Below are 275,515 nucleotides of genomic sequence, written 5' to 3' on the forward strand. Positions count from 1 at the left end.
GTGTGTGTGTGTGTGTGACATCTGTATGCACCGCGTTTGAACCATCTTTACATTGCGAGGTTGCAGCTCAAATCTCACATTTTGTTCACATGTTGATAATTTATTTATTTCTCACGTGTCACATTTCACCTGTAAGTTTTTGTTAACTGTGCTAAAATGCACGCTAACACATTCACGTGCCATCATCCAGCGCAGCTGCAGTGTCAGGAGGGGACAACGAGAGAAAAACAGCAGACATGGGAAAGAAATGACATCATAGGGCACAGTGGTGACACCTAGAGGAGTTTGCCTGCTGCTACAGGCGCCTTTGTCTCTGCTGCTCCCACCAGTGTGAAACGTGAGACAGCAGCAGTGTGATATAACCAAGACCAACTTTAGAGGTCCTTTAATGATGTCCTCCGTCACCTCTGCTACGTCTAACTTGTCTATTTGTCTTGTTGATAGAAGACTGCTGACTTCTCGCACGGTTTCACTGAAAAGACTGAAATACAGGTTACATTGAAAACCAGCCTCCAACACTATATCTAACAGTTTTGGGGCTTTTTGAGCGTCTCATGGTGAGTGCACATCTACAGCACTCACAGAAAGTGAAAAAGTAAACAGGTCTGGATAACTTTTTTCCCCCATTAATAAATGAAGTTTTCATTTATAAACTGCATTTTGTATTCACTCAGGTTATCTTTGATTAGAATTAACATGTGTTTGATGATCTGAAACATTTAAGTGTGACAAATATGCAAAAAGTAAAACCTATGAAACCAGGAAGGGGGCAAATGCCTTTTCACAGCACTGCAACAGGCATCTCTGAAGCTCATCAGCTTATATTTCACACCAGAACCATTGAGAAGGATAAACAGAACCGCGGGAACAATAACATGCATGTTTTTTTGGGGGGGATGAACTGGCCCTTTAAGTGCATTTTGTTGATAATTTCACACCTCAGTCTGAGCCCAATGCTTTCAGTTCTACTTCTTCATCTGAAAGTCTGTGACTTCGTGACAATAACAAAACCAGATGCAGTCGTGACACTGAAGCATCTTTGTTTGTTTTTATTTCATTGTCTCTCATTCGTTTCACATTTACTCATCATTGAACCGTAGAAACGTCACAGGTTGAGACCGAAGACAACATGGATGTTTCAGCTTCCCAGGTTTTCCTTGGTTTTTCATTTTATACTAAACAAATATATACAGATATCCCAGGAAGAGCATCGCAATCATAATTAACCCTTTTCCATAATAACAATACATTTAATAAATACTCAGTGTTCTTAACCACACAACGGGAATGAGTTTGGGCTCACCCTTCAACCAGTGGGATTGTCATCATCCCATACAAATAATAAACATGCGCGCGCACACATACACGTACTCACACACACACACAAAGAAATCTGCACAGTCAAGTAATAACATCTGTAGCCAGGATGAACCGTCCTCTGTTCAAAAACTACTCCGGAGATAAAAGTTGATTTGTCAGCCATGACGGGAGCACTTTGTGCCGAGCTGGTCCACCAGTTGCCCAACTTAAAGTGCAGGTGACATCGAACACAGCAGATGAAAAGGAGAGAAGGTGAAGTTTGGAATCGAGTGGCGGGCTTCTGTCAGCGCTTTCTACTTTGTGTCCGTTTCAATGGCGTGAGCAGGATGGGACCAGACCGTCGGTATGTAAGGAATGTCTCCATAAAAAGTTTTTTAAAAAGACGGAGGAGAGGAACAGATGTGTGGCAACCAGTGGTCTCGTTTTAAAGAAGTGAAAAACCGTTCACATGTGAAATGACATGCACTGAAAAAGCACCAGCACACAGAAACAGGCGTATCTCCTTAATCCACACGTGTAAAGTAATAAATACATATACATATATGTATATGTACACATTCACACACAGAGACGCACACTGGGGCTGCTGGACCAATAGAAAAACATTTTTGCTAACAGGCTGCAGCAGGGATGGTGCAAGCACTGAGAAAATAAACTCTGATTTATTTATTTTTTAAATTTTTACCTTACAAGGCTGAGGATATACACCACCAGTGAGAAAAAGGCTTTTTCCTGTCTCGAGTCTGGGAGAGAAGAGGACGACAGATGACACGTGTGAGGATGAAGAAGGTGGAGCTGATTTTATAGGGCTTGTTTGTGCACTGGCATGACAAACAGTGTGCAAAAAAGGAACAAGGACACAAGATTTTCACAATATCAGCGCCTCTTTTTTTTTAAATAATGAAAATGCTCCGCCTTCAGGGAAGAAACATGCAAGCAGAAAGTGTAAAGCTATGCAGACGGGCAAAAGCACAAGCAGATGGATTGAAATGAGCAGTTAGTGAAGTCACAGAACGGCTGTTTGAGTACTCGAATGGCTTTTAAAGAAATGTAGCCTGGTCGTAGGGCACCAGGAAGCAGGTAGAGATGGCCTTTCTGGGCAGGAAAAGAAAGGTAAAGTGGGACTGGGCGCACTACAAGGCTGTTAAAAAGGCCTCTTGGACCCTCAGTGTCGTGCAGGTTAGTGAGCACTATCAGCGAATGGCTTTCTGTGAGGGTTTAACACCTTATTAGGGCACACAAGTGAGGTGAGTTGCATGAGGGTCCTTAAAACAACAAGAGAAGAAGTGGGATGTTTTTGCAAACTTCGGTGAGAGTGCACTTTGCTCGGCTCAGACATCAGTAGGCGTTCCTTGTTCGGCCCAAGCTGTCATGTCCTGGAACAGGTCTGAATGCAAAAGGAAAAAAAAAAACCTTAAAATGTTTGTTTATTCTTTGATTTTTACTACGAGTACTGCTGCCCACATAGGGTGGCAGGCTGTAGCTGCCCGCACAGAGGAACAGTGTGGTCCAGATTCTGGCCCTCCATGTCCATGTCCATCAGGTTGGGTCGCGCCGCACTAGCGCTGCTGTCCCCTGAACCGAGGGGGCTGTCGCAGCTGCTGCCCGGCGATGAGCTCAGGGTCCGGGAGAGAGAGCCCAGCTTCCAGGGATCAGGTCTTACCCGGGATGGCGTTGGCCTCGGTCGGGGGGCAAACTCCAGCGTCTTGGGCCTCTCCAGGGGGCTGATGAGGCTGTGAGGATCCGGGTCGGGGATGGGTGGAGCGGGAGCTTTACGCCGGTGAGGGTAGATAATGGCAGGTTCAGGTAGCCGGGGGATATCCAGCTTGTCCTGCATACCTAAGAATAATAACAGAGGTGTGTCATGTTTCAAGCAAACACTTCGTGATTTAAGCTGCTCAGATACGCAAGTGTGTAGTCAAATAAATGCCTGTGGGCTGAAGCTCAAAACGGATGTTTTGCATCAAATCTCCATCTCACATTTTTTGCACAAAGCAATTAAGTGAGAAAATCATCTGCGGACTAACTCACTAGAAAATATTCAGCAGCTGCAGCTGTAGATCAGATAATGAGGCAATGTTTTGCATATGTTAGCCCACTAACTGCAAATTTGTGTGTAATTTATGTTGCCTCAGATCTTTTACTTTAGGAAAGTTTGTAAGAAGTAAGTACTGCAAGGTATAAGCAAATATTACAATTACATTCAACACCGGGGGTCATCTTAGTATGCATACTGCAGCGAAAAGTCCAACATAAAGTGAGAGTACACAAAGAAATAATAAAACAATAAAGAGGGAAAACTAGGAAACATAAGAGTACGGTTAGAGAGCTGGCAAGTGGAAGAGCTGCAGGTATAAATACTGAGAAGACCACATAATGAAGTGAACACAGGCGTGGCACAGGAAGTGCAGAAACTACCTGAAGTGTAAGTCAAACCTCCTTTTCCTAATTGCAGCAAAGGCGTGAAGGAGAACTGACAATGGTACAGCAGACGTCTGCCCCGCTGAAACTACAATGTCCAGAAGCTGGACTTCAAAATGCAAATTTAACATCATGACAGCATGTTGTCATCCTCAGCAGCAGATTGGCAGATTGAGCTTACCCCACCTCTTGCCATAGGACAGCTGGGTTAGGCTGGATGGATGGATTTTTTTTTTGTAACTTTAGTAAGACTGTGTCCATCCATCACTTGACCAGTTAACGGTCAGAGTGTTGGGGGCCTATCCCAGCTGACCTGAAGTAAAAATTTAATGAACGATAATCCTGAAGGCTGGCAAATAATCATGGACAATACTAATGCAAAGCGAAGCACTGAAAAACCTTGAATGCACTGTGATATAGTAAACATTACCAATAATCTGATTAAGAGAGGCAACACCATGAGGAAAAGTAGATTTTATTACAGCAACATAAAGTTCAGAGTTCCACTGTGAATAGAAAACACGCTTATAATTAACATTTACATGATCAGCACCACTTTGTTGGTTTTGTTGATCATTTTGCATCGCAGTGAGTGGGATGTAATCTCCTTTCCTTTCATGAAGGGTGCTCCAGTGTAGCATCCACCAAAGGAGGTTATAAACGAGGTACTGAAGCTGCCCTGCAGTTACTTCAGGGTCACTTTGCACAGCAAATTTGACTCGATTGTACCCAGAGGTTTCAAAATAAAGCATGATGTGACTAACACAACACAGATGGAACTGACTGTGGTGGGGTATGTGCTTGTAATCGATGCACAGAGGAAAGATAGTGGATATACTGGTGAAAGGATGTTGAAGATGGATGAAGAGAAGAAGACCACAGAGGAGATTTGTGGATGCAGTGAATGAGGACATGCAGAGGGTTTGTGTCACAGGTTGTGCCTGGGATAGGGTGAGATGGAGGAAGAAGAAGCTGAGGAAGTTGTTCTGTACAGTTATTCTGGAAAATCCTTCACAGGGTCTCCATGACGTGCTGAACAGCCACAAGAGCACTTTTAGAAAAAGACTCATTTGACCATGACACACCACAGAACACCACAGGAGCTCATTCCTACCTGTGACACATGGACTATTTTCACGTATAATAACCTGTTTGTATTATTTTTGGATTTATTTAACTTTGGAGTATTATTTTAACATACTGCACGATGAATGGAGTGCCTGATTTTTAACATTTACTTTTAAGCACTTTAATCCCTGGGATTAATAAAATACTCCGATTCTGATGACAAGTTAGACTAGATTTGAGTCCCGTACCTTTGTTTGTTGTGATGTGCGGTGGAGGAGGCATGGGCATGCTCCCGTCTGACGGCGTCCTGTGGTGTCCCAGAGTTTGGGCTCTGGGTCGTATCGCCCCATCTGAAGGGGTGCGTCTGTGTCCTCGGTTCATGGCCATGGCTGCAGATACATGGGTGGGCGTGAGCGACTGGTTGGGCTCCTTCTTGAAGCTCTCGGCCCGCAGGTCCAACAGTGGGTTGAGGGCAGGCGCTGGGGGCGCCGCCGGTGTTCTGACCCCAGCCATCGGGGTGAGGGGATAATCGTCTGGGTCAGAGGGGAGGAGGGACTTGGTGGAGTTGCAGTCCGACAGAGAGGACAAAGAGAGCAGTGTTACAGAGGGAGAAGGGTCCAAGCAGGGAAGCGTGGAGTCGTGGTGTCTGGAGAGAGACAGAGAGAGGTTTCGGCTGGGTGGAGAGGTGCTGCGACGGAAACGTCCGGTCCGCTGGAAGAGGCCATCCTTCTTCTTACGCTGCTCCTCTCGGAGGTCCTGCTCATCCTGAAGCACCTGAAGAGAACATCAGACCACAAAAACGTGCTGAGCTTTACTCTCATTCTGAGAAAACACACACCATTCACATAAGTTTAACAATTCAGCTGCTGCAATGTGACCTGCAAAGAACAACATTTTGGCCCACTGTCTTTGCTTCTCTTAAGCTCTCTTAAGTTCCTCTGACAGCATTTCAGTCAGGTTGATGTCTGGCCACCTTTGGGTGGATCAGTGCAGCATTTTGTCCAAGGTTCTTGTGGTTTGTTCAACCGCAACTTGAACTTTCTAAGATTATCACTCCCAGGAAATTTGTGCCATTATTTTAACACACAGCTAAATGCTCCAGATATGCAGAATGCCAAAGCATCTTCTTTTATAGAGGTGCTCAGACTTGCCGATGATCATTTAATCAAGTGAATTTGATTATCAGCACCTGGTTCCTACTGACCCTCTTAATTCCTCTGGAAGTAGTAAAAGTATTCTCAACTTTCGGGACTGCAAAGAGCCCTGTGAAAACTGTCTTTTTCACAGGACCATAAAGTAATAATATTGTCGACCTGTACTTTAATAGGAAACATGTTTGACTCAATACAAAAGATCAGGTCTGACTCAGCAGCATCCCACATCTCTCACTGATAATATAAGGGCTTGTTCATGCTGGTTTATCCTTCATAAATGATTCAAATGAGTCTGAGGAGTCCTGGTATCATAGATTCTGAGACATGATCTCTGCCAGGCACTGATTTTATATTAACAGGTAATAAACCGTCTGCAGGAGGAGGCTGTTTATGTGGAGAGGCCATGTCTTCAATAAAGTGGAATCATGCGTGTATGAATGAACACGTCTGTTATTGTGTAAGAGAGATTGTGTCTCCAAGAAGGACATTAAAACACAAAGATATACACAAATAAACAGGATTAGCACAACAATCGAACTGCCTTGAATAGCAAAAAAGCATAATAAAATCTTCTGAATACAAAACCATGCATCATATCTTATGAAGATGTATTAAGTAAAAAATAAATTCATTGTGGGGGTTTGAGGAATAAAAACTAAATGTCGAGACTAAACTCGACATTTCAAGATCAAAGTCACCCTTGACCTTTCAATTTTATTCTCTAAATGCAGCAAAAAAAATAAAAATCCAAATGTCAAATGAAGAAAAAGCTCCTTCCTCATGCAACATGGCTTTAATCTTGCTCCAGAGTTCAACCATATCTCTCCCAGTTTCAGGGTTTCCTACCTGCTGTTTTCCCAGCTGTAGCAAGTCTTGTCCGAGACCCACCGAGGCAAGCAGAGAGGCGCAACCCAGCAGGAATATATCGCTCTTCTTCCTCTGACTGCAGCGACGAAGCGAGTCCTGGTAGCTCACGCCCGTTCCCAAGCCTCCAACCGCCTGACAGGAGCCCATATTCCCAACAGCGGGCACCATGTTGGGCCCCAGGCTGCTCCACAGGGAACCCGAGTCCTCCATGGCCCCGTTACTGCTCGACTCCGAGGGCAGCAAGGAGCCTGGCGATTCCTCAAACTCACTGCATTCCTCTGTAAAAGACAGAATTGATTAAACTCACACTTGTGATTGTGTGAATGAGGCAGAACGCACAGTGAAATGAAAAGACTCACCCATTTCATTCAGGCTGGAGAAGCCAGCAGTCATCGGGGCATGTTTGGGAGACTTGCCCAGATTTGGCGCGCTGGATGACCAAACTTTGCTTCCCTCTGCGAGAGACTTTAACCTGCAAACAGGGAATTTGAATTAGACTGGCAGGACATCAAGACTCCATTTTTTAATATATTATCAGAGGCAACAGATGCTGTGAAAATAACATTTTTTAAACGAAAAAGGGACATAAACCGGTCAGGTCGATGCCACTTGAGGACGCGATTCATACAAAGCGAAGATGATTACTCTGCTTCTGGCTTCTCCGCTCACTGTAATGAGATATTGATCTAAAGGTTTTGTTTCTGTGTGTTATCCAGACGAGTATCTGAAGAAGCCCCTTTTTCTTGCCTGCAGGTGAACAGACAGTGGGCCTTATAATCCTGCAGGTGTTGACACTGCAGTTTCATCAGGTTTTTACAGAAAACAAAGCTTTCTGTTCAAAATTAAAGAGCTGTGACTTTCTGTGCCTGTTGCTGGAAATTATTAACCACAAAATCCATAGTTTATCAAACCGTGTAAGAGCAGCCTGTCACTCCACATACAGTGCTGTCAAAAAAACTTCTCCCCCTTCAAACAAACCTGAGAAAATACTAAATTATCAAAGCCAAAGTATATCTTTAACTTTGAGCAAAACTGTTGACGTACTTTTCCTCGCCGCCCACTCTCTCTTTCTGATGGGTGGAGCTTGGGCCCCAGGTGCGTCCTTTCTTCTTATTGGTCGTCAGGTCTTCCTTTTTACACACAGCGCTGCGACCCCACGTCTTACTGCCATCACTCGGCGTCACTGAAAAACACAGCAAACATTCAATAAACTCCGGTCCATATCCTCACTAGACTTATTGACGTTAACGCTCACATCTGATAGCTCTCAGCCGGGGTATGACCCCAGGGCTGGCAGGCGGGGTCGTGCTCTCGCTCCCCTGGGTCTTCCTCTTGTCCACGCTGGGCGATGCCTGCACCGTGATCTTATGCTCGAAGCCTGCAAAGACAGGGAATATGAGAAGCATTTACATGACAAAAGGAGAGATTGATAGACAAAGAACTCACAAACAAACTGGCGATTTGGAAACACACACAAAACAAGGCGCAGATTTTGAGGATAAACAGAAATTACATCAAAAGGAGGCACACAGGAGGCGTCTCCCCATCTATTGTATTAGAGTATTAATACGCCATGAGAACATATATTTTGGATTTCCTACATCCTACTTTCACTTTAGGGATAATAAATTGACTGAAAAGCAGAGTTAAGTTAACTTTACTTATTATTGGGTTACAACTCGCGACAGCAACAACATATTGGAAGAGTGTCATTCTAGGAAATGCAGTGACGGAAATTTTGAAGCATATAAACAGATTCATGGGAAAATTATCTCTAAATTATATCAAGGCCTCAGGAAACAGAAAGATAATAACACCAAGTACAGTGAAACACAATTGGGAAAAAAGAGCCAAACTTAAACGCAGAAATAGCTGAGGCAGAGTTTGCGTTGTGACACAGTATGATCATCGTGCAGTAAAAGTCAAGTGTTTTGTTACAGTATGTTTAACGCTGAGAAAGATGCTAGGCTATCAAATCCCTGTAGCTGTCCCGGCACTGTATCTTGTAATGAAAGTAATCAAAGAAGATGTTATTATCAAAAAGGACTGTTAGTTATTCAAAATATTGATCATCACTGGTTAACAAAAAAAAAGAAGCTGTGAGTGATGTTTGGAGTATCCCACCTGTTCGGTTTTCCTTCTTAAAACGTGTTAAATAAAAAGCGATTCAAGACAAAGATGAGCTAACTAATGGAAAAACACAAAGACATGCATGTCAGGATAGCTGCTGACTGTAAACTGGCCGTGTGAATGTAAGAGTGAATGGCTGTTTCTCTCTGTGTTAGCCCGGTGATAGACTGGGCTCCAGTCTGGATGGATGGATGGATGATGGATGCCATGTACCACTCTTTGTTAAACACACATCTGAACTGAAAGGCTTCTCTCATAAAACCTGCTTCTTTCTAAAGTGTTACTTTGCATTAACTGTGTCCCAAATGCAGCTGTTAGGATTAGCAAAGTAATATGACGGGTTTTTCTTTCCACCTTTAGTAATGAAGTGATATTTTTTTACTGGGGCATCCTTGTTAGCCTACATGAAATGATTTGGTAAAACAAACACAAAGGGAAGTATCAAAAATGAATTTTTTCTTTGCCTTTGTGATGTTTTCCATCAAAATCAAGGAAAAGTGATTACTATCGTTTACTATTCGTGAGTCAAAATTTCTACTTACATACTTAAACATCTGAAAAAATAACTTAATGATGAGACAATAACTTTGAGTACTTGAGTATGAATTTTGAGGAGATAACCCAAACGTATTTACTCATGGATGACAGAAACGCTTTGTTTTCACTGGCGGAAACGAGCTCCCAAAGATTAGGGAAAGGACATATGAGGTCATTCTTTTAGGAATATTCAAATGCAGCCAGTGTCCTAAATTTTCCACCTGAAAATACCCCATCTCACAGGAAGTGACATCATACCACCTTTGTGCACCTGATTCACCGGATTAAAACTGTCCGGGTGTGATTCCTGTGTGCACCCACCAGAGGGCAGACTGATACAGTTGCTGTCTCTGCCCAGCTTCAGTAATCGGCTCTTCTTGAAGTGGCCCTTCCTCTTCTTGACGCTGGGCTTTTCCTGGTACATCTGGTGGATGATGATGTTCAGCTCTCGCTCAACAATGTCGATCTCCCTCTCTGCCAGCTCCTGCTCCCTCTTCCTCAGCTGTTCCTCCTGCTCCTTCTGCTCCTCGGCTGCTCGGGCCAGCGCCTCCTCCCATGATCTCAGCTCCTGCAGAGAAGCAGGGGAAGATGAAGAGCTTACCACAGCACCTCTTTTGACACCTCTTTCCTGGCATTTTGTTAGCTGCTAACTTAATTCTTATTTGCAGAAGCAGCACAGATGTGACAGCGTGAGATTCCTCTCACCTCCGTATGAAATGTGACTTTTATTAAAGCACTTCTGTCTGAATAAATCAGCTCAGAACAGGAGAAAAGAAGAGCAAACGAATGTACTCACATTTGTCAACTTTTAGCTGGAAACTAAAGTTCTGATTTACTCATTCTGTCTTTGTACAATGTGACTTCTAACCACAACACTGAGCATTATAGTACAGAGAGGATCTGCGCGCACATACGAGCGCTTTAAAGTATTTTTATATGCAGACATGTTTTATAAAAATCCACCATTTCTCACCTTCTCTTTGGCCCTGAGCTCGTCGAACATCTGCTGGATCTCCAGCCTCCAGTCTTCTTGTAAGGAGTGAAAGGACTCCAGAGGCATCTGAAACATGGCCGACTGCTCGATGGCCAGCAGCCGGCTCAGGATACTGGTGAACGACGGCCTGCCGTGAGGGTTCGGGCTCCAGCACTCTGAGGAGCAGCAGACAGTAAGAATCTGTTGTTTATTATGGATTTCGCAGCTGTAATCATGACTTATAACTATAACGTAAAATTACAGGCACACGTGAAATAAAGTGCCATTTAAGTTGTGTTTGCAATAATTGAACAGACGCTACTTTTTCTTAATTAAGTGTAAAATTGTCACAGAAATTTCAAAGATTTCAAATATGAAACATTTAAAAATACATAAGCACATTTTTTTAAAGGCATAACAAATGTGATCTTACGTAATCAGGCTTCTAATGTCAAAACATATTTTCACACAATGTCCTTGGAAAAATCTCACTACCACGTTTACCAAAATAAAGACTTTAAAGGAGGGACTGAGCTAATCGTAACTATGTATTTTTAAACTGCAAATTATGTCCTCAAAGTCAAATCTGTCATTATCTATTTTATCCAGCAAGATAATATTATCACACTCTAGTTTTTTTATGGCAATTACATGTAATCTGTTTCTAATAATGCAGAATTAACTGTGATAGGTCAGCAAGAATCACATATCTGTAGCCGTCTACATATTTAACTATTACATTTCCACTCATCCACCTTCTTGTTTTACCATAAAATAACCAGAACCCAACCAGCCTGGCAGTCAGCTGAGTCGAGCTCATGGACAAAGACTCACTGTTATACTTGGAGAAGATGTCACCATAGTTTAAAACCCTTTACATTTACAGACCTTCAACAATCTCTTTGAGAGTAAATGCAGTTAGTCCAACTCGGACTGTGACAGTTTGCAGAAAGGTCGTCTCCTATCAGGAGACCTGTGCAATCGCCTTGTGATAAAAAGTGGTCGTGAAGAGTCGCAGAATGCAAAGAGGATCCTGTCGTTTTTTTACTCAGGTGTCTGAGCCACTATCTTGCTCTGACAAAGCTACGTCCTAATTCAGACTAAGTCTGTTTTCTGTTTTTTTTCCTATTATTTTAATTTATTTAATAAAATGTTGGTATTTGGCGTCTCTGTAACATGGAAACATGGATTGTTATCTAATTAGCTTTGTCCTATACTGGGAAGTGGACGGTACAGAATAAATGCATGCAGCAAAATCTATAAAAAATAATACAGATAGTTAGATATAGATATGTTTACATATCAGATTTTATATATTCATTTTGTCTGAATTTTTCCTTCAAGTTTTAGAAAGACAGACAGTGGCTGTGCGACGGACTGTGCAGGGTGTACACCACCTTCTACCCTATGACAGCTGGGATAAGCTCCAGCACGCCGTGACCCTGGGGATGTTTGGATGGATGAACAAGCACACAATAAAACCTAAAAATGGATTTTTAGGTCTAACAAAATGACACATAGATAATTTCAGTAGACTCGCCCTCTACCCCATCGACAGTTAATGTTTATTAGCCTATCACACAGCGGTCAGGTTATTAGTACAGCACAAAAAGGACTTAGCCATGAATTGCTGGCTCGGACAATTCTTCCCTTTCTGGCACTCAAAGCGGCAACAGGAGACGTGGAAGGAAGCGAGATGAGACGGCATATGGCGACCATCATGAGCCAAACCCCGACTGCCAGTGTTGCCGAAACATGCCGCACACCTACAATAATCTGCCGAGCCACAAACTGATCACAACTGCCTCTCCGACGTCTAACTACAAACACACAACCCGTCTCCTAAAAGTCCAACAGATTAACGCAAGAGAAGCACTAACAGTGGAAAATTGAAAACATGGAAAAAATAGGGGCTAAAAATACAGCCTGCAGCAGGTGACGTTCATTTTTTTAATGGATCTAAATTACCATAAAATCCATGTGGCGGGAGAGGAGATGAAAGTGAGCCGATGACAGGAGTAAACAGAGTGTAGAGAGTAGCGAGGGATGACAAAGGGGAGATTAACGGATGAACTTGGATAAGATGAAGTGGGGGAAAGGAGCTTTAAGCAGCAGAGTGGGAGGGAAGTTTGGTGCTGTGGTGCTGACAGTTTGAGACGCATCTCTCTCTCTTTTTTTTTTGTCTTTTACATTAAACCTGCCCTGCAGCTTTAACCATCCACATTTTTTTAAAAGTAACCTGGGAATAAGCATATTAGGGCAGCTTAGATATAAAGCAAGTGTGTGTTTAAACAGGGATGATCTGAACTCTGAAACAGGAGCCGGTTAATACTCCACCACTGTTAACAGCGATTATTTGCAAGGTGAAAAGGAGAAATGTGGCCCGGGGGGAGCTCAGGCATGTATAAAAAGTAAGTTAATGAAACCGTCCAGACACGCGTCGTCTATTTTATCTCTGTGTTTGCTTCTCATCTCCCAAATGTGGGATAGAAATTGTTTTAAAATGAACAACAGTAACCTCAAAAGTTACAGGATCTTGAAGTCAGTGGATATGAACAGCCTGTGGGCTTATTTAAAATGTTTCAGCATTTTTAGTGACAGTTTAAGGTCATATTCACAGCAACATTTTAGGGCTTTACTAGGTTATAAAGAGAGACAAAGGAGAAGGGAAGACATATTAAAGTCATTCAATGAATAAAAACAACTCGAGTAATCTCTGAGATCATTAAAGTCAGAAAACTCAGATATTCCTTAAAATATAGTCAGAAATTGTCTGAGAAAAACATTTTCCCCCACCTATGTGAAATCTCCTCTTTTTAGGAGGTGTGTTTCTGAAGTGCAGCTGTTAATCTGCTAATCTAACTAAAGCAGCAAGTGAAAGTAAAGCTTAAACATTTTCCAAGGTGAGGTCGAAATAGTAAAGCAAAGTAAACGCAGGTAAATTTAATGTGCAGGACCGAAATTTAAAGATTTCTGAGGGAGCTCGGAAAATTTCATTGCTACTGTGTTAATAAAGATTATGATTCTTGCCATCTCACTATATAAAGTGATATCATAAAGATTAAAAGAATGTAAGCCGATAAATTAACATATATGTTCGTGTACATGAGCGAAGTGGAAAAACTGCCACAAGCTTGGGGAAAAACTGCCAACTGGATGGGTTTTTGATGATGACGATAACAATAATAATAATCATCATTTTGGACTTTTTTAGTTTTAGAAACCACTTCCTGTAAACTTTTTGAGTTTTTTTCTCTTACCACCTCCTACGTTGCCATTTTTGGGGGTGTTTTTCATGTTTTAAAATCTAATTTTTAAGACAGGAAATGAATATATTATTAATCTAACCACAAACCCCAACAGAAATACCGCAGTGACACATCACAAAACACAATATCCAGATCATATGCAAAAACATGCCGGAAACAAACCAAATATATTTTCAAACAGCTTTCAGTGCGGCTGCTGGAGCAGCCATACCTTCATCTTCAGCTAACCGTGATTACATATGTGACAAACACACACACACACAAAAAAAAATCACTTTGATTACATTCTTGACTGAGGCTGTGTTCAGGTAACAACCTTCTTACCTCCCAGTAGTTGAGCAAAAGGTTCAGGGCAGGTTGAAGGGACGGGAAGCGTCAGCTTGTTCATTGCGACTCCGTAAGCTACCGCCAGTGCATCTATCTCCCGGTAAGGAACCTCGCCAGTGAGCAACTCCCAGAGCAACACACCAAAACTATGAGGAGAGATAAAAATGAGAAATCAACATTAAATCTATTCTAACTTAAAAAAAGTTTTCAACTGTCACCTTCATTTTTTTTAAGTGTAGAACATGCTGTGGATCTAACATTCACAGCAAATTAGTCATTTAGTCAAGTTTAGTCAAAAAGAAAAGATAAAGCAGGCTGGGTGGGATGTGTGTCGATAAGTACAACGTAGAATAAACAGCTTTCTGTTGTGCAATACAGAAAATACCTCTATAAAGTAAAATAGCTCTGTGTTCAATAATGCAGCAATTTAAAGGAGAATGTTATTCACTAAATATAGTGCAAACAGTCAATATAAAATTAAAGTGGCCCAGTATAAGCCACGTGAACGTGATATTAAATAAAATATGAAACTAGTGACTGAAACCATCAGAAGAATATCTGCTGTTGTCATAATTTCCAGTCAATCTGACTTCCTTCTGCAATCACGCATCACTTCCTGCAGATGATGCCTATCTTTTATATGCAGGCCATGTTATTAAATAAACAACCTGAACACTTGGAATTGCTAATTACTTAACTTTCTTCTTCCCTGCTCTTCTTCTTCTTACCGTTTCAGTTAGAGGTCCAACACAGTAGATCATCTTCCTCCATCTCACCAGCCCTCTCCTCTAATCACACCAACCCACTGCATGACCTTCTTCACTACATCCTTACATCTTCTCTGAAGTCTTCCTCTTTTGCTTCTCACATTTCTAATCCTGTCTCTCTTGGTCACTCCCATTGAAAATCTCAGCATCCTCAACTCCACCTCCACCTCCACCTCAGTATTTATCCTAAAAGCTTTCATTTCTGTAGCACAGACGAGCATCTACCTGTATTGCTCCTGTGTGTTTAGACTTTCTCACTATCTTCTCTTTCTACATGTAACCCCAGACTGACTGCATTATGTGGAGATCAAGGCCCGAGGAGGCTACACTGTCTGTTGTAGGTCGTCAGAGGTTTTTATGACTCTAGCTGTGTGTTTGGGATCATTGTCCTGCTGCAGACGCTGTGCTGATGCCACTTTGCTGGAAAGTCCACTGACAGCTTTTAAAGTGTTTTGGTTATTCACCCTGTTCCCCGTTCGTCTGCCCTGACAGGCTGCATGGAGACATCTGTCAATGTGTAAACCAGGGAAGTGCAGTGACACACAAAGAGGCAAGGGCAGTACCTCCACACGTCGCTGCTCTTGGAGAAGAGGGAGTGCTTGATGACCTCCGGGGCCATCCAGGCGTAGGTCCCTGCTGCACTCATCTTGGTGGTCTGGTGCCACTCTCTGGCCAGACCAAAGTCTGTGATCTTCAGGGTTTTGCCATTCAGGTCATCCCGCTCCACCGGCTGCAGAATGAGGACTGAGGATGAGGAGGAAAGAAAACAGAAGAGAAGAGCTTTCGTTATAAAAGGTGACATTCTCATACACACAGTGTGGATGACAAAAACGCACACAAATACACTTAGAAACTGCTTTTGTGACTTTTAAATATGCAAATGCGCTCTGACAAGATATCAAACTACTGAAAGGGAAAAAGAAGAAACACAGACAGCAAACAAAGCTCCGGAGTCATGAATAATTACTCCAATCCGGCAGTAAAAATGAACTCACATTACACAAACCAAGTGTTTTTATGATTCTTAAATGCAAATATCTCTTTCTTTATAGTTCCTTTATGATACAGATTGAATTTATTTATTTGTTTTGGGTGAGGGGGTGGATGTTCTAAATTAAAAGATCAAATTATAATGAAATTAACCAACAAATCAGTCAAAATAATCACTACTTACAGCCTTAACAGAAGTGTCAGTGTGATTCAGTTAACTTCTGCTTTACTTTAAGTGTTTGTTCACAACAGTTGTCCCAAAATGCTTTATATTGAGAAGTAAAGACCTACTATATTACCAAAAAAAAAAAAAAAACCCAAAAAAACGTAAAACACCAAAACTCCCCACTCCTGCAATCAGAGACCATGAACAAGACGCAGGGGGCAGTGCAATGAAGGCAGGAGGAGATTAAAGAGTCTTCTTTCACTTCTTATTATATTCAGCAGAATCTGTGAAAATTACGATGGGCCTGAGACGTCAAATGCATTGCAACTTAAGAAAACAGCAGCAAATATAGAAATGCTACAAAAGCGCACAACAAAACAAAAACACAACAGAAAGCAAAGCAAAACACACACACACAAAAAAAATCACTTTGATTACATTCTTGACTGAGGCTGTGTTCAGGTAACAACCTTCTGTGTTGTGTTCACAGAACACAACGCAAGTGTTTTTGTGGAGACAATAATGTGACGGACCAGCTGCAGAGGTGACGAGCTAACAGTAAACGGCTATTCTATTCAATTCAATTTTATTTATACAGCGCCAAATCACAACAACAGTTGCCTCAAGGCGCTTTATATTGGAAGGTAGACCCTACAAAAATACATAGAGAAAATCCCAACAATCATATGACCCCCTATGAGCAAGCACTTTGGTGACAGTGGGAAGGAAAAACTCCCTTTTAACAGGAAGAAACCTCCGGCAGAACCAGTCTCGGCCATCTGCCACGACCGGTTGGGGTGAAAGACGGAAGACAGGATAAAAGACATGTGGAAGAGAGCCAGAGATTAAAAACAAGTATGACTAACAGCTAATAAGCATGTAAAGAGTTATAAGAATCATACACATCATCCCACATATTATCTGCATGTTTTGGTTTCTATCACTTCCTCACCTGTTCCGTCACATTATTGTCTCCCCTAAAACACCTTTTTTTGATTTGTGAGATTTTCTTTCCTACATGCTTTGTGTTTTATTCAATTTCCAATGTGTTTTTTCTCCCTCTGCTGAGTTTTGTGTGCAGTGTTTTTCTATTTGCTGATAATTCATAACTTTGAGTGCACTTCACCTGCCAGGGCCACTGCATAAAGGCTGAAAATCAAACCATGGATCTATTTTTCATTAAGAATAAGAGTTCAGCAGCACAGCCATGTTCGCAGAGCAGGTGTAGTTGGACCTTTGTGCCTATTTCTTCCATTCAGTGAAACTACCTGGTCAGTCTGCAGTTTCCTACAGTGACGGTATTTTAATGTGTGCAGTCTCCTTGCTAACATTAGATACCTTCGTCTTTGTGCCACTCTCAGACTTCCTCCTTCATTTCCGTGAGAGGACTGGCTATGGAAATATTTGGAGTGTACACAGTTCACTGGAAGCTGGTGGGGGTTGCTCTCTCTCTCTCTGACTCGCTCGCAATTATCTACAGCCGTATGCAAAAGGTGGTGAAACAAGGCTACACACACACACACACACACACACACACACACAACAGCGTCTTTGTTTACACACACACGTGCACTCCTGTGCGCGCGCACACACACATGCACAATAACCTTTCACATGATAAAGGTGTGTCTCTTTCGCTCTCTGTGCTCTGTCCACAAGCTCGCTAGGAGACAAGTTTCAGTGATACGGACGTGCTCTCAGGCCTATCAGCTGATACTTCCATAGCCGAGTCATGTTTTGCTTGAGGAACGCCGTCACAGCACTCCATTACAGAGAGGCTGTAGCGGTGAGACGACGATTAAATCGTGTTTGTGTTTGTCTGCTGGGTCAGGTCTTAATAGCGACAAAGAGGTCACACAACTCTGCCTGTAACTTGCTTTACGTCCGCCCAGATCAGATCCTTCATAATGTAATTCTATTTTTGTGTCGCTGTACACACAGCATCTCCCACACATCAGTGAGTGCTGCTCTTCCTGAAGTTTCTCACTTGTTCTTTGAAGTGTGTTTTTTCTTATCCTATTGAGGTTCAAATGACATGTGGTGGTTTACAGATTGCAAAGCCAGTTAAGAAAAATGTTATAGTGACCTTAAAAAGTATCCTAGAGTTTATTTATTGCTTATTGGCAGCTCTCTATATGAGACTATCAAGGTCTTCAGCTCAGCCACTGTGGCCCTGCACCTTTAAATCAGCATTGTTTACTATTCTGTTTTCTTATCTTAACGGTCTGGTGTATTTCTTCATATTTCATAAAATGTGAATGTATGGCATTAGAAGTGCACACTGTTTTGGGGTCTTTTCTTATTAGACTTTATGTACAATATAATCTTTTAAAAGAACAATATATTTTATTCAATTCACTCGATTGTTAAATGAGTAGAAAACGATACTTTTGGTTGTTTTCTTATTCACAAAGGACCACCACAGCAGTTAGTTCCTGTCTTGAAACAACCCAAAAAGGGATTTGTGTCTCCTCCTTGGATCAAACCAGGTATCTTTTACTTGATCCTCCCTTTTTTTTATTTTTTATTGCTGGTTCCAAACACCAAAAAGGTATTTTATGTAAATCCAGTGACAGCATATTTCTGTCAAACCACATTTATAAATTTTTGGGGGGTTATATATATTATTAATAAACCAAATAAAATAATTCAGGACCCAAAATTGAACCCTGAGGAACGCCACACTGCATTAAATATAAACACTCCAGTTGTATAGCTGGTATTTTCTATCGTTGTTATAATTTTCTCCAGAACTACTGATGGAGTCAACCTATTTGTATGGAATCCATACTCAATTAAACTATACTGTATGCATATTATTTGTACATGATAACAAATATGTATAGCCTAGGTTAAATTATAATAAAGTTATTGAAGTGATACAAGAAGTTTGACTCCAATGGTAACTGGTGGAAATCACAGACTAACCCCATATGTTTCTGTGATATTCTGTACATTGCATAGAGTTGTCTAATTAATGAATAACATAAACAGCTGTTAAAGAACTAAAAGGCAGGTATTAAATGTGTATTCGCTGCATTGTTGGGGTCAGTGTGTGTTTATTGTGTTTGCTTTCTCCTGCTATGTTCACTGTGTGGGTTTTGTCCTATAAGTCGACTTCTGTTGGCTAATTTCTTTACATCTGCTTATAATTTGAACCAATGCATTAATCAATGCACTGGTACAAAAAACGAAAGAAAACAAACCACTATAATGTATACAATATATACTACTATATATTACTGTTACAGTGGACTGGACGTCTACTTGAGCAGTTTGTTTTTTGTTTTTTTTTTAATTTAAGACTTTTACCTGTAACTATGTATTTTTATATCGTGCCCTTGGTGCTTTTACTTTAATAAAAAGGTGAAGTATGTCACCTCGGGCATGCGTATTAGCAAAAAAGGAATAAAATATTCTATATCTTAGTGGATAATGAGAAAAAATATTCAGCAACAGTTTTGAGCAAAAATGCCAAATACTGCTCACATTTGAATATTTGCTGTTTTCTTCAGTTTTCTGGAAAAGTCAGTTACGGTTTCAGCTTTGTTATTATATAACACATCACAGATGAAACATCTAGAGCAAAAAAATACTACATGTTTTACCAACGCTTTAAAATGTATAACGCTGAAGATAAAAACTTGAAAAATATAGGCGAGTCCTTGAGTACATGTTATTTTCCACCTCTCTAAGGTAATGTGACTGTGTCGAGGAGTAAAGTGAGGGTTGCTGACAGTGATAATAAGCTGCCCTCATCCTCCTCCTCCTTCATCCGTTCTATTCTGATACTGCCGTCTGTGTGAGGGACGACTGTCTCCTCGGGGTTAGCTGTTTCTGAGAAGCAAAAATGGACCCGGACAGACTCCAAAAAGAAAAAGAAAAAAAAGGACAGAGAGAGATTGGGATGTGTTTGCATGCTCGGATGGGTGTGTCCTCACAGTCCACCTTTCCCAGTTCGTTTCGTGTGTACATATACAGAGCCCTGACACTCTGGGAGAGGACATCAGGCATGTGGGTGGAAGGTCGGGTGGAAATAGAAAGAAAAAGACAGGGAGGCTGACAGAAATGCACAAACACAAACTGGATGTGTGACTGAAGCAGCACTTCCACCTGCTTCCTCTCCGTTTCTCATCTTCAAATGACTATATCATCAGCTTAGGTTCACACACTGGTAGAGAGGCCTTCATATTCACCCTGCCACAAGTTCTTCCATCCACACATCAAACACACAAATCAACATGTTTGTGTTAAGCTGGCAGCACAGAAACCTGAAGTGCAGCGACACATGAATAAGACTCACAAGGGCGTGGGAAGCACATTTTTATCGCAGTGAAGGAGGGGAAAAAAAGTCCTCAAGGATAGTGTGGCTTTTACACAATGCGATGCCAGCGCTGTTGGAAATGTTATCTCAAAATGGGAATGAGAAGAAAGCAAGAAGCACTGCTTACATTCTCCCAAAGGGCTTCTATACAAACATGAATTCTGGTAAATATCACAGCCACTGATTAATCGCACATCTTGATTACAGTCATCATACTTTGACAGTATTTCATCAAGAAAAACTGGTGCTTTCTCTGCTCTTTGAAAGCAAAGTCCAAAAAGTCAATATCATTTACACTCTCTTATCAATGACCTCAGAGTGCTGTGCCTGCAACCTACAGAGAGCATCCAAATTATAAACAAGCAGATCAGAACGAGTCTAAAGCCAAGCAAATAGCTCCTTGAGGAAAAATAAAGCAATGAAGATAAAAACTGAGCTTCATAAACAGGAGCTCTGCAGTTATTAAGTCTTTTGGGTACCACGCACCTCAGTGCTGTGTAACTTCAGTGCCCGTGGTCCCTAATTGCAATAATTGAACATCTAGGAGGCAATAAACTTCACATTCTGACTTGTTGCATCCTATTAGAGTGTGGTTTAATTCAGTAAGCTTTTTAGAACGACCCATTCATTCACAAATTCTTTTAAAGGCAGAAGGCTTATGTGTTTGATTTTACACACCTGTGGCACTGAAAACACCTCAGTTATAAACCTAATAGGAGAACCCTTAAAAATCTTTTCTGTACTGTGGCTTCTGTCATGTTTCAGGTCTACTTATAGAACAAAACGAGTTTGCATTAGACATTAGTGAGGGTGGTCTACTTTTGGAAAATCCTGGAACCTATTCTAATGTCATCAAACCAAGTTTTAGTTATACATTAAAGGTCAGATCCACCTCTTATTCATGTCATAAGATTATTTCTTTAAAATCCCGAAACCCAAAAAGCACTGCATGACGTCACAGTGGCTACATCAGTCTTTGACACAGGTATGCACCAGTTTGTGATCTCTGGAAGAGGACTGTAGGGTTTAGTTTTTGGACAGGACACACAGTGTGACTCAGGCCGCACTCTCAAAGCTACTATCACAGCCGAGTATTGATCAGCTGTCAGAGACACCTGCTGGGAGTCAAGTTTTTTCCACAGAGAGCAGTGCGGCAGCAGTTTTCTGCCCCTCTGATTATTTATTTACTCGCACCAGACATCCATTGTCGGACTTTGACCCCAGTCGTTGTTTAAACACTGACAGAGAGGCTTTGAGCTTACTAATGATCCTTCAGACTAGTTAGTCAGGGCATTAAGAACAGGTGACACATTAGCCTACAGCCCACATGGATGCTTCACCACAATGGAATGTGCAAAGGTCTTCTGAGTGAAGGCATTTCTGGAAAGCTTTTATTTAAAAACAAAACAAAACACATAAGCAAAGAGTGTTTAGCACATGCTAGTTGTGATCTGGAAAACCCTGCTGCCCAGTATGTTGAACAGAGTATGTTGTACTTCATGCAGGTTTGTGTAACTATTAGTCAGCAACAGAGGAGAATTATTTCACAACAGTAAAAGCAGCACGGCGAAAATAATCGCTGACTTGAAGCAGGACGAGAGCATTTGCAATGTAAGCAAAACTAAATGCAGCAGGAAGTTTGCTTCATCCACTAAAAGTAAAGCATCCATGATAATATAGGACACAGACCTAGTATCTTTTGTATAATGACTGTTATGAAAACCAGGTTTTTGGTTGGGCATATTCAGTGTGTACTATTGACAGTCTTAAAACACCAAATCCTAAAGACCAGTGAGCCGATCCCTGCCAACAACTGGTTGCTATGGAAAAATGTTTATTCCCCCACTGGTTGGCAAATGGTTGCTGGCTGTTTCTAGGTGAAATAAGTCACGAAGAGGGTGCTGCACTAAAAACCTGCTTGTGATTGGTCTGTAGCAGACGGTCGCGGATGGCCGTAGTTTGCATGGTAGATCCACGCTTGTGTGCAAACACTCAACGTAAAAAGTGCAACAGAAATCGTCGAAACAGAGAGCGATCACCTTCAAAGTAAAAGTTGCATTTTTTCAAAAGAACTGTTTGTTACACAGTTAACAACTTTGACTTTGAAGGTCCCCAACATACATCTCACCTTCTTGCTGTGAGGCGACTGTGATAACGACTCCACCGCTGTGGTGACCCGATTTAAACTTATCCAAGCAAGCTTCTGGCTTTCTTCCCCCCAGGAGCTTTCTGTCCTCCCTGATCTCACCTCAGGATGCCTGCGTTATAGTTTGACAGCAAGACTCCCTGCCTGCTCCTCTCTGGAACGGGTCATCTCGCTTGCACCAGGTGCTCAGGGCTCACCCCACCTCTTTCACTACTTAAGCTAAAAATAAATAAATAAATAAAAATTAAAAAAAAAAGAAGCTAGAACTAACAAGAATAGTCAGAGTAACAGCCAGAGGCATCCACTGTCCAAAGGCCTGTTTTAAAAATTCATTACAAAATATAAACATAAATGATCTAATAATAATACTCTTTTATGCTTTCTTTTGGACATGTCAGTCACAACATTTAAAAAACATGTTATTATACTTAAGGGAGGCAAAATATTAGGAGCAATTTTCAATAGAAAACAGTGTTAAACACCTTTCACCAAAGGCTCTGACCGTGATAATAAAAAGTAAATTATTAGCTTTCTATGTTAACAACAACAAAAAATGCATCTGCATTATAAAGTTTTCATTGTTTGTGAAAACTGCTCCGGTTAGGTCGTCTTGATACATGCTCAATCATCCAGGTAAGTAAATTTCCAAAAGCTGATAGTTTGTGTTGAAAAGTTGCATAATTAAGATTAAGGAACTGACCTCCCAGCCCATTGTTCCTTCACTGTGCTGGTTTCAGTCATTATGCAAATGTATTGTTTATAAGATTGGGGAAACCTGCAGTTAGCTGAGACTGAAGAAGTCACTTGGATGAGTGATGAAACGTTTCTCCCACAAAACGCTACGTCCAGATGAACAGAATCAACTTTTGGAGACTCCGGTTAGGTCCCACATTTTATTCTTAACTATCAGGTCTAAATTCCACTTTTCACATATTTTCAGCCCAATATTGAGAGAAATACTGATGAAATGTATTTAAAAACACTATAGCACGACTACTGGCAGATGAAAAAAACTAAACAAAACTATTTACAACTCCTTTTGATGACTATTCAGTGAGATTTTTACAAGCCCTGAGCAAAGTGCCATTGTCTCTGTGCTGCCTCGCCTTAAATAAACTCCGTGATGTGAGAGCGAGCAATCAGCTGGAGCAGCATTTTGGGCGTGGTCCTCTGAGCAGTCAGCTGAGAGATTTATCTTCTGCTGATCAGCTGATCTGGTTACTGCAGGTGGAACAGCCTGACAGAGCTCGACACCACTTTCATTTTCCTTCCTCTGTTCTTTAAAGTAACACTGCAGGCACATTAGAGGAAAGCGCAGTAGCTTATAGCAAGCGTATGCCTAGTGAAAACCCTAACATAAGAAAATTACACTTTATTGTTCAAAAATATAAATATATACATGAAATGTGGCTGAATAAAGTTAAAAAAAAAATTAAAAATCAACTGCATCCTAAGCTGACCTCCAGAGAGCAGCCTGGACACATCCAGCTGATATCGGAGCGATGAGGAAATTCACAAATGCAAACGTGCCCCGAATGATTCAGCTTTAACATCAACAGCGATCTCTTTAGGCTCGATCTCTTGCATCACATGTATAATTTCTGGATTCAGTCCACACTGCTGTGTCATTAATTTGATGTTGTGGTAACAAGTGGGAAAGGTCACAAACCAGAGTAGTGACGTTGGGAAAGAAAAGGTGACTGGGGTATGAACAGGCTGACGCTCCTATGAGGATCCATTTTTACCGTCGTCCTCATCGGTTTAAAGGAAACTACACCACATAATCAACCATGAGGAAAACCATCAGGAAACTACGACCCCCTCCCTGGAAGCCAAGTAGTGATTAGTATGATGCTCCTTTAAAAAGTATATATTGGTTAGGTTTTCTTAAGGCGGTTTCATTGCATTTTCTTTAATTCCCAGACACTTGTTTAAAAAATGTCTAATCTAACACAAACCTAATTTGATGACTGCATTTACTTCAAAGCAATGAGTCTAAATCAAGCCACGAACAGATGCTAACATGGATGGTGCAGTTTCAAAAGCTGCCACTAGAGGCAGGATACAAACACAAGTTAGTCTTCATATACGCTCATTTTAAATCCCCAACTTACAGCATTTGTCACTGAAGTAGAAATACAGATACTTGCTTAGTTAGAAAATACTCCGGTAAAAGCTAAAGTACTGATTAAACCTCTTTACTCAAATAAAAACTGTAAGATAACCAAATCCCAACGAATTAAATGGGACAAAGTGGGAACAAAGTCTAGTTAACCTGTTCACTGCATTAAGATGTGATGTTAAGACAACAGCCACTCTGAGTGACAACACTGGCGGGAGTCAAACACACTAAGTAGTCAGCGGATCAGCTTTTCCAAAATTTATATTTTGTTTTAAGCCAAAATTAGCATCCCAGTTAATATCACACATCTCGCCACCCAAGCTAGCAATAGCCTCACCCGATAACCTTCAACTGCTCTTCCAAATATGATCATGCCTGGCTTAAAGGGAAAAAGAATAATCAATGAATAAAATAGGATAGGAACAACCAAAATTCCAGAAACTAGCAGTCGATGGGCTGCGTCCCTCTTTTATATACAGTCTCACAAAGCTGCTGGCTTAGTTCTCAGTGTTGTTTTTATCTGACAAAATGTTTGTAAATTTTAATTCATGTTGTTTTCATGTTCAAAATGGGCCTTTGGGGTTAAATATTTAGTCAGATGTGAGCCACACAGTTGTGACATTGTTGAATTTTATTATATGAGATCCATTTAGGTACAGCCGAATAACAAAGACCATCCTTCATCGAGTTATTTCTTTTTTCCTTTTCCCTTATCAGACTCATTTTACAGCCCCTTCTCCCTCTCCCCTGCAGACCAGGTGTAGCATGCACTTGATAACAGCTGCTTCTGTGTCGCCTAGTCAGCACCCCGATGCACATCTCCAACCACCTTCATCTACCTCCTCATCCTCCTGCAAGTGCAGTTTTTGTTGTCACTCCAGTAACACCTGAGCACCCTCCCCGCCGCCTGCCTCAGCACATCGGCATGAAAAAATAAATAAATAAATAATACACCAACACAGCAGCAGGCTGATGTGCATCAACGCAGACAAAGTACGTGCCCATGGGATTACTGAGAAGCCATTTCCCCGCCCCCGCCTGCAGACCCACCCTGTTTCATCTTCATTTCTACAAGATCAAAACCTCACCAACGAAGAAGTAACCGCCCCCTCGTCTTCATCTTCACATCACTTCTTTTCCCCACAGGTCCAGCCCTCTTCCCTCCCCTACTGCTGGTGCCTACCACTCTACTCTCTGCTTTTACAGCTGTCGCCAGCCTGGCTACGATCGCAGCACAAAACAGAGAGAAATAGACTGTGTGCGTGCAGAGTAATGGGTGGAGGGGGCGTAAGAATATGAGGAAGCAAGGGGGGGTGGGGGGGGGTTCATGGTTTAAGATGAGGAATGGGGCAGGGGGGTAGGGTGGAACAAAGCTGCAGAAATGAGGGCAAAGGAGGAGAGTGAAGGAGAGATGGAGGAGAGAAAAGGCACAAGCACTATGACAGGGAGGGAAAGGAGTGGATGAAAAGATGAGGGCTACTAAGGGTAAAGAGAGATGACTGGAGGGAATGCTTTTGTCATTATCCTGGCAGCACATACCACATGTCTTTGTACCTCGATAGGTCTCTCCATTTTTTTAAGGGTTTTTTTGGCTTCTCACATCTCTCACCTCTCAAGAGATTTGAACCATAACAAGATGCACATCTTTCCCAGCATGCCCTACAATATATACGTAAATAAAACCCCAGATTGGTTATCTTAATAAGTAAAAAAAAAGCTTCATGAGACAGTGTGGAAATGATTTCTGCCTGTTAGTCTAACTAAAAACTGTTGCAACAGCACAGCAGATGTGCATCGAATCCCTGGGTCTCTTTCCATTCCCCAGTGCTTTGATACGGAGGTTGTAGTGAGTATGCTCCCATGTCATCGATACCCCAGCTTGGCTCCACTTGTACCACCACAGGCCATCGAGGCTCCAATCCTGAGCCACACAGTGGCACAGTTTCACCCTGCAGCTATTCACTTTGTCTGCACACAAACGTAGCTGCCAGATTTGTGTGACCAGGCAGCCTCTCTCTCAGAAGAGATGGAGGTATTAAATGAGGTGGCTTTTTTTGTGCATGGAGTCTATGTACGTGTGTGTTTGCATCTTTGAGTGTGTATGATATGAAAATGGTCGTACTTGCAGCACAGGAATATACACTGAGAGATTTGAGCTTTTCTAACTCATGACAAGGTTTAGCTTTCACAGTTGTTTAGTTAAAAAGCAACATTTTACTGACATTAGATGCAAACAATTAGCATTTCTTTCCCCTAACACAGTTATTACAAACAAGTCATAGCCATTCTGCAGTGACAAAGAATTAACTGGACCTGAAAAGGTTTGATAGCAGTTAACTTAAAGTAACAGATAAGCAGAAAATAAGGATCAAAACCAAGAAGACAAAAACAAAACATTGTGGATATAGCTAGCTAGGGTTGTCAACTTTTAACTATCAAATAAGGGACACTCTGGTGTGCCAGAAGCATAATGCACAACCAGCTGGACATAGTGTAAATATGCTCTGTATGTGACATTGCAAATAATGATAAAGGAACAATGATAAGGAACAAGCAAATTTGGTTTTTATAATGGCATGTCCCGGCTAAAATGGGAAAGTTAGCAACCCTATAGCTAGCTAAAAAAAATTAGTGGCAAGTTAGAAACATTGGAAAATAATAACTGTTAACTGTTTAAAGTATAAAATAAATCAACTGGAAAAAAGGGATAACATTGTAAATTTCAAGCAAAAAGTATTAATAAATACCTAGAAAATGTTAACATAAGATATGGATGCTAATTGAAAACTGTAAGCTAAAGGTAGCATTGTCAACTAGCTAACAATATAGATAAACAGTTAAAAACTGCTAATTCAAGTAATGGATATATACTTAAAACTGCTAAAAAAAAAACACTGAACAGCTAAACAGCTTAATAAAGTGGCTCAACAGTTAAAATAGAAAGTCAAAATTATACATAAAAATAGCTAAAGGTAAAAGGGGAAATTGCTAGCTGACAATATATAAAAACTGTTGAAAAGAAGAGAAAAAAAATTGCTGAAAATGGTTCAAATTGTTAGCTAATGATATAAAAGATATAGCTAAAGCTGATAGCTAACAGTATGGATAAACAATTAAAACTTTTAATTGTTAACTGTTAACTGAACTTAATAGAGAAACAATTGAAACTGGTCCTACAACATAATGAGCAGGTCTTAAAAAGAATAACCACTAAAAATAATGAATGTATTAATGGCTGACACAGTAAGCAAATGGTTATAGATAAAGAATCGAGATAGTTGACCAACTCTGGGAAGTGATTAGTGTTAAACTAAACAAAAATCAGTAAAAGTATATGACTAACTGAAATTAACCTCAATCCAATCCAAATGTGTTTTATTCAAAGCAGTTAAAATCCTATCAACTATTCCTCAAGTTAAACATCTTTTTTGTGTACGAACAGATAGCTGACAACGGAAAACTGAAGTTAAAGTTGTCTCACATGGATCACCTTTAAATATTGAAAAGCTGCTAACTGTGCACATCATCTGTTACATTTATGTTTAGTTTCATGAGTTATGGATGGACCTGAGTACTCAGTGGTTTGTTTTGGAATCATCCAACATGTATCACACAGAAAAACATTGAATCTCTCCAGCAGTGAATGTAAACGTTGAATAAAACATTACATGCTCGCACTGAGTCTCAGCTCTTCGCTCCAAACACGCAGCGTGTTGTCTGCCGTCTCACTGAAGTGTCCTTCACATGACTCTGCTATAAAAGTGGGTGAAGGACCTTCGGCTCGGAAGGGACACCCAGCGCCTTCTCTGCTTAGCCCGACTCCCCACTCTCCGTGCCAGGCTGCTGGCAAACAACAATGACTCTCTAACAGCCAACTAAACAACCACTAAACAGCCCAGGACGTGCCAGTGTAAATCTTTATGACTTTGTCCACTGAAATCCATGTGTCTTTAACGTATGGTGGAGCAATCCACTGTGTACATTTGTTTGTAGAAGTTGCATTCTTTATCATTTTTAAACTCAAATTCAGCAGAATCCCTGAATTTGAGTGAACCTGTTACTCAGCTACATAATGCAGTGCATTATGTACACCATCATACAGCTTGGGGACGTGTAAATGTGTGTCAGTGAAGGAGGGAGTCATAGCTGTTAACCGGCTTGAAATCAGAGTTTTATTGATCAGTGGAGAAAGCAATCGTGACGAGCGGGTGCATCATTTGTAATCGTGCAGGCACTGATGGATTCGATTTAGCAGTTTCACTGCAGCTCTCCCTTTGTCTCTCACTCATAGAGACAGACTGAGGCTCAGCGCCATGTCCTTCTGACAGCGAAGTGATATAAACGTGTTTTAGCAGCGTGGTTGAGTTCACACAGTGTCGGCAAGACGTGAACAAGTCCAAAGTCCTTCCAATAATCCACAGTGTGGCACGCTTTTACTACTGCAACTACAGATCTCCTACCTCTCACCAAACTATTCTGAAAACTTTGTAAGCCATTCATCAGAATAATTAACCATTAGACTGAGTACTTATTAACATGTATAGATGTATGATGAATATCCAGTAACAGTATATGAGACGAAAAAGGGGAACGAGGGCCGGCGTCCAGGTGAAACGGAGAAGGTACCGGAGGCTAGCTGCTTTGCTGTGGGGTGACTCTCGGTGTCTGCGACCAGTTCCTCTCCTGTCGTTTGCTGGGGATGTTACGCTGCCGCCTGGGACCCGAGTCCCATGGCTCGAAAGCAGTTTGCTCACTCTGTGTCCGTCATCCATTTCCCGTTTTGTTGGTGACAGCTACGTCTGCTCATCGATCAAGGTTTTTTCCAACTCTGGAGTCGCTGCCCTGCCCGGCAGGTCCACAGGTTTGCACAGGTGTTTAATTCAAGTACCGCTGCAGTCAGCTGTAGATTCCGCAGATAAACCGTCATCAATTCGGTTCGCCCTGCTTAACGTTCGCTCTATACCGAACAAATCATTTATTTTAAATGATCTTTTTATCAAAGAGTCTCTAGGTTTTATGTGTCTGACTGAGACGTGGCAGCAAAATAAGGATTATGTCCACCTGAATGAAATCTGCCCGTCTGGCTGTTCTGTCATTGGAACTCCGCGTCTTTTAGGACGTGGTGGAGGACTTGCTGCTGTTTACCAGGACAGACTCATATGCAAACTGGTGACTTCGGACTTCTTCTCTTCATTTGAGTCACAGATGATGAAGGTCGGTTCTCTGAAAACCTTTTATTGTATTTTAATCTATCAACCTCCTGGACCTGCTGGGGTCTTTCTAACTGAATTTAACGACCTTCTGACATCGATCATTAAACTGGAGAAGGTTGTAATATTGGGAGACTTAAACCTTCATATTGATGACGCTTCCTGTAACACTGCTGCTGAGCTCATCACTATCACTGAGTCTTTTAACTTTAAGCAGCATGTTTCTGGCCCCACACATACGAAGGGCCACACTCTTGATCTTGTTTTCTCCCTGGGTTTAAATATATATGATGTATGTGTGGAAGATGTCCATGTGAGTGACCATAGTTGTATATTCTTTAATTTGTCATTTTACGTGGATCCTTCACCTCCTAAATTGATGATCCAAAGGCGGATTATAAACCAGGATGCTGCTAGAAGGTTTTCTGCCATGTTTGTCCCTCGCATGGCTCAAAATGATATGGATTCACTTATTTTGTCTTTTAACAATCAATGTAAATCTATTTTAGATACGGTGGCACCTCTGAAACTAAATGTTGTCCATTCTTCAAATTTCTGTCCTTGGATAAATGAAAGTATTCGAAATTTTAGGAGATATTGTCGCAAATTAGAACGTTTATGGAAGGCTTCCAAGCTTGAGGTCCATAGGGTACATCTCAAGGAATCAATTTTCTCACTTAACAACATGATAAAAAATGCCAGAACGGAATATTTTGCTAATTTAATAGCTTCAAAAAAGAAAAATCCCAGAGTATTGTTTGATACAATTAAAAACATTGTCTCTCCTGATATTCCTCATGTACCAGTCTATACTAAATCTGACTGTAATGACTTTTTAAACTATTTTGTTGATAAGGTCGCTGCTGTCAGGTCTAATATTTCTCCATCATCCTCTCAGTATCACATTGACACGTTGCTTACCTCTGATACCTGGTCCTCTTTTACTCCTGTTACCTTACAGGACATCAGTGCTCTGCTTGGTCGAATGAAACTGACTTCAAGCCACCTTGATGTACTTCCTCCATCATTTTTCATTAGTGTGTTTGATTCTATTGGCCCCTGTATTCTGGAAATAATTAATACTTCTCTTTATACTGGCTCAGTTCCCAGCTATTTTAAACAAGCTATTGTTGAACCAATATTAAAGAAACCAAATTTGGACCCATCTCTTCCAAGCAGTTACAGGCCAATATCAAAACTTCCATTGGTGTCAAAGATTTTGGAAAAAACAGTTGCAGAACAACTTAACAACTTTTTGGAAAAGAACAATGTTCTGGACATTTTCCAGTCTGGTTTCCGCAAATTGCACTCCACTGAAACCGCTTTGCTTAAAGTGTCTAGTGACATTCTGATGGCAGCAGACTCTGGAGAGTACACTGTTCTGGTTATGTTGGATCTCAGCTCTGCTTTTGATACTGTTGATCACAGCATCATGATAAATAGGCTGAAGGACTTGTTTGGGATTACTGGCGTTGTTTTAAAATGGTTTATGTCATATCTATCTGAGAGATCCTTTACTGTCTGTATAAATCATGTGCTGTCGGAAACATCAGTTCTGTCTTCTGGGGTACCTCAAGGATCTGTTTTAGGTCCTATTCTCTTTTTGCTGTATATCCTCCCTCTAGGCCACATTATCAGACGTTACAATAATATTTCTTATCATCTCTATGCTGATGACATTCAGTTGTACTGTTCTTTCAAAGCTTCTGAGTTGTATAAATTGTCTTGTTTAAATAATTGTCTGTCAGAAATCAAACAATGGTTAAATGACAATTTCCTTCAGTTAAATGCAGATAAAACAGAAACTTTGATTATTGCACCTGATCACATGCTCTCAGAAATTAGGCAGCATATCAGTTTTTTAGACCCTTCATTTCAGTCGAGTCTCAGAAACTTAGGTGTTATATTTGACAGTTCAATGTCTCTTGAGAAACACTCTAAACAACTTGTCCGGAACTGTTTTTATCATCTAAGAAACATTTCTAAACTCAGGCTACTGGTGTCAAAGGCAGAACTTGAGATGATTATTCATGCTTTTATCTCTTCTCGTTTGGATTATTGTAACGGTCTTTTTACGTGTCTTAACAAATCAGCTCTGGATCGCCTTCAGTCTGTACAGAATGCAGCGGCAAGACTTTTAACTGGTACAAACAAGAGGTCACACATTACTCCAGTTTTGGCTTCTCTTCATTGGTTGCCTGTAAATTTTAGGGTTCATTTTAAAATTTTAGTTGTAACTTTTAGAGCTCTGCATGGTGAAGCTCCCCAGTATATCTCTGACCTGCTGAAACCTCATGCTTCATCCCGAGCACTTAGGTCTTCAGGTCAGAGGCTACTGGTGGTCCCACGTACTAGATTTAAAACACGTGGGGATCGGGCTTTTCAGGCACTGGCACCTAGGCTGTGGAACTCTCTGCCGTTGTCTTTACGCTGTCTAGACTCTACTGACTCCTTTAAAAAGCAGCTGAAGACATTTTTATACAAACGGGCTTTTAACTAATTTAATTAATTTTAACTTGTATGTCTGATCTTACTGTAAAGCACTTTGTGATTTTTATCTGTGAAATGTGCTATATAAATAAATTTTACTTACTTACTTACTATATCCAGAATTCTTGATGGTGTGAATTAAATGTAAGAAAAATACAACAACACTGGATAAAAGCTGATTTTGTTTAAAAGTCAGGATGTTCACATTCTGTTTGAATAAAATGTTCTGGTAATCAAACAGCTTTGTGTTTATGACTAACAGATTTAAATTGCTAATGAAGGGAACTAAGTTTAATTGTACTTTTCTGGGCGATCACAACACATACATATCACTAAACACCTTATTAGTGTTAGTGCTTTGTTAGTACAATGGTTATGTGGGACGTAAATGTAAGTCATTAAAAATACTGGCGACTGTCAGTGCTACCCCTCAGCCTCCTAGTAGACACACCTTTGGTACCAGCTCGTAAATCATACGTCACCACATTCTTGAGTTATCCCACTAAAAAGATTTTCAGAAACCTGACCTCTGACCTTGAATTCAGCAATTTAAATAATTTAGCAATTTAACTCTCAAGCAGCCAAGCTAGTTCAGCAGCTAAAATGACCAAATGGAGTTATTCATCACCTCAATATATTTTATGCAGGAATGCTCATTGCAATTATAACCATACCGATTCTGTGTATAGGACAAATATTATAATCATTAGTTGCAACATTTTTTCCCCAAATATAACCAGTAACATTTTTAAGTCTTAAGTATGTATTTCAGTACATTTTAACACCAAAATGTAAAGAAGTTGTGACTTCACAATATTCTGATCAAATGACTCCCAGATCCCTCACACTGTTATTCGAAGCCATGGTAATGCCAAGTATCTGGTTAGACATCATGTTTCTAAGGTTTTTAGGGCTAAATTTAGAATCAGGAAATTAGGTCTGGGTCTTTATGTCTTTAAGACGTTCCTGCAGTTTAACTAATTTGTCCTCTGGCTTCATGGATAGATAAAGCTAATTGTCATCTGCATAGCAGTGAAAATGTATGTTATGCTTTCTAATATTCCTGTCTAAGGGAAGCGTCTATAATGCTAGTAGAATTGGTGCTAGCACAGAACCCTGCTGAACTCCATAATTATCCGTAAGTTTGTGACGAAGAGTCACCATTTACATGAACAAACTGGAGTTTATGAATTAGCCGTAATTCACTGAAAAACATCAGAATGTAGTGATTAGAAGTGAAAAATTACAATATAGTTACAATATAACCAATGCCTTCCATTATTTAGGTCACACCAGAAGGTTGGCACTATAACTCTTGGGTTTCTCAATTTCCAGTGAGTCTTTAGCAAAGGTAAACTGCCAAGTTAATAAACTGCAGGTTATAAAATCATTTGTATCCAAATAAGCATTTTTTTAAATATGAGTGGTTAAATGCTCAATGAAGCGGTCTCCCTAAAAAAACTAAAGAATTTACTTTAAAGACACAATAATGCTGGAGGAGACTTATCTGAAGAAGCTTGTAGGCAATATCAGAAAACGAAAAAGAGGTTAGAAGAACAACTTAAATCAGCCTCTTCACTTTACATCATGTCTGGAGAGTTCACTGAGGCTTCTGTGAGTGGAGAAATCAATATCGCTGCTGTAGCTGTTAGGAAACCTCTGAGAGTATAAAATAAGTTTACAGCTCCCTGATGCTGAGAAAGCTCACACAAAAACCTCTTTTTTTTATTCACATTTTTTGTGAGCTTTGGAGTTGCTTAAAAGAGGCATTTTGACTTTTTACTTTAAAGTTTGTTGTGTTTTTTCTTTTTAACAACCACAGAAAAATGACACCACATCCGCATTTCAGATGATCTAATGCTCATATTGCTCGAAAGTTGTCTGTCACCTCGGACGTGATACAACCACCTGCTGACTATTTGGTAGTGGTTCCTGGAGGTCACTGGGTAAAAGTCATAAAGACCGAAAACTTGCCGCTGTTGCCCGTTGTTCTTGTTTGTCTGCAAATATTCGCTAGTTACTAGATTAATTGCGTTCAGAGTAGAACTTGTGCCTCAGCGTTGCAACCAACATGTTTCAAAAGGGAGAACTGTTCAATTGGCAAACAGTCTTGATTTCTGATTTATGTCTCCGTTTTCAAAGTTTCACTGCAGCTTAGAGAAAAGCTGAACAGTGTTTGTAGACAAGTTCATCGCTTCCACTTAAACTACAACCACAGCTACATGCTAGCAACTAAAGCAATCATAAGGAGGTTTTTGCCAATCGCTTGGGGAAATACACATTCTTCCTTAGCAACAGGTGGTTGCCAAATGGTTGCAGACTGGTCTCTAGGTCTGCGTGACTAGGTCCTAATTCGATTTTTAAATGTTAAAAAGTTAACATCACATAGCTAGGGGTCACGTGTTTGTAAAAGCTCAATAAATCTTTAATTGGTGTCACCAGGCTGGAATTTTCCCTCACTAAATAATATTTTATTTGCAACAAAGAGGAAGTATGTCAGCAATTTGCAAACAACTCTAGAGATTTATCTTCAGAGTTACTGGTAGATAGCTTTAAATTGACTGACATGAAAGATATACAAACAACTTTGTAAATGTATCCATCCAAAAGAAGAAAGCTTCTTTTTGATTTGTCCTAACAGAGAGAGTGAGAGACGGGACAAAACAGGCGTTAGCCTGGGACAAGCATTCACACGATGGAGAGAGCTTCAGGATTGAAGGGACTTAATTATTTCTACTGATCAGTAAGCAACAAAACCTGGAGGCCTGTTATCCAGCCTACTTTTTTCTTATGACCTTAGCCTACTACTCAACTGTGCCGTTGGAGTTTAAAGTGGCAATGGCAGGATTTTGCGTAGTATTTTACAGTACAAAACAGCACAAAAATGATTTGTGATCTAAAAATAAACCAGAAACAACCACACACACTGATCTGTCAGAAAAATAGAACTACTATGACCATAAGGTTAGCACAGAAAAGAGGAAGGATCCACGGAGGGACCATGATTACAAACAACGAGCACATTCGTGGATCCTCCTTCCACCCTGCTGTTTGTAAAGTAATACGTAAAGAGGACTGGATGTGGCAATGAAAGACTGAATTTATAATGATGCCTCTAGGTAGTGTGTTCATCGCTTCATGTGACGTGTTTATAGAGGTTGCTAGGTTACAAGAAAAACAGTAAAGCCTGCAGTAATGCCGTTTAGGCTCACCAAAGCTGCAAAAATTATCTATTGTAGGTTTGATATCAATGAGACATCGTCGGACAAAGCAGCCCCCAAAACACATGAGGGTTTTTAACTAATTTGATGCCAAAATTAACAATGAAGTAAACACACTGTTGCAGATTATGCAACTTAAAATCTGTATTTAATTCGAGCATTGCTTTTTAAAAAACTCTAGCAATGAAAACTTGCACAGGTATCTTTCTTTCATAAAGGTACCAACAGTGTCTGATTTTAAGCCTAGTTCCACAACTTGGGGAGACAGCCTCAAGAGCATAGTTTTCTTTTTCTCCTCGACCTGGATCTAAAAGCACTGATCATCTGCCTTCAGCTGACCTGGATCTAGTAGTTCACCAATATAGGGATTGAAACAGACCTATGTAAGGAGGACAGAATCGTTATCACAAAAGATCTTTCAGAGGAAGATCTTTCTGGGGAGAAGAAGCTAACTCCTGGATGATTTCTAAGCAATCCAGAGATGATTTGCTCTGCCAGAGGAATAATGAATTATAAAAAGCATATTTAATTATTTCCATTTGACAATGAGAAACAGTAAATTTAAGACGGGTAATATTCTGCAGATGATAAAAACAGGTTTGTACAAAACAGCCAACATGGTTATCAAAACTAAACAGCTAATCTAAAGCAACATCCAATTTTCTCACAGCTGGGAGAACTAAAGATAAAGCTGTCAGGGGCACACAGTGATCAGGCTCTGATTTATGTCTGCATTTCAGTCTGGAGACGTTGCTGAACAACTGATTTTCAGCTGCTAGGTGGCTGCTGTGTTACACAGCAAAATTAGGGAAAATGTAAGCAGCATTATTATGATTTCACTTTTTAACAAACCTGCATGTGTTATACAATTTGCTCATTTGACTCCAAGTCTATCAGTATAATGAGGCCTACATATATATGGACACAGATCGAAAAGAACTGCAGCCTTCAGTGCAGCAGCGATGTAAGCCTTAATCTGTATCTCCCTTACTGAGGGAAAGAAAACTGGTCTGACCTCCTCTCAAACTGGCCTGTCCCTTCCTCCCCCATCCATCTATCTATTCCCATTCCCTGCCGAGCCTGCAGGGGTTTCTCTACAATCACTGCATTCCTGCTCTGTTCTCCTACCCATCCTGCCTTGCTTCCATCCATCTCTCTATTCACAGCCTACAGTCGACCCTCACTGCCAGCATCGCCCTTCCCGCTGCAGTGACTCCTGCCTTTGTGAGCTCTGCTCTTGCTCTGTCTTGGACTGCTGTGTGAGAATGGGGTCATTGTTGCTGTGCTGTAGCATGTACATAAGTGTGTGTGTACATGTGTGATAGCACAAGTGTGAGTTTTTGTCCTGCAGCCCGACCTCCATACACACGCAGGCCTACATCTCTGTACATGCACCGAGCTTGGAGACATGCAGAATTTAAAACACAGCCTAATCTAGTCGCATAATTTATTCCAACATCTTAAATGTAACACAAAAATTCAGACTAAATAGTTGCCTCACACAAACCAAATTATTGACTTATTTTGCCCTGACTTTCGCCTCTCAGGTAGGCTGTCAAACCCAAACGTTGAGTAGCCGAAGATTAAGATCAGCTGACACCGATCAGGGCTACCTAAGCTGTTGCTCGAAGGGTTGCATGATTTTCCAAGAAAAAAAATATCTTAATATTCTGATTTGCTGTTAAACCCTAAGATGAGGCCCAGGATCCTTAATCTGTCATAAACTTGACTTAGCAGACCTAATTTTCCAACTTTAAGAGGATATATTCTGATGGTTCCCACTCTATTAGAGTAGCTTTGAATGATTTACAGTTCATAATAAACCTGTTTAGCTTTTTAATGTTCCTTCACTATTTTCTGATTGGCTGCCAGTGGGTGGGGCTTCTGTGCTCGCTGCCAGAGTTGTGTGAACAAGATGACCACATTAAGGATAACAATTCTACATGACATCACACAGAGCAAACAGGAAAACAAATGACTTAAACTGTTTGTCTAGAGCAGTCACAGGAATTAGGTACAAATACACAGATCTCATTGTTTCATAAAGGAACATAGTGGATTCTCTTTAAAGACTTTTTTTTCTTTTTACATTAGCTGTCATGAAGCCATTATACCTGTATCATGAATATTATCCTTGACCTGAACTATAGCTGTAAAATTGGAACTGGTCTTTAAAATCTAAACCTTGGTTAATGCCATGTTATCATAATTCACACGTCATCAGGTAGAAGGTGTCCTCCGGCTGTTTGCATTTTAATTCAGTGCTGAAATATTTCAATTAATAAAATATTAATAACACAAACATTAAAAATCATCTGTACTAGCTGTCATCTTTATAAAGTCATACACTGAAAGCTGCTATTGGTGCTATTGGTTTAATATTTTCATATGTGACACATAAAATTATTGTGTGGCCTAATTTGAAAGGTAAGCACATCTCATGTTATCTATTTACACAGTATTTAACATCATAATTATACACAGAAGTTAAAACATGTAAACTAACTCCCCATTGCTTTGCATGTACCTAACACAGTATCTTTACCTCACTCTGAACCTCCCTGATAGTTTGAAAACCTCTGATATGGACTTTACTTTTCATAGGTGGTAACCACCCTGATGTTACAGTGAGAAGACCAAATGCAATACCCCGACAGTCAAACAAACAAAACAAAAAAAAAACAATTGTCCACACTGTCTGCAAGCTTCACCGGGCAGTTAGTGTGCAAATATCAACTAATCTCTCAATAACTGAAAGTTAAGCTGAAGCTTTTGGCTTGGCTTATTTCGCCACAGCATGGACTCATCAAGGTGCTGGAAACAGTCCTCAGAGATTTTGGTACTCAGGTAATCTGAGTATTGTTGCAGTAGATACAAAGGTGCCCATAACGTGTCTAGAAAGTATGCTTCACACCGTTACATCACCAGCAGCAGCCTGAATCGCTGATACGAGGCAGGATGGATCCATGCTTTAATGTAGTTTACGCCAAATTGTCACTGTGCCATCCAAATGTTACAGCAAAAGTAAAGACTTTAGGAAAAGAACAGTCTTTCCAATCTTCTGCTGTCCATGTGAATTGTAGCCTCGGTTTCCAGCTCTTAGCTAACAAGTGTGGCACCCGGTGTGGTCTTCTGCTCCTGTAGTCCATCTGCTTCAAGGTTCAACACAGAGAGTCTCTTCTGCATACTTTTGTTATAATGAATTATTATTTAGGCTAGTGTTGTTTTCCTCTCAGCTCAATGCCGGCTAGCTATTCTCCTGTAACCTCTCTATGCCTCAATACACCAAGTTGCCACCATATGATTGACCGGTCGGATACTTTATTGTGCAGTTGAACAGTTGTACCTAACGAAGTGGCTGTGGGTGCACTTCCACACATCAGTCTCGAAGGCTGTGGCATGATAACAGTTTTGAGCCCAGTTCCTAGCATCGCTGGCTCGCACTAGCCCAGTTAGTCACAGTCTCGGCCTCTGCTCTGTCTCTCTGGGGGATTAGCAGCCCACACTGGCCACCGCTCTAATCCTTTCCTCAACAGACTCGCTCTTTGGTTCTCACACACAGCCAGACAGGCTTTTCAATGACGGCAGCTATATGCCATATCTCAGCTTGCTAATCTTAAGTAGCGATTACAGCACTAGCGCGCAAGCATTGTTATTGATGTCATGGCCGCTATAGTGTAACACATCAAATTAAAAAAAAGAAAAGGCAAAAAAACAAATCTGTTGAATGAATTATTGTTATGTTGCTTTATAACTTAAATATTCAGAGTTCAGGCAGAATACTCAACAAGCCAGCTTTGGGACAAGGGTCTCCCGCTATTCACGTGATTGTTGACTGTGTAAATGGCTTCCATTTGAAGCTGCTGCAGTCATAACAGCAGGTACTGTCAACCGTGCTCTGTCTTTATTGTGTACGTGTGTGTCTATAGTATTAGCCTTTGCATTCATTGTTAAACATTACAGGAGCTTCATCTGAGGCCAGAAAACCACCAGCTACCTATACGTTACAGACTTTTAATAATGTTATCAAACAGGAGTTCAAAGCAAAGGACAAATATTGTAAATGTCCACAGTGTAACACAGTCAAGCTACAAAGCATTTACGGTACGTAAGAGCAGGATACAGGCACAGATATGTGCTGTGCAAAGAAAGGTGATCTGCTCACCTGTATTGTCTTACCTCCAGCTGACTCACTGCTTCTGTGTATGCACAGAGTGTCAGTGATGTACATGAACCATGACTCAGACTTGTGTAGTGGCAGTGGGAATGAAATAGAAGCATTGACATGTCCACTTACTCAGTTAACTATAACTTTCAAGCAGTCTTTGTAAGTGGACTATATTAAAAATGTATCTTTTGGACATTGATTTTAAAAATAGACTGAAATTAGATGGTTGAAAGGTGGAAAAGTAACTGGACCTTCAATATAGCTGGACGAACTGCTTATTACAGAACTCTCAGCTCAAAGTATCTGTCAATTTATCTGTTAAATTGTGTTATTACCTTGCCTCAGTGCAACCAGTAGTCCAAGATCAGATATGATGACACCCCAGTGGTTCACGGTTAACCACTAACAACACCAATGTGATGTTTGTGATATTTGTGGTTATCACCTAATGATGTCAGTCCTGAAACCTTTATGAATCAATTCCCTGAACACGTGTGGAGCTGGACTCACTGTGAAGGTTTTGGACTACTGGTTGCACTGAAGCAAAGTAAAACACAATTTAACAGATCACTTGAGCCGAACTTTTGTCATCAGCATCTCATCAAACCATACTGAAGGCCCAGCTAATTTCAGTCTTTTTAAATGAATTTATTAAATTTATATTTTTAATACAGTCCACTTACGAGGACTCGTTGAAAGTTAGAGTTTAACTGAGTAAGTGGACGCTGGGTTAATGCTGCTTTCTGTTTCACTCCCACTGCCACTACATGAGTAATGGTTTATGTACATCACTGACACGCTGTACAGTGACATCAGAGGTGATGATGTTTGTGGTTACCACCTGTGATGTCACTGTATCACTGTGGTTCAACTACCATCTCCAAACATTAACATTTATTTTAAGTAAAGGGGAAAAAATGAGGCTGATTAACAACTGGATTGGTGCTTAAATACCAACCATTAATACTCCAGTTACATACTTAGCTGTGGTAGGACTGCCCCGGTCACTAAGGAGAAACAGGCGGGGTGACGGGGGCAAAATCACTTCAACCATTGCCCCATACAAGACAAAAACAAAACAGCTCTCCAAAAATTGGACATTTTCAAACATTTCTAGAGTGGCTCCTCTTTCTGTCTCACATTCCAGCATAAAGTTTCCTTAAAATTGCAGGTCATCCTTTTGCATTAGATAAATGTGCCTCGATTTCCCCGACTAATTTTCTGCTTCAGAAATAATGTCATCATAAACCTTTTTTCCCAGGTCATCTTGAGACTGTTTGTATTCCCCATTTGTCCAGAGGCCTGTCCCAGCTGCATTAGGGTGAGGTCGCCAGGCGTAGCACGGGAGAGACAGACAACCATTCGTAGTCAATTTAATATCATCAGTTAACCTAACCCCACTACCTGCATGCCTTAAACTGTGGGAGGAAGCCAGAGTACCAGAAGAGAGTCCACACAGGAAGGCCCCGCCCAGATGGTGGATTCAAACCCAGGACCGTCATGCTGTGAAACGACAGTGCTAACCGCTGCCCAGATATCGACACTCTAAATCTTTTCTGCTTCCTTTAGTTTTACATTTGAGTCAAGCGAGGGCGACTGGTGCCCTATGCTTTGAGCAACTTAGAGGCTGATCCAGGATCAGAGAAACAGGTAAGGCATGGCCGCGGGGGCGATGACCTGCCAACCCACAAACATGCTGTGACATCACTCTAAGGAGGTCACTGTAATCAGATTATCCCGGTTACACAGACTCACCCGCTCGCTGTGGGCCCACAACGGCAGCGACACTCAGCAGGTTAAAAACACCCGCTGCAAACACTCGGGATAAATTTAGAAGAAAGCATCTGAGCCAAAAATAATATTGCTGTAAAAAAAAAGAAAAAAGAAAACTTGCACAAAGCTTCCAACACTGATTTGATCTATCACAAGTGTCACGTTTTCCCTTGATGATTTCTTTTTTCTCTTTGGGAGTATGGAAACGGGAGGTGGTGGAGAGGCTCGGGGGCCTGTGCTGCACTGTAACCGCGGTGCTGCCAAGTGGTCGGCGGTTTGAAGAGGACACCTGAGACCAGCGCACCTGGACAATGAGCTGAGGTGTAACCCTAAACTGAGATGAACCACTGTTTATCTTCCCCCCATGCTCTGCTTCTCTTGTTTTTTCCCAGCAGTCTCCACACTCCAGCTTATTTTCTCTTCACCACCTGATCTTTTCCACCCTCTTATCCTCCCAATCTTTTGACCTGCTACTTCTCTCCTCTGTCTCACTTTCTTCCCAAGATTTTCCCTTCTGGGCATCACAAGGCTAATGCAAACATCCCACCAGTCCGGGTATGACTCATATAATCACATGCTTAACGATTAGCACCCTGCATTTATGGCAAGATTCATTATTCCGGAGGGAAAAGAGAGTCCAACATTCCCTCCCTGAGATTTTCCTGCATTTCTTCAGTTGCTATTTTCACACACACACACACACACACACACAATCGACTAAATTAGGGGACTGACATTTTACCCAGCAGCTGACAGCGGCTAGCAGCTGTATGACTCAGTAGCACAGAAGCAGTGCCCATGTCACCATGGAAAGGCAGCGTTATGGCGTTGTTGCCAGGGCTCTGCTGTCCAATACGCATCAGCTCCCGCATCATTGCTGCCTGAGCCGTACAGAGAGGAGGTGGAAGACGGCAGAGACAGAACTGAGGATGTATGGCAGTACGAGACTCATGAAGACAGGGACTGAAGATTAACAGCACACGAGCAACGAGTGTGTTTGCTACTCATACCTCTCCTGCTTAAAAGGCCTACAGTCAGCATCCTACATACTCCACCCTTATTTGTACTATCCGTCCCCCATGACTCATGTCACTTGGGATAAATAAACACTCTCCGTACCTGACCTGTACCTAGACGCACTTAGATGCTTGCTGTGTATTATTTCTTTGATGCACCAGCAACTGCAACTGCGTCTTTAAACAGCAAGTAGCACAAAGGACCAAAAATAGCTCAGTGAGTTGCAGAGCAAAACTGCTCTCCTTGAGGAGGGGAGGATAGAGGAGGAGGAAGAGGATGAGGAGCAGTAGGAGGTGTAGCGAGAGATGGCAGGGAAAACATGGTAAAGTGAGACCAGGACTAAAGCCTCCCTGCTGGGATCAATTTAAGTTTCTCCGCTAGTGTCATCATTCCCAAAACCTCACATCAAATACTGGAATCCAGTGATGACACCTTTATGATCACATTTCTGCAGTGACTGGGAGAGGGCTCATTTGCCCCGGAGGATTGCACACAGGGCAGCCCTGACTGCAATAGCTGTGACCACAAATCTGACATATAGACTGTAAACATGTCAATATTCAATGTGGGACAACCATTTAACACAGCAGCACAGCACCGTGTGCTGCTCTGCAAGTGTTTATTTCTCACCAGTCTAAAGTGTTTCTTTCTCTTCTCTTCTGAAATACTGTAAATTACTGGTTTCTGCTGATGATAACAACGTGGAAGCTTGTTTCATCTACTAAAAGAAACATTTTTGCCCTACATAAGTCAAGTTATGACTTAGTTACTTAAATGTCTGAGAAAAATAACTCAAACCTGACATTTTATTGTAAAGATGGCAAATTTTTGCCATCTGTACAATCTGTTAGAGTCTGAAACAAGCTTCCGTATGATGATGAGCCACAGCTACAAAACGCAACGCAATTTAAGTGAATAACATTGATCTTCTCATTAATACACATGTACCTAGACACTGCCACAACATCAGCCTACATACACAAAACAAAAGTGCTCAGGAACCATCTCTGTCACTGAGTCTTACAATTTCAATCCCACTGAGAATCTGGAAGATGCTACAGGTCGATTTTGGTGCCACAGTGCAACCCACAGGACCCAAAGAATCTGCTGCCAGTGACACAGTGACAGAAGCTGCCAAAAGCTGACAAAAAAATCGGTCCGGGCATTTTGACTAGAAACCGGCCCACCAGGTGTTATAGGAAAAACCATAAAGCCTTTGAATGAAAACAAACGCTGTTGTGACAGTGATGTACACTGTCTTGTTGGTATATGTATGATTTCTATACGTTGTACATCAGATAAAAACTTTGGTTGTAAGATTCAGATAATTATTTAATAAAAGCTAGACATTTTAAATGAGAATAAGAAGGAAAAGTATTTTATTTGTGCCCCCCTTTCCCTGTTAATGCCCTACCTGGCCCCTCTGGCAAAACTTTCCTAGATCCGCCCCTGCAGTTACCAGCTGTCAGCTACTTAGAAAAGGATCCTGGTGTTATTTGTCTCTCAGAAACAGTTCATAACTTCCCTTCAACTCACTCATGTCACCTAAAAGGTAAACCTGTTTCTCCATCACCTGTTCAGCTCTGATGATTCAGTAAGGACGTCTCCTGGTTTCATCTTCATGTTTCCCTCTCACCAGATAACCAAACCGACATCATGACCAGCAGCTTTACAGCTGTGGCTCCAGCAAACATCAGCTGATAGTAGAAGAAATTAATATTAAATAAATTCTAACAACAGCTGATCAAGCTTAAACGTGCTGCTGTTGTTTAGCGCGACAACCGCTGGTTTCCTCTTTCTGGCGCATAGTGGGCGATAAACAAACAAGAGAGAAAAGCTGATCAGCTGATCATTGATCAGTTTCACGATTGAATGAGAGAAGAAGAGACAGCTGACAGCGGAAAGACAGAGAAAAACTCCAGCTTTGTGTCTTTTTCCATCCTAGCTGAAGTACGGGACAAACTGTGTTCCTTTTTAGCTCAATACAAAACACGTAATATTTTCTCTGAATGCGGGACGATTCCGTTTTTTAGGGGATGGTTGGTAACTCTACTAACTAACCTTATGAGTAAAATAAAGTTCACTAGCAGTAACATCATAGCACCCACCCAGCTGTAGAAACTCCGTCATGCTAGCCAGTACGCAGTACGAGTTATTGTAACTGACGGTAAAAACTCAGCGTAACGAAAATAAACTCCACCTAAACTTGGTTTATATCTGATCCAGATAGACTGCAGGTCATAACTTCTTACCTGAAGTTCAGTTCACCTGACACTCGGATGGGCGGGTCTCTGCTCCTCCTGCCTTCCCTTTCCCTCATCCACCTGGCCTCTTGTGGCAGCTCCACCATAGCCACCACCAAACAACTGAGTTATTTTTACACATCTGCCAGCATCTGGCCAATCCACCACCTTTCATTGTTTATACTGTTATAAAAAAAAAAATTTTTAAAAAATCATCGGCCCATAAAAACGAAAAATCACCATCGGCTCCCCGGGCAAATGCCCGGTATGCCCGATGGCCAGTCCAGCTATGAGTATAGCACAGCACTACTAGGTAGATGGTTTAAATGTTATGATTATTTGGTGTGTACTTGGAGGTCCTGATAGGCTGATTTAGCTTGGACCAGCTAGCCATTTCCACCTGATTTCAGTCATCATGTTAAGCTAAGTCCTTCCCGTTTATTGTTCTACAGTCTAGGAACCCAGATAATCTGTTAGGTTTTTCCAATTGTGGTTTTATACAATTGATCACAGTAAAACTATAGTTGTGTACTGCAGATGCAAAACTCCATCCAGAGACAATGAATAGAAATTAGAACTAGCTATAAACACTCATGCTCTGTATTGGAACTATGTTAAAGGAAGCGTCCCTACCAAATAAAAATGTATAAAATATATTAATTCAGACCATGAATTCTGCTTTCTGGTCATCGCCTGCACATACAGATAATCATCTTCAGACAGTAGTTAATTATTAACCAGTGTATTTCTGCAAATCCCATCTTGCTTTTATTTCTTTTTCTGCTCTTTATATGACCTGATGATCAAACACCACTGGTCAATGAAAGCTTTCAGCAACAAAAATCTTGACTTTTTGCATATTCATGTGCAGAGATGGATAGCTTGCTCAGATTAGAGACTAGTTCACCCGTCTTTGCTCTTAAAAAGAAAAAGGTGCCTCTCTAGTAAAACACTGTGATGCACACTGGATGAGTCCTGCATATGCTGTTCGTATTATAATATGCCCCTGATACGGCGATCAATAGATTGTGACTGCATCAATCACATTATTCTCGCCTTGAGTCAGTCATTATCAAAGTAAAGTTGTAATTAGTTCACTAAATTGAATCTTCCAAAATGCCATGCATACAAATTTAGGGAGGAAACAAAACCTTAGGCAAATTGATGATAATATAGTCAGCTTTTTGTTTAAAATCCTCTATTGCCACTACTTACAACTGAATGAAGTGGAACACCTGTTTCAAACATCTCGAATAATAATAATAATAATAATAATAATAAATGAGCAATTCTGTGTGACTTTGTGTTAGATTAAAGTAGATTTGACCTATAACTCAAGTGTGTGTATATTAAACGGAGGAGCTAAACAGAAGAACTATGTAAGGTTGTGTGTATCCTCACTCCAGCATACACAAAGGTCAGCTTGAAGGTTGCAGTACTGCAAACAATATCTCATCATAATGTCAACATAATCTAAATAACCAGTCACCTTGAGCTGCATGATAACACAACAGCTGAGCAAACTCCTCCTGCTGATCTCACATCATAACAATTTAAAATGTTTATCCACCATTGAGTTCTGCTCTATTCTTCTGTCTCAGTACACGTACATTACATCAAAACCTTTTTTCCAACAACTACACATTTGAAATGTGTTTTAGTATCTTTGTTTGATTACAGAGAAGATAAAAGACTTTGAAGTACTCACTATTACTCGACTTGAGGTCTCTGTGGATGATGGGTACGAACGCCTGGTTGTGCAGATAGTCCATCCCCGTTGCAATCTGGACGGCCCAGTTCACCAAAACTCTCGGGGGGACCTTCTTCCCAGCCAAGGCTCGGTTTAGAGCCCCCCCTCGAGCATACTCCATCACCAAGCACAAGTTGGGCTCCTTCAGGCAGACTCCACGGAGCGCGATAATGTTGGCGTGCCGGAGCATCCAGAACAGCCTGGCCTCCTGCCGCACGCTCTCTGCTGTGACACTGATATCCTCATCTGGGTCCTGCCTGGCAGCCTTAACGGCTACTTCCTCTCCCCGCCACACTCCTTTGTACACTTTTCCAAATCCACCAGCTCCTATCACCTCTTCCAGGAGCAGTTCTGAAAAGTCAATCTCCAACGGACAATCACCCACCCCACCTGCCACCAGTCCTCCTGAAGTCAGCTGCTGGTAATTGGGAGTGTCTCCCCTTGTGACATAGTTGCTTGGAAAGATACCCACCTTGTCCTGGATTTTGCCCGTCCACCAGCCCTCGTCTCCAGACACCTTAGAGTCCTTGGAGAGAACCTCAAGAAGGTCCCCACGCCGCAGGGTTAACTCTTCATCAGCTGTGGCCTCATAGTCAAACACTGCCGTCCAGTAAGGGTTGTTTGCCCCACCTCGATGACCAGAGTGGGAGTCTGGGGAGCCAGAGGAGGAGATGGTGGAGGAGTTCCAGCTGCTACCATTCTCCACCTGCACGACTGGGGCAGGAAACATTGGTGGCGCAGGGGTCATGTTTGGGGGCATGGAAGAGGAAGAGGTAGTAGAGGAAGGGGGCCCAGGGGGAATGAGGCAAGGGGGAGGGGGTGAGCAACAGCCCCCACAGCTGGTGCAGGACAGGGGGGCCGCTGTGCTGCTCGCTCTGCTGTATGGGTTCATGGCAGCCTGACTGCTGTTTGACACTGTTGGCCTGCCCTCGAACAACTCAGGCACAAAATCCATACAGGGCCCATTGACTGAGATGAGCTGCCCTCGACCACCGGAGGAGGGGTGAGGGGAATCAGTGGGTCAGAGAGCAGCGACTGCTCTCCCCCATCACCACATATCGCTGCTGAAACTGTGCCAAATCCTAAATCCTGTCACCGGCTGCTGCTGTGCTGTTGGCACAAAGTGTGGAAGTAACATGAATTCCCAAAGGCAAGTTTATTCAGGGATAACGTACATTACGTCAAACAGAATGGATCCTAACCCCATGCCCCAAAAAACTGATTGTTTTCAAAACTGTCTTGTGAAAAAAAGAAGAAGAAGAAGCTGGCTCAGGAGAGCGTATTTATCTGTGAAGGAGCATAATCAGAGAGATGCCTTCAGGGGTCCTGATCAGCTAATAAGCTGTGAATTAAATCCATCCAGTAAAAATCCAGCATTTACAATCTGAGCTCATAATTTTGTTAGAATTTTGATTTATTTGCCCGAATGACCTCTGATGGTTGCCAGACATGTTCCTTGTATAGACTCTTAGGCAAACTGCTGTGGGTGTACGAGCTGAGTGAAATCCTCTGCGCAGAGGTCCTCATTATTTCTCATCCAGCCCCGTATAGATGCACCTCCACTGCCTGCCATCTCCATGAATATAGGCTGTTTTCTCTTCTGTGTTTGGGAATATCCGCGGATATGCGCCCTACATCCAGACAAGCCGGTCCAAGCTAAATCCTACACGCATGGCCACTCAAGAGCCGGTTCAGTGTCCCTGAATAGCCTTCATCAGAAAAGCCTCGTCCATTTTAAGACAGCTGGGCAATTAGTGAAATGAGCCGGCGGCTGGGCGACAGGTAGTCAATACAGAGCTGAGAAAGTGGCACCATGTTCAGCATCCAGCCAAGTCTGAGCATAACAAACCCGCCTCCGTCTCTGTGCAGCGGCCTGATTTAATCGCCTCTGCTGGGCTGCATTGATGATGGTGACGAGCGTCGGTTTGGACAAGAAATTCTTCCTCACTGGTGACGGGAAAGAAATGCCAGCGTTTATCATTATCCCGTTGCCCTGTTACCGCGCACGATCGCCGAATCTATAGCGGCGTAAGGAAGGTGTGAGCTTTAAATGTCCGCCACTTCTTCAGCGGAGACGGAAACCGTCACATAAGGTTTGCATGGAGGCATTGCGGTATAACAGCTCTACAGGCTATCCGAGGACGAGATGAACAAATCCACTGTCTCCATTTTTCCTCTATCAAGACACATCTGTATCCCACTAATATTAATGATCATAATAATAACAATAATAAAATCCTGTGTGTAAAATGGTGCAGCGTATCCAGGTGCCTCTCGCGTGTTCCGCCTTAAAATGGCTTAATTTTAATACGTAAACAATTACTGTAACCTAACCTGGAAAGTGAAGCCAGCAACATCCACTGACATCGTCGCATGGGCGTACGGTTTACATCCAAGTAAAGGGGCCCATCGAGGTCCTCACAATTTGGCGTCAGATTGACAAAGCGCTCAGGGAGTCTGCGTTCAGCCAGCTGTCTGGAGCTCCACTGTATTCAAAAAGGCTTTTCTCTCTTCCCCCTCTACACACACACACCAAACAGACAAAATATTTCGAGCTCCGAGCTGTCAGTCTGCGGGCTGACTTTGCATTCAAATATGCCGGAGTGCCGTTCACGTACGCTGAAGCGAGCGCTTCCCCCGTCACCGATTCTCTAATCATAGGGATGGCTGCAGCAGGTAACAGGTCCACGCCCGCGATCCCATCGCCTGTGCGCAGATCAGGGTGACGCTCACTGTGCAGGGCGGAGAGTGTAAGACACCGCAGTCTGTTGGAACGGGACTGGACTGTGTTGGTGTGCAAGTGCACCCTGGGTAATGTAGTGTTTGCGTGCTCTCCAGCTGACCTACATCATTCTGGCGGCTGATATAACTAAATAATTAACATTATTACAATCATCGGGAAACGGCTGGCTGTACAGTACATTATTAGCATTATCCTTTAATATACTGTGGCCTACTGTCCACTTAAAACAACCAGATTACAATTCAAATAATGTAAAATATTATATATTATAATATAATGCAATAATAAGATTTTGGAGCTGAAAATAGGGAAGGATATTTTTAGGCTCTAGTTGATAACACGACACAAAAGAGGCATTTTAACCCAACTGGTAGCCCCCTGATTCCCATTGTCCTGCTCCATTGCTTTTAATGTGTGATTTTTAAGCACCAGTGGCAGCTGGTATTTGTCTCATAGGCCATAAAATCACGGATTATAAAGCATTACTTATTTTATTTAGCCTATTAAAATTCAGAAAGCAGTAGCTGAAGGTCTTTTTATTTGATCTAAAAATAAGACCAGAATAGCAGTACAATGCAAAAAAGAAAAAGCAATAAAATAATGTCTTTTTAAACAATAGTGTTCACGCCCATTAATTGTTGAGCTATACTGACCCCTGGTGCGCAGTTAGTGAAACAGAAAGTCTTGAATGGAGTGTCTTATTCAGAAGGGGATCAAACTCTCTAGTCCATCTTTCTTCAAGTTCTTTCTCCCCACTTCTTTTATTACTCTCCACCCTTCATTGCCGCTTTGAATTCAAGGCGTGGTGTCCTTGCCATCCTTTTAGCAACACCCTCCTGTGCGTCAAACTCCACTCTTTATCAGTGCTTAGGTTGCATGCTGTGGTTTATTCTTACATCTTATTAGAAGGGTTTTTTTTTTGTCACATTATATATTTGACTTGCTGGAAAATTCACATCCTATATTTTCATTATCAACCCCGCCGACGAGGTAATGGCTCAAAAAGTTTTGGATGAATTCTGATAAAACTTTGTAGAGTGTAGAGTGGGGTCATGTTAACAGTCCATTAAAATTTGAGCTGAATCCACCAAGGTTTTCAAGGTCAACTGAAAGATTTATTCATCAAAATTGATAAAAAGCTTTATAACTTCAAAAATATGACTCCTAAAAGTCTGGTATGTCACATTTGACCTTTGACCTCTCCTTTAATAAACCAATCTGAAGGTTGGAGTGATAATATTTGCTATATATAGATATTTTTAAAACTATGTTTCTTACTGCAATTGTTTGTATTGACAAAATATAGGCACATGGAATATATGGCATATGATACACAGACATTATTAGCAATGATTTACAAAGCTCAGAGTCAGTGTTACAATACAAACACTTCATGTCATGTAACAATGCAATTCAATTAAGGAGGTGGTGGGCAAGGAGGTGGTGATTCATTTCAACAAATTACAACAACAGTCGACTCAAGGGGCTTTATATTTTACACACACACACACACATACATATATATATATATATATATATATATATATATATATATATATATATATATATATATATATATATATATATACAGCTTGTTAGTCTCGGTTATGGTGGCCATAGGTATCGTCCGTAGTGCTGCATTAACATCATCTAGCAGACCTTCTGAGAGTACTTCACGTAGTCTTGGTAACCAGCTACGGGGGTCCAGGTTTCAAGCTTGGCCATGATCCTATCTTTCAGGTCAGTTCCCCTCGCACTCAACGATCCTTCTTCTATCGCACTTGGGGCTTGGTACCCAATCTCGGGTGGGGGTGATGACATCACCCTCCTGACCTGGCGTCCTGGCTCCCCCTTGCCATAGCATTTGTGTTGTACCTCGTCAATCTCTAGCTGTGAGAGCAGTCCCTTCTTTCGAATGTTGGAACACTGAGCTACTAGTTGTTTCGCCGCCATTGTGGATGTTGGGTATCGAGGATTCCATAGGTCATCATCCTATTCATGTAACCCTTCCACCAGGGTTACTTGCGTAGTAGCATTCCAACAATGCCCTATTTTCATGTCTTGCCCACCAATGCCTTATTCCAGTAGCCCACTTCTCGTCAGGGTGCCCTGGGTCCTCAACACTTGAGGCGGATCTTGCTGATCCGGGCGATGCCTTCATATCAGTCTCAAATAAAGCAGTTTTTAATGTGTGTTATTTTTGTGTTATTATCTCAAAACTTTATTTTAAGAAGTTGAAATATACAGTGAGATTTACTGTTTAAAAAAAGCTCTCTGGAAAAGAAAGAAAATCAATCAACAGTATAAATATAAAAATAAATAAATATATCCAAATTCTTTCAAACAAATAGTTATATATCATTAACTTAGTTATTATTCATTTCAGGTTAATCGCTCAGCATTTCAAATCAGCAACCACAAGGGTGTGCTATTGGCCTATTTGTGAACTTGACATGACACTGAGTAAAAACTTATTGGGCTGTGCAGTAAAACGCTCTGTCCACAGTTTAAAAGAAACAAAATAAAACAAAATACATTTACTCAAGTACATAACAATACGGGGATATTCCATTCTGCTTCTTGATACTATTCCACCAGTTCAGATTCTGTTTTTTATTTTTTACTTTATTTTTTACTTTGTAGACTCAGATTATTCATACAACATATTATAAACAAATAAATGATAACTAAGTATTATTGGTTAGGATAAGATGGAAGTTTGTAAATGAAAGAAAAAAGGGCACCATCGTTATCTGTAACAATAGGTCTAATGTATAAGCCAATACTATAAAAATAATTTACTTGTGCTACTCTGCCTTCAAAATAACAGCGTGAATAGTTTTCGTTCATAAATAAACCGTACAAAAGCACAATAAATTAAATTAATACTTGGTGTTCTGATTATTGTACTCTACTTATTGTAATCTGATACTTGTACTCTGCAGTATTACCACTTGTATTTACTACGTGTTTCCACGGCTCCAGGAGCAGCAGCGTGCCGCCCCCTGTGTTACTATCAGTAGTTTGCGCCAGTCGGAGTTACGCATGCGCAGTGAGTGCGGGCGCAGCTTCGCCGTGGTTTCGGTTGAGAATTCTTGGCAACGTCTCACTTGGTGAACAGGCAGCAGACCGTCGGGCAACGGCTGTTTCCACAATGTCTGGAGGATTATTTTAACGGAGCTGGAAGTGAGCGGAAACCCTGGAGCAGCGAAAGGTAAGCCGTGTGTGCTCTCTTGGTTTTCACTGAGCAGTTTTGGGTGAGCAGCCGGGGATATTCAAAAGCGCTGAAAAGTGGCGAGCGAAGTGAACGTTAGTGAGCCAAAGCAAACATTGAGAGGAGAGGCAGCCGAGCCGAGCAGACCAACTTCAGTCAATGCGGAGAGCAGCCTCTTTACTACGGCTCAGTCGCGGTTCTCAGTCCCGCCAGGAGCCGTTTTCACCGGGTCCGTGCTCCACTTTGACCTCCAGCTTCTCAGCAAAGTATATACATACTCTCAAATGTGCCGCTGCACGCAAAAATTATTAAGGAGAAAATATTCCACAACCTTCGCGATCCTTAAGGGGCCAGTGCGCATGCTCATGGGGCTCTGCAGACTTCGGATTTGTAGTTTTTCGTACCTGAGTTAATCACAGTTGCGAGGGCCAAGAGAAAAACGGTAAAACTACAAGTTCCAGACAATGGGAGCTTTGTTTGGGAGCCAGCTAGTTAGCCTGGACGAGCTTTGAATTTCGAGTAGTTTTTCCTACAAACGGAAGTTGCCTTGGCTGGATATTGGATCCAGCATGAGCGGCATGGGAAATATTTTGGCTGCACCGCATATTTAAGGAGGAGGGGTGGGGAGACGAGTTCATTAGTTGTAGATGGAAGTGGTTTGTCATGAAAGGGTATGCAACACGTTTTAATTGATTGTGCTTACGCGTGTGTGTGCATGCAGACGCTCAGCTGTCAGAGGACCTGTGTGCAGGATTTGTAAGTGCATTGTAGATATGCATGCTTCTGTGTGTGTGCTTAGTCGATTGTGTGTACGCAGAATGGGAGATGATAATGCCTCAGTGTGTGTGTCATCTCCCTTTCATTGAGATCCTCCGTGTTGCTGCTGTACCCCCTCCACCCCCAAAGCCCTCAGAAAACGACACGTCGAGTATGAGGATGATGGATTTTGTCGGGCAAGAGCAGCAGAGCATGGCAGCACTGCACATATTCAAGGCATCATTTGCTGTGGTCGCCTCTCGTCTGGAACTAATGGAATAATGATTACCAGGAAAATGTGAGAATCATGTGCCAATGCCTTAACCTGGTTATCCTGTACTGCCCACTGTTTGCTGTACTATTGGGGAAATCCTGTATTTCACGTCCAGTTTAAGGGGAAATCAGGATTGGATGTTGCCTGTGCTGTTCACTGTAGTAACGACATGGTTTTCCTCATTGTAAATACAGTTTTTGATCAGTGGATGTACACCGAGCTGCAAGAGTCAGCCATTCAGTGATCTGTGTTTCCGTTGTTTTCATCCTTTCCATGGGTGTTTGGAAAGCTTGCATATTAAAAGCCAAACTAAGCACAATGGCTATTTTTGGTCAAGGAAAATATTAGGCAGTTGCTTTAGCTGGGAATCCAAAATGCATTATAGTTATCGACTGAGCAAAAGTTATGTACCCTCTTCGCAGTATAAGATAAATAGAAACTGAATGGTGAATGCAAACCTGATGAAACTGTATAATTAAAATATACCTAACATACAATATATGGACTCAATATGTATTGGGCCACCTACACATAATACCTACAGAAGCTTTTAAATCTTTCTACAAGATTTTGGAGGATGCTGTTGGGAATTTGTCAGGTCAGACACTTCTGTGAGCAGAGGCCCCCATTCTAGTTCATCCTGAAGGTACCGTATTTTTTGGATCATAAGGCGCACTGGATTATAAGGCGCATTAAGCGGAACAAAACAGTCAGATAAGACAAACTTTACTCAACTCATTCTTCTTGCTTACGCCACTTCCGTACCACTGATTCATTAATGTTGAATTCTCTTGCAGCTGCTCTATTCCCATGTTGTTGCAGTATATTAATGACTAACCTCGTATTGTGGATGGATTATCTCAGTTGTTCTCCTGACTGACGTTTGGTCCGTTTACAGCATCCTGCCATGTGATTGCATTTGTCCCCAACCCTCAGGAACCCTCACATTAATTTCTGTTGAGGTTAGCATTCATCCTCCAGCTTCACTGTGTTTCTGTTATGCTAACATAGCTGTGTCGCTAGCGATCACGTAGCGCATCATTATATACCAGCTAGCCAAATTTCAGTAACCCTACAAACGTCACTGCTTTTTAGTTTTCTGTCTTCATTTATGTTGGAAGTGATAGCAGAGCTGTATGTTTTAATTTTTTTTGGAAATCTCTCAGTCAGAACATGCTATATCATGTTTATGTGGAAACTAGCGAGCTAACTTCCTGCTTCTAACTTCTAACTCCATTAAATTTAATACATTCTGTTTTCATGGATGCCGGGATGTTAAACTTAATTGTTACACCTAGTAAAGCAGCAACGCTCATCATTTTATTAAAGATGAAAGAATTTAGACGGTTTTTAACTCTGAGTGATGCCGCAGTGCTCGCTTGACTTTGGGACCTGAAGAGGACAGACTTTTTTGGACCCAGATTACTCTGAGTCTGTGAGGCTCCTGATTACAGTAGCCATAATGCTCTGACAATCCATCAAGCAGTACGGCTTCGTAGCTTACCAAAGTCATACTAAAACATTTTTGACAGATTTTTGAGTAGGGCTGTGCAATATGACCAAAATCTCATATCCCGATATAAGACATTTATCGTCCCTACAACGATATATAGCACAAAAATTTTACATTTTCTGTAAATTCTGTGAATCTTGGGTAACTCGACTGGCGTGAAGAAACCTGGTGGCTCTTTTTTGCTCATCCGTAAACACTCTGCATACTATTTCACGTGATTCATTTTATTTTGAAGAATCTCAACAGGATCTTCAGCTTTATTGTGAAAGGTTTATGTGGAAAATAAACAAGCGGATGGAGCCACGTGATCGTTGTTGCTAACGACAACGCATAAAAGCAGTTGCTTGTCCATCCATTGTCAGAATCAGAGAGACTTTATTTATCCCCAAGGGGCAATTAAGTGTGGTTGTTTTAAATATAAGAGGGAAAGCTTTAAGAAATTAAAATTAAATATTGCCTACAGTGCTGTAGGTACATCTTAGCTGCAAACCCCTTTGAAACCCTACGCTATGCATAACCTGGCGTACACTTCTCTGGAAATTTAACTGGATATTGAATTGATGCAGCCCGCAACTATTGACTGACTGGGCTGTTCATTACAGCTGATTCGTCTTATGTATTTCCGCCTACTTTTTAGCCTTAGTTTTTGAATTTATCATTGCGACGATAACAGTCATAGCCTCAATATAAGAACTCATGCATGTCAGTAAGTTCTTGAAGGGAAATTGGCAAACCTATGGGAGTGGATTTGAGGAGATGTACAAAGAAGTGGAAAAACTTGAGGGATAAATGTTTGCCTCTGGGAAGAAAAAAAAAATACCCACATTAAAGAGAAGGGACCCAGGAGGGGAAAACAAGCCAGAAGTTTATTTGTTTCTATTGTGGCATGTATAAAACACTGGGGACGTGACCAGATGCGCAAGCATGCTGGCAACAGCACTGGCCACTTACGTAGGTTACATCGTAGGCTCTGTAAAGATTCAAATCAACTGTCAAAGTGTTTGCGTTGAAGTTATGATCTTAATGCCAGAGGGGGTGTGAAACTCATTGAGTCAGCAGAGAGTTGGTGACTTTCACACACTATGCTTCTTAGCACTCTGTGACCCCACTCTGTAACTGTCAACTGTGGTTGCCACTTTGTGGCTGAGTTGCTGTGGTTCCTAATCACTTCCACTTTGTAATACTGCTTAAAGGTGGCCATGGAATATTTATACTTGGTTTCATTTTTCTCCAGATGGGTGAAGTTGTGTTAAAAAAATTGCATTAACGACCTTCAGTCTTATTTTAGAATTATTTGTATATCCGCCTGTTTGGGAGATGTGTATTCTTTCAAATGCAAAAACTGTGACACCAAATGTTCTTGATGAGCTGCTTAAGGGACCTTTTATGAACCTGTATACAGGGGGATGCAGCCACTGGTGTGAACTGACCCTTTTCATGTGCCAGAGTAGTAACTTGATAATGATGTCTCTGATCTGTGAACATGCCTCAGTAATAACTTTACAATATGAGGGGGATGAGGAAGCTAAAGTGAATTAGCAACTTTTAGCTAAAGCTGTGTTGTTGTTGTTTTGTTTGGGGTTTTTTGTAAGGAAAGAGATTTTTCAGAAAAAAGGCTGTTGAAGTTTGTTGTCTTGGAGCTGAAAATCGTTGTAGTTTAAAGTTACAGTCATTTGTTTTTTGGGGTTATTTGATAGGGGGGAAAGTGATACTCTGAAATATCCATGTATTAATTATGTCTTCCAATAACAGCATTCTCATAAGCTTATGCTTATGAGGAAGCTGCCTTGTTGAATACAGTGGTGTAGATAGACATTGTCGTTCTGCCTAACGGCGTTATATGTATGTAGCTACAGAGCAACCACATGCATAATATGCTCAATATTGTCAGCAGATGCAACACTCCATCACCAGAAATCTGACAACGAGCCAACTAAACAACAACAGCTGTATGCAAGCTGCATTTTGCATACAGCATTAACTGTTTAAACTTCACCTTTCCTATCAAAATATGTTGATACAGCTGTAAGAATTCATGTGTTTCACCTGCATGCATTTTATCTAAAATACGTTTCGCTGAGTGTGACATGGGCTTGGAAAGTCTTGTATGGTCTTTTGGGTCTATCTAAGCATGTTTTTGTTTCTCTTAAAGCAATGATATCATGTTAATTTGCGTTGACCTCATAACCCATGACCCATGTAGGATTGTTGCAAAGCGCCTACAGGAGTCAGTTTGTAGCAGATAACTCTTGCTTTCAGTCTGTGATCTTTTAAGACATCCTATATTTTCTGCTACATATTTTTGGTGTTTCATTGCATGCAGCTGCAGGAACAAAGACTGCTGTCTTCAAAGGGAGGTGAATGTGGGCCACCTGAGTTATTTCGCCTGTAAACATTTTGTTGAATCACAGCATTCTATCTTGGCAGAGGTGACTCATCAGTAGGGCTGCCACGATTTGTCGACTAGTCACGATTACGTCGACTATCAAAATCGTCGACGACTGATTTAATAGTCGACGCGTCGTTTGAAACTTTGTACGATCACAAAAGACGCAGGAATAAGTGGCAGGATTTAAGAGTGTAATAACGGACTGAAACAGAAGATGGCAGCATTGCATGTACAAGGATGTCAGCTACCGTTAAACCCCGAAGAAGAAGAAGAAGAAGAAGAAGCAGCTGTGTCCCAGAATTCATAGCGCGGCCCAGCGCAGTTTCCAACAATGGCGGCAGCTAGTTAGTTTTAATGTTACTCTTATTATTCTTTCTGGGTCACAAAATAAACGTTTAACATATTTTCAGGCGAGAATGTAGCTGTGTAAACCTCAAATATCTGCTCAGTTTATCAGGACACCACATATTTTCAAAAGCGCTCCGACGTTTTCGGAGACATCTGTTACCCACTAGCTCGTTAGCGAGCCGGGGGCTAGGCTCACTAGCGCCCTGAGAACACCGGACTCCCCGCAAATCGTTTTCAAACCCACCACCGTCTTTCGCTACTCAGGTTAAATATATATGAGTCACTTAGATAACTTAAAATGTTATTGTTTGGCTTTTTTTTTTAGTATTTTATTTGTTCCTGAGTAAATCAGTTTGTCTGAGATTAAAGTTATAGTTTTTACACAGCTGAATAAACGTCAAGCAGACAGCTGATTATCAGAAGTGTGAGATGCTCCAGAATATACTCCAGTGTCCTGTTATATTTTAGATAGCAAGGAGTTTATTAAACTTCACCGAAACAATCTGCAAATTTCATTAAAATTTAATAAACTATCATCTTGTCTTTATTTTTAGTTAGCACCTTAAAAGCTTAAAGCTGTAAGCTAATGATAGTTATATAAGAGCAGATGCTGCTGGTGCAATAAGCTGTAGTTTTACGTCTAATGGATGATGATCTGATTAGTCGACTAATCGCAAAAATAATCGGTGACTAGTCGACTATCAAAATAATCGTTTGTGGCAGCCCTACTCATCAGTTGTTGATTTTCCCCTTTTCCTTTTTTTCTTGACAAAGATTTCAAGGAACGTACTCATGGCCATGCAGTCGTGGTCATCTGTGGGAGGAACAAAGCAATCTTTCCAAGATCGTGATTTATTTTTTTTTATTTTTTTAACACCAGTAAAAGCTGCGTTTTGGCATCAGCAATGGTTGTAGCTCTCTTTCCTAGCCGCGACACCTTGGCCGTCCTCCTGCCGTTTGTAATTTTAGAACGCAAAATCTCTTGCCAGGTTTCTTTTTAATCCTTCAAGGCGTCTTAGTTAAATAGAGGTTAATAGAAGTGAATAACTGTGTGTGCTCACTGTGTACATGACATCCATCACAATCACTGGGTGTATCCTGATAGGTCACAGAGAGGGAGCACAAACCTTGAGGCTATGGATGCCATCTGGTCTAAGTCAGGTTCCACAGTGATGCTGCATATGTGCATAAGTTTGTGTTTAAAGTGGGTCTTTAACTAGAACTCGGGCTAGCTACTGTCTTCTGTTCTTTATTGGAGTGTATTTCAAATTGCATTCTGTGTTTGTTGCTGGCTCATAGTCTTTTTATAGCCTTTATAAACCGACACTGTGACACAGGTTAAACCAGTGCTGGCAGTTAATCTGAATGGATCTGCGCACGTCAGCACACCTGACATCACAGCCTCCACCCAGCTTGCGGTGAGGGCATTAATTGACTGTGATCAACAGGTGGTTTTACCGAAAGTGTAGTTTTGTGTGTGTGTGTGTGTGTGTGTGTGTGTGTGTGTTTGGTGATGATTTCTTATTTTTGAAATAATAAACCTTCCAGATAAAACAATTTGTACATCAACTCTTTTTCCATCAAAAAAGTGCATTTCTTTCACCATTTATTCAGGACATCTACTAATCTGAAGGTCGGTGGTCCGATTTCTAGCTCTTCTAGTCTGCATGCCAAAGTATCCTTGGCTCTGAGTCTCTCTTGATTCACGCATCAAGAGAAACTCTGAGTTTCTCTTGATGCGTGAATGTATGTGACTGTTGGATAGAAAGGACTTAGACATGTATGTGAATACATGTTGTATAAAGGTTCTTTGCGTGCTGAAGTATAAAAGCATTATACAAGAACCAGTTCATTTACCATTTGCCAGGGCTTGTCATGGTCATTTTTATCATCTCGGTAAAAACCCTTGAACAGTGTTACTGGACTTTATCATGGTGTTTTTCAAGCCTGAAGGTTTGTTTCTGCTCCTAAAGTTAATTTTCATTTAAATACTATTCATTTTCTGGCAGAAGTTAAACATTACAATTAATGTACTGTAAAATGTTATGCGGTTGTATGTCAGATAAATAACATGGGTATATGTTATAAAATTAAATCCTAATTCAGATTAGGGCTGCCACGATTAGTCGACTAGTCATGATTTCGTCGACTATCAAAATCGTCGACGACTGATTTAATAGTCGACGCGTCGTTTGAAGCTTTGTAAGATCACAAAAGCCGCAGGAATAAGTACTAGGATTTAAGAGTGTAATAACGGACTGAAACAGGAGATGGCAGCACTGAATGTACAAGGATGCCAGCTGCCGTTAAACCCCGAAGAAGAAGTAGCAGCTCTGTCCCAGAATTCATAGCGCAGCCCAGCTCAGTTTCCAACAATGGCAGCAGCTAGTTAGTTTTAATGTTACTCTTATTATTCTTTCTGGGTCACAAAATAAACGTTCAACATATTTTCAGGCGAGAATGTAGCTGTGTAAACCTCAAATATCTGCTCAGTTTATCAAGACACCACATATTTTCAAAAGCGCTCCGACGTTTTCGGAGACATCTGTTACCCACTAGCTCGTTAGCGAGCCGGGGGCTAGGCTCACTAGAGCCGTGAGAACACCGGACTCCCAGCAAATCGTTTTCAAACCCACCGCCGTCTTTCGCTACTCAGGTTAAACATGATATATAAGTCATTTAGATAACTTAAAAATGTTATTGTTTGGCTTTTTTCAGTATTTTATTTGTTCCTGAGTAAATCTGTTTGTCTGAGATTAAAGTTATAGTTTTTACACAGCTGAATAAACGTCAAGCAGACAGCTGATTATCAGAAGTGTGAGATGCTCGAGAATATACTCCGGTGTCCCGTTATATTATAGATAGCAAGGAGTTTATTAAATTTCACCGAAACAATCTGCAAATTTGCTAAATCTGCTAAAATTTAATAAACTATCATCTTTTCTTTATTTTTAGTTAGCACATACCTTAAACACTTAAAGCTGTAAGCTAATGATAGTTATATAAGAGCAGATGCACGCTGGTGCAATAAGCTGTAGGTTTTATGTCCAATGGATGATGATCCGATTAGTCGACTAATCGCAAAAATAATCGGTGACTAGTCGACTATCAAAATAATCGTTTGTGGCAGCCCTAATTCAGATCAGTCAAAAGTTTTAAGTGTCACAGAACAATGCAAACAAAATAAAAGGCTAAATTCTTTGGTTACTTAAAAATGAATAATGTAATATAATACCAAACAAAATCTCCAAAAAACTTCCTCTATACAATGTCTTTTCTTCTGCATAGATTCAAAATATTTTACTTTGTTGGGAAACAACCCACAAATAAATGGCCAATACACATATATGTGTATATATCCTCAACACAAATGCTAGAAACTTTTAAATGTAAGCAAAGGAAAACTTGAACAAAGCCAATATTTACTCAGTTGTAGTCCACGTTTTCTCCAATGAAGAAAGAAAAGAGAAAAAGCACAAGAAGTGCAGTTAATAGGGGTGCAACGATACACAAAATTCACGGTTCGGTTCGGTTCGATACTTTGGTGTCACGGTTCGATATTTTTTCAATACAAAAAAAATGTTCATGCCTTTTTAATTTGTCATTTATTAAAATTATAAATATATATTTTAACTCAAAAGTACAGTTTTTAAATTTAACCCTAACCCTTGTGCGTGTTTTTTATTTTGACAGCGAATGCGCAGCTGCCGACCTCTTATGTGCAGCCCTGGTTATTTCGCTTGTCATATTGCAGCCACAGAAATTCTTTTGTCCATGAAACCATAAAGCTGCACTTTCTTTTTGCCTTATAGTCTGATTTGTCATAACTTCTCTGTTTTGTGGTAAGCTTTTCTTTGGCTGTCACTTCTTCACCCTGACCTGTCTTATTTGGCTCAGCAGAACTAAAATATATATCTGTCTGTGAAGGTTCTCAGTCATCCAGGTCATCGTAGTCAAATATAAATCCTGCTGCTTTTACACACGCACTCACATAAGCTCAGCGATTCTCTGCGCGATCAACCTCTCACATGTTTAAGCTTGCTGCGGGAGATTTCACTTGTCATGTTTGCATAGTAAGCTAACGATTAATAAGACGATGTCAGAGGAATTGGTGCACAAATTATCATCACTCACAGATCAGTGCTGTCGCTCTCTATACACAGTTCGCACGATTGCAAAGTGAAAGCAAAAAAACAAGCGCAAATTCAAATGCGATTTCAATATGTCACATATTGGCAGTGGCTCACCGATGCCAATGACATAATTACCCAGCTACATTTCTGAAAGAATGTAAAAGCATTGACATATATTTTTCCTTCCTACAATAGCCCGACGGGCAGGGAAGAGATAGATTTTGGTAGCCCGACTGAAAAAATCGCTAGCCCCAGGACGTCAGGCTAGCGATATTGCAAGCCCTGTATCTGATTGAGGAATCATGCATCTTTGGAAAAGAGAGTTTATTACAGAGAAATGTCTCTTTCCAAAATAAAAGCTATACTATCCGCTTCTTCTGGGCTATATTCTCAGCAGCATAAGGAGAATCATGTGCTAACAGCTGTCTAAATGACTCGGCTAAAGTTAGTAGCATGCTTGTTGTTTTTGTCTTTGCACTAGGATGATGTCGGCGTAAATGTGCAGTCATATTCGTTGTGTTCCCACTAGTGCTTTCAGGTTAATCTCGTTGAAATGACCTTAACGCCACAACACGGCAAATCTCCGTTAACGAGCTACCGCGGATCGCCCCGTGCATGGGGCTAGACGGCCAACACGTTAACGAGCTAACTGCGCTAACACACTAGTTCCCACCCATGTAATTGAGCATTGCATGGCACATCCAACATACTGTTTTACTTTAGTCCATGACTCGCTTACCTTCAGGGTCATACGTCACATGAAAACCAAAATAATTCCAAACGCCAGATCTGAATGAGGGTGGGGGAGGTGCCCTGCGCTCTTCCTTCTGACTATGCTGTCTGTGTTGAGCGCTCAGTGGATCTGCGCTCGACAGTGCAGCCTAGGCGGAGTAGTCGAACGCAGATTCACTGAGCGCTCAACACAGACAGCATCGTCAGAAGGAAAGTTGATAAAATAAATTACAAATGTTGTATTGTTCGATACATATGCGTACCGAACCGAAAGCACTGTATCGAACGGTTCAATATCGATACGAATATCGTTGCACCCCTAGCAGTTAAGTGTGCAGTGAGGGTCATATGGATAGTATGTGCAGCTAGACCACAAATCCAATGTGGTATCGAGCTGTCATAAGATGAGCGGCAGTGTTCAACCTGACAGGGGTCTGGCCTGCTATAAAGCTACAGGGTTAACTCAGAAACAGGTGTCAACACTTCTCCCATTTTGCCTTCCCTGCCTGCTGCTGCTGAGGGCTGGATGCCTCATTTGTATTGGCGTAAAGCGTCTAAAAGCTGAGTTGCTCTTTTGCTCAGCGCAGCAGCAAACCGAGCGAGCCATTTAAAAAGTGTGTTTCAGAGTGCGTCTTGTCTAAAAGCACCTTTACACCCTGTATTTACTTTGTGAATCCATATATAGAAATCTCTAGGCTTTTTGCCATTGCTCTATATCCTCTGTAGTGTTTTCAACAAGCAACCATCAATTTCATTTTTGTTTACACTGCATGCAAATAAGTTGAAATGTCTCGACAGAGATTGTTTTAATCTTTATGTAGCAGGCACCTTGTGGATGCAGGTACATGGGGATTGGGGGTGTGTGTGGAAGGAAAGTGCAGTCAATTAAAATACAGTTAGATTTAATTAAAGGTAGAATACAGTTGCAGAGCAGTAATCTGTAACATACAGATGTGTGTACATATATGGTAGAATAGTAAGAGGCAATAAGAGAGAGAGGAGGACAGAAATGTAGAGGTATTGTGTGGGTGTAATAAGTGTGAGTTCAACAGAAAGGACAGAAAATTGCATTTCATTTGATAATGATGTAATGTAGTGTAGTTTTATGTAATATTGTGGTTACAGTGTGCTAAGTCACAGTTTCTATGAGCAGTCAGCATGAACATGTTTTTGTCTAACTGAAAATATATTTCTGTATACATGAATGTATATATATCATTTTATATACATGTAGATTGGACTCAGCAGCATCTTTGTGTATGCAACAAGCTCTTGTTTGCAAACCTAATGAAAGTTGTTTAGATACTGTGCATAAACACATGCTGAATGGTTGTTCTGTGTTAGAGTTCAGGTGTACAGTTTAATATCAAATAGCATTAGATGAGTGACAGCATTACAGCCCACCCCCCTCCACTCTCTTTGATGTATTTTCCCTCAAGGGTTTTGTCCATAAGTCAGCATTCATGATGGTATCAGGAGGCCAGAGATTTACAGAGGGAGGTGCACATGAAATGAGTCTCTGCTTTATGGCCTCTTGTGCAGTGATAAAACATCTTCTAGGAAGGCAGCTGATCTGTGAAAACTGCCTCCTCTTTTTTTTCTCATTCCCTCAGTGGTCAAATTCTCTTAAGGTGTTGTTTACCCATCTGTGTCTTCTTGTCAGAGAAGAGAATGAATCAGATAATCACAGGCCTGGGTGTAAATATATGAGATGTGCCACTTTCTTTCTTTAAAAGAGGTCTTTTTAGCAGCACAGGCTATGTCCTAGGCTCCATCTTTCTCCTCTGAATGTGTTTGACTCGGGTAAATATAGCCTGTTGGTTTTAGCTCGAGGATAAACCCAGATGTTGAGGAGGCCTGTCTTGCCACAGGTTGGCCTGCGTCCGCTTCGTGGTCATCGTTGGTAACAGAGGGGAGAGTGAGAGAATGAAAGAGAGAGAGAGAGAGAGAGAGAACCACATCGTCCATCCACAAAACACTTAAATAGTGTTACTGACTTAACTCTCAGCTTGTGACAGGGTTAAAGCAGATCCACTGGCTACAAAGGCATTTAGACAACCTGATAAAGTGCTGTACATAAAGAGTGATTTTCACAAGACTGTAATGCAGTCCATTCGGTAATTTAAAGTGAAGGCCACGCTACAGATTTATAAATGGATATCTACTCCAGAAGAGTCTGTACTTAGCCCTGAAAGGCAGTGAGTTTAAATATGAACACTTAGATCTGTCCTTTTTGAAACAGAGAAGGACTAAGATTTACATGAGTGTTAGAAAACTGGATTCAATTTTTTGAGGATTATCCGAATTCTTACATTAAATCTGAGCGCATGAAAAATAGGAATAGCTTCACCAATTGGCTATAGACTTGCTTTATCCCTGAACAGCACTGAATGTCCTCACCTTTATGACATTAAGAGCTCTCAGCTGTTACTCCTTCTCCTCCCTTTCCTTTGTAAAGTCTCTCTCTGCCCTCTCTTTAAAACACAAATGAGGATGGTGAGTGATGCTGATGACGATGCTAGAAGCACAGTTCATTCAATTGATCTCTAGGGAAAAGACTTTGTTCCAGAGACTTCCAAAGCGTTCAAATACTTGCTCGTTAATATGAAATGCCACGGAGGTGAAAGGGACAGCAGACACTTTTCTCTATAATGTCTTCATTTCCAGGTAGCCATGTCTAGAGCGTTAAGACAACGAGTATGTTGTTACACCTGCTTCTTATCTGTTCTTAACTGAGCCATCACATGTGGAGATGACAGGTGGCGTCTGCGTGTGTGTGTATGATTCCACAAAAAGCTCTATTGTATTTAGCATGCCAGAAATGTGCTGGAAACAGGAAATCCTGCACGACGGGATAAAGAAACAGCTGATTGTGTCTCCATCTGTTATTAATGTAGTGAGACAGAGTGAATTAATCCCATGCGCTTGACATACACACGAGCTTGACCATCAAACACCCGTCAGGTCATAGGTTCACTTGCTGTCTGTTTTAGGGTGGGGATATACCCTCTTTTGGATGCATGCGTGGCCAACTTGCACACACTAGGGACGAGTAGTTGTTGTTGTTGTTGTTGTTACTTTTTAAGCCAACCTAGAAAAAGCATAGATCTTTGGTGATTTGTATTGTTGTGACACACAGTTTAAACAATTTGGATAGTACCCCTCCGTAAGGTTGCAGATTACAGCAACAATCATAATCATGACTACTGTGTTCAATATTGTTAATAAAAGTTTTTCTTTTATTTCTTAATTTAATAAACATGCAGCTGATTTTCCCATAGAAATTCATGCTTTAAACTTTTCCTTAAATTTAATTAAAATGGAAAACAAATATATTTAAATAAAGAAGTGAAGCCCATTTCACAAAGGCACCAGCTTGAGCTTTGCTAAGATGTTGCTGCAGAGAGTCCTCTTCTGTTATCACAAGATGTTACATTTTAAAGTTTCAGTAATATCAATGATAATGTCTATGGTGCAGACGGACATTAAGAAAGGACCACACAGCTGTCGAGTGACAGAGAGCTGAAATTTACAGCCAAGTATTGGATGCCACCAAATACGGGCTGACTTAGGGGCCTTGGAGACACAAGCAGCTGCAAACACCTGAAAATCCTTTCCAAGGTTCCCTTGTCGCTGCAGTTGGTTGGTTGCTAGTGGTCATTCCACGTTCAAGCCTAGATGACCCTCTAACCAATTTGCCGTGCTGTCAATCAACCAAATGCGAGACTGTGTCATGATGCTGACCATCATTGCTGCCATTACTGTACAGTCACTGAATTTATTTCACTTTACATTGACTCTCGTTGCAATGCTAATGCTGTTCATGTCCTGTTTGGGTGCCTTTAAACAAACTTTCACTTCACCTTTCCTTCATCCTGTCCTACCTACTAAAAGTTCTGTTTTAGTTGTATTGGCTCAAGCTGAAAATGATGTGTGAGTTTGGTCTTTTACAAAGCAAAAAATAAATAAATGAATGCATCTTTTATGAAAAAAAGGGATGTGCTTTATTTATAACAAGTAACCAAACAGAAGCTTCTTGGTGAAATGAACGCAAGAGTAATTATTTTGTCCTGATGATCTCATTTCAATAAGTCACAATCTTTTCATTTTATTTTAATAAGTTAGTGGCCCAGTCCCATGCCTGCATTCTCACAGATGCAGAACTTGTTACAGTGGCATTACTCCGGACTAGAGTAAGATCAGCTCTGGATTTTTGCTTCAGTTTTCACCCATCTGTTTTTTAGTCTTACAGTTTGAAACTCAACACTAACAACCGAGTGTTTGAAATCAGCAATCAAAAATGGTAATGCAAAAGAGGAAGTATAAAAGCCCTTCATCTCAGTAAATTGTCTGAATCACAAAGTCAACAAAAGGCTGTCGTGTTCCAGGCAATTATGTCCCAACAATGAGTCAGTTCTTCTTTGTTACATGGATGTGTGAATGACCACATTTTGGCCTCTTTGTAGCCTCCATGAACCTCTGGTGGGAAAATTCGATCTGTACTTTCTTTGAAGGTGTTCATCAGCCTTTTTACTACTTCTCCTTCTGTGCTGCCAGCTGGAAGTTGAGCTGCTGGACAGGAAGTGAGTGTATTCTGAGGAGGACGCAAGTGTGTGGTGAATATGAGTGTTGCTGTGAATCAGCCGTTAGGCATCAGGGAGAGAAATGGTCTTACCCTGTGATCCGTCATCATGATAAATGACCAGTTCACAGGGTATGAGTCTAAACATTCATTTCAGAAAGAGGCCGTGGAGTTGTCTGTGGCATGCAGCTGCAATCCTGGAGACTCACCCTGCCCTTTCATTGTTAGGATAGTTTAAGATTGGATCATCCTGGTTTCCGGAGAGGAACAAGGCTGCTTCCAAATTCTCCAAACAGCATCAGGAAACATGTAGAGAGATTTGAATGTTTCCTCATTCCTCTGTCGCACAGGATGTTTTTCTTTTAGTGACCAGCATGTCCTTTTAAAACAGAGACAGCAGATCACACACACACACCCACACCCACAGGATCTCGCGCATGTATAGGAATAGGTGGATGAGGTGGGGATTGTTTAAGTTGTTTTATTTTTTGTTTTTTATTTGAAATATTTCATGAAACATCAACAGTAACATGGTATATTCCCCTGGCATTTTGTGGCATGTGTGACGAGAAACTTGCATAAATTTACAAACATGCATATATACACACTGTTGTACATACATGTGGTCTCTCCCACTGTCAGTTTTTTCACAGCTCAGGTCTCAGGCTGTTGCTGCTCACTGTGGTGCCATTGTTTTAATGCTAATTGAGTATAGCGCGCGGTCATTCCATGGATGCCTCTTGTCCCACTTTATTATGGTACTGTATCAAAATGTGCATTTTTTCCCCCCTCCTTATTTCAAAATCAGATTTGGTGCTGTGATGGAGGTTATTTAGTTCATTGGTCTACACAGCTCAGACAGTGTATGGTATGATAATGTGTTTATGTCATTGCTACAGCAGGGCAGACAATATATTTAGTCTGCTGTGTGAGGGGGAATTTCTTGCAAACATACAGTATATTTCTGTAACTCTCGGGCGCCTTTTGTTGTCTTGAGTATTCATTATGTGTATGTGTATGCATCTTTAAAAATGTATATTTGTAGTCAACAATCAACTTATGTTGATAGGCTGCCATTTCCAAAGGCATCTTTTTAGACACTAATGTGTTTGTTAGATTTCTGCTTATTAAGCTCCATCTAGTTTATTTCCAATATAAACCAGCAGATTTTTTTTATTTTTTTATTTTTTTACAGTAAGTAACATATTTGATAAAACCATGTAATATTTTATATTTACGACTAGAGGATGTAGGTAAAAAGTAGACATTGATATGTAATAACTTGTTTTGATAAGCCACTGATCCTACGTGGTGATATGACCCTGGGAATGTTGTCCCAGCATTTGCTTTTTGAAGGTCTCTCCAGGGAATAATCAGAAAACAGATCCAGCATCCAGGGCAACAAATCTAGTTTCTGTTTCTCTACTCCAGTTTTGCTATTGAAATAATGATGTATCTCATGATGTTGATGCTCAAATTTGGTTTTGGAAAAAATCTCTTTGACCCCCCCCCCCCTCCACGTACTTGTGACATCTAGACTGATGTGTGCGCATTGCTTTGGTACCACAAGTCAAACTGACCTGTCCATGGTGGACAGTGAACAACAGTTAATTTTACTGAAACGTAGCTGGTCCCGACTCTTGAATTTACTCAAAATTATGTAGCCTCCACTGGCAGAATGAGCAAACTAGACACAATAGCAGCCTATTACACTGAGATTCACAAAGATGATCCTTATGCTAATCAGTGTACTTGTTTACAATGCATATTACAACCTAAAAGTGCAGTGTCTACGTTGCGGCATAGGATATAGAGCCCTGCCATAGATTTAATGCAGTACCATAAATCATGCATAACTGTGGTCACACGCTTTAAACAAGCCTCTTATAAACTCTTTTCAGGTGAACATAAATAGTAGTGTGGCTCCTGCTTGTGCCCTGCCCTCACACATACATCATCTTTGTCTTAGCTTTTTTTGCTGAGCCTGAACAGAGTTTTCCTGAGCCACTACATGTGGAAACTTGTATGCCTTCAAGTGCTGTTTATTCGAGTGCCCGAGTAAATTAGCAGTGTTGTAATTAGTTCTTCTGATGCCAGTCCTCGAAACACGTTCATTGTAACACGTAGCTCCCTGGCTGTTTTTAATCTTTTTCTCTCACTGCAGACTTGGCATTCAGTGCATTTAGATCATGCACTACTGTGGAAAATATTTATGTGGTCAAATTTATTTTACATTGGAGGGAAAATGTCAAAAGTGTCAGCTCTCTGCTTAATTGTTTGTTGTAGCCAAAGGCAGTGATCAATGCAGTTGTTTTTCCAGCAAACGTTAGTGCATGTAGCAGCGACAGGCTTGTTAACTGTCCCACAGGAGTCGGCCAGAGAGCAGTGGAGGGGTGAAGGAAGTGACAAAAGTTAGTATTTCTCCACACACCAGTAGAGGCTGTTATCATTGTGAGAGAGGAGACGGGTGAGCTGATAACTCAGAGGCCTGGGATGAGGGACAGACCGTGGGAGAGGCTGAAAGCAAGGTCTGTTGCAAGGAAGAAGAAAAAAGGCCCAGTTCATGTGCTTCCTTCTCCTCTTTCACTCCCTGGATTTATCCTCCCTTTTGTCTATGTGTTTTCCCCGTGACCTCTGCAGCTGAGCTCTGATTAGATAACTGCTCAGTTCAGTGTGGCAGGAGAGGCTTTACCTGAGAAACAGTAATGACTAAAACAAAGACAGACAAAGAAGAATAGAGTGACATCTGATTGTGATAAAGGAGGAGATCTCCTCTTTCTCTAATGAGTATGATTACAAAGACAAAAGGTTTAGTACAATGTAGACGTAGGAGACGGTCTACATTGTAGACCGTGCTGGAGCTACCTGTGTGTGCGTGTGTGTGTGTTTTCACAGTACCTGACTGAAACTTGCTTGACCAATTTGCTCCCTAAAGGCACTCACAACACCTCTCTGTCCTTGTGTGTCTCAGACTTCTCTCAGACTGTCGCTGATCTCAACCCAAACACCTCAACACAGACTTACCTGCACCCATTAACTACTCCAGATGCTCTTCCCTCGTGTGCACAATTGTCTGCAGATGGCTGCGTTTCTTCAGCCGTTCCCGCGTCTGAGTTTTGAATATTGGCAGCCCCGTGCTAATCCCCGAGGCGCTGTTTCCCCCCCTACCCTGCTAATTTATTCACAAATAGTTTGACTTTTGGGGAAATGGGCTTAATTTCAGTGTTGAAAGTTAAATCCGGGAAGAGTAGTGGTGTTGAAATTAAAAAAAAAAAAAAAAAAGGCTAGTTACAAAACGGTAACCTGTCAGGTTTTTATACCAGTTTATATCCTGTTGCCATTATAAGCTAAACGAATGAAGGTATGAAGACAACAGAAATCTCCGCTTCATGGTGAACACACACTTCACATTAATATGTAATAAGTGGTTAATGGCAAACTATTGTGACATTAATCTATCTCATTTCAGGTTAGGTTTCATTGCATTTGGGCAAAAAGATTTACCTATTTAGCGAAGAGTGTGACCCATGAGTAAACCATATCAAAGGAAGTTCAACAAGAGCCAAGGCTGTTTGTATTTGGGTTGCTTCATCTTCAAAAGGCCATTAACAATAAACAATGTGGAGCTAACAGACAATTTATTTATTTGGTTTTGAAGGGACAAGAAGCAATTTTTCCCCTGATGTTTGGAAAATAAAAAGAAATGAAGTTGTTGTTTGAATATAAATTATGACATGTTGGTAAGAAGACCATTTTCTGCTTTATAATAGTCTTTTTTTTTAAAATTTATATTAATAGAAGTATTGTCAGCCCTGTGACAGACTGGCGACCTGTCCAGGGTGTACCCTGCCTCTCGCCCTAAGACAGCTGGGATAGGCTCCAGCCCCCCTGCAACCCTGAAAGGGATAAGCAGGGATGGATGGAGAAGTATTGTTGAAAAATAAATGGAGAAAGAACGAAGATTGCTGTTGTTGAAACTGGGATCTTGAATATTGCCCAAAATGTCAAATAATTCCTTCCAATGCTCCTTCTTAACTCTCTTTACCCTTCCCTCCCCTTTGTCCTATTTTTAATCTTTAACTTCATGCCATTAGTTAAATGTTTTCACTCCACACCGTAACTCCTAGCCCCGGAAAACAAATAGGGCACTGTATCCTTTGGAGAGCACATGTGCAGCTCAGTGTGAGTGCATGCATGGCTGTAGGACCACACCCTGGACTCACGCCACGCTTTAAACCAAACACAGAGAGAAAGGGAGATGACTTCTGCATGAATTTAGCTTGTTGTGACACAGCTCCACATCAGTTCAAGCCGGGACCGTGATGACTGTGGATTGCAGGGTAAGGAATGAGAATAATGGCAGTGGCGCTGCCCTCAGTGCCTTCCCTGCAGCTGTAGCCAAGTTTGAGAAAGAAAGTGATGATGGTGATCCGATGGTACAGTGCTTGTGTTGTGAGTATGCTTTGAAGCATTTGAGGATGGTTGGAGCAGACACACCTTCCGTTTGATTGTTGTTATTGGCCTAATTCCACTTCAGAGATGTCGCTGTCAGCCCAAATGCCTGAGATAGCTCTGAAAGGCTGAAACCTCTATCAGCTAGTAAAACTCCTCCTCACCTCCTCTGTGTGACTTGAAACAAACAACCATTCATAAATTATCACAGTATTTTCTTAAGCATTAGAACCACAGTGGTTTTAATGCAGTGCAGATTTTGACCTCTGGATTCTAAAAGCAAAGCATCTGCGCTGTTCCTGTGTTGACTCTGAACCCTATTGGGTAGGTCAAAAACACAACCAGCCGCAACATTAATACATGGGTTAACCCCTTACCCTAATCTTTACCACCACAACTAAAGTCTTAACCCTGAAAAGCTATTTAAACTTATGGGGCCCAGCATTTTTAGCCCCCATAAAGATCTAGGTCCACACCAGTATAGTAGGCTTCCTCTTTTCAGAATCCAATGAATAGTAAAACAAGCCCACACACATGCACACAATACCACTGTGAGTTAAGAAGAACCACACCTTCTCCTGTAATCCTCTTCAGTCAAGACAAACCCCTCTTTATAATATCTTCTGAATAGGCTTCGTTCACTGTACTCACCACCTGCCTCTCTGCTTCTCCTTTGCCAGGAATAGATGTCCTTGTAAATGTTTAATACACAACTGCAACCTTAAGTCCAGTGTAAGAAGAACAAGTGGTACAAAAACAAAGAAACTCAACAATAATAATGAGAAGAGTACTAAGAAAACAAGAGAAATAACCAAAATGATTACAAACATTAAAGGGATGCTAGGACTTTATAATTAATATTTGTTATCCCATCAGTTTCCTCCATGTTTGAGCAACATCTTCAGAGTATCCAGAGTTTCTTGCAGAATTGGACTGTATTTGAGGTGTTAATGATGCAGGAAACGGGTGAGAGCATATGTGTGCAAAAGGGGGGCACAGCCATGTTTTCTTAAATAAATTAATAAGTAACACTGCATTCAGTTTGTGACAATGAATAACAGCGCTCCCTCATGTGAGTCTCATCCTGTGGATGGAGTCCAACTTCACTGTCGTGGACCAGTGATGATGGTTGCTGTTTCTGCTCTGCAGCTTTGGTAAACTCGGGGTAGTGGTTGTGACCACTTAAAGCCCCGGTTCTCCACCTGCTGCAGGCTCTGATTGCACAATGTCTACACAGGGAGCTCACATTCTCGTCATCATCATGTGATCATTATCATGTGATACCAGAGTGCGATGTGTTGCAGCAACAATGTGAAATAATTGTTAGTGAAACTGATTTGGCTGCTCCTGCGTTAACGTTTCTTAGCTTTGAGGTGAGTGAAGCCAGGACCAATAGGACCAATGGGACGCAGTTGAGTGACACAACAGGGTGGGAACTCATCACAGGGTTCAGAACAGCAGAGTTGGAGTCTGTGTGACAAAAGGAGGAAACACCCCAGATAATTGACTGACCTCCATGACTGAGTAGCAACTGAGCTTTGAATCGGAGAGCAAGGCAACTGTATAATAGTTAGGTTATTAGGTCATTGTGTCTGACAAATATATCATTCATTTCCTCAGCATCTATTCCAGAGTTTTGAAAATGCATAGAAACAACCCTGAAGTGGAGAAGTGGTTAAAAAATTTAAATGAATAGATGCGGGGGAGAATATAGGAAGCATTGATATGGAAGCTGTTTTATAGCACTTAATACAAATGCTTAACAAATACAGAGTATGCATTTACCTTAGAGATTTACCTCTGCTGCTGTTTGCGCTGGTTTAATTTCCTTGCTGTTGGCTGCAGTCTTTGTTTCTCTTTTCTCACAGCTACAGTGCTTTCTGCAGCTCTGTGTTTCAGCTCAGTCTCAATGGACCTACTGTACTCTGTTTGCGCTCACCAGTCCTGCAGGCAAACAGTGCCTGGTCTCTGTGGGGCCTGGGACCTGCTGAGATGCAGTACTTCAGTTTCACTGTAGGCTCATGTTACCACAGTGTCTGGCTACTGGCATTGTGTTTGTGTGCGCACATGTGTGTGCATACAAATGCTCGAGAGGGACTCGAAGTTGACAGTTTGCATGTTTTTTTTTGTTTTTTTTCCCCCCTTATTATTCTTGAAGTCACACTCGTGGATAAAAGGTCACCAAAATGTAAAATTTTAGATATTTTAGTTATAATTTTAGATCAGATTCTAGTTATAATTAGAGATGGACCGATCCGATATTACGTATCAGTATCGGTCCGATACTGACCTAAATTACTGGATCGGATATCGGAGAAAAATAAAAAATGTAATCCGATCCATTAAATATCACGAAAGCACCTCACAAAACTTGCAACACGCCGTAACTCGCCTCAGAACGTTAGCACGTCGGAGCAGTATGCATCACGTGATAGAGCGGCTGTGGCATGCGGGACCTGTTGGTGGTCTGGATAGCATGTGGAGCTTCGCTAGCAACCCGCCATTTCATCTCCGACAAAGTTATTCCCGAGAGAAGTAAAGCAAGTGTGTAAGTCCATCTCTGAATGTTTGTAAAGCATTCCTGCGTTAAGCTTAACAAACGATATATGGAGCGACTGCCTCTTCTTGCTGCTACTTCAATCATGAAACTGCTTAATGATCAGCTGATCGGCTTTTCTGTTGCGAGTCAGTCTCTCTTGTTTGTTTTTGGCCCACTTTGCACCAAAAATAGGAAACCAGTGGATAAACAACAGCAGCACATTTAAGCTTGATAAGCTGTTGTTAGAATTTATTTAATATTACTTTCTACACCAGGATCTTTTTCTACGTAGCTGACGCTGGTAGCTGTGCAGGGGCGGATCTAGCAAAGTTTAGCCAGGGGGGCCGATAGGGCATTAACAGGGAAAAGGGGGCACAAAGACATACTTTTTTTTCTTATTCTCATTTAAAATGTCTAGCTTTTAATAAATAATTATCTGACACCCAAAGTTTTAATTTGATGTAAAATGAATAGAAGTCCATTACTGTATATAGTAACTATTAAGTCTAATATATATATACCCTAGTAAGCTATAGTACTTTTTCCTTTGGGAAGGTACCATCTGTGCAGTCTGCAATTTTGTTGAAGAAAGATGTTGAATCTATTTAATATTTTAATATATTGAAAAATAATTGATTTCTGTGCATTTTTTTTTCCACACTGCATCAAATTAAGGTTGATTACGTCGATTAAGCATCATGAGGTGGAGGGTGGTTCCCTATTTTTTATTTATTTATGTGAAATATGAAATATTTTTTTTTGCATACAGGTATAACAGAATAGCTTTAGTGTAGTTGTTGTTTTAAACTTGAGTATGAACTTATACAAAATGCAGCAAGATATTTTAAAAAACAGTTTTGTTGATTAAAACACACTATATCGGATTAATATCGGTATCGGCAGATATCCAAATTTATGATATCGGTATCGGACATAAAAAAGTGGTATCATGCCATCTCTAGTTATAATGCCTATCTATTCAAGTCAGTTCGGTATTCTAAGCCAGCGGTCCCCAACCTTTTTTGCGCTGCGGACCGGTTTATGCCCGACAATATTTTCATGGACCGGCCTTTAAGGTGTCGCAGATAAATACAACAAAATAAAACTAGTACCGGTACCGAAAAACAGAAGATTTATTCATAACACACGTGAAAAGACCCAGGAAAACCGAGTTAACGATAAAAGCGATAACAAAATAACGCTGAAAACCGATAAAAACCCTGAAAACCATACATTTCACACCTGAGCCTCAACTCTCGTGGGTGTGTTCCAAAAGACTCACGGACCGGTACCGGTCCGAGGCCCGGGGGTTCTAAGCTAACATCGTCCCGTGTTAGCGCAGCTAGCAGGAGAGCTAATATAGGATGCAGAGAGCAAAGAGCTACCATCATGGAGGATATTTACAAGCTTTTAATTTTAATTGGTAACTGAGGTTGAGTGAATGGGTACGACTGGAAAGCTCAATGACGATAGTTTGGCTTTTCTCTGACACTTGTTTAGTGTCATTAGTTGTGCTTGGTCAGAGAGTTTATGTAAGGAGAAGTTAGAGGATAGTGATTCCCCTTCCTGAGAAGCTTTTGTTAAATTTAGAGTAACGACATGTTATTGTCAACTTGTTTAATATGCCTTATAAAATATAAAAGAATTGCTCCCAGTTTCTTCCTTAGAGTGAGGAAAACAGCTTAATTTGTAACGAGTTGAATTGATGCCTGAACCTAGAAATAGAAGGAGCTGGATCAGTGACAGCAATAGAGTGAGGGTGATGCAGAAGTTATGAGAAAAAGAGCAGCAGACACTTGTGAAAGATAGATGCACCCCCTCTGGGTAAGGAATGCTTGGTGATGGCCCTCCATTTGTCTCCAGCGGTGTCTGGATGAAGTTGCATGTTCACATTTTTGTGCATGTCTTTTCTGTTTCATCTAACTCTTTACCTCGGCCTCCAAATATTCTGTGGGACTGGAAATTGCTCCCCTTGGCTGGTGTTGGCCGACAGAGGGGGGAGAAGGAGGGGGAGGGGGGCGGGCTGGAGCGATTATGAGACTTGGGGTGTGCTTTAACCCACTTAGTACACCATCTCAGGGTCTCCTGTCAAAACGGTGAGCTTAGTGCTTTAAATCCTCCTCCCAGAGTGAGCTTATAGTTTGTTGCTTGCGGCTGTTCTTTGTCTTACTGCCTAGAAATGCTATCTGCACACTTTTCATCTTTCTTGAAAATTTATGTTTATTTGTATCAGCATGCTGTTTTTATTTGCCTTATAAGTGGATTCATGTGGGTGTGGATCTGTCCATGTAGTGTAGAGAATTTTGTTTGAAGTGTGCCTCCTGGTTTGTCTTCCCAGTGTTCAACGCCAGCACCCCCCTTTTCACACACAGTTTGTGCTGGGCTAGCCTCTGCCCCAGGGGTCTGATTATAGTCTTGTCCATCCTCTCCCAGCTATGCTGGGCTTCCTCTCTCAATAAAACAGGCTCATAAGGCCAAGTTACTTGCATTCTTTATGTGCAGCATTCTCTCTTGTTTTTTCACATGCATGGATGGGTTGCACTGAGAAATGTAGACCACCACATCATTTACAAAGCGAAATTGTGCACAATGCTTTCACTGTGGCTGAGTACTCATGAGTAAGGCTGCTCCATTATGGTTATTTTGGACCCTAATGTTTAAAATGTAATTATTTAATGCAGTTATTCAAACTTTTGAACTTTAAAAAGCTTGTGTGTGGGATTGTCTTTAAATCTAAATGAAATTTTTTTTTTAATAAATACAGGGAAAAAGAGGTGAAGTTAGGGGTACACAAGGCCGACTGGTTGGGAATTATGTTTCTGACCCTAAAGCCTAGTTTGTACGGGCAACCGCCAGCTCCTGCTGGCCTGCAGCCTCCACCCTGATGTCTATGGGGATGGAGTTTTTTGCAAACTATGAGACCTAAACAGCAGCAACAGGGAGAGCAATAAAGAGCTGATGACCAACTGATAACACTATCAAACACTACCAAAAGTGGACCGGGTGAGAGACCTGGTGATTCACAGATAAAAGCAGCTGTAATTTGTTTTGGTGATCTGCTCCATAATCTGATCATCCGATGATCGCTGGTCGGTGTTATCACCAAAGTAGTGTTTTCTGAGCTCTGAAATGTGTGGTACAAAAAAAAGACTCAACAGTGTTGTCTCAGTAACTGGTAAGCGAGAAACTGCTGCTGATAGAGAGATAAATGTACCATAATTAGTGAGTATACATGGACAGACATCAGCTGAGCAACTAAAACGATATTTGATCATTACATATGCTGTCTCTTTAAGTTATTACTACAAGTCTGTAGCTCTGCTGTCCTTCTGTCACCTTTCTCTCCTCCACCCTTCATCACGTTTTTTACATACAGCACTTTTTCACCAACAGAAATGCCTGGCAGGAAAAAAGTTAAGGAGACACAATAATTCTGGCAAAATAATAACACAATTTTCTGCAATTGCACATTTATATTAAGCTCAAAATGATTTGATGATCGTCGAGCCGAGATATCATTGTCCTTTGGGACAGCTCTAGCTGTATCGTTTATGATCCTTCCACAGTTTCAGCTACATAATTATTTTATGTCCTTATTTTTTTCTAGATAGTCTGTTGACTAAAGGGTCCCTTTCCATTATCTTGGCATGAGCTGAAGATTAAGATTTGGTGGCAGGAAAGCACACTGATGTAAAGGAAATGAGTTCTCTTGGAACACAAGACATAAAATTAATGCAAAAAATATATTTTATCCAGATTATTATTTTCAGAATTTTCAAAAGCCAGTAAATTAAATGTAATTTAAATTCCAATAAATTGCGTTTGAGTTTTGTTTGCCAGTATTAGTCATTCACAAAACAACAGAATACTTTTGTGTTTTCCTGCAAATGCAAACTGAAGAGCAGAGGGGAAACAAACAGTTGGGGGTTGGCTGATTCATCGGAGGGGGTGCATTGTTAGAACAGCAGCCTTGTCATTGTAGGTTTAAGTCTGGACTCCTCCCTACACACACACACACACACACACACACACACACACACACACACACACACACACACACACACACACACACACACACACACACACACACACACACCCCTCCCGGCCTTGTAGCACAGAGGAGTCATGGCAGAATCGAGGTCAGCCAGGCAACCCAGTCCTTATTTTGTCGTCTCCCCCCCCCCAAACAAACAATCTTCTGTATCCTCATATCTGTCCTCTCTCCCTCTCTGACCTTCTGATTCAGATCAGTCAGCCATGTCTTTCTCCTTCTTCCTTTTCATAATGTCTCGCCTCATCTCATGCTCTTGCTTGGGGTAGTTCCCCTTGTGTCTGTTAAAATAAGGCGGCAGGGTGAGATTTATAATTAACAAAGGCACTGGCACTGAAAGGGAGAGCTGTCTGGAAGAGTGGGGATGGTGAACAAATTGGCCTTTTTAAAAAAGATGATCAGAGATGCTGAAAGAGGGACAGAGGCCCAGTGAGTGATGCGATCTAAAAAAGGTTGTGCAGTTTTTGTATGCAAGTTTTAGCCAAGTGTAAGCTGCTTAGCCATAGCTGAACTCTACTTTCACACAACTTACTGCATGCAACCCTTCATGCATACTGTGATAAGTTCAGGCATCCATGAAGAATCGTTACCATCACATAAGAGATCTTTGTACCCTCAAGACTAAATTGTCGCTGGTGGAATTACTGTGTTGCTGTACACCCACAATACAGTTCAGTGTTTTTTTTCCTTAAAGAAGTGCTATAAATTCAGCTTATTTTTGTCACAAGGTTTTTATTGCATGTCTCATAAATGCTAACATTTCATGTAGTGTTGGGCAACTCACTGTTATCTTTCAAGGCGTAACAGGCAGCTGACTGTACAGCTTTGAGCCTAATGTTTACATGTTTGTTAGAGCTTAATAGCAGACTAGGGCTGCCACGATTTGTCGACTAGTCACGATTACGTCGACTATCAAAATCGTCGACGACTGATTTAATAGTCGACGCGTCATTTGAAGCTTTGTAAGATCACAAAAGACGCAGGAATAAGTGGCAGGATTTAAGAGTGTAATAACGGACTGAAACAGAAGATGGCAGCATTGCATGTACAAGGATGTCAGCTACCGTTAAACCCCGAAGAAGAAGAAGAAGCAGCTGTGTCCCAGAATTCATAGCGCGGCCCAGCGCAGTTTCCAACAATGGCAGCAGCTAGTTAGTTTTAATGTTACTCTTATTATTCTTTCTGGGTCACAAAATAAATGTTTAACATATTTTCAGGCGAGAATGTAGCTGTGTAAACCTCAAATATCTGCTCAGTTTATCAAGACACCACATATTTTCAAAAGCGCTCCGACGTTTTCGGAGACGTCTGTTACCCACTAGCTCGTTAGCGAGCCGGGGGCTAGGCTCACTAGCGCCGTGAGAACACCGGACTCCCCGCAAATCGTTTTCAAACCCACCGCCGTCTTTCGCTACTCAGGTTAAATATATATATGAGTCACTTAGATAACTTAAAATGTTATTGTTTGGCTTTTTTTTTTAGTATTTTATTTGTTCCTGAGTAAATCAGTTTGGCTGAGATTAAAGTTATAGTTTAATCACAGCTGAATAAACGTCAAGCAGACAGCTGATTATCAGAAGTGTGAGATGCTGGAGAATTTACTCCAGTGTCCTGTTATATTTTAGATAGCAAGGAGTTTATTAAACTTCACCGAAACAATCTGCAAATTTCATTAAAATTTAATAAACTATCATCTTGTCTTTATTTTTAGTTAGCACAGACCTTAAACACTTAAAGCTGTAAGCTAATGATAGTTATATGAGCAGATGCTGCTGGTGCAGTAAGCTGTAGTTTTACGTCCAATGGATGATGATCTGATTAGTCGACTAATCGCAAAAATAATCGGTGACTAGTCGACTATCAAAATGATCGTTTGTGGCAGCCCTATAGCAGACTATTTCATCTTTTGGCTATGTGGTGTTGTTAAGGTTTGTTTCTTTATTATTATGAAATTAAAGTGCTTTTGTACATTATACACTCCTAACAGTAGATGAGCCATTGTACAGGCTCACTTATACGGAAACAATCATTATACTATAATGAGCATTGCGCATGTATGCCTGTATGTTTGTTTGTTGATCTCCTCCTAGACTGATGGTTCAATCTTGATGAAACTTAGCCTTTAAACAATCTAACATCTATATCTGTTCATAACAATGATATAGTATTTGATTAAACCATTCACATTAAATAAAAAGTACTGTTTCTGTTTATTTCTTTATAGAAACTGGGCAATCGAGGCCAATTCATGACTGTATGCTGTTTTTACACAAAATACAACTTAACGCAATCACAAGAGATGGCAGAGAGAGGGTAATCTTTCCAGACATTTGCATGCATGGTTCCAAAGAACCACGATCAACATAAAAGGGCAAAGGTAGTTTCTGCGAACAGCAGGTGTGGCCGTTGTTTCCTTTGAGGTAAAATGCTGGCTTGTCCTTTCAGGCATTTTCACATTTATATCTATGTTCACAGTCAAAAGGCCCTAGTAATTGTTGATATACAATACGAGGGTTAAAGTGTCTCAACTGTGGCAAAATGTTTAAAGTCATGTCTTTTTCTCTTTCAGTGACTCTGTAAATGTAGTTTTAAGCATTGCTCAGAATTTTCTTTAGTAGCAGTTAACAACGTTTGCAAATAACAGAAATGATATGTATAACAACAACAGCCCCATCTTGTACCATACAGACCATAGAGCCTTTGGTACTCCCTTATAAATTACATGTTCCTATTGCATTTATATAGTATAGTGAAGTATAGTGAAACTGCCAGATTCTTTTTAAAATGGGCATACCATCCAGTGCTAGATTCTTAAAAAGGATCATCTCTGGTTTTGCAGAGTTTGTAGACATAGGCTGCTTTGATCAAGGAAGACAGTTGGAGAGAGGACTGCAGATTGAATCAAAGCCATCTCCATCCTTAAGGAAGCTGAGGCTGAGGCTATAAGGCACGGCCTGGCCAGGCCTGGCACAGTATGGTTGGTTAAACAGATGGCACAGTGCAGGTCAGTGTAGTGGAGGGAGGGACGGTGCAGACAAGCTTTTAACCATCTGGGCTCCAAGTAATGCTGGCGCCGGTTGTCTGTGCTTCACTCAACTGGTACCTGCTTCCTGACGAGTTAACGATCCCTGTTGGTATATTATATTGGCTCCCTGAGAGTCATCAGTGTGGAAACGAATAACTGCTACCAGAACCAGGGAATCACCGATTAAAACGTGAACTCTATTTTTTCTGTGATATAAGTCTTTGTTTTTCCTTAGATATCATTACATTTTGCTGTCTGACATCCATCTCACTCACAGCATTTCATTGTAGTTGACCTCTTAGTACTTAACATCTTAGTATTGCTCAGTGAGTTGTGTCAGGGTTTTGTCTGCGTAGTGAATAGCAGAGATAATCGAACAGCAGTAACCATGAGGTGTTTGCACATGAGCAGTGTTGTTCTTGTGTAATTATTGGAAGGCATTACAGTTCAGTACAGAATAATAAACAGCAGCCTCTCCAAAAAGTCTCTCTCCCCGTGCGCAGAGTTCCACAGTCACGGACTATAGCTGACAGCGGTAGTCTCCATGAGTGTAGTGACAGGAGTTCTCCACCTGCTTCAGGTTCTGGTTATAATGGTCCTCAAGCAGTTGAGGTCTGTCCAACTGAAGCAGTTAGTCTGTCCAACCATGGGTACTGGAGACTTAAGACAGCTGAATGACAGTATCAAGATAGACCTACCCATAGAAAACTCTAGGAGCTAGCTGTCTGCAGTGACTAAAGTTTCAAAATAAAACAGAGAGGATTGTCCAGTGTTACTCTGTTGTCTTTGATAGATTAATTGTCACTCCAGGAAATACCTGTGAGAAAAACCATCCACTGCTGCTAACCTCTTAATGATCATTTTAATGGTGTTTACCACAGACCTACACCATGAACAACAAATGGCTTGATTCCAGGAACTAGTCAGGTTCTTTTTCACTTTACACACACAGACATAACGAGATGAGCATTAAATGCTGGTAGGTGGATTTTTTTTTATCACATTTAAACAGAATTTCCAGTATTTCCGATCCTTGTTATCTCCTAAATATAACTATATTAATTGTAGAGCTACGAGTCAAGTCCAGCTCCCAATGAGAACCAACTGTAGTATTTTCCAGAGTGGTGAAATAATTCTCTGAGGGTATGTTTTTCTTCTCCAATGCGCTGAGAGTTGGCTTGTATCATCAGTTTGGGCTGAGTATGGTTGGTAAACCACACGTCTGAGAGTTGCGAAATATCCCACATTTGATTTTTGTATGAATTTGAAGACAAGCTGTTTGTAGCTTATTAGAAACCATGATCATGTTTGAACCAGTCACTCTGTGAATCACTCCTTTGACGGTCCTCCTACATTACAAGTAGAAATGTGGAACTGACAGTTTCACTGGGAACAAATCATTGTTCCCTTTTTTTTCTGTCATTTATTCAGTAACGCACTGAAAAGGGCTGTATGGTTTTGGTATGTGTATTATAGCAATTTGAGTTCAAGGTGATGTGGTGGAACACAGCTGCCAGCCCTCAGTTAATATTTGACTCTGTAAGTGTGTAGTCACTGGCAGGAGAACAAACTAAAACAGTCTAATGAAGTCTTAGTGGAAGAAGGGCTAGGCATAAGTACAAACTTTCTCTCCCATGTTAAAGCTCCTCCAGCTGCCAGTGAGTGTGCAACACCTGTTCTCCAGGTCTGTGTATCAAACACATTGGACCAAAACCACAGAACTACCGGTAAGTGGTTGGTTTGTGGCTCCAGCAGGAGCTTCGTCAGATGCATTTGCATTGTGAATTGCTGCTGTGACACATTGTCAGACAAACAACTGGGACTCAGGCCACTCATCGAGGACCGGACACTGTGCTGTGGTGTTTGTCATCACTCCTCTTCTCCGCCCACTGCTTCGTCCATCTGGCAACGAGAAAGATTTTTAAAAAGAATGGTATAACAGAGGTTTGAAGACTTGTAAAATGTGTCGGGGCAGATAAGAAAGCTGACAAGAAAAACATGAGGAAAAGATAGAGAAGGAAAGGTGTGGACTGAGAGTAAAAGTGTGTGAATGTGATTCCAGGTTATTCCTGGCTCACGATGGGCCTTTTAAAGGTATGCATTATTATGTCTGTATACAGTTAAAACATAGAATCTGGCTTCTTGATTAAACAGAAATATGTGGATTTTCTGGCTCCCCCCCCCCCCCCCCCCCCCAAATTAAAAACTCCACTTTCAAAGAACTTCTTATAAGTCAAAATCCTGGTGGTTTTTCTTTGGATGAAAGCCAAAACCTTTCCATCTTTTAGATGCAGGAGAATCTGTGGATTGAGTAACATGTGATCCTGTGACCAGCTTATCTCATTAGCCAGGTCTTACTCGGAGACTTTGAAAGGAGTGCACCACGGTTGTTGTTTACAATTTCTCACTCTACGCAGCTTGAGTTAAAATCTGATTTGTTACCAGTATTTTTGTTTTTCATCTATAAATTTGGCATCTTATTTCAAAAACAGAAGTATTGTTATCACCACCTTGAAAAATCACCTGAGAATTACACGAACAGCCTCCCAGTTTCTGTTTTGTATTCATTTAGGCGGTCATATTTAGGCCAGCATGCTGCCTCTATAAATGCCAAAACGAAGTGTTACTCCGTGTTCGTGGAGTTGCACAGTGACTCATTTCATAGTGAAACTCGACTGCCCAGTTTGCGAACGCTCACCCTTGCTCTGTTGTGTACGCTGTATGGATGGAGTAGTATTTCCTGTTTTGCCAGGTGTGTTTGGACTGTTCGAACATGTTTACAAGAAAGTGCGCCTAAGAGTTATAGACATGCAAGTATGCTCACCCAAAAATTTCAAAAAGAAAAAAACTGCTCTTCGTATAACAAATGCAGCAGTGAGAGCACCATCACTCTTCTGAGATTGTAGAATAACCAGTAACTTTCTAAAAGAGGGAAATGAAATCATGAAGGCTTTACTAAAGATCTAAACAAAAACAAAAAAAGACACCAATAACAGATCCACGCGGCCTTAATGTGTAATTATAGTTATAGATGGAGGACTGTTCCAACTAGAGCAGGGCGATATGGCCAAAAATATTTATCACGATATATATTTGAAAATTTGCGATAACGATATAACTGACGATATAATTGATGCGAGACAAAATACAACTCCACAACATTACTCGCGCAAAAAAACAACCTTCCATTTATTTTCACTTAAACAAGAAGCTGGTTTTTATGTACATTAAAGCTTTATAAAAATGTAACAGTGCAAATGCAAATTCCTTGCTGAAAATTTAACCAAAAGGCATTTCCAGTAGAAATGGGCTGACATATCCTGAGCATAACCATGTATAATATCCACTGAAGTTAAAAAGAGGTGCTTTGCAACATTAAACTGCAGTGTGCAGTACGTATTTTTCGGACCATAAGGTGCACAGGATTATAAGGCACATTAAGCGAAACAAAGCAGTCAGATAAATCAAACTTTATTAAACTCATTCTTCTTGCTTCCTCCACTTCTGTACCATTGATTCATTAATGTTGAATTCTCTGGCAGCTGCTCTATTCCCATGTTGTTGCAGTATATTAATAACCAACCTCGTATTGTGGATGGATTATCTCAGTTGTTCTCCTGACTGAAGATTGGTCCGTTTACAGCATCCTGTCATGCGATTGCATTTGTCTCTAACCATGAAGAACCTTCACGTTAACTTTTATAAGTGGAAAAGTGTTAGTGTTCGTCCTCCAGCTTCACTGTTTATGTTATGCTAACATAGCTGTGTCGCTAACGATCACGTAGCACATCCTTATATACCAGCTAGCCCAACATCAGTAACCCTACAAACGTCACTGCTGTTTAGTTTCCTGTCTTCATTTATGTTGGAAGTGATAGCAGAGCTGTACGTTTGAATTTTTTCAGAAATCTCTCAGTCAGAACATGCTATATCATGCTTACTAGCGAAACTAGCGAGCTAACTTCCGCTAGCTTCCTGCTAACTTCTAACTCCGTTGAATGTAATAACTTTTGTTTTCATGGATGCCTGGAAGTTAAACTTCATAGTTACACCTGGTAAAGCAGCAATGCTGATCGTTTTATTAAAGATGAAAGAATTTAGACAGTTTTTAACTCTCAGTGATGCTGCAGTGTTCGTTTGACCTGAAGAGGGGGGGTTTAGGACCCAGATTACTCCCAGATTTAAGAGCATCTTAGTCCGACAATAACGACGGCCGCTTGCATGTTCTGCAAAAAAATGTGCTTTGTCGTGTATCTGACGGACAAACACCAAACCAGTTCCACATCACTGAAGTTGCACCATTTTTACAAACCAATTCTGGTTCATCGGTTTCACTCAACAATCGGCCATGTGCGTATGAAAACAAAGGCACTGCGCATGCGCGTTTTACTCATATTCTATCGCGATATTTCATTTTCCTATCGTTGCCTAACATTATACCGGTATTACCGTGAACGGTATAATATGGCCCAGCCCTAGTTCCAACTGTTATATCAGCAGAGCTACAGAGCCTCTACAGCTCCTCAGCAGACAAGTGTATGTCTGGCTCACTCACTGTGAGTACAGCACGAGTGTACCAAAACACTTGAAAGTAACACTTTGGTCTAAAATTAACTAGCAGTCTCACCAGGTGGGTCACATACAAGAGGAGTGGTCCCCATATGGTGTGCCTTAATGCAAGGCCAGGTGTGACTCTGGGATTTTGTGACAAGCAAACATTATCACTGCAGCTGTACAAAGAGTAATGAATGAAATTTTAATTTTTAGGGTCTTTGGTTAGTAAATATCAGGAGATGACATTTGTGAGAAAATAAAACTGATCACCTTTTATGTGAAAATCACTTAAAGAATGAAAAGACAACATAACGATGGAGGACTTCAAGATGATGGCATATTTGCTGCTTGGTGTAAAGTTGTTTTTTTTTTTTGTCAGACTCGGGGAACGTTCCCTTGTTGCCGATTCTCAAAATCGGCAACAAGGTCTTAATTTTCGTGGAGTCACTCTCATGATTCATCGAGTGATGCCATTGACTAGCCAATCAGTGGCATGCAGTCTGTTTACGTTACATTTTCAGATCCACACTTGGAACCCTGGTTGAGCAGATACTAAAAAAGTACCTGGTACCAGGCACTACCATCTATTGGAAAACCCTAAAAACTGAGCCAAGCCGAGCTAAGTGGAAAGGCTATAAGTGATATGGGGAATAGTGCATCATGCTAGATGATGCATCATCAAGTGCCTTGATCGGTGCAATCAGAAGAACTGATAAAAATCCAGATGGCATTTTTTGCTGATGTGAGTAAAAGTGTGCTTTGATTTAAAATAAATAAAACATGTTAATGTGCACTAGGAAATGTATATGTAGAATATGATTAATGACAAAACAAGAGAACGTCATCTGCATATAATCGTACCCTCTACCTTGATTTTAATTTATCCCCTGAAATGTATAGATGTGGAAGGACTGTATAGCTTCTACAAGTCCCAGCCCGATCCCTGCTACAACACATATCTTGGATTTGTTTGATGATTATGCATAGAAAAATAGCTACATGGGTGAAAAGATTTGAAGTCTGCCAACAGAACTTAATCTTAATCAATTTAAATAATACCACAGCCACTTTGTCAACCGCACATTGGGGAGACAAACCTCTTAGTGATTCAAAACTTTCAAGAAATCAGTTGAGTTAAAAAACCGTAACACCAGCTCCTTCTCATATCAAGGCTGGTTTTGTCCTTATCAGTTCTGTTGGTCTATTCACAGCAGAGTCAATGCAGAACAATTTGTAAGAAGAAAAACAAAACAAAACAAAAAAAGGTTAATATAATGGCTGGAGGTTTCAGAGTCTGAGAATTTGCAGTCAACCTTTGAAAATGTACCCGAATGTGTGTGAAAACATAGAGGATCATATTTGTGGGGTTCCCCTGCACATTCCTCCTCCTTGTATTTTCCATGTATTTTCCTGTTAAACATTTCCAAGTCTGCTGCTACCCCCATCTTCTCTGAACGCCTTTTTGTGCCCGAGCCTAGCAATTTTTCACCAGCCTGACCACAGACAGTGAAAACAGTCTAGAGTAAGAGACATGACTCAAGCTATATATACAGCTATATATATAAGTTTAGCAAAATAATGGTTCTTCTTAATTTTAACGGAGAATTGTTTCTGTTTTCTTTAGGTTACGAATCACATCTAGTTCGTTTTCACAATCCGGTATTCAAGGGTGGCAACCATAAATTTTTAGAAAGGAGTTAGAGGAGAGGGAGGAACAAGGGAGTGGTAGATGTGTTTTTAATTTCCTTTAGCATGCTGCTGCTGCTGTTGCTGCCTCTGTCTGCAAGCCCTGTGGCAGATTGAAGTCTGGGTCAGGACAGGGTGCGGGGGTTGACAGTCACCCAAATGTAGCCGAAAAGATGTTGAGTGAGGACAGGAGAGAGATGTTTAAAAGAAACATTTTCTTGACAGGAGCTAATTCTGCTAGCAAATGTCAACCCTCAGTCCTTACATTGCAATAGCAACAACTGTGTGTACAAGCGGTCACCTACCAGGGTCTATAAACCTCATTCTTTCCACCAGAAGATTCATATCTAGTCATTTTCTTGCTTTTCCCTGCCAACATCTGAACTTTAGATTGTTCTGCTTTCTGGCTGTTTATGGCTGTCAGATAGTACATATACTACCATGTATAATGTGTGCAGCACGTAAATGTGCTGTAAAAAGCTCACACTCTCTGTACTTTAGTGCACTCTGTTTTTAAAGAGCAGACTTGAGGTTTTCTATTGGACTGCATATGCCTAAGATCTTTTTTTTATTTTTACACCACAGTGACTGTAGAAAGTTACCCCATTATGGCCCCCACGCACATGAGGAATATACAGAGAAATAAAGGTTTTAATCCCAGCTGTTCATAAGGCCATTCACAACTCAAAACTTGAATATAATTAAAATAATGAAGCAATTTGAAGTAATGGCTCAGTCTTATAAAAGTAGTCAAGTCTTGCCTTCTCCTTGTTAAGTTCCTCATTGTGAAAATGTGTTTTAGTGTGTTTAGCAAGTTCGCTAAACTTGCGCATATAAAGTTTGAGCCCAGAGAATTTGAAGTATCCCAGTCTACCTCCGCCCCCGCAAGAAACTAGACCACGCTTCAGCTTCACAGCCAGTTAGTGCTTTCTCCTCTTTCTTTGGGTGAATGGAGAAACTATAGGTGCTGTTAAAATTCATCCATACTCAGGAGAGGTGCAGGATGGTGCGAACACGGATCTTAACCATTCTACTGTGTGAGGTCATTAGTAAAATGTATTTTAGAAACCTTACAGACATCTCTCAGTTCTGCTTGAGGCTGCATTTTAAGTGTAAGATATGTTCCACCACAAAAACAGTAATGATTTTAACAAGAGAATGGCAAGGGCTCTCTTAGGGCTGTAAGTGTTGAGATTCACCTACAGCTTACAAATAAGCTAATGCTTACACGTTCTCCTGTATCACAGCTGTATGTGTGAAACTTGACTGTCTTTCTTTTATCTGTTTATATCTGTTTGCTTCTCTCTTACTCGGTGTGCTCACATTTACTGTATTTTAACACAGCTGAATTCCCAGCAAACCTGTTCTCACATACATATTTTTTCTGTCCTTTTCGTCAGACAAGAGAACGACCATGAAATGTTGACTTTAACACGGCCCATTAACTACAGGGAAAAACACACTGGTGCCATTTACCAAGCGCTGTGCTATTCTCTGGAACTTTCAGTTTACATTGTGGGAACATGTGAGACTGACATGAATTTGTCCTGAAATGGAAAAGTGATTTAAGGTTAAAGTCAGCATTCTTGTTTTCTTGGGAGTTTGTGTTATTAAGCTTTGTTACTCTGTGTGAGCTGTGTGATAGGGACACTGCAGACTGCATCTGTCATTGAAGTAGAGGTGACTACACCTTGAAGCTGCAACTTGACCGGGCGTGAGATGAATTTAAAGCCGGTGATTGTATTATCCAGGTTGGTATACTTGACTGACTTCATTTGTGAGGCTGATACACTCAGATGCAGGTATTGCTAATAAAATGATGAAAAGTTGCATACAGTAATCTCCAAATCCAGCAGTGGTTAAACGCTTTCTCTTGCTCTGAGATTAATTTGACCTTACAGTATTACACCCACAATAGGCCAAGCCATTCCCACACTTCATCTTGAACTAACCCACAATTGTGGTACAAACTGTCTGCAGAGATAATCCCAGAGGAGTCCATCATTTCACAGGCATCAGAGGAACCGGCAGGCTCTATCTCTGACCGCTATCTTTCAGCCCTGACATGCTTTCCCTCCACCAGCTGAGCTTATCTAGGCCATACAGCTACACAAATACTGGGTGGAGGCAGTCAAAGTTTTCAAAGAGATCAGACAAGAGGCACGGCTTTATTGTAAATCATATTGTTGTCACTGTCTTGATTTTCAAGTGTAGTGACTTTTTTTTTTTTTTTTTTTAGTCTTATACAAAGTCTGACCCCCTCCCCTTAGGTAAGAGGAGACTAGAGGTAACCGAGGGGGGAAAATGATCTGCATCAGTTGGGCTTGTTTCTGAGAGCTCATGTGTTCCTTTGAGAGCTCACCAAGTTTTTGTGGAATAATGTCCTAACTGCCTCTTCTTTCAATGGTGCTATGGGGGGGTTGGGCTCAAAACAGTGAGAGTCTGAGTGGAAAAAAAAGTGAAAGAGAGAGAAAGACTAGCTGAATTTGTCTCAGAGGCCTTCTTTGTTTGCCTACACTGTAACCCCATCTCTCTCTCACACACACACACACACACACACACACACACACACACACACACACACACACACACACACACACACACACACACACACACACACACACACACCCCTTGACCCTGTGCTCTTTTGCTATTGTCAATATGGACCAGGCTGCAGAAAAGAGGACACCAGTGTCACTTCTCATTAATCAGCAAAACTGACAGGGATGGCACTCAGGGTACTCTTTAATCTTGAAAACAAGGCATGTTTACCAGCAGAGCGCTGAGCTTTTGTTCACGTTGAGTCAATTTCCTTATTTAGTGCAAACATTAAAATTGTTCTGCTTTCCAGCAGGTTTCTGGCTATTTATGGTTGTCTGTCTATTTTTATTTATTTATTTTTTCCATGGCCATTCACCAGCCACCATTGTTTTTTGGGGTTTATTTTTGTTTTGTCAAATTGTGGAAACATGGATTGGTCTGTATTTTTTTTTCTTCTTCTAGAAAGTCTTGGGTTGCCAAATCCAGCTCTTAGCCTTAAAACCCTGATTTGGCTCATTTTTGTGCCTGCACTGATTAAATAATCTGTTTTTTGAGAGAAGTGCACGAAGGAGTGGGCTTTAGGAATTTTTTGATTGAAGCTTAACCCGAGCTTGACCCTTGCTGATCCGGTCACTGGAAATATTGTGATGAACCCTTAATTCGAGTGCTTGGCCACTGTGGTCAGGAGGCTGTTGAATGAGGGCTTGCATCTGTTTACATCAGCCCCACAATATCCACCTCAGAGATGGTGTTTGTGAGACTGCGTGCACTTCAGGGACTCGAGAACAAGCCCCGGCCACTCTGACTGCCCTCTGAAGAAGATAATTTACTTATGGCGATCAATAATCATCAGATAAGAATCAATACAAGACTCTCAGGTTGTTTTTGATTGCGCTGACTGCTGCTGGTGGAAATCTTATACACGATGAGAGCAGTTCTTTCCTGCCAGATATAGTGTTTCTATAAAAGCAAAGCTTCCAGAGGAAAACCACGACTCTGTCCCAGCAGTTTGACACATCTTCTCTTCTCCCTGCTGGAGGCTATCTTCCTGAAGCATCATCATCATTTAGCCTCATTAGTCTGTCACTGCCCTGATTTGGTTACAGGAAGAACCTTGAAATAACCAGCAGAACACACACAGACACACTGAGGCATCACCACTCTCCTGCTCCTGCCTCCTCTTTGAAAGCACTGTTGTAGAAAGATAGCTAAGACAAGTTTATGAACAAGTTTGAGAAACATAATCATGTTTTATTTTGCCATAAGTGTTATATCCAGCTGCAGGCCAACCTGAGGTGGGGGTTTAACACAGAGAGAAACTCAGGAGTGTATTTACCTTTCCACCATTAAAAGAAAGTAACGTCGATACACCAGGCGGAGAAGTAACCTTTCATTGCTTGGTTTCTTTTTTACTTTTTGTTTCAAATTTTTTGTAGTTGAGGTCCTGGTAAAGTGAGGATTATACACAGTCGCAAATAGCTGTAGATGAGCAGTCATTCCTGTTGTATTTCTTTGAAGTCCACTTAACATAAAGGGCAGATGTTTAGATGGTGCATAGTTGTGTAGTTGCTCCATAAACGAGTCTGTGGTTTTACAAAAAAGTGGCCCTAAATTGGACATTCGCATGGAGTCTCGCACTCACCATCTGAAATGTGCATCACTATGAAATGAGCAGAGCCACGGACGCAACAACCAAAACGTCTACTCATGATGATATCTGGAATATTTCAGTTTTCTGGAGATAGTGTTTTCTGTACAGTGAAATAAATAAATGTAAAGTCATTATTCATTCAAAGATACTTTGTAAAAATAAGGAAATAAGACCCAATATTCAGTAACACCCTTCAGCACTTTAAGAAGTATGGGGAAATTAGACCTGCTTGCTTTCTTGGTGAGAGTCACATGGGAAAATAAGTACTGGTAGCAAATAAATATTAAATATGAAGCTAAAGCCATTTTTGTTTGTTTAAGGGATGAGAGAAAAATTATGGCGTTAGTAGAATAATTGCACCCTAATCCCAATCAGATGGCAGATAATTTTTAGGAGTGTTACAGGTTCATAAACAGTCAAGAGAACTGACATAGTGATGCTGTAAAAATTTGGAAACAGCAGCACAAATCACAGATGTGTATTTGCTGCACATCACGGTCTTTCTCCTCCTGCTAACCTAAGTTGTTGAAGGGGAAACGCTAATGCTAATCAGTATTGTGCTAGACAGATTGAATATGACAGATGGATTTACAGTAATTGAAACACCGTCACGATCTGCCTTCAGAGCTGTCGTCTTTTTGACAGGTGAACAAACATGAACATTATTCCCAATTAGAAAGTCATGTGTCACTGACAGTGTGCAGTGTCAGGCGTGCCTCGACAACAGTATCTCCATAATGCGTGATCATTATTTTAGTATTCCGTCAGTAATTATTAACTACAGCACTGAAGTCTTTGTCAGTGTCCAGGTCTTATTCGGAAATGTTTAATCAAACTGGTACCTTCTTTTTTCAGTTGTTTTGATAACTAAACGGAACTCAAGATACATAGAATTCTATTTATTTCAGATGATCTGTGGCTTGTAATGTAATTCATCAGCATGCATTAGTTTGGGTAGTTGCACGTTCAATCACTCACTGCAGAAATGTAAATGCAGTGATTTAATAGAGGGTGCTTTTGGAGTTTGGAGATTTGTATTTGATTAACTTGCCTGTTTTTCACCTCTCCACCAAACTTCACTTGGCCCTGCCTCGATTTGATTTGAACCCAGGAACTGCCAAACCAGTCCATCAAAGCCCCTTTTGGGCTTCTTTTATGGTCAGGTTTCTGGGGGGATGTGCCAAGTGTGGTTCAAGGGAGGGGGAGTTTTGCCTGATGTTTGGAGGATGTGTTAACCCTTTTTAAGCAGTTTGAGAGTTAGTTCATTCTCTTAGAATGGAGGTAGATATCTTTTTCCAATATTGAGTTATTGCAGTTCTCTTAAACTAAGCACTGCTACAAATTAGTTTAGTACTTTATTGTAAGTTAATTGTAATTTCCTGGAGTGGGTGGAGCTACTGACTATAAAGGCAGCAGTCTTGAGTTTCAGCAGGTCTCAAGATGTCCTGCCAAAGGTTGTGTTGAAAAGGGGTATAACTTAGTGCAGAATTGTTTTTTGACAGTCATATTCAGTTTTGGCTGCATTAAAGCCACTTTATTTCTGCCTCTACTGCTCAGCCATCCCTCATACGAACCTCCTGAGCGACATGTGAATTTGTGTACAGTGACTGATTTATAAAGTGAAGTCCGGGCTTTGTTAAACCTGCAGTGGAGGAAGTACAAAGTACTGTTAAAACCTCATTCAATATTCATCATGAGATAATGAAACAAAAATAAATAATTTATTTAATTAGCAGTTGAAATACACAGTTAATCTCTGCACCGTTATATTTAACTGCTGAAGCAAAATGCCACTGATTTACTGAATGAATGTTAAACTTTAGATGTACCTTAATATAACATAGGATAAACGCTACAGTGAACACTCAAGCCTGTTCTGTCTGTGTGAGTCAAAGAATTTTCCTTGTGTGCGCCTTTGAATTAATCAGTGAAAAGCTGCAGTAACCCTCAGTTTTCCCCTGAGACCTCTCTGTGGGAGCTGCAACAGCTGTGAAGGTGTAAGGCACCCCTAGGACCTGTCGCTACAGCTGCAGCGCCACAACACACACGATGTCTCACACTGCACGTCCATGAAGGCCAAGGGCTGCAGTCGGCCTCCTTTATTGTCTGTTTTCTGTATGGTTTTGCATTGGGAGTGTCCGATTTAATACGCCATCCTTTCTAAGATAGCCCAATCTTTGCTAATGAACGTGCTTAATGTGCTCCTCAGCATCTTTTTTTTTAATCTAAATTACCAGGTGGGAATTTCCCATGTTTGAATTGTGCATAATGTGCTGTGATCAAAGGGGCTCTGGAACGATGGCTAAAATTAAAAACAGAACCAGATCCTGATATGTGGTCTCTTTATTGGAATGTTTGTGTGTGTTCGGGTATGCAGGGAAAAAAAACCTAGGTGGGTAAAGATAGATATTATCCTTACACAAATTAATCTCTTTCAATGTTTCAATATGTTTCGCGAAGCTATTTTTAGTTCAATGGTGGAGTTTCAGCCTGTATCTGCCCTTTACAGCAGAGGAACATGTGTAAGTCTTGTCAGGAATTTGCCTTCTGGCCTGAGTTTGGATGAAAGAATCTGTGATCTTGTGTCTGATCTGCACGTCACTGCACAGAGATGCATCAGGCAGTTTGTTTGACAGTCAGACAAAACAGGGCCCAGGTCTCCACCAGATACAGGGTAGCTGGCTGACAAGATCTAGATGGTAATCGATGCTCCCACCAACGCAGATGATATGCCTTGAAGAGCTGAAAGAATGACTGCGTGATGAGAAAATGTCTGTGTGATGAAAAAATTCCTTTTTCATGAGATGAGCACTGAACATGCAGGCTGGTCTCTCTAAGAAGCCATACTCATTTTATTGCTAAAAGTGAAGGTAACATTATAGTACATATACAGGGTTTCTCTTTGCTCATGTGTCTTGACTGTTAAACAGAAATGTCTGTTATGCTTGGGTAAATAAAATCCCAATCAGCAAAACTAGTTGTCATATTATTGCAATGTGTGGCTGTAACTAAAACCTCTCTTCTCTGTGCAGGAAAAAACACCGTGATCAGTGGGCTAAAGATTGCAGTTACATGGTTAGGAAGAAAGAAGGCAGAAAAGGTCACTTTCTGTTGGGACAGCCATATTTTTTTTTATTTTTTTTATTTATTTTTTAATAAAAAATGGTCCAGTATATCATCTGCTGAATGAGTTCATTTTAAAAAATAAGCGAAACATCTTTACTTAGTGTTTGAGGGGTTTGACCAGCTCTTATTATGGCTGCAGCACAGATACGTCAGGGTCATTTCACTTAGTTACCGACCTTCCTAAGCACAATTATTTGACTGTTTTCCCATAGCCTACCAAGTACTACAATAACACAGTAGTTCACAGGGACATCCCCAGTTTATCTTTCCATGTCAATATTTTTCCATCACAGAGCAATAAGCGCATGAAAGTTGTGTAGCATCTTAAAATCAAAAGTCGACTGCTGTTGTGTATGAATAAAATAAGACAATTTTGCTTGGGCAGCTATTTTCATCTGCTAGTGGATGGGGAGAGCATCAGGTTTGAATGTCTAGTCGACTAGTCTCGCACATCCCTGCAGTAAACTTCTAATGAGGAAATAAGATTTAACTGTCAAACTTTTCTGCTCTTTATCAGTAGTTATTTTGTCACCAAGTTCAAACACTGTAGATCAGGGGTCGGCAACCTTTCTGATGAGTGCCATCTAAAATTTCCTCAGATGTCAATGTGCCATATGATTGCATTAGCAATAAATTTAATAACGCTCTATACTAACAGTTACACACTATATAGAACAACTTTCTAGAATTCTATTTGTTCGCAGATGTTTGCAGCTATCAGCGAATAGTTATCAGCTATTTTGAAACAAAAAAAAAGACACTTTTTATCCATAACAAGAACTCCATAACAGCAAATGAACTGTACAACAGAAAATGCAAATGCTATTTATGGTCTCCTCACAACAACGATAAGAAAAATAAACTGGGCCTATGGCATGTTTGTTAATACAGGGATACACATGTTAATGTGATCTCTGGTCTCCCACTCAGAGACACAGGTCTCCAAGTGTCGAGCATTCAGACAGCTACCTGAGGACTCTCTTCATGTGAGAGAAAATCTGCTCACACAGATATGTAGAGCCAAATACTGTCAATAAGGCCTCTGCAATGTTCTGAAGACAGTTAAACTTGTCAGGTAGTGATGTCCAGCAGGTGAAAATGCAAGCTCCATGAACACGCACAGCTATGGATTCCAGCTGCGTTCGTAGTTCTGCAACCTACAGAGTTGAGGTTTTCAGTTCAATCAGCTGCATTTCGATGTCGCATTAACTGGCATTAACTCAGCCAGTTAATGCGAGACAAATCCAGCTGCTCATTAAAGCTTTCTGGTTTGATCAGTCTTGAGTCTACAGATGTATCCGTGTATTTCTTTTGGTGCTGATACTGCGCTGAGCAGACAGCTCCTGAAGCATTTGAAGTGTCGGAATGTGGAAATTTCAACATCGCTTGGAAAAACTGCCAGCTAGCAACGTCCCTCTCACCAGTAGGATAAGTTATTTTTAGCCAATTACAAGTTGAATCTGGTAGTTGGGGTTGTTAGCTAAGATACCGTCATTAAGAAGCGGCACAACTAATGTGTCTATGCAAGCTCATTTGCGATGTGCACCGCTGGCCCGGCCATTACTTTTTTAAATGTACCTTCTGAGATTAATTCACTGCGTGCCATGCCCAGGGATGGACTGGGACAAAAAATCGGCCCGGGCATTTTGACTAGAAACCGGCCCACCAGGTATTAAAGCCATAAAGCCTTTGAATAAAAACAAACGCTGCTGTGACAGGGATGTACACTGTCTTGTTGGTATATGTATGATTTCTATACATCTTATGTCAGATAAAAACTTTGGTTGTAAGATTCAGATAATTATTTATTAAAAGCTAAACATTTCTGGGGTGGAATGTGTCAAACATCTTTTTAAAAATGGTACTTTTATGTCTGCTGCTCAACTGGAAAAGGACTATGGAATCTCCTCCAAGACTAATTACTTTAGATATTTCCAGGTTCGGGACTTTGTGAAAAAGTCATTCAGCCCCTCCCTCAAGCTTCCACAAAGCGGATGGATAGACGAGTTGATGGACACAGATCCGACTGCTAAGGGGACAATCTCCACGCTATATACACATATTCAGAATGTGGCTTCCCCCTCCCTGGACAATGTAAGACGGAAATGGGAGGAAGAATTGGGGCTGGACATTTCAGAGGTTGACTGGGGGGGGGGGCTGTAGATCTAGTACACTCTGCTTCTATATGTGTGAGACACGGATTGATACAGTTCAAGGTGTTGCACAGACTGCATTTGTCAAGGGAGAAACTGGCAAGAATGTACCAGGGGGCCGATCCGACCTGCCCCAGATGTAAACAGGTACCAGCCAACTTATGCCACATGTTCTGGTCTTGTTCCAGGCTGAAAGACTTTTGGGCTAACATCTTTAGAACATTCTCATTCATTTCTAATAAGGATATGGAACCAATGCCTCTGACAGCCATCTTTGGTGTGGCACCGAGGGAAACTCAACTAACAGCCTCTCAGAGGAAGGCAATAGCATTCGCCTCATTGCTGGCTAGGAGATTGATTCTACTTAACTGGATAAAGGCAACACCGCCATCCCATAAACGCTGGGTGGAGGAGGTGATGGCACACCTCAAATTAGAACATCTCAGATTTACTATACAGGGCAACACCAAGAAATTCTTTAAGGTCTGGCAGCCTTTCATTTCCTATTTTTGAAGATGAGTTTCCTTCCACTCCATAACTGGCAACTCCCCCCCCCTTTTTTTTTTTTTTTTTTTTTTCCCCTTTTCTTCCTCTGTCTGGGTATAGTTTTGTCTTACACTGTGCGGTAGGACTTGAGTTCGAGCTTTTCTGTATGAATGATATGCTTTCTGAAAACTCAATAAAAACACTTTGATTATTAAAAGCTAAACATTTTAAATGAGAATAAGAAAGAGACACATTTCTTTGTGTCCCCCTCTCCCTGTTAATGCCCTACCTGGCCCCCTGGCAAAGCTTTGCTAGACCCGCCCCTGCACAGTTACCAGCTGTCAGCTACTTAGAAAAGTATCCTGGTGTTATTTGTCTCTCAGAAACGGTTCATAATTTCCCTTCAACTCACTCATGTCACCTAAAAGGTAAACCTGTTTCTCCATCACCTGTTCAGCTCTGATGATTCAGTAAGGACATCTCCTGGTTTCATCTTCATGTTTCCCTCTCACCACATATTCAAACCGATATCATGACCAGCAGCTTTTACGGCTGTGGCTCCAGCAAACATCAGCTGATACTAGAAATTAATATTAAATAAATTCTAACAACAGCTGATCAAGCTTGAACATGCTGCTGTTGTTTAGCACGACATCCGCTGGTTTCCTCTTTCTGGCGATAAACAAACAAGAGACAAAAGCTGATCATTGATCAGTTTCATGATTGAAGTAGAAACAGGAGAGAGAGGGGGAGAGAATGAGAGAAGGGGCAGCTGACAGCATAAAGACACAGAATAACTCCAGCTTTGTGTCTTTTTCCATTGTAGCTGAGGTACGGGACAAACTGTGTTCCTTTTCTATATGTGTGAGACACATATACTTTTCACCTCAATACGTAACACGTAATATTTTCTCTGAATGCAGGACGATTCCGTTTTTTACGGGATGGTTGGCAACTCTACTAACTGACCTTAGTGAACTTTATTTTATTCATATCAGTAACATCATAGCACCCAGCCAGCTGTATAGAAACTCCGTCATGCTAGCTAGTACGCAGTACGAGTTATTGTAACTGATTGTAAAAAGTCAGCATAACGAAAATAAACTCCACCTAAACTTGGTTTATATCTGATCCAGATAGACTGCAGGTCATAACTTCTTACCTGAAGTTCAGTTCACCACACTCAGACCGGTGGCCGCCTCGGGTCTCTCCTCCTGCCTCCCCTTTCCCTCATCCACCTGCAGGCCTCTGTGGCAGGTCCGCCATAGCCACCACCAAAGAACTGAGTTATTTTTACACATCAACCAGCATCTGGCCAATCCACCACCTTTCATTGTTTATACTGTTACAAAAAAAAAAAAAATCATCGGCCCATAAAAATGAAAAATCACCATTGGCCCACCGGGCAAAGGCGCGATGGCCAGTCCAGCTATTGTCGTGCCATCAGTTAACCTTTCCAGGGTTGCCAACCCCTGCTATAGATATAAAAGCCAAGCTCAAGAGTTTGATGTATGGCTTTTAAGTCCACCAAAGATTGTGTCCTTCACGACCATCCTTATAAAATGTCAGGAATTTGCCAGGCTGAATTATGTTATGGGAACAAAAACAAGTAACAGATCCTGGAAGTCTGCTGATGTGTGCACTTTTCTGCCACTCGGCTTTTTCAACAGTTTAGAGGCCATGCAGTCCTGCTTCGGTGCTCATGTAGAAATTGTTGTTAGAGATGGACAGACTATATAGTCCTCAGTGGAAGGAAAAAACATGTCTTAGTATAGTAAAATAATAAAATAACAGGATCAACTCCAGCGCCTTTAAAGATCTTCAGCTTTGGAGAGTGGAACCAGCTGATGGACATGTTATCTACATTACTGTGCTGGGCCTTTATTATTTACTGCTCTGCTCTCGGGTTGTGTGTCCTGATTGCCTGCAGCCGACCGCCTACACTGTACATCTTCTCGCTGTTGCACCTTTACGTTCCTATAGCAACCAGCACCAGCATAGCGATTAAACATCTACAGCAACATTTCCAAGTGGTTTTGGTAAAAAGGAGCCCCTGTGTATTACACATGACTTCATCGCTTATTTTCCTCCTGTGTTGCCCAGACTTTAAGCCCACAGTCTGTGGACTTCATTCACTTCTTAGACATTAAGAAATGTGTGATTTGAAGTTTCTTTTTTTAAACCTGCATGTGATCACTTAGCCTGATTGTTGATGTTAGGGTAATTGATGCCAGATAAGAGTTGCCCTGGTTGTGTTTAAGTTTATTTCATGATTTAACATTATGGAAAGAAAGACTGATAGAGTTTGGGTGTTTTTAACGTAAAATGCTTTGAGTAAATGGTCACAGCCTGAATCTATTGATGGATTTCCTTAGACATGATGTGAGCTGAGTCATACCCTGCTTGTGTCAAATAATGCAAACTGAGCACGCTTACACTGCAAATACATATGGGTACATTTGCATGGGAGGCTCATCAGTCTCAGATTCGTATTGATTAAATGCCCAGCCCAGCTCTCACCCTGATGTATTTGTCATATGCAGTGATATCTTTTTAAGACAGTGGGACAGAGCCATACATCATTATCGTGTGACACATAGAAGAAGGAAGCAAACCAGGCTCCTTTTTTTTTTTTTCTTGCCTTTTCTTTTCTTCTCACCCACGGCTTCATTTTAATGTGAATTAATTAAAGCAGAGGAAGACAAGAGGGGTCATGCATGGGAACAGAGATGCAAAAGGGAAGCTGCCATGTCTCCCCCTCCCAAGCATTAGAGTGTGAATGGGGCTGTCCACCCTCTCTGTAGGGGGCCTCCCTGTCCTGAAACATGTGAGCTCATTACACATTTCAGGCTCCTGTTTGATATGTAAACATGAAAACGTACACACAATATTCTGGAATCTAGATATTAGATCTAGATATTTTACAGTGTATGAGCAATGTAGATGATGGCACTGACTGGGAAAAGCCTAAAAGCTTAAAAAGTATTTCCTTTTAGCTATAGCTAAGCTAAATAATTGCTTGCTAACCGACAAAATAAGCAATTCCAACTTCCTCAAAGTGGCATTAAACCAGCAGAAATATTGAATTACATCCAGTTACATACTTTCAAATAATATTTATCGCCATAAGGAAAAATGCATGTGAAACACATCAATTAATTAAAGAAACCAGTAGGATACAAAAGAAATTAATATCTTTATGCTTTAACAAAAAACTTGATTTCACCTTTCACCTTATTAATTTTATTTTATATTAAAGTTATCATATATTGGGTATTTTTAGGTAATCTGTTAATTTCTGCAGTGAGAGGCTAGTGTGGGGAAAAACTTCTGTACATTATCTGATGCACAGGTGTGGAAAAAGAGCAGCGATGTGCACAGACACTGATGATGTTTCAGTGTCAGTAAAAACGTCAGTAGGCTTAACTCTGAAGGAACACTGACGCAGCAAAATTGCATCAGTGTTAATCCCATCTTAATCACGACATAATACTAATGACGGTGCAGGCTTACACACACACACACACACACACACACACACACACACACACACACACACACACACACACACACACACACACACACACACACACACACACACACACACACACACACACTCTTTTAATGCCATCAGTGGTTGCTGCACATCTTCTGCAGGTAAAATTTCTTGTTCTTCTCTGAAATGTCTGTAGCAGAATTTATTTATTTATAGCTTCACACTGAAGTCTGTATCCCACTGTCCTGAAAACATAACATATGTACACAGACGTACACACAGGGGGATCAGGCCTGTTCTGGCAGCAATCACAGAAGCAGACAGTGACTCCACTGCTGTTCGTGCAGATATACAAAACTAAAGCCTCGGTCAGCAGGGACCTGTGAACACCTGCTCTTAGCTCAGCTCTGCTCTCTGCTGCATGTGAAGGGTTAGTGGTGTGAACATGTGGTGCTTGTGGGGGCCACCGAGGTCATTTGTCTTCATCCATGGTATTCATTGGATTTTCTGAACTTCTACGGCAGCGTGCTCTGCTCTGACACAGCCATTCATCAGGACCACTGGACCACACAATGCAGCAGAGCCATCTCCTTTCACTAACGTGTTTTGTGGCATGCAGGTGGTTTATAAGAGGACTGCACTACGAATGGGCGTATGCGATTCCCATGACTGCTTCATTAAGCTGTGGAAAAGTTTTAGACATAAATGGCCTTTTTTATGTACTATTTTTAAAGTGTGTTAGAAATAAGTGACAGTCGAAATGTGTGTTTGTGTAGGTCATTGTTACTTGTCCTCTGATAATGTCTCTGACAATGTCTCTGACTGTACTATGCCGCTCTCAATAGGTCCATTTACTGTGTAACAAGAAAGCATTAAATGCTCCCTTCCATGTGAGCATGTGCAGAGCCTGAGGCAGAAAGTCTGGTTTAACAAAGAAAGTTTAAAAAGCCCCCACAGTGGTTTGGGTCTTGATGCAGCAGTGTCATCATATTTGTTTCCCTGCTGTGATGCGACGTGGTGCAGCTCATGTTTTCCACCTCTCCTCAAACTTTACATAAAATTTCATGTAATTTACTGCAGTAAAAAGTGAGATTACTTTTGAAAAACAAATAAAGCTCTGTTCCCTGAAACATTCTGACAACAGTACAACTTTGTCAGATGAAGAAGATGATGACTTTTGTTGTCTTTAAGTTTTCCAAATATTCACTCCTTTGTTTATTTCACATGGATGTATTTTTTTAAGTTAAAATGGAAATTAAAAGGTTAATAAATCTGCTGTTTTTCCAGTTGTGAATAAAATTAATGTGAATAGCTGTGTACGTGTAGGCGTACTCAGTAAACATAGAGCTAGTTTTCATTCTATGCTTCTGCATAGATGTTAGGGAGAGTGTTTTCTTGATTTTACTGCTATAATGTGTCCTTCAGAGAGAGAGAGGGAGGGTTCACGCGCGGGTGTGTGTGTGTGTGTGTGTGTGTGTGTGTGTGTACAGTGTCTTACACTGACAGGCAGGTGTAATTACTTTCAGGGGTCTGCGGTGCAAAGTCTTCCATGGTTGGGAAGTTTTCACTTTGAGTTTAATTTCATTTTCAGTGCAGTGGAGTGGAGCCTGAGCCTTAAATCTGTGCTGACGCTGCTAGCTTTAAGGACCCTCACTGTTGTAGTAAAATAGATGCTCATGCAATCACTGACCCTGCTCCACCCCTGCTCTCCCCCACTGCCAAAGACAGTGTGATTATGCTTTGTGCGGCAGGATAAGTGTACTCTGATTGATCATTATTGATCAGAACTGTATTTGCCAGACAGTAATGGGCCTGCCCCTCAGGACATTATGTCTGCTGCTTCTCTGGCCCCCCCTTCTCCCCTATCTTTATGTCCTACTTCAAGGGCCCTCCTTTTCATTGTTTAGCCTCTAATCACAGAGCACTAAGCTCCTTCACTTTGCCTCCACTTATCTTCTGTGTTTCCATCTATGTTTAAGATAGAGGTTGAGGATGGAGGTGGATTGTGAAGTTAATCAAGTCAGGGAGCATGTGTGTTTGTTTCTCTTTACGGCTCTGTGCAGATCAAGACCTTTTTCCAGGAAGAATTTTGCAAAGCCTACTTTAAATGATGTTTTTAAATGTATTTGCATACCTGCTTGCTTGTGTGTATACAAACTTCTTTGAAGACTGCATCATGGTTGCTGGCAGTCACTAGGTGAAATCGGTCGGTGCTGCACCTGAAACCTCATTGTGATGCTTTGGTCTCTAGCAGATTGCTGTAGTGAATGAGACTGACCTGTCTGCAAACACTCAACGATAAAGTAGCTTTAAAACTTTGAAGAGTTCACCTTCAAATTAAAAGTGTGCCTTTTGAACCATGTTGGTTTCACTGGTGAGGCACCAGTTTTACTTCAGAATCTTTGCTTCTGGTTTATGTTACACACTTTCAGTTTCATTACTGCTGAGGGAGCAGATGGTGGTGAGTGTTTGCAGGCAAGTTGGAGCCTTCCACCAGGTGACCGAGGCAGTCTACTGTCAACCAAAGCAGACACAAGGAGGGTTTGGGAACAGCACCATATTTCCAGCCAGCAACCTTCAGCAAGCGTGTCACTGACCAGTCTCCAGGCCTGTGTGACTAAGACATACATCACAAACTGTTATAGTTCAGTGATAACTGTAAATATCTGAATTATATACTTTTCAGCTTTAAGCCAAAATTAATCATTAAAACACTAAAATAAGTGGAGACTTGACCCCTCTTCCTTTTGACAAAGCCGAGCAGTAAGTGCCTTCAAGATTGAAAGTACAAACTTAACTAAATAGAAAAAAGAAACTGTTCCATGGGACGCATATGTCCAATAAAAGCAAATATTTCATTAGCATGAAAATATAGCTGATATATTGTCTTAGTCTTCTTTTTTTCCTCACTCCTCCGTGTTGTATCCCTGATGCAGGGCTCTGTACTTGGGAACATTTTTCCATTTAGCTGTATAAATCTGATTATATGTGTGGAAAAAAATCACAAACTGCGCTGTGCTTTTCTGCAAAACAATCATCCAACATAATTTCCCCTCCTCTATCCAAGAAGTCAATTACAAACATGGGTTCATTAAACAATGGTTTCACTTTAAGTAATAATTTTTTATTGTACCATAACGACTGATTGTGGAGTCTGCCAGCTTGTTTACAATACAGATAGACCGTCTTGAGCCTCTTTGTTCGTACTCCTCACAAGCAATAGACGAAGTCTGTGTGAATGCTCTGATGAGCGTGGAACTGATTACAGCTACACATACACACATTATCAGTACCACACACAGATTATATGACATGCAAAAAGCTGAAAACACCGTGCCACATTTTATTCCACAAGTTAGGCTCACCTGTTTGGCATTATAAAAGAAACTTTACAATTATGTAACACCGAACAGAAGTTGGTATCATTTTTTAATAAGATGTTTGTGCCTTGTCTGTACAGAGTGAAAAACCGGGCCGCCTCTGCCTGCACAGTGACGTCAGACATCACCACAAGCTTCGCCTGCACAGCTGAGGGCAAAAAAGGTAAAATTAGCATGAATGGTGATGGGTATCTGCATGGGTAATTAATTCTTTATAATGTTGATTCTTGAGCTAAACATTCATGAGCCATCTGAAACCGTTTACTGTCAATGGATGTTTGTGTCGGTTGTATAGCCATTGTTGAGTTTGAACATAGTTCTTGGGTATAAGCAAAGTGAGATTTAAAGACTCGATCAGAGGTTAATTGTCTTGATAACCTCAATATTTTTCTGCAGTGGAGGTGGGAGCTGTTGGCTCTGCACTGCTCTCTAGGAGATAAAGCACTTCCTCATCTGCATTTTGTACTGATAATGGAAAGCAGGTCACTTGACATGTACTCTGCTTGCATAAAGGAGGGCTACACATGCAGCCACTGTCAGAAAACACTCTGAAGTGTCCCATAGCCGTCTCTCTGGTTTCTGTAACAGCTGCTTTGCTCTGTTTCACTCTGGTTGTTGTCATGAATGTGTGAATCTGATTTATAGCTCTTTTGTTTTGTTAGCTTCAGGAAGCATTTTGATTTGTCGCTGAGCTGTCTGCATTCACCCACAAAGCCTTTTCTAACATAAATTCAATTTTGTTACTGCTCAGGCTAATTTTTTCTTAAAATATATAGTTGAGTCTTGACATGTACTTTTCATCGTGCTGCAATTTACACATATATCAGATCTTCTTACACAGCATAAGACAACATTAAATAGTTAGAAAAGTGCAGTGGATTCATCAGGGAGAAATATTATTAGTGACATTTTGATGGAAAGAAACGTAAATAAGTTAGGATGTGTGTGTGTGTGCTGAGTGTGCCCGCAACTATTTGCCTGCACTCGGTTCTGTGTTGCACATGAAACCGCCTCATAATTGTTCTTACAGGAGACAGACATTCTCACGATCTCTAATGGACGCTGTAGCTATCCTGTTAATATCTGTGAATGTGTTACTTCACTGTGAATAAATCTGATATAATCTTATCTTCAGTGCGGTTAAGAATCTGGATTTTTCACACATTTAGTTAAATAAATTAAATGAATCTAACATTTCCCAGAAAAGTGATAAGTGCCAGGGCTACAGCTAAGTCTTTATTCTTGATTAATCAGTTAATCTTCAAGTGCGCAACCTAAGGCGAACAGAAAATGTTTTAGAGCCCAAACTGACTAAATCAAATGACGTGTCTTTTGAGAAATGTTGATTACGCGGCAGATTTTTTGCATGAAACTACATGTAGAAGCAGAGACTATGGTACAGTGTGCTTGTATCTTTCAGTACAGCTGTTAAGTCAGCTGCTTTTGCTAAGAAAGGCTGTCATGGTTCCACTTGGCATCTGAGGTTCATGACCCTTTTCCTGCAGGGACTTTTCCTGAAATGCCCTTTAACAGTTCACTGAATCATCATCATCATCATCATCATCAGTGTCATCATCAGCTCCTGGCAAGTTGACTACTGAGAGAAAGGGGAACTAACATGTTCTGTGTGGAAATGAGCGGTGCTGTTTCATAGAAATTTTTCTGCGGCAGTGGCAATTGAAACATCAAGTGATGCAATATGTGAATACTTTCATAATCATCTTGACCTCCCTTCTGTGATTTTTGCACAATCCCTTCAGCTTTCTGTTCAGCTGCGTTTTCTCACCACTACCACAGATAAACCAGTGAACGATGAATCGCGGTGTGGGCTGCAATTTGTGATCTTCCAACTGGATGCAAATCATTAGACTCATTACATCAGTGCCTGTGTGTGTGCGCGCGTGCTAAATGAATCTAGCTCTTTTCACCCCAACCCCCAGTCTTTCTGCTTCTCTTCCTCCTCGGCCTCACGGGCTGCTTTAGTGTCCTGGGACAGCAGCCTGACGGACAGACAGGCAGATGGAAGTGACGTTGGCGACATCAGCGGGATTCAGCAAAAGCAAAGTAGATGGAAATCAATGGCGACAATGACAGTGGGGTCAGGAGAGGTTGGGGGAGGAAAGTGAGTGGAGAGGAAAGAGCTGCAGCTTAGTAAAGTTCAGTGTAAGATAGAGATGTCTCCTACAAATAACTCAAACGGACCTATGAGCCCAACACAGAGGTATTCATTGTGTGCTTCCTCCCAGCCTGGTGTGCTGCAATGCTAGTGTTGTTTAAAGTGTTTCCTTGAAAGTATTGTTGTTGTTTAGTGTTTCCTGGTTCACATTAAGAATGTGATTTCTCTGTAAAGAATAGGTCTAATTTGGAATAGGTCATGGGGTGCAGTCTGTTGGGATAATATCAGAACAACAAGGCTGGATTTACATTTATTTCTTAGAGGATGTTTCCTGTTGTAGGAAAATGTGGATCTTTAACAGCTGGTTTTTGACAGTGCTGCCTTGTCAGAAGCAGAGCCTCCATTTGCCACGTATGCCAACATCAAATTTGGTTATCAAATCTGTTGTTGTGGAGGGAAAGAAGGTTGCCTCTTCAGTCTCAACAGGGAGTTGCAGGCAGACACCTGCAGACATCCTGTAGCCTCCTCCTGACTCCTCCACTGCAGAGCGCCGTCCGGTCCACTGAACACACACTGAACACACACTCACTCCCTTTTAATGGCACCAACCTTTCTGAAATCCACTGAGGATTTCTTTTTATTGAAGAGTTTACTATTGGCTTGTTATTTTTGACCAAAGCCACCTTTAAAGTGGATGTATTACGTCTATATCCAGCTCCATTTTTATTCTTGGACTCTGTAAGAGTTGCTTTGCATGACAAAATTAATGCCTGTTTATCTTATAGTGCAGCCCCTCAATTCATCTTCTGACTGCCCTTTAGGCCATGCTTCTTCTTCGTGTTCACACCAAACACCCTAGAATTTTTTGTCGGTCATTAATTATTAAAGAAAAAAGATCATAGTTGAATTTTTAATGAAGTAAAGGTCAGTAAATTCGGGTCAGCATCAACACACTTTTGTTTTCCCTACATCAAAAAATTCATTCAGTTTAGTTTCACTTCATACTTTTTCAAACAAGAAAACCAACATGCTCAACTCTAAATAATCCATTTAATGGGAGCTCAGTAGGGCTGCACGATTAATCGTTAGAAAATCGCAATCTCAATTCATACTTATGTGCGATCTCATTTCCAAATGACAACGATTTTTTTAAAAAAAGAGAGAGAAAAAGACGACGACGATTGTACCGCATTTTGATCCGGGACGTAATCTGCATGAAAACAAGCGCTCACTCTTCCTGCTCAACAAATGACACGTGGTACAGAAGCTGGCTGCTAAAATTAGCAGGGAAAAAACAACGGAGAGCACGTCAGGGATGACGAGAAAGTGACAGGAGAAAATCCGTCCCGGTCAACCACCCAAACATCAATAACGGGAACCTTATACAGCGCTTCCCTATACCCGTCGAACTCCCGCAGGCACAAAGAAATTACGGAGGCTATCACTTATCACCTGACCAAAGATATGGCTCCCATCAACACTGTGCAAAACGAGGGATTTAGGAAAATGATCAACACCCTAGACAAACGCTACACAGTGCTGTCCCGCAACTATTTTTCTATTGTTGGACTACCTGCTCAATACACGCAGTGTCGAGCAATGGTGGAGACGGAATTACAAGCAGTACAACATTTTGCGGCAACGACAAAATGTGAGACATTTGTTGTTTTTATGTTTATTTATTGTTTTTATGTTCAGTCTCAACTGTTACGAAGTTGATGTGCAGTTAATAAGTGCAATAAATATTTATACTGGAAAAGAAAATCGTGAGAGAATCGTGATCTCAATTCTAAGCAAAAAAATCCAGATTCTCATTTTATGCAAAATCGTGCAGCCCTAGTGCTCAGCCATGTAAGTGTCAGCTTATGAATGAGAACTTCAGCTCTCATACTTACACATATAAAGTATTTGCTATTACAAGGCAATAAGAAGAAACTGACAAGGCTTTCCTCTGTGTTTCCAATAGTCATGTAAAACACCACCAGGACCTAACCTCTAATAGGCAAAGGTGGCAACAATCAACAATACATCAATGTGCAACTCCACCCACATGTACAGATCATCGAAATGTGTACAAAACAACACACACCATTAACACTGTCTGAAACACATTCACAGACAAAAAACCCCAGACGACGACAGTTCCTCATTTAGTCAGCCAGGATACAAAGTTTGTAAATGATATATAAATACGTGACAGAGAGCTTACGTTCTCTGTCACCACCTCTTTTCAATGACTCACTCGCTTCAGGCTGAACACACTCAAAAGTTATAAGTTGATAAATGATGCTGTAGTAAAGAAGACAGTGTGCAGAAATCTCCTCAATCTCTCTTAATATGTACGAGTTACTGATGAGTCATTCCTCTTGTCCATATGTGACTGCACCTTATTTTCTTATCTGAAAGCAGGTTATGTGATAGTGAAGGACCAGTAATTAACAAAGATGTTTGTATCATGTTTTTGTGCTTGATTTTAGGGCTGTCAAACTGTCTCAGATCAGCTGTAGATGTTTTGTTTAACTTCTATATCATATCAGGTTAATAATGACTAACCTGGGGTCAGTCGAGACCTGGCATCTTCTTGCCTGACCTGTTCTCTTGCAGTCGTGGTGGCATGAATGCCAGATGTTGTACTCTGCTCCTGTCCGCCAGTCATACATTTCACCATCTGTTTGTCAAACCACCCCATGATGTAGCTCACACTCTAGTGTTGTTTGCACTGTTTGTAAGTGTTGTAGATGTTTTATATCCAGAGAGTTTGTTTTTGTCTTTTGGCGCGTTATCTCCTGTTATTATATCATCAGAAGCCCCTTCGTCTTTGTTCTTGTTGCCAGCATACGTCTGGTTCATCCCTCCTTATCGGTCACATTTCACTCTGATCTCAGGTCTGCCTGCATTGCTTTGACATACCAGTGAGCAGCACCTCCTCCTCCAGAGTGATTGCACTCATTCCGCTGGAAGCTGCACTCTTCTGCGAGCTCTGTCATTACTACCATCTAAGCAGTGTAATTACCAGCCTCGATGTGTGTTTGCGGTGCGCGATTCAAGCCTGCATCATGCTGGGCAAGCTGGAGTGGGTGAGCAGAGCGCGCGCGAGAGAGCGTGAATGGGAGAGCCAGAACAGGGGAGGTACATCCCTGAGCTAACTAATTACTGTATGTGAGTAATTAAAAAGCATTAAATGTCTGCTATTTATCTTCTGAAGTCTGTGCCAGAGACTGTGCTGGATGTTTCTGCCCTCCTCTCACTGAAGAGGAGGGAGATTAAGTCTTTTCTTTTTTTTTTCCTCCCATGTGTGTCTCCTTTTTTGCCTGTTTGTTTGCAGTCAATGATCAATTTATGTTGATTTGCTTTAAAAATACTCTCTTACTTTAAATACAACTGGTTCTCAAGATTCCCACCATCAGGTATACAATATATTAGCTCCTTACTGCTAATTACTTTGTGATGGGGAGGTTTCTTCCTCACACAGCAACAGCATTTGTTTTGTCTCAGTACCATTTACTTAAGAAAAACTTGGACTTTGAGTTGAGAATTTGACGTCCTGAGAGTTTGCATTTAAGAAAATTAACGACATTACCATCAGCCTCAGCTCTACTTTTGCTTACAGCTCATCGGCAGCTGTTAGTACTCTCGCAGATTTACAGTATTTAAACATCAAACATGCTAACCAACAGCATGTTAGTAGCACATGTGTGACCAAGTATTGCCACACAGTGCCTGTAGCATGGCTGTAGATCACATATGCACTGCATTACCTCACAGAGGGGCACCTCAAAGGCTGAAGTCCTTACTGCAGCAGCCTGGGTTTGACTCTGCTCCAGACCTTGAACTAACTACACGTCTCTCTACTTTTCTGTTTGTCCACATTATCCTATCTGCCAAAGGCCTAAAATACCAGTAACTAAATTAATAAAGTACACCTTACCTATACAATAAACACCAATAAACCAGGAAAACGCACCAATAAACACAGAGCACCAAGAGCTTCTATAGGATTGGATGTTATTTGGCATCCACATTAGAAAGAACGCAGGTTTAAGTCACTATGCTGTTGGCTTCACTCACTCTGGGAGCTCCTGTTAATGAGAATACAGCTGATCTGAACCATCTCCTTGTAAATGTGAGAAAGGACAACTTCAGAAAAAGTCCCGACCTGATTCACCCGGTGTTTTCCGGAGTTTATGTGTGAGAACAGCTTTAATCAGATGTGTTTCTCACTAAGGAGCTGTGTTCTGGCAAAGGTCACTGATAAAGAAGACCACACTCTCTACATTGCTTCTCTCATCAGGCACCTCAGACATATAATGAAGCCATTCTACCGCTCCGGCAGCTGGGGCGGATAATCTGCGATTGGGCCTCAGTGGATCACAGGACAGCCCTCTGAAAGAAGAAGGACTCTGTCAGAAAGCATGATCAGAGCAGGCGTCTTTGGGCCGGAAGTGACTGTGGTTCCGTAAAAACAAAGACATGATACATCCGCGCGGCTGTATGACGATAGGGAGATTCTGTTTGCCGTGAATGAGTTTTGTTGATGTTGCCCATGTGCGTGTGTTGTGTATGAGTAATGCGGTCTTAATGCCAAAAAGGACTTGAGCTAGCTCTCATAAAAGCCATTGTGTATCATAAAAGACACTGGGACCACTGTGAGCTGCCTTTACACAATGGAAAGCTCAACGTTATGCAAATTGGACTTTGTAAAGCGATAGCCAACCCAGGAGTCGACATTTGTAGAGTTCACAAAGACGCGTGTAGCTGGAGAGAGCACATTTTCTGCTCGTTCTCACTGGAAATAGTTAAATGTTTAACTCCTGTCTTTCTGGAGCTTCCCTTGCAGCTTTGTGCGCAACAGTGTAGTGTGTCACTGCTTAAATTTTAATGCTGGACGTAGTTATGCAGCGGTTCGTTGTGTTTGAGCGTGTGTTCCTGCTGTTGTTTGAATCATATTACATTTTTTAAAGCGCTTGTCTTACGAGTAAAATTGTACTGCTCCTCTCTGATTAACTATGACCATGAGTTTGGTAACTGGTGAAAGTGAGGTGAAAGCACCATGTGATGACACGTACGGTTGAATGTGATGCAAGAAACAGGTGACAGATGAGTGGCACATATGATGGAAGTGGGGACATGAAACCCTAGGATTTTATGAAAGTTAAGTATAACAGCAGAGTAATATGGAACTCCAAAGAAGTACAAAAAATTAAATGGTGAGCAGTGGAACTTTATGGGCATATTTTATAAAGGTATATATGCAGATGATGAGCTTATTCACTGTGTGGAGCCTTATATAGATAAGAGCTTTAACCTCACAATGGAGAACTAAATGGAGACTGAGATTAGACAGAAACCTGAGAATGATAAAGGAAAGAGAGAAATTCTAGTGGTCTGTCTGCAGCATAGAGAATTAAGCACATTTACATTTCAGACATTAAGCTGAATATCATATTAATAACAAGTAACCCCCCACTGAGACTGCATTTTATCACATTTTCACACTTGCCAAATTCCCTGTTGGTATCTGCAGCTCTTAAAACATTTTCCATAACCCGTGGTTTCTGTTTCATCCAAAATAGCTGTTAAATATGTGCATTCTTTGTCCAGGTAAGCAGTAGTTTGGCTACAAAATGCTCTGATAGCTGCAGGTTATCAGAAAAAACACCTAAAAAAAAACAAAGAAAGTGGGATTGTCTTGACAGCACAAGGATAATATGTCTGCCAGTGTCGATGCAGGCCGGTTTTCTGGTTTTCATGGCTCTGACAGTACATGCTGCAGAGAAGATAGAAGTCAGACAGAACAACGTCTTATAGTGAGATGAGACTGAAACTGTCCACTGCAGCCACTGTCTTCATGCTGAACTCTGCTGTCACTCCCTTTCTTTGCAACCAATCAGTATTCTACCCAGGGCAAAGTTTTGTTTGTAGCCTCTGCATTGGTTGAATTCCCACAATCCGTCTCACAGCATAGCGAGAGCTGGTCAAATGAGCACAAACAACACCATAAATCCACATCAGTCTCTTCAATACTTATATGCTATGCTGTAGTTACTTAAATGTAAGTAAATGTTCTTCAAAGCACTAAAGTGAACCTTTTAACTGTTCGTCACCTGCAGTGAAGGTTTATCAGGTTTCTGTTTAGAAAGAAAGCTCCAAAGCAAGTCATTTGACTATTGCCCTCCTGGTTCCAGGGCAATAGTCAAATGACTATGGGTTTGGTTTAATTCTCAGTAAAATTTCCAAGTCGGTTTTCAGTTAAATGTGAGGATTTAAATGATTTTGAAGATTATGACATTCTGATTTCATTAACTTTTTACGCAGCGTCCCAACATTTTTCACCGCAGAGCTGTACTGCCAAGATCCCTTACTGGGTCTCTCTTTACATTTGCATATGGACCACCATGCCAGCACATTATCATTTCTTGCTGTCACGCAGTCGAGTCATAACCACATCATGAAAAAAAGAAAATAAATAAATAAATTCCCTGCCGGTCACCCTAAAGTACCAACGAAATCAAAACCAAAAACACGCAACCATGACTTCAGTCTGTTGTCTGCACTCACAATGACCCAAGATCAGAATAGTCCAGTCTTCAGGTTGATCGAGTAAGCTGGACGTGACCGTATTCCTGTACCTGTTTGCTGAACGTGTAACCATAAAACCTCAGAAGAGAGAAAACAGAAGTCTTTATAAAGCTAGTTCATTTTTAAGACTTGGTGCTGTGTGAGTGTTATGTTAAAACATACTGTTGTGGTTCACCAAGCAGTGCTCCAGTCTCCTCCACCCACTTTCTTGACTTTTGATATCTACTTTAGCCAAAAGGGTGAGGTTTGGTAAAGTGTTCTTTTGCTTTCTCTTTCTCTCTCTCTCTCTCCTAAAAACTATGAACCACACAAAGTTGTTTGTTTAGTGTCGCGCGGTGGAAAGAGTAGAAACAGTAACTTCTTTGTGACTGTCACAGCCGTGAGCCCACATAACAGCGAACACAAATATAGGACGCTTTTGTTTTTTTGGTATATAAAAAAATTGGGGGGTTTCATTTACTCATGCTTAAAATACAAAACAATCATCAAATGGCCCAGAATAAGAAAAGAATGCATAGATTTTTGTGTTTATGTGTGCAGTCGCCCCCTCCCTCAAAGATCATTTTTGAGCCCTGCTGTAATCTATGCAGTGGGAAAATGCTTCAGTGTATTTAAACTGTCTGTGCACTCTCCCTGTTTGGATTTGTATTACTTTCTTGTCTGATAAAATTAGCTAGTGTTTCTGAGGTTTTAATCTGCAGCAGAGCGGCTGCAGCCTTCGTGTCCTGTGGGTGTGCGGCTTTCTGTGTGTGCGCGCCATATGTGATAATAATATCCCTTGTCAGCCTCCTGAAGATTAGCCTGGATGGGAGAAATCCTCTGTCATATCCCCTCACCTTATTTTCTCTCTCACTCTGGTTTATCAGTCCTACGTTGTTTTACAGTTTAGAGACTCTGAGTTTTGACTCTGTGGAAAAAATATGGGTCACACAGGCTTTATGATTTAAAAATCAGTGTATTTTAAGGCACATTTGTCTTTGTCTTAATATTTTTCCTGATTGTATGCCTGTTGTTGTTTCTCCTCTCAGATCTGCATCAGACATCATCCAAGAAAGAAGCACAAGAAGAAGAGGAGGAGGACGGCCTGGTTCCAGATTGGATGGACCAGTGAAGTCTTTCCCACCCTCCCTGTTAAAAGCAATGTTTTTGGGAGCTGGAGGTCGTAACAGCACCTTCCCCAGCACCCCTCCCAATATGGGATGCCAGCCCCCTGCCCCCCTGCCCTGAGCTCTCCTGGGGTGTCATGAATAGTTACAGAGACAGAGGGGTAACTTGCACCTCCTCAGACCTTCTCGATGGAGGCGGAGGAGGGTTTCCCCAGCACACTCCATTTCGTCACACCCCTAATGGGCACCCGGCGCTAGGTCCCTCTGACCCGGTCATCCAACCACGCATCTCTGTGCCCAAAATGGGTGTCCGTGCACGGATCGCAGAATGGCCTCCACGCCGTGCTCAGTCCCGGGAGTCGCTGCTCGAGAATGGGCAGATTGGCGGCAATCACTACGGCGATGACGGTTCAGTTTTATCAGTTTTGTCTGACTTCAGGCTGGTGCGGGGAGGAGTCGCCAGGTTGCCCCGGCGGAGGTCCAAGGATGTAGGAGAGTTTGGCGGTGAGAGAAGTTCTCCTTTCAGCCTGAGAGTGTTCCCACCTTTGAGAAAGCGCTCCAACAGTGAAGTGACGCTGAGCGAACAAGATGAAAATGAGGTGAGTGTGAAATCTCCCTCTAGTGCCTTTTACACGTGTAGGTCCTAACTGGATTAATTGTTTTCCTTTTAGCAGTAGTCCAGATTGAGTTAAATGACTCAAACAAACCAACTTTACAATGCATGACTTCACAATGACTGACATCCACAAACACCAGTGACTGAATGCAGGTGATACAGCTCTGCAATCTGCTCTGTGGACATATTTACACCGTCCAAGAAAACTTTAAAAACTTAAAATGTTGTTACTGCGTGTTTAGTCTAAACTCCTTTCTGTTATCACAGATGCTGTGGCACATGTCTGCGGTTACAGATGATCTTCCATTAACATTTAAACAAATAGTTTATCAAGCTTTGACAGGCGGATTTAATGGTATTAACTTTTCAAGCTATGCTGAAATCACATATCTGCGGTTTTAAAATTCTGTCCTGCTTTACTTTAATGTGATTAATGAAGTGAAGTTTTACATTTTCATGTCACTTGCTCTGTGAATTCATGATGTTGTTGTTGTGCAGGTTTATTTATTTTCAGCTGTAGTTAGTATGGGTTGACATGCTAACCTAATGAGATTGTTGCAGATGTTTTTGGCTGTTCCCTTACCTCCAGGTCACCTGCAGAAGAAATCAGACATCTGATAAAGACATCTTAAGAATATGTCTGTGTAGGTTCTGGCAGGTTGCCAGGATTTAAGTAAACTGACAGAAACTAAAAAGCGAACCACACGTTAGAGTGAGGTCTTTAAATTACTCTCTGTCAGTCCAAAATGTACTACGGTCTGCCCCAGGGCAGCTGTGGCTACAACCGTAGCTTGCCTCCACCAGTGTGTGAATGCGAGAGTGAATGAATAGTGGCATTGTAAAGCGCTTTGGGTGCCTTGAAAAGCGCTATATAAATCCAATCCATTATTATTATTATTATTATTACGGATTCACTTGGCTTTTTAACAATGTATACCAAACTGTTAATTGTAACTTAATTATAAAATCCGTAGTATAAGAAATCTAGACATTGTTCAGCCTTTATTCTTGTTTCATTGAAGCACTGATATTTCTTTTTTATAGATTTTTTATTTTTTTTATTTGAGGAGCTCTCTGTGTGACTGGTTTGATTGACAGCTTTCAGATTTGTCTAAAATCTGCTCCTAGATCGATAAAAGGCTGATGTTCTAACCACTGAGCTGTTATCACACATTGAAATTGTCTCCTCTTCTTGCATAAAGGTGGAGGCTCGAGGAGATGGCGGATTGGGGAACCGGTTCAGGGAATACGGTAGCACCTCCTCCATCGACATCCAAGGCATCCCTGACCAGAGCTTCTTTGACATGATCAGCCAGTTCCGCCAGGAGAGGCCTGACCAGCGCAGCTCTGCACCCATACAAATCGGCGAGCTGCTGCGTGCTCCAGACTCGCCACCTGGACCTCTCCCCTCAGCGCCCTCACCTGGTCCCACAGGTGTGGAAGACAGAGAGACAGGAAGGAAAGACGGCACTGAGAGAGTGAGAAAGAAAAGTGGAGGGACAGAGTCGTCGCTGGGCACCTCCTCTTTGTTTCGGAAACTTCGGAGCTCCAATAGAGGGGAGCTGGATGGAGGGAAAGGAGAAACTGTTGAGGACAGGGGAACACGAGCTGCCATCAATTCCTCCTTTAAATCGTGGGTGTGTCCAAAAAGCTTTGTCCACTTTGACGCTCAGAGCATCCTGTTTGACCTCCACGAGGCAGCAGCTCAGCGTGGCTTTGTCACGCAGAGGAGAAACACGGCCACGGGAGCATCAGCAGCCTCAGTGTCTCTGTCAGTCTCCAGATCCTCAGCGAGTGTAAACGACCCCATTTACTCCAGCATCGAGGATCTGACTCTGAGCCTCGACCAGGGCTCCACCACACCCTCACTGGGTGTGGACCCTCTAGATGGCGCTGGAGCCCAGAGCTCCAGTCCACTTCTCCTCTCCTGCCCACACTTCCTCAATGAAACCGGAGGCCACGGAGAGCGCAACATCAGCTTCCTCAGCTCGTCATTAGAACGAGGAGGAGATGGAGGAGGAGGGGACGGGGGGAGGGGATGGCTGAGGAAGAGTAACGCCAGCGTGTCAGTGGTGGAGGTGGCCACTGAAGAGCAGGCTACAAGACTGGAAAGACTGAAACTGTACAGCATAGAGCATGTAGACCTGGGCGCTAGGTACTACAGAGACTACTTCCATGGAAAAGGTAGCACTGAGTCATACACAGTTAACACACTCACTCTGCTGCAGAGCCATCACTTCCACTATCAATGCTATAAATACTCTTTGATCTAACTGCCAGCTGTGTTCATGTCATAATCACCAGAAGTTTTCATTTCCAAGAGTCTCTTGAGTTAATAAGAAAAGGGTAGGGCTCAGTTTCTGACACATTTAGCATGGTACGCTTACCTCCGGCAAACACAGCGATGAAAATTGACTTACAAAGAACATGAAACAAGAACAAGATGCGACATGTTAGGATGTTCTATCTTTTCATTTCATTTCATTCATTTATTTATTCATTTTCAGGCACAACAAATACCTATATTGAACATAAAATACACAAAACAAAAAACAAAACTTGCCTGAAAAAGGAGTGGGACGAAGAAAACTTATTAAATCCCACCCCTATACTCACTCATCAACAAAAAAAAACAATAAACTTCCCGCAGCTACGCCCATCATTGCATACAGACCCATCAACAGCCCCGGGCAGATACAAGCATCTAAGCGGCAGCTCGCAACCACCAATTAGAGCCTTCATAACTGAATACAGAATATATAAATTATAAATTGCATTACCACAGGTAACAGGCAGTAATAACTACAAGTAACAAACACACATACATATACATACATATATATCTACACACACAAGTACATATATGTACATACATACGCACACTTTATTTTTATTTTTTATTTTTTTGGAATCCATACCAGCAATGGTAAGAGGACAGACATTACAGAGCACACTAAAACCCATCATTGAGTATACTGTGACCAGACCAACTGTTTGTAGAGAAATTTAAATCTATGAATATTTTTGCATTGTTTCAATTGTAAACTCAGACTGTTCCAGATTTTCACACCACATACAGACACACAAAAGCCTTTACGGGTTGTTCGAGTTCTGGGTAATTTGAATTCTCCAAAGCCTCTCACATTATAAACCTTTTCTCGAATTTCAAATCTAGTTTGTAAATTTGCCGGTAAAAGTTTAGTAAAAGCTTTATACAAAATTATGGATGTATTGTAATTAACCAGATCCTGGAATTTAAGTAACTTTGCCTGAAGAAAGAATTTGTGAGTATGATCTAGATAACCAGCCTTGTGAATAATACGCAGTGCTCGTTTCTGTACTGTGACTAATGGATTAGTTGTATTTTTATATGTATTTCCCCACACTTCCACACAATATGGAAGATATGGAAGAACCAGGGTACAGTACAGAGTACGAAGTGCATCTTTATCAAGGAATTGTTTCACTTTGTTCAAAACTGCGAGGCTTCTGGAAATTTTGGTTTTTTTTCTTTGATGAGTTTCTAGTAACCGAGACAACAGAAATCACTTCTCACTCATGAGAGCCATTAATCTGATTGAAAGACACAACAGTTATACTTCATAAACATTCAGTCTCAGTAATAAAATTGTATAAATTATCTTTATGTTTTAAAATCTAAGTACCCTGAAAGTGAGCACTATAAAACTAGATGCTAGATGCTAACAGATTTTTTTTAAACCGTGGAACAGATTTACAGACATACGTTTTCCACATTGAAACCCAATGTTTTTCATTCTTGTTTTTGATTACTGCTTATATGTGTCCAGATGTAGTTTCTGAAACAAGAAACACTTGCTCTGCTTTTTCTTTCTCTTTTCTAAGTGACTAATAAGTCTTTAAAAGTAGTCAAATTTCTTCATCTTGTCGGATGATGTCCGCCCACTGGTGTTAATCACTACTGAGAGCTCAACAATACTGACGTAATGATCTTCCTTTATAATCCAATTTGTGCCTCTTGCTGTCATCCGTTGGAGTTAGATTGTGACGATGTTGTTTGTCCATTCAGAGTTTCTCACATCTCATCCTGCAGCTCTTTATATCCAGCTGGGCCCCAGCGCTGAGCTGGCCAACCTCCCACAGTTTTTCTTACACGTGTACCTGTCTGTTCTGCTGGCAAACTCTGACCTGATGATACGCCACCTGCCTTTCTGCAGGTCGGGAGGAGCACTTAACAACAGTTGTTTTAGATCTGTTGTTAAAGGTCAAATGTCACACCAATTTTCAGAGGAGGCGGTTTGTGTGAGCTTGTCATTGGGCATTTCTTGTCAGCATCACCTCTTCTGACACTGTTGATGAAACTTCCCTCTGGCGTGCATCATCTGGCTGAAGCCTAATTAGTGACAGATGCTGTTAGCCGCACGTGTGTGTGTGTGTGAGCGAGAGAGAGAGACAGAGGCAGGCCTGCAGCCACACAGATAAAGGTTATCATTCCAAAAATATGTTCATCTGCTGACTTGTTTCCAGCTTAGCTGTCCCCCAAAACGCTGCAGAGATTGTGTGCGTGTGCACGTCAGAAAGCCTCATCAAAAAGCTGACATTTGCACCACAGGACGTGGCGTAGAAGCTGATCAGGCCCGAGTCTCCTAACGTGCCCATCATCCCCGTTCACTCCAGCGGTGGGATGGAGGAGGAGTACTTGTCAAACTGGATTCCTCCTCACAGTTCTGGAGAATTTGTGTTTCTTTCCATAATGCCTGCAGCACTGGCATTAGCATGGCTCAGCTTATGAGCTTTAGAGGAATATCGGCAAGATGCTAGTATAGTGTGGCGATAACTCTGTCTCGGCCCCTTTAATAGATGAACGTGTTGTGCCGACAATGCTAATTGACTGCTGTGGACATTACATTTTATTCACTTCCTTGAGTTACAAGGCTGAGGACATATTTCTCCTTTTAATGGTCTCATTCTAAAGGTCATGCTGCCTCATCTGTCAGGCCTGCTAAGTACACATGAATTACACAACATCCAGACAGTCTCTGTAAGTCAAGTTCTTTCCCATTCATCTCATTTCTTATGTATCAGTTCAGTGCTTGTGAACTTTTTCATCCTGTGAAGTGGGACATGACAGAATAATTTGAGAGCCAGTGTGTTATATGTGCTGCTTACTCTCCTTCTCAGTCATGTTGTGAACCTCAACACATTTCTGTAGCCACTTCTGCTGCTTTGTGCTCATTATACATGTAGTCATGTTGATATTACTGATTTAAATCATTGTGAGGTATGTTGCCTAGATAATTTCTCTCTGTGCAGCTACTGTAATTAAAACGTGTTATTTATTTTTAAATAGGGAAGCAGCATGGTGGGTCTGTAGACTGTGCTGTGCCTCATATTAGCGTTTGGAGTTTGTTCTCACTGTGTGTGCGTGGGTTTTCTCTCAGAGTTTCGGTTTCTTCTGCCATCATGCAGGTTAAAGATCACTATCTGCACCCAGGAGCCTCTCATAAAAGAGATTGTTGATCTCTAGAGTTTGCCTTCGAGGTAAAATAATTAAAAATAAATTAATGCGTACAGTTCATAGAGTCCTTTCTTAAACAGGATTACCTTAAACAGGATTTTAATAAATTCATCAGTTTTCCAGGGCAAACAAAAAGGTGGTTGTTATCTGATTTTATGGCTCCAAAAACACTCCAAAACATAAAGCTGGTCAGTTTACTCTCATTCGAGGATTAAGCAGTTAGAGAGAATCTGGAAACGATGTGGAAGTAGATGAAGATTACATTTCCGATGCTCGACTCATCACTGATGGCATTTTTTTGGCTGCTGCTTCTTCTTTTATTATTGGAAAACTCATCTGATCGCCTGTCTGCTGGCACACTGAGGTGTAGACACAACACAGGCACATGTTCAGACACAGAACTTTCTCTGCTTCTCAGACTTTAACCTTGGTTGTCTCTGACCTCCTCCAGAGCTCTCAAACTACTTCGGGACAGACGATAAGCTGGGCCCTGTGGCCTTGAGCATCCGCAGAGAGAAACTGGAAGACACCAAAGACCTGAAAGACCAGTACCAGTACCGACTCATCGTCAGGACGAGCGAGGTATGCGTGTGTGTGTTTATGTGTTTATATGCTGATCACGGGGGTTTCCAGTCAGAGTCTGTTAATTACTCAACTGCTTTCAGTTTCTCCAGGCCTACCTGTGACACGTGCCCTCATTATAACCTTCCCTCTGTCCCCTCGCCCCTCTGCTCATCCCTCTTCTGCTCTCTGTCAGTGGAAAATTCCACCTGCTCAGTCCAAGCACATTAAAGCCAAACCAAACACGGGCTGCTCCCACAGCCAGCTACTTCTCCTCTTTGATGGATCAGACACTCATGATGTGGTAAATGATGGGCTGATGATTGTAGAGAATTAGTTTTCAGATTCTCTGCATCCATTCTTGGTTTTTTTCAGAGGTTTTACTTCCACAGTTTCCAAGACACAATTTTGGAAAGACATCTTTGTTCAGAGACACAACTGATGATTATTTTCCTACTAATTAATGTAAATTGTCCATCTCAGTTTACCGAAGTCAAGTAGAATGACTCTTGTAGTTTGACTAACAGTCCAAAACTGAAAGACATTAAGTTTACTGTAACTGAAATAGTTGGAGACTATCTCGATGCGGGGCTACCAATTCTAAATTATCTGAAGGTGTGAATGGTTCTTTCTCTGTGTTAGCCCTGCAGCGTGTCCAGGGTGTATCCTGCCTCTCATCCTATGACAGGTGGGATAAGCTGTTGGAAAATGGATGAAAATTCTGGAAATTAATAGTTAGTGCTAGTGTTCACACCACTTAGACCTCACTTTCTGCTCAGCTCAGTCTTATGGGTTTTTTTTTTATTTTTATTTTGTGCATGGTTGGCATTTAAAATGATAACACAGCACAGTTTGTGTCAGAGGTCTTGTGAAGTAATTGGCTTAATCTCAATCAATATATTTTACCGGTTTAGCATCATAAAGACCGCTCGAACAACAAGCTCGCCTCTCCTCATTGTGTTAATGCGGTCTTAGCCTGAGTGTGTCCTTCTTTGTGGCTGTGCTGTGTTGTTTTTAGCAGGATTACATGGCTGCCTGGCCTCATCACTGTAGCTCTGGTATAACAATGGAGCCTCTCCACCATCTAAGTACACAGAGCTAAGCTAACAGACACAGTCCAGGCCCACTGTTCCCACACAGAGAAAAAAGGAGATTGATTGCGGACTTTATTCTCTCCCACTCAAGCCACAGCCGCTCTCAAATATCCATCCCCCTAAGCCTGTCATTTAATTCTGTGCTGACACAGCAAGGTGGGGAGACTTCCTCTTTCTCCTCTGTCACACATTCAAACAGCCCCCCCCCTCTGATATTTCTGCTCAGCACGTCGCAGTCACTCGTTCGGCCTTGCTCACAGGCTGACGAGTTGAAACGATATCTGCGTAACTTCAGCCGTGGGTCGGTCGGGCTTCATTTCCTTGCGGCAGACCCGAGTCGCTGAGGTTCAGCTGTCTCTCCGGCCTCTGCCAGCTCCAGAGACCGCCATACATTTTTAATCAGTCTGCAAGTGAGAAGCAGCAGCCCACTCCTCCCAGAGGTTATTATAGTCTAACTGTTTTGAAGCAGGTCAGTTCCCCCTGATCAGGAAGCAGCACAATACTGAGCAGAATCTTGATTCACAACACCGCTGAACTTAAAGCCTCCATGCAGACGCCTGTCACTGCGTGCGTGTTTGACAAACAGGAAGATGCTTCAGGGCAGCAGGGCGCCATTAATGTGATCTGATGGACCGACCTGCTTCAGACTCCCATACTGTGAATCATCCAAACCCCTTTTTCTCAAAAGTGTAGTACAGCGACCTCTGACCTCTCTCAGTAGAGTTCAACATCAACATTATTGTTACTTTTTTACGGCAATGCTGCTTTATTATTTCATAAATACCCAACCCACAAAGCCAATATGTCTGATACACTAAAGTTCAATTCACTTCAGAAGTTTTATGTCAACAAAGAAAAAAAGGAACAAGAAATAAATCCAAAAAATAAGAATTTAAAAACTAAGACTGTTCTTATTATTACTTAATCTAAATATTTTTTTTATTTATGTTTAAGGTGTACAACATAAATGTCCAACCAAAAATCTAAAACTTGAGCCCTTAAAGGAAAAACACTAAACAGCAGAAAGCATTAAACTTTAAGACCATGCAAAAAGAAATTTACTGCTTAACTATTTAAATTTATCGATGGGTTAAAAAAATCAAAACAACAGCAATAAATCCAGTGGTTTTATCACAAACAAGAACGATGCACATCATCACATCATTAGCAAGGCTGGTTACTATAATCACACTGATCTGTTGTTTCCCACATCATGAGGTTATATTCACTGTAACACCTTTGGGGGGCGGAATATAAATTTTCTTGACATTTCAACCATGACACTTGAATAATATTTGTTATGTAGGAAGCTCAAATTGCTTCCAGTTTGTTTTGTTTTTTAAACTAATGTTGTTCTGAACCCACAGCTGGTGACGCTGCGCGGCTCCATTTTAGAAGATGCAGTGGCGTCTACGGGGAAGCATGGCACCGTTCGGGGTCTGCCACTCAAAGAGGTCCTGGAACAGGTCGTCCCCGAACTCAACGTGTCCTGTCTGAGACTGGCGCTCAGCACGGCCAAAGTCACAGAGCAGCTCCTTAAACTGGATGAACAGGGGGTGAGTTTACGGTGCACTGAGTGCACCGAACAGCTGTTCCAGCAAGCTGGAAGACTGCAGAGTAAAATTGTACACTAATAAGGGGAAGCTGTGGCACGTGGTGTTCTCAGGTAGTGTGTGAGACTTGGGTAACTGATTTAGTGCTGGTGCAAAGTGCAGTGTTGTACAGGGAAAGCTGTAAGAAAAAGGGTGTGGTACGTTTGAGCATGAGTGAGTAACCATACAAGCTGTAATGTTTGGCCATGTTATCTCACCTTTCATTTAATGGAGGGAGAAGTGTAGGGTGGAGGTATTTTGCCAACAACTGAGCTGTTGGGTTGTTTGTGCAGGTGGTTTATAGATCAACAAAGCTGTGTGTAAACAAGTCCAGATATACGTTACTTTTGGGTTAAAAGCTTGTTTGTTGGCATTAACCTTCAGAGTGCTGTGTTTCAGCTGTGTTTGTGTGTGTGGTCTCTCAGCTGCTCGTGCTTGTTCTGCTTGTGTAATATTAACATCGTGTCTCTTCTGCCTTGTAGTTAAGTCAGAAGCACAAGGTGGGTGTTCTGCTGTGCCGTGCAGGGCAGAGCACAGAGGAGGAGATGTACAACAACGAGGAGGCATCGCCCGCCTTCTCTGCCTTCCTGGAGCTGCTCGGGGAGCAGGTGCTTCTCAAAGGATTCACCAAATACGCTGCACAGCTCGACACCAAGAGTAAGAACGCTCTGCAGCATAGCATCCGCTTTTAGAAATCATATTTTTACATGTTGGTCTCATTGCTGAAGAAGTGGTTTCAATGTATCATTTCATTACTGTTTCCTATTCTCAAAAGAAAAATGCAAATAAACTGTGAAATGAGTATTTTAGGTTTTAAAGGATGTTCTTCATAAAGACACTCACTTGTCTCGATAAAGCCATAAAGAATGTTTACACAGTAACTCCTGCAGCATCTTTAGTTTTCATGAATTCACTACATTTAACAGACTCATCAGTCAGTAATGTTGCATATGTGTCATAAAACCGGGGGTTACACAGTGAATGCATCATCAGAAACTTTGACTAATGTGTGGTCAACAGCTGCTGACTTTCAACAAATATCTTTCCTCCAGCGGACTCTACGGGCACCCACTCCCTGTACACCACCTACCAGGGCTATGAGATAATGTTCCACGTGTCCACCATGCTGCCATACATGCCCAGCAACCCACAGCAGGTAACAGCCCCACCTAAGTAAAGCACCAACACTGGTGTACGTCTCTAAAGAAAAAAAAACATCCAAGTCGATGCTTTGTTGTCACACAGCCTTTGAAAGCACGTCTGTGTTTGTTAGCTGAGGCTTCTTCTGCTATTTTTTCTCTGGCTCGTAAACGACGGCAAGAATTCATGAAGTGGAAACTTGTGACTTTTGTCGACCTCTTCATTTGGAATTTTTTGTTTTTATTCAGCCTCTTGTGTTTTTATAGTCTTTGTTTTCTGTGTCTTGGTATTTCTTTCCTTTCTGGCTGTCTCTTCTTTCATTGTTTGTCTGGATCAGAGTTGGGTGGGGTTCAGCAGTGTAGTTATTAGTATATTTTCTTCCTCTTACTTTCCCTCTCTATCTTTTTTTTTTTTTTAATTTGACTAAATTTTTCTTCTTGCATGATCTTCTGGATGCTGTGCGTTCCCAGCATGTGCTGGTGTCGCTCAAGAGTGTGTAAAATTCAGCATGTTGGTATTTTTTACAGTTTGCCTGAGTATTTGCGTAAGAGCCTGTCTCGAGTGTGCACATGTGCCTGCAGGTGCTCGGGATTAGTGCACACTTTTGAATGTGTCAGTATGTCAGAGCAGAGCAGTTTAGGCCAAAGAGGTGTCATTAAACATACATTAATCTTGTTAATTAAACTTCACTGTTGCCATATCCATACCAGCAATCAGTTATTTATTATAGAAAAAGCTTTTTGATAATCTCCTCATCTTTTAGTAACATGAGAAAATGTGAAATCGTTGAAATGTTCGAACAGCTGAGTGTTGGTGTCAGGTGTTTATAACAGCACAATAACTCCATCCAGAGGCTTTAGGGGCTGCAACAGCAAGGAGGTTTACTTACTCAGTTGAACCTCTAGATGGCATCATCTCACTGCAAAAATAACCCTCAGTGACTGGAGAAGCAAAAGAAGGTTGAAACATAAGCTGCTGTGATGACTCCTGAATTCAGGATAAAGGAGAACACTAACTTCACCTGCACAACTGTTCTTGGGTTAAATGAACAATGAAGAAATTTGCTGTAAATAACAGGTGAATCATGCATATGAAGGGTCACATTCAAAACGCTGAAATAGAAAATGATGATATGCTAATACATAAGAGGCCCCAAATAGCCCAGATTTTCATGCTACTGTAAAAAAAACATGAAGTGCAATTCAAATATTCACACAGCAGCCTGGGTACGAGTGAAGGATGCTCCTGTGGTACTGCACAGGAGCCAAACAGTGGGCTGCATTACATAATTGGTATTTTCACACTTCTCTTTGCAGATGAAGAGCAGATTGGCAAGCACCGCACCACAGACACAGCCTGCACTGTGTGCCACGTCTCCTACATAAACGCAGATAGACAGACAAGCTAACGCACACACACAGACACAAATAGCCCACACAGAACCCGCAAAACAAATTACGTAAAGAGCTGTTGCTTGGTGTCTAACAGCGAGTGTCTTAATCTCTCTTTTCCCCTGTCGGACATTCTGTCGTTCACTGAGTCAGTCGTGTGAATGCCAATTACGCTCGCTCGTTTTTATTAATTTATCGTTTTTATGTCTTCTCTCCTGCTCAGCTCCTGAGAAAGAGGCACATAGGGAACGATATTGTCACCATCATCTTTCAGGAGCCCGGAGCGCTGCCCTTCACCCCGCAAAATATTCGTTCACACTTCCAGCACGTTTTTGTTATTGTTCGTGTTCACAACCCCTGCTCTGAAAACACCTATTACAGGTAAATGTTTACATCAGCACAAACTCATGTTTCTATACACGTGGTGCACGTTATTAATTAGGATCTCACTTCCAATACTGTTCCCGCCTCTCAGTGTTGCCGTGACGCGAATGAAGGATGTGCCCCCCTTTGGACCACCCATCCCCAGCGGCGTCACCTTCCGGGACCCAGAGACCTTTCGTAACTTCCTTCTCGCCAAAGTCATCAACGCAGAAAACGCAGCACACAAGTCTGAGAAGTTCCACACCATGGCGACGCGAACACGGCAGGAGTACCTGCGCGACCTGGCCGAGAACTATGTCAGCAGCACGCCGCTGGATTCAGCCGGCAAATTAAACAACCTCATCTCCCTCGCATCTAAGAAACGGGAGCGCACGAAGGCGAGAGAGGGAGCGGAGCTGGGTGCTGCCGGGGCGGTCGCCTGGAGAGTCCAGGCCCAGGACTTTAGCGGAGGAGGGGGAGCAGAACTCCCCTGTGCCTTGGGTGTGTCGGCTGAATACATCGTCCTCATAGACTGCTCCACCAAAGAGGTGGTGTTCAACTGTTTCTGTGCAGACGTGATTGGCTGGACGCCGGAGCGGCTGGCACTGAAGATCTTCTACGGCAGAGGAGACCACATTGCAGTTCGAGTGCCAGAGGGAGGTGCACAGGACATCAGGGAGATGGTGCAGAGGTTAAAGGTGAGACCTTGGAGCAAAGACTTGATCTTGGGATTTGGGGTCATGCAGGCTGTGCTGTAAGCAGATCTTGTAGAAAGACTACAGTGCAAACACAGTTGTGTCATGTCTTGTTTACTTCCTTGTTCTCCAGCCTGTAGTTTTCTTTACATCCTTTGGTGTGTGTGTTGTTTTTTTTATTGCTTTGTTGCTTTCTCACCAACTCTTAGAGTAAAATAACATGAAACTTTCCTCATCTGTTTGGATTTGTGCCCCTGTATGTCTAGTGCAAACAAGACATACTGCTTGCACAAAATTATTCTTTAGAGCTTCCTGTAGTCAGAAATGTTTCATGTGGTTATTGAAGTTTATTAGACCAAATCAGTGCAACACCTTCATTCTTTTATACTCCTTTAAGCTCAGGGGATTTCCACAGTGGATGTTGGTTTTCATTCCACTGAAAAACTAAATTCAAAGGCAAGTCATTGTGTCAACATTCACACTGTATTCTGTGTTTTGTTTTTTTTTGCTTTATGTTTTTGTGGTTGTCTTCCTTTTTCAATGAAGCTATGCCACTGTCTGCACTGGCTCATCTGAGGCCTTTCAAATTGTGATAATCTCTGAAAAAAGTGATGAATTAAACGCTGGGAAGAGGAGATTTCCTGGACTCGATCAAGCTTTGAGTTAATCCAGCAGAAAATGAAATATTTAAAAATGAGTTAATCTTACTAAAAGCACCAAATACATGCAGAGTTGAGACTGAAAAGTTGACCCAGTGCTGGGTAAGAAGTCATCATCACCTGGTTGTTACTTTGCTATGATGATCTTTAGTTTGTTAGTCCATATATATAACAAGCTAATACTGTAAATCTGATATGATTTTTTTTTCCTTCTGTTTGTGTAGTTGTTGACAGTGGGATGTGAAACTGTGGATATGACACTAAGGAGAAATGGACTGGGACAGCTGGGCTTCCACGTTCGCTTGGATGGCACCGTAGCTGAGGTACCGTCAGATGACCAGATCTAATTTTGAAGCACTCTGAAGATTCTTGGCCGCGCATAAATGCTCTGCTTTTGTTTTGTTTTTCATCCAGGTGGAGGAGTACGGCTTCGCCTGGCAGGCAGGCCTGAGGCAGGGTAGCCGGTTAGTGGAGATCTGTAAGGTGGCTGCAGTGACGCTGACGCACGAGCAGATGATTGACCTGTTGAGGACATCGGTGACAGTCAAAGTTATCATCATTCCTCCATACGAAGAAGGCGGGCCTCGTAGGTGCGTGGCAGTCTGCGTGTGGTTTCCTTTGAATCCTTTCGAGCTTCATTTGTAAACAGCTGTCATGAATGCAGATGTTTGGACAGTGGGTTACAGCACAGGAGCGCGCTCAGTGTAAGTGGGCAGAAGTGGAAGGACAAGAGCGAGCTAGAAGAGAGCGCAGGACACTCATTACTCCAACACACAAAAGCCTGGCAGAGATAGTGGCCAGACTCCAATGTTCTGATGATTCTGTGTGGGAGTGTGTGAAAAGAGGAAGCGAGCAAACAGAGAGAAAGAAAGATGCGTTGCTGAAAAGGAAGCGGGCGAAATGAGGCACACAGACAAAAAGAAAGAAGCATTTGTTTAACGTGAATTAGCTACAATCCGCCTTCCTTTCTTCTTCATATCTGCTCATCTCTGCTATTGTGTCACTTCCTCTCCTCCACATCATTTATATCTTTTCCCTGCCGTCACCCTTTTCCATCCTTTCATCCACACACGAGGCCTTGATTGAGACAGAATAACGAGACCTTATGAGACGCTGATGTGGTGTTACTGAGGTGAAAAAATAACCGTGTGTGTGTGCGCGCACACTTGTGACCGAGAACCAGAGCTCCTAAATACAGTAATTGTGTCAGGCTGTGTGATCGCACAGTGGTTAGATTTCTTTAATGCTGGAGGCAGTTTAATTACGCCAACTTAAATCCCTTTGACACACACACATGCACAAACACACACATGGTACTGTGGCATTGGAGCAACTGATAATTAGAGTCTTGTATTTCATTCTTCCTCTCTCTCCCCATCCGACTCATTTGCTGTTGTGTGCCAGGCAAGCAGATTGCATGAGATTAAAGCCTGGAATCTGCAGGAGAAAAAAGGTCCACAAAAAATATAAATAAATAAAGGAGTGGAAGTGATTAATTAAAAATGCACGCCCTGTGCGAATGAAAAGGACAGGAAAAGAGGGAGGGAGGGAGAGAGTGAAAGAGAGAGAGAGAGAGGGAGGCAGGGTTGAGTGTTATGAGCAGGAGAGGCAGAGAAGCGCTGGGTGAGGAGGACGTGTCTCAACACCGCCGAGAGTTAGAGCAGTGGGTGGAAGAGAAAAAGAAAGAAAAGAGAGAGAGAGACCAAAGTTGGAAGGGCTTTTTCTTTGCCGTTCTTTCTCGGCTCTGAACGTGCAAGATGGACAGATACGACGGGGAGAAGGTGTGACTTCTGGCACTGTGTATTTGACTGTGTGCGTGCACGAGTGCGTGCGTGCGTGCACGAGCTCCAGCTGTGTCACATCAGCCAGCGTGATGGGAGGAACACTGAATGCCGGCAGATTGAGGCTCTGCTCTCTCTAAGGTTTGTGCTCTCTTCCTGCGTTTGTGTTAGCCCGCGCTGCTGTTATGTAACCGTATTGATACTGATTGGATTTGACTCATTCCGTTGTTGATGAAAATATCCCGACCACATGTGCATCGACTTGTGTGTCTTTTGGTTTAATGCACATGTCATTTGAAATCAGCTGGTGGTGTTTTTGAGGACGTCTGTGTTGTGTTTGTGTTTTACCGTGGACATGGCTGCAGCGTGTTTTCACTGTGGATTAGTCAGCTGATTATTTTCAAGGTTAAATGAATAATCACACTGTATAAAAGAAACATGTATCCCCTGCACAGTTTCCCAAAGCACACGATGACATCTTGAAATGTTTTGTCCAAGCAGCACTTTGAGGAGCCTCACAGATATTCTGCTAACATGTGTGCTAAAAACAAACATTTGATTCATCGTTGAAGCCAATTTTAAGCAAAAACATGTTTGGGGAAACTATAATGGACTTCTTTGTTCTGACTTTATTTTTGTTCTGCTGCTTACAGGAACTTTTGGTGCCCCCAAAGACTTTATAACCACCCCCAAAACAAAAATGCACTCCCCCCTCTGATGCTGTGGTGAATTTATCATTGGGGTCTAATTTATCCAAGCATAACAGACACTTTTATTCATCCATTAAACGTAAATAACTGAAAATTAATAGACTTACGTCAGACAAGGTAACAGCATTATTGCCTTAATACGCCACATGCGTATTGTTTAATAATGAAAGTTTATACTACACACACTCTGTCCTCATGGCCTTTATCCCACTCTGCCTCACTTTAAATCCTCACCCTCACAGCATTTTCCTGCTCATTTCCTCCTCTCTTCATTAGTCTCATGTTAAATGCCATCCAGTATGCATATTTGATGCCTCCTTCCCTCCCTCAGTGAGGCTTTGTGAATGGAGTAATGATGATGATGTGTAAAAGACATGTGCTGGGCTACTTACATGCTGTTTTTATTTATTTAGTCAGAGGGAGCTGAAAGAGTGAATATCTGTGTGATCTTTGTTTTAAAAACAGATTCATAATTATTTGATGCGTGATTGTACAACCAAGGCAACCTTGCGTGCCTTTACTAAACATATCTGCTGTGTCTACCAAGACTCTGATTCAGGAGCTGTTTGATGAGATTGGATATTTCTCTCTCACACACATATACACAGACACACACACTTGACCTCAGTCTCGCAGTAGGAGAGATGGAGTCCTGATGTGCCAATAATCGGTTTACTTTGCTCTCTTTCTCCCTCCATTGGCGTCAGGGGAGCTCATTAGTGAGCTCTGTTACATGTCTGCAGTGTGTTTGAGCATCCACAAAGTAAGTTATGAGACGACAATAATGTGGAGCATTTGGGGGAGATTTATTGAGCAGTTTCCACGCACTGAACTCGGTACAGAAACCGCTGTTCTGGTTCAGCTACAGTTCAGGGCTGCTGCATTTACTGACCCGTGCTGAGGATCAAAAACTACACATGAAGGCTGTGTAAAGGAGATAACCTTGGAGTTTTGGAGGGAAACAGCAGCATTTTAAGTGTCATGCTTTTAATTCTCTTGTAGTGGATGTGGTGTCTCTGTACCGTTATAAACTGTCCTCCTCTGTCTCTGTAGGGGCTGCACCGAGGAGTACGAAATGAAGACCATGGAGCAGAAACCAGAACCTGAGCCTCTAGCAGCAGGATACCGACCCTCTCCTCGCCAGACCTGGCGATGGGAGAACTCACCTGTTCCTCAAGTGCTCCACCCCACTAGCATGCAGCGCTGGGCCCCCATCGGCCCCCCACCTCCTCCACTAGTACGCTCACACAAGCCCCTGATGCCAGTTCCCTACAGAGAGCCTCAGCACCTCAGCTCCAAGAGGTGAGCCTCACTTCTACACATGTGCTGCTGCCCCACTTGCACCAAGTCTTTATTTATCACTCCATTAAAATTCAGATTTTAAGGGGGAAAAAGCAAGTATAAAAAGTGTTTAAAGCCTGCAGTGTGTAGAAATGTAGAAAAGGGACAACAGCAGCTGCTTTGACTTTTTTTTCCTCATTGTACTCTTCACCTGAAAAGCTCAGTGAGTGGCCAAAGTCTTTGTTCTAGGCTAGATGTTCTAAAGCCTCATACAGACCTTGGAGGAGGTGCAGGAGTCAAATTTCCTTTAAGTAATGAATGCGAAAAGGTTGTTATGGATGTCTTTGTCCAGTGATGACAAAATCTTGTCACCTACTTCAGCTTTAACTGCGTATTGTATGAAGTTAGTGAATCCAGTCAGCATTCTTCAGCATACTATGAGGATATTTGTTCATTAAGACTTAAAGCAATAATTAATGATGGGTGTAAAAGTGTGATATGCATTGCAGTGAGCCATCTTCACAAAGGCTTCCTGTAGTAGATAGTATCCTCGTCCAAACTCCTCAATCCTCGTCGCATTTTCAGTTTTACATCACGGAGCTGTCATCATCTTACACAGTTAATTATAGAGATGAGGAGAAAACTGCTGCAGCTGTACAGGTGGCTGTAGATGAAATGTTTTATTGCATTTTAACTAAACAGTTGTTCTGCAGCTCCTTGTCTTAGTTTGTTTATGTTGTCTGATGAAAGATTTGATGTTAAATCACTGAATGAATGTTTGAGGAAAAGTGATGTCAGCTGGATGACATCATGGATAAACCGAACATGAACTGTGACTGCTCCAAGAAAACCTGCTTAGTCCTGTCATCAGGATGTTTTCTTCATACAAAAACCATAAATATGATGGAACTCCTGTGCACGGCTCCTGAAATCCTTCTATATAACATTTCACATCAGGGTTTTCCGAGGCAGATATGTGTGAAGTAACAAAAGCCCTCAGGCTAACTCGTGTGATTACTGCACCGTATAAGCCTGCCAGACGGTCGTAAACTTGTATTGATAGTAAACCACCTAAAAAGTGGAAACAATAAAGTCTTTGTGTGGTTTTATTCCACTTAAAGAAGTTTTTTCCCCAAAAACTGTCAATACTAGTTTTTTAAACTTGAGTTGGTTCCAGGTGTTTGTCTAAAACAACACATTTTAAGCTGTTTTCATTGTGTTTTCAGTCTGTTTTGCTCTTTTGAGTGACACACAGACACACTAGTCCTCAGTTATTTTAAATCTCTCTTATTTGTGTTATGTATCAATCACCTCTCTGTAGTACGCTTGTTTCTCTCGATTACCCACCGTCCTTTGTGTATTTCAGGCCGGTCAGCTACCCAGAGAACCACTACAGCCTGTCTCCTGCAGGAGGCGACAGGCCCTACAGAAACCCCTCAGCCAGCTTCTCCTCTCCTCCCTCCGGCCTGGTCAGTCTCACCACGATGGGACCACCTGGAATCTCACCGGGCCCCTTTGTGCGCTACAAACCTTCACCCGACAGGTGTGTGTGGGTGTGTGGTGTTTTACTCTGCAAGCTCTCCACTGTCACTCGTTTGATCTTGATCAAACATGTCTGGTTTTACTCGTAAATGCTTTGTGTGCTGAAGGTGGAATATATTGGTTCAAATCGCAGGCTGAATAGCGCGGCACGACCAGGTCTGCAGTTAGACGTGTATGAACACACAGTCTCCCAGAGGAAGGATCTGTTGTGTGGGTGGCTCTTCCTCACACTGTGGAGGTTGATAACATCTCACCCAACCAGAAAAACTTGTTTTATTCAACCGCCACAGGGATGCAAAGCAGAAGCTGGAAATGTTCTCTGTTAGTCAGAAACGTTATATTTTTACAGCTGGGGAGTTTTATTCCAGAGTGTGTCCTTTCTGTCGTGATGTCTGAGTAGCTGTACATCTTATTTTATTTGAAAAAGGGTTTTGACCTTCCACCAATTATAACATCAGGACTGATTAAAAGAGCAGAGCAACACAAAATGCAATTTTTGTCAGAAACAGCAGGAGGATTCACAGACTTCTGTTTAGTAAGGTAGAACAGACTCGTCACCTTAAACATATGCAGCTCCAGGGACCGGGAAAATCCCTGCGAATGTGTTCACTAATGTTTCTCCTGTGGTTCATATAGATTTGGAACAGGACAGCGCCCCCTGCTGCCGTATGATCCTCACCTCGGTGTGGACCTCCTCTCCAGTGGAGAATCTTCGTCAGGCTTTACCAGTCAGGAGAGTACCATGGAGCGCAGCAAAACAGGTACAGCACCACCTTCAGAAGTAAATGTTGAACTCACTTGTATGTGTCTACTCTTATGTAACATATAATGTAAAATCTCATAAGGAGCAAAAAATGAGTTTTTTATTGGTTTGGTTTTTAAAAACAGTTAAACATCACCCTACATATTTTCATTGCTGACGTCTAAACAGAGACTTGTAAAAGTCTCACATTATTGTTTAAATGTCCTAATAAATAGGTCTCTATCTGCTGATAAACAAGCCTTTCTGAAGCCCTAAGTAGTATGTTATTCTATCAGATTTCCCAAACATCCAATCATATGGTTGATATGCTGATAGTGCTTTTAACTCCTGCTGTCAATAGTAGTCGTATAAGATATCTATTAGCTGACCCCTGAGCAATGCGATCTTGGACTCTTTTGCAAGATTTTGGCGAAATATCTTCTTGAGGGCATCAGAGACATTATTATGTGTCTGAATTTGGACAAATCCAGAGTATGTGCAAATGAGTCCTAGCTTGTGTACCACATTATAACTTTCAGTTATAATTTATTTATTCAGTTCCATGAATTTTAACTTGTTGCTGAATGTGCTTCACTGCATATTTCCGGTGGTATTTCTGTGCGTACTTCAGCATCCCATTTCCTTTTTGTATGTAATGTAGTGGGGGGTTTTTTTTTTTTTTTACAGTTTTTACAGAATTTCTCACTTCCATTTATTCTATAGATATGTACTCTTCTTATGTGTTGTTTTCATGCTGCTTTAAAGAGTGCAGTTGTTGCTCAGACTAGAGGCTGCTGAGTGTGGTTTTGGTGTGTGGGGGGAGGTCAGTGTTTAAATGTGCTATAAGTATTTAATCCTCTTTGACAGCCGTGGACGTTCAGTGTGATTTGTTATAATCCTGAGAGTGTCTGTCTATGTGTGTGTTTGGATGCAGAGCCTCTCTGGCATGTCCCAGCGTCTCGAGGACCAGGTGGTGGAGGGGGGCAGAGGAGAATGCCCAGACAGGATGTCCCGGGGAAAGACTCTCCAAACAGACACTCGAAGGTCAGACTCAACATCAACACTGCGTCTCTCTTCTTTCCACCTTTCGCCTTTTCGCTGAGCTCCTCTGACTCTGTGTCCTCCGCAGGGTGAGACTCAGTACTCCAGCCACTCCAGCAGCAACACCCTGTCCAGTAACGCCTCGAGCAGCCACAGCGACGAGCGCTGGTTCGACGGAGGCGCACCTGGAGAGCGAGGAGGCGTGGGTTGCCTCGGTGAGCCGGCCGATCCTGACCCCGACCTCCTTAACAAGGGCGGATCCAACGATAGCGGCATCGACGCCTCGACCCACTACGGAAACGGTCGCCACAGTAACATGTCCAACAGCCAGTCCCACAAGGCCATGCACAGCTCTGCGACCTACAGTGGCATCCCGGAGCTGTCGGTGGGAAGGAGCGGCGGCAGCGGGGGGGAGGCTAAGAGACGAGAGTCTTCGCCCATTATACCAGCTGCGGCCAATCAGAACAAAGGGTACAGGACGAGGACGTTCCCTCCTCCTGGCTCCAGCGCTGATAAAATGGATGCTTTCAAGCCCAGGTAAGTGACAAACTCCTGATGAGATGCATCGCCTGCTGATCCTTTTCCTGTAAGAATGCCAGGCCCCATGGACAGTGAATAGATAAGATAAGATAAGATAAGATAACCTTTATTAGTCCCACACGTGGGAAATTTGTTTTGTCACAGAATAGAGTGAATGTTACAGTTTTAGGCTCAGATTCATGTGCTTATTAATCACTTTAGAGTGTTTTTATCAGTCTTTAGTTTATGTAGCATCATCACATGACTGAAAATGTTCAATACTAAACTAAATGTAGAGAAAAAGTAGGATTATGGCCGTCTAATCCTTGTCAAACATAAAGATCATCATGTGATCTCTTGCTCTCGTGGTTTTATAACTGTCAGGGCTGTGATATAAATCCACGCAGGGATTCAGCACACAAACCTCCACCCGCTTCGGTCACTCCGTGCTGAAACTCTGAGTCCCAGCAGCTCTTGTTCTGTACTCTGTGCATGCGATGTGTCACATGATGATCGAGACACGTAACCCCAAGTCCTAAAAAGCCAGAACATTGTTTAAGATGTGGATAAAAAAAGAATTCAATGATTTGGAAAGCTCATAAACCCATACTATATTCACATTAGAGCGTAGAAAACATCTGATATTTAAACTGACACATTTTACTATTTCATAAAAAAAATCACCCCTGTCTGAGCACAGGATGTGTTTCAGTTCAATTGATGCAGTCAAAATACAAATGATTTTTAAATGTTTGTCCTCATTCAAACAACAAACATGTTTCCTGTCTGTTTTCTGTAACCTTCAGGGCCTACACACCGCAGGGTTACAAAACTCCAGTGGAGAAACCACGGCCTGTCCGAGCCTCTACCGCAACGCCCACTTCAGCTAAGCTAAGCTCCACCCCTCTGTCCAGCTCCGCCCCCAAGTCATCATATGGCAAGAGCACACCAAGCGGTTGGCATGCAGAAGACTCCAACCCCTCTCCTTCAAACTCGACTACAGCATCGAGCTCCGACAGCAGCAACAGCAAGAAGTAAGAGCGACAGCCTCAGCGGATCTGCTCTGATGCTTGGTTCTTCTTCCGGGATAGAAATTATTTTTAGGCACCTCCTTTCATACCAAAATAATCATATAAATGACCTCGTACTCAAAAGGATGGTGGACATAAATGTGTGATTAACAGTGCAAATTATGTTTTAAAATTTCATATTTTTAAAGCGCTGATCAATGAAATTGAAGGCATTTGGCTTTTTGTGTCTTTATCCGTGGAGTCAAACTTGGGCCCGCACAGTGGCCATGAACTTTGTAACATCTGCCTCGTTTTCACTTTGTTACTTAAAATCACATCCACAAAACAAAGTGATCGGAACAACTTTCCAAGTCCGTATATCCATCCACCCGGGGAGCGCGTGATCGCTCCTAAACAAAGTGAAATCCTTCAACACGTGTTTGTTTTTACTCGAAACCATCCAAAGAGTTCTGACTCTCCTGTGAGTGGCAGTGGACCAACAAACACTGGAGGATACTGTAGGCAGAATAAAGTGGAACATAGTTTCTTACCGTGGAAAGAGGCAGGAAGCAGTGTTCAATAAAGGAAGACTGTATGTTTGTGTTTTGTTCTCATATCTTGTGTCTCCAGGCAGGTGGACACAAATTCAAAGAACGTGTTTGGACAACCTCGTCTGCGAGCGTCACTGAGGGACCTGCGCTCGCCACGACGGACGTACAAGAGCAGCATCGAGGACGACCTGAAGAAACTGATCATCATGGACAACCCGGGGGAGACGCCGCAGAGAGACCCTGTGAGCATTGTGCTGGTGGATGATATCTGTTTTCCTCTCATGAGCACACAGCTCTGACCTCTGACCTTTCTCCCTGCAGTCTCCCAGACGCCCCCTGCAGCGCACCTTTTCCGACGAGTCGCTGTGCAGCGGACGCAGGGACGCCGGCTTCGCCAGCTCTGAGAACCAGACGACTCCCAGCGATGTGCTGTTCACCTGCACGCTGCCCACACGCAAACACGCCGGCTCCTCCAACCACTCCAACCACATGCAGAGCAAGAAGGGTGAGTGCCTCGATTCTCCTCCCAGTGACTTGCAGCGACTAAAGCAAACCTGCTGTGATTGTGTTCAGATCATTAATCATGACTCTGCTGCCCCTCAGTGCCGCTCTCTGCATCCGAGCTCTCTCTGACCGAAGTGAGAGACAAGCTCCCCCCTCTGAGGAGGCTCGACCCCGGCATGATGCCCCTCCCTGACACAGCCAGCGGACTCGAGTGGTCCAGCCTGGTCAACGCTGCTAAGGCGTACGAAGGTGAGGGTGGATATTTCAGTATTAAATGTAACATAACCTGATTTGTGAGTGATGAGGTAACCACCATCTCTACAAGAGTCTCCCGGAAATATCGACCCCGACCTCACCCGTGCTGACATGGACATGGAGTCATGTCAGATCTTTGAACATTCGTCTGGCTGTTAGGAACCCTGAGCAGTCTACGTCCTCTCAGTGCTGATGTGTTTGTAGCAGCACAGCTTTCTATGTTAACTGTTATGTTTTCTGCTTTTCTTTACATGCAAAGCTGAAGTAGTGCTTTACTTAAAAAAAACAACAAAAAAACTTCCTTATCACTCGCTAAGCTACTGCTAACTTCACTCCACTAAACCCCATAAACCCTGTTTTTTCACAGATGTTTAACTTTATTGTAACATCTGGCAGAGCAGCCACACCGATCGTTTTATTGGACCTGGAAAAAATTTTGGACTGTTAATCATTCAGTGGAGCCTCGGTGCTTAGACTCGTATATATATTTTTTTTTTTTTTTTGCACCCAGAGGATCGTTTTATGTGGCTGCTGGGATTTGGTTGCTTTTTACCTTCTTTTACCACTTTTTTTTTCCCAGGAAAGGTTTTTAGAGCACTCCTTTTCTTTTTGGGGATGTGCTTTACGTGGAAAAGGCTTTTTAAAAGCACGATCATGTGTTTATTTTGCAGCACAAAGAGCGGGTTCCCTGTTCTCGCTGACTGACCCGCAGCTCGGAGGTCCAGACACGAGACCGGCCGCTAGTCCAGTCCAGTTTCAGACTCCTCAGACGCCACGGACCACGCCCACACTCAGCAGGTAGGTCAGCCCCTCGGTTACAGAGATCCAGAACAACATGTTGTAAAGAAGCAGAGAGCGCCTGTAAATATTCAGGTTTTCATAAGTCACTACTGCCACCTGGTGGTAGTTTATCAGCATCTTCTTTTCAGCGTTTTCACCAGAATTAAAAGTTTGTTAACTCTGTGGCACCAGAGAGGCTGTTTGTCCTGCCAGTGAGCAGCACACTTTTATAAAAAAAAAAAAAAAGGTTTTTACTGAAGATGACGAGCTTTCGGATCCTCATAATAAAACCAGTAAAACCTGTCTGTTTACCTGCGGCGTGCACATCACAGCGGTGTTTTATGTGTGTAATCACTGGATCCACGGTAACGAATGCCAGGTGTGTTTGTGTGTGTTACAGCGATGAGGTGCCCAACGATCTGTCCGGTCGGCTCTACCACCTGGAAGTGATGCTGAAGCAGCTGAACAATGACCTGGAGAAAGTGAGAGCCTTTTGTTTTTCTCTCTAAAGCAGGAACCCTCTGAGGTTAAAGAACCAAATAATCGATAATAAGTGACTGTGGAGTCATGTCTTCTTAAAGACTTGATTTACATGTGTTGCTGATGTTGATTTATGTTTAAAAGCTGCATCACTTTCATTATGAGGCTCACATGTATTTGTGGCTCCATGCAGATGTTATTTGGTCTTTGATAACTGAACATTGCCTTTATTTCTCCTCCTCTCTATTACAGGAGAAGCAAGATAAGGTCGTCTTACTCGCTGAGATGGCCAACCTGAGAGAGAACAACCAGCGGCTGCAGGTGGAGAGCCAGACTGCCAGCGAGCAGCTGCGCAAGTTCAGCGTGCTTCTGACCAATCTCAACAAGCCGGGCAGCGACCACGAGGCTCACTCCTTAGCCGATTCACAGAGGGAGTGACCGACAGCCAAGGAAGAGAGTGAGGTTCAGGCCAGAGGGAGGGGCTTTCAGTTCCCATGATTCCTTGCACTCACAGGGGCGGCAGATGTCACACTCAGCTTCCACTGGGCTGCCTTAAACCAGAGAGAAAAAGATGATCTGGATTTTTTTAAACCCTTCCAGTAGAGAACCTCCCTCTCTACACGCTCCCTGCTCTGAGCCTGTTTATTTTTCTAACTGACGTCTGGATATTTGTCACACGGTGTAAATACATCTGCTACTATGCCGGAGGAGCGAGCAGGAGTGGAGATCCTGACTGTTTTAGAGAACACTACATCACCTGGAGAGGCCTAATACTGTTCCTGCAGCCAATCAGCCAAAAAAATAAATAAGACTGCATCTCCCAGAATGCACTAGAAGAGAGGAAGCTCTACAGACGTGGTACTGTAGATAGATGCCTGTGTGGTACAATTCTCATATATCAGTTATATCGACAATGTACTGATATTGTATAAGAGACGTACTAAAGTAAGTGTGTGTGTGTGTGTGTGTGTGTGTGTGTGTGTGTGTGTGTGTGTGTGTGTGTGTGTGGACAGCGGAGTGATGAACAAACCTGTTTACTGTAATCTGAACCCTGTGGGCCTCGTTTTCCTGCCCTCCGTTTACACGGGTGACCCGCGGCGGCCCACGGATGTGAATCAAGCCATCAGTGTGCCGAGAGCAAACGGTCGCAGAGCTCGCCAGCGTGGCGGCGTCGTATCTCCCACACAGAGCAGCGTCCTCAGCAGTGCCCGATCATCTCAGACCTGAATGAAATGATGGTTGCTTTAACCTTAAGCGGGTCCTTTGTTTGGTTTTAGTTGCAGAATTTTGAGAGTTACACTTACCTGCTTTCTGGTGAAGAGCTTATTCTGAAGTGATGTGGTTGGCGTAGCCCCACATGAGCCCAGTTTTGACCATATTGTTTGTGTTTTGGGGAATAAAGCATGGCGAATAAACTTTCATTTTTACCTTTTTTATTGGACGTACCAACTGCTGTAGCTGGATTACTGTAAAACTGGAGAAATGTTTAAAAATCAGCCAACTTCTCGCTCCTGGCAGCTCTCAGAAGAGCTGGTAGTTATGAGGGGATTCGATGGCTCACACACGTCATGTTATTTTTGCTTTTGTGAAATCAAATTGCTTCCATCACATCGCTGTAACCTCTAGCCGACGTCCTTTAACAAACCTTGTGTTGTTTATGATTTCGTGTGTCGGGCAGCAGAGCGAGCCGGTTGTTGTTTTTGTGTTTTAAGACGTCACAAACTGAACTGGAGTGCATAAAGCATGTGCAACAGCCTCACCAAGAAAGTAAATAAGTGTATTTTCTCAAAGTGTTCTCAAGTCTTCATGTATTTGTGATCCAGTGAAGCTCCGTCTCCGGCTGAGCGCGCTCACAGGAAACATGTACTGTACCTGAAAGCCCGTCACATCAGGACAGATGTGCTTGTTTGAGAGGACTTTTCTTGTGTTTTATACTGCGACAGTGCTCTCAATGATACTGTGTACTGTATTTTTCATACAGAAACATATTTTTGAATGCTGGCAGTGAATAGACAGTACACCCCAACCCCCTCGCCCTGCTAAAACTGTACTGCACTCTCATCTCTCTGATAAAACAGGAGGTTTCTCTTTAACTGGATCTGTTTAAAGTTTCCACTCAGGTTCCTCAGGATGCTGTTAACAACACTCGACCGTTGGGGGGGGGGGTTGATGATGACAGACGTCACCCTGCTGTCTGCACCGTTGTCCCTTTAAATGTTTTTGGGCAGCAGGATGTTTCAAATTGCTGGAAGAGCCAAATAAAACCTTTTTTTTTTTTCTTTTTTTTTGTCACTGACCCCGGAGGATAACTAACGCCTTCTTCACCCCACCCCCGCTCCTCTCTCTCTCTCTCTGCAGCACCCGCTTTAAACCCACCGCCTCCTTCTCTGGGTTGTTGTCATCCCAGTTTTTCCTTTGTCATTTTTTGTCTTTAAGCAGCTTCAGTCGGGTTCCTGTTAGCAGGATGTCCTCCATCCACACAGCTCTGCAGGTGTAGCTGTGATTTTAGTGTCTTCTAGTCTTAATCTTTAGTTTGCTGATGTAAAAGGGGCAAGGTTGTTTTTGTTTGTTTTTTACATATATATATAAATCTTGTTATGTATAATTTTAAGCTATTTAAAGCATACACAAGGACCCCTATTGAACAAATTCAATAATGCATTATTACTGGTAATATTGTGCGACCAGTTATTCTCTTTGTTTTTTGTTGTTAATATTTTTATAATTTATTTTTGACATGTTGGTCACTGTTGCAGACAATAGTGAAGATGAGAGGGTACTGTTTTCTCTTCAATTCCTCCTTCCTTTACTTTTTCCTCAAGCCTCATTGTTCCTCTTTCCATCGATGTTTCCTGCATTCAGCAGGAATAACTGAAGCAAGGGTTTGGTTTTCTTTGGGTTGTAATAACGTGTACATTTTAAAAGTGTAAATTATGTTTTCATTGTTTTATAAAAAAAATATATTAAAAATAAGTCAAAACATTTGCTGGTTTCTGGTCTTTGAGTTTTTGAGCTGCGGTTCAAAAATAACCTTTTAGTTTCAGATTTTAGAAAACGACTGCAGGGTTGTAAGGAGTTAGTAAATTCTGTGTATGTAAAGAAAATGTTTTTCACTTAAACATGAAGCAGATTTTTGCTGCATTAACAGTACATTTGAAAAAAAAAAAATTTTTGCTGTCTGTCCCCGTTTTCATTTTTAGGTTCCTGGTTAAATGAATTAATCAGTACATTTTTCATTAATAAACTGGTAAAAACAGTCTCTCCCATCGGTGTCCGACATAAAGAACCTGAGTAAATTATTATTTTTTTTAAATTCTGTATTTAAATTTCATTTGAGGAGAAAAATAAAAAATAAAAAAACCGAACCTACCAGACCCTGTTTGAAAAGTAATCACCCCTCTTTATCATAAACACTTGATTGCAGTTCTGTTAAGTGTGGCACAATTTTGTCACAGCAGTGAATACAACTAAGAAAAAACAAACAAACACATTCAGTCCATTTTGTTTATAGCAGACAAAGCGTCAATGAAACAGATTTTACACAATCAACACAAGTTGTTAGAAAAAGTCTCAAATGTATTTTACAGTAAGTGCTTTCTGTCTTTGAGTCGACAGGAAGTTTACTTTATACAATACTGATTTAACTCTGAACTGTAGTGGAAGAAGCTTTAAGTCAAGGAAGAAGATCCAGGGCTTCAGCAGGTCGGAAACGTTTACGAGCCGCACATCAGGCACTCGTCCTTGTTCTCCAGAGAGCACACCATGGCCGCCGTGTTGCGCTCTTTGATCTCCTGCTCCGAGGACGTGGCCGGCTGTGCCTCCTTCAGCTTCTCCTTGTTCAGGGTGAACTGGATGGGGTTGGCGGCAGGCTTGGTCCTCAGATAGTACATCCCAGTCTTCAGACCCTGCGGTGGGAGAAAGACGGAGTTATTTTAAACCCCAACATGTCTTCACGGTGAGGTTTCACTCCTCCTCGTGCAGCTCGACACTCACCTGCTTCCAGCCGTAGAAGTGCATGCTGGTCAGCTTGCCGTAGTTCGGCTCTGCTATGTGGATGTTCAGGGACTGGCTCTGGTCAATGTAGGCCCCACGGTCGGCGGCCATCTTGACTACAGTTTTCTGTGAGATCTCCCACACGGTTTTGTAGAGCTGCTTCAGATCATCTGGGATCTCATTGATGTTCTGTCAAAATTAAAAAAATAATTAAAACTAAAGTTTCAGGTTCAAACACAAAGGAGTAAAAACAAGAAGAAAAAAAAAAAAACCCCACCTGAGCTTAAAACATCTTAAACTTCTCAGCTGATGGTATTTGGGACACAGACCAGAATTTAGGGCTAATGTGATGCTTAAAACCATTTTCCATTCAATTTTATTTAAGTAGCACCAAATCACAACAACACTCATGTCACAGTGCTTTATTTTGTAAGCTAACGACAACAATTGAGAGAAAACGCCAACAGATGACCTAGCAAGCACTGCGTGACAGTGGGGAGGAAAAACTCCCCTTTAACAGGAAGAAACAATTTGCTGTGGAAACGAAATAGTTACAAAAATAATTGGACCATTTCAGAATGTTAGACTGAGATGACGGATTTCCTTCTTTGTGTTTTCACAGATTGCTTTGGATCCTCTAAATATTTGACTGTTCAGTGATTTACTTTGTGGCACCTAATCGAAATTAGTTTTTTAATTGATGAACTAGAAGACTAATTATTCAAGATGAAAGAGGATGAAAAACAGCAAAGAGATGGAGTATTGCCTAATTTCATTATGCTTTTTTTCAAGAGTCTTGAAGCTTTAAATGTATATATTTAAAAGCAGTTAAGTGGCATTTTATCTTTTCCTGTAAAGGAAATGTTTGGGAATCAATATTTTAGTCTACAGAATGAAGTTCACACCTAAGAAGCTGGAACCTAGAGATGTCTGTCATCTTTAATGGTTTTCCTCCCTGCTGATGATTACCTGGATGGAGCCATTGTTAGCGATCAGCTGGTTCTTCATCTCCTCATTCCACAGGCCCCTCTCTGTCAGGTCTTTGAGCAGGTGGGGGTTGACGATCTGAAACTCCCCCGAGAGCACCCGGCGGGTGTAGATGTTGCTTGTGTAGGCCTCGATGGACTCGTTGTTGCCCAGGATCTGGGCGGTGGAGGCCGTGGGCATTGGGGACAGCAGCAGGCTGTTCCTCACGCCATGTTTGGCGATCTTCTCCTTCAGCAGCTTCCAGTCCCACAGGTCCGTTGGCGTCTTCTCCCACATGTCGTACTGGAGAATGCCCTTACTCACCGGCGAGCCTTCGTACGTCTCATAGGTGCCGAGCTCGGCGGCCAGCTCGCAGCTCGCTTCCAAAGCGGCATAATACATAGTCTCAAAGATCTGGATGTTGAGCAGTTGAGCCTCGGGGCTTTCAAAGGGATAACGCATAAGGATGAAAGCATCAGCCAATCCCTGGACCCCGATTCCTATCGGCCTGTGGCGCATGTTCGACCTCCTGGCTTCTTCCACCGGGTAGTAGTTGATGTCGATAACCTTGTTCAAGTTCCTGACAATTACTTTGGTCACGGATGCCAATTTTTTAAAGTCATAAGTCCGCTCAGGGGTGACGTACATGTTGAGAGCGACAGAGGCCAGATTGCAAACCGCCACCTCGTCCTTGCTAGTGTACTCGACGATTTCCGTGCAGAGGTTGCTGCACTTGATGGTGCCCAGATTCTGCTGGTTGCTCTTCCTGTTGCAGGCATCTTTGTAGACCATGTACGGCGTCCCGGTTTCTGTCTGCGACTCGATGATTGCATACCATAGCTGCTGAGCCTTCACCACACGCTTCACCCTCCCCTCCTTCTCATATCTGGTGTAGAGTTCTTCAAACTCCTCCCCCCAGCACTCATCCAGCCCGGGGCAGTCGGCCGGACACATCAGGGACCAGTCTTCGTTGTTCTCCACCCGCTTCATGAAGAGGTCAGGGATCCACAGGGCGTAGAACAGGTCCCTGGCTCGCTGCTCCTCCTTTCCCGTGTTCTTCTTCAGCTCCAGGAAGTCAAACACATCGAAGTGCCAGGGCTCCAGGTACATGGCGAAGGCGCCGGGTCTTTTGTTGCCCCCCTGATCAACATAACGCGCTGTGTTGTTGTAAACCCTCAACATTGGGACGAGCCCGTTGGAACAGCCGTTGGTGCCGGCGATGTAGCTCCCCGTGGATCTAATGCAGCTGACTGCCACGCCAATCCCTCCAGCTGATTTGGAGATGAGGGCGCAATGCTTCAGCGTGTCGTAGATCCCCTCGATGCTGTCATCCTTCATGGCGAGCAGGAAGCAGCTGGACAGCTGCGGCCTGTTGGTTCCAGCATTGAAGAGGGTCGGGGAGGCGTGGGTGAACCACTTCTCTGACAGCAGGTTGTAGGTCTCGATGACTGCTTCGATATCCGTCCCGTGGATTCCCACAGCCACCCTCATGAGCATGTGCTGCGGACGCTCAGCTACTTTGCCATTGATCTTTAGCAGGTAGGAGCGCTCCAGAGTCTTGAAGCCAAAGAAGTTGTAGGAGAAATCTCTGTCATAGATTATGGCCGAGTTAAGGCGGTCTTTGTTTGCAAGAACAATGTCAAGTGTGTCTTTCGAAATCATGGAGGAGTGGCGTTTGTTCAGGGGGTTGATGTAGTTGTACAGGTCCTCCATGACGTCGCTGAACACCTTCTTCGTCTCTTTGTGCAAGTTAGAGACGGCGATGCGTGCTGCGAGGATGGCGTAGTCGGGGTACTTGGTTGTGAGAGTGGCAGCGATCTCCGCCGCCAGCGTGTCGAGCTCCACAGTGGTGACGCCGCTGTACAAACCCTGGATGACCTTCATCGTGATCTGGGCTGGGTCCACAAACTCCATGTTGAGTCCGTAGCAAAGCTTCTGGATGCGAGATGTGATTTTGTCGAACATGACGCGCTCTTGGCGTCCATCTGAAAAATAGAGAAACGCGTTTTTACTTCAGTGTAAATTAGCGGGCAAAGCTCAGGAGGTAGTAGCTTCACTTTCGCTAGAACAGAGCATGAAATATGAAGTGTTGAAGGAAACAATTGTACGTGCCTATGAACTGGTACCTGAGGCATACAGGCAGAAATTTAGGAACCACAAGAGTCCAGCAGTCAAACATATGTGGAGTTTGCACATGAAAAAGGGGCTCTTTTTGATAAGTGGTGTGCTGCTAACAGAGTTGGTGATGATTATGAGTCTCTGAGCGAGTTAATGCTACTGGAGGATTTAAAAAAAATTCACTACCTGAGAGAGTCATAATGTTCTTAAATGAACATACATGGCAAGTACGGCAGTATTGAACAACATCAGATTTCAGTCCTGGCCAGAAGAAATGTTTCAGAATTCTGCTGTAGGTCTTGTTAACCCCCAAATGTCCTGACCATGGATGGTCATGTGCTAAGGACAATACCTGGGTACGATAGGCAGTAGGTACAACCACCAAATTCAGGATTGGTTGTATTTTGTCAGCAGGTGGAACTTTGGCCTGAACCTTAGATCCAGAGATAAATGTGATCCCGTCACCAAAGGGATCTGACCTCATAAAGGAATCAACCAAGTCTGGGCCCTCATAACTACACAAGCTGGAAAAATGGCAGGCTGGTCTTGGGCTGAGTCAGAGTCCACAGCACCAATCACAGGACAGTTTATTTAAAAGGCAGAAAACTAAACCTGCTTGTTTCAGATAACAAGGGGCTACACTGAGGCTCAAAAAGGCATGAAGATGACAATCATATCTTTAGATGAAGCTCAACCCAAAAGTAAAGTTTCTTCCTATGATGCATTTAGTCTCTATTAATCGTTTTTCTTTGTGTTTTGTCATTAATCTTTTTTCTACACTCTTCTCTTGTTTAGTTGTTATTTTTTCCTCCCTCTGCTCCTTTTCCCTTCCATCTCCCCTCATCCTCCAACCAGTCGATGGCTGCCCCTCCCTGAACCCTCCTAACAGGAAAAGAACCGATTTCTCTTCTTGATGATTGGGAGTTCTTTCTCCCAATCATCGCCAAGACCTGCTCAACACTGTAAGGTTTGAACATTACAGTTCAGATCAAACTCTGAACACACTGTCAAAACTACCTTCAAAGAGGAGGTGTTGTAAGGGTTTATAGATCTTCTTTATGACGTTACACTGCGAGGCTATAAAAACTTTTGGCGCCTCTTTTAAGACAAAGACTAAGTCCATATTGTCAAACTACAACCGACCCCACCACCACCACTTAAACACGTTTAACCTCCACGTCAGGGGGACGGTGCAGCACTAACCAGCTCCTCACTAGTCCAGGTTAACCAGCCTGTCGCTAAATGATGTAACCCCACAGCAGACAGAATCACCGGTAACTCCACACGAAGCTAACCGAGGCCTGCTACAACATCGCAGCGCTCACCTCTTTTGATCACATGCATGTTGGCGGGCTCAGGCGTCTCTGTCTCAGGGACGGGGGTGTGAGCAGCTCTCCAGGTACAGTCGAAGCTGTTCGCGGGATCACAGCGAGCTGCTGGACACTAACTCGCCGACTGCTTGCTGTAGAAGCGCGCGAAAGAGCCCCAGAAAACCCGCTCACCTCCTATTTGTACGGAATGCGTCACCACGGAAGTGAAGAGATGGACAGGCATCTCGGCCAATCAACATCGCGGGACTTCAAATCTGGCGGGACAGAGAAGTGTGTCATAACAGTGGGTCAAAACACACAAAAAAGCAACTTTTACAGTCAAAGTAAACTATCCTGTTAACAGGAAAATGTCACATGTATGTGTACATGAGGTGTATTTGTCTGAAAAGGTTAAAAATTCCCGAGTTAGTACAGAAAAAATGGTGTGTTTGGGGTTTATTGTGCGTTTTCAGTTTGTATATATGTCTGTTTTGTTTTCAGAGGCAGGATTTTGGATCGTAAGAACACATATTATAGTGGTAATTTACAAAGAACCAAAGTATAAATAATAACTGCATGTCAAAGTATTATATTTGTGAATTACACGTTTCTGATGCATCAGTTTAAAAGGTTTGATTTAAACTTAAATCCTTAAAGAGTCAGAAGACTTAAAAATCCGGAGAAACAGTAATAAATAAAACATGTTTGCTTTGTCACAGCAAAGCACTGAAGTTTAATGTGCTGCAGAAGCAGTAGAAAATATACACTCAATGGCCACTTCATTGGGCACACCTACACCTGCACTAAGGCAGATAGAGTGAGGCTTCAGAGTGTAGTCAAGGCAGCACAGAAGATCATCGGCTGCCTTCTCCTCTCTCTGATGGACATTTATTCCTCCCACTGCCTCAACAGAGCAACAAACATCATCAAAGACAGTTCCCACCCTGGTTTCAACTTGTTCAACCTGCTTCCTCAGGGAAGCGCTACAGGTGCAATAGCACAAAGACCCACAGACTCAAGAACAGTTTCTTCCCAAAAGCCATAACCACCCTGAACTCACACATGCACTGATAAACACAGTTCACCCCCCATTCCAAGGATTTCCCTCTATAAACCATCACTGTGCAATAACCCAAACTGTATATACACAACACTATTTATTTACATATTGACTGATTTATTTATTTAATTTTATCAGATTGTATATTTGCACATTTTATATATTTTTTCTATAAATACTGTCCATTTGTATATAGTGTTGCAATAACTGTGCAGCACTATATACATGTTTGCACTGAGTAGGAGATGCTCTGTATCTCATTGTATGTCTGTATTGTGACAATAAAGGCATTGTATTCAATTCTATTCAACGGCTTATTGCAAATATCTAATTAGTCAATCACATGCCACCAACTCACTGCATTTAGGCATGTAGTCATGATCAATGCAACCTGCTGAAATTCAAATTGATGCAGAAGAGCATCTCTGCATGTGCAAGATGAACTACAGCAGCAGATGACTGTAGGTCTGTCTACACTAGCAGATGAATGTGCCACCCCCCAACAAAAGGAGGGTGCCACTCCTGTCAGCTAAAAACAGGAAGCTGAAGCTTAGTGATACATATAATCCCTGAGATATTTTAATATAAGAAAAAGAACTGCAATCCTAACTGTATGTCTCAGTTTTACACGTTACATGTTAAAGAAATGCTGCTGTAGCAAATGAAAGAAATCTGACTCTTTAGGCTTAAACGGTAAGTAGTGAGTGTGTAAAATGACAGAAATCTATTACTTATTTACTTTGGTGGTAATGGCCACGGGGAATGTCTGTAAAACCTATGAAAATACAAATAAAAGTCCCAAATTAATGTTCTCCTTCAAATTTTCCAACACTTTCCAGGAAGCCGAATTGAAGTGTTTGGGTTAAGGGCAATCTGAAGGCAAGAACAAGAAGATGTACCTAACAAAGTGTTGTGTTGTTTACTGTAGTTCCTTTTGCGCTCCATAGGTGGCGATTACGTCTTTACCCCCCTACAGGCACCACAGAAGAAGAAGCAGTGCAGTTTTCAGTGGAGATGTCCCGTAAAGAGAAGGGGTTAAAATTAAACATTTTTAAAAGGAATAACGCGGCAGTGGAGTTATGATAAGCTTGCTTCGTTACTTCATTTTTGTAGTGTTTCTCTGATGTAGCTGTAAGTGGATTAAAACGAGTTTTACGACAGAAAGTGAGGCGTTACAGGCGGCAGTTTGTGTCTCTGTTGTAATTTATGATGGATTAAAAGCTCCACTGAACATCTCCAACATGTCCGGCGTGTCTTCGAGCTGCGGGGCCGCTGCGTCTAGGAGCTGCGACCCCCGGAGTCCGCCGAGCTGCAGCTAATGATGGGCTGCCGCTGTGCTGCAGGAGGGCAGCGTGCTGTGTCGGATGTCCCCCTCGGCTTTGCTTCTCAACAGCCTCCACTTCCTGTGTGACTCTCTCTCCTGCGCTGTTCTGCAAAGCCGGTTGTGACACGTAGCTGTAAGGACCGCCAGGAGCGGCTCTGCGCGTTCAGTCATGTCCAGGTCCGGCCGCAGGTTCAAGCCGCTCCAGCAGAGCAGCGGGGGCGGCGGCTCGCTGCCCGGCTGTGACCGGGTCCGGATGCCCCGGGCCCGGGTGCTGCTGTTCTGCCTCCTCGGTGTTCTGGTGCTGGCGGTGGTCCTGGGAGTGTACCTGTCCAACGACACCGTCACCGGACATGTGAGCCGCGTGCCAGCGGTGGATCTGAGCAGAGACAGGGTAAGAGCTGCGACAGGAAACAAACTGAAGCTGTGCACACAGCAGGACTGATTTTATCCCCACAGACGGTCATTATGACACCTCACTGCAACCAGACCTGTTCAGTCACAGCTGTGCTACGGGTTACTTCAGACCAGTACTCCAGGATAACTTAGCTTTTATAAGAATAACTCAAATACAGCATCGCAGTCATTCCAAATCTAAATGATCAGGATCTTAATACGAAAAATCTGGCTGATAACAGCGGCTACTGTGGAGTGAGGCAATGCAAAGTTTGAATCTGGGTTTGCAGCAGTGGAGCTGAATCATATAGTGCTGCAGAGCATCTGTAATCACGCAGATGAGCCCATAGTCATTTTTACATAACTCGGATCATGCTGAAGTAATTACTGAGCTTAAATTGAATCATTGTCTGCTTATAATAACTTTAAAGTGTATCTGTGAGCAAGCTGATGTTGGCATACATGCAAAACAAATAAAGAGCCAAAGTCATTTTATATATGAGCTAAATTTTTGTTTTTGTTTTTTTTTTCTTTCTTTCTTTTCTTTTTTTTTTTTTTATTTTTTTTTTACCAAAAATAGATTATTTTACTTTTATTTTAAATGAGCCAGGTAAAACATTAAAGCAGCAGGAGCCACAGTAACTATTAGAAACACAATCACACAGATAGATGCAGAAGTGAACACAGCACCAGATTATATGTTAAAAACAACAACAACAACAACATCAAAAACCCAACTAACTTTCAGTCAAACTTGACACCTGAAATTCACTCAGAGCTCTGAAACAGTTTCAGTTTAACCTAAAAATGAATCTTTTTGAATAGAATTACAGAGGCACTGTTCATTTTTAATGGGCAAAAGACTCGAGCTGTGAAAACATAATAATAATTTAACTTGCAAGGCCAAACCGATGTGAAGTCAGGCATATAGTCTGCAGGTGTGATTCATGACGAGTCAGCAGTTTGGTGGGATACTGACACTCTCAGTGCAGTGGCTGATATCAACATAAAAACAGCCAGCTGTAACATGTAGCATGTCGGGTGTGACATGCTTAATGATGATTTTCAGGACGTCTTTATTCATCAGTGAGTGCGTGTCCCGTGTAGTACATTGATACGTCTTATATTGCTTGACTTGTGACCATTGCAAGACAATGCTGATTCTGTGTAGCAGTGTATCACGTAGCACGTTTGTGAATCTAAGCCCTTTGAGAGGAGTCATGTGGCCAAGAGTAGCATTTTCTCTATCCTGTAATATTGACTGAAAATGAAAACTACTATTATGTAGAGGCCTACTGCTGTTTCTTCTCCCTGCTGCTGCTGCAGTCCTGACTGGGAGGCTCTCATATGAACAAATTTCACTGATCTCACTCTCACTCTTTCTGATTCATATTAAAGTCAATTTATTTCACTTAGAAGTTCTTGCACAGATCTGCCCTTCGCCAACGATCAGCAATGCTACAATTTTATATCCCACGCTCAGTTGACGGGCAGCAGTTCCAAGCACCACTTTGAGAAGTCGACATCTGTTGTGATTAAACGTGCTACATAAATAAACTGACGACCTGTCTATTTAGACGCTCGGCTCCATTAATAATGAGCGCCGCAGCAGCGCAGGTGTGCCACTGATCATGTTTCACTCTGCAGCTTTTACCTATCCTCATTTTACTTTACTCCTTAGTCATGGCAGTTTAGTTTGCGTTGCCCCAAATCAGAAATAAATTACAGATTCCTGCAAATAAAAAGGTGAACAGAGCTGCTCATAGCTTCTGATCAGCAGCCCAAACCCAAAGATGTTTAATTTACTTTCATATAACACAAACAAAATCATCTTACCTTCATGTTTATGATTTGGGATTTGAATGAAGCACAAAAAGAGCTGCAAGTTTTACAAACGTCACATATGCTCTTATGTTGTTAAGCACATACAGCTGTGGCCAGAAGTTTATTCTGACTCATCACGGGCATGACTGTCATGGTAATTTTCAGCTTTTAATAATTTCTTTGAATTGTTTTTTTAGCCGTGTTGAATGATTGTACAGCATACAACTTTTAATTAATTAAAAAACAAGAGTTGTGTGCACGAGCTCAAATATATACACACCCCATTGATATTTGGTTAAATGTCCCATAGCAAGTTGCACCTCGATCGGACCATCACAACACTTCTGGTTGGATTTTGGTAGATTATATTTAAATTGTTTGGTTTCCTGGCTCAGATCACTGTCAGCTACCATGCCTCCATGGTTGACAGTAGGGCTGTTCGATATAACGAATATATATCAGATGACGATATCAAAACGTCTATGTTTCATTTTACGCTATCGTTTGTTTCGTGGTGTCGCAAAAATAAACTGCTTACGGCAATATTTTTTCATCGTTTTGATGGTCACTGTAGTGGCTATATTAATTTCTTAAAGTTCTCTCTTTCTCTTATATTTAATATAACCACACTACAGACGGACAAGCGCCTGTTTTTATGCGTTGTGGTTAGCAACAACGACGGTAACAGCATCGCGTGTCCGCTTGTTTATGTTCCACATAAACCTTTCACAATAAAGCTCAGGATCCTGTTGAGACTTTTCAAAATAAACTGAATCACGTGAAAGAGCAGATTATTTACGGATGAGAAGTAAAAGAGAGCCGTCAAGTGCTAAAAAATAAACCTTAGACTCAAACGTTAGAACAGGCTTTTCCCCGCAGCACGCTGTGTAATAAATACTCACAAAGAAAACGGCGGCTGTTACAACTTATGGCTAAAAATGTATCGTTTCATGCATCTGTTAAAACACTCGACTCCAGCTACATGACGCGCAGCTGGAAACACTTCCTGCAAGTCGAGCTGCCCGAGAGTCACAGAATTTACAGAAAATGTTACATTTTTGTGATTTATACCGTTATCGGACGATAGAATTCTTATATCGGGATATGAGATTTTGGTCATATCGCACAGCCCTAGTTGACAGTTGCCACAGTGTTCTTAGGTTTGAAACCCTTTACCCAAATGTACCCTGGCAATTCTCAGTCCATGGCAATATCAAACTAAGTTCATTGTGGACAGTGACACTGTGGCTCTCTTCCACAGCATGTCTTTTATCCTGTCTTCCTTCTCCCACCCCAACCGGTTGCGGCAGATGGCCCCGCCCTTCCATGAGCCTGGTTCTGCTGGAGGTTTCTTCCTGTTAAAAGGGAGTTTTTCCTTCCCACTGTCGGCAAAGTGCTTGCTCATAGGGGGTCATATGATTGTTGGGTTTTTCTCTGTATGTATTATTCTAGGGTCTAACTTACAATATAAAGCGCCTTTAGGTGACTGTTGTTATGAGTTGGCGCTATATAAAATCAATTGAATTGAATTGACACTGGCGTTCCAGCAGTTTACACTTATTCCTGAACATCTGAGGATGACAGTTTGAGTCTTCTTCCAGATTTTGGAAAAGTGGTGTGACATGAATAAACTGTTGATCTTGGACTCTGCAGTTGTTCAGAAATGGCTCCAAGAAGCCTTCCCAGCTTATGTAAATCTACAGTTCCTTTGACTTTCCCATTATTCTGAATATTGGTCAGTACAACGATGAGTGCTGTCAAAAGCAATCTACCAGATGTAGTCAATCACAATCACTGAAGAAGTACACTGTGCATGTAAACATTTGACCACAACTGTATTTTTGGGGCCCTCCTAAGAGGTTTTGGCTTTCCACCGAAGAAAACCCATGAGGACTGTGCTAAAAACATTTTTTTTTTTTTTTTTTTTAGTAGGGGTTAATTTTTCTTTGGCTTAAATACAGTTTTCTGTAAAACATTGCCAAAAACAACAGGAAACTGCACAGACTTGTCCTTAGTAAGGTAATGCAGACTGTTTGCCTGAACTGTGTGTGGGCTAGTTTTGCTTTGGGGCATTGAACCTTCGATAGTCAAAGGAAAAAAAACATGTTGACAAAATAGTTAAATGGAGAAAAGGAGGTGTAATATAAACACTGGAGGAACTGAATGATCCTTTAAACCCATCAGAAAGGACGTGAACCTCTGGACCACGAACATGTGGAACGTCCCATGCTCGTGTTTACAGACTGTTCTTTTTTCCCTCTCCTCCAGCTGTCCCACAAACCCAGTAAGTGCTCTCCAGCTCAGATCCGCCGTCTGGCCTCTCAGGTGGACGGCACTCGCCTGTGGGAGGCTCACCTGCGGCCCATCCTGATAGAGCGCCTCCCAGGCACGCAGGGCAGCCTGTCTGTACAGCAGGTGGGTGTAAATATTTATAGCTTCCTCACTTTTACACATTCCCCCCTCATCATTAACTCCCTGCTCCACTTCAGCACATCACCTCCACCCTGTCCTCGCTGTCTGCTGGCTGGTCCATAGACCTGGACTCGTTCCAGTCCCCTACGCCTCGAGGCCAGGTCACTTTCACCAACGTCGTGGCCACTCTGGACCCTTCGGCACCTCGACGGCTGCTCCTGGCCTGCCACTATGACTCCAAGGTGCTGCCTCCAGACCCGCGAGCCCCGGAGAAGGTGTTCCTGGGGGCCAGCGATTCTGCAGTGCCCTGCGCTATGATCCTGGAGCTCGCCACCTCTCTGGATGCTCAGCTTAGGTCATTCAAACAGCAGGTGGGTTTTGTGTTGGCTGAATTTAAACAACAGACAAAGCAGATGCTGACAGATGTGGTTCCCGCTCACGATGAAAAGTAAAGGGCTGAGATGCTGACGAGAGTCTTTCTTATTGTGTTGTTTCATCCCTCTGCTTCTGAGGCCGCAGTACTGGGGAGAAAATGCTGACTCGAGCACTATCTCTCCAGAGGGCTGTGATTTATGTAGTTACCGTAGAAACACACACTGCAACAGCACTGCAGAAAGAGAAACTCAAGCCCTGCTTTTTTTTCCCCCTCACAAATTTGATTACCTCTGCTTTCTATGTTTTTCCTCTCAGAAACTTCCCGTAACTCTCCAGCTTGTGTTTTTCGACGGCGAGGAGTCATTTGAAGAATGGACCGCCACCGACTCACTGTACGGCTCGCGCCACCTGGCCGAGCGCATGGCCAACACGCCCCACCCGGCAGCCTCCTCGCACGCCAGCATGCTTCAGGCACTGGTGAGGAAGCTGCAAGCAGAAATATGTTTCCTCTGTGGTCACACTTACTTCCTGAACCAGACGCGCTCCACGCTGTCCTTCAGTTTGCACAGCTTGACTCCAGCCACGCTTTGGTCAGTCAAATCTGAAAAAGTTTCCACCTCAGACTCAGCTTCATACTTACATCTACAGGCTCTTAAGGAGAATAATGAGCCTTTTTAAGTCAGTAAATATTCATAATATGAAGGTAAAATGTGCATAAACTCATTTAAAAAACATTTTTGCACACAAAGGTCATGAGAAAGGATTATGAGAAGGTCAGGTGAGAGGGTCATGGAGTGACCCTTTGACTTACATTAACATTTAAATTACTCTGATTAAGACAAATGCCAGCTCCCGTCTCTCTAACTTCATCTCTGCAGGATCTCTTCGTGCTGCTCGACCTACTCGGTGGTCCCGATCCGCTGATTGCGAATCACTTCGATAACACTGCACGCTGGTTTGACCGCCTGATTGCTGCAGGTAAGCGTCCGCCGTAACTCCTCCACCAATGCTTGAATCCCTCCTGAACACTTGTAGACCCGATCTCTGCCTCCTCCTCCACCTTCAGAAAAGCGGCTCCATCGACAGGGTCTCCTGACGTCTCACCCCTCAGAGCAGACCTACTTCAGGAAGGATGTGTATCTCGGACCCGTGCAGGACGACCACATCCCCTTCCTTCACAAGGGTAGGTGGGAACCAGGAGTGTAGCCTGTATACCCACCCCCTGACCCCTGCAGCTGGAGGTCATCCCTCAGAGTTATTATAGTCGAAGCAAGCCACAAGACACTTCGATTAGGACTGCAGCAGCGATGCTTTCCATGAACAAAGACACTGGCAGTCCTGTACTGGTGTATTTGAATGTTTCTTTGCCTCGCTCGTGTAATTACAGTCAATCCGCAAGGGTTAAAATTTAAGAAGTTCAAAACAGGTATTGAACCTTTTAAGCTCAGTACTGTAGCACATGTCTGCCTCCAGGGATTTATCTCCTTAAAGAAGAGAAGTCACTTTCTTTAACCCATGCTCAGTCATCATACCTGCCTTCGTGTCTCTGTACAGGCGTCCCCGTGCTGCATGTCATCGCCACTCCCTTCCCACAGTTCTGGCACACACTGGAGGACACGGAGGAGAACATGCACCGCCCGACGGTGGAGAACCTGACGAAGGTCATGGCTGTGTTTGTGGCGGAGTACCTGGGCCTCTGAGCGCTGAACATAGATAGCAACGGTCCGAACAGGACTGGCGATAAACAGCGACGTGAGGAAGAGGAGAGCCTGGTGAAATTAAATAAACTGGAATCTGAACTTTACCAAAGACGTGTATCTGCTGGGCAGTCCTCGGGTTCACGTGGACAACGAATTGGACACAGCTGAGCAAAGTGTGTGAAGTGGATGGTTAAAACTTTATTACTAATACACATGCTGGGGAGCATCATACCTGAGAAGCAGCTGGGAAATGTGTCTGTGACTCTATATTAATGTTTTTGTTCTGTTCCTGTGAAAGAAAAAAAGCCGTATTAGCCTTATTGATGATTTAGCCTGTTAATAAGAGATGGAGATGCTCTTCGTCTTCTTGAGAGGGACCTGTTGTGCTCGTTTTCAGCTCCGAGATTTTTCTCTCAGACTCTGCTCAAGTAGTTTTGCATGATTTACTGATCACATGCAGCCTGAAACAAGCCTCTCCTTTTAAACTGAGCTCATTTTGATTGGCTGCCCATCATAAATAATAGAATATCTGCTCTCAGTGACATCATTCAGAGCCAAGTGTAGAAAAAAAACTGTGAAAAAGCGCATTTAGAGCACTCTCAAGCTTGAGCTTTGGCCATATGTAATAGGAGCATCCACAACTGTAGCCGTTTATGTATACATATGAAAGGAAACCAGCAAAAGCACGACGGGTCCCCCTTTAAGAACAACCTGTGACGAGCGCTGCTGCTGAGGACGCTTTTCGTAGTTTATCTGTGAGTACCTTCTCCTGACTTTACCTTCACATCAGTGAAGATCCTCATGGCCTTGGCTGTTATGAAGTGCCAGCAAGATGAAAATCATGAAGATGTTACTATGGTAAAAGATCACACCGCAGTGATTGTGAAATTATTTTATTCAGGTTCTCTTACAGTTTCAAGACATTTCAGGAAGTCGTAAACACTGAAAACGCTGTCTCCTGGTTCAGTGTGTAACCTTTGGGTATGATACATGTGGGTGCAGTTTACCAGCATGTACCCTTTAATAAAAATAATTCCCTGATCGTTATAAATGTTTTGATTTCATCTGTGAATGCAGTGTGGAGATGCACCTTTATGCCACACCTGTGATCCAGTCTGTTGGCTTTAATCTCCAGACGTCTGATGTCTGTCTTGTGTGATATTCTGTAAACGTTTAAGTCTCTGTAGGGGATCTGCTAGGTCTTGTTTTGGTAATAAACTTTCAATGACAACAGAAATTATGATGATCTATCAACCACTGGACAGCTTAAACATCTTGATGCCCTCCACATGTGTGGTGCAGTGGAGGAGGCAGTGGATGGAAAAGGGGTGGAGGTGGTTCGCTGCAGCACTGGGGACTGCCTGGAGGTGAAAGGTCGTTGTCAGAGGATGGGTAGGCTTGTTCTGAAGGTCCTCGAGAGCCTGTCTGAAAACTGAAGGATCATGAGATTTAGAAAAAAGTACAGATTAATGTCTTACTGTAGCCACAAGGTGGTGCTATTATGCAAAATTCAACGCGTGCGCCACAGTGATAAATTCTATTTACGGCATGCCAGATTAAAGTCTCCTTAAAGCGTTTTGTAGAAAGTACAACCCAGTTAAATGCTTCGCTTCACATAGATGTTTTTTTTTTCTAGTTTTAACAGGGGAAAAAATCGTTCAGCCATTCGCTTGTTTTTTCCCCACAACGTTGACTCGAACTTTCAGAATTATCAGTGAACCCTATCACTATGTGCATGAAATGCATATTAACTAAAATACCAGTTTCTTTAAACTGATATGTACTGCTTATGTAATTTAGTTTGGTGATAGAAAAAAAAGCTACAGGAAAAAAGGAGGAACTATTTTATGCCCGACTATAAGGTAAGAGAATCGAGTTAGCTTATGGTGGCAATGTTTTAAAATCACTCGGCGATTTTTTAAAAATCGGTTTCTTAACGAAAAGTATAAAATCAATGATTTCTGTAAAGACCCTATTCTATTCAATTTTAAGTTAAAGGTATGAGTAGGTGATTTTTTTTTAGTCATTAATTTAAATTATTACAGAAAGCACAAATCCCGATTTTTATTGCTTAATGCTAAACGCCAACGGTTTGTTTATTCGGTGTATCCATTCGCTTTCTGTGGGCCACTGATGGCGCCTTCCATTAGCAGTCGCAATTTCCCTGTTCCCAGTCAGACGTTTCACCTGCAACATACACTCAAGTCTAACCTCCAATTTGACAAATCGGAGAAGCCCCAAAGCCCAAACTACGATTTAGCAATCCAGGATGGCAGCAGTGCGCTTAAACATAAGTAAAACTGCGTTTTCTTTCCTGTTTTTCGTACGTCGCTCCCAGCTCCGACTTTCGAGGTAACTAGACGCGTTCATCACTTTTTATTATTAGTATTAGTTTACATGGGGGTTCTTTGAATGATAAGAGGACAGCAGTTCAGCTTACAGCGACCTGGTGCCCTTCACTGACCCGGTAAACTCCGCTATGCGGTCCCTCTGCCGGCGGTTCTTGAACCAGTTGCTGACCTGGATGGCGGTGAGGCCGGTGGCTGCTGCTAGCTCCCGCTTTTCTCGGGTGGAGGGATACGGCTTATGGCGGTACCACTCCCTGAGGATACTCCGAGATTTTTCCTGTTTGCAGTTAAATAAAATAAATAGTGAAATCTGGACATTATTATCAGAAGATATGTGAGCGATCCAGAAACTGTAATAGCATCTCTTATTAGCTAACGGGCCATGTGCATCTCTGTGTCAGGTCTTTTTCCTATTTCTTACATACATGACTTTTAGATACCTTCCTTCTACTGAGATTTGTTTTTGTCTCCACATTTTCAGTTTCCTCATTTTTTAAAGCACACATTGCACACCCCTGCTGAGCTAAACCTTTCGACTAATTGCAAAAACCCCCCAAACCTTTTATGCCTGTCAAACTATTATCTTTGGCATTTCTCATAGACTGAACTAGATTGAAGTGCCTAAAGATACCCCTTACATGTAGACAGCACTGGTCCATCCTTGAGATAGGTCAGTGTTAACTGGTTCCAAATAACTAACCATCCATTCTCTTCCACTTATCCTTGTCAGGGTAGCAGGAGGGCTGGAGCCTATCCCAGCTATCACAGAACAAGAGGCAGTTCACCCTGGACAATTTGCCTAACCCCACTAACTGCATGTCTTTGGACTATGGGAGGAAATCGGAGTACCCAGAGAGATGTTCAATCTCTTCTTGCTGTCAGGCAACAGTGCTAACCAGCACGCCACCGTGCCGCTTTCTGAATAACTAACGAACACATTTTTTTTAAAAACAAAACCCATTCCTCTGAAAATATTTTTAATCCTTGTAGCTGACCTAAGTGAAACAGCAGCCAGTGTCCAAAGAAAGACTTTGAAAAAGCTTCAGAAAACCTAGAGAACTATTAGTCAAGACCACTTTAAAAATTACAAGTTCTACTCCTTAGAAGCAAAATATAAAGAAATTAGGGTGGCTCGAGATTTGCATAGCACTGTATTTTAAGCCGAAATACAATGGCATAGATGCAGCATGCTCCATAGAAATGCTTAAATTAAGTATGTGAGTAAAATACCAAGTTACATCCCACTGGTCCTATAATGCTATAGAGGTCACATACTGTATTAAAGATGCAGTATTCCTCAGATGTGATAGTACACGACTTGTACATAGTAGTATTAGTAGCCCACAAGTACACTATGCTCCACTTCAATCAGTGCCAGTACACTACTTGATTAAATGCAGCTCACACTTCAGTTACTTAAAAACATGCAGTTTTAGTGTTTGCCTACCTTGAAGCAGTAACTGGTCTCCTCTCCGTCCCAGATGGTGTTTGGTAGAGGAAATTTTCTCCTCACGCGGTACTTCCCCACAGCTCCCAGGGGTCGGCCCCTCTGCCTCTCCGCTTCTATGTAGTGGGCTTGCAGCCAGAGCTGCTGCAGGAGCGGGTGGCTGCGTGCAGAGAAGGGGAAGCCCTCCAGCAGGGTGTAGAGGTCTGAGAAGCGCCCTTGGTGAAAGGCCACCGCGGCTTTGGCTTTTAGCACGCTCTCAAGCTCCCCGGGGCACGAGGAGGAGGAAGCAGGAGGAAGAGTGCGGAGGAAGCTGGCGAGACGATCTATGCAGCCGCTCTGCAGCAGGACCTCGCACACGCAGGTGACCTGCTCTGCTGTGAAGATCATAGCTGCATGGATGGGTCCTGAGGCGCGAGGTGAAAATATCTTCTCAGGAGAGCGCCAAAGCCTTCCCTCTATGCCCTTGTGTGTGTGGATGAACAAAAACTAAGTAAACTGCATGTGTGTGTAGCATTACTCATCATACCGTGGCACAGGTAACCTGAGACCATCAGGGCTATCATAACACACCATGCATCCCCTCCTTCTCTTGTACAAACACATGCATGCACAAGCTCACACACATTTTGGTCTGACTTGCACGCAGAGTCAGAGCACGATGGTTTCTCAGTAAAAGAACACATTTGAATAAAATTTTCTTGCCAAATTAGAAGCAAAGGTTGTCACCCCCCCCCCCCCTCACTCGCAATAATCTACAGTTCCAAAGTGTGGCGCATGAGGACATCCACAATAATCACAGTCTTTTCTGTAAATGTAGTTTATTACAGTATCATGTAATATAAAAAATAGAATGCATTTGAGTACAAAAATGAGAAGACGAGGCACAAATGATCCCTTTGAAAACTCAGAAACAAAAACAAAGCAAAAACACACGACATCTTTGGTTAAGTCTGGAGTCATGAATGTTACACGTCAGGCTGGAGAGTGAAAACCAATCCAGGAACATGTGTGCGTAAGCCATGCAGGCTTTAATGTCAACATACTTTGGTAAGAAATGGCTAATATGAACAAACACAATGAAAACATTTTCCTTTACCCCCCCCCCCCCAAACAAATTTAAACACTCAGCTAAATTCAGGTTGATTTGTCCAAGCTAATGTCCTGGAAGCTGAGCTTGGAAAACCTCACGTTACAGCGTGAATTGATAATGAACATTTCCTATCCACAGCTTCTCCTCGAGGACTGTTTTAAAAACTACTAACTGATTGATGCATGCCTTAAATAGATTAAATGAGACCAACAAACACACACACATTAATGTAACTATACGTGTTTTTCTGATTTTTTTTTGTACCATAATTGGCCAAAGGTTTGACCGCTTACCTGTGTTATGACAACAGAAAGGTCACACAGCTTTGATCGAGCTGTACTCAAAAATTTAACAATATCTCAAAAACACGAACCACAACTTCCTGATTAATCTTCTTGGCTCCTTATCTTTCTGCGTCACTCTTACTAAGAGACTGTGAAATGAGTCCGACCGCTGTCATAACACCGTGGCAGCGCAGCGTAAACAATATGTGAATGAAATGTGCAAAATATACAACAACAACAAAATAAAAAACACAACTGAGCTATGACCACACAACCAAAAAAAGAAAAGACACGTTTGTGTATCACTGAACAAACTCATTCATAAACGTAGACACAAAAGAATCCATATGAAGTGAATCCAGGTATTTGGTTGAGTACATAGCAAATATATATATAGCACGTTTTAGTCAGAACATCAATAACATCAAACGTGTGAGCTTTAAAATAAGGCACTTATAAGTATTAACATGCTGAGATGTTAACAGGAAACATCGCAACATGTTTTAGTGTAATGCTCTGCTGTGCTTCCTTTTAAAAGCTCAGCACAGCTTCTTTTTATCTCCCAAGAGTACTGGCTTTAAAAAAATTACACTCAGCCACTGTGCGACATAGTGTCTTATGAAGAACTAAACATGCATTGCATAGAGTATAAACCCTTTTATTTCCTCCTGTTCTATATATAGGTTTGTTTGTTTTTTTAAACAAAGGTCAGGCAGTGCTGAATCCTGGAAACTGCAGACAGTTCAATGATAAAAACAACACTACTAACGTGTGGTAATAAAATACTGTCATATAGCCCTTTCAGCTATGATCTAATGTTTGTGTAGATTATAATATTCGCTATATTCCTGGTCAAACTCGTTGCAACTGGGCAACAGATTCAGCCATGCTTGCCCTTAATCACCGACTGTGTTCATAGACTTAACTGACAGAACTGGTGGTGTCGATGTTCGGTGGTCAGATGTTCGGAGGGTGACATCCTGCAGGGTGGGATGAGAATCCGAACCTCTAAGTTAAAAACAAAAGTCTCCACTGTGGGTTTAGGGTGAGTTTGTGTTGTTGCTACAAGTAGCTACTCCCTTATTCACTAGGGATTGGGAAGATTTTTTATGCTGGATGCTCTTCCTGACGCAACCCCGAAAGGGATTTGGGTCTCCACCCAGAATCGAGGATCGTTTATTTGTTAGGTGAACCTGTTACACATGTAGGAGTTAAATTATCCTGACGAAAGTGTGGAAGAGGACTGGTGGATGGTGAAAATATGGTGGACTGGTGTGGCGCGAGCAGTTAGGCAGATGATCCAGTTGTTTTGAAGAGAGGTGAGTCCGACTGTTCTGTACACTCCTACTCTACACTGTGAGGAATTAAATATTAGGGATACTTGGGGTGGTAACTGGAAGAATAAGACCATGAGATGCAAGTCAGATTCTTCAAAGTTGGAGACAAAGTGAGAAGGAGCTCAGAGGAGAGCCGCTGCCCTTCTGCTTTAAAAAGAACCAGCTGAAGTGGTTCAGGGATCCGACCAGGACGACTCCACGATTGATCACTGGAAACAGTGTGCTGTTGTTGCTGGCTTGGGAATGTCTTGGTTTCCTCCTGGAAGAACTGAAGTTGATAGCTGCTTAGGCTACCTTCTACTATGACCTGGTCCAGGATGAGTGGGAGATGATGGATGAAGGGATATTGCTGGAGTGTTGGCAGAATATATTCAGGCTGAATTCAGGACAGGGAGGGAACCATTTAAAGATTTTTCCCTTTTGAACAGTGTATCACTGTTGTGGATCTATATCAGAAACCCAGACGTAGTAGAGCTGAGTTAGTCCACAAAACCACAAGAAGGATCCATGACCCCATGACTCACAAGTCTTGGTCTAACATCAAGACTTGTGAGTCAAGCAGATTAATCCTTAAATCATCTGTGCGGATCTGATCTTTTTATAAAAAAAAAAAAAAAAAGTAAGGCACATACTGATTTTAGTAAAAAATAAAATAAAAAAAATCTTAATCCAAACTGAGAGGAGTAATTGAACCAGCAGGTGAATAATCCCATTCATAATAAAGAGAGCTGGAAAATTTCCAGCTAGCACCACAATGGCATCTGGTCTACTGAGTGAGAATTGCTGCTGTAGGTTATAAAAAAATATGGTGATCTTATATGATGCATGATGTGGGATAAAAATGTTTCAAGTCATCCAAACAAGACAAACAGATCTGTGGTGTTGAACCAGTTTTAAAAACTATAAGCCCAGCTCGTCATCCACAGGGACAGACTGAAGCTGAGTAAGGATTTTTGATTCTCCATCGATTTCCTCTGGATTCCCAAGTGGCGAGCTGGCTTCCACATCCTGCTCTGGAGAGGGGCTGCCCAGGAGCAGCGACTCCCCACCAGGTAGACCCAACAAGGCTGGGTCCACAGGTAGGTCCCCCTTGGTGCGGACGTCAAACAGAGTTAAACTGGCTGAAGTGGAGAGGGGCACTGGGCTCCACACTGGCTGGGGCATTTGGCTATTTGGTGTCACTCCAGTGTACATGGGGCTGAGCGTGAGCATGCTTTCTGGAGTCAGAGCATTCTGCGTTGTCGGGGTGGCCGTTGGGTCCAGCGGGTGAGGGGAGGGGATTGCGTGCACTTGGCTGGTTTGGATGGGAGTCTCTTGAGCACAGTATGGTGGAGATGAGCTGATGAAGTTCAGGGGAGATGATGCGGCGAGGCTGCTGGGCGTTGGTGTTGAAGGCTGTGAGACTACGGGAAAGGTAGAAGGGTTAAGAATGGGGATCACTCCGTTTGTAGAGATGGTGGAAGCGTCAGGGACTGGTTTCAGGGGCAAACTGGTGAGCTGAATGCCTGCTGGGATGGTCAGAATCAGCTTGCCTTGCTGGACACTCAGGTAGGGGCTACCACCGAGGAGAAGGTTACCTATGAATATGAATGATAAATGATAAACTGGCAACAATCTAAACAATATAACCAGATTCAGCTGATATAAAAAGCAATGGGGCTATATCTTATAAGTGCATGCAGCAATCCAAGTTATAGATCAATACTTTTAATGAGTGTTTTACAGAATGGCATATATATATATATAATATCATACAGAAACAGAACATGTTTCTGAAAGCATTATTTTCTTTTATGTTTGGTTTTGTAGTGCTATCAATGGAAAAAAAACAAACACTGTACTGATAAATATTCCTCAAATTTTCCCAGGTACATACTAACTTGCGGGTAGATGCTTATATTAAACATGTCCAGTGTTGCACATAATGAGGTCAGAGGATCTGAGCAGAACCACAGGCTTCAGATAACTTTTCATAGTGTTGGCTTTGGATGATGTTATTTAGAATGGATATTCCCTCATGCGGTCATCTCAGGCACACGGCAACCTGCTGTTCAAACTTTTATTTATGAATGGATGCCAATCAGAATCAAATAGATTCAACTTTTCCCCCTATAGAGACGACATTTGAGGACCTCCCCAGTACACCCAATGATAAGCTTTGATACCTCAGTATATAATAAAGACGTAGTTTGATGACAATTTGAATAGTTTCTGGGTTTTTCCAAGGGTAGGTGGGTAGCAAAATATTAATCATAACCAATTCTGATTAAGCAAAAAATGTCAATGTCTGCTCGTCTTTGACTTGTGTGACATGTTGTTGATTATTTGCAAGACAAAACCCCCAAAAAACATGTCTGTCATTGTTTTTTTCTTTCTGCACCACATAAACAATCAATGATGATCTATTAATCAATAATTAAAAAGATTTTTCTGAGTCCTAAAACATTCAAATGTCTTTGCGCACTCTTTCTGACTAACAGTAACTTCAAAAATTTCACCTTTTCTGACTGTAAATACAATCAGTTCATGTGAATATGAAAAAGAAGTCATGTCTGAGAAGCTGGAAGCAGTAACAAATACACACACATAGATATATGTACCGTAATTGTCGGGCTATAAGCCGCACAAGCTTTGAACCCTGCAGCTTTTAGTCAGGTGCGGCTTTTCTATAGATTGTCCATGATTTTTGTGATATCGTAAGACGATTTGTTTTGTTTGTTCCGCTGTTGTACGGCACTACGTTGCCTGGCGGAAGGATCGGGGTTCAAGAGTGGTATGTTGGTCACATGTCCATCCGCCAGGCAACATAGTGCCGTACAAGTAGCGCGAAAAACAAACTTCAAAGTAGCGCTATGCGTTCAGCGGGAGTCGTGGATGACGAGCGGCGATAAACTTGCGAAAAGCAAGTTGTGCTCAACTCTACCGGTGGATTCTGACAGCGTGGAAAAGTGTGCAAACATCCACGATCACCAACGGATTTCGAAGGGCTGGACTGCTGCATGATGAAGAGGAGGACACCGCCACGGCCCTTCAGAGGGTGTTCGACTGACAATGACAATGAGGATTATCTTTGGTTTTGAAAGTGACAACGAAGGAAAGAAGCTGAGAGTGGATGACGAAGCCATCCTGAGCCTGTTTGTATCCGACACTGGAGAAGAGGACTTTGGTGGTTTTAGTGCGCAGGAAGATGGTGGTGAATGACTGACTTTTCTTCTTGTTAAAGCCGTGTCACTGCACCTGAGCCTAAAAGGTAGTCTGAATCTATTTTTCTGGTGTGCTGTAGGTTACTGTTATGTACTACATTTGTTACTCATTTATGAAGCACAGCACATGTGCAAATATGTACCCATAACTTGATTTTCAAAATATTAATAAAAGGGGTGTGTCTCCAAACAGCCATCTCTTTCCTGACAATTCACTTTGTGCATATTCTCTTACATATGATAAGTCAATATTGAAACACCTGCGGCTTTTGGTCAGGTGCGACTAATGTATGTACAAAACAGGATTTTCCCCTGATTTTAGCTTGTGCGGCTAATATTCAGGTGCGCTTTGTAGTCCGGGAAATACGGTATATATAATTATTAATCAATAATCAGTTAATTTTCTCTTAGTTCTGGGTGCTACATTTTTTAAATATTTAATGAATTGAGAATACCTGGAGGGGTAGAGGGTAGCTGAATGATGCCGGAGTTTAGGAGCTGCACCGTAGGGGCCGTGCTGGCTGGAGGAGCTACGCTCTGAATGGGCCTCAGCTGGTTTAACCTGAGAGGAGCCTGTGGGACCCCTCCAGCTGCAGGAGCTGAAGTGAGGATCTGTAATGGTAGACGGGCAGAAGGGATGGAGATAGAAGGACTTGCAGGTACCACCTGTGGGAAAGAGATGGTGGAGGAAGTTTGGATGGAGGAGACTGGTACCAGCTGGGGCACAGAGAGTGGGACGAGCTGTGCCGGTGTGCCACCTTTGGCCTGGGGGACTGGGACGACTTGTGTTGGGGAAGAGATGGAAATAACCTGCGGTGTCTGGATTTTGCTGGGTGTACAGTTTGTGGTCTGCTCCCCCAGTTGTTGCATCACGTGCTGGGGGAGCTGACTGTTGTTGAGCGGTGAGATGGAAACTATGGTTGTGGCACCTTCAGACATAGCTGCCGAGGCTTCCTGTTGCTGCTGTGCCAGTCTGTTTCCTGTGTTCAGAGTCTGGGGGCTTTGAAATTGAGGCGCTGGTGAGGTGAGGGGGGATACTGGGACCAGCTGAGGGCACTGGGATACCTGGGCTCCCGAAGAGTGCTGAACCAGGTGAGATACTGGTATACCCTGGATGGAAGGCACAACCTGGGGCAGAGAGAAAACCTGAGGGGTGCAGTTGCTGGTTGAAATCACAGAGCTAGGAGGGTTGAGGCTGGTAGAGGGAGCAGTAGCAGAGATGCTATACTCCCCTTGCTCCCCTGCAGAACTGGAGACAAGCATGCCTGCAGATGACAGAGATGCTGGGAGGGGGAGGGAGTCCTGGCGTTGGTGGTTTTGTGTTAAAACTAGTGAAGAGAGGCTGGTTGGTGAGGAAGAGGAAGAAGAGGATGATACCGTCTGGCTGCTGCCCTCTGATTCGGAAACACTGATGAAGCCCATTGCACTGTCACTATCGGTCTTGGTTTGCAGGGGAAGAGAAATGATGGGGTTCGAGACAGGCGTGACGTTAGTGTTAAGAACAACTGCTGGAACGCCGCTCGGCTTGGCCTCCATTTCTGAAACTTCCTGCTCCACCCCAGAAACAGCTTGCTGTGGCTGCTGCACACCAACCCCAGATTTGGTTATTACTTGAGCCCCGTTCAGTATTAAAGGAGAGCTGGTTCCAACAGGACTCAGTGTGACGGTCTGGCAATCACCTAAATTTATCCCATTAATTATAACACCAGCACCACTGCTGGAGATCAGGGAGTTGCCATTGAGCAGAGAGGCGGTGAGGAAGCCGCTGGACCCGTTGAGGATGAGCTGGCCTCCAGTGCTGGACGGGACCGCAGAGACAGAGATGATGGAAGCTGTGGAGCCGGCAGCCTCGTCTGGTTTGTCGGGAGTGTCGTCCATCGCACTCGCCTCATCCTCAGTGCTGTGGTTCCCATCGGACTCACTGAAATGGTCAAATATAAAGGACAGAAGCACACACAGACAAATGAGTTTTTAATGTTACAAGAAATGAACGAAAATACACAATTAGATCAACTCACAAATAAAACAAAACCTTAAGACTGAAAAATGTTTGATTCAAAAAGTAGCTACTTGTAAGACTGCAGCTAATAATTATATATTCATTATTTTTATAAAATTCATCCCACGATTTTCAGTCTAACCAAAAAGAGGAAAAAGCCTCAACTCTTTTACAACAGAATTTAAAGTCAGTGAATATGTGTCTGTTTGGAAAGAGCTCAAATTATTAATCAATAATCAGGCTTGCTGTTGGTTAATTTTCTGTTAAACTAACTAGGTAAATAATTAACTAAGCAGCCAGATAAAGAGGCAAACACTCCTCTCCAGCACCAGAGGCAAGGAGTGTGATTCCCCCTGAATTTTGAATCCACGGTCCACCACCCAAGAGGAGAGGTGTGCACATCAGGATAACCCACAATATCCAGAATCTAATTCACTGCTGCCCCATAATGGACTGGTTCTCATAGCACTCTTCTACTTAAGCGCTGTTTTTTTTAAAGTTGTTTCTATCCAACTTCACACACATTCATACTGCGATGGATGCATCTGAGAGCAACTTGGGGTTAATATCTTGCCCAAGGATATTTGGCATGCAGACGGGAGTAGACGAGGAGTGAACCACCAACCTTCCGATTAGCAGGTGACCTGCTACAACAATAGAGAGAAAACCCCAAGAATCAGACAATCCTCTATGAGCACTTGGTGACAGTGGGAAGGAAAAACTCCCTTTTAACAGGAAGAAACCTCCGGCAGAATCAGGCTCAGGGAGTGACGGCCATCTGCCACAACTGATTGTGGTGAGAGAAGACAGGACAGAAGACACACTATGGAAACAGCCAAAGATTAAAAATAACCAGTAATTAAATGCAGAGTGAAGAAGAAACGCTCAGTGCAGCCCAAGATTATTGCAGTGCAACTAAGGGAGGATTCACAATCACCTGAGCCAGCCCTAACTATATGCTTCATCAACAAGGAAAGTTTCAAGCCTACTTTTAAAAATAGAAGAGGGGCCTCCACATCAGCACCGGGGTAGGAGTGTAAAAGAAGTCGAAACAGGAAAGAGAGAAATCCCAAAGTCTTCTTCAGAAAGTTTCATCTGTCTCAGCTGCTGGAGCATCTCCCTCTCTGTAATGTGGGAGTTTCTGAGCTCCTGCACCAGTACGTCACTGAACACAGTTCAGAGGTGCCCGACAAGCAGAAACGACACCAGGACGTGGCAGTTGTGATGTCACTTTTGGCGCGTGCTGCAATTTGTTGTGGTGCCAATGGCGAGTATAAACCGGCTATTAAGGGACTTAGGATGAATCTCATCCATCCTCCAGGGCCAGGCCGCTAGAGACTAATCAACTATTCATTACAACTATAAATAGATAAATAGATGTATTTGTCCCCACGGGGAAGTCACCTGACATTTGCAGACACCTCAAATAAAACAATCCCATCAACATAAGACAAGCACACGTTAAACACTCTTTCACTCTTCCTGTATCGTAGGGATGACTTTGGCCACACGAACTGAGCAGGCTGTGTGTTGCTCATGTTCAGACGTTTGATGGCTCGAGGAATAAAAGATAGAGTCGACCCATTTGTGAACAAGACGGGACAATGACACCATGCAGATGGTAAAAAAAAATCTAATTTAAGCTCTGTGTATATAATATTACAGGATTCAAATCTATTAGACTGAGCAAGCAACCTTCATCGTACCAAGTAACACTCTCTTTTCTTCTAACTGCACTCTGCTGTTTCCATTACCATCATGTGAAACTTTAAATGTGATATAAATGCATTATTTAAGATTCAATATTACTAGAATACTAAAAAAAACAAAAAAACAAAGCAAACCACTTTCCAAAAGCACATCCAATCAGCAATATACTGTCACTCTTAAATATGTTAAATATTTCGAATTCAAAACTAGGATGCCTGCAAGTTTTAAAGTTTGCCTCAGCAGGATGTTTGATTTTAAAGGGAGAGTAGCCTCCACTTTAAGGTGCAGAAATCATTTTGTATCCGTCCGGAAATCCTAACATAATCAAAGCGTTCTTCTAATGCCGACGTTCTCCAACAGTTTCTGGCATGCCTCCTTTAGAAGAAGCTACTTTCAGCTGATCCCTTATTAACAAAGGGTCGCCACAGCAGGTAGCTGCACGTTTGATTTGACTGCACTGTACAGCGACTTTGTCGTTTCAACTGAGGGAATGCAGGTTAAATATTTGCTAACAGGCTCATTTACACTAATGTTTACTGGTGATCTTTGTTCCTGTGAATTAAGGCAAAAATACTTATTGGTGCTGTTTTAGAGACTTTATAATACAGTAGTCAGTTACGGACTCTAAAAACCTTTATAAATGCAACATCAGGATTATTACAAAAAGTGGGGCTCAAAGTTGCTGTATGATCACCTACCTACCTACTGACATTAATCCTAATTTTTAAGTTTTAGTCTTTGTCACTTTGGTCAAGTTTGTCAGCACAACATGCATCAGGAGGTTCTGAGGCTTTGTTTTTTTAAGACTGACATTAATCAGACACGATGAGTTGCGTGTCCCAGTTTTAAAACAGAATCTAACCGAATCTTTTCTAAAGAAACTAAACTAAAATGAGCAAAAACTCTGTGGAAATGTAACTGAAACTAAAATGAATTGATAATAAAACTTCTAAATAAGCTGGAATATGTTCTTATCACTTGGATACATTTGGTGATATGTGGTTAATGTGTGAAAATAAAGCATCCTGGTGGCCCCAGTCTGCCAGACCGTGGGGTTTGATACAGCACAGCAAACTTATCTTTCTTATCTTTTCACAAACTTCCCCTCCCACTGCTTGCAGAAATCTTCATTTTAAAACTGTGATTTCAGCCTCCCCCCACACTCCCACCTTTGCCTTAGTTTACGCTCTTTTCCTCCCCTAACCTTTGTCACCCTGTGGCTCTGCAGGATGCGGTGCAGGGTTTCAGGAAACTTGAGCCACAGTGGGCGCCTAGATCTCACATTTCATAACAAAGCAACATGCTCTTGGTGTCAGACATGTGTGGCCTCACTGCTGTCAGAAGTCACCTCCTGTTTGTCTTCCTACTTCGTGCCATTTCTGAGTTTTGCCACACTGATTTGTGCACTCCTGCAGGCAGCCCTCTGTAGGTCTGCGCGCTTTTTAATTGGTAAGCTTTTATGTGCTGCTTTCAGTGACTTTTCTGATAAGCCCTCGCTATAAAAGACAAAGTAAAGAAAAAAAAGCTTCGTTCAGATAAACACAGGACAGCTAAAAACAGCAGCTGCTGCCGCTCAGGCTGTGACTCCTTGCTTGCTACCAAACTTAGAGCGCAAACAGAGATAAAGGCGACAGCTGGATTGTGTTTCCAGTGTTGCGGGTCTTGCCTTTTGCTGTGGGTCCCGGACGGGGTCCTGTCCCTCTGCCTGCGGTTCTTGAACCAGTTGCTGACCTGCGTGAGGGATAGCCCGGTGATTTTGGCCAGGTTTTTCTTCTCGTCCGGAGTGGGATACCTGTTGCTCTTGTAGCACTCTTTCAGGGCATTGCGGGACTTCTCTTTGAAGCAGTACACGGTCTCTTCTCCGTCCCAGATGGTTTTGGGTAGGGGGAACTTCTTTCTGAGCCGGTACTTGTCCACTGCGCCCAGGCTACGGCCCCGGGACCTCTCCGCCTCCTTGTAGCGGGCTTTGAGGTACAGGTCCTGCAGGAACCCGTGGTTAGACGGGTGGAAGTTGTGGCTTTCCAGGATGGCGTACAGCTCCTTGAATTCCTCCCGGTGGAAAGCCACCAGTGCCTGGGCCTTTAGCAGGGTCTCGTTGCCACGTAGCAGCTCGGACGAAGGAGGTATAGTGGAGAGAAATCTCCACAGGCGATCCACATTGCCCGCCTGCAGAAGGGCCTCGCACAGACATGAGACCTGGTCAGTGGAAAAACTCAGCGCCGACTTTTGGAAACTTTGGAGCAGTTGTTCCGAAATTTGGAGCGGATCTTTCTCTTCTTTGGTCTCCGACCCCGCTGGCTCCCCTGTGCTGTTCTCAGATTGTTCTGTGGACTCCAAAGACAAGGAAGCCATTTTCACTTTAACTTTTTTTTCCACCCGTAGTTCCTCCTCCTCCTCCTCCTCGCTCCCTCCCTCTGCAGCGCCGTCCTCTCTCCCATCCTCCAAACCGCGAGCGTGCTCGATGAACAACGGCGGCCACGCCCCTTTGTTCTTCAAGCCGCACAGACATCGGAGGGAAAGCAAGAGCGGTTGCTTCTGATTATCAAATAATCCGATGCAAAGACTGATACGGAGCATTTACATAATTTATTTTTTAATGAAGCAAAGGTAATTAGAAAGCTTTGCTTTTGGATATCTGACATTTTTAAGACATCCCGGTAAATTTCTAGGAGGTAAATTAGGCTTTTATTTTGGAGAAGAAATCTCACATAGAGCTTTTATTTTGGAAACCCCCCCCAAAAAACACATCCCCCATAGCTTGAGTATTTAATTTGGAAAAATGAAACTTTAAAGCAGGGGCGAAACTGGGACTGTTGAAGGGGGCCACACGAATAAGCAACCCTCCACAACAGTCCCAGTTTCTCGTGTGGCCCCTTTGGATTCTGAATTGCAGGCCTCTCCTTGTAAATATATACAATGTCAAACTGTAAGTGAGAATTTAAACACTCACAAATGTATATGTAAAATGTTTAATACTACATTTTTTTTCTTACTGCCTTGTAATAGTAAATACTTTATAAATGTACTTTGAGTCCCGAAGTTCTCATTTAGTCAAGTCAAGTCAAGTGGCTTTATTGTCATTTCAACCATGTGTACAGTACACAGTAAAACGAGACAACGGTCCTCCAAGACCACAGTGCTACATATAGCATATAACAGACAATCAACACAGGACTACATAAAGTGCAATGCGCAAAAATTGCAACAAAACAAAACAAAGACAGTACCACACCAGACAGAACAGAACGATGCAGACACAACACTGCAATAGAAATGTGCAAAAGACTGAATATTGTGCAAAAAGTCACTTGGTGTATGAAGGTGTGTGTGTGTGTGTGTGTGTGTGTGTGTGTGTGTGTGTGTGTGTGTGTGCGGGCGTGCTACATAATAGTTTAACATTTATGTTGTTCAGCACCTATTCAATGGTTTAGTATTTTGGAGTTAAGAATGCCATATTTTCATGTATAACCTCCAATAATGTCCAAAAAAAAAAATACAAACAAACAAACAAAACACTAAACTGTCCCTTTCTTATCATTTTGAATTACATTCAATATTATTGCTGAAGCTACACTGTAAACAATATTTATTATCATAGTTGAAGTGCAACAAATAATAGCTATGTAGGCTGCTGTAAAATAAAAATATATAATAATAATATCTGTGTAAATGAACCTGCTATAATCTGCTAAATATATGTGATTATTCTGATTAATAACAGATTACCTGTTAGAAGTCATTCTTGGCCAGCCTTTAGTGATGCTTTTATTCAAGGGCAATGCTGGTTGCATGTGTTTTATGTGTGTTGTGCATCGTGTATGGCCATGTTTCCCTGTTTGTTCAGGCTGAACATGTTGTCATCACTTTTCTGTGTGCCTGAGGTGGTTGCCTAATGCAAATACTCTCAGTATAAACACATGCGTGTAGGCACACACAAACGTGTTTAAGTGCAACTGTAACAGGGTCATAAATCACATTGTTATAATTACCCAAAATGTGTTCTAAACCCCCAAACCGTTCCTTTTATACCTGACTTTTAGGACCTCCAAGCCTGTAGTTATGTTCATTGTCAGTTAGAGCCCCTCCTCATTCTTTTCTTCTTCTTCTTTGGTGCAATCCTATAAATACAGTGTACCCCTTTGCCTCTCCCCTTTTCTACAATTCCCCTGTGGGAGAGGTGGGTGTCATTTCTTTCCAACACTTTAAAACACACATGGTCTCTTGTGTTCTGGGGGCCTCTGGATGTCTGGAGTTTTGATCTCCTCCATACCTGCTTCATGCCCTGGAGGACGGGGCTGTGGCCCCCCCACACCCTCTAGCAGATCATTACATAAAGGAACCTTTTAAAAAAACAAGCGCGTCCATGCTCACAGGTGTACACACGGGTGATCACACCCACAAACTACACCCTTTTTGGCTCCTACCTCAAAGCACACTGTGTTCTGTTGATCTTATGTGCTGCACAATAATGTTTAATATTTAGTATTTACTGTCATATTCCCATATATCATTGTGATGTTGTTTATTCTATTACTCTTGTTCTCTTCTGCTTGTTTTCTTTTTTCTTTCTCAGCAGGTGACCCAGGTGATCGATATATGCATTTTTTATTTCTTTTTTTTTTTTTCTGCTCATTCTGTTGGTTTTTGTTTTTTGCCCTTCTCCCCCGTCCCTCTTCTCAGCTGTTTCTCTTTCCCTCTTTCTTTCTCCCCTTCTTTCCCCCAGTCAAGTCTGTCCCGTATTCAGTAAGTGAAAATAAAATAAACAATAAAAGGTGAATCAAATGGACCATTACGGCAAGGCTGGGATGGTCAATTTGGTAAAGTAAATCCGTTGGGCATCTTTCTTTGCCTTTAGACAACAATTCTGATGGCAAAAGAGCCAAATGGGACAGGCAAAAAAAAGAAAAAAAAAAAGAATTCGACACTTTAAATCAGGTCCAGATTGTTAGAGGCTTCACCTGAGCATTATGTATAAAAATGGCTATAATTCCTAAACAGTTAATTCAATACTTTTATTTAATCCCCTTCATTGAAGCCGAAATTCATCATTCACAACTTTATAAGCATTATTATTACAAAAGTAAAATAAGAATAATAATAATAAAAAAAAAAGAGACAAAAAAAAAAAACCCACACATATAATGCATATTTAGCCACCTGGATGTTTCTGATTGCGATTTTAGTTCAATTATTGTCATTATTAAGCCTGTTTTTGTTAGATGTTATAAGTGTGTAGTATGTGTGTATCATAAATGTGTTTTAGGCGCCATAAATGCTAGCATGAATATATACTCCTTGCTAGCTTGGACGTTGTGGTGGGTTGAGCTAACTCTCTTCCCCACTGTTTGTATTCTTTTACCTTTTTTATCAGGTATGTCGGATTTCATGTTGTTGTTTTTGTTTTATCTTATGTCAAATATGTTACGTGTAAATGCATACTTTATGTTTAATGTAAAAATAAATGCCGCGCCCTTTTCTACCTGCGTGCGGTAGTACCTCCTGCCACGAGTTCCCAGAATCCTTTGCGGTTTTACCCCTGAATGACGTCACATTTTCAATCTCCATCTTCAATCCCCTGTGGGAGAGGAGCTGGAGTGGGCAAATTATTTACTTGGAGGTCTTTCTTTCTTTTACCTTTTTTATCCGACACAACGCAGAATCACACCGGTTACACTACATGTTTCATGTGTTCTCTCAGTACAAACGCATGCGTGTAGGCACACACAAACATGTTTCATGTGTTCTGAGTTTTTACAAAAGATATCTTATTAAACTGACAGAACAAAGACCCATTTAGACTGCTACGCTGTATGTGACACACTATTTCAGTTATTGAAGCTGAAAGGTTGCGTATTTACAGGTCTTGTACCCAAGCTCAAAGATGTGTCAAACAGAGAAAGAAGCCCAGCGTATTTTATAATATGACTTGCAAATGAGCTATGAATGAGACCATGCTGCATCTCCATTAACAACCACAGGCATGTAAATCCTCACTGTGGTGCTGTAGGCTTGTGTCATCCCCCCCCCCCCCCCCCCCCCCTTATGTTTTCTTGAGGTTCTCAGCTTTTTTGACACTTCTGTTTTCTGTCTGTGCTTTAATTTACTCACCACATATCTGGGTTTTATCAGGGGAGATTTCTTTGTTAGTCGACCAAGTATGAAATAGCAATAGGGTAAAAATTGTATAATAGAGCGTAGTGCTTATAATCAAACTCTACGAATACTCTGTCTTAAAAATATATTTTAAAACAAATCCATAATAAAGAGAAAGTTTCCAGCTTAGTCTTCTACATAGTTTATTTTGGACTACAGCGCCACTATGTGGTTATTTCTACGGTCGCATTTACTCCTGACGAATGATTGGCCACCATTTGTGCCAATCTAGCGGTCAATAGGCGGGTCTTGAGGGTCTGTTTCTTCGTATCGTAAAGCTATTGGTTAAAATTTCTCCTTCCTACGTTGTGATTGGCCGTGTTCCAGTTTGGAGGCGGGTGGAACCTTCCAGAGTTGGGCGTAGCAGGAATTGAGGTTATAATTTTCTGGCAAACCCACAGATCTAGGCTACATGCACCATTTTCACTGCTATTATAATCAAGTAGTCATGAATACTTCCGGTTAATTGTAGATACAAAGATCAAAGGCCTTTTCAGCACCATCGAGGAAAATATACATAATCTGTAAGTAACTATGGCAACCTTGCCGTCTGTCTCAGGGTCCCGAGTGAGTCCAACGTGACTCTGCTAGCCGCCCAGTGGCTAACGTAGCTAGCTACTCTAAACTACACAGCTAAAAAATGGTTATTTAAAATTATACGATCACAGCTAATATGACGAATAAACACGAGAGACCAAGCATATATGTAAAATTTAACTTCAGACAGGATTAATATCAGAGAAGGGCTTAAGTAGCTACTATCGGTGGAAAAGGAGCAGTTTTTTGGAAGTCTTTGTGGTTGTTTGACTATTGACTTAAATTTGTTTGCAGCTATGAGATGGCGTATGAGCTTCAGTCCCGTTGGCTGAATGGGTCACGTTATTTTTTATTCCTGTTTTCAGTGTTTGATTAATACCCGAGTCCAAGGAGACAGGAAAATGGACAGCGGAGTGACAGTAATAACCAATCCCACGGTGAATGTGCGCTTAACAAGCACCCTCTCCTCCTTCGAGGTGCAGCGCAGGTTCAACAGAGGGATCAGTATAGCAGAACTGAAGGTGAGACAGCATACAGCGCACCACTAAAACCCTCAAGGATGGGTCTGTTGTTGGGTTTTCTCTTTGTTAACATATCTGTTGATATTGAAATGACACATTCAATTGATAACGTCACCTCTTTTGTGTTACATGAACTATTTGCAACGTTGCATTCAGGGAAAGTTGGAGATGATTATGGGTGCACCGGCCTCCTGCATGGACCTGGAGTTATTCAGCATATCTGACAAGTTCCTGCAAAAAATGAATGAGAATGAAGCTCTGCTAGGATCGTATCCTGTGGATGACGACTGCAGAATACACGTATGTCCCAGCTCTGTTGGGAGCTTCTTGTAATACTGTGGCTCAGATCACTGTGATGTTGGAGTAAATACAGGTTGAGACAGGTTTTTAGTTTATTTCACTTGAATTGAACGTGCTATCTGTCAAAGTTACTTTCACAGAGAGAGACATAATGACATATGCTGGCTGAATGATCAGCTTTAAATGTTTACTCTGAGAGGATTTATATAAAATTTTAGAACAATAATGTGTTCACTACACAACTTCTAACCTCAGTCAGAATTATACCACTTTGTTTTTAAGCATGTATATGAGGTCACGTAATGGATTAGTGTCTGATTCTTTAATGGAGATTCAGCTGTGGTAGTGTGTGGGGAGCTCTGGACTGTCTATCTATTGTTAATGGGTCAGTGTCAAAAGTACAACTAGTCTGTAGGCCAGTCTCGATTGTGCTGCTGCTGGTCTGTTAGCCAGCCACAGAGAAGAGTGTTGCAACATACACAAAGTAGAAGGGAAACCAAGTTTTTAAAAACAATGAAAAGTATCCAATCCAGATACTCTTTGCATGCATCTCCTGTCCCCGATGAACTCCAATATTAGTTCCTTCCCTATTCATGCCCATTTGTCAACAAGTCACCATTGAACTGATGTGCAGTGTCATCCACGTCAAGCACTGTGCAGTTGGGAGTTTGGGGGGACTGCACGGGAGCATGTTTGCAAACTTCTCTCTGTGGACTCTTGTAGGGAAATACCTCAGAAAGGAGATTCAACTGCAGTACAATAAATTAAGCATAATCCAGTCATCTGAAACTCATGTACTGATGTATCAAAAAAATTAGAATATCATGGAAAAGTTAATTGCTTCTGTAAATTATTTCAAAAATTAAACATCTATTATCATTACATGTAAAGAGAAACGTTTTGCTGCATTTATTTTATTTTATTATTATAAGTTTGTTGATAATGGCTTGTAGCTTGTTGCAATCAGAAATCTCATATTGGAATATTTAATTTTGAGTAGTTGATGGAAGAACTTGGGAGAGCTTCACAAGGACCAAGACTCTAGCCAGTGCACTAAGCAACGTGTTTAATGTGGACATCATTTAAAAGCCATTCGTATATACTTGGGTTATCTTTGTCTAATATAATTTGTTGATAAACGTGTAAATGTAACAAATATGCAACAAATTAAGAAAGCACTGCAAGGGTGGGATTTTTCTATATTTTTTATTTTAGACAAAAATCCTTTAATTCCTACGACTAGACTAAACTGGTTTACATTTCAGCATAGTAACACTGGCATTACATGATTCTGGTTTAACAACACAGTTGAATATATTGGGATAGAGCATCCCTCTCTGGCATTGAATGGGGTTTTTAGTTAAGTGTCTGAATCCCAAATCTATTCACTCTGCATGCATCCAGAAACTTTGATGTCCAAAAATAAGAACTCTGCTGTGCAGATAGTGTTTTAATGATTGAAAAGGTAATAATCCTTTCCATTTAAATACACTAGCACTCACTTAAATTGTCCAGTAAGTGTAAAACTGATTTATTGTTAAACAACAATAATGTTACAATTACCACACTAACAACAGTAAACAAAAGATCATATCTAAGTTGCTAAAAGCTAAAGTTCTGGTGGCTTTTATAGGCTGTTACTAAGTCACAACAGCGTGACTTAATAATTGCTTGTCTTTCACGTTGTTTCTCTTACAGGTTGTTGATAGAAGTGGCGGGCAGATGGGCGAGTTCACTGATGTTTCCAAAGTGGAGAAATTTGAGCTCCCAGATGATGCTTATGATAAGAGAACAGGTACAGTATTTTTTTATTTAAATAAATAAAAAAATAAGTCAGCTGAATGGGAAGTATGTCCATGATCGTTAGTTGCATTCTGCACTTGTTCTGTTTATGTTTTTTAAGCTAACTATTGATAGCTGGTTCCAATGTGGATGACTTACTTCATGAGAATGAAGATGAATAGACTTCAGTCTGTTTTGAAGAGCTTTGCATTTATCACAAACTGTGTCTTTCCTTCAGACACAGCCAGGTCATTTATGAAGAAGCAACGTGTGGGTCGCTACAATGAGGAAGAAATGGCCAAGAAGAAGGCGGAGAATGCTGCACGGGAAGAGGAGCAGAAGGCTGCTGCCGATGCCATTGCTGTTGGCAGCCGCTGCAAAGTGCAGGTCCCCGGTCAGCCCACGAAGCTTGGCACAGTCATGTATGTTGGTAAGTGTGGATAAAGCTGAGCTGGTTTACTTTGTGTAGGACATTAGTGTAAACCCTGTGCTGCTGAGGATTTTCTGTCCTGCAGAGCAGACTTTGCTGTCATTTATCTAAGGCCCATTCCCAAATCTGTGATGTCAGTGGAGGACAAACTTTTTTTTTTAGTACGCTAAATATCACGTTTGGATTCTGCGTGTTTTGTCCATCCATCCATCCATCCATCCATCCATCCGATTCCGCTTATACTTTTCATGGTCGTGGGGGGCTCTGGAGCCTATCCCAGCTGTCTTATGGCGAGAGGCAGGGTACATGCTGGACAGGTCGCCAGTCTGTCGCAGGGCTAACACATTGACTCCCACATTCACACCTATGGGCAATTTATTGTTTCCAATTAACCTAACCCTACTGTTTTGTTTAATCTATTTTATTAGCAGGTTTTAAGTCTGCCTAGAAAATCTAATTACATTTCCTGTGAGGTGAACATGTTCTAGTTTAGTTTGAAAGCAGCTTTACCTGAGTACTAATGCCAAGTGTCACCCTCCAAAAACATAGCAAATAAAAGTGATTCAGTTTAGGTAGTTTGTTAACTTCAATAAGGTCCCCAAAGAGGTTATGTTGTTGTTAGCATTTCCATGCGTGCCATTCTTTCTGTCTGTACGATGGCTTAAAAAGTTTTGAATGAATTCTTCTAAAACTTCGTAGTGGTGTAGAGGGGGGTCATGTTAACAATCCATTAAAACTGACATCTGCCAAGGTCTTCAAGGTTAACTTAATGATCATCAACTTTGTTGGTTGATAATTGACAAGAAGGCTTATAACTATGACAAGTCTGGTGTGTATTGTCAAACTATAGCAAGTACCGTATGCAGACTTAAAATAGTATGTCATGTTTGACAAAATGTGTTATTTTTACTGCACTACAAACTTCTAGGAAAATAAAATACTAGTTCCTTAAAAGTAAATACTTCCCAGAGAGTGAGCTGCTTTGGTGGGGGTTTGCACTTCTTTTTTCATATAATATCATTATTGTGAAGTCAAAGTCTTCCTAATATGCCCTGCTAGAGCTCAATAAGTGTTGCATTTCTTGCAGGAACAACAGATTTCAAGCCGGGCTACTGGGTGGGTGTGAAGTACGATGAACCACTGGGCAAACACAATGGAACGTAAGAGGGCCTTTTTCTGGCTTTGTTTTTAAATAATTCAAAGTTTCAGTGACGCTGGTCCTGATTTCTGACTCTGCCTTGTTTATTGTATCTCTGTAGTGTCGAAGGGAAGCAGTACTTTGAGTGCGAGAGCAAATACGGTGCGTTTGTGAAGCCCCTGAGTGTGACTGTGGGGGATTTCCCTGAGGAGGACTACGGTTTAGACGAGATGTAGGTGTAGGGTAATTTCCAATAAACGAATTTCAAAAAAGGAGAGTCTATGGCTGACGCGTGTTCCTGGTTTCCAAAAGAAATGCTTCCAGTTGCATTATGATTTGAAGACTGTTTATTTATTACAAACTGAAGATGTAACAATGAACTCCTTCCTAAAAAAGCATGAAAGTTCCAAAAAATAGCAGTTATCCAGAACTAGCTGTGCACACGGTCAGAAAACCGTGAGACTCCTAACCTCTCTGTCCATGCTCCTCCCCTTCCCTCTCACACAGGGTTTCATGCTACTATTGCACTTACATACTTAAAGTGAGAGGTACCCCCTTTTAGGTTCCAATCCCAAAACAGTGACTTAAAATTACTTTATGCAAACACATATATTTTCACATTTATTAATCCTGAAAAGATGACTTATGTAATGAATCTATGAATTATAAAACAAACATGAACTCAATCGTAAATAAAAATATAAAGCAGACGTCTGGCGCGTACAGTAGGACTGCAGTTTTCTGCCCCAACCTCGCACCTTTATCCGCTCACCAAGATGGCGCGTCATTTTAGTGTGGCAAATTAGAATTGTTTTGCCTGTGCTTCTCTGGAAGGCATGATCCTAAAGCACTCTCTCAGTAACTTGACAGACTTTTGGGTTCTCGTACCAACAGGCATTTCACAAGGTTGGGGATTTTTTTCTTTTTTGCAGCAAAATGAAGGTTTCTGTTGTTTGTTCCTTACTACAAACACTTCTGTTCAATTCATAGCGCTTCCTGTAATTGTACTTTATTTTTGTTCTCATGTTTAGTAAATGTCATTGTGTACAAAGATTATTGTATATAGCTGTTTATAGTTATCTGTAGTCTTTGCATTTCTTTTTTGGTTTAAAGACTGAGTTGCTGGTAGGAAAAAATCACCCAGCCACACTTTGACACTAAGATAAAAAGCGGCATTGTGTTACTAACTTTGTATAAGTGAGTTAAACCCGAGGTGCTTTTTCTTCCTGTCATTTAAGATTCTTGCTCGCTGGCAAATTTAATGTCTGACTCACAAGGATTTTGGCAGAAGAGGAAGAAACAGTAGATCCCATCTCACCAGATATATTTCCTACTCTTTTTCGTCGTACTTTGCAGTTAAAAATTTCCTCATAGACAAACCGTGCCTGAAATTTTTGTGCCAAAGTGTGCAAGGGTTGATATTCTTCTTTTTTCTTTAAAAGTTAAATTCGTTATTTTTGTTTGGACGTAGGATGTGCAACAGTCCAGATTTTAGCTTTCAGAGCAAAGATAAAATGTAATTTCCATTAATTTTTCTGTGACACGATTGTTCTTGTTAAACATTAAATTTGTGCGCTTGAATGTATCATGCATGTTTTTGAACCACTGGACTAAAAGAGCTTTCGCATTTAAAATTTGATGAGGCTCAATTTTACTATTTTCTTCACTGAGCAATTTGAATTTACTTAAAGCTCCAGTCACACATGCCTACAAACCGACCAGCGACCCACTGGCAACCCAAAAATATGACTTCGAGCAACCGCTAAATCACTGAAATTCAACTTTTCATTGGTTGGTGATGGAGAATGCATTTTTTTCTCTAGTGACCAGTGATTGCTCACTGATTGCTCAGCCTGAGCTCTACTGTATATAAACTGGATGTTTAAAAAAACTCTAAGCGTGAATCTAAAAACTATGAGTTTATTCCAGTTATTAGGTGAAACTTGTTACTCAAGTCTGAAACCTGAGATGGATTTTATATTGCATCAAAAAAAACAACCCCCCCCCCCCCCCCCCAAACATATTTTCAAGTCTTTAATTGCTGCAGTTTAATGTAAACACAGCATGTAAAATTTCACAGAGAACATAAGAATCAGAATACTTTATTAGTCCCAGAGGAAATTATTTAAATGTTAATAAGATTCACACTTGAGTAAACTCTGAAATAAACCTGGTTATGATTACCGCCTGTAGCACCCTTACCAATTGTTTTTGTGAAGTATACAAAGTACCTTCAGATGCATTTTGATCGTACATACTCGAAGGCCATCAAGTTAAAACACAAGGTAAAGCACAAAAAAAAAAAACTGTCCTCATTGTGCTCACAACACTCACTCTTGGACTGTGTTTCAAATGGCCTTATTTATGCTTTGTTTTATGTTACTGATCAAAACCTCTTCATGTCTTTGTCCTCTGTTGCTTATAGAACAAATGTAAAAGTCTTTTTAAGGAAATGTCACACATGGAAGATTGTCCAGGTGTTTTCTCTCTTCCTTAAAATCTGTGTCTATCTGAGGTACTGGTGTTATGTGCCAAAGCGTAAGGATTAGAAATGAGAAGTGTTTACCAGTACACTTATAGCTTATTAAAGTGAGTGAATCTATTTGATTTGCAGTAATATTCATTTCTTATCATATGTCAATCTGGTTTCCATTTTGTTTTACAGCTTCTCCAGGCAATAGAAACTCACTCGACTCACATCAGTTCCTTCTTCAGCCCCTGGTACTATATTTTCTCAATTGTGTCTCTCATCAGGACCTCTGGCCACTTATTTTTGCCTTTCAGTGTATGCGGTCTCAGCTTTTATCCTCCATCCTGGTACTACATGCTGCAGCTTTGTACACAGTCTGCAACTTATCAGCTGTCCTGCCTCTATAAATCTGGGGCTTAGACCCTGTTCTTATGTTGCCATCATCAGAGCCTCTGTGCTGTCCTTTAGGCTTTTTCAAGCCATTAGTGGGATTTCTTGATGTGAGCCACTTCTATATGTCAATAGAACATCCCATACAGGGGTTCGTCCTTCAGTGATTGTTCCTGCTCTGTGTTTCTTCCTGGATCATGGCTCGACACTCACTAACCTCACTCCTCACCCTCCCTCTTTCTGCTGCTCATAGAGCCTCAGGGTGCAGGACTTCAGATGGAGATCTTAGTGCATTGCAAGGAGTTATTGTGTTTTGACATCCATGGTATCTATCTCCTCCTGTAGCCAGCTGGATAGTGTAGTGACAACAATGCTCTCTTTGGAACAGTAGGTCAGGGTTTCAAATCCCAGCTCTGGTAAGGGTCTTTGGGCTAAACTCCCATGCAATCCAAACTCACTTTAGAGTATGAGCGACGGATACATAACTAAAGACATACTGACTTGGAAATCCCCTAGCTTAACAGTATGACAAGTGGACTGAGAAGCTATAATAAGACATACATGGACAAGGACTGAAAGCATGTAATTAATGGCTATGACCCAATTAGAGAGGTTATATGCAACACCTGTGAGAACTATGGATGGATGAATAGAAAGATAACACCAATGATGAGAAGCAAGCTTTTATTTTGGTGTACTTTTTGCTGATTAGCAATTCAAAATTTAAACTCCTTTTCTAAAAAATGTTTATTTTCTCAGTTTGGAGTTATTTTTTCAGAAGTCCAAATTTTGCGATAATAACCCGAAATTTAGCCTTGTGGATAGTATGTCTTTATCCTCCCCACTTTCGGAAATAAACTTCTATTTAATGCTGCAATAACCATAAAAAAAATCTACTAAGTCATTCATTAGGTGATAAAATAATCTTTTTATTATTAATTAACTATTTATTTATTTATTTATTTTTTCATTTTATTGTTACATGATCGAACATTCCTGACGAAGTGTGTCACGGGGTTTCGCCGGCCCCGCCCAAAAAACAGAAAAAAAGATCACCTGACTTTATTCATCGCATTTTCGATCACTTCTCTGAAGACGTAACTACAGTCTTCTCGCGAGAGTACGCGCAGTTTCCCAGCCAGCAGTGTGGTGCGCTTGTAGAGACGAAGAAAGATGGCGACGCAGGAGAGCGGAGTAACCAAAGCTACCGTGAGCAACGGCGAGGTAAAAATGAATGACACTGTTACTGGGTTTTTCACTTTTAACGCGCGAGGCAGAGGAAGTTGGTTGGTTTGTGTGAAGCTCGCGTGTGGGGGTGCGCTGACATTTAAACGTGATCACAGTCGATACACGAGCCACAGTGACGTTGTCAGTGCCGGGTGGTTTTAAAACGACCCCCCTCCTGGCGCTAACGATGTGTAGAGAAATCCCGACGGTAAGCGGCGAGAAGGCCGATGTTGAAGTTGAAATCTCACTTGAAATCACACGGTAACCTCCAACGGACTCTGTAATTAACCGACTGCCGGTGTGCTGAAGTGAGCCGAGTGAGTGCTGGCGTGTGTCAGTTAGCTTATCACAAGGCCTGAACCTGAACAACGCAGCTTGTCTTGCTTAACAAGGCCAGTCTCAAGCCCCTCTCGCACATTTCTCACCTCATGCTAAAACCTTCCAGCTACTGTCTACTTAGATATTTCAAGAAAACTTTTGACTCGAGGTGCATTTTCGAAATCCCCTAAAGGAAAAAAAAAATGCATATAAACATCCTATTCACCTGAGAGCTTTTTAACACGGATAGAGTGGATGAATCAGGTGTAGCCGTCGTCAAATGTAGCCAACCATGAAAAATGCTCCTAAAATTGTCTTGTTAGCACTGGAGCCTTAATGAGGGCAGTAGCTAGCAGTTATTTTCCAAAGTCGAAAATGCTTATCACAAGCTGCTAGAGGTCAAATTCAAATTCAAATTCAAATTTTTATTTGTCACGTACACAGTCATACACAGTACGATATGTAGTGAAATGCTTGGACAACTGCTCGTGACCTAAAGAAAACAAAAAAGGAAAAGGCTATGAATAAGATAGGAAATAAATATGAAAAATTAAAAAGGGTAAATTTAACTAGGAAGGAATAGAATATAAATTAAGGTTAAAAATGAAATAACTGTACAACACAAATTAGAATGAAGGGTAAATTTAACTGGGAAGAATAAGATAAAATATATAAATTAAAGTTGAAAATAAAATAACTGTACAACAAAATACACAATATAGAACTATATAAGAATGTATGAAGAAATCTAAATATAAATAAATATATACACAATAACAGCAGCTGTACAAGTATTAACCGGAAATGAAGAATATAGTGACCAGTGTTGTGCAAAACCAAAGTCCAGAAAGTCCAGTGTGTGTGTAAGAACCATATGTGTGGGTCAGTACTGTGTGGTGGTGTGATTGAGAGACCGTATCGCCTGCGGGAAGAAGCTCCTCCTCAGTCTCTCTGTGTTGGTCTTCAGGGAGCGGAATCGCTTTCCTGACCTCAACAGAGAGAACAGTCTGTTGTTGGGATGGCTGAGGTCCTTCACGATCTTCCTGGCCTTGGTCCAGCACCGCCTGCTGTAGATTGAGTGCAGGTCAGGGAGCTCGGAGCGGATGGTGCGCTCAGCTGACCGCACAACCCTCTCTAGAGCTCGTCTGTCCTGCATGGTGCTGTTCCCGAACCAGGTTAAGATGTTTCCCGCCAGGATGCTCTCTATGGTGCACGAGTAAAAGTTCCTGAGCACCTTGGAGGGCAGTTGGAAGTCTCTCAAGCGTCTGAGGTGGTAGAGACGTTGTCGGGCCTTTTTCACCACAGTGTTGATGTGACAGGACCATGACAGGTCCTGCGTGATGTGAACTCCGAGGTATTTGAAGCTGTCCACTCTCTCCACTGGGCACTCGTTGATGACGGGGGTCTGGTAGTTCCTCTCCTGCTTAGTGCTGAAGTCCACTATCAGCTCCTTTGTCTTACTGACGTTTAGAAGGAGGTTGTTCCTCTGGCACCAGTTCTCCAGATTCCTAATCTCCTTCAGGTAGGCCGTCTCGTTGTTATCAGAGATCAGGCCCACCACGACGGTGTCGTCAGCAAACTTGATGATGGTGGTGGAGCTGGTAGTGGCCACACAGTCATATGTGTACAAAGAGTACAGCAGGGGGCTCAGAACACACCCCTGGGGGGCTCCAGTGCTGAGAGTGGTGGAGGCTGAGACATGTCCGCCCATCCTTACTGCCTGTGGTCTGCCAGTTAGGAAGTTGGAGATCCACTGACACATAGATGAGCTGAGTCCCAGATGCTCCAGCTTGGTGGTGAGTGTGGAGGGAATTATGGTGTTAAATGCAGAGCTGTAGTCTATGAAGAGCATTTTAACATAATTCCCCCTTCTAGTGTCCAAGTGAGTGAGTGATGTGTGGAGGAGATGAGAGATGGCATCGTCTGTGGAACGATTTGGACGGTAAGCGAACTGTAGTGGGTCCAGTGTGTCTGGTAGTGAAGAAATGATGAAGTCTCTGACCAGGCGTTCAAAGCACTTCATCACTACTGAGGTGAGGGCTACAGGGCGATAGTCATTGAGAGAAGCAGGGTGGGGTTTCTTCGGGACAGGAACAATGATGGACTCTTTGAAGCATGTGGGGATCACCGACTGAGATAAAGAGATGTTGAATATCTCAGTGAACACAGGAGCTAGCTGGTATGCGCAGTCTCTGAGGATACGACCTGGGATGCCGTCTGGTCCTGCTGCTTTCCTGGTGTTCACTCTCTTGAAGGCTCTCCTTACTTCATGCTCGGAGATGACGAGCACGTTTCCGGTGCTGGCAGTATCTTCCTGTCTGCAGCCGTTAGCGCCGCTAACACTAGCATTGTTGGAGACCTTAGCTGCAGCCTCGAAGCGAGCATAGAAAGTGTTCAGCTCGTCTGCCAGAGTCACGGCCGCGTTCGTCATACCGGTTGTTGGTGCTTTATAGTCCGTTATTGTCCTTAGTCCCCGCCACAGGCTCCTAGAGTCACTCTGTTGGAGTTGTGACTCTAGTTTCCTCCCGTAGCGCTGCTTCGCCTCTTTCACCGCCCTCCGCACGTTATATGACGCGGCTTTGTACGGGTCCATGTCCCCCGTCATGAGTCCCGTGTTGTAGGCAGCGGTGCGGGATCTCAGAGCGTCGCGGATGGTTTTATCCACCCACGGCTTCTGGTTGGGAAACGTTGTGATAGTCTTTGTCTCCACGGTATCATCCGCTAGTTTCCCGATGAATCCCACAACCGCTTCCGTAAACACGTTGACGTCATCGTCGGAGCTGTTTCTGAACATGCCCCAGTCTGCGTCATCGAGTGCGTCCTGTAACGCGGCCACCGATTGATCCGTCCAGCGCGCGACCTTCCTCTGAACCGGAACTTCCTGTTTCAGCCTTTGTTTGTATTTTGGCATGAGGAAGATGGCGGCGTGATCAGATTTGCCAAACGGGGGGCGGGATTGTGCCTTGTAGCCGTCCTTGACCGTAGTGTAGCAGTGGTCCAGTGTCCTTTCACCCCTGGTGGGGCAGGTGATGTGTTGATAAAAGTTCGGCGCTGCGCGTTTGAGGTTGGCGCTATTAAAGTCCCCCGTCACAATAAGCGCAGCGTCCCGGTGTTGTGTCTGGTGCTGTGTGAGTGCCTCATGCAGCTCGCATAAGGCGGTGACCGTGTCCGCTTGTGGTGGAATATAAACGGCACTTACAATGACCGATGTAAATTCCCGAGGTAGATAAAAAGGACGACACATGATGGACAGTAGTTCCAGATTTGGTGTGCAGGAGCGTGTGAGAGGAACAACGTTCGCACTGTTGCACCAGTTGTTGTTCACCATTAAACACACGCCGCCTCCCCTTGACTTCCCCGAGTCCCGTGTCCTGTCCATGCGGTGAACCGAGAAGAACTCGGCCGGCTGGATGGCGTGGTCCGGCACCGCTGGGTTCAGCCATGTCTCGGTGAAGCAGAGGAGATTGCAGTCCCGAATGTCTCTCTGGAACTTTATCCTGGCCCTGAGGTCGTCAAGCTTGTTCTCCAGTGACTGGACGTTGGCGAGCAGGATGCTAGGCAGAGGTATGCGGTGTGCACGAGCTCTCAGCCTGTTCCTGACGCCGGCTCGCTTCCCTCTAGGCCGCCGCCGCTTCCCTTTGTTCTCCCTCGAGATCTCACTCGGCCAGCTCGGATCCGGAGTTAAAAACTTCGAATTGTGAGTACATTGTATACCAATAGAAACAAGAGTGTCACTGTCATACCTAATGTACCCAATGGTGATGATTTTGCCGATTTAGAAACGCTGAAAACTAACTTAAAAAGCAAAGACAAAGAAAAAGTGGTCGGAGCAGTCGTGACGGCAGCCGACCTCACCGGCGCCATCTTATATCATTGTGGTCATTGTGAATCATCGCTCTCTTTTTAGATGGCTAAACATTACTCTTCCGTTTGCTCAATCCTCAAAAATGTGTAGTGACACAAATACTGAATACAGGAGCATGACTGTAAAGATTGTAAATGCGTATCCATTCTCTATTGAAGACTGACACAGTCAATGATTGGCTTTTTATGATTCAATCTAAAGTATTGATAGCAACTAATGTATTGTTTATCGAGTACAGTTGCATAGCAGAGATTTTACCCATTTGAAATCGGAAATGTACTGGTTCTTATATAGCTATATTTCTTATATTCTACTCTCCTTGATGAATGCATTGTCAGTAACTCAGGGTTCAGTATCTTGCCCAAAGATACGTTTGAACGCAGAGTGGAGCCAGGGATCAAACCATCAGCTCCAGATGACCTGCTCCAAGCAGTCACAGGGTGAGAGGCAGATCGACAGTGTATTGTAAGGCTAACACAGAGAGACATAGAACCACACATGTCTATGGCAAAGAATCACCAATTAATTTAACTGCAGGCAATGCAAACTCAACACAGAGAGACCCCAGGTGGCCAAGGTGCATCTTCCTGTTACGCCACTGTGCTAACCACTGTACTACCATGCCGCCTGATTCCAAATAAAAATGACTGTGTATCTGTATTGTCATCTTTTGCTACATGTTTTCTGTCAAAGAGAGAGAAAAAAAAAGCTTTCTTCTGTGCTTGAAATTCTGTGAATACACACATGTCAGAAACTAGGGTGAGGGTAACGCATACACAAAGTGTTTCTTCTGTAATAAAATTGCTCTGTCAGGATAAATGTGCTGTTGTTTTTAGAGTGAGCCCTAACGGGTCTCTTGAGGGCCACTACTAGGTGAATCTGTTGATTGAATTGCTTGTAATGGGGTGGGGGTGGGGGGTTACTGATGAGTTAATAACACTGATTATCTTGTCAGTGAGTGAACAATGAGCTCCTAAAATAAGTTTGTTGAAAGAAGGAATAAAAAGTGTGAGGATCTGAGTGACTTTGATGTGGGCAGATGTCTGGGAGTATCTCTGTAGGGTGCTAGCTGTATGCAGTTGTTAGTACATAGAAAAAGTGATGAGAGGAATGTCAACCAGTGACCCGATGGAGAACTGTTGATGTGCACCGGGGGGCCAGCCAGCCAACCAACCACTGGTCCAATACAGAGAAGATTTCTGTATGCCAGCTTGTTGTTTAGCTCCAGGCTTGTCAGCTCAGTAGCCCCTTAGATAGTTGACCATGGGTTTGGACCATAAAAATCTGGAAGGTGGTTTGAGGAAGTATCATTATATTTATACGATGTGGAGGACTGGGTACGGTTACAGCAATTAACTGGGGAAGAGGTAGAAGCAGGATATACTGTTTGGGGGTTGGAGGAGGGAAGAGAAGAGTGAAGTGTCAGAGTGATGCTCCCGGTTTGACTCTCTGGTAACCTTGGATCCTGGTATTCGTGTGTGCTGCTTTGACAAGTACTACATACCTAAACATTAGGGACCTTGGGTAGCAGTGATTGAATGAAATCTATCACAGGCCAAGGTGGTCAAAAGAAAAACAAAACCTTTGAGCACATCCTGTTGTACCAGCCCAGATTTCAGTGCAGGGAGAGTTTTGATATATATACACACACACACACACGTCATTTTTCACCCTGTCCTCCTTTACATGCAGCTGCATTGAGAGTTCTAGTATGCAGCTACTATATTCAAGTTCAACACTTATATATCAACCCCACGTCCTTTATCTGCTGACTGTATCATAGAATAAATGAGGGAAACGGCCTCATCTGGCGCAGCTGCTTATCAGCCAACTGTCCAGTTACATTGAGGGTCTGAGCCTCTGGGGAACTATCTATAAAAATTTCTGTATTACCAAAATAGTTAGCATGGTATCTTTGTGAAACCCCTTGAATTAAGGCACTAAAGTCTGCCATGTTGATTGTTTGATATCAAAACCACTGTGGTGGTGTACAGAGTGTGTTATTGTCCTGATATTGATATACTGCATTGTTTGAGCTGGCATGTAGGAGATAATGTCACCATGTTAGAGACACATTACCAGAGCCTGTGAACAATTGACTTATGTGAGTGCTTAATGTTAGACTCTGTGATAAATTAAGGATCTGCTGTGAACCAAGAATAGGTGGTTAATTGTTAATCTTTGTTTCAGAGGGTGTAAATTGTAAATGATTATCCTAAGCTGGAAGAGAGAGGCTCAACAATAAAAACAGGTTATCAGGGGATCTATCTGTGTAATGGTTATTATGTTGATCCCATCAAGACTCTAAGATCCTTGTCTGTTTAGCGAATTGCTTCTATTTTAACGCAGCAGGAAAAGTACTGGGCACTGAGGGTGAAAGGACCTATTTTGAGCCAATCCGTGTCCTTGAAACGGTCTGATTATGATGTTGTTAGGTCAGTGTTTTAACAAAAACTTAAAAAAATTTCAAAACTGATGGTAATCTGTTTAAACATAAAACATTTTTTTTGCCTCAAGTCATGTTTTGTTTCTGCTGGCTGACTGCTGGTTGGTGACAACAGGGGAGATTAGATGTTTAGATAGTGAATGAGTCTCATGACTTGGCATGTGTTTGTCTATTGTGTCACTTGAATAGAGGGTGGCCTTGCCACAGGGGTGGTGGGGGTTACATGGACATGGAGAAACTTGGAAAAAAAATGAATTAATGGGCAAACGTATGACAGATTTCACTGAAACCAGGGGAAGTTGCATAATCATGCTGACACTGTTATCAAAGGTTTTGAAACCAGGGGTTCCCAAAATGGGTTGTCTTCATTCAAAATCAGGTGTGCCATAGGATTTTGTAAATGGTGGTTCATTAAATATAAAAATGTGAATGTTTTAAGACTCTACTACTTTATTAAAAGAGAGAAATTTAGAGAGGTGTTTGTTTTTTCCATATAGGTAATACTGATCTGACCCACTTGAGATCAGATTGGGCTGTGTGTGGCTCATAAGCTAAAATGAGTTTGACTCTCCTGCTCTGTTAGGTCAACAGGTCACAATAGGTAAATAGGGATTTGCCAATATTATTATTATTATTATTTTAAGTGATGTTTATTCTGTAGCAGAGGTTTTGTTTGTTATGTAGCTTCTTTTAGCTGCTCTGTTATTCACACGGGGTCATCACAGGTAGTATCTCCACATGTTTGATTTAGATTTTTTTTTTTTTTTTTTAATGCCCAGGGCCTTTCCTAACCCAAGCCCAAAGAGAATCTTCTCCTCTCAGTATCAAACTGGGGATCCTCTGCTTAAACAGCTGCTTTTTAGGTCTTTCATGTTTGTTACTTGCTATTAAGATTTAAGTGCATCAGTGAGCGACAAATCCGCTGTTCTTATTTAAAAAGTTAAAATGCAAAGGTCAAGGTGTAGTTAACTCTTAAGGCCATGTAATAAAAGACCCAGAAGAACTGCGGTTTGTCACCGTAACTGCACCTTTTAGTCTTTACAGCTGCACTACATCGTACTGTATGTTCTTTGTTTTGGCTGCAGATTGAGGAAGAATTCTTGAATAAATCATATCACCACTTTAGGCTTTCAGGAAAGTACATTGGGTCTCTGGATATTTTTACTGTCAATAAAGCTCTTTATTTTTAACATCCTTTCTTACGTTGTGCCGTTGCTGCGTCATCTTTGTGACTATCTTTGACCCTGTCTGTATGTTTCATTTCAGGTAAGCAGCAATGGGACTGCTGCAACAACAGATGGCCAGACTGTGCAGACAGCTGGAAATGCACAGGACCCTCAACAGCAACAGCAGCAACAGCAAGCTCCTAATGCATGGCAGGTCATTAAAGGAGTTCTCTTCAGGTGACTTATTGCATTTTTTTTTTCTTCTGTTTACCAGCACACAGATAATCATTCGCTCTGTGGGCTGGCTGTGAGTTTAATGACCAACCAAATGTGTTATGCCACAGTGGTGTCAGAGTGAATGTAAATGGTAAGGTAATAATAAAGGTGTGAGCTGCTGCTGGAGTATACTGTAAAGTTTGCGGTCTACATTGTTTAGTTTCATTGTGGGTTTTTTTTTTTTGTGCAGCATAAATAATTAAGAGGAAACTAGTGATGGATCATTGTGTCTTTCCAAATACTGTCTCACACACAGTGGGACTGAAACAATAATTCAAACCAGGAATTGAACTTTATTCAAGGCCACTAAAAAATAGATTATAGTCTGTTGTGGATATGGTCACGGACAGATGGAGACGTGACATCCGAGCAGTCATTCCTGTTATCCGTCTTTGATGTCCGCTTAAAGTCTGTCACATGGGGAGCATGTGTATCCAAAAAAACAGGCGTGCATGGGGACGTCCACACAGAATGTTGAGCTGACGAAATTTGTCATTGGTACACAAGCGAACCTATAGCGGACACATAAAGTATAGTCCATGCCTAATGCCAGACTCGCATGTTAAAATCTTTCTGTGTGTGTCACCTCTTCTGCCACTATGAGCGCAGGGCACTCCACAAGCTGTTTAGTTACCTGCTACCACTGATGTTGCTGCTGTAGCTAGGTGAGGTGGAGTAACACAAACTAGGCTGTCCATACTGCTTTGGTTGGCACTGCCAGTTTTATTTCTTTCCCTAGAAATTACTACCTCCTTTGCCGTTACTTCACGCACATTGTGAAAGATGCATGATTGATTGAGGAGCAATGTGTTGACTTCCTTAACAATTTTATGCCAGTATAAGTGACTAATCTCTCACAGTGACCTTTGTAACAGTCAGAAATTTTGCAGCAGGCTTTTCAGTAAGTTTCCTCCTGACTGCATGATTTATTTATTTTTTTATTTATGACTTTTTGGTCCAAGTTCGTAAATAAGGTAAAATCCATGTATGCATGATCACAAAAACTTAGTACGTGTTATGAAGTGTGCAGGACCTTTTTTTTTTTTCTCTTTCTTTCTTCTATAGTCAAATTAATAGTTGACTTACTCTGAGTGTGAGAGCTTTGTAGGAATATCAGTTCAGTTTGATTTATATAAATCCAATTCACAACAACAGTTGCCTCAAGGTGCTTTTTATGGTGGGTACCTGTGCTGTAACGGCTAGCTGTCTGATGGCCATTATCCAGCTATGGAGGAGCTCAGCTTTGATTTCAGTATCATTGTACACTCTTTGAAGAGTTTAGCAGTTTTACATTTTTTGAAATGTTCCTGTATAATAAAAATGTACGGTACATTAGGGTAAGTGCTCATTTAAAAAAAAAAAGCTGGACCAGAGTAGTACTTTTTTGGCACCTTGTTTGAATAACAGGCTTTGGCTGCTTTTCCTACCTTTGGCAACTGCTCAAGCAGAAGAAGAGGCCCATTTATAAGATTAAGAAAATTATATTGCAATAATCAGTTAAAACCCTTCAGTTAAAATCTTTGGCACTGAATATTTGAACACATTTCAGGATCATGATTTGGAAACACGAGTGTTATGATGGTATATACGTTTTCTTAATTTATGTTGCTGTTTCCTGTGGTTGTAAGATCGCAAGTGCAATAAAAACAACCCATTTGCTCTACTTCAGTAAAAATAATTATTTCACTTTTCTCTGTAAGTGCATTTTAGTATATGGTGGGTCAAGGAAAAAATGAAAATGGTCACATCTGTCACATATAGTAAACTGACCCTCCACTGTATGGTGTGTTGTATATGTCACTAGTACATGGACTCTTAAAGGAGTTTTTATGGGCAGCTGTGTGCCACTCCCCTGCTGGCCTGCTCTCAAACTTAGTTTCAACAAAGAAATTTGTAATTGTATTTATTTGTGGCTTGATTGGGGCATTTTCTATCAGGGGAAGCACACAGTGTCCTCTCACACGCCTTGATATAGATTTAATTACTTAACACTGCAAAATCCATGGAGGCAGCTGTCCTTGGATGTGGTTGGCGATCATGATGGATGTGTTCTACTGTGCAAGAAGCAATCACAGTAGTCAGATGAACTGGTCATGGGGGTCAAACGTGTTCGGGTATGATCTGTGTGAGCAGAGTGTAAGGGAGGTTTGGCATACTGGGTCCAGTCAATAATCGACACACTTCCCCCTCAGCCACACAGACTAAGTAACATGGAGTAAGGACAGAGAGCGTTTTCACATTAGAGATCTGCATTAAAATATCAGACACAAAATCCATTATTTCTGTTAGTTAGAACAACACAAAAGGAAAGAGGTGCTGTGAATATTCACTTAAAATCACAAACACACAAAGTTAGGGTGGATACAAATGAAAAATTATTTGTTGAAATATTCTGCAGCATTTTCTTTCTTCTTTTGTCTTTGTAGATTATTCTAGTTTGACTCATCACCCTTGTGTGAGGCAGGAAAACAGTTTCTTTGAAATGTAATGCAGTTAGACTGGTTAAACTTTAATCTGATTAGCTTCCTTGCCGTTTAACTCGCCTGCAGCAGCTCTTTATTTAGAGATGGTTGAAATAAATAACCTTGTCTAAGAATTTGAACAGTTTTTAAAGTGTTAGTGACTCGATTCATTTCCCACTTCTCTTTTCCTCTTTTGTTTTTGTTTCTCACTTATTTTCTTTTAATTCCTTGTTAGTTAAACCTTGTTTTCCTCTGACTGTGATTGCATTTGTTTCACCAGAATCTTCATAATCTGGGCGATCAGTAGCTGGTTCCGCCGAGGGCCATCCACTCCTGACCCCAGCACACCAGCCGGTGCCCCCAGGGTACCCAGCAGGAACCTCTTCCCCAAAGACACTCTCATGGTATTACACTGTCCCCTTTTCCTTTCCTTTATCTACCTCGTCAGCTGCATAATTGTTTATTTACCACACAGCAAACCAGTTTTCTGACTGTTTCTAACTGTTTCAAAATGATAAACACCTTTATTATCTCTCTCTTTCTGCAGGATCTGTACGTGTACGTGTCCCAGGAGGAAGTCTTCTCTGACTTCAACAACACAGATGCCCTGTTCTGGTTCCACAGGGATCTGGTCTATGGAGACTGGACCACAGGGGAAGATGGTGATGGCTGCTACCAGCACTATAAGGAAATGGATATCCCAGAAGTAAGGATTACTATGGATGAATTGGGGGAGGGTGACAGACAGTAGTTGGACGGTGAGAAAGAACAGTTGTTAGTTTAGGAAATGTGACGGATGTTGATGAAGGACGGGAAAGTCCAGTTTATAGTGAAGTTTGCATATTTGAAAGCTGTTTATTTTTGTCTGATTTTCTTTTTCTTCCACTTTCTGTCTGATTGTAGAAAATACAGCAGAACGGCTCACTTTACATACACCTCTACTTCACTAAAAGTGGATTCCACCCAGACCCCAAACGAAAGGGGCAGTATCGCAGACTGGCAACAGTTCACGCAACCAGAAGTAAGCACCTGTGAAAAGCACACTCGCTTTAACATATTATCCTGTTGTTGTAATGTTTGTTTAAAGTGCTAAACTTTGCTTTTGAACTCTTTCAGTGCTGAATAAATATAAGCGAAGAAAGTTTCTGAAGACCAAGAATCTGCTCACAGGAGAGACGGAAGCAGACCCCGAGATGATCAAGGTTAAGATTATTATTTATCCTAAAAAGGAACTGAGTTCAGCGCAGAGAGCTTCATTACTTTAATTCCTAATGCATACTTCACATATTGCAAGTATGTGAAGTAATTTCTAGGGTTTTTTCAATTTCCAGTTAATGTATTTGAGGTAGTTGCCTTCACATTTTGCAGCAGAGGAAAAATAGACGAAGATCAAAGACTTTGGAAACTGAGAACCATTTATTGGCTCTCTCACAGTCTGTAAATGATTGCCCTTTACCGACGTCTGAACAGAGGAACTTTGAAAACTCACAGTCAATGATTTTACCTTTCTTTATGTATATCTTTATTTGGTTGGTTGATCAAGTCACTTTTATTTTTAAAGCGCATTTAAAAAATAATGTAAACCAACCCAGAGTCCTTTTCTTTTGAGTGCTTTGCTGTTGGACAGGGCTTATTGTGAGTAGATGTAGATAAGTTACAGTGCAGTTGAGCCCAAAGTGACTTTGCCTTTGTTTGTACTAGTAAGAAGTGTAGCAGCTGTGTGATGATCAGTTTGCAGTTACCAGATTAATATATTTATGTTTGCACTGACACATTGGGTGTTTCCTCACAGCGAGCAGAGAGCCACGGTCCAGTGGAGATTATCTCACATTGGCACCCCAACCTCACTATCAATATGGTGGATGACCACACAGCCTGGGTGAAGGGCTCTGTTCCACCTCCTCTAGACCAGTGTAAGTATCGGAAGTATAATGTGACAGTTATTTATCCGTAGTTTATTTAAAGCTCTGGTTTATCTGACATTACTGCTCTTCTACCCTACCTTATATTAGATGTTAAGTTTGATGCAGTCAGTGGCGACTACTATCCCATTGTATACTTCAATGACTACTGGAACCTTCAGAAGGACTACTATCCCATCAACGAGACCCTAAAAAGCCTCCCGCTCCGCCTCAGTTATTGCCCGCTGTCCTTGTGGCGCTGGCAGCTGTATGCAGCCCAGAACGCTCGCTCACCCTGGAATTTCCTTCCTGAGGACACCTACGAGCAATCCGATGAAGACCAAGACTCAGTCAAGGTAAGGAGTCAAAGGTTACTGAGACGAAACTAAAGTTTTCCTCCTGCAAGTTGGGCTTTAATATTGGTGCTCATTTAGATGCTGTGATCTTATTTCACATATATTTAAAAGAAAGTCTACTTGAGTTGGTATGTGCCAGATGGAGAGGATTTCAAATGCTTTCTAGCAGATTACCTTTTACTTGAAAACAAAATGCAAGACGCGTGATGAGTGGAAACTGGCACTTCATACTTGAGTGACCTCTGCTCTTCGGGTGTAATGTGGGACTTTGTTATCTTGGTGTCCAAATACAGGCTACTCTAATTTTCAGTTGACACTGTATTGAAGCAAAATACTCGTAGTCCCAATCCCAAATACTTGGACAGGTGCACTTTAGTTATTTACAAAGCTGTCATGTACGCTGTTTCTAGGGTGATTAACTTCTGTAGCAACTGAACATATAGAAGATTCATTGTTTTATAAGCAAGCTGAGTTTAACAATAAAGTCTTTGTGAAGGTGGCCCTCCTGGAAACCAATCCATACCTGCTGGGACTCACCATCGTTGTCTCCATTGTGCACAGCATCTTTGAGTTTCTCGCCTTCAAGAACGGTAAGGTCGCAGCAGTCTGTACTCAGGACTTCACATAACAGGAGGAGAATAGTTTGAACAGTGTGCGCCTACCCGAGTTTGACCTCAGCTCCGTCTTCTCCTCAGATATCCAGTTTTGGAACAGCAGACAGTCTCTAGAAGGTCTATCTGTGCGCTCCATCATATTTGGAGTATTTCAGTCTCTAGTGGTGCTGCTGTACATTCTGGACAACGAAACCAACTTTGTGGTGCAGGTCAGCGTCTTCATTGGCCTTCTCATTGACCTGTGGAAAATCACCAAGGTCATGGATGTCAAAGTAAGTTGAAAAACATTAGTTTTTTCTTGCAGGATGAGCAGCATTTGATTAAACTCTCTAACAGGCTCTTCCTTACCTTTTGCAGATGCTAAACTGTTTATTCATCGAGTGTCGTTTCCACCAGATTCTTAACTGTTGTTGTTTTTCTCTAGTTGGACAGAGAGAACAAATTCGTAGGAGTGTTCCCAAGATTGGTATTCAAAGATAAGTCGACTTATGTGGAGTCTTCAACCAAAATCTACGATGATGTAAGTGAAACCAACACCAGTCACATTCAGAATGGTGGCTGTAACAAATGCATTCACATGATTGTCTTCAGAACGGATGAAACATGATTAAATTGGTCTGTTTAAATGTTTATCTGAAGGAAGCTTCTCTAAATATGTATCTCTCTGTAAGTTGCTTGGATATTTCTGATAAAAAGGATGAGTGACATCTTCTTTTCTTCATTATCTCATGAACAGATGGCCTTCAAGTACTTGTCATGGCTGCTCTACCCTCTGTTTGGCTGCTATGCGGTCTACAGTTTATTGTACGTAGAGCACAAAGGCTGGTACTCATGGGTACTCAGCATGCTCTATGGCTTCTTGTTAACCTTTGGTAAGTTGATCTGAAGCAGTTTTATACTCTGAGGTCTTAAAACTTAATCCACAGGCTGAAGGAATGTAAACTGTGCTGGATTTACTAACTATGAAATAAATGAAGAATACTGAAGTGTTCCTTAAAAGTTTGGTTTTTAGATATAATATTTTAAAGGTTATCTTAAAAGGATGATATGAATAGAAATACAGAGCTACAGAGACAACGTTCTGAGATAAAGTTCATAAAAACCAAAACCGTTTCCTGAGTTTTTAGCATAAACATTTTAGAGATCCCTGGCATTAAAGTATTAGATGAATTGTGTGCGCTTCCTGGAACTGTTTATGTTTCCTCTTTTCTTTCTGTGGGGTTGATTTTTACTCTGTCATCCAGCAGGTTTTTTCAGTTTTTTATGTTAATCTATTTTAAAGCCCAGAGAGGAGGCTGATTTATTTTGGTCTCTCTCGATTGCCTCGCCTCTGAGCTGCCGGACTCGCAGCTAATATTTTCATGCTTGCATCATGTTTACGCATTCAATTCCCAGTAGCCTTAGCTAATGTGCTGTGTATTAATAAACTTCACCTGGTACACTCACTCGCGATGGTTCCTGCTGGTTAAATTACTGCCTGTGATATAGGAATTCTTAGCGTAATCTAATCTCCTTTTTCTGTCTTTTTTTTAAAGGTTTTATTACAATGACGCCACAGCTTTTCATCAACTATAAAATGAAGTCTGTAGCTCACCTCCCATGGAGGATGCTCACCTACAAGGCTCTCAATACCTTTATTGATGACCTTTTTGCCTTCGTAATCAAGATGCCAATGATGTACAGGATAGGATGCCTCAGAGATGGTGAGTTTTCTTTCAGATATTCATTAATGGTTTTTTTTTTTTGTTTTTTTTTTTAAGAACTATACCAGGATCAAAGAAAGCTAATCGCCTAAAACATCATTTTGCTTCCTCAGCCAGTGCAGCTTTGACTTTGTAGCATTAAGATGAGTGTTTTGTTGGAGGTGGTTTAAGATTTGCCTCATTCTCTAGAACGGTTTCCAGTTGACGTGGGTGGTTTTGTGCTTAAACAAAACCACGATCGTGGCTCAAGAGTTGGGAGTTCGCCTTGTAATCGGAAGGTTGCCGGTTCGAGCCCCGGCTTGGACAGTCTCGGTCGTTGTGTCCTTGGGCAAGACACTTCACCCGTTGCCTACTGGTGGTGGTCAGAGGGCCCGGTGGCGCCAGTGTCCGGCAGCCTCGCCTCTGTCAGTGCGCCCCAGGGTGGCTGTGGCTACATTGTAGCTTGCCATCACCAGTGTGTGAATGTGTGTGTGAATGGATATGTAAAGCGCTTTGGGGTCCTTAGGGACTAGTAAAGCGCTATATAAATACAGGCCATTTACCATTTAAACAAAATGCCGTCCTGATTTCTTTTATCGTGAGCGTATTGATCAAAAAGAAAATGTAGAATCACTGTCTCATACTGGAGGATTGTTTCTTTTCTTTTTTTAAATGTTTTTTTAACTGTCATTCTTGGATCTTTGACAGCTGTTGGTTTTCATAATCCTCTAACTCCACCTAGTGTTAACTCACCAGATCTCAGTTTTGAACTTGGTGTGATCATTAATCATCATCCACAAAGGTCACCGTGCCGCCTCTCATGAAATATTTCTTTGACACAAGAAAAGCCTAAATTGTAGTTCTTCTCCTGCTGTACAGTTCATGTTAGTTCATACAGTTTGGTAATGAAGCACTGAGCCCTGCTGTGCAAACTGAAACCTACACACTTACCTACACAGTTAGGAAGCCTTTAAATAAAATCCCCTGCTTCACAAATTAAACAGCTACCACCTACAGTGTGTGGCCAGCCAGTCAATTAGATGTTAGGTGGGCGACACTAATGTGAATTTTCGTTTGCTGTCTGTGCTAACTCGCTAAGTTGGACACGAAAAAGTGGTTTAGAGCAGCGCTCACATCAGCAAGAAGTCAAGTCAGTAACAACCAAACTGGGAGTAATGATTTGGTTGATATTCGCTGCACTGAGGACACTGATGTTGCTGCTAAGCAGATGATGGAGACCTGTCACATCTCTTTGAAACAACAAAGATGTCAATCATCAGCTCGTGCAGCCAGCTCTTAAACATTTTGTCATTTGATTTGTGAAATAATTGGAAAGTGAAAATTAGTGGGGTTAATTTGTGATTCTAAATGTCCCTGGGTGTGTATGTGAGTGTAAATGGTTGTCTGTTTAAGTGTGTTAGCCCTGTGACAGACCGGACATCTGTCCAGGGTGTACCCTGCCTCTGGGAGAGGCTCCAGCTCCCACACAACCCTGATAAGGATAAGAGGAAGAAAACGGATGGAGTGGAAAGATGTATCAAGTATATTCTACACTGAGTGTTGGTGAATTCATATATTCACTTAAACTAGGAGGACAGGTGTGGTTTATACTAAGCCCACTGTGTAACTTTGCTATATACTAGATGTACCTATTGAACGTTGCATTTGGACTTTCCAACAAGGGGAATTCTGTATGCAAGAAGGCTTAGTTATCTCTATATCAATTACAACAAAATGAAACTAAACGTTCTCGCTTGTGAGAAGAATAGAAAACTAAGCAGTAATCGACCACAAGGGACGCTTGTACTTAAGATTTCTCACTTTAAAATAACAGGCTGTGGTAATACTGGTCTGTATACATGGGCAGGATGTTGTGCAACTGTTGCTTTAAAAGCATGTAGTAACCAAATCAGGTGACAAGCAAATCTTGTATTTAAAACAAAGACAGATGAGTTTGCACTGCATTGTGAGCATATTTGTTTCTGACTGGACCTCTACTGTACGTGAATACGTTCTCATCTCTCTGCTTGCAGTGCAGTTTTTGCCATCATAGCGTGTTCAGCTTTGATGGGAGATGATGTCAGTGCTTCACTTGTTTTTGATGCTTCTTAAGTAACATATTGGTCTCAATTCAGTTTTATTTATTTAGCTCTTTAAAAAAGTCTGGGGCTGGTTTCTCACTGGACCAAACTGTGTCCTCTCCTGCAGATGTGGTGTTCTTCATCTACCTTTACCAGCGCTGGATCTATCGAGTCGATCCCAACAGGGTCAACGAGTTCGGTACCAGCGGAGTAGACCACGCCCAGAACAACACAGCAGCCCCTGCCCCAGATGCCGCCTCCGCTGCAATCACAGACAAACCAGAAGGGGAGAAGAAGAATGATTAAGCGAGATCCCACCCTCATCTTCCTCCCTGGCTCTCACTGCTGGAGTGAAGAGGACTTGTGGAAAGTGGGGCATGGAGTGGAGTTGTTGTTTAGCTATCATGGATGCCGCTACCAAAACAGAAAAAAGAAAAAAAAAATGCAGTTCAGCTGTTCCTTCTGGTTTCTTTGTGGATGCACAGAGAGTCATATTCAGTGTAGACTTGGTAAATTATTTCTGCTCCCCACCCACCCCTGCCCTCCGTTTTGCAGTTCAAGTGAAGTAAAACAAAACGTGATGTACTGTATTCTGTATGATTTTTTTTTTTTTTTTTCACTTCAGAGGGTAACAGTGTCTGGAAGTAGATGTTGGGAGGGGAACAGGTCGCAGTTGTGCTACTTTTTATTATTTTTATACAGAGGAAAAAGAGGCCAGGTGCAGCTTTTGTTCTTTGTGTAGATTCCTTTTCATTCCATGTGAGCACTCTGTTTCGGCTTGGTCGGAAACGGGTGAGTAGTGCTGGAAACTGGAAAGATCCTGAGCCGCAATGGAGGTTGGTGAAGAAGCGAGGTGGCGACTGGATGACCGTGCAGGACGTTACCCACGAGATAATGACTACTACCCTGAATTTTAAACAAATGGTTAATGTTCTAAACTTGAACATATAAAAAATAACAGCCTTGTTGGTATTAATATAAATATATTAATATTGTCAATGACTTAATTTTTGTTTTTCAGTCACTGATGCATTCTTTTGTATTTTCCTCAAACTGTACAGCCTCATGTTAATATTACCAATGTCAAACTGTTTAGCAATAGGTAATTTGCAAGTCTCATTTTTATTACCCCTCCCCTTCCCCTTCCTCAGCTGGTCATCTGACTTTTTGGATGGTTTCATCTTCACGCTCCAAAATCACTTTTGACGGACACAGCAGAGTCGAGCAGAGTCAGGCTTGTGCTGGAAGAGTTACAGTGTCTCTTTTTTTCTTTTTGAGTGCTGTAAATCCTGAAAGGATGAGGGGTTCCACGTTGGTACATATATTTTCAAGGATTCATGTTTATAGTAAAACTAAGTGTGATTTAAAATGTCTATGCAAAGTTGTTTTTGTTTTTGACACCTTTTTTAAATATTTGTTTTAGGTTTTAGGACAACATTTTTGCATGACACTTCATTTTGCACATTAATTTCTATTGATGTTACAGAAAATACAAATTGTGCTAACACGGCATCTACACTACTGAACTCTTTCATCTTTGTGTTATGAGTTGAGGTCCAATATTCAGCCAGTAACAGCCATCATAACATCCAGAACTCAAGGTCGTAGATTGGAGTTGAGGACAAACAAGCCAACAAAATACAGCGGCTTGCAAAAGTATTCGGGCCCCTTGAACTTTCCCACATTTTGTCACATTACAGCCACAAACATGAATCTATTTTATTGGAATTCCATGTGAAAGACCAATACAAAGTGGTGTACACGTGAGAAGTGGAATGAAAATCATACATGATACCAAACATTTTTTACAAATACATAACTGCAAAGTGGGGTGTGCGTAATTATTCAGCCCCCTTTGGTCTGAGTGCAGTCAGTTGCCCATAGACATTGCCTGATGAGTGCTAATGACTAGATAGAGTGCACCTGTGTGTAATCTAATGTCAGTACAAATACAGCTGCTCTGTGACGGCCTCAGAGGTTGTCTAAGAGAATATTGGGAGCAACAACACCATGAAGTCCAAAGAACACACCAGACAGGTCAGGGATAAAGTTATTGAGAAATTTAAAGCAGGCTTAGGCTACAAAAAGATTTCCCAAGCCTTGAACATCCCATGGAGCACTGATCAAGCAATCGTTCAGAAATGGAATATGGCACAACTGTAAACCTACCAAGACAAGGCCGTCCACCTAAACTCACAGGCCGAACAAGGAGAGCGCTGATCAGTAATGCAGCCAAGAGGCCCATGGTGACTCTGGACGAGCTGCAGAGATCTACAGCTCAGGTGGGGGAATCTGTCCACAGGACAGCTATTAGTCGTGCACTGCACAAAGTTGGCCTTTATGGAAGAGTGGCAAGAAGAAAGCCATTGTTAACAGAAAACCATAAGAAGTCCCGTTTGCAGTTTGCCACAAGCCATGTGGGGGACACAGCAAACATGTGGAAGAAGGTGCTCTGGTCAGATGAGACCAAAATGCAAAACGCTATGTGTGGCAGAAAACTAACACTGCACATCACTCTGAACACACCATCCCCAGTGTCAAATATGATGGTGGCAGCATCATGCTCTGGGGGTGCTTCTCTTCAGCAGGGACAGGGAAGCTGGTCAGAGTTGATGGGAAGATGGATGGAGCCAAGTACAGGGCAATCTTGGAAGAAACCTCTTGGAGTCTGCAAAAGACTTGAGACTGGGGCGGAGGTTCACCTTCCAGCAGGACAACGACCCTAAACATAAAGCCAGGGCAACAATGGACTGGTTTAAAACAAAACACGTCCATGTGTTAGTACGGCCCAGTCAAAGTCCAGATCTAAAACCAATCGAGAATCTGTGGCAAGATCTGAAAACTGCTGTTCACAAACGCTGTCCATCTAATCTGACTGAGCTGGAGCTGTTTTGCAAAGAATGGGAAAAGATTTCAGTCTCTAGACGTGCAAAGCTGGTAGAGACAGACCCTAAAAGACTGGCAGCTGTAATTGCAGCAAAAGGTGGTTCTACAAAGTATTGACTCAGGGGCTGAATAATTACACACACCCCACTTTTCAGTTATTTATTTGTAAGAAATGTTTGGAATCATGTATGATTTTCGTTCCACTTCTCACATGTACACCACTTTGTGTTGGTCTTTCACGTGGAATTCCAATAAAATTGATTCATGTTTGTGGCTGTAATGTGACAAAATGTGGAAAAGTTCAAGGGGGCCGAATACTTTTGCAAGCCACTGTATGTGGAGTACTGTGCAAAGTCTTTAGCTGCCCTTCATTTCTTCACACATTTTTGTTTTCTCCTCAACTTCTCCAGTTTCCTCAGATTTTGAAGGACTCTCCACACCATGTTGAGATATACCATGTTTTCAGTTGATAGCGCCGAGTCTCATTTTCTATGTGCAAAAAAACTGTTTACTGTTTCTACTGTTATCTTTAGCATTTTTATTTTGTAGATTTGGCTAAAGAAAGGAAACTAATTGTGTTTTTGTGACATGCTGCTAGTAACAACGTGCACAAAGACACAATTTGAAGCTGGTTCTCGCTAAGCTGTTATGTATAGACACAGCAGTGGTTCATCCTTGAGTTAGTTTATGTTTACTAGAGTTAGGTCAGTGGTCAGGTAAAGGTCAAAGACTGGGCTGGAAATGAATGAAAAAGCAGCCAATGTCAAAGAAAAACTTTGAAAGATGTTCAGAAAACCCAAAGGACTGTTGCTAAACACAAAAAGTGTAAGCTAGTCCGGCTTTTTGAAAGCAGAACATATAGAAATGAGATCTGGCTTAAGACTTTTGATTGGAAGTAGAAAATATGATTCAAGAGGAGGAAACTTTAAAATGTTAAACATAATTATAAATTAGGCCTAATTATAGAGTTTCTGATCTAAATTAAGGTTTGTAAGGACAAAGTGCCCTTTCTGGCCTCACTGTTATGCATTATGCAAACAGATAAAGCGCCGAGGGTTTGATTTAAAAAAGCTCGGTTCGTGCTGTCCCAAGGCGGGTTCCCGTCTGTGAGGACCTTCCGCGCGGAGGGGGATTGCGACGCGTCCAGCAGCCAATCAGCGCGAAGCCTGCTGCAGAAACACAAAAGCGGAGCACACTTAGTTCCACACATGGCTTCGGGACTGTTTGACACTTCTCCCCGGGATCAGACAGACACTCTGAGCCGCTGTGCAGTCTAACTGGTGGTTTAAGGAGCTGTTTCAGATTTCAGGACGAAGGTCTGGACCGAGACAGGGGAAAAAATCCAGTCATCTGGTTTGGCGAGATCTCAAGGAAGAATTCAAGGACACGGCGGTGGAGTTTAACGTCCTTAAGGTGGTTTAAGACTCGACGCGAGCCATGATAGACATGGACATGGTCAACGGTACCCCTGGCGGGTGGTTGTCTTTTGTAAACCTGTTGAATCTTGTGCGTAAAAACGCTGACATCTTCCTGAGGCGACACGACAGACCGCAGCCACTGGTCCCCAAAGATAGGTATATTTACCTGCAGGTAACCACTGCTCTAGATTGACTGTCACTGGTTAAACTAAGGGCTGACTACAGGGCAGGAGGCTTGGGGGGTTTTGGTGCAGTGCTCAAACAACGTACCACAGATTCATCCACCAGTGACAAAAACAAAACAGAGGAAACTGTTCATGTGAGGTGGTAACCGCTCAGATTCTGACACATTGTGTCTTGTGACCCGTGGTCACAAAACGCAAATAAAAAAAGAGATGAGTGATTTTTAAATTTACTTTGACTTGTATTTCATTGCAAACAATATGAACACAAAATATTTCATGTTTTGTCTGGTCAACTGCATTTCATTTGTGAATATACATCCTTTCCTGTCATTCAGACCTGCAACATACTCCAAAAAAGGTTGGGAAAGTATCAATTTAGAGCTAGTAATCGGGTAAATTTGTTAAATAATGATATGATTTGAAACAGGTGATGTTAACAGGTGATTGTAATTATGATTTGGTACAAAAGCAGCATCCAAAAAATGTCAAGTACTTTAAGAGCAAAGATTGGCTGAGGATCGCCAGTTTGCCAACAAATACGTTAGAAAATTATTGAAATGTGTAAAAACAATATTCCTCAAAGAAAGATAGGAAGAGGTTTGAATATTTCACCTTCAACAGTGCATAACATAATTATAATATTCAAGGAACCAGGAGGAATTTCAGTGCGTAAAGGAAAAGGGTGCAAGCCTAAGCTGAACAACCATGATCTCCGATCCCTCAGGCGGCACTGCATCAAAAATCGTCATTCATCTGTAAGTGATATTACCACATGAGCTCAGGACTACCTTGGCAAACCTTTGTCAAGCACCACAATACGTAGTTACATCCACAAATTCAGTTAAAACTGTACTGTGCCAAAAGGAAGCCCTATGTTAACAGTGTCCAGAAGCGCTGTCAACTTGTCTAGGTTCTGGAAGGCATCTGGGACGGACCATCGCACAGTGGAAACGTACTGTGGTCAGATGAATAAGTATTCTTGGGGAGAAATGTCTGCTTTGTGACTTCAGTCCCTAAACATCTTTTAACTCTCTGGGTTTGTTCAAAATCACTACCCTTTCAGCTTGTTCGTGGCCAAAAATGCCAAAATGTCTGTAATTTTTTATTATTTTTTATGTTTTTTGCCATTTTCTCTGCATAAAGCCTTTAACTAACTTCAGTTCTTTTCATAAATATAAAATAGTTATTACTTTTTACATTTTAACCCTTTAAACACCAGTTTATTTGTCCACTGCATCAGTTGGAAGACAACCTCAAATCTCACAATTTTATATATTTGCATTGCTACTGGAATTTCTTGTATTATTAATAGTAGAGTCTGGGACATGTAATTGATTCACATCAACATTGATTATAATGCATTGTTATTTTTGTGCAGGGAGAGCAAAAACATAAAGACTCCCTCTCAGCTTGTTCGTGCCAAAAATTTACAAAATGCTATAAAATGAATATATATAATATATATGCTATTCACCTCAGGACCAAACTGGATTTAGAGTTTGGTCCTGAGGTGATGCTATAAAATTAATATATATTAAAGCATTTTTCTACTTTCATTGACTTGATTTTTTTTGTTCCAATCCTGGAGGTGCACCTTCTTCTCATTTTGTTGGTGGGGTGTGGGTCACACTCTGGTTCAGACTACTGTATCCTGAGATCAATGGCAGAAGTGGCTGAGAATCGGGGACAAGGGTGTCTTGCAGTTGTTGAGGTCACCGGCATGGCTGTCAAAAACAAGTAATCAAAAAAGGTGGTTATAATGGGTTTCAGTCGGCCAAAAATGGCCACAATAGAGCCAAGAGGAACAATTTGATGTGTAATGTATATCAGTGGTCCCCAACCTTTTTTGCGCCATGGACCGGGTTTAATGTCAGACAATATTTTCAATATTTAAGGTGTCGCATGTGAATACAACAAAATAAAATGATACGACCGAAACAAACTCGTAAACATAATAATAAACGTGAATTGACTGTGTAATTGTGTAACTTTATTAGCAGTGTCCTCTGAAATGCGCCAACAACAGAGTAACATCCTCCTCTCTGCCCCTTAATGCTCTCTGGTCGCTATGGTAACGCGTAAATATATCTTTCAAAATAAGACACGACTACAACACGGGAAAAGACCCAGGGAAACCGAGCTAACAATAAAAACCCTGAAAACCATAAATTTCACACCTGAACCTCAACGCTTGCGGCCCGGTACCAAACGACCCACGGACCGGTACTGGTCTGTGGCCCGGGGGTTGGCGACCGCTGGTGTATATTATTGACATATTTAAGGAGCTGAAATTAAAAACAAAAAACCCCCATAAAGAAACAGCACAGCTGCTGCCCTAAACCGCTGTCAGATTTTTATCACATTTGCACTTTCACTTTGGATTCACCATCAGTTTGTATTCATTCACAGACCTGATTCAAGAATATATCACAGAAAGTGAGCAGGTAGCACCCTCCCTATCTGGACTACCTGGACCACCACCTCCACCTGCTGGCCTCCCCTGCTCGACACCAACCCCCATCCACAAACCAACGCAGACATCCAAGCTGGTGCTGGTTGCAAGAGGCACCTCGTCTAAGGTGGGTGTTTGTGTTTTGTTTTTTTAGGTGGTGTCAGCTGTAGGCCGTAAAAGTTGCCTGTTTGGGGTTACAGATTCTTGGCAAAGTTTGTGCTCATTACTTCGATCCAGGTTCTATTTAACTAGATAAAGTCTTAATTAGTATACCTGATACTTAATTTATAAGAGCCAGAGAAATAAATGTCAGTACATGCACCTATTTTGTAAATACTCAATCACTTTGGCTGCTATGACTGTATAACAGGTAGGAAACTGGAGTCTAAGCTGTCTGGAGAAAGGTTATGACTAATAAACAATGATAACAATAATGATGGCATTCTTATTTTTAGCCTTTTCTTATCTTAGCTGGGCAACATAAACATTAAAACAGTTAATGGATTCAGCTAAAACTTAAAACATTTTATTTATGAGAAGAAACTGTTAAAATCTGCTTTTGGCTTCTCTGATTGTTTTTTTTAGGTTTTCTTATCATTTGTTTATGCAAAGCAGTCACACAGATGGGCAGGTTGTTATGCTCTTCCCTCGGTTTATTATTAGCAACAGTAGTTTTATTTCCCATATTGTCTTTGTGCTATTATTGAAAGGCGGTTGATATAAAACACGTTCAGAGGAAGCGTCTGTTCCTCCTCCTCGGCGGTGGCTGCAGCTCTCATAATGAGGCTGTTGTGAGGATGGATTGTCGGTGGTATGAAGTGCTGCATGATTCATGTGCAGCCTGCAGACGGTTGGCTATTTTGCTGTGTGGCACAGAGCAGCCGTTAGGCAACTCGGCAGGTCAGGCTTCTACCAGAAAGCACGTGGTTTACAGGCAGCAGGAGCTCAGAAAGACTGTTTGTATTTAGATGGGTAATAATGAAGGGCGCTAGAAGACAAGTTTAGCCTTCTCTCAGTGAATGAGCTGCACAGGTTATGTCATGTCTGTTCCGATTATAATCTTTTCATGCTGCCTTTTCTGCCCAACGTTTATGGTGCGAGGTAAATATGTTTAAGCCAGTTTTAAATAATCTTGCTTTTCTCTCTCCCCCCCTCTCCAGGAGCCAGGCCTCCCTGTCCTCTTGTTTGCTGAGCTCGAAGAACTCCGGCATCCCGTCCTCTCAGAACCGGGGCGAGATGGACGTTCTGGACAAGCCCAAGCTCATGATAGTGGAGGAGCCCAGAAAAAGAGGCAGGTTTCGCTATGAATGTGCAGGCTGCCCGGTGGGCAGCATCCTGGGAGTATCCAGCACCAAAACCAGGCAGACTGGGCCTACAATAGAGGTAGGAGTTTTGTTTTCAATTCAGATTCTGAAGAGGGATTTACAAGATCTCAGAGGCAGTTAGGCACTTTTAACCACAGCTGATCCTGTTTACTCTGTTCACTTGACCCCTCCTGTCTGAAATGGGTGGAGACAGAAAAAATGTGGTTTGTCTGAATCAATTAGAAAGTCCCCACAAATCCCAGCTCAAGTGCAGTGAGATACAAGGAGGTATATCCCCCAGCTGCTTACTAACAAACACTCCCACACACATCTACACGCCACGATCATTCACACATCGACTTGGTGGTTACCAGGTTATATAAAGTTTAGTCAAGGAAATGTCCAGTTGCATAATGGATATTAATAGAATTGAACAATGGTGTTAACCTGTCATTATTTTTGGATGAAACTGGTACCTGAGAGGACTTAGTTTTGCTTTTATTTATTTTTTTATTGTAATGCATCAGGAAATCTGTAATGACCTTCTAACTATTGTTAAAAGTCTCACAGGTTGCTCAGATAAAAGACTGACGGAGTTTTTGTGTGTGTTTCAGTGAAAGGTAACTCTCTTATAATATTTGGCGTCCCTTCCTAATATGTTTCTATTGTCTTCAGTCTTTCGCACCTGATTGATAGATCCCCCCGCCAAAGTATTATTATTATTTTACATTTTGTAATTTTATTCATAACTTTATTACTCCTATTTTTATTTAATATTATTATTATTTATATTCTGAATAGAATAAAAACTTTTCATTCATTTACTGTATTTAATCATTAAATACATGTACCCATAGGTATTTATTTATTCGTTGTTTGTATTTGAATTGTGTATTTCCTTATGGGTTTTTTTTTTCTTTTGTTTTTCTTTTCTTTTCTGCTGTCTCACCCATTTAAGTTCTTGCTTAAATCTATTTAAAAAAGAATATTTGGAGCTCATCACAACGACCGCTCAGGTTGGACGGTTCTGGGACAAAGTAAGAAAGATGAGACTGAGTTTGTTTGGACATGTGCAGTGAAGACGTGCAGGTAGAAAGATGCCGTCAGAGAAGAAGAAAGCACAAAGAGGTGTGTGGATGTGATGAAAGAGGACTTGTAGGTGGTTTCCAGGTGGTAACGCGCCCTAAAGAAGAAAACTGTTGTGACCTAATTATTTTGTGTCATGATCCTGGTTCATTTTGACCCACTGTTTTGTGTTTATTCTGATTTTGGTATTAGTTCTTAGTAGTGATGTGACGTTCTGTGTCGAGGCGTCAAAGCTTGTGTTGAGTAATGGAGGGGGCGTTTCCGCGATGCGCGTAACGAGGCTTTCTTCGTTTATGGACTGAAGCTGAAAATGATGACGTCCGAAGCCTCGCTGCCCGGCTGTACCACGTGACTGGTTCAGGAAGTTGTTCGAACTTTGCCGCGAGATATGACAGTGATAGAAACCCCTCAGACTTCATTCAAAATGTGGGTGTTTGATGGAGAGTTGCGGTTAGTGAGAGTTTGGAGACAGTTTGGAGGTTTAGGAGAGTGAGGAGAGAAAGTCAGGAGAGAATGGAGCCAGCTAAGAAGAGGAGGATGTCCTCCCCTGTGTGGGAACATTTTGATCTTATTCCTCCCAACAAGGTATGTAAATTTCTACAGAAGATGTATTTTCATAATACTGATGGTGCAATACAATTTATGTTAAGCTGTCTTGACTTTTGTACAAGGTGAAGTGTTTGCTATGTGCCAGGGAGCTGGGATATAACAGCAACACCTCATCCATGCTTAGTCACTACAGAGCTTTGCATGAGAATAAGGGGAACACCGATTGTGGAGCAAGACCAGGTGAGCCATCAAATGCAATGATAATACAGCATGCAGTAATGTTACTAAATGATATAACAATATTATACAACTGTTATAAGTTACGTGTGATATTTATATTTGTGCTTTATCTTTATTGTCTTTTCTCAGGAGAACAATCTCAAATAGATGAAGACCTGGTCAGCATGGTGATTGAGGACTCCCAGCCATTTAGCATTGTGGAGGACAAAGGATTCAAAAGATTTGTTAAATCATTAAATCCTAGCTATGTTCTCCCCACTAAAAGGTCATGAAAGCAGTGGAAATTTAGTTTTTACAGAATAAAATGTGAACAGGCAGGACTGAGGCTCAAAGCCTCAGTGTGTAGCTGTCCATACCTCAACGTTACAAAAGCACAACCACTGTCCACACCCCAACCACACCTCACCTCACAGTAAATGATCATTTCCATTTCAAGCATTTCCAAATAATCATTTCCCATACTGCCACTATAAATATACACAGTATACTGCCATCACTACAATATACATGTTTTACACACTCCTTTTGTTGTTGACATTTACAGGCTGTGTGCAAAATGCCACACTCTTCAAATTCATGCCAACTAATATTTTTACGTCCAGTAGGTGTCCTGCTAGAGCAAATCTGTGATCTATGTCTGTGAAGGTTCCTTCACAGACATAGTAGAGCAAATGAAGCTTCAAGACGCTTTGCACTGGGGTGAACCAATTGGATGAAAGGCTTCAGTGCTTCATGAAGCTTCATCTGCCCATCACTAGTTCTTAGGATTTGGTTCTTGTGTTTAGTGCTTGAGTGTTGTATCAGCCCTACCTGTGTCTGTGCTCTGTTTGGGTCCTCAAGTTTTGTGTTGTAAAACAGTCTGTGTGTTTGCTGTTTTACTTTGTAGGTCTGTGTCTCATTATGCCCATTAGTTCCAGCTGTGTCCCCTCCTGTGTGCCATTTCCTGATTGCCTGGTGTGTGTATTTGTAGGGTCTGTCTGCCTGTGCTCCTCGTCGCGTCGTCTGTGTTTCTCTGTGAAGCTTCTGCATTTCTCTGCATCATTTTGGTATATCTCCGTGTCTCTCTGTTCCTCGCCTCGTGTCCTCTGTTTGTGTTAGTTTTCCCAGTTTAGGTTTATGTTCAGTTCTGCCCTCACCTTGGGTTTTTCACTGTAAAAAAATCTCCACCTGCATCTTCACTGCCATCTGCATCTTGGGTCCTCATTCATTCCACCACACGACTGCTGCCCCAGCTGTGATATTTTGAATAAAAGTATTAAAAGTTTTGATTCCTCTAAAAAAGGTTATATTTTTAATCTTTGTATTTTGGATCATTTCGAAACATTTTCTCATCGATTCTTAATTAAGAGGCTTCTTCGCTTCTTAAGGCGAACAGGAAGGTGGCCTTGGAGTCAAATGTCCCAGGAGTCAAATGTCCCATGAGCCTAGGTGCTGACCATTACGGGGTCCCTAATGTAATAAAACCTGGGACTCCCAGAAGTGAAGAAGCTTCTTGTTAAAGACTCCCATGACCTGGATGAATGAGAACACAAACATGTTCTAATGTTTCTTGAATAATAAAGAGCTTTGCGTGTTTGGTCCTCAGACGACATCGAGATCATCTTCAGGCGAGAGTCGTGGAAGGCGAACGGGGAGTTTGCCCAGACAGACGTGCACCGACAGATCGCCATCGTGTTTAAGACTCCGCCCTACGAGGACCAAGACATCACAGAGGAAGTGGAAGTCAACCTGGCCCTGCGTCGCATCTCAGACCAGATGGAGAGCGAGCCCGTTACATTCAAGTACCTGCCTCGCAATCCAGGTCAGTCAGCACTGGACTTCCCTAACATCCTCTTCTGCCACACCAACCCTCTGCACGTCCTCCTTCACTACATCCATGAGCCTCCACTGTCTCTACTCCCTGTAGATTCACTTTTCCGCCGGTCTCCCTCCTTGTTCTGGTCATAAAGTCCACTGTCCTCTCTCCTATACATCTCTACACTTCCACACTTATGTCATCAGGACCAGCCACCTTTCTGTTCTTCCTCCTCTTCATAGCTGTCCTCACTTCCTCCTCACTGCACTTTCATGTTCATTAACTGTCCTCTGTCTGTCACCCTCTGTCTTATTTTCTCTCAAAGTACTCCTTCCACCTTCTCTTCACACTCTCCTTACTTGTTAGTACATTTCCATCCTGCTGCACATCTATTCCAGCTCGATCACTTTAATAATAATTCAATTCTGTTTTATTAATTCTGTGTCAAATCACAACAACAGTTGCCTCAAGGCGCTTTATATTGTAAGGTAGAGCCTACAATACAAGTCCATATCTCCTTCCTTACAACTCACTGTAAGGCTCTTTGAATACTTTCCTGTACGTCCTCATTCCACCAAGTCTGCTTGTCCTCTTTCCTCTGTCCACAGGATACTCCAAACACCCTCTTGGCAGTGCCCTTCAGCAGTTAAGTACTTTAGTACTTTCCCAGTAAACTGGTAAGTCATCCTTGAGACTACCATCTGGTGCTGATCAGCTAAATTTGCCAACTTGCAGATGTCATCCTGAGTGCACCTTCCTCCACTTATATACATCACGTTATGGTCCTCCCTCTTCTTAAAGCATTCACCATGGTCCTCTCCATCTTTTTTGGCAGGATCAGGGAAAGTTAATCACCTAAAACATTATAATTTTGCTTCCTCATTCAGTGTTCAACGAGCAGCTTTGACTTTGTAGCTTTAAAATGAGTGTTTTTCTGGAAGTGGTTTCAGATTTGCCTCATTGTCTTGCATGGTGGCAGCTAACATGGGTGGTTTTATTGGTTTTTAGCAGTCATTCTCTTGTATCTGGAGAATACTGATCAAAGAGAAAATGTAGAATCACTGTCTCATACTGGAAGATTGTTCCATTTTGGTGGAGTTAGATTTTCATAGTCTAACTCCACCTAGGGTTAACTCACCAGATCTCAGTTTTGAACTTGGTGGGATCAACCTACACACTTTGCAGTTAGGAAGCCTTTAAATAAAATCCCCTGCTTCACAAATTAAACAGCTACCACCTACAGTGTGTGGCCAGCCAGTCAATTAGATGTTAGGTGGGCGACACTAATGTGAATTTTCGTTTGCTGTCTGTGCTAACTCGCTAAGTTGGACACGAAAAAGTGGTTTAGAGCAGCGCTCACATCAGCAAGAAGTCAAGTCAGTAACAACCAAACTGGGAGTAATGATTTGGTTGATATTCGCTTCACTGAGGACACTGATGTTGCTGCTAAGCAGATGATGGAGACCTGTCACATCTCTTTGAAACAACAAAGATGTCAATCATCAGCTCGTGCAGCCAGCTCTTAAACATTTTATCATTTGATTTGTGAAATAATTGGAAAGTGAAAATTAGTGGGGTTAATTTGTGATTCTAAATGTCCCTGGGTGTGTATGTGATAGGGCTGCCACAAACGATTATTTTGATAGTCGACTAGTCACCGATTATTTTTGCGATTAGTCGACTAATCAGATCATGCATCCATTGGACGTACAACTTATTACACCAGCAGCATCTGCTCTTATATAACTATCATTAGCTTACAACTTTAAGTGTTTAAGGTGCTAACTAAAAATAAAGACAAGATGATAGTTTATTAAATTTTAATGAAATTTGCAGATTGTTTCAGTGAAGTTTAATAAACTCCTTGCTATCTAAAATATAACAGGACACTGGAGTAAATTCTCCAGCATCTCACACTTCTGATAATCAGCTGTCTGCTTGATGTTTATTTAGCTGTGTAAAAACTATAACTTTAATCTCAGCCAAACCGATTTACTCAGGAACAAATAAAATACTGAAAAAAAGCCAAACAATAACATTTTTAAGTTATCTAAGTGACTCATGTTTAACATGTTTAACCTGAGTAGCGAAAGACGGCGGTGGGTTTGAAAGCGATTTGCTGGGAGTCCGGTGTTCTCACCGGCTCTACTGAGCCTAGCCCCCGGCTAGCTATCGAGCTAGTGGGTAACAGACGTCTCCGAAAACGTCGGAGGGCTTTTGAAAATATGTGGTGTCTTGATAAACTGAGCAGATATTTGAGGTTTCCACAGCTACATTCTCGCCTGAAAATATGTTAAACATTTATTTTGACCCAGAAAGAATAATAAGAGTAACATTAAAACTAACCAGCTGCCGCCATTGTTGGAAACTGAGCTGGGCCGCGCTATGAATTCTGGGACACAGCTTCTTCTTCTTCGGGGTTTAACAGCAGCTGGCATCCTTGTACATGCAGTGCTGCCATCTTCTGTTTCAGTCCGTTATTACACTCTTAAATCCCACTACTTATTCCTGCGTCTGTTGTGATCTTACAAAGCTTCAAACGACGCGTTGACTATTAAATCAGTCGTCGACGATTTTGATAGTCGACGTAATCGTGACTAGTCGACTAATCGTGGCAGCCCTAGTATGTGAGTGTGAATGGTTGTCTGTTTAAGTGTGTTAGCCCTGTGACAGACCGGACATCTGTCCAGGGTGTACCCTGCCTCTGGGAGAGGCTCCAGCTCCCACACAACCCTGATAAGGATAAGAGGAAGAAAACGGATGGAGCGGAAAGATGTATCAAGTATATTCTACACTGAGTGTTGGTGAATTCATATATTCACTTAAACTAGGAGGACAGGTGTGGTTTATACTAAGCCCACTGTGTAACTTTGCTATATACTAGATGTACCTATTGAACGTTGCATTTGGACTTTCCAACAAGGGGAATTCTGTATGCAAGAAGGCTTAGTTATCTCTATATCAATTACAACAAAATGAAACTAAACGTTCTCGCTTGTGAGAAGAATAGAAAACTAAGCAGTAATCGACCACAAGGGACGCTTGTACTTAAGATTTCTCACTTTAAAATAACAGGCTGTGGTAATACTGGTCTGTATACATGGGCAGGATGTTGTGCAACTGTTGCTTTACAAGCATGTAGTAACCAAATCAGGTGACAAGCAAATCTTGTATTTAAAACAAAGACAGATGAGTTTGCACTGCATTGTGAGCATATTTGTTTCTCTAGAAGAGACGGTCTGACTGGACCTCTACTGTACCTGAGCTACAGGGGTGGCTGTAGCTCAGGTGGCAGAGCAGGTCAGCCACTAATCAGAAGGTCGGTGGTTTGATCCCAGGCTGCCTCCTGGCTGCATGCCAAATATCCTTGGGCTGGTGGTGGTCAGAGGGCCCGGTGACGCCAGTGTCCTGCAGCCTCGCCTCTGTCAGTGCGCCCCAGGGCAGCTGTGGCTACAATGTAGCTTGCCATCACCAGTGTGTGAATGTGTGAATGTAGTGTAAAGCGCTTTGGGGTCCTTAGGGACTGAGTAAAGCGCTAGTGAACCATGTTTCACGTTTGACCCTTCGTCTACAAGTCATTGGGTGAATGGGGATGATCTGTGCTTTGTGTGCACATCTTTGTACGAAATCTGCTTACCAGCTGTTTTAGCTGTTTGCTGGTTTCATGAGCTTTAACCAGAGATTCTGGTGTTTTTTGGCAAAATACATGTATATTTAAAAATTGATTCAGGCTTTAATTAATCGATATTGCATTATTCAAGCTAAAATCAATTTGAATCAGGAAATCGATTTTTATAAACCCACCGCTAGAAACAAGCCAGCAAAATATGTAGAGTACTGTGCAAAGTCTTGAGCTGCCCTTCATTTCTTCACACATTTGTTTCTCCTCAACTTTTTTCAGTTTCCTTAGATTTGTAGATTTGGCTAAAGAAAGGAAACTAATTGTGTTTTTGCGACAGGCTGCTAGTAACAATGTGCACAAAGACACAATTTGAAACTGGTTCTTTGCTAAACTGTTATGTGTAGACACAGCACTGGTTCATCCTTGTGTTAGTGTATGCTTACTAGAGTAGGTCAGTGGTCAGGTATGGTCAATGACTGGGCTAAAAATAAATGTAAAAGCAGCCAATGTCCAAAGAAAAACTTTGAAAGACCTTCAGAAAACCTAAACGACTGTTGCTGAAGAGATAAAAAAAAAAAAACATTACAAGAAAGTCTGGGTCTTTGGAAGCAAAATGTATAGAAAGTTTTTTGATTAGAAGTTTAAAAAAATATTATGATTCAAGAGGGCGAAGCCTGAAAGTGATAAACATATAATTAGAAAATAGTGCTAATTATAGTCTGTTCTATATTGAGTCATTAGTTGCTGTGGGTTGATATTTTGGAGTCTAGCCTTATGGGGGTGGCCAGTACACTGAAAATAAAAAAGGGAAGTTTTAAAATTATGCGACAAGAATACTTCAGAGGGAAACTAGGTGTAGGAAGACTAACAGATTAACAGTAAAAAGGGTACCAAATCCTTTGCATAGTTTAAAGACTTAATAGTTCTGTGGACCTAGGCTTTCGGTTTCCACATAATCCAAGACCACCTCTGTGACATGTAAAACTGAGGTCATGTTTGGCCTGCTGCACAAAATATTGGATACAGTAAAACAAATTTACACTGGCAAAAGAGACACTCCAAACCTTTCTTTTAACCCTCAGCTAACCTTTTTTTTCCTAACATCACCTGACCATTTAAATCAGATTCATGTCAGTTTGGCAGGTGTATGATGTTAGTGTAACCAGTTTCTGCTTCACCCTCTGTAACAGGCCGGCCCAAATAAACTCCTTGACTCTGCATTTTGTTGTATTTTTAAAGAAGACAAGGAGTCTCTGGTTTGTCTTGATGCATGCTCAGCCATCCAGGTATGCAAACCGCAAAAGTTTGATTCTGTTCATCTGGACGTAGCATTTTCAGTGGGAGAAAAGTTTCGTCACTCATCCATGTGACTTCTTCAGTCTCAGCTGACTGTAGGTTTCCCCAATCTTATAAATAGTACATTTGCACAATAACTGAAACCAGCACACTGAATGAACAATGGGCTGGGAGGTCAGTTTTTTGATCATTAATATGCAAATTGTGACGTTCATTGCTCAACAAACACTGATCAATGGTCATGAGTACCATTCACAGAGAGTTGGGGAATGGCTGCATTTACGGCATTGTAAGATGTCAAAAGATGTACCCTTGGGCCCCTTCCATGATTCAGAGATGTTTTTTCTATTTTTATGTAAATGGCCTCCTTGACTCCGCCCTCAAACCAGCGTTCCTCCCTGTCCAGGATGTGTACTTCCTCATCATTGAAAGAGTGTCCACTGGCCTGTAGGTGTAAATAGACTGCAGAGTCCTGGCCTGACGAGGTAGCTCTTCTGTGTTGTGCCATCTGCTTTGCCAGAGGTTGTTTGGTTTCCACGATGTCTAAATCCTGGCAATCCTCCTGGCACTTAGCAGTGTACACTATATTACTTGTGTCGGGGGACCCGATCCTTGGGGTGGACCAATTTTTGGCACAGCATGTTTTGGGGTTTGCTTAGGCAGCAGTTGTCCTTCTCTCCTGGATGAACTGGAGCTTTCTTTAGGCGCCTTCCCAGATTTGACAAATGTCCAGCTAGGATCACCACATTTACTCAGGCCTTCTTGATGTGATGTTCTTCTGCTTCCCTGGCTGCTGTGTCTATGGGGATGGTGTTCGTTCTATGCTGTGGTGTCCTGATGACACCCGGTTTGTGCTCCAGTGGATGCATATTAATGATCAAGGACCTGACCTCACAACTTATTGTTCATTCAGTGGGCTAGTTTCAGTTATTGTGCAAATGTACTGTTTATAGGGTTGAGGAAACTTGCAGTCAGCAGGGGTCACTGCGTTCAGCAGCTAATGACACTGCGGTCAGCGTTTTGGAAAGCCATAGATGCAGAAGTAGTTATGCCAGAGTTGGTGCGCTACTGCCTTAGCAGACTGATTAAGGCTGATTAGAAAGGCCTGAGCCATCTTTGGAAAGTTGTTTATGACCACAAGCACATCCACTGATTTGTTTGCTGAATCCTCCAAAAATATTTTTGTGCCGTTCCTTGGTGGCCCTGGTGACCTGCTTCATCATGGACACCTTTTAGTACAGCAGGATGCACGGTTGACGGAACAACATACAGGTAGGTCTTAAAGACTCGATCCAGTAAACTATCTCTTATGATCAACTTGTCCCAAGCCTTTAGAAGTTTCTTTGTATCGGCTGCTTCTTTGGCCCACTCTTTCCTTGATGGTCTCCGCCCACATTCCACATAGGAGATCACTCTGCACAGCACATCATCATGTGTCCCACTAGGTCATCTTGTAAGAAGGATTCAGATTCAGACCAGTTCGGTGTAAGCACAGACTGAGAGAATTGAGACAGGAGAAGAGAATGTGGCCACACTTTTGACTCATGTTTACTATGGCCCTGGAGAACAGCTCCCACCTCAGCCTGTGCAACAGCTGCACTGAAAAATGACAAACTGGTCACCGCCTGGGGTCGGAACACTTGTACCCTCTTCCATATAGGGTTGCCTCTACAAGGGATGTAATGGATGACCTTATTCCATCAGCATTGACAATGTGTCCCAGGAATTTCATAGACTGTCTCAGAAAATGGGACTTCTTTGGAGCCAACTTGAGATTGTAAACCTGTGGTCTCTGGAAAACCACTTGCAAGTGCTCCAGTGCCACTTCTTCTGTGGCAGCACAAACCAGGACATCGTCAAGACAACATAGCACACTGAGAAAGGTCTGATCTCTGAAAATGGCTAACGTCATCCTCATGAAGGTCGCTGGACTGTTGCACAATCCTTGTGGCATATGATTATATTCGTATAATCCAAATGGTGACGTAAATTCGGTGTACTTACGGTCCTGCTCATGCAGCTCCACATTATAATAACCTGAAGTCAGGTCCATTGTAGAAAATAATGCGTTTCCTCCTATAGCAGCCAACGCATTGGCCAAAAGCGGAAATGGCTGGGCATCTTTGACAGTTGTAGCATTAAGTCAGCGGAAGTCATTACATATTCTCAACTCACCAGAATTCTTCCAAACTAAGACCAATGGTGATGCAAACACACTGCAAGATTTCTGAATAATTCCCCGTTCCTCCATTTCATTCTGTGGTAGTTTGTCATAAATTTGTCTTAGTTGGTGGCACATGTTGGCATGGCAACCGGAATGGTTTGTCATCCACAACTCGAATTCGATGTAGGCAAGCTCGTCTCTTGAGATGATGGACACAAACTGTGCTATGAAGCCAACTAGTTTCTCTTTGCCAGCTGGTGAAACTGCACGTGAATCAATTTCAATATCAGATAGCCCCAGATTTTGTAGCACTGCATGTAAGGGGCTACCACAACTTGTCACTTCCTGTGAAGATGCATTTTAGGCTCACTGGCTTGTCAAAGGGGTTCAACACTTTTACAGGGACCCATCTATCACTTTTTAGATATGCCACAGTTCTTCCAACCATAACCAATCTTGGCCTGGACCTTGAGCCTGTGGGTTCTATAACTACAGCAAAGACCACCTCCCCACTATTGATTAGCTGCAGCCTGCCCCAAACTAGGTGTTCTGTCGGTGGCTCCAATGTGACAGCTCTCTTTAGCTTGACAGCTCCAATCTAATCACCAACGTGCTCTCGAACCACCACGCCTGATATTGAACTCAACAGATTTTTATTAGCCAGTTCTTCAGCATTCAGGGCCTTACTGTGTTCCTCTCCTAAATATAGGAGAATAAGGTCCTCACTCTGCCCTGCAACCACCAGCATTGCCACAACAACTTTGCAGCCATACATCTCAACGGTAATGTCACACACACCTGTTGGAACTGTCCTTGAACAACTACAACCAATCAGGACGACATCAGTGGGTTGGAAGGTTGAGGTCTCCAATGCTACATGACATACCCACATAGCAAGCAGGTCTGGCCCGGATCTGGTATCAAGTCGGCACTGCTAGCTAACTTCTGGCATGATAAGACGTATGTCATCCAGATACGGGCCAGGCCTGGTATAGATGGCACTATGTGATGGCATGCCATATCTGGCTTGATTGTGGTTTGGTTTATGTGGCCCAGGCCCACAGAAAACAGGTCTGGCCCTGAAGAAGATCTGGCATCAAGCTGACACTTCTGACTGACTGGTGTTTTGTCAACCAGATGTGGGCCACGTCTGGCAATGATGGCACTATTTATGTTCCTATTTTCCTATTTAAATTAGAAGACCAAAATGCCATGCTGCAATACTATACTGCTATGGTAGCCAATGTTTCAAATGCAGGTTTGACAGGTTTTTGAGTGTACATTTCATCCAAAACCTAGTGAGGGTTTACTCATCTTTGCCAGTGGGAGGCTGTAGCTCAGGAGGTAGAGCAGGTTACAAACTGATCGGAAGGTATAGTGGTTCGATCCCTGGCTCCTCCAGTCTGCATGTCAAGAGTATGAATGTAGTTAGGAAGCACTCAGTTAAGCGAAAGTGTGTGATTAGGTGAATGTGGCATGTTGTATAGAGCACTTTGAGTAATCTGGGAGAGTAGAAAAGCGCTATATAAGAATCAGTCCATTCACTGTCTGAACAGAGTTCAGCATGTTACTTTTGCACTGTTTTGCATGTTCTGGCACATGTTGTTATTGCATGGCTTGATTAAGTTACACATTAGGCTGACATCTGGGGCCAGAGCTGAAACTGTTCTGGGCCAGCCCAGGGCCAGCATTGTCTCTACAACTGGCCTATGGCTGCACACCACCTACAGATGGCCCACATGCCGCAAAGAATGACGGCCCTTTCGTGGCCCAAATCAGGTTTGCCAGAGGTAATCCACACATGGGCCAGCACAGGACAACCAGTGTGTATGCAACTGGCCTTGTGCTGTGCCCATGTGTGGGCCACCTCTGGCAAACCAGTCCCAAAAAACATATGTATTATACAGTGTTAAACAAATGAAGAGTACACCAACTGGTGTACTAAATACTTCATACACTGTGTTCGTCAGTTGATAAAACAAGTTTTATGTATCGATAAAACATAACTACTCTAGATACAACTCACCTCTCGTATAGCTTTAACAGACTGGGAGTGATTACTGCAGCCAGCCTCAAATAAACGGCCACAACAACAACTGTATAAAAGACTTTTTTCTTCTTTACAGTCATTGTGCCAAACCAGGAGGGAGGGCGCTGTTTCCCCATTGCACTGACAGTTGAGGCAAGTGGAAACACTGTTATGTTAGGAGCACACCGGTGACAGGTGTAGGTGATGCTTGGTGTCATGAAACACTGATGGTCTACTTTTGACTCAAGTAAAGACATGTGACCTCCAGGAAATGCTGTGTGCCTATAAAGTTTTAGCTAAAAACAGTTAAAAAAACAAACAGCATATTTTGCCTTCAAAATATGAGGACTCGCAGCTTATCCTCTCGTTGCAGAGCTCAGGCTGAAGCGTGTGGGTCATGCCTGCAGCTGGCTTGCTTTATTTTTGTTTTTTAATCTGCTCCCTGCTGAGTCACTGCTTCCCCTAAACGCCCCGCTTTCGATTTCCATTTCCTTTAAATCGTCTGTCTTCTGGGCGACCAGCAGGTGTCGCTGCTGCGCCTCGTAACTTTTCAGCAGTTTGTCAGAGTTTTTAAGTTGAGAGGAGAAGAGGCGCCGTTTCTAATGGGGGGGGGTTTTGTTTTTGTTTTTTTTGAAATTGTAACTTTTACTTTGCTCTTATGAAATTCCCACTTCTCCCTGATTGGAGGAACCGGGAGAAACGTGATAAAGACATGATGTAACCAGGAGAAATGCATCAGAGGGCGTGTGGCTGAGAAAGAGCTGGCTTTTTGACTTCTTTGTGCTAAAAATAGGTGCATTAGCTCTGGGATAGAGGCTAATTTGAATAGTTAAAAACCGATTTGCATATGCGCTGAAGCCGATATGAAAACAAGACGAGCTGCCGATACGTGCGGTCAGTTTACATATATAATGAGGGGGGAAATCGGCTTTTAAGGGTAAAATGCCTTTTCTGGCCTCACTATGATGCATTATGCAAATCAGTAAAGCGCCGTTTGATTAAAAGTTTGGTTCGTGCTGTCGCGGGGGGGGTTTCCCGTCTGTGAGGTGACGTTACGCGCGGAGGGGGATTTCCACGCGTCTAGCAGCCAATCGCGAAGCCTGCCGGAAACACAAAAGCGGAGCACACTTAGTTCCACGCATGGCTTCGGGACGGTTTGACATTTCTCCTCGGGATCAGACAGACACTCTGAGCCGCTGTGCAGTCTAACTGGTGGTTTAAGGAGCTGTTTCAGAGTTCAGGACGAAGGTTTGGGCCGAGACGGAAAAAACCCAGAGTCATCCGGTTTGGAGAGTTCTCAAGGAAGAATTCAAGGACACGACGGTGGAGTTTAAGGTCCTCAAAGTGGTCTTAAAGACTGTACGCATGCCATGATAGACATGGACATGGTCAACGGTACCTCTGGTGGGTGGTTGTCTTTTGTAAACCTGTTGAATCTTTGCGTGTGTTTGTGCGTAAAAGCGCTGACATCATCCTGAGGCATGTGATTTTTCACAGCAGAGGAGACAACACCCCTTCCCGGGATTGACCCGCAGGACGACAATTATTCGAGCCTCAACTCTATAGATTTCGGTGAGTGGTGGGTCTTTTTTGTTTTGTTATGTTTTGTTTTGTTTTGGCTCTGCGTGCATCTGCCGGAAGCGGGGAGGCATTACGGTGACCTGAGATGACCTCTGGCAGGAGGCGTGAACCATCATCAGAGTTCCTGCTTGTTTAATCTTAGGTTGTCTTATTTCCGATGTCAGAGAAGGAGAACTCAACATTTGGGACATTAAATTAAACGTGAAAAAAGTCACAACAGCTGATTTCTCTTATCTAACTTTGAAAACTGTGCTGCAGATGCTTGCTTTGTTTAATGTTTCATGATTTCTGACAAAGTGTCAGACATGACAGACCACAACCACCCCAAAAGGTATATTTACCTGCAGATAACCACTGCTCTAGATTCACTTTCACTGGTTAAACTGAGGCTGGCTACATGGCACCAGGCTTGTTTTTTTGTTTTTTTTATTGGTGCAGTGCTGAAACAACGTGCCACAGATTCATGCACCAGTGACAAAAACAAAACAGAGGAAACGGTTCATGTGAGGTGGTAACCACTCAAATTCTGACACACTGTGTCTTGTGACACGTTGCCACGTCTTAAAATAGATTGCAGTAATATACTATTAGGTTTGAAAGATGTTAATGGAAGTGTTTCTGCTTTCAAATCCAAAAACATAAAGAAACAGCACAGCTGCTGCCCTAAAGTGGTGTCAGATTTTTATCACATTTGCACTTTCACCATCAGTTTGTATTCATTCACAGACCTGATTCAAGAATATATCACAGAAAGTGAGCAGGTAGCACCCTCCCTATCTGGACTACCTGGACCACCTCCTCCACCTGCTGGCCTCCCCTGTTCGACACCAACCCCCATCCACAAACCAACGCAGACATCCAAGCCGGTGCTGGTTGCAAGAGGCACCTCGTCTAAGGTTTGTTTGTTTGTTTTTTGTTGTTGTTTGTTTGTTTGTTGTTGTTTTTAGGTGGTGTCATGCAGGGTGTTGATTTTTCTGGTTTCCAGCTCATTTCACAGTTTCATACGTTACCCAGAAAGACTGCTGGCAACACCCAAGGGTGCCAAGCAGAGAGGTGTTTATATCAGCTGTGGGCTGTGAAAGCTGCCAGCCTGCGGTGAATAGGGGCATAATTTTTTACAGTTTTTTTTTTTACAATTTTTTTTCTTGGCAAAATTTGTGCTCATTACTTCGATCCAGGTTCTATTGAACTAGATCAAGTCATAATCAATATACCTGATACTTAATTTATAAGAGCCAGAGAAATAAATGTCAGTACATGCACCTATTTTGTAAATACTCAATCACTTTGGCTGCTATGACTGTATAACAGGTAGAAAACTGGAGTCTAAGCTGTCTGGAGAAAGGTTATGACTAATAAACAATGATAACAATAATGATGGCATTCTTATTTTTAGCCTTTTCTTATCTTAGCTGGGCAACATAAACATTAAAACAGTTAATGGATTCAGCTAAAACTTAAAACATTTTATTTATGAGAAGAAACTGTTAAAATCTGCTTTTGGCTTCTCTGATTGTTTTTTTTAGGTTTTCTTATCATTTGTTTATGCAAAGCAGTCACACAGATGGGCAGGTTGTTATGCTCTTCCCTCGGTTTATTATTAGCAACAGTAGTTTTATTTCCCATATTGTTTTTGTGCTATTATTGAAAGGCGGTTGATATAAAACACGTTCAGAGGAAGCGTCTGTTCCTCCTCCTCGGCGGTGGCTGCAGCTCTCATAATGAGGCTGTTGTGAGGATTGAATGTCGGTGGTATGAAGTGCTGCATGATTCATGTGCAGCCTGCAGACGGTTGGCTATTTTGCTGTGTGGCACAGAGCAGCCGTTAGGCAACTCGGCAGGTCAGGCTTCTACCAGAAAGCACGTGGTTTACAGGCAGCGGGAGCTCAGAAAGACTGTAATCTGATAAGAGAGGCACTGTAGTGACCGCACAGATGGGTAATAATGAAGGGCGGTAGAAGAGTAGTTCAGCCTTCTCTTAGTGAATGAGCTGCACAGGTTATGTTGCTGGGTTTGAAGAGGTTTTGCAGCTTGTGAGGCAGCGTGGCACACCTCTTTGTGCTTTTTTTTTTTTGTTGTTATAGAGGAGGTGGGCTTGGGGAGTGGAGAGGACATTTTGGAAGAGCTGTAATCTGACTCCTGCTTTCAGTTTGCCATCCTTTCTGTTTACAAGCCAAACCCACCGGAGACGAAAGGTTGCATTTTTCACCCCCGTGTCAGTGCTGTGATTGGCTGAAGGGCGTAAGGCTGAGCTGACTTCCTATTTCCGTTTGCTGGCTCGGTGTAGCAGGCTTTTGTTGAAAGGTCCAGTCCTTTTTTTTTTTTCTTTTCTTCTTTTGGGGAGGGGGCTAACACGATTGCAGGGGTGCATACAAACACTTTGACCAAAGACGTCTGGGGCTCGACAGGATATTATGAAACATGATCTCATGCAGAGGTATCACCACATCTCTGCAGCGATGGTTTAATGATTCACAGCAACACGTCTGACAAAGGAGGCGACTTCTTTACTACTTTTCTTACCTGCAGGTTTGATCATTATCATTCTTATCTTCTGTTTTTTTTTTTTTTTTTTGATTAGCTACAGCAGATAGACTGCAGTGAGTCGGGTGAAACTTGATTTGTGATAACTTTGGGTTCACGGTGATGTAAGAGAAAGCAATCAGGCGCCTCGATGAGCAGAAACAAATGAGCGAGGATGGCACTGCAGAGAAAGAGAGAAACTAAAAGCAGCAAAGACAAAAAAGAGATACAAAGTCTTGAGTGGGAGCGGAAAAAGCTCGGTGGTCTGCGGTGTAACGGAAAAAATAAGACATCATATGCAAGAGGAGGAGTCGCAGAGCACGAGGTTAACTCTGCTCACTGATAGAAAGCACATGTATGGAGAGAAAACAAAAAGAAACACACGCCATGAGTCAGTTCTTTCACTGCATGCTTCATCTGTAGTGTCATCACTGCCCAAGAGACATGAGGTCGTTTTTCTTCATTAAAACTATGAAGATGTCGAGGCGGGGGAAAAAAAGCTCTTTCAGCAGTAAAACCGCAAAACCGTGTAACATCATTAGACTGTTAATACAGACACACTGGTGTGTAAAAAGTACCATTGTAGTATTTTAGCTTGTCAAAGTGGAGCTACTTTCAGCTGCTTTATATAGAGTGTCTCAGTTTAACATGGGGGTTCCCAAAATGGGAGCTGAGCTGCTACAAAAAGATGCAAAGTAATCATTTAGAAATATTCTGAGATATTAAATTGCATTTGTTGCCATTTTTGACACTTTTCTCTCATTGTATTTTTTTAATGGTGAAATACTGAAACATCACACTTGGTTTTTAAATTAAATAACCTAGACGTTCGGAAGGGAAACATTTTATTAAAAGGATTTTATGAAGTTGTGCTTTGAAAGTGAGTCAGTGCTTCGAAACTGTAGATATTCTTATAGGTTGTAACTGGTTGCGAATGCCTGCGTATTTGACTTGGTGACTTCATCTCCTTTACACGTAAAAGGCTGATCATGTATTGTCGTCACCTCACCGAGGCCGGTGACGTGGGCACCTAAGTTTGTGAATGCGATAACTTGAGGACAAGATGACGTAGGATTTTGTAATTGATACCACAGGTGCGTCTGCTGGGAGTCTGAGGGGTAGCACTGGCAGTTGCCAGTACTTTTATTTTACTGCAGAAGTTCAGTTTTTCTTCTTGGAAGAGTGTTGAGAAAGGTCGATAGTTGATGATCGGAAATCTAAAGTGCGAGGTAAATATGTTTAAGTCAATTTTTTTAAATTGCTTTCTCTTGTCCCCCCCATCAGCCAGTCCTCCCTGTCATGGATATGGCATCGACTCATCCTTCCTCTGGGCGAGGGTCCTCGTGTTTGCTGAACTCGAAGAACTCCGGCATCCCGTCCTCTCAGAACCGAGGCGACACGGACATTCTGGAGCGTGTTCTGGACAAGCCCAAGCTCGCGATAGTGGAGGAGCCCAAAGACAGAGGCATGAGGTTTCGCTATGAATGTGAAGGACGCTCGGCGGGCAGCATCCTGGGAGCATCCAGCACCCACACTGAAAAGACCCTGCCTACGATAGAGGTAGGAGTTTTTGTTTCAGAAGGGGAGTTTACACGACCTCAGAGGCAGTTAGGCACTTTTAACCACAGCTGATCCTGTTTACTCTGTTCACTTGACCCCTCCTGTCTGAAATGGGTGGAGACAGAAAAAATGTGGTTTGTCTGAATCAATTAGAAAGTCCCCACAAATCCCAGCTCAAGTGCAGTGAGATACAAGGAGGTATATCCCCCAGCTGCTTACTAAAAAACACTGCCACACACATCTACACGCCACGATCATTCACACATTGACTTGGTGGTTACCAGGTTATATAAAGTTTAGTCAAGGAAATGTCCGGTTGCATAATGGATATTAATAGCGGTGAACAATGGTGTTAACCTGTCATTGTTTTTGGATGAAACTGGTACCTGAGAGGACTTAGTTTTGCTTTTATTTATATTTTTATTGTAATACATCAGGAAATCTGTAATGACCTTCTAGAAACCTATTGTTTAAAGTCTGCCCCTGAAAAATGTCTGAGGGGGAAAGAGACAAAAAATCCTGGAGCAACAGATAGAGAAGGTTAATCGGCTTTTATTTCAACTCTTTTCAAGCCAAGTTTCTCAGATGTCAGGGTTATCTGCTTTAGTTTGGCATATTACAACAGCTTTGGTCTGTTGGTCAGGGAAAAAATTAAGAACTTTAGACAACTTTTTCTGTTTTCTATCAAGAAAATCACATTAATAGGCATCACAGCTCTGAACTTATTCTGGATTTTTGCTATAAATCTTGTTCTTTTCTTTCTTTCAGATTCAGGGTTCCATCGACGGCTTAAAGAAAGTCAACGTCACAGTTTCTTTGGTGACCAAAGACCTCCCACACCGGCCTCACCCCCACTGCCTCGTGGGTAAAGACTGTCCAAATGGTACAGGGATCTGTTTTGTCACATTCAACCCTCGCAACAACCGACGTCACAGGTGAGCATTCGCCTTCGATCCCTGCCATTTTGATACCTTAAAATTCGTGGTGTGTCTTTACATTTTATTTGAACAGTTCCCCTTGTTTTTACACCCAGCTTCGCTAACCTTGGTATTCAGTGTGTGAGGCGGAAAGAGCTGGACATTTCACTTCAGAAGCGAAGAAGTCTAAATATCGACCCATTTCAGAGTGAGTGGGAGACGTATGCCAATACACCGCACCTTAATCTCCACGTTATTCTTCATTCAATAATACTAAGTGCAATAATCCTTTCTGTCATCGTTGTATTTTTACTCAGTTGTATATAGTATTTGTATTTGTATTCTATTTTTATCTTATTGTATATTTATTTTATTTTATTCTACTGTATATAGTATTTTATTTTATTCTATTCTGTACAGTTGTGTACTGTATTTATTCTTATTGTATTCTAATTTTTGCCTCATAACTTTTGCACTGTCCACTTCCTGCTGTGACAAAACAAATTTCCCACGTGTGGGACTAATAAAGGTTATCTTATCTTATCTTATCTTATCTTATTCACATATATAAAGGCAGTTTTTTCTGTCCTCACTGACCCATTTTGTCTCTGTTCTCCCCTCAGCCGGGCATTCGAAGGGCATTGAAGACATGGACATGAATTCAGTGCGTCTGTGCTTTCAGTGCGAGCTCGAGTGGCAGGACGGCAGGAAAGACCATCTCAGCCCGGTGGTGTCGAAGCCCATTTATGACAAGAGTAAGACATAACCAGACAAACACACCGAAAAGCCTTGACCGCAGTCAACCAAGCGCGCCAAAAATAAGGCAGCGTACTTCCCTATTCTCACGCTTTGTCGTGCATGTTTTTTTTTAATTCCAGAGGCAACAACTACATCACAGCTGAAGATCACCCATTTGAACCTGTATGAAGGTCCCTGCACTGGCAAGACGGAGGTCTACATGTTGTGTGACAAAGTGCAGAAAGGTAACAGGAAAGTTTTTTTGAAGTTAGGTTCCAGGAGTAGATTACATAAAACAAGTCCAGTTTCCGCTATTCAGAAACGCGACAAAGAGCCTGATTACAATCTAAGTTTACTTGTAGGGCTTTGGAGCTTTAGTTAACTTTTAAATGAGATTTTTGTGTTTGTGTTATTAAAAAAAACAACCCACACACACCCACATTTTTGTAACTTAAAGTAGAGTCACATTGTGTTTTTCTTGACTAAGAGAAAGCATGTGACGGGGTGCCCAGGAAGGTGGTGCGGTGCTGCATGAGGAAGTCAGGAGTGTTAGAGAGAAGTGTGAGAGCGATGCAGGATATGCATGGGTGCACTGAGACAATAGTGTGTGGTAGGAGCGACAGACTGGTTAAAAGTGAATTTGAGAAGCTGCTTTTGAGAGCTTCTCAAGCTGGCAGATGAGGTCTGACTCTGTGGAATATTATGTTTGCGTATGATGTGTCGGTCTACACGGGGAGCTGTGGGGGTTTCCTGTGTAGAGAAAAGGAGTGAAGGTGAGAAGGAGCAAAGTAGAAAATGTGTTTTGGTGAGGATGATGGAGGAGGTGAAGGTGGTTGAGTTTAAATACTTGGGGTCAACCATCCAGAACAACTGGGGTGTGAAAAAGAGGTGAAGAAAAGGGTACTGGGTTGTGACAGAAGGATACCAACATGAAAGTAAAAGTTAAGAAGGCAGCTGAGAGATCAGTTACATTGCATGAAACGTATGAAAAGACCTGGAAGAAGCTGAGTTTGACATGCTGAGATGTTTGGAGCTCATCACAGCGACCGCTCAGGTTGGATGGTTCTGGGACAAAGTAAGAAAGATGAGCCTGAGTTTGTTTGGACATGTGAGTGAAGACTTGCAGGTAGAAAGATGCCGTCAGAGAAGAAGAAAGCACAAAGAGGAGGTGTGTGGATGTGATGAAGGAGGACTTGTAGGTGGTTTCCAGGTGGTAACGTGCCCTAAAGAAGAAAACTGTTGTGACCTAATTATTTTGAATTAAAGTATTAAAAGTTTTGATTCCTCTAAAAAAAGGTTTTATTTTTAATCTTCTTTGTATTTTGGATCCTTTTTGAAACATTTTCTCATCGATTCTTAATTAAGAGGCTTCTTCGCTTCTTAAGGCGAACAGGAAGGTGGCCTTGGAGTCAAGGGTCCCATGAGCCTAGGTGCTGACCATTACGGGGTCCCTAATGTAATAAAACCTGGGACTCCCAGAAGTGAAGAAGCTTCTTGTTAAAGACTCCCATGACCTGGATGAATGAGAACACAAACATGTTCTAATGTTTCTTGAATAATAAAGAGCTTTGCGTGTTTGGTCCTCAGACGACATCGAGATCATCTTCAGGCGAGAGTCGTGGAAGGCGAACGGGGAGTTTGCCCAGACAGACGTCCACCGACAGATCGCCATCGTGTTTAAGACTCCGCCCTACGAGGACCAAGACATCACAGAGGAAGTGGAAGTCAACCTGGCCCTGCGTCGCATCTCAGACCAGATGGAGAGCGAGCCCGTTACATTCAAGTACCTGCCTCGCAATCCAGGTCAGTAAGCACTGGACTTCCCTAACATCCTCTTCTGCCACACCAACCCTCTGCACGTCCTCCTTCACTACATCCATGAGCCTCCACTGTCTCTACTCCCTGTAGATTCACTTTTCCGCCGGTCTCCCTCCTTCTTCTGGTCATAAAGTCCACTGTCCTCTCTCCTATACATCTCTACACTTCCACACTTATGTCATCAGGACCAGCCACCTTTCTGTTCTTCCTCCTCTTCATAGCTGTCCTCACTTCCTCCTCACTGCACTTTCTCATTCATTAACTGTCCTCTTTCTTTTTTCTCTCTCAAAGTACTCCTTCCACCTTCTCTGCACACTCTCCTTACTCATTAGTACATTTCCATCCTGCTGCAAATCCTTTCCAGCTCGATCACTCTGTTTAACCAATCAAAACAAACCTTTATCGCCTTTCTTGGTGTCCAGCCTCACATACAACTCACTGTAAGCCTCTTTGAATACTTTCCTGTACGTCCTCATTCCACCATTACGTCACCGGCCACCACCATCTTTCCTTCGGCATTCCTTGATACCATTCCTACTCAACACTTCCTCATCACCTCTCTTCCCATCATCTACATGTCCATTGAAGTCTGTCCTACTCTTTCCCCCCTTGGGGACACTCTCTGCCACTTGATCCAACTTGCTCCAGAACTCCCCTCTCTTTTCTAAATGACATCCAACCTGTGGGGCATACGCACAGATAACAATGAAAACCACCCCTCTGATTTCCACCGTCACACCCATGATCCTGTCTGACACTCTCTGCGCGTCCACAGCACTATGTACACCACAATAGAACATTTTGAATCCACCTCCAGCGCTCCTGGCCTTTCCACGTGGTCTCCTGCACACGCAATACAGCCACCTTCTTTCTCTCCATCATGTCAGCCAGTTCTCTCTCCTCTTTACCAGTCATAGTGCTCACAAATTAAAAAAACAGATGCAGCAGATTATTGCTAAACACTGACAGCGTTTCATTTCTCATTTCAGACCCGTACGAGGTGAAGCGGAAGACAAGGCTAAAGTCAGAGGTGAACCTCAAGGAGAAGCCCTGTGTGACAGGTGAGGTTCAGACTGTCAGTTTGATCTTTGTGTTTTTACAATTCAGCATGTGAACTGTTTGACTGGGGTGTGCCACCTCTCTGGCTCCATGTTTACATATTCTCACTCAAAATATTGTGACTTAATACAACAGGAAAAGCACAGCAAACCAACATTTTAAATCTAAACTTTTTGGATTTCATCATGCAAAAAGCATAAAGTGCCTTTAAGTGAATACAATTATTTTTATTTTAACTTGACACTCAGTCCAGATTAAAGCTATTCACAATCATGTTCAAACTGCTTGTTAAATGATAGCCAGTCTTCTCAAAATCCAGGTTTAAACTGTAGTCTATCTGCCTGACTTCAAGAACCGCAAAGCCCCTTTTCCACTGATGCAGGACCAGTCCATAATCTAGAACCTGTTCCACATATTTCCCCTGAAAAAGGGCCGGTGGCATTGTGGCCCAGGTTGGTGCCACAGAATTGCTGACACCAAAACTGAAACAAAATTAAGTGTGCAGGAATTTCACCCATGACTAGCAGATGCATTTTTTATTTATTTTTTTGCATGGAAATTACTCCAAAACCTGCTAGTAGCGTTTGGGTCTCAAAGCTTTTTTTTCCTGAGAAAGCCCCCCACACCAGCTCCACACCAGCACTGCATTGGTGGAAACGAGGTGCAAGTGAGCCATTCATTTATTTTCCTCTGGAAAAAAGGGCGTCTTGGTCATGCTCACTTGGGTAAATTACAGAAACCTCAGTGGAACAGTTGAGTTGGTGTTTGTGCCATTAACCACACCTACTAAGAGTCAACACGTCTGCTGTGAAGATGCACTATTAGACACATGGCAGCTTCTGTAATTGGGACGAATCACAATGCCCTTCAAAAAAAAAATCACACTTAATCATTTTCTGTCTACTCATCACTGCATGATGAAGAACAGATCACATGCTAACATGACATTTGCCAAAAATGCCAAAATCGACCACTGGAATACACAGACATGACAAAAGAGGAAGTGGTCAGCCACAAATACTCCTTATGTGACATGTCATTTCTATGACTGATTATCACATGAAGATAGACTAGTTTTATGTGTTATACATATATAGATACACCAAACAAGATAAAGATGGTGTGTAATAAAAGCACAAAGGGGTTAAAAGCAACAGGGTAAACTGTACAAAAGGTTAAAACTAAAGAGCAGCAAGTTCCACCTTCATGAAGGCTAGTTCTGGTTGATGTCGACTCAGCTGTGGGGTTGTTTTGGAGGTTTTTCACAGTTATTTCCATTTCATAGCCTGGTCTGACTGATATAAACAAGGCAAAACAGTCTTTGTGGCATAAAGTACTACAGATTAACAATGAGACAAACACCTTTCAAAATGATCACACAGCTGGCTCTGCACTTCTCCTCCCGTAATCTCAGTGAAGACCTTTTTCAAGACTGGCAGCTGTGTGTGTGTGCTTTTTAAAAAAGGTTGAGAATCACATGTCACAATCCAGGTACAAAGACCTCCGTCTAATAACTGACCATTCATCATGTTTCTAACAGCTTTGTTTTCTCTGTAACGTAATCTGTTTCAGCCAAGAGCGCACCTGCCTCAGATCAGGTCATCCAGTTCCTCCCAGAGGCCCAAAACATGATGTCGCCACAAGAGCGGTCGCACCCTGTCCTGCCCGGCACACCCGCTGCGGCGGAACCGCGTTACTGCAATCCAGTCGATTCAAACACAGACGAGGCGGCCGTTTACAACCAGTTGGTAGACATGCCTGAATTTTGGGAGGTCTTCAATAACCCAAACTTCTCCTCACTCGTGCCTGGCAACTTGGACATCACTGCCTCCCCCTTTGCTAATGTGGATATGAACTTCAACCAGAACTCCGGCTTCCTGCAGGACTTTTCCCATTACAGTGACTTGCAATTCAACATGCTCGTCAGCGAGAGCCAGAACCCGCAGTTGGAGCCGCAGGATAGCACGGTTCAGGTGAAAACGGAAGAGGAACTTTGAGGATCGTGTAGCACAGTTTACAGCTGTTTCTGTCATCTTTTAACATCTTGGTCACTTCCTTGCTGACAGTTTTATGTCACTGCCATGTGAGCACATTAAGCTAGTTTACCGCTTCCCCTTGTTTCTAGAACTTGTGCTAAGCTAACAAGCTATCGCCTGCTTTGTTTTTAGTATGAGACTGGTACTGATTAGCGCAGCAGAAAACTGAAACCATCCTTCAAAAGTGGATACAAGTGCCAAAATGCATATGCTTGTCTCTCTAGAGTCAAGTTTGAAAAATCCCATCAGCCACTTGAACTTTCATCACAGAATATCATCCATTTAATACATTTCAGAGGTTTTCTCTTGATTTTTAATGGATTTGACTTTAAGTCAAAGGTATAACTCCTACTTAAGCAAAATAACACGTTACATGCTGCTCCGATGGTCTGATGACAGTTAAGGCTGCGCATAGCTCTGCAGGCCGAGAGATTCCACTTTAACCCCTTTGATGGCACTGGTTCAGAGCTCCTTTATCCTTGGCTCAGTGCTCTCATGCTGGCACACGTATCCAGTTCATCCCAGACAATGGGTGAGAGGTGGGGCTCGCCATTTACCGTCACACCACTTTAGAATCGCCGGAGACCCACGCACAACTGTGCTGCTAAGCTGTTTGTTTTATTGGCTTACTCATGTCTAAACACAACAAGTTAGTCAGTACTAAACACTTAGCTAAGTTTCACACCAGTGATCATCAGTGTCTGATCTTCTGTGACAACTTACAATTTATTTTTTTCCATCTGAGTGTTTTCTGTTTGAGCTGGCACTCAAAGCAGTTTTTTCACTGTAAGCCACACACACACACGTCAGATTCTATTAAAAGTGGTCCAAGGAAGGAACAATGGTGATGCTGTGGCCTCTTTCAGCAGGATAATACACCTTGCCACAAGTAAAAAAAGGTTCAGGAACATTTTAAGCCATTGACTTGGCCTCCAGATTTCCCAGATCTCAGTCTAATCGAGGATATGTGGGAGCTGCTGGAGGTCTGCGCCTCGATGGGTCAGGGCTATTTTGGCAGCAAAAGGGGAACCAACACAGCATTAGGCAGGTGGTCATAATATTGGGCCTGATCAGCAAGCTGTTTGTTCAGCTTTTTCAGTTCGTTCACTTCTCATTAGCACACAGGGACCTCCCACCACCAGTCCCCTATATTATGTCGTCTGTCATTATCAACTTGAAATGCTGTCAAATGTAAATACAAACTAGTGAATATAAAAATAACAAACGCTTCGGCTATCTTGAATCAGAGAAGAATATATGTGGCATTTTTGGTGCTTGTATCCACTTGTGAACAATCTTCCTGTAGTGAGTTATCTGCTGCGCTTGCTCTGCTAGACTGCAAAACCATTATGGAGCAGAGTGCCTTCTTTCCTGCTGCTGCTTTGCACTTTGTTGCCCTGTATTTAACCCCGTACCTTTTTTTTCTTTTGCTCCCAAAGCCTTGCTGGCCAAGTCTTCGGGAACAAGTTGGCATTCCTTATTTTCCATAAGTGCTGCAAGCATTAATTTAAAGCCTACATTCAGTGTGGAGTTTAAAAGGAGAACTCAAACTTCTCCACAAAAGCTGTAAACTTCCATAATTGCAGTCTGTTTTAATTGCAAGGTGAGACTAAAATGGCACGTATTAAATGTTTGTGCGACATTTGTTTTGTTTGCTTAGCTGAAGCTGCCGGCAGCATAAAAGGGTTTGGTTTTTTTCTTTTAATCACCAAAAGTCTCAAGTACAGTAGTTGGGGATCAATTCTTCTTTGTCCCTGTCTGTTATTGCTCTCTGTTGGCTGCCACAGCCACTGGCTTGTTTAATATTTAATCAACATAAATGTAATAGAAAACAGCCCTTTTCCTATTTCTGGCTTTCTTTGTGTCAGTTCCTTTTGTTTGTCAGTTTCGCTCTTGTGCTAAGCATTCAAATTTCCAATCGCACCTTATCACATGTCTGCCCACAGTGTAGTGCAGTAGTCGGAGAAAAATAAAATGTCTGTGTGTAACTTTTGTTGTGTCATTACTTCCTGTTGAGGCAGAGTGAGAGGCAGAAATAAAAGATTAGAGTGCGTTAAAGGGGATGTAGGCGCTGCGACTCAGCTGCCGCCCACACACATTCCTGAGCTGCTCTCTCACTTATAAAAACAATGATTCTTGGCAGCTTCGACATCTCCGAGATGCTTTTCGGCTTGTCACGTCGTAGTTTTAAATATCTTCAATGCCTCAAGAGAACCTTGAAGTACTTGTTTGTCCAACCCATTAGACAGAAGCCCAGAGGATATAAATCACCCTATTGTTTATGGCTGTGAGACACCTTGAGGTCGCTTTAGTCACAGCCTCTCAAAAGAAACAATAGTTATTTTTTTCCCTTTCTTTTCTGCCTAAAACATGACTATCACTTCTCACAGTAATCCAGTCTGGGAACATGCCCTATTTGTGCTTTCCTCTTTAGTTTTTGTGGACTCTGGTGAAACACCCACTCTTTTGTAACTCTGTTGCTTTTGGGGAAACTTGGCGATTGAGACACACAGGGATGTTAACCTTACTCATTTTATTATTAATACATCTGCTGCGTGATGACAGTGAGCGGAGATATACTTAACATGTTCACAGAGGCCGAGGGGCTTCACAAAGATCCAGTATATGATAAATAAGGAATTATTGATTTTGAGCTGTCATGCAAACAAACTCAGGTAGAGTCCAAGAATAAAAATGTGGAGCATAAGTATGCCAGAGAACTAAGGCTTTACATTTTGGGACATAATAACAATAATCTTGGCCTTACCACGTCCTAAAACACGGTTAATACACCGAAAAATGATTGACACAGCATTAAGTATTACACAGATTCATTACTTAACAAAAGCCAAGATGCCAAAGCAGTGCGAGGAAAGACTAAGTACACCCTTACTGCCTCCGTAGGGATTAAAAGGAAAGGATTCGCCAAGTGCTGCTAATAAAATAAACTCAATTAATTGTGAGGACCTCTATGAACCTCTATGTCAGTTTGCTGGTCTGCAGCATTCAGATGTGTGTTAATACACCACTGAGAGGAGGATAGACATCAGCAATGATCGTAGAGAAGCAAATGTTGCTTCCCATCAGTTTGGGGATGGTTGTAAGGCCATTTCTAAATAATCTAAACTCCATCATTCAGTCCCCCAAAGTCAGACTGTGGAGGAAAACTGCAAAAAATGCGGAAGGGTTACATCTCAGACTCTCTGTTAGTATGTTTAGGTCACGTTTAAGCCTTAGGTCACGAACAGTGGTCCAAAATGATTTATTTATTTAAAGTTATTGCTACTAAAAGCGGATTTCCAGGCTTTAAATCCTGGGGTGTACTCAGTTCTTCTCACTCTGCCCCTGCATTTGATCAAATAAGTAAGGGTGCAGTGTAACTCATTCATTGGAGGTTGTATTTGCCTAATTTTAAGACTTATTAAGCACCAGCGATTTTTATTAATGTTCCAATAGAACTGACAGCGGGTGTCCTTTTTTTTAAAAAGTACTAATATTTTCTTAAATCAAGCCTAGAAGGCTTTTTCAGCAGTAGCATTTAATATGAATATTTAGTTTTCATCCCTTTATAAAGTGGTTCCCATTGTTGCTTTCAGTGTCTGCCCTTTTTAAATGATCATGACACAAGTTATTGAGACATTTTTATACACTTGTGTTTGCTGAGTGGTAAAGAGATCGTTGTAGCTGTGCTTTAATATCCGTATTTGACTGTGTGCATCCGTTTTCTTCAGGTTAAGTAAAGCAGAAGTTAACGTTTGTTGGCCCCATCCATCACCCTGGAGCATACTCCAGTTACAGCCTCTGGGAAACTCCACACTGAGCTCATCTCTAAGACCTTTGATCCTATGTAAACAGAGAGAGATGCACTTTATTTCCTGTGAAAGGGTGCTGTATAACCAGCTGCTAAGACCTGTCTAGACTTGTCCACTGGATCTGTTTGCCTTAGACAGTAAGGGCTTTTTAAGATTTTCATCTTGTATGAAGGAAAAGCTTTTTTGCTTAAACCCAGGATTGATCAGGCAGCTTCCTTTGGAGGATGAATTCAATTTTAATCAGTTCATCTTTGGGTGATTTTTTTCTAATAATCACATAATTGTTTGTTTTAATGTCTGAATTCACACAGCCGAGAATTATAATCTCGAATCTGAGAAGAAGAAACCACTTAACGCCTGGCACCTTATCGCTTACTCCTAAAAAACCAAACATGTCCTTATCATCGGCGGTTCTTCTAGTGAATGGCCCCTTTTTAAGCCACCAGTAACTCTCAAGAAAAAAAAAAAGTGCTGATCTTAATCTTCCCTTTTTTCCTCGGCCTAATAAACCACCAGTTTCTGTCTCTGGCTTCAAACAGAAATGGTCTGAACTTTACATTTCTGGGACATGCAGATATCTCAGTATGTCTGTGGAGTATCTGGTGAGTGCTGAGCTGAGAGAGTGAGTCATGTGTTGTGGAAAGACGAAAAAGAGGAGGCTGAAGAGCTTCAAGTTTAAACTTTCAGTGGTATCTCTCAGATGAACTCATGCTGACTTTCCATTTAATTGACTTTTTTTTCCCTCCTGTAGTTACGCCACAGCAATTAGATGTACACAACTGATTACGAGAAACTGATGCAATGCGTTCCTGTGAGTGAAAAATCCGTTCAGTTTCATTTATATAAGGCCAAATCACAGGAATGAGTTTCTCAGTGTGCTTTTCACAATATTAGAGAGAAAACTCAACAATCAGACCTGTGAGCAAGTGTTTGATGACAGAAGTCTGGGGGGGAACTCGTTTTTAGATCAAGGTCAAGTTTACTTGTGTAGCACATTTCAAACGACACAGCTTGGCCATAATGTTTCCCAGGCAGCCAATAATAAAATGACAAAAAACAAAACCAATTACCTGATGTCAAGGTTTAGCTCAACTTAAAGGCCAGAGATTAGAAATGAGTCTTGTGCAAAGAGTTAAAAAACAGTTCTAACATGAAACGGTGAGACAATCGGAGACAAAAAGCTCAGTCACTTCTATTATATCTCTATAAGCCTAGCTTTTGGAATATAGAGGATCTGGTCTGATCAGTAGATAGGAGTGTGAACATGAGTGAGATCAGACAAATACACAGGTGCCACCCACTCAGAATTTAAGAAATCTCTGCTGACAAGACGAAACCCTCCCCCTCACAGAAGCATCTAGAGCATTTAAAATATGCTGAGTGACAAAAATGACAGACTGTGACTCTGAGAAGAGCCTGATTTTATACAGATGCTGAAAGTCACTAAAAGAATGCCAATAGCGAAGACAAAGAAGCTGTGAACACCTGCTTGTTGTGTGAGAAACATGCAAGAAAGTCTCTGTCAGAGGTCCAACACAAGTCACATCCCGGCACCACCCCCAGGCAGCACAGGTACCCCGAAAGTGGGAGCCTTAAGTTAGACACCCCTGCTGTAATGTTTTTAGCACCATGTCAATCAGCTTCAGTCGCTCGTTTTGAAGTTTAAAGAGTTATTTTGCCAATAATGATTTGAAATCGCTGAATATGACTGACTTTCTGTATTTAGGCACATCACTTCCTGTGTGGAAACCTTATGGGCAGCAGGGGTCGACTCCTCGGCTGTAGAAACAAGTCAGACTGTAAAGACATCCATGAGAAAATTACCAAACTATGACATCAATCAGCAGCTTCAACTCTTATTAAATACAACACTGTTTTTTCATGGTTAAATTTGGAGTAAAATACCATGGAGCAGTTTATAGCACATCTGGCTAATTTTATCTGGGTTGTTCCACCCTCTAAGGTTAAGGTCACCAAACCAGAAAATCTTAGGAAATGAAAGCACTTAGTCAACAAAAACAGAGCTAAATTACTTCCTTAAAAACAACCGTCAGATTTCCCTTTCACAAAAAGCATCTGCATTTGGAATAAAATACAAATACAGTGCTGAATACTCAGTTCACTGCACTACAGATAGCAAATCCGGTCAAAGTTGATGACCCCAACTCGTATTCATTGTTTTAGACGTGAGAATAAAACACTTTCTGGGGGAAAATGTAGTTTTGATGCCTCACAGTAAGAATTATTCTGATCACTATTTTGTCCAGTGATTACCAGGACTTGGGAGAACATAATATATCATGCAGTTATGGTGAGGACTTAAGGCTTAGACATCACAGGTTTAATCACGGATGATGCACCATGCTGCCCCACGTATGTGAAGGAAATACTGGTCACACCAATTTAATTAATCAAGGACTGGCCGTGAGTTTGATCCAGATCCAGCTGGTGATGCGGAGTTTTATGGTCAAACATCCATAACTTCATTGTCTGGTTTAGCTTAAAGTGAGTGAAGCTGAATGTGACGGATGCTCCTGTGTGACAGCCTACCAAAAAAGGAAAAAATACCGAATATGGCACTTTGTGCCTCACTTTCAGACCTTGTTTTGTCACTTTGCCTCTCCTGAATATGCATCAGGGGGTAATTCCAGGCAGATGCTGCATAAGCACCGAACCTTTCTGTTTACAGCTGGCAGGCATCGTCTCTGTTGCCTGGTTACAACACCCACGGGAGTCCCCACACTAGTAGGGACTCGCCACCTTTCCCACAACAGCACATTTCAACCACAAAGCTACTGAAAGCTACTGAAAGCTACTGAAAGCGAAACCAGGCGAGAAACGGCTGCTAATGTTTTCAAAATTCTGACATCTTTTTTTCCACTGGTCACCTCGAGCTCCATAAAAGGACCTTTGCTCCCCCCTGATGCTTTGACAGAGAGACGTGCGGTTTGTTGCATCACTTGTTTTGATAGTAGCACTTGTCAAAGTCTTCAAGAATAAAACCCCGAGAAATAAACAGTTTTTTAACAGACTGTCAACGTTTAAGAGCTTTTTTCGGGGGAAGGGGGGGGGGGGGGGACGTAAAAACATTTTTTAAAAGGATGGAAATGATTAAATTAACTGTAAGGGGATTATAATAAAGAAACAATTGGCTCCGTATGTCCCAACGTCAAGTAATTTGAGTCACTTTGGCGCCATCTAGTGGAACATGTCTACATTTTGAGAAAAGTGTTTGTCTTTCATTCAAATTGTTTCTGTAGAGGCTTCAGATGAAATACAAAACACTTTCAGTGAATGAAATACAGTCATTTTAAAAAGAAATGTCTCCACGCAGAGCACAGCTGATATTTGTACTTGTTTTACAGCCACATGACCTGGACACCTTCTAGTCACTAGACTGATGCAAACTGCTGTACATACCATAGTAGTATAGCGTCCAATGTGAGACCACCTGTCTGACATCTAAATCCTGGCTGAAATTGGGTCAGAAAACAGCAAATATACAGCAGTGAAAGAAAAGAAACACGGTGCTTTGGTTTCCCAGAGTTCAGATCTCTGCCTGATTTAAATTCTGTGATTCTTTACAGATATTTACAAATTCTTTACAAATATTTTTGGTCTTAAGGCCTGAAGTCTTAAGGAATTTATTTCCTATTAAGTTTCATGGGAAACTGATTCTTATCAACTGTGACTGTAAGGATTATATATTATATGTCATCCTTTAAGAAGATTATTTTACACTGTAAGAAATAACAAACAGCACTCAACATTCAGAGGGCGATTGATCACCAGTGATTGTGTCATTTTAGATGAACAGCTTGTGCCGTTCACAGGGAGGTGCAAGTTTCTACAATGCATGCCAAACAAGTATGGCCTAAAGATCTTCTGAGTTTATGATGCATGCATCCCCTATGGAATATAATTATATGGGGAGACAGCAAGGGGAAGAAGTTCAGAAGAATCTGGGGGAAAATCTTGTTCTGCAGTTGTCCAGTAGATTCAGAAACACAAATCACAACATCGCCACAGACAATTTTTTCTCTTTGCGAGAATAGAAATGAGGTGAAAGCCCTTTTTCATGCTTGCTGGAGGCTGTTAACCATTTTATTCACTCAGTGATTTTTCTTTTCCTGAAATAACTCAATACCAATGAAGCCACTCTGAGGCTGAAGTAGGAGTATTGCTTTGCTGACTCATTCTTAAACAGACCAACAAATTATACAGCTTTCAAACAACAAGCCCGAGCACATGCAAGCTACTTGAAGGCACTCTAAACAAGGAAAGGTAATTGACATGCACAAACCAAAGGAACTGTTACTGACCTGTTGTACTTAAAATTTAGAAAGCTAGCATCCTTTATTTTAAACCCATTGTGGTAGTTCACAGAATTATAAAAACAGCCTCAACTGATAAATATTTCTGAAAAGACTAGCACTCAGAGAGAACCCTCAAAGTCACAGGAAGAACATGCAAATTGGATTTGAACCCAGGACCTTCTTACTCTGTAGTATTAGTACTAATCACTGCAGTCATAAAGGACTAAACCTATTCACACGACTGTCTGCTCTCCCTCTGGCATGAAGATTAAGAAATTATGAATCAATATTGTTTTCACAAGTCAAGAATATTGAATAAATAACACACAACAGACATATACTAATGCAAATACCTTTGTGTGCTTTTTAGGTAGGCCTATAGTATTGCTGCTGTTATTTTAAATTATTTCAAATGCTTTACTATTTTATTTTATTTTATTTATTTATTTTTATTTTTTTATTTCTTTTTTATTTTATTTTCCTTCATACGGAGGTAAACTTCTTGAATGTTTACTCTAGGTGGCGCTAAGCTGTTTAAAGTTATTTGTATACTATGTTTTTTTAAAAAGCGGAGAAGAAGAAATAACAGCTAGAAAATGGGTTTGGGGCGAAGCTAGCTGTTAGGCTAATGTAAATATTCACCAAGAGGAGACTGGAGAGCAACTGAAGATAGCGTTACAAGAAAGCTTTGCGTACGTTGACACGAAATGTACGTAGTAACGTAACGTTGACCTGGCTTGCAGTCTTAGCGATCTATGATAGCTCAGTAATTAGCTTGTGTTATCACTGGTTACATTGCTGGCTATAGATTAGCTTATTGAATTGTCATTCTGGACCGTAACATAGGCTAAAAGGGTCTGTTAGAAACTCCAGGAAACATTTGTCGCTAAGAGACAGCGGTGTTTGGAAAGGGTAAGCTTCAGAGTCCTACACCGACTATTAGCGTGCTAATCACAGCTTAGCTCATAGCTGGGGGCATTCCTTTAGTACAACCCAGCAGTCGGCAAACTTTAATGTCAGAAGAATTATTAGTTTCTGACCAAAATAAAAGTCGGTTTGAATCCTTAGTACACATTTAAGGCGTATAATGAAGCTGTCGCGGCTTGTTAAGCAGAAATTCGCCTCTCAGCATTACTAATAGGAGTAATGTATTATCAACAAAACACAACGATTATGAAATGAAGGGAAGAACATTAGCATATACAGAGCTGCTTTGAAATAGAGTAGCCTTAAAGCTTTGCAGGCCTCTTGGAGTGTTATGTGTTTGTGCAGTTGACTCAAATTAAAGCTCGTCTTCACTAATAATTATAAGTAAAACGTATACTACAGTAAGTTTCACAGTAGTAAAAATAAATATAAAGGAGTTTAAGTCCAGCTGCAACGACTGAATGACGTTCTCAGCCTTTGTGTATAAAAGAATGTATTTGTAGTATATTTAGATTCAGCAAAGCACAGTGGCTGTTCAACTTTTTAAAGTTTTATCACTTCTGTCTCCACTCAGTAGTCCTTCCTTTTAAAGAATGATGAGCCAGCGGCGTGGGATCCATCTGGACCAATCAGAGCTGCTATGCAAAAAAGGATGTGGTTTTTATGGCAACACTGCTTGGCAAGGCCTGTGCTCAAAGTGCTGGCGAGAAGAAAATCAGCGAGAAAAGCAAAAACAGATTCAGGAGGACTGGGCACTCGCTGAAAGGTTTGTTTACCTTCTTGTCTCCTATGTGAGACTACTCAGACAAACAAATTTGTTAGAAGCTGTTCTGTTCTCTTACCGCTAGATGTACTCAGCTTCCTCTTACAGTAGGCTGTCCAGCTGCGCAGTATTACAGTTCTACTATTCTTTTTAATTTTTTTCCTCACAGGTTGCAGAGAGAGGAAGAGGAAGCCTATGCAAGTCGACAACAGAAGACCCAATCACAGCCTTCCATTACACCTTTTAGCAAGTTTGAGGAGAGAAAGACTAAAGAAAAGTCCAGCAAAGTCAACACGGTCACAAAGTTTTTTATTCCGTCCACAAAAACACCACCAAAAAAAGGTACGTACTGTAGCAAACAGGCAGCTGCTAGAAACTCTGGTAGGGCTTTATGTTGCAGCTCAGTAATAACATCCCGATAAGATAAAATAAATCCAAAAAAGGATAAATATTCTACATTTAATATCTGCTACAAAAATAAAATATTTAGCACAGAGACTAAGAATCAATCCTTAACAGGAGTCCTTTGATTTTATGCAATCCATGTTTTTGTTGTCACTGTATTCTTAAACATCTGGTTGGTTAGCATTAATTAGCTGCCCCACTCACAGAGAGCAGCATGATCAGAAATTAAGTAAAAGGAGTCATTTTTAAAGCTGAGGAATTAAGAAAAAAAGAAAAGAAAAAAAAACAGGAGAAAAAGAAGAAATTTCCAAACAGCAGACAAAGCTCCTCCATCGGTCACAAGTTATTTTGCTGCGACTCTGGTCTCGTTTCTTCATTCCACATTTGTCTTTACTGTTCTTTCACGTAGTAATGCTGCTCCTCCCAGCTGTTGTGCTACGTGGCATGCTAGCATTACCCAGCATGTGGTTTGACAGTGTAATTTTGTAAATGTGTCATTATTTGTCACAGCGGTTTGTGCGTTATGATGTCTGCCCTGTTGAAGAGAGTTAATGTTAAAGTATTAATGGTTTTCTTTATGTTAAATTTAGTGGAAAATGTTTAGAAACTTCAGTGAGAAGAATATTCCCTCAGCAAGTATAAAGCTATTCAGTTAATAGAGTTTCCCTCTCAATACTCGCTTCAGCACTCTTTAACAGTCAATAATATGTTATATATGCATGAAAATATACTGCCAAGCATTATATTGAGGCAAAATCATAAAGTAAAACTTTGGTTGTAAATACAATAACAACTATTTCAGCTTCTCCTCTTTCAAGAGTTGCCACAAAATCTGATTAAAATATCTGAAAAACATGTGCAGTGTTTGGATTAAAATGTTAATATAGTTAATTTAATTACTGAAGTAGGCTGATAATAATGAGGTAAATTTGGCAGATGTTTTCATATTATGCTGTTATAAGCCACCTTCAAGATTACTTTAAAGTTCTTGAAGGTAATAATGTAAAAATTATATTTAATCCTTTAATTAGTGGATGTGCATTTTCTCTAATAATGAAAGTAGAAGCTTATAAAACCAAACATCAAGATGCATGTTTTGTTTTTTTTAATCTGGAAGCACTTTCTAGTTTCTGTAATAAATTGATACCACAGTATTACCATGTTGTTACTGAGCTGCATTATGAAGTGCTATTATAGTTTTAATCTATATTTTGTGTCTTTATAGTGTTAAAAGTTTACAATGCTGTTGAGAAAATGAGGATATATTGAAAATGAGTTTGTTTCAGTAAAAGTATTTCTTTGCCTTAATGCTTTACAATTTACCCGTTTAGCTGGAAAATCACTACACGCACAGATTTGTGTGTGGTGATCTTTGCCTTGTTGAAGAGACCTGTTTAGTTTAACCTAAATACAATCTGGTTGGATAAATGTGTTCTTTTTCTGGTACAGCACTAGCTGCTGTATGTGGTTTTGAGCTATTAAGAATACATGCTTGAAGTATCTGTAACTGATTAAAGTGACAATAAATTATCATTCTGCAGATGCTGCACCTTTTGACCCGCAGTCCAGCCCGAGCCCCAGCTCATCCACAAGCCGAAAGTCATCTGTGGACAGTGATATCGCGACACGAGAGTTTATTGATTTTCTTAAGCCTCTGAAGTCTGGCAGGGAGATCTTCAAACAGTGTCGGGCCTTCACTGAGACCATGGTCTACAAGCGGGTGGGTTTTGATTAGATATACAAGACTCAAATAACTCAAAACTGTTTGTGAAAATTCAGTTTTCATTTCATTTTCATACTCAAATTCACACAACACTGGTGTAGCAGTTATAGTTAACCACTTCAAATTGGCTTCAAATCAAATGATAAAGGCAGTATTTTGGTGTTGTAAGGAAAGATTTACTTTTTTTTAAACCCAAAAGTTGGGAAATCCCTGCGTTACAGCAGGTAAAACATGAAAAACAAATACAATGTTCTAAATCAAAGAAGCTCAGATTGGTATGAAGAATGAGCTCGATTAAATAGAAAATACAAAAAAGTGAATCTAAATGAAATACAGGTTAGAAAAAAAATTGAAGGTCTTTTGTGAGAATCTTGAGAGTTGATTCAAACTGAAGTGAAATGGCAGCAGCGATGATGGGAGCAGCAGATAAAACAGTCACGCTCCCGTGGCAAGTAGTTTGAAGTTCAAGCAGAACTGCTAGTAAATGTTGATCAGATATATTATGAATGTATCCATTTAATATGCCCTTGTGTTTTCTGCAGGTAATATCTTCAAGACTATCAAAGTTTTACACTCCAGTTATATCAAGGCTGAATTTATATTATTTCTTATTCCTAATTCAGGACATCGGAGCTGATGAGCTGTCAGAGTGCGTGCAGGACTTCTACCAGAACCTTTCAGAGCGCCTCCAGACCCAGTTCAAAGGTGCTGCGTCACTCTTACACCCAACAAAAATCTGCTTTAAATGAAAAATATTAACAGTATTACTGGGTATGATTTTGATTTAATATCTCTATTCTCTGGGCTTCTTTTTGTAGGTTCGTCTGATGAAGTAGAGTGTATTATGGATGAAGTCGAAAAGTACATAATGACTCGTCTCTACAAGGAAGCCTTCTGTCCAGAAACAACTGATGATGAGAAGAAAGACCTGGCAATTCAGAAGAGGATCAGGTTCGCAGACAAAAGTCGTCACAACACTTAAAAGACGTTTTTTTTTTTTTTGTTTTAAATAAATGTATTTTTTGATAATAACAAGGAAATACTGCTGCAGGTAAAAACACAGCATATTGCATACTACTCTGGGACTGAAGTACTGAATGATTTATTACAGAGCCCTGCACTGGGTCACCATTGAGATGCTGTGTGTTCCTGTAGATGAGGAGATCCCTGAGGTTTCTGACAGCGTAGTCAAAGCCATCACAGGTTTGTCTCATACTCGGTTTTGTTTAAGAACAAAACAGGACATCTCGCGCTCTCACAGGAACATTGTGACACCTGGCTGATTATGCAGTCGGGGATAGAGGGTTAGGAGCAGTGCTGTGCACACATTAGAAGAAGGACAGTACTTTTATTTTCCACTTACAGCGGGAAGAGAAAGGAACTTGTGTGTTAACCCTCTGAAGTAGTCTGACACACCGTTGCGTCCAGATCACACGACTGATTTAAGATGATGTAGAAGCAAGACAAAGCTTTGCTGAGTCTCAGTTTCAGCTTGTTTCTTAAGTGTGGACAGAGATAAATAATTTATGCCATGCTTTTTATCCCTTAGCTATAAAAGGCTGATGGGGTATTGTCGTCACCCTGCTGGGAGGGTGGGCGATGTGGACACCCAAGTTTGTAATTATCGTAACTATTTATGTATGTAACTATTTCCTACTTTTTAAAAATGTATTTTATTTTTATTTATTGATTGATTTGTTTTTTGTGATTTTTAGTTCAGTTGTGTTAACACAGTAAATCGAAAAGAGAAAATAACTGTGAAGTTGTGCTGAAAAGAATGATACCAAACAAGGAAAGATAAACAGTTTATACATTTGAAATATAAAGGTGAAATCAAAAGTAGTCTGAAATGGTCAGTTATACACTAGACTCCAGAGTGTTAAACTACGTTGAGTGGTGGACATAAGTCAGAAAATAATATTATTTATTCTTTTAATTTTTACTTCTGTGTAATTTTTTTTTCAGACTACTTTTGCATGTGTTAAAAATAAACTTGAACAGAGGGCTGATACGATACATCATCTAACCTAATGCTTGTAGCTTTTGTCCAAAGATGCTACTGATGCTTAGGACCTGCAGGATGCTGAGCTTGTAGTACGCTGGTAGAAACCTTCCTTATAGTGCTGCTAGGACAAAACTTTCAGATTAATGCTCTGTTTGTCTTCTCTTGTTTCAGACGTGATTGAAATGGATTCGAAGCGCGTTCCCAAGAACAAGCTGGGATGCATTACTCGTTGCAGCAAGCACATCTTCAATGCCATCAAAGTCAGCAAGAAAGAGGCTGCGTCTGCAGACGACTTCCTCCCCACACTGATCTACATCGTGCTGAAAGCAAACCCACCGCGACTGCACTCCAACATCCAATACATCACCCGTTTCTGCAACCCCAGCAGACTCATGACTGGAGAGGACGGCTACTATTTCACCAATCTGGTGAGGAAATTAGTACAACAAGTGCATTTATGTGGCTTATCGGTGTTTGTCTGTAGCAGCTCTGAAATTGGTTGCCAATTCCTGGCAACCAATTTCTTACTCGACTAAATGAGGGGAAAAAATCAGGCTAACCAACTAGTAAAACTAAGAATCCCTCAGTAAGTTAAATTTGAGAACTGCTTAATGGAAAAATTAATATACCGCTTGTGCGTCTGTGCTTCACCTCGCATTGTGCATTATCAAGATTGTGTCGTGCATTATGAATGACGCATGCTGTTCTAAAATTCACAACAGCCACTTGAATAAAAGCTAAAATTTAACAAAAAACAAGCTCCAAGTTCCCTCTCGCCACCTCCTCCAGCTTATCTGGGAAACATCGAGCCTTTCCCAGGTGAGCCAATAGATGTAATCTCTCCAGCGTGTTTTGGGTCGCTGGGACCTTCTCCGATAGGACATGTCAGAACACCTTGTCCAGGAGACGACAGCCTTAGCCATCTCCTTATGATGTGGAGGAGCAGCGGTATACTCTGAACTCCTCGTGATTGATTGATCTCCACACCCCATCACTAAGGCAGAGCACATCCACCTTTCGAAAAAGGCTAATTTCCACCGCTTGTATCGAAATGTCATTCTAATACTGCATTCTAAGGCCTGCATTAATAGATTTATGACTTAGGACACAATCATTTAACACCATTGGGCATCAATTAAAATTTTAACAATCAGATTAAAGGACTAGTAAGTCTGTTACCGACTAGTGACATTTAAACCACGGATGACATCCATGGTTGAGATTTCTTTTTCTTTTTTTAAATCACTCTTACTTCCTGTCTTCCCAGTGCTGCGCAGTGGCCTTCATTGAGAAGTTGGATGGCCAGTCTCTGAACCTGAGCTCTGAGGAGTTTGAGCTTTACATGTCGGGCCAGGCGTCCCCAAACTGGCCACTCACTTCCGGAGCCGCCTCCTCCTCCAGCAACAGCGCTCTCAGTCAGGTCCACAAAAGGCTGGATCTGCTGACGGGGCTCGGGGAAAGGCAGGAGCGCGTCATCGAGAAGGCTCGCCAGCTGGAGAGTGACCTCATTGACTGGACCGATGAAGTGGAGCAGAAAGTGCAGAGCGTTCTGGAGAGTTTTCCACCCGACATGCAAAACCCCCCTGCACCCACAGCGAGTGGGGCTGCAGCAGCTTCATCAGCAATCGACTCTGATAATGTTGAGAATGAGCTCCTGCCACCACCACTGCAGCCACAAGTGTTTGCTGGTTGATATAAAGCTTTACTCCACCCTGACCCTTTTCCCTCCAGCTGTCTGATACAGATCCCAGTCAACACTCCCAGAATCTTTGCTCCATCCACCCTTTTCTTGTAGAAGCCATGAAGCTAGACCTTATAGCAATGTCACTTTCAAATGGAAAAAAAAAAGTTTGTTATTTTTGGGTTGTGCGTTTATTTGCTTTCTTGGAGAGAGTAAGATGAGAAGCTTGATGCCACTCTCGTGTTTGAACACTGCGAAATATTTTGTTGTAAATTAGTTTGTAGAAAAACCAAAGCGTAGAAGCTTTCGTACAGATCAGCAGTTCATTGGTGGTGGATTTCTGTCACCTGTGGACACGGCTAGGCTGGTTGCAGCTGTCAGAGTGGTATGAATGCTCCTGACTCTCCACCAGGAAGCAAATAAGAGCATTTACTAAAGTTTGAGATTATTTTGAACACCAGGCACCACTAGGTGGAGTCCTGGAGTCCAGCAACACTCAGTCAGGGGTCTGTTACTGTTACAGTCTGCTCCTGTTAAAGTGTTAGACTTGCTGATATCCTCAATCCAGCTGAGCAGTGGAAAGAGAGTGACTCCATTCCAAGTTCTTCCGAAACACATCCGCTTGTCACCCACTGTGGCATCTTCAGTACCTCAGCTATTCTTCACCCTTTATGTACAGAGAGGGTAAAATGGACGATATTTAAACATGTATAATAACTCTCAAACTATCAGATGAGGATTTATTTTAAGCGTATGTCTCCGGGCTATGTTGGCCCTTAATTCCCAAGTTGTATCTAACAAACAATAATTTTCATTACACTTTACATAACACTTTAGATGGGCGGGGTGGGGGTAAACGAGGTGGTAGGGAACTCCCAATGATGCAATAACCAACTTGCCGCTCTTTAAAACTCTGAAACTCCAGCTCATGTTTGTAATGTGTGCTGTGTTTAGTGTGCGTTTCACAACCCTTCACAGAAATAGCCAGAAAAAAGAAGTGTGTGCGTGAGTTGAGAAACTGTGTGTGTGTGTTGCATGTTCTAGTAATGTTGACAAATCCTCCAGTTACACCTGTAGAAATACTTTTTTTTTTCCATGGCTGACCTCATTCTAGTCACAAGCTGAATGTACAGAAGTGATTTTATTTTTCTATACGGTGTTGGTTAATCCTCCCTCTGGATGCAGTAGGAGATGATAATCCTGTAATATTTACAGTAGATTAAAAAAAAACAAAAAAACTTTGCTTGAAGATGTATACATTTTAATGATCGGGTCGTTGACGTCTTAAGAGAGCATTATGAGCAGGTCTGCTGAAAGAAGGTGAATGAATTGGGCACAAAAACCAGCACGATGCCGTTTCCCTGTAAGAATGAGGCAGAATCACTCCAGAGGCTCATGGAGAATTTAGAAAACCAGTTTAATTTATTTTATGGCACTTTTGTTTGCTTTTAAAGCACTTCATTCAATAATGAAGGTCATTGCGCAGATTAGTTGATAGTATAGTAGTTAAAAGCGTCTTTGTTGCACAGATTTAGTTCAACTGTCTTTTTTTAAATTTCTCAGTCTTGAAGTGGAGGAAGCTTTTTAGGAAAGTTTGTTTGAATTATGTGAGGCACATTTTTCTTTTCTCGCGAGCTAAAGTTTCCCTTTCCAACCAGGTTTAATTTTTGTTGTTGTTGTTGAGAATTTGCAACAGTGCAGTCAGTGTGCGGCTGCTGTCAAAATTCACTTTGAGAAAAAGCTCTTAATGCAGACATAAACTAACAGCTTGAATAAATTCTTATTGCACTGTATGCAGAAGCCATTTATCAGGTATTTCAAAACATTTTAAACCGCGTCTTTGTTACCTTATAGGTTTGTTGTTGTGTGACATGGGAGAAATGAACAGAATACTGTCTTTTATTTAAATGTAACTTATTGGGGCAGTATTGGTATATTTGCATCTATGGGTGTGTGGTTAATAAAAATAGAAAAGTAAAATGGACTGTTGTGGTTCCTTTTAATTTTTTTCACATGACTGTGATGGTCAAGATTTTGCATGTCAGGAATGAAGTTCCTGACATGCAAAATCAGGAAAAATGAACCCAGAATTTTAGCTGTGTCTACTGTTCTGTATGATATCTGGGAAAGGGGGGGGGGGGGGATACTTTAAGGGTGGCTTCTTGGCAGCATATCTTAAGGATGTGTTTTTCATGACGTGGCTGGTAATCTGCTGTTGATAGCGTTTTAGGCCTCTTCTGCTTTCACCGTGCACTTGTCCAATTTCCTTAAATTTGTAAAAACACACTCCATGCCCTACTGAGGTTTAATAACAAAATGCCTAAAGATACAATTTAAAAATGGTCCTTAGTTATGTTGTCTGTAACACAAAAAGAAAAAAACCACATTCCCGTGAACATGGTCAGGTGTAAGGAGTGGACTAGAAACCAAAAGCGAAACCTAGAAAGCCTCGAGAACTGTTGCTTAAGACCTCTTGGCTCAAAGAAAAAAACCAAAGAAAAGAAAAAGAACAAGAAAACACACCCTTCCAGTGAAAAGCTCTGCGGTTCATTTTCACTGGAAGGGTTCAAATGAGCTAGAAAGAATAATACAACAAATAATATTTCACAGTTCGGGAGTACAGCTCAACAGTGCAGTGAATCAGTGGATTGTATAAAAACCTGATGGAGTTTCATTCTATTAATTATACACTTATCAATAATGTAGGTGTGGTCTTCTGCTGCTATAGACCATCTGCTTCGAGGTTTTTGGTCACAGATGCTCTTCTGCATGACTTGGTTGTAAAGAGTGGTTATTTGAGTTACTGTTGCCTTTCTATCAGTTCAAAGCATTCCTCTGACCTCTGAAATCAGCAAAGCATTTTTACTTGGAGAACTGCCCTGATATGAACTCTTCTTTTTTTTTTTTTTTTTTAAACTAACCTCGGTAAACTCTAGAGATGGTTGTGCTGGGAAAATCCCAGCAGATTAGTAACTTGGAAAATGCAATGGTAAATGTTTTTTTTCACTCTTCACTGCACTATCTATAATGCCAGAAAAAGCCCCCAAAAATATATTTAAAAGAATGTAGGAGGATACAACAGTGAGTGGCTACATGCATCTAAAAAAAAAAACATGTTGGAGGCTCCGTCATGGCCACTATCTGGAAAATAACTGATTGGCAGCAGCTTAATATTGTCACGCTGCCAATTCAGTAAGACCATACCTGGATTTTTAAAAAAAAAAGAAAAAAAAAGAAACCACACACAATGTGACACTATCAGTCTTTGACGATAGTGTCCTTCCAGAAGCCTGGAGAACTATTCCTCAAGACTACTTAAAGAAATTAAAAGAAAACTGCTTCAGACAGTTTTGACTGTGTTAAAGAATAAAGGTCATAACAAATATTAACTGTCAAGCTTGTTAGAATTGTACAAATTTTATTTTTGCCTCATGTGCTGTATTACCGTGTACATTTCCACATTTCAATAAATTGCTGGACCTATTTCCCATTTTCCTGGCAAAATATAAAGGCACGAGGGGTGACTCATGGCTTTTACACAGTGCTGTAAGAGAAAAAAGCTCATAGCAGACTACTGCATCAGTACTACAATAATAAAGTGTAAAATTTGCATTATTTCAATTGGCTTGATACAACAAATAAACAGAACAACTGTGTTTGCTAAATCTGGAAAATATCAACTTTCCACATTAATCAGAAGAAGAAAAAAAGTGTTGTTGGGGAGAACTGTGCAACATATCAGAGCTATTTAACAGGGGTCAGATACAGGAGGGAAGTTCTTTAATTTGCCACATGATGTGGTTTACCATGAAACTAATTTTAGCCTACGGTAGAAAATTGTTTGGAAAAGATGAAGTCCTCATGTGTTACACCCCGAGGGGGGGAAGAAGCATTTTCACTTCTCCTTTTAGTGAAAATGAATAAATACTCGATCGGTTTCTGTTTCTTGAAGAGTCTCCAAAATGGACAAGCTCATCTCTCTCTTTGGTGAGTTTTCTTCAGCTCATTTAATGAAAATGTACTTTTACATACTGACCTGATGTAACTGTCATTTAAACTTGATTATTTTCTCTTTCAGTTTTTTCAGCACTCTCACAGATTGTAGTGTCTCATGGTATGGACCAAATATTCTTTACAAATATACTTTCAATTTGCACAGATATTATTTTAGAAGTGATCTCAGGATTTACACTCATTACCAAAATAGATCCTTTAAACGTATTCTTCTTTTTTTCTGCAGTTCCCACTGAGACGTCTTTCAGAGCCAACATCGAGTTGGTGTCAGGACATTCAAGGATCTTCTCGGGGGAGAGAGCACACTTGAGATGCAGTATTCCTGATGTGCACAGGTCTAACTGGACCTACCTGTGGTTCAGGGGCTCTGAGGAGCTCTCACAGACTGGGCAGGAATTAAATCTGTTGAATACCAAAGTTCAAGAGAGCGGGAAATACTACTGCCAAGGAATAAGAAACACGAAGGTGGGAAAGATTCGCACCCAGCAAAGTGTCCCTGTGGAGCTCAAGGTGGACGGTAAGATCTGTTTGTCTGCATGAAAGAAATAAAATTGCTTTGCACGTTAGGCTTCTTTCTTCCTGTGTAATCCTAACACTGGAGCATTGAACATCTATAAGCTTCTTTTCAACTTTAGGTTTTCTGTGCAGCTCATCTAAGACATGCTGTGAGTGATGGCAGCACTTCTTAATACAGCCTGCAACTTATACTGTGACTTTCTAGGGTTTAACATATAAATCTTCTATAATTCTACTTAAAATGTCAATTTGGTACAACAAGGACTTGTTTTGTTTGGGGTTTTTTGTACTTATGTGGTATCTTTTCCCCACCTTATGTTATAACTAGACAGTATATCAGGGGTGCAGGCTGTATTATAGAGTACCTTAACCTCCCCTTCTTGCATTGTAGCATTACGCATTATTGTTAGATGTTGTTACATTAAATGTTAGGAAATTAGTGAATTTCTCCCATTGCTTTACTAATGTAAGATTGGAAGTTATTCAGAGGTAACTCTGTGGTGTTTCCGTAGGTGGCTGGGCGATTCTGCAAGTCCCACGACATCCTCAACTTGTCGGGAGCACATTGGAGGTGACATGTCGTGTCAGAGGGAACCCCCGACTTGAAGACATTATTTTGTACAAAGATGGCGTTGAAGTAATGAGACAAAACGGTCACGAGCCAGATTTCTATCTGACCAACTTGAGCCTTGAGGACGTAGGAGTATATTCTTGCAGGGCTTCCTGGGATGTGATGGGACAAACACACTCTGTCATTTCTGCTGGTGCTCATGTACAGATCTTAGGTGAGATTACACAGAATTGTGTGTTCTTATCTTAGGTGTGGTGTAGTTAAAGGAATGACAGCATGCTTTGAGAGATGTGCTAATCTAGATAGTGTTCTTATAAGTGATCCATTTTTACACCTAGTGCTAAACCTGTGTGTATAGACCTTCTCCTTTAATGCTGAGCAAGAAAGCCCATATTTCCCACAATGTTAAGTTATTCCTGTTAGTACAATTGAACATAAATATTCTTAGCCTCATGACCTACCACTTTTTTTTTTTCCTTAAATTAAATCAATGTCTTCTGTCACAGAGGTTCTGTCACAGCCAATTTTGAAGATCATCCCCAACTATGATACTCAGCTAAAGAGGATGAAGCTCATTTGCCATGTGCAGTACAACGCCCCTGCTCCTGCCCCTCCGATAGACTTCTATTTCTACAAAAATAACAGGCGACTGGGACCTGCAACCTCTGACAACTATAATGTAGTGAAACAGACTCCAGGGCTGTACAGCTGCAAGGCCAGGGTGCCTCAGTTGGGCCTCTCGAAGTCCAGTGAACCCAAAAACTTTGGACAAATAAGAGGTATTTAAATTTTAATTTACCCCAGCATTTGTTCTACACCGATAAGCCCCAAAGTTCCTAATGGATTGCTAAAAATGTGATACTTTGTGTCTAACAGTTGCACAGCCTCAGAGGCCATCTCATCTCTGACCCAACAGAACCTGAGAAGATGCCACCTCTTCATCCTGGACAAAGGCCAGTATTTCGCCTTGCTTCAGCCACAGATGACTTCCCACCTGCTGCTGCTTCATTACCAACCTCCCCTAACCTCTCCTCTCACCAGCCGATTCAGTTCACTCCAGAAAAGAGCACACCATCACAAGCGCCTCCACTGACTTCACAAGCAGTCCCAACCACTTTGCTGACTACAGACCAGGATTTTAACTCAGCTACAACTCAAGATCAGGCAAATTGATTGGAGGAACCTGGTAACATGTCTGGGGACATAAACATAGTAACTAATTGACAATAAACCAGTAAACCAGTCACCAGTAAACATCCACAACATAAGATGTACTGGCTGGTTTACCAAAACATTTCTTATAACTTTCACTGAAACCAGCTAATTGTTTTCTATCATATTTCTGATGAAACAACACAGTTACAGGCTAATGCAGGAGAGAAACATCATTTAGCTAGCGCACCCACGTTACTAGCGTTACCCAAGGATAACCTGAATTAACCCCCTTATTTGGTCACGTTACTTTAAATAAGTATCAATTTTACATAAATGTATATACTGCTCGTCTACCGCTCTCACCTGAAACGCAGCAAAACAGCAGTTGTGTACTGATGGTAACTGATTACTACTTTTATAAGGGATTACTTTGTCAGTCACGCATTTGTGTGATCCGCCACTGCCACCTACTGGCGGAACTAAATATCGCCTTAGCATCAAATCAGGTGGGAGGAAATGAGCTTTTCACTCTGTGTTATGATGTCAACTATTGTCACAACAAAAGCAAAAAAAAAAAAAAGTGATTGGGGGGGCACATTAAAAGAAGTTCATCAAATTCTGAGACTTTTTTAACACTTAAAATACTCAGGGTGCCACACAGCCTCTCTGTGACAACGTAGCATACATTACAAACCAAACCCCTATACTAATCACGCTGCGTCATTGTCACAGTTCTGTACTGAACTGTGCAATTTTTATCTTTTTGAATTATTTCCAGTTAACAAACATCAAGCGCTGTACCAGAATTGTTGGAGATATCTAACACATACATGTTAAAATCAAATAAAGCATTTTAAAAAATGTTATGTACTGCTGGATTTTATTTTCTGTGAACACAATTTCTTTTTACTGCTCCATATTTGAGCAGAACTTCTTATATATTACAATCACTGGTTTCATAAGACACAGGGGTGCAGTCATATTTTGACAGATTTACATTAAGATGCAGCTGTCGGTGATGACTATTTTGAACACATTTCTCTTTTCTATTTAACACTTTTTGCATGCATGTTCACACAACTTAGGTCATTATAGGTGAAAACAACTAAAAAGGAAGCAGCAGTTAAATCGTGAGAAAAAAGTAGGACCCAAAACGAAGGAGCTTTTTCATTTCATGCAAATGAGGCAAGGGTGACACTGGGTCAGGGCATTGACTTGAAGGTTAACTGAAGGAATCAGTAGAGGAACACAGTAATCTTGCTGACAAATAGATAAACAGCACTGATCATATTTTTGTGCTTTATCTTTTGCGTTGGTAGCTGAATAATAAACTTCTGCACGATCTCTCACTTACTGCTGCTACTTTTAATTAGGATGCTTTAACATAAGGAGGCACTGCATGTGCACAAAAATGTTGGATAAATTATACATTTTTTATGCTAAATATTGAACTTTTACACTTTTATCATTTTAAAAAAAACGTAGTTTCTTCTGTCTGGATAACAGGAGATTCATTTATTCACTACTTGTGAATGCCATCTTCCAATAATTAACTCAGTGGTATTTCTTGGGATGCTTTACTCACTATCTTAAAAAAAATTGGACTGTATTTAACCATTATATTTAATTAGGGTGGTGTCAATCAAAACTTTGGAGCGCTAATCTGCAGCAGCATTATTGTGTGGCGAGTACTATCCCTTCTTAAGAAGAGGCTAGGCAATAATAGAAGACGTGCAGACCAGCATGTACACTAGCACCACCAGTATTCAGACTTTGTGATAGTAAACACAAAGTGTGCATCACGGCTTGTCTGAGTAAAGCAGAAATCCAGAGAAGATGCTGTCGTCCTCACTGTTGGCATACGCTCCATTCCAGTCTCTGAGCGTCTCCATCCACAATCATTCCTCAGCACCTGATTGGAAAACTAGGCCTGCTGCGCCTGAACACCTCCCTCTGCAACTGGATCCTGGACTTTCTGACAGAGAGACCTCAGACAGTCCGGATCAGTAACAGCACCTCCAACACCACCACACTGAGCACTGGAGCCCCTCAGGGATGTGTGCTCAGCCCACTGCTGTTCACTCTGTTGTGGGCAGAGGGGGACAAATTTTGTCTGGGATAACTACCTTGGCACAACACCTGGTTTGGCAGCATGTGGCGAGGCTCCAAATGCTTTCAGTGTGAACTCCAGACCGCTGACAGGTCTCGCACTCAACAGCCGCTTTATCAGATGACGCATAATGCTCCGACGTGCTAAGGTCACTACATGGGTTACTCCATGTCTCAAGTTTTTTGAGGTGCTTTTGTGATATTTAATGGATCGGATTACTTTTTTTTTTCTCCCCGATATACGATCTAGTAATTTAGGTCAGGGTCAGACCGATATCGATACTGTATATCGGCTCGGTCCATCCCTAGGTTTTACTGTCATTGTTTCTAAAGAACCGGTGTGTAAAAACCGTCTGTCCGTCCGTCCGTACATACGTATGTATATATGTATGTATGTATAATGTCACAAAAGTCAAATCATCCCAAACTGGTTTCTAGAACCTGACATTAAGTACTTTTCAAGAAATCTGCAGCAACTGTGTGTCTGTCTGTGGCTGTCTTGTCAACATGGACCAAAATATCTGAGAAATGTTTCCAGCACCTTGTTGAATCAATGACATGAAGAATAAGGACAATTCTGAATGCAAAAGGAGATCCAACCCAGATTACCAGTATAGTCTTCTGCTGTTGTAGACCATCTGCTTCGAGGTTTGATGTGTTGTGAACTCAGAGAAACTCTTCTGCGTACCTTGGTTGTTACAAGTGGTTATTTCGCACATGTGGCACTAATAATCATGCCATGCTTAAAGTCACTTAAATCGTTTTTTCCCCATTCTGATGCTCAGCTTGAAGTTCAGCAGGTTGTCTTGACTATGTTTGCATACCTAAATAATAAAGTGGCCAATGAGTAAATAGCATAATAAAATATTCCTTTCTTAGGCTGAGGGTCGCAGATGCCAACAGACTTAATAAACTGATCCGTAAGGCCAGCAATGTTGTGGGGATGGAGCTGGACTCCCTCAAGGTGGTGTCGGAGAGGCGGATGCTGTCCAAGATAAAGACAATGTTGGATAACACCTCCCACCCACTCCATGACATGTTGGTCAGTCACAGGAGCACGTTCAGTGAGAGACTGAGATTACCGAAAAGCACCACTGAACGACACAGGAAATCATTCCTGCCTGTGGCCATCTCCCTGTACAACGCATCCACTTAACACACTGTTTGCTGCTACAGCTACACATGTTTCTTTTCCAACTATTTATCTATGAGTGACTTATGTATGTATGTATGTATATATATGTATATATTGTACTATTCTTAGTTAGCGTATTGTCTGTCTTGTCTTAATGTTGGTTTAAAATGGAGCACTGTAACAAAAATAATTTCCCCCAGGGATCAATAAAGTATTCTGATTCTGATTCTGATTCTTATAAAGTCATTTTAAAGTGCATACCATTTTCTCCCTTTAAGCCCATAGATGAAGCCCATAGCCCACTGATGCAAGGTGGCCCAGGTAAACCAGTTCTTCCTGCATGGCCTTTTTCTCCAAATGGCTCTGTGTAAAATAAGTGTGAGTGGAAAATCTGTCAGGCCTCTGTGGACCGTGATCTGAGGGCCGGGTTTCTTGGTGTACTGGTACTTTGGCTTCGGAGTAGACTTAGCTTCAGTGTAGTACACCACAATGAGAGCAACCGCAACTACGTCCAGTCAACTGACCGACCGACAGTGTTTATAATGAAACAGTTCGAGAGGCCAACTGCGGGGCCAGCGGCAGCAACTGTGGCAAAGCAGGTCCGGAGACCGACCATGGGGAAAGTGGCGATGGCAAAGCGGGCACAGGCGATGACCCTCGGGCGGCTTGGCACACTGGACGTGGCTTGGCAGGGGCAGGCCTGACAGTGGCTAGTCCAAACAACGCATTGACCTCAGCCTGAGGCATGGCGGGACCAGGCGAGGTGGAACCAGGTGTGGCAGGACCAGGCATGGGCGTAGAAATGGCAGACGGTGATGGTGTATTCAGATGGAAGAGCTGCAGGCGACGGTGTGGATGCCACGGCCGGTTGAGCAGATGACGGCATGGCAGATGCAGGCAGTTGAGCTGGTGGCGTAGCAGCTGCAGGTGGTTTTGTAGGTGGTAGCGTGACAGGATGCAGGACATGCTGGGCTACGACTCCAGCTGATGTGGGAAACCCAGGTGGCTGTGAGGGCTCTCTGGAGCTCCCAGTGGAGACAGGTGATGGCTGTATGGATTCAGCTGATGGAGCAGGATGCTGGGCGGGCTTAGCTGAGCCTCCAGCTGTCACAGCAAACTGATGGCTGAGTTCTCCTGAGCCACCTCTTTCCTATCGGTGGACGAATGCACCATGTCGACCAATTAAAAAAAACAGTCAACACGTGGGATTTGGTTGTTTAGGAAGAGGGAAAAGTTTTAGGAGTGACGGTAACGGCAGCGAGACAGAGCGAGCGAGTGAGAGAGAGAGTTTTTAGATGTGGGAGATTTGTGACGTTTAGTGTGGAGTGTTTACTTAGTGTGTTGTGTTGTCTTGTGTAGTTGTTCTGTTGTGTAGTCGTTTTGTTTTGTGTGTCAGTGAGGGCACTAATGAATGTCACAAAGGCACATTGCAGTGTAAACACTGTCACTAAGTAGAAAACCAGCGGAGTGATACACCTGTTGTCAGGCCTGCAGGTTTATCCCTGCGCTGTTCTGTCTTTTGGTGGACAAAGTTTTTTTTTTACTGGCACACATCATTTGTGGGGCATCTTATTGCGAAACCTGATTGTTCTCTCATTTTAGTTTTAGTAATATTTTTAAATGGTTGTACAAAATGAAGAAAAAAAACAGCAGGTGTATTGGCTGCATTTTTAGATAAATAGTTGTATATGTTTACAAAATGTACAATTTATATTTGCATTTCAAGTTATAAACATTTACTGTTTTTTTTTTACAGAAAAAAAATACTACTAGGATTTTAAGTTCTTTGTGTGATTTCAGATCAGTAATACTAATGCAGTATGTCAGTGAAAAAAACAACTAAATTCAGTTGAGCTGAAAAGAATGACACCAAACAAGGCAAGGGGGAAAAAATAAAATGAAACAATTTGAGGGTGAAATACAAACATAAACTCAAAAGGAGTCAAAAACGGCTGTTGTATTACAGACCTCTGTGGGTTGATCCAACAAATCATGAAAAATTAGGTTTACATTTTTGTTCATGACAGTGCAGATTTCTGACATATTGTGTAATTTAAGTATCTAACAATGTGATTGTTTTCTAACAAAAAACAGTGTGAAACTTAAGTTAGACTTGTGTTTGTAAATGAACCGCCCCATGTTGTGTAGCTTTCTGGATTTTATACTTGTTGGGCTACATATTTATTTATTATACAGGCTATACAGTACATACAATCAAAACTCACATGTTTTATGTAACTAAAGTGTTTAATTATGTGGACTACAGAGAATAATTAAATTCTAGACTATATTTATATGAAAAACGTGTATACTTACTGCATTTGAATTATTCTAACCATATATAACCACCTGCATATGTGTTTGGAAAAAAAAAAGGCTTTGATTTTGCCACCCCATTTGATTCCTTTGCCACCCTCATGCCACCCTAAGAAAATTTCTCTAGATCCGCCCCGCTCTAGCGTAGATGACTGGCTCTGCCATGTTTTTTTTTTTTTGTTTTGTTTTTTTTTCTTTTGCCTGTCCCGTTTGGCTCTTTTGCCATCAGAATTGTTGTCTAAAGGCAAAGAAAGATGCCCAACGGATTTACTTTACCAAATTGACCATCCCAGCCTTGCAGTAATGGTCCATTTGATTCACCTCTTATTGTTTATTTTATTTTCACTTACTGAATACGGGACAGACTTGACTGGGGGAAAGAAGGAGAGAAAGAAAGAGGGAAAGAGAAACAAGCTGAGAAGAGGGACGGGGAGAAGGGCAAAAAACAAAAACCAAAAGAACGGGCAGAAAAAAAAAGAAAAAGAAAAAAAAATGCATATATCAATCACCTCGATCACCTGCTGAGAAAGAAAAAAGAAAACAAGCAGAAGAGAACAAGAGTAACAGAATAAACAACATCACAATGATATATGGGAATATGACAGTAAATACTAAATATTAAACATTATTGTGCAGCACATAAGATCAACAGAACACAGTGTGCTTTGAGGTAGGAGCCAAAAAGGGTGTAGTTTGTGGGTGTGATCACCCGTGTGTACACCTGTGAGCATGGACGCGCTTGTGTTTTTTAAAAGGTTCCTTCATGTAATGATCTGCTAGAGGGTGTGGGGGGGCCACAGCCCCGTCCTCCAGGGCATGAAGCAGGTATGGAGGAGATCAACACTCCAGACATCCAGAGGCCCCCAGAACACAAGAGACCAAGGAAGACCAACAGAGGGGCAGCCGCGCCTGAGTGACCGAGCCCCAGGCCGAGAGGCCGGGGGCACCCCACCTCCGAAGTGGCCCGACCGAGCCCCAGGCTCCAGGCCCCGATAAACGGCCGCCAAGGAGTGAGCCGGTGTGTACCTGGACGCCCATCCCCAGACACAAAGAACAACCAACGCACCGATGTCTGAGGGAGTCCGCCACTGGCAGGGGGAGTGGTGGGGGGAGATAGGCCTCCAAACCTTGGAGGGCCTGAGATGTCCCCAGAGAGGTGGCGTCTGACACCCAACCTGACATATAGACACATACATACAGGCACACACAGATACAAACATCCATTCCCACCCTCATGCTCTCATATGCACTTACTCCACACTCAACCAACGTGGAGACAGACATAAAGAGACGCTGTACACACGATCACACTCCCCAAGCGTACTCTAAGCCCCGGGTCTAGGTATCCTTGCCCCTGGAGGGGGGGAACTGCACCCAGACCCAGGTGGTGTTACCCTTTTCCCTGCGGTGGGGGGAGGCAGACCGCCCCGACTCCGCAGCAGCAGGGAGGCCCCACACTCCAGACCGCAGTCGGACGGCCAACTCCTCCTAGCCCCCCCGCTCCAGCAGGCAGCAGAGAACGGGGGTGTGTGAAGACTCTAAACCTCCCTCCGCCCGCTCATATGTAGTGTTGATGCATGTGTGTTCTAAGGTGCATTTAAAACCCAGGAGGGCTTGGAGCTATCTGCCAGAGAGCAGGAGGTAAACGCATAGTCCCTCCTGCTAGCCCTCAATGTCTACGTGTATTTAAAATTGAGAGGTGGGCAACGACGCCAGGGGCGAGGTGTACAGCCTGATGGTAGTTTGGATTCCGTGTATCGTGCCCACCCCCAAGATCCTATATGTATGTGTTATGAGAGTGTGAGTAATGTGAATGTCTAAGTTGTGGGATAGAATTGAGGCAGAGGCAGCCAGAAGGGGACAGAGGGGGGGTAGCCTCCCCTGCACCCTGGTGACATACCCCTACTCCAAGGTCCTGCATGTGTGGGTGGTTGTGGTGGAGCGGGAAGAGGGAGGCAGCTGAAGATGGGGAGGGAAGGCTCTGCCATGTTTTTAATGTTTCTTCTTTCCGTGTGTCCGCTACTTTGAAACGCTTGGGTCTCTCTGCCCGCCACAGTTTCAAACTGGTCATGTGACTGCGTGGCCACATCTGATTGGTAAAAAAGTTACCGGAAACTCCACTGGTGGCATGTTATGTAATGTGTTAAACTAATTATTTTTTAAACAGTAACGAGTCAAATTTTGCAAATGTAGTGGAGTAAAAGTACCGTTTCTTCTTCACAAATGTACTCAAGTAAAAGTAAAAAGTATCGTGCAAAAAAGGTACTTTAAAAGTACATTTTTTTCAAAAACTTACTCAAGTAAATGTAACGGAGTAAATGTAACTCGTTACTACCCACCTCTGCCGAGGGTGACGCGTTTCCCTTTGTTTTTCTTTTCCTTTCTTTTTTGTTAACTGTATCCACAATTGTTCTATAAAAATATTTTGAGTAAAAACCTGCATTCTATCAGAAAGCCACCAGATGGCGATAGCTCTGATTATAGAAATGCACATGAAAAGCTTTCATTCTTGACCTCTTTGAACACTGCTGAGTTTGACAAGTTTGTTATTTTTGGGTTGTGCATTTATTTGCTTTCTTGGAGAGAGTAAGATGAGAAGCTTAATGCCACTCTCGTCTCTGAACAATAAATGTAAAACTGCTAAATGTTTTGTTGTAAATTAGTATGCAGAAAAACCAAAGCGTAGAAGCTTTCTGTCACCTGTGGATACGGCTAGGCTGGCTGCAGCTGCCAGAGTGGTATGAATGCTCCTGACTCTGCACCAGAAAGCAAATAAGAGTGTTTACTAAAATTTCAGATAATTTTGAACCACAGGAATCACAAGGTAGATTCCTGGAGGCCAGCAACACTCAGTTAGGGGTCTGTCACTGTTACAGTCTGGACCTGTTAAAGTTTTAGACTTGCTGATATCCTCAATCCAGCTGTGCAGTGGAAACAGAGCGGCTCCATTCAAAGTTTTTCTGAAACACATCTGCTTGTCACCCACTGTGGCATCTTCTGTACCTCAGCTATTGTTCGCCCTTTTATGTACAGAGAGGATAAAACAGACAATATCCGGATGGAACTATCAGATGAGGATTTATTTTAAGTGTATGTCTCCGGGGTATGTAGGCCCTTAATTCCCAAGTTGTATCTAACAAAGTAATGGGTAGGGTGAAGTTAGTGAGGTAGTGGGGGACTCCCAGTGGTTGTTTGTAATCTGTGCTGTGTGTTGCATATTCCATTTATGTCGAGAAATCCTCCAGTTACACCTGTAGAAATACTCCTTTTTTTCATGGCTGACCTCCAGTCACAAGCTGAATGTACAGAAGTGATTTAATTTTTCTATACAGTGTTGGTTAATCCTCCTTCTGGATGAAGTCGGAGACGATAATCCTGTAATATTTACAGGAGATTAAAAAAAACATTGAATGCTGCTCGAATGTATGCAGAAGCCATTTATCAGGTTTTTAAAAAACATGTTAAACTGCATCTTTTTTACCTTATAGGTTTGTTGTTGTGTGACATGGGAGAAATGAACAGAATATGTCTTTTATTTAAATGTAACTTATTGGGGCAGTATTAGTATATTTGCATCTATGGGTGCGTGATTAATAAAAATAGAAAAGTCAGATGGACTGTTGTGGTTCCTTTTATGTTTCACATGACTGTGATTGTCACGATTTTGCAAGTCAGGAATGAAGTGGAATTAACCCAGAATTTTAGCTGTGTCTACTGTTCTGTATGGTATCCAGTAGGGGAACACTTTAAGGGTGGCTTCTTGGCAGCATATCTTAAGGATGTGTTTTTCATGACGTGGCTGGTGATCTGCTGTTGATAGCATTTTAGGCCTCTCACTTCTTCTTTTGCTCTACATTTGTCCAATTTACTTAAATTTGTAAGGACACACTTCATACCCTGCTGAGGTTTCAATCACCTTTTTGGTGCTAAACTAGTATTTAGTGGCTTTCAAACTGTTTTATCTTAAATATTTTTCCAATATTTTCACTGATTGAACCACAAAATATGTTTCTGTGACAGGCTGCTAATAAAAAAATGCCTGAAGATACAATTTAAAAATGGTCCTTAGTTATATTGTCTGTAACAAATAAAGACAAAAAAAACAAAAAAAACACATTCCCATGAATATTGTCAGGTATAAGGAGTCGACTAAAAAACAAGAAAAACAAAAGAGAAGCCAAGAAAGCCTCAAGAACTATTGCTCAAGACCTCTTGACTGAAGGAAAAATCAGAGAAAAGAAAAAGAGAACAAGAAAACACACCCTTCCTGTGAAAAACCCCCAGTGATTAATTTTCACTAAAAGGGTTCAAATGAGCTCGAAAGAATAATGCAACAAATAATATTTTACATTTTGTGAGTACAGCTCAACAAAAGCTTATTTTAAACGTGTGCAATGAGGTTGTGGTATTTTTGGCAGTGAATTTTATAAAAACATGGAGTGTCATTCCATTTATTTATATATCTTATATCTTAATGTAGATAAACTGCTTTAGGCTCAATCTAAGTTAAACCCATGTGAACTGCAGCCTCGGTCTCCTGTTTTTAACTAAGTGGTACCTGGTGTGGTCTTCTGCTGCCACAGACCATCTGCTTCGAGGTTTGATGTGGTCACAGATGCTCTTCTGCCGAAGAGTAAGTGTCTACAGCCATCTGAAAAACACGGTGGAGGCTCTGCCATGGCCACTATCTGGAAAATGACTGATTGGCAGCTGAATATATTCACACTGCGGTTCAATGAAAGCATACCTGGATTTAAACAACACACACACACAATGGGACACTGTCAGTCATGGATTGGCCTCCCCACTCTTTAAGTGTGCGCGTGTGTGTGTGTGTGTGTGTGTGTGTGGGGGGGGGGGGGTATGTGTGTATTCACATTGTTTATGTTAATGAGAGTGTGGGGAGTGAGTTGGAGGGTGGGGTGGAGTGGGCTGCTTTTAACCATGTAAAGCACTTTGTGCTACTTTTTTTTTTGTATGAAAAGTGCTTTATAAATAAAGATTGATTGATTGATATTGACGTCTTCGGAAGATTATTTCTCTCTCTTTCTTTCTCATTTTCTTCAGACACCGTGAAAACTACAGAAAACACAGTTTACAACGTAAATATCTCTGAAACCCATTAAAGTCTCTCATGTTAGTGTCAATAAACAGTCTCGAGCTAGCGGAACAGGAAAAATGCAACATAACGGATATTACTGAAAATATCCTCTTATCGCCAATATAAAACATTTATACAACATGATATATACAATATACTGTACATGAAAACCATTACCATGTGCGCTTCTTAGACCACATGCACAATAACATTACTGTTGTGGCTGTAGCTCTGTATCCATGCTAGTTCTGACCCACAATGCCATGGATGTGCTCTCAGCTAAACTCTGGTCACGTGACCATCACAAACTCTACCTCAAACAAACTTTACAGCACTTTACACTTTATAACACTTTTAACAAACCCTTCTTTTGTAATCACATATTTTAGACACGTTTTTAATCAATGCTAGCTACACTTTTGTTTTATCCAATCCATTTTTAACCCTTTCCAACAAATATATGAACTAAATGAAATGTGAATCTATCATAGAAACATATAAAACAAACACCTTCATTTTACAATAACAAATAAACAGAACAACTGTGTTTGCTAATTCTAGAAAATATCAAGTTTCCACATTAAACAGATGAAGAAAAATAGTGTTGTTGGGGAGGACTGTGCAACACATCAGTCCAAAACCTCCCACAGGGGGGTCAGATAACAGGTGACTGTGGGGGAAATAAAACACGATCCACATGGTTTTCATTCTCATCAAGCGATTCAGTGACTCCTTGTGGTCTCTTGATGAAGGAAGAGATCCCTGCTATCAGGATAGAAATGTTTCCTGTGTTAAAAATGGTCAGTTCCCATTTACTTGTAATTATTCTTCCTGTGATGTGACCATGTCAAAAAAATGCCTTCACAGCATAAAAGACAATTTGCCACAAGATGTGGTTTACCATGAAATTAATTTTAGCCTAGGGTAGAAATCTTTTTGGTAAGAAGGATGTCCTGATATGGCGCACCCCGAGGGGGGGAAGAAGCATTTTCACTTCTCCTTTTAGTGAAAATGAATAAATACTCGATCGGTTTCTGTTTCTTGAAGAGTCTCCAAAATGGACAAGCTCATCTCTCTCTTTGGTGAGTTTTCTTCAGCTCATTTAATGAAAATGTACTTTTACATACTGACCTGATGTAACTGTCATTTAAACTTGATTATTTTCTCTTTCAGTTTTTTCAGCACTCTCACAGATTGTAGTGTCTCATGGTATGGACCAAATATTCTTTACAAATATACTTTCAATTTGCACAGATATTATTTTAGAAGTGATCTCAGGATTTACACTCATTACCAAAATAGATCCTTTAAACGTATTCTTCTTTTTTTCTGCAGTTCCCACTGAGACGTCTTTCAGAGCCAACATCGAGTTGGTGTCAGGACATTCAAGGATCTTCTCGGGGGAGAGAGCACACTTGAGATGCAGTATTCCTGATGTGCACAGGTCTAACTGGACCTACCTGTGGTTCAGGGGCTCTGAGGAGCTCTCACAGACTGGGGGGGAATTAAAACTCTGGAATTCCAAAGTTCAAGAGAGCGGGAAATACTACTGCCAAGGAATAAGAAACACGAAGGTGGGAAAGATTCGCACCCAGCAAAGTGTCCCTGTGGAGCTCAAGGTGGACGGTAAGATCTGTTTGTCTGCATGAAAGAAATAAAATTGCTTTGCACGTTAGGCTTCTTTCTTCCTGTGTAATCCTAACACTGGAGCATTGAACATCTATAAGCTTCTTTTCAACTTTAGGTTTTCTGTGCAGCTCATCTAAGACATGCTGTGAGTGATGGCAGCACTTCTTAATACAGCCTGCAACTTATACTGTGACTTTCTAGGGTTTAACATATAAATCTTCTATAATTCTACTTAAAATGTCAATTTGGTACAACAAGGACTTGTTTTGTTTGGGGTTTTTTGTACTTATGTGGTATCTTTTCCCCACCTTATGTTATAACTAGACAGTATATCAGGGGTGCAGGCTGTATTATAGAGTACCTTAACCTCCCCTTCTTGCATTGTAGCATTACGCATTATTGTTAGATGTTGTTACATTAAATGTTAGGAAATTAGTGAATTTCTCCCATTGCTTTACTAATGTAAGATTGGAAGTTATTCAGAGGTAACTCTGTGGTGTTTCCGTAGGTGGCTGGGCGATTCTGCAAGTCCCACGACATCCTCAACTTGTCGGGAGCACATTGGAGGTGACATGTCGTGTCAGAGGGAACCCCCGACTTGAAGAGATTATTTTGTACAAAGATGGCGTTGAAGTAATGAGACAAAACGGTCACAAGCCAGATTTCTATCTGACCAACTTGAGCCTTGAGGACCTAGGAGTATATTCTTGCAGGGCTTCCTGGGATGTGAGGAGACAAACACACTCTGTCATTTCTGCTGGTGCTCATGTACAGATCTTAGGTGAGATTACACAGAATTGTGTGTTCTTATCTTAGGTGTGGTGTAGTTAAAGGAATGACAGCATGCTTTGAGAGATGTGCTAATCTAGATAGTGTTCTTATAAGTGATCCATTTTTTCACCTAGTGCTAAACTTGGTGTGTATAGACCTTCTCCTTTAATGCTGAGCAAGAAAGCCCATATTTCCCACAATGTTAAGTTATTCCTGTTAGTACAATTGAACATAAATATTCTTAGCCTCATGACCTACCACTTTTTTTTTTCTTAAATTAAATCAATGTCTTCTGTCACAGAGGTTCTGTCACAGCCAATTTTGGAGATCATCCCCAACTATGATACTCAGCTAAAGAGGATGAAGCTCATTTGCCATGTGCAGTACAACGCCCCTGCTCCTGCCCCTCCGATAGACTTCTATTTCTACAAAAATAACAGGCGACTGGGACCTGCAACCTCTGACAACTATAATGTAGTGAAACAGACTCCAGGGCTGTACAGCTGCAAGGCCAGGGTGCCTCAGTTGGGCCTCTCGAAGTCCAGTGAACCCAAAAACTTTGGACAAATAAGAGGTATTTAAATTTTAATTTACCCCAGCATTTGTTCTACACCGATAAGCCCCAAAGTTCCTAATGGATTGCTAAAAATGTGATACTTTGTGTGTAAAAGTTGCACAGCCTCAGAGGCCATCTCATCTCTGACCCAACAGAACCTGAGAAGATGCCACCTCTTCATCCTGGACAAAGGCCAGTATTTCGCCTTGCTTCAGCCACAGATGACTTCCAACCTGCTGCTGCTTCATTACCAACCTCCCCTAACCTCTCCTCTCACCAGCCGATCCAGTTCACTCCAGTAAAGAGCACACCATCACAAGCGCCTCCACTGACTTCACAAGCAGTCCCAACCAGTTTGCTGACTACAGACCAGGATTTTGACTCAGCTACAACTCAAGATCAGGCAAATCCATTTGAGGAATCCGGTGACATGTCTGGGGACTCTGCAGATTCTCTTTGATAACTTAGCATACATTACACACAATCTCTCTACTAATCACGCTGGGTCATTGTCACACTTCTGTATTTAACTGTGCAATTTTTCATCTTTTGTATTTGTACTTTGTACAACTAGAAATCTCATATATGAGGTCCTGCACCTGAAATTCTGATATCTCCAGTTAACAAACATCAAGCGCTGTACCAGAATTGTTGGAAATATCTAACACATACATGTTAAAGTCAAATAAAGCATTTCACAAAATGTTATGTACTGCTGGATTTTATTTTCTGTGAACACAATTTCTTTTTACTGCTCCATATTTGAGCAGGACTTCTTATATATTACAATCACTGGTTTAATAAGACACAGGGGTGCAGTCATATTTTGACAGGTTTACATTAAGATTAATGATGCAGCTATCAGTGGTGACTATTTTGAACACATTTGTCTTTTCTATTGATCGCTTTTTGCATACATGTTCACACAGCTTAGGTCATTATGGGTGAAAACAACTAAAAAGGAAGCAGCAGTTAAATCGTGAGAAAAAAGTAGGACCCAAAACGAAGGAGCTTTTTTTTTTGTTTCATGCAAATGAGGCAAGGGTGACACTGGGTCAGGGCATTGACTTGAAGGTTAACTGAAGGAATCAGTAGAGGAACACAGTAATCTTGCTGACAAATAGATAAACAGCACTGATCATATTTTTGTGCTTTATCTTTTGCGTTGGTAGCTGAATAATAAACTTCTGCACGATCTCTCACTTACTGCTGCTACTTTTAATTAGGATGCTTTAACATAAGGAGGCACTGCATGTGCACAAAAATGTTGGATAAATTATACATTTTTTATGCTAAATATTGAACTTTTACACTTTTATCATTTTAAAAAAAACTTAGTTTCTTCTGTCTGGATAACAGGAGATTAGTTTATGATCTTTTACTACTTGTGAACGCCATCTTCCAATAATTACCTCAGGGGTATTTCTTGGGATGCTTTACTCACTGTGTTTTGTGAATTGGACTGTATTTAACCATTATATTTAATTAGGGTGGTGTCAATCAAAACTTTGGAGCACTACTCTGCAGCAGCATTATTGTGTGGCGAGTACTATCCCTTCTTAAGAAGAGGCTAGGCAATAATAGAAGACGTGCAGACCAGCATGTACACTAGCACCACCAGTATTCAGACTTTGTGATAGTAAACACAAAGTGTGCATCACGGCTTGTCTGAGTAAAGCAGAAATCCAGAGAAGATGCTGTCGTCCTCACTGCTGGCATACGCTCCATTCCAGTCTCTGAGCGTCTCCATCCACACCTGATCGCCTGCAGCCAACCGCAGCACCACCAGAGTGGAGGCCTGGTCGATGTCTTGACCGTACAGAGAATCCCGTGTCCTCACTCTCCGTGACCCGTTCACCACCAGCGTGGCTCGCAGCGGCTGATTGCGCACGGTGATGTGGAAGGAGAAGACATAAACTCCAGGGTAGACACATGTAAAGCTGTTGGAAGTTATGTTGAAGTGGTTCTCTTCATTGTAGAAGACTTTGTCGAAGCGGATCGGGAAGCCTGAAGGAGGGAAAGACTTTCTCGGAGAGATACCTACGCTGAAGGCAGAGTGTTTCTGGGGAACCCCTGATCCAGAACCCTTAGCACCTTTGAATCCACGAAAACCCCGCTCACCTCTCATCCCAGGGTAACCTCTTTCCCCTCTCGGTCCTGGAATCCCTCTTATACCTTGTGGTCCTTCTAGCCCCCTCACCCCTGGTTCTCCTTGTGGTCCAGGAGCTCCCGGATCCCCTCGGACACCTATAGGGCCTGGGGAGCCATGCTTGCCATTCTGTCCTGGAATTCCCATCGCTCCTGGGATTCCAGGAGCTCCAGGTTCACCTGGTTCACCTTTGTGTCCTTTCTCTCCATATGAGGCACACTCCCCTCTATCCCCCTTATCTCCTTTTGGTCCATGTACTGTAGCCACTCCTGGAGGCCCAGCTGGCCCCTCTTTTCCAGGTTCTCCTTTCTCACCAGCAGTCCCATTCTTGCCAGGTTCTCCTTTCTGCCCTTTTTCTCCTTTGAGACCTTCCAGTCCTACTTCACCCTTTTCCCCTTTGTAGCCAACATCACCTGTAAGGTAAGGAAAACTGTGTAAAAATAAATGAAGTCAGGTAACAATGAAAAATATAGCCATGAGATTTTTATACCTTTTGGTCCTGGTTTTCCTGGAATGCCTAGTGGCCCACTTGGCCCACTGTTTCCTCTGTCACCTTTGTCCCCTAGAAAATTTGCGAAATACAAATATATTAATTATATTTAAAATATAAATTTATTTTAAAAGAAATTCTCTTAGATGAGGAAAGACAATATATAGATAAATCAACCACTTCATTAGGTATGCCTGAATGCCTGTTAACACAGATATGTAATCAGCCAATCATGTGACAGCATCCTAATGCATTTGGGAATGTAGATGTGCTCAAGAATAGCTGCTGAAGTTCAAGCTGAGCATCAGAATGGGGGAAAAAGTGATTTAAGGGACTTTGAACATGGTCGTTATTGCCAGACAAGCTGGTCAGAGTATCTGCAGATCTGCTGGGATTTCCCCACAAAATCTCTAAGATTTACAGAGAAAAAAAAAAGAGAAAATTTCCAGTGAGCAGAAGTTTTCTATGTGAAAAAGTCTTGTCAGTGGTTAGAGGATAATGACCAAGCTGAGTGGATGGAAGGCAACAGTAACTCACAGTAACAGTACCTAAATAATCACTCCTTGTAAGCGCCATTTATAGTTACTTCATGTTCTTATTTGAGGTAACTTGCTTCATGCACATTCTAAAATTTGATGTTTGAAAATAATGTATATTGTTATTATTTCAGTTTATTTTGAAAAATGTCAACAGGATCTTGTGCTTTATTGTAAAAGGTTTATGTGGAAAATAAACTAAACGGCTGAGCCACACGATGGTTTTACTCGTCGTTGCAAACCAACCAACGCGTAAAAACTGTCGCTTGTCCGTCAGCAGTGTGGTTATTTTAAATATAAGAGAAAGAGAACTCTAACAAATTAATATAGCCACTACACTCCTTACAAAAAAGATATGCACAAGAGCATCTCTGAACACATCAAACCTTTAAGCAGGAGATTACACAAGTGCCACTACTGGCAGCTAAAAACAGGAAACTACAATTTGAATAGGATTTCCAAAATTGGTCAACAGAAAGTTAAAAAAATGTTGCCTGGTCTGATGAGTCACAAGTTTCGAAACGAGCTGTTTTAGAAGATCAGAATTTGGCACAAACAACATAAAACATAACAGCACGACTCTGTCCTGCCTTGTATCAATGGTTCAGGTTGATGTGATGGTGCGGGGGATAGTTTCTTGGCATACTAAAGTCTCCTTAGTACCAAATGAGCAACGTTTAAACACCGAAACCTACCTGAGTGTTGTTGCTGATCACGTCCATCCCTATTCTCTCCTGACTGCTTTCAGCAGGATTACAAATCATGTCACAAAACTCAAATCATCCCAAACTGCTTTCTAGAACCTGACATTCAGTCATGTTCAAGAAATCTGCAGTAACTGTGTGATGCTGTCTTGTCAACATGGACCAAAATCTCTGAGAAATGTTTCAAGCACATTGTTGAATGTATGACATGAAGAATAAAGACAGTTCTGAAGGCAAAAGGAGATCCAACCCAAATTACCAGTATGGTCTTCTGCTGCTGTGGAACATTTACTTCGAGGTTTGATGTGTTGTGAATTCAGAGAAGCTCTTCTGAATACCTTGGTTGTTACAAGTGGTTATTTGGGTTACTCTCACACATGTGGCACTAATAAGTACACCATGCTTAGTCACTTAATCCTTTTGTCCCCATTCTGATGCTCAGTTTGAACTTCAGCAGGTGTCTTGACTATGTCTACATACCTAAATAATAAAGTAGCCAGTGAGTAAATAACATAATACAATATATCATTTTAATAAGTAATTTTTAAGTGTGTACCTTTTTCTCCCTTTAAGCCAATAGGACCACTGATGCCAGGTGGCCCAGGTAAACCAGCTGCTCCTGTAAGGCCTTTTTCTCCAGGTGCCCCTGAATAAAATAAGTGTGAGTGGAAAATCTGAAGCCAAACAAACCAAACAATAATTAATAACATTAAAACATATCAGTGAGTCTATACCTGTCAGGCCTCTTTCTCCTTTCAGGCCCCTGGGCCCTCTCTCCGGTGGGCAGCATTCACAAAAGTTAAAGTAACACTCGTTGTAATCCAGAGTGTAGTTCTCAGGACCAACACCAGGTGGCCCGGTGCCGTCAGGGTAGTGCTGTGGAAAGACATGACTTGGGTTGGTGGTCCTCACTGGGTTGGGCGGGGGATGGGGCTTCACAGGATTTGCAGTTGGGACTATTTTAAGAGTCTTGGGCACGCTGG

The 275,515-nt window shown here is 41.8% G+C and overlaps 13 protein-coding genes and 1 long non-coding RNA gene across 27 annotated transcripts in view; 9 read left to right on the top strand and 5 right to left on the bottom strand.

The window, feature by feature from the left end:
- Window positions 1-1,034: 1,034 nt before the first annotated feature.
- Window positions 1,035-49,183, bottom strand: map3k10 (mitogen-activated protein kinase kinase kinase 10). Its single transcript, XM_086261724.1, has 11 exons — window positions 46,412-49,183; window positions 15,397-15,577; window positions 14,064-14,212; window positions 10,471-10,646; window positions 9,819-10,065; window positions 8,086-8,208; window positions 7,875-8,013; window positions 7,190-7,302; window positions 6,810-7,108; window positions 5,058-5,583; window positions 1,035-3,159 (listed from the first exon to the last, which is right to left on the bottom strand). Exons 1-11 carry the CDS (start codon window positions 47,406-47,408, stop codon window positions 2,765-2,767), a joined length of 3,345 nt encoding a protein of 1,114 aa, XP_086117850.1. The 5' UTR covers window positions 47,409-49,183; the 3' UTR covers window positions 1,035-2,764.
- Window positions 49,184-52,251: 3,068 nt separating this feature from the next.
- Window positions 52,252-141,864, top strand: sipa1l3 (signal-induced proliferation-associated 1 like 3). Of its 3 annotated transcripts, XR_015124696.1 has the most exons (25): window positions 52,252-52,410; window positions 104,358-104,440; window positions 114,001-114,677; window positions 115,897-116,878; window positions 120,643-120,773; window positions 123,214-123,402; window positions 123,921-124,095; window positions 124,491-124,594; window positions 126,193-126,350; window positions 126,445-127,030; window positions 127,911-128,009; window positions 128,101-128,276; window positions 131,231-131,479; window positions 132,825-133,001; window positions 133,637-133,761; window positions 134,677-134,786; window positions 134,872-135,320; window positions 136,109-136,336; window positions 136,943-137,105; window positions 137,185-137,368; window positions 137,467-137,616; window positions 138,294-138,420; window positions 138,803-138,884; window positions 139,135-139,740; window positions 139,896-141,864. XR_015124696.1 is itself a non-coding variant. In XM_086261721.1 (24 exons), the coding sequence occupies exons 3-24, from the start codon at window positions 114,216-114,218 to the stop codon at window positions 139,318-139,320; spliced, it is 5,292 nt and encodes a 1,763-aa protein (XP_086117847.1). In that variant the 5' UTR covers window positions 52,252-52,410; window positions 104,358-104,440; window positions 114,001-114,215; the 3' UTR covers window positions 139,321-141,864. The 3 variants fall into 3 exon arrangements, 2 of the variants coding, with proteins under 2 accessions (XP_086117847.1, XP_086117848.1); XM_086261721.1 differs by having other exon boundaries at window positions 139,135-141,864; XM_086261722.1 differs by lacking the exon at window positions 52,252-52,410 and adding an exon at window positions 101,012-101,058 and having other exon boundaries at window positions 139,135-141,864.
- A 510-nt stretch (window positions 141,865-142,374) lies between these two features.
- On the bottom strand, window positions 142,375-147,498 carry LOC147314644 (ribonucleoside-diphosphate reductase large subunit). Its single transcript, XM_086261725.1, has 4 exons — window positions 147,285-147,498; window positions 143,845-145,826; window positions 142,876-143,064; window positions 142,375-142,787 (listed from the first exon to the last, which is right to left on the bottom strand). The coding sequence occupies exons 1-4, from the start codon at window positions 147,301-147,303 to the stop codon at window positions 142,596-142,598; spliced, it is 2,382 nt and encodes a 793-aa protein (XP_086117851.1). The 5' UTR covers window positions 147,304-147,498; the 3' UTR covers window positions 142,375-142,595.
- Window positions 147,499-149,294: 1,796 nt separating this feature from the next.
- qpctla (glutaminyl-peptide cyclotransferase-like a) lies at window positions 149,295-157,591 on the top strand. The gene is made up of 7 exons (XM_086261726.1): window positions 149,295-150,044; window positions 154,139-154,285; window positions 154,360-154,653; window positions 154,973-155,134; window positions 155,536-155,635; window positions 155,724-155,840; window positions 156,212-157,591. The coding sequence occupies exons 1-7, from the start codon at window positions 149,823-149,825 to the stop codon at window positions 156,355-156,357; spliced, it is 1,188 nt and encodes a 395-aa protein (XP_086117852.1). The 5' UTR covers window positions 149,295-149,822; the 3' UTR covers window positions 156,358-157,591.
- Window positions 157,242-160,600, bottom strand: six9 (SIX homeobox 9). Of its 2 annotated transcripts, none has more exons than XM_086261728.1 (3): window positions 160,153-160,600; window positions 158,822-158,982; window positions 157,242-157,789 (listed from the first exon to the last, which is right to left on the bottom strand). In XM_086261728.1, exons 1-3 carry the CDS (start codon window positions 160,537-160,539, stop codon window positions 157,624-157,626), a joined length of 714 nt encoding a protein of 237 aa, XP_086117854.1. In that variant the 5' UTR covers window positions 160,540-160,600; the 3' UTR covers window positions 157,242-157,623. The 2 variants fall into 2 exon arrangements, with proteins under 2 accessions (XP_086117854.1, XP_086117853.1); XM_086261727.1 differs by having other exon boundaries at window positions 158,798-158,982.
- A 359-nt stretch (window positions 160,601-160,959) lies between these two features.
- Window positions 160,960-172,352, bottom strand: six5 (SIX homeobox 5). The gene is made up of 3 exons (XM_086261729.1): window positions 171,442-172,352; window positions 166,522-167,987; window positions 160,960-164,440 (listed from the first exon to the last, which is right to left on the bottom strand). The coding sequence occupies exons 1-3, from the start codon at window positions 172,350-172,352 to the stop codon at window positions 163,764-163,766; spliced, it is 3,054 nt and encodes a 1,017-aa protein (XP_086117855.1). The 3' UTR covers window positions 160,960-163,763.
- A 3,835-nt stretch (window positions 172,353-176,187) lies between these two features.
- Window positions 176,188-182,221, top strand: tbcb (tubulin folding cofactor B). Of its 2 annotated transcripts, none has more exons than XM_086261732.1 (7): window positions 176,188-176,303; window positions 176,831-176,986; window positions 177,143-177,286; window positions 178,985-179,081; window positions 179,307-179,498; window positions 180,586-180,658; window positions 180,758-182,221. In XM_086261732.1, exons 2-7 carry the CDS (start codon window positions 176,867-176,869, stop codon window positions 180,870-180,872), a joined length of 741 nt encoding a protein of 246 aa, XP_086117858.1. In that variant the 5' UTR covers window positions 176,188-176,303; window positions 176,831-176,866; the 3' UTR covers window positions 180,873-182,221. The 2 variants fall into 2 exon arrangements, with proteins under 2 accessions (XP_086117858.1, XP_086117856.1); XM_086261730.1 differs by lacking the exon at window positions 176,188-176,303 and adding an exon at window positions 176,310-176,452.
- Window positions 182,222-184,566: 2,345 nt separating this feature from the next.
- clptm1 (CLPTM1 regulator of GABA type A receptor forward trafficking) lies at window positions 184,567-203,263 on the top strand. Its single transcript, XM_086261733.1, has 14 exons — window positions 184,567-184,720; window positions 192,619-192,755; window positions 195,537-195,660; window positions 195,804-195,962; window positions 196,160-196,277; window positions 196,373-196,458; window positions 197,049-197,169; window positions 197,269-197,513; window positions 198,010-198,103; window positions 198,209-198,399; window positions 198,552-198,647; window positions 198,864-198,999; window positions 199,663-199,830; window positions 202,018-203,263. Exons 1-14 carry the CDS (start codon window positions 184,670-184,672, stop codon window positions 202,194-202,196), a joined length of 1,905 nt encoding a protein of 634 aa, XP_086117859.1. The 5' UTR covers window positions 184,567-184,669; the 3' UTR covers window positions 202,197-203,263.
- A 2,645-nt stretch (window positions 203,264-205,908) lies between these two features.
- Window positions 205,909-211,995, top strand: LOC147314650 (uncharacterized). The gene is made up of 4 exons (XR_015124860.1): window positions 205,909-206,350; window positions 208,789-208,958; window positions 209,992-211,806; window positions 211,893-211,995. It is a non-coding gene; the product is annotated as an uncharacterized LOC147314650 (long non-coding RNA).
- A 168-nt stretch (window positions 211,996-212,163) lies between these two features.
- On the top strand, window positions 212,164-237,136 carry relb (RELB proto-oncogene, NF-kB subunit). Of its 3 annotated transcripts, XM_086261734.1 has the most exons (13): window positions 212,164-213,811; window positions 214,414-214,482; window positions 223,014-224,320; window positions 224,414-224,488; window positions 225,224-225,393; window positions 228,305-228,580; window positions 229,349-229,515; window positions 229,614-229,705; window positions 230,121-230,252; window positions 230,376-230,480; window positions 231,823-232,038; window positions 233,043-233,114; window positions 234,685-237,136. In XM_086261734.1, exons 3-13 carry the CDS (start codon window positions 224,287-224,289, stop codon window positions 235,107-235,109), a joined length of 1,764 nt encoding a protein of 587 aa, XP_086117860.1. In that variant the 5' UTR covers window positions 212,164-213,811; window positions 214,414-214,482; window positions 223,014-224,286; the 3' UTR covers window positions 235,110-237,136. The 3 variants fall into 3 exon arrangements, with proteins under 3 accessions (XP_086117860.1, XP_086117861.1, XP_086117862.1); XM_086261735.1 differs by lacking the exons at window positions 212,164-213,811; window positions 214,414-214,482 and having other exon boundaries at window positions 219,633-224,320; window positions 224,417-224,488; XM_086261736.1 differs by lacking the exons at window positions 212,164-213,811; window positions 214,414-214,482; window positions 223,014-224,320; window positions 224,414-224,488; window positions 225,224-225,393 and adding an exon at window positions 226,442-227,026.
- Window positions 237,137-243,827: 6,691 nt separating this feature from the next.
- On the top strand, window positions 243,828-252,793 carry rabgef1l (RAB guanine nucleotide exchange factor (GEF) 1, like). 6 transcript variants are annotated; one of them, XM_086261737.1, is made up of 9 exons: window positions 243,828-243,985; window positions 244,778-244,969; window positions 245,136-245,308; window positions 246,913-247,091; window positions 247,718-247,799; window positions 247,913-248,045; window positions 248,206-248,297; window positions 249,271-249,527; window positions 250,367-252,791. In XM_086261737.1, the coding sequence occupies exons 2-9, from the start codon at window positions 244,797-244,799 to the stop codon at window positions 250,790-250,792; spliced, it is 1,515 nt and encodes a 504-aa protein (XP_086117863.1). In that variant the 5' UTR covers window positions 243,828-243,985; window positions 244,778-244,796; the 3' UTR covers window positions 250,793-252,791. The 6 variants fall into 6 exon arrangements, with proteins under 6 accessions (XP_086117863.1, XP_086117864.1, XP_086117867.1 ...); XM_086261738.1 differs by having other exon boundaries at window positions 243,829-243,968; window positions 250,367-252,793; XM_086261741.1 differs by having other exon boundaries at window positions 243,833-243,968; window positions 244,781-244,969; window positions 250,367-252,793.
- A 1,772-nt stretch (window positions 252,794-254,565) lies between these two features.
- Window positions 254,566-257,880, top strand: LOC147314653 (low affinity immunoglobulin gamma Fc region receptor III-B-like). Of its 2 annotated transcripts, none has more exons than XM_086261744.1 (6): window positions 254,566-254,767; window positions 254,859-254,894; window positions 255,021-255,311; window positions 255,823-256,095; window positions 256,388-256,660; window positions 256,758-256,924. In XM_086261744.1, exons 1-6 carry the CDS (start codon window positions 254,743-254,745, stop codon window positions 256,787-256,789), a joined length of 930 nt encoding a protein of 309 aa, XP_086117870.1. In that variant the 5' UTR covers window positions 254,566-254,742; the 3' UTR covers window positions 256,790-256,924. The 2 variants fall into 2 exon arrangements, with proteins under 2 accessions (XP_086117870.1, XP_086117869.1); XM_086261743.1 differs by having other exon boundaries at window positions 254,567-254,767; window positions 256,798-257,880.
- Window positions 257,881-268,690: 10,810 nt separating this feature from the next.
- Window positions 268,691-271,357, top strand: LOC147314654 (low affinity immunoglobulin gamma Fc region receptor III-B-like). Of its 2 annotated transcripts, none has more exons than XM_086261746.1 (6): window positions 268,691-268,779; window positions 268,871-268,906; window positions 269,033-269,323; window positions 269,835-270,107; window positions 270,399-270,671; window positions 270,809-271,357. In XM_086261746.1, the coding sequence occupies exons 1-6, from the start codon at window positions 268,755-268,757 to the stop codon at window positions 271,111-271,113; spliced, it is 1,203 nt and encodes a 400-aa protein (XP_086117872.1). In that variant the 5' UTR covers window positions 268,691-268,754; the 3' UTR covers window positions 271,114-271,357. The 2 variants fall into 2 exon arrangements, with proteins under 2 accessions (XP_086117872.1, XP_086117873.1); XM_086261747.1 differs by having other exon boundaries at window positions 270,769-270,934.
- A 16-nt stretch (window positions 271,358-271,373) lies between these two features.
- Window positions 271,374-275,515, bottom strand: part of otol1b (otolin 1b) — a 4,297-nt gene continuing 155 nt past the window's right edge. The window contains exons 1-4 of the mRNA XM_086261748.1: window positions 275,267-275,515; window positions 275,089-275,178; window positions 273,293-273,364; window positions 271,374-273,215 (exon numbers count right to left, since the gene is read on the bottom strand). The exon at window positions 275,267-275,515 is cut by the window's right edge and continues 155 nt beyond it. Coding sequence (XP_086117874.1) covers window positions 272,311-273,215; window positions 273,293-273,364; window positions 275,089-275,178; window positions 275,267-275,515 — 1,316 coding nt within the window. The 3' untranslated portion in view covers window positions 271,374-272,310. The remainder of the gene's footprint in view (window positions 273,216-273,292; window positions 273,365-275,088; window positions 275,179-275,266) is intronic.

Source organism: Aulonocara sp. 'chitande type north' Nkhata Bay, linkage group LG14, assembly GCF_057382095.1.
Source record: "Aulonocara sp. 'chitande type north' Nkhata Bay isolate Kocher_YH1m ecotype deep benthic linkage group LG14, A_spYH_male_GT1.1, whole genome shotgun sequence".
In the NCBI taxonomy this organism is placed as follows: Eukaryota; Metazoa; Chordata; class Actinopteri; order Cichliformes; family Cichlidae; genus Aulonocara; species Aulonocara sp. 'chitande type north' Nkhata Bay.

Coding starts and splice junctions, on each gene's coding strand:
- map3k10 (XM_086261724.1), bottom strand. CDS start 47,408: ATGGATTTTGTGCCTGAGTTGTTCGAGGGCAGGCCAACAGTGTCAAAC. Junction 10,066..10,470: donor AGCTCAGGGCCAAAGAGAAG/GTGAGAAATGGT, acceptor GCTTCTCTGCAG/GAGCTGAGATCATGGGAGGA. Junction 8,014..8,085: donor CCGGCTGAGAGCTATCAGAT/GTGAGCGTTAAC, acceptor TGTGTTTTTCAG/TGACGCCGAGTGATGGCAGT.
- sipa1l3 (XM_086261721.1), top strand. CDS start 114,216: ATGAATAGTTACAGAGACAGAGGGGTAACTTGCACCTCCTCAGACCTT. Junction 124,595..126,192: donor TGCCCAGCAACCCACAGCAG/GTAACAGCCCCA, acceptor TCTCCTGCTCAG/CTCCTGAGAAAGAGGCACAT. Junction 131,480..132,824: donor CAGCACCTCAGCTCCAAGAG/GTGAGCCTCACT, acceptor TGTGTATTTCAG/GCCGGTCAGCTACCCAGAGA.
- LOC147314644 (XM_086261725.1), bottom strand. Junction 143,065..143,844: donor CTAACAATGGCTCCATCCAG/GTAATCATCAGC, acceptor TAATTTTGACAG/AACATCAATGAGATCCCAGA. Junction 142,788..142,875: donor ACTTCTACGGCTGGAAGCAG/GTGAGTGTCGAG, acceptor CTCCCACCGCAG/GGTCTGAAGACTGGGATGTA.
- qpctla (XM_086261726.1), top strand. CDS start 149,823: ATGTCCAGGTCCGGCCGCAGGTTCAAGCCGCTCCAGCAGAGCAGCGGG. Junction 154,654..154,972: donor TTAGGTCATTCAAACAGCAG/GTGGGTTTTGTG, acceptor TTTTCCTCTCAG/AAACTTCCCGTAACTCTCCA. Junction 155,636..155,723: donor TGACCGCCTGATTGCTGCAG/GTAAGCGTCCGC, acceptor CTCCACCTTCAG/AAAAGCGGCTCCATCGACAG.
- six9 (XM_086261727.1), bottom strand. CDS start 160,539: ATGATCTTCACAGCAGAGCAGGTCACCTGCGTGTGCGAGGTCCTGCTG. Junction 158,983..160,152: donor AGACCAGTTACTGCTTCAAG/GTAGGCAAACAC, acceptor AACTGCAAACAG/GAAAAATCTCGGAGTATCCT. Junction 157,790..158,797: donor GTGAAGGGCACCAGGTCGCT/GTAAGCTGAACT, acceptor ATGATCCTTCAG/TTTTCAGACAGGCTCTCGAG.
- six5 (XM_086261729.1), bottom strand. CDS start 172,352: ATGCTCCGTATCAGTCTTTGCATCGGATTATTTGATAATCAGAAGCAA. Junction 167,988..171,441: donor TCCGGGACCCACAGCAAAAG/GCAAGACCCGCA, acceptor TGACCATTTCAG/TGAGTCCGATGGGAACCACA. Junction 164,441..166,521: donor GCTACCCTCTACCCCTCCAG/GTATTCTCAATT, acceptor TCATATTCATAG/GTAACCTTCTCCTCGGTGGT.
- tbcb (XM_086261732.1), top strand. CDS start 176,867: ATGGACAGCGGAGTGACAGTAATAACCAATCCCACGGTGAATGTGCGC. Junction 177,287..178,984: donor ATGACGACTGCAGAATACAC/GTATGTCCCAGC, acceptor TTTCTCTTACAG/GTTGTTGATAGAAGTGGCGG. Junction 180,659..180,757: donor CTGGGCAAACACAATGGAAC/GTAAGAGGGCCT, acceptor GTATCTCTGTAG/TGTCGAAGGGAAGCAGTACT.
- clptm1 (XM_086261733.1), top strand. CDS start 184,670: ATGGCGACGCAGGAGAGCGGAGTAACCAAAGCTACCGTGAGCAACGGC. Junction 195,661..195,803: donor TCCCCAAAGACACTCTCATG/GTATTACACTGT, acceptor CTCTTTCTGCAG/GATCTGTACGTGTACGTGTC. Junction 197,514..198,009: donor AAGACCAAGACTCAGTCAAG/GTAAGGAGTCAA, acceptor GTCTTTGTGAAG/GTGGCCCTCCTGGAAACCAA.
- relb (XM_086261734.1), top strand. CDS start 224,287: ATGATAGACATGGACATGGTCAACGGTACCTCTG. Junction 224,489..225,223: donor CCTCAACTCTATAGATTTCG/GTGAGTGGTGGG, acceptor ATTCATTCACAG/ACCTGATTCAAGAATATATC. Junction 230,481..231,822: donor GTGTGACAAAGTGCAGAAAG/GTAACAGGAAAG, acceptor TTTGGTCCTCAG/ACGACATCGAGATCATCTTC.
- rabgef1l (XM_086261737.1), top strand. CDS start 244,797: ATGATGAGCCAGCGGCGTGGGATCCATCTGGACCAATCAGAGCTGCTA. Junction 245,309..246,912: donor AAAAACACCACCAAAAAAAG/GTACGTACTGTA, acceptor ATCATTCTGCAG/ATGCTGCACCTTTTGACCCG. Junction 247,800..247,912: donor CCTCCAGACCCAGTTCAAAG/GTGCTGCGTCAC, acceptor TTCTTTTTGTAG/GTTCGTCTGATGAAGTAGAG.
- LOC147314653 (XM_086261743.1), top strand. CDS start 254,743: ATGGACAAGCTCATCTCTCTCTTTG. Junction 254,768..254,858: donor CAAGCTCATCTCTCTCTTTG/GTGAGTTTTCTT, acceptor TTTCTCTTTCAG/TTTTTTCAGCACTCTCACAG. Junction 254,895..255,020: donor ACAGATTGTAGTGTCTCATG/GTATGGACCAAA, acceptor TTTTTTCTGCAG/TTCCCACTGAGACGTCTTTC.
- LOC147314654 (XM_086261746.1), top strand. CDS start 268,755: ATGGACAAGCTCATCTCTCTCTTTG. Junction 268,780..268,870: donor CAAGCTCATCTCTCTCTTTG/GTGAGTTTTCTT, acceptor TTTCTCTTTCAG/TTTTTTCAGCACTCTCACAG. Junction 269,324..269,834: donor TGTGGAGCTCAAGGTGGACG/GTAAGATCTGTT, acceptor GTGTTTCCGTAG/GTGGCTGGGCGATTCTGCAA.